Source organism: Alligator mississippiensis, chromosome 15 (assembly GCF_030867095.1).
Source record: "Alligator mississippiensis isolate rAllMis1 chromosome 15, rAllMis1, whole genome shotgun sequence".
Classification (NCBI taxonomy): Eukaryota; Metazoa; Chordata; order Crocodylia; family Alligatoridae; genus Alligator; species Alligator mississippiensis.
In genome coordinates this window covers 18,876,145-19,100,462 of record NC_081838.1, presented here as the reverse complement: position 1 = coordinate 19,100,462, position 224,318 = coordinate 18,876,145, and the positions used below count along the sequence as shown (strand labels likewise).

At 53.4% G+C, this 224,318-nt stretch overlaps 9 protein-coding genes across 19 annotated transcripts; 2 read left to right on the top strand and 7 right to left on the bottom strand.

Moving 5' to 3' along the window:
* Window positions 1-6,728: 6,728 nt before the first annotated feature.
* MCL1 (MCL1 apoptosis regulator, BCL2 family member) lies at window positions 6,729-12,706 on the top strand. The gene is made up of 3 exons (XM_006273297.4): window positions 6,729-7,297; window positions 10,180-10,427; window positions 10,974-12,706. Exons 1-3 carry the CDS (start codon window positions 6,787-6,789, stop codon window positions 11,088-11,090), a joined length of 876 nt encoding a protein of 291 aa, XP_006273359.1. The 5' UTR covers window positions 6,729-6,786; the 3' UTR covers window positions 11,091-12,706.
* Window positions 12,707-29,471: 16,765 nt separating this feature from the next.
* On the bottom strand, window positions 29,472-57,585 carry ADAMTSL4 (ADAMTS like 4). 4 transcript variants are annotated; one of them, XM_059718636.1, is made up of 18 exons: window positions 57,451-57,585; window positions 45,418-45,571; window positions 42,337-42,406; window positions 39,574-40,100; window positions 38,381-39,101; window positions 38,088-38,190; window positions 36,490-36,626; window positions 35,742-35,946; window positions 34,741-34,916; window positions 34,570-34,654; window positions 34,290-34,481; window positions 33,896-34,025; window positions 33,600-33,804; window positions 33,169-33,342; window positions 32,584-32,757; window positions 31,552-31,731; window positions 30,916-31,060; window positions 29,472-30,486 (listed from the first exon to the last, which is right to left on the bottom strand). In XM_059718636.1, exons 2-18 carry the CDS (start codon window positions 45,444-45,446, stop codon window positions 30,347-30,349), a joined length of 3,393 nt encoding a protein of 1,130 aa, XP_059574619.1. In that variant the 5' UTR covers window positions 45,447-45,571; window positions 57,451-57,585; the 3' UTR covers window positions 29,472-30,346. The 4 variants fall into 4 exon arrangements, with proteins under 4 accessions (XP_059574619.1, XP_059574617.1, XP_059574620.1 ...); XM_059718634.1 differs by lacking the exon at window positions 57,451-57,585 and adding an exon at window positions 55,290-55,401; XM_059718637.1 differs by lacking the exon at window positions 57,451-57,585 and adding an exon at window positions 55,290-55,401 and having other exon boundaries at window positions 33,621-33,804.
* Window positions 57,586-70,542: 12,957 nt separating this feature from the next.
* ECM1 (extracellular matrix protein 1) lies at window positions 70,543-75,830 on the bottom strand. Its single transcript, XM_014596606.3, has 7 exons — window positions 75,624-75,830; window positions 73,763-73,843; window positions 73,114-73,430; window positions 72,617-72,949; window positions 72,140-72,360; window positions 71,336-71,423; window positions 70,543-71,121 (listed from the first exon to the last, which is right to left on the bottom strand). Exons 1-7 carry the CDS (start codon window positions 75,784-75,786, stop codon window positions 70,969-70,971), a joined length of 1,356 nt encoding a protein of 451 aa, XP_014452092.2. The 5' UTR covers window positions 75,787-75,830; the 3' UTR covers window positions 70,543-70,968.
* A 5,216-nt stretch (window positions 75,831-81,046) lies between these two features.
* On the bottom strand, window positions 81,047-95,956 carry TARS2 (threonyl-tRNA synthetase 2, mitochondrial). Of its 2 annotated transcripts, XM_019477360.2 has the most exons (18): window positions 95,846-95,956; window positions 94,848-95,026; window positions 94,467-94,590; window positions 94,027-94,148; window positions 93,578-93,695; window positions 93,054-93,118; window positions 92,865-92,943; window positions 92,501-92,647; window positions 92,274-92,372; window positions 88,929-89,095; window positions 88,294-88,456; window positions 87,965-88,102; window positions 87,153-87,230; window positions 86,447-86,547; window positions 84,187-84,291; window positions 83,844-83,916; window positions 83,632-83,746; window positions 81,047-81,421 (listed from the first exon to the last, which is right to left on the bottom strand). In XM_019477360.2, the coding sequence occupies exons 1-18, from the start codon at window positions 95,918-95,920 to the stop codon at window positions 81,273-81,275; spliced, it is 2,097 nt and encodes a 698-aa protein (XP_019332905.1). In that variant the 5' UTR covers window positions 95,921-95,956; the 3' UTR covers window positions 81,047-81,272. The 2 variants fall into 2 exon arrangements, with proteins under 2 accessions (XP_019332905.1, XP_019332906.1); XM_019477361.2 differs by lacking the exon at window positions 81,047-81,421 and having other exon boundaries at window positions 83,656-83,746; window positions 84,197-84,291.
* A 12,583-nt stretch (window positions 95,957-108,539) lies between these two features.
* RPRD2 (regulation of nuclear pre-mRNA domain containing 2) lies at window positions 108,540-141,629 on the bottom strand. Of its 2 annotated transcripts, XM_006273292.4 has the most exons (11): window positions 141,074-141,629; window positions 129,510-129,639; window positions 124,876-124,976; window positions 123,382-123,459; window positions 122,043-122,095; window positions 120,563-120,689; window positions 118,316-118,491; window positions 117,246-117,531; window positions 116,662-116,931; window positions 115,814-116,017; window positions 108,540-114,971 (listed from the first exon to the last, which is right to left on the bottom strand). In XM_006273292.4, exons 1-11 carry the CDS (start codon window positions 141,324-141,326, stop codon window positions 112,237-112,239), a joined length of 4,413 nt encoding a protein of 1,470 aa, XP_006273354.2. In that variant the 5' UTR covers window positions 141,327-141,629; the 3' UTR covers window positions 108,540-112,236. The 2 variants fall into 2 exon arrangements, with proteins under 2 accessions (XP_006273354.2, XP_019332900.2); XM_019477355.2 differs by lacking the exon at window positions 123,382-123,459.
* A 4,437-nt stretch (window positions 141,630-146,066) lies between these two features.
* Window positions 146,067-186,427, bottom strand: PRPF3 (pre-mRNA processing factor 3). 6 transcript variants are annotated; one of them, XM_019477356.2, is made up of 18 exons: window positions 172,221-172,326; window positions 170,959-171,052; window positions 170,295-170,419; window positions 168,344-168,527; window positions 167,252-167,382; window positions 162,791-162,937; window positions 161,907-161,990; window positions 161,557-161,777; window positions 160,230-160,536; window positions 157,149-157,315; window positions 155,682-155,761; window positions 154,791-154,934; window positions 152,947-153,046; window positions 151,678-151,791; window positions 150,823-150,941; window positions 150,043-150,126; window positions 147,780-147,838; window positions 146,067-146,821 (listed from the first exon to the last, which is right to left on the bottom strand). In XM_019477356.2, the coding sequence occupies exons 4-18, from the start codon at window positions 168,486-168,488 to the stop codon at window positions 146,675-146,677; spliced, it is 2,049 nt and encodes a 682-aa protein (XP_019332901.1). In that variant the 5' UTR covers window positions 168,489-168,527; window positions 170,295-170,419; window positions 170,959-171,052; window positions 172,221-172,326; the 3' UTR covers window positions 146,067-146,674. The 6 variants fall into 6 exon arrangements, with proteins under 6 accessions (XP_019332901.1, XP_019332902.1, XP_059574836.1 ...); XM_019477357.2 differs by having other exon boundaries at window positions 170,997-171,052; XM_059718853.1 differs by lacking the exons at window positions 170,959-171,052; window positions 172,221-172,326 and adding an exon at window positions 186,340-186,427.
* On the bottom strand, window positions 175,623-187,315 carry MRPS21 (mitochondrial ribosomal protein S21). Its single transcript, XM_006273294.4, has 3 exons — window positions 187,218-187,315; window positions 186,340-186,493; window positions 175,623-175,985 (listed from the first exon to the last, which is right to left on the bottom strand). The coding sequence occupies exons 2-3, from the start codon at window positions 186,420-186,422 to the stop codon at window positions 175,805-175,807; spliced, it is 264 nt and encodes an 87-aa protein (XP_006273356.1). The 5' UTR covers window positions 186,423-186,493; window positions 187,218-187,315; the 3' UTR covers window positions 175,623-175,804.
* A 5,967-nt stretch (window positions 187,316-193,282) lies between these two features.
* CIART (circadian associated repressor of transcription) lies at window positions 193,283-201,114 on the bottom strand. Its single transcript, XM_059718020.1, has 6 exons — window positions 200,902-201,114; window positions 198,977-199,501; window positions 198,427-198,502; window positions 197,050-197,128; window positions 196,268-196,391; window positions 193,283-196,024 (listed from the first exon to the last, which is right to left on the bottom strand). Exons 2-6 carry the CDS (start codon window positions 199,487-199,489, stop codon window positions 195,443-195,445), a joined length of 1,374 nt encoding a protein of 457 aa, XP_059574003.1. The 5' UTR covers window positions 199,490-199,501; window positions 200,902-201,114; the 3' UTR covers window positions 193,283-195,442.
* A 14,161-nt stretch (window positions 201,115-215,275) lies between these two features.
* CA14 (carbonic anhydrase 14) lies at window positions 215,276-222,795 on the top strand. Its single transcript, XM_059718342.1, has 11 exons — window positions 215,276-215,457; window positions 217,504-217,524; window positions 219,408-219,587; window positions 219,722-219,864; window positions 220,330-220,425; window positions 220,838-220,904; window positions 221,412-221,569; window positions 221,681-221,807; window positions 222,044-222,064; window positions 222,257-222,341; window positions 222,713-222,795. Exons 1-11 carry the CDS (start codon window positions 215,400-215,402, stop codon window positions 222,777-222,779), a joined length of 1,023 nt encoding a protein of 340 aa, XP_059574325.1. The 5' UTR covers window positions 215,276-215,399; the 3' UTR covers window positions 222,780-222,795.
* Window positions 222,796-224,318: the final 1,523 nt, after the last annotated feature.

Below are 224,318 nucleotides of genomic sequence, written 5' to 3'. Positions count from 1 at the left end.
AAGCAGCGTGGACATGTCTCAGAGGGCTGTGGTTACTGCAGGACAAGGACCCACTTTTTCCAGTGACTGCCTGTTGCTACCATGGCTGTTAGCAATAGCAGAAGTGTTTGTGACCAAAGAGCTCAGAGGCAATGGCCTCCATGTTGCCCAACCCTGCGCAAAAAAGGGCTGATGCAGACGCAGCCTCTGTGTGCTACTTACCAAAGCAATGGGGGGCAACTCGGAAATGTCTAATGCTGGGTATTTTCCCCCTGTTATGGCTACTGGTCACAGAAACAGCTGTCACTGTGCAAACCCCTTGTGAGCCAGGATGTACCCTGCTTTGCATTTGTATCTCACAAATGCTGAGGGGGCCTGAATGCAACTGGGGACCCGCTTTCAGTTGGCAATGCCCACACAACCTCTGCCCCACGGCTTGTCAGAGACTTGGCTGGAAACCAGGGACGCGCACACAGGCTAACATGTGGCAAGTCGAGTTGAGAGGCCGTGAAACAGGCAGGGGCAAACCAGCCCTTGGATGGGTCGGGGCACGGGGGGGGAGTCAGTCAGTTTTGGGATGACTTGCTCTAGGATTCGGCCTCCTGCTTTGCCTCTCTGCACGTGCGTCCGGAGCTTGGGGAGGCACAGAGCAGTGACCCGCTGCGTGTCTGGTCAGGCAGGTCTGCGGCAGCCCCAAAAATAGTACCCAACTCTCGGGTGTCCCAGTGGGTTTGTTAACCACAGTGCTGCAGGCTGCCTCCTGGCTTGAAGCAGGATCAAGTGCCAAGAGCAGCTTTACCTATCGCTGCAGGAGGAGGTTTCTTCTGGGGGTTTCGCCTTCCTCTGAAGTGCTGAAGCGATCATCTGGGCATGTCTCACCTAATGATTTCCCTGGCATTGGCAATGTCCTTGTCTCTCCTGCTCTCATCCAGTGGCATGTTTGTATGGGGTGCTTGTGGCTGTGATGTGGGAATGGTCCCTGTGACCTATGTGCTCAGCAACTCTAGTATTGTCTAGTATCCTCTGTGTCCGTGGGACTTGGGTCTCATCACCTGGCCTTTTCTGAGACCAGAAGCATCTCTTGTGGAGATCAGGCACCTTGCATCCATCCTCCCTCCACAGCTTCCCCCCCTTCCCCCTCCACAAGCTGTGCCAGCATACAACAGCCCCATATGGGAGTTTCAGATAGGAAGTGAAGAACAACTCAGCTGGTGCAGGCATTCCCCAGTGGCAGCTGTGCCCCAGATGTCTCCAGGAAGCAGATCTTTAACAGAGTTGGGGGGGGGGGGGACCTGGCAGTCAGAAGAGAAGCAGAGATGGGGAGGATATAAACAAGAGGACTCTCAAGCCACAAGATGCTGACTTGACACCCTGAGGCTCTGAGGTTTCCCTCCAGGGCCCAGGAAGAAAGCAAGACTATCAGCTTCCTACCTTCCCCATCCTGCTATCACCCACCCTTGTGAAAAACAGGATTCCTCCCAAACCAAGAGCAATGGCGGCTGGTTCCTTTGACCTGTCAATGATTATTGGCGTGGGAGACAACCCCCCTGCCCTCTTTGCCGGAGAGTATGAGGCAGATAGATATTTGCTCTGAGATCTCAGCTGCCTATCTGATTTGCCTCAGAGCTGTTTAGAGAGAAGAGCAGCCAGCATGTTTCAGTTTCAGGTTTGCTCTTTTTCCTGTCTGAAGCTGTGGCTCATTTACTGAAGGGGGGTTACTGAAGTAGGGGGTGATTTATTTTTACCCAGGGCAGGTTGCAGATGGTGCTCCAGCTGGAGCTGGGCAGAGCAAGGCAGGACGCCTGGGTTCTGTGGTGGCCAGGTCTGGGGTGAATGGTTTGGCCTGGCTTGAACTCATTCTGCCTCTTGTATTATAAAGACTCTGCTCCGTCCCCACCCTCCAAAAGCTCCTTATCATCCTCACGTGGAAGGCAAGGCCCAAGAGCCTGCTGGCATCAGGGTCCAAGTCCAGCTCGATTACTGCCAGCTACAGGTTCCACCTTCATCCAGTTGGCTCATGGACCCTCCTCCTTCATAGCCCTCCCACCAGTCCTGCCTCTACTTCATTTGGGACTGCAGACACCCAGAGTCTTTGCTCTTGGGCCTTGTCACACTTGAGCTTTGCTGTGGCAGATACTGGCCACCCCCTTGGGTAGGTATGATAAGCTGACTGGCATGGTTACTGGGGAAGATGAGAACAGGACAGTGCACAGCTCACTTGGTTTAGGGAGGGTTTGCTTCCATACATTGCTCTGGGTATGGCCAGCCTTTTGGATGACCACTTATGGATATGCTCAGAGGGACCTGCCCAAGGTCCTGGGGGACATCATGGCAGAGCGGGGACTTGAACCCAGGCTCAGCCTGCCTCCGGTCCCTACACCAGGTTGTGTGATTAGACATTGTTGATGCTGATGTGTTTTATTTTTTAAGTGGGGCCAGTGGACCATAGGAAAGTAGGGCTAAGAGACCTCACAAGGTCACATCTAGTCTGGCCCCCTGCTCAAAGTAGGATTGTCCCCAACTAAATCATCCCCACCACGTGTCTGTCCAGCCTGCTCTTGAAGATTTCCAGGGATGGAGACTCCACAGCGTCTCTAGGTGTCTGTTCCAATGCTTGACCACCTTCAGAGTCAGGACGTTCCTACTGTTCTCCAACTTCAGTTTCCTCTGCTGCAGCTTGAGGCTGTTGCTCCTAGTCCTGTCCCCTGTGGCCACGGAAAAAAGCCCATCCCCATTCCCTCTGTCATCACACTCCAGGTATTTGAAGACCACTGTATCAAATCCCCCCATCAGTCTTCTCTTTTTCCAGACTGAATAACCTTAGCTTTTTCAGTCTTTCCTCAACAGTTTTGCTTCCCAGGCCTCTAATCATTTTTGTCCCTCTGCACTGCACGCTTTGCAATCTGTCCGCAGTGTTGACGTGCAGGGCCCAAAAGGCAGCTCTGGAGTCTCTACAAGCTGTTCCATGTTGAAGCAAGGGGACTCCTCACTCTTTCTATGCCCAGCCAGACCCAAGACAAAGAAGCATTAGCCCCTCAAAGGTGTGACCTGGTCCCCCCCCTCCCTCCTCCTCCTGCAGCCAAGTGTGAAGTTCAAAGCTGACTTGAAAGCATTTCTGAGGCTTCATGCGATCCAGCTGCAGCAGCCTGAGACAAATGGTGGGGTGGAGCTTCCCCCCCTGCCCTTCTCTGTCACTTAGCTTTCACTAGGCTGCTCTCAGACCAAGATCTCTCCCTGCAGTGGGGGGAGCTGGGGCAGATTGGGCCATGAGCAGCACTTAAGCACTGCCAAGGCTCAGGTTTAGTCCTGCCCCCTCCCCTCCAGACAGGCAGCCAGATCCCTAAGGGACACACACAGCCTGTAGGGTAGGGGCCTGGTACTGTCGATTGGGCCTGCAGCCCCCCTACACAGATTCATAGATGTTAGGGGCTGGAAGGGACCTTACAAGATCATTGGGTCCAGCCCCATGCTGGAAGCCAGCTGCTAGGAACTGCAGAGGATGGGGTACACCTGAAATCCCCCCTCTTGGCACCATCTTCAGGACTCGCACTCACTCTGGAGTCATGTACAACTTCCTCAGAGGGTTGAGTGGAGCTCACCTAATGGCCTATAAAGTGGAGGGCCTGAGGGGTTCACACTTTTGAGGGGGCCCATGAGGTTCTTGAGGGCCTTGCTTCTCTGCTTAGGGTCAGCCTGATCATCATGGTTGGGATCAAGAAGGAATTTATCCCAAGGTCAGATAGGGGTTTTGCCTTCTTTATAGCAGGGGCCACAGCCCTCTTCCTTAGATCTCTTGACCTGGGCCAAGCAATGTTTCCAGTGCTGCCTGGTCATTAGGCATAAGGCTCATTCCTCGAGTTTTTTAGAACAAGTTAGATCATTGCTTTTCTAGGGTGGTTTGGACAGTGCTGATCCACTGGCAAATACATCTTAAGCCCCTGCCTAGAGGACAGGATAAGTGATTTCGCTGCTATGCAAGCAGAGATTTGTGTAGCCAAGCATCCAGTTTGTCTGTATCTGTGTGATGTTCCCTGGCTGCAGCCGAAAGTGGGTTCATGCCATCACCCTATGAAGACAGTGATGGCAGATCTGTGAGCAAAATGTATTGCAGCATGTTCCCAGTGTCTGACTTATTCCCCAGCCACGAGGCAAATCTGTAGGACAGAGACTTTCTTACACCGCCCACCAGACTATGACAATCCAGCTACAATGCAACCTGATCCTTCCCCACGATATGCAGAAATGAAGATTTATACACTTACCCAAGAGGAACTGAGCCACAGCTTCTGAGAAATGACACAGCCCCAGCACCCATCTGGACTGGCTGCACCCCTGACTCAAACAGCCCCTGAAACTCCAGTGGGGTTGGAAGGAGCTTTCCCCAAGCTGCAGATCTGAAACCCTTTCAATGAGAGTGTTTTTTTCAGGTCGATGAGCTATGCGTAGCTTCTCCTGTGCTTAAAAAACCCCATGCTTTGGCTGGTTGCTTGCAGCAGTCAGGGAGGTCTGTTTTCCCCTCTTGAATGCTACTGATTTTGGCAGGGGGTATTTTTTTATTTCCTCTGAAGCGCTGGGACCCGAGCCGCAGCCAAGGCTTGGGGGTTTTGACTGGGAAGCATTTATGTTCTGGTATTTAAGACAGCTCGGAAGTTCCCAGATCGCAGGTCTTGTTCTTCTACTCAAAGTTAAACCAGTTGTCATATTTGGGGTGAGGGGTTCTCACCTCCCTGCTCATCAAGTTGGCGAGGCCCATAGTGGATCTGTCTTTCTCTAGAGTCCTCTGAGCTTATGCTACCTTAACCAGCTCTGTCTGCAAGCATTGATATGGCCCTCGTCTGCTCTATTTTCACCTGTGGCATGGTGCAAGCCTACCCTGCGCCTTATGGCTGTGAGGTTTTAAAGTGAATCATTTTCAGGAGCTTTAAGGTTTTTGCAAATGCGGTGCCTGGAATCTGCCCCTGTGTTCTTCCGCATATGAAAAACCATGCAAGACACCAACTATTTAACTGGGAGCAACGGGCGGCAATAAATCCTCTTAGCCCAATTGTTTACATGGTGGTCCCTTCACAACAGGCTTGTTGGGGCACAGCCTGCCACTAATTGAAATGTTCTGCTGGGATGCACGTAACAAGTAACAGGCCCATCACTCACTGGGCTTCTGAAAGCCCTCAGATGAGGTGACGGAAAGGGCAGAAGAACCGATAGCTGGAAGAGAAGTGAAACTGCTGCTGTGTCTTCCCCATGGCTCCCACTCCCTCCCATCCTGCCTGCCCCTCTGGATACAATTTGCTGCTTAACTTCCTACCCCCAAATTTTGTCCCTATCGCTGTGTGCAGGATTCCTCCCAGGCAAGGGCAGCACGCACCCAGCTCAGAGCTGGTCCATTGGTAGAAAAGGTGGACCAGTAGGTGACATTGGTTGCATCTACATGTTCATTAATGCCCCATAATTAAGTTTAGTACTTGGATAACCAAGCACTAAATCAGTGTGCAGTAACTTGTGTGCACAGTGGCGCCAGCGCACGGCTTCTTATAGTTTCATAGACTGTCGGGCTGGATGAGATCTTGCAGATCATGGGGTCCAGCCCCCCGGCTCTAGGCAGGAAGACAACTGGGGATAGGTGACCCCAGCAAGGTGACTGTCTAGTCTCCTCTTGAAAACCTCCAGGGTGACTGCACCACCTCTGGAGGGAGTTCATTCCATAGTCTCGACACCTGGATTGTGAAGGAGTTTTTCCTGGTATTAAGCCAGAAGCAGCCTTCCAGGAGTTTGTATCCATTGGTCCTGGTCTTCCTCAGGGGTGCCCTAGTGAACAGTTGTTCACTGAGCTCCTGATATAGTGGTAAGCCTTTTTAGTGATGACTCCCAGCGGGTGTGGTGCAGGCACCTCCCCTGGAGATGGTCAAAAGGAGACTGGACATGCAGGGTTATTTGCCCCCAGCAGTTTTCCCTGCCCAGAGCAGGGGGGCTGGACCCGAAGAGCTCACGAGGTCCCTTCCAGTCCTAAACTGTGAATCTAACTGCGCAGTAGCTTAATACTACTGTGTGATAGTGTATGAGCACGGTTTCTGCCCCGCACAGTACCATACAGAGTTATTACTAATAATAACTAATAACCTGCATGTCACTGGGTGCATCTACACAAGACCTAATAACTTATTAGGCGTCATGTACACACCCAGTAACACCCTGCTCTCTGCTCAGTGAATCCCAAAGGCGGGCAGCTGCTAGGGCTTTGCTCCCTGACCTACAATAAATACGAATAATAATAAACCACCGATCTGTGCATGTTTGTGCTGTTCCAGCTGGGATTTTTCTCCCCCCCGGGGAGAAAAATTTGGGGCTCTGGGTTTTCCGCCCCCCTGTACTTCCTCTTCCAGCCAGCCGCCTCAATAGGTGGAAAATTCCAGCCTCAACCAGAGGCCAATTCTCTCCTATTACATAATGCGGGGGGTGGGAAACGCAGACGTTTGAAAAGCTGTAGGCCCCGCCCCGCGGGCTGGGCTTTTTCCAGCAGCTCTTTCTGGATCCCTCCCCAGCCCCCCGGGGTCTTCTCTTTCGCTGCCCCGGCGCCATCAGCGACCAGACCCCCGCGCTCCCCTCCGCGTGTCCCCCGAATTAGCCCACGCTCCATCCCCGCCCCCTTCCTCCATTCACAAGCTTGTCTCCGGCCCCGTCCCCGACGCGTGACGTAACCCCGCCGGCCCCGCCGCTGACGTCGTTACGCCCTATAAAAGCAGCGGCTCCCCCCATCGGCCGCCGCCTTTCGCTTCGCTCGCCGTGATCGCAGCTACAGCCACGGACGCCATGTTGAACCTCAAGCGGAACGCCGTGCTCGGCCTCAACCTCTATTGCGGTGGCGGCCCCTCCATGGCCCCCGCCTCGCCCTCGTCGCCCGGAGTGGGGGGAGGCGGCAGCGCCGGCTCCTCCGCCGCCCCCAGCCCCGCCGAGGAGCCCGCCGTGCTGCTGGGCGGGGGGGCGCCCAACGGCTGCTCTGAGGCCCCCCGCTCGCTGATTGGCTGCCCGCCGGCCCCCCGCGCGCTGATTGGCGGCGCCGCGCGGTGGCGGCCCGAGGAGGAGCTGGACGGCTGCGAGCCCGAGGCCGAGGACGAGCTGCGCCGGGCCTCGCTGGCGCTCATCAGCCGCTACCTGCGCGAGGCTGCGGGCGCCGTCGACTCGGGCCCCGGCGGCAAGAACTTGTTCAAGGGGCTGCTGGGCGCCGGCGGCCGGGCCGCGGAGCCCGGCCTGGAGCGAGCGCTAGACACGCTGCGGAGGGTCGGCGACGGCGTTCTGCAGAAGCACCAGCTGGCCTTCCAGGGTGAGGGGCCGGGGCCCGGGGCGGGGGCGGGGCTCCGCTGGGCGGAAGGGCTCTGCAGGTGGCCCCCTGCCACGGAGGGGTGCTGTGGTGGGGCGCTGCACCCTGGTGGGGTGGGGTCTAAGGGGAGCTGGGGGCGTGGCCTCCACGTGGAGGGGCGGGGTCCACACTTCTGGGGGATTCTGAGGGGCCATGAGGGGGCGTGGTCGATCCTGAGGGGCGGGGCGGGGCTCCGTGCCCATCCGTGGAGGGGGTTGCAGAGCCCCTCAGCCCCCCTCCAGGTTGCCCCTGTCCTCAGTGGGGGGTGGGGGATGGGGTGCTGCAAGTCATCCCTCCCCTGGTGCGGTGCAGAGGTGTTGAGGGGGCATGGTCTTCAGCCCAGGGGGCGGAGCTCTGCAGGTCACCCCTATCCTGGTGGGGTGTGGAGGGGCAGGGGCTCCTCACCCTGCTATGGTGGGGGCTTGGGTTAGGGGCAGGGCTCTTGCCATGGTGTGGTGGGGTGTGCTGAGGGGCACTGAGGGTGCATGGGAATAGGATGTTTGTGGGGCTATGGGGGTGACCTCTGCTATGGGGGTGTGGCTAGTACCAAGGGGTGGGGCTCTATTGGCTCCTCCCCTCAGTGCCATGGTGGGCTGCAGTGCTATGTGGGTGGGATAGGGTGCGCTGGATGCCTGGTGCAGGCTGTGGGCTAAGGAAAGTCATGTCCTAGCTTTTCCCATCGGCACAGGGGCAAGGCTTGCCCATGGGGCTGCAAATATGGCTTAATCTGGGGTGCACGGGTGAGCCCTGAGGTTGCCTGGGCCAGGGCAGTGTCTGTCCCGTCCCCCCCACCTTTGCACTGCAGGGCCTTGGCTGTAAGCAGCAACTCTGCATTGCAAAAATGAAACTGAACTTTATTCACCTTGTGGGGGTGGGGGAAACCTCTGGGTTACTGATTTACTGCCCCCCCCTTCCTTCCCACATCCTGCTTGGCCCCGGGTGCCAAATAACAGGCTATTCAATCATAAACAGACTTGACCAAAGATCAGCCAGTCGGGATGAGGCCACCTCGTTCCCAAGGCTGGGCAGAGCCGAGCTCATGCATTCCTTTCCCTGAATCACTTTAGTTTCGGCTTATTTTAGCCCCTGACACCAGCTCTGTACTAAGCAGAGCCTTAAATAGTCACAGAAACTTGAAGGCAAAAGATCCTGCCTGTAGATTGGGTTGGACAGGTGTTGGGTCTTGGTTGCTAATAGCCATGTCTTGGGTTTCTGGAGCTCTCTGAAGGGCAGGGTCTACCATTCATTCCTCAGTGTTTTGAACATAATGATGTAAAATGAAACTTCTGGGAGGGGAAAGAGTTATTGCACTAAGCAGTCAGTTTCTCAACCACAGCCTTCATTTCATGATTCTTTTGCTTAAGTGACACCGTGGTAACCACCAGCCTGTAAAGGTCTTTGAAGTGATGCTTTTGAACAGTGCTGTTCCTAGGATAGGAGTATCCTTGCCCCTCTAGAGCAGTGCTACTCCTGGGACAGGAGTATTCTTGCTTCTATACTCCACCACAGAGCATGTGAAGGTAGCATTTAAACCTGAAGGGTGATTATAGCAAGGACAGTTAGAGAGGGTTTATAGATTTATGGATTCCATAAAATCTTAGAGAGCGATTAGAGGATGGAGATGGATTTTTTTCTTTGGCTTTAAGGGCCAGGACTAGGAGCAATGGCCTCAAGCTGCAGCAGGGGAAATTGAGGTTGGAGATGAGGAACTTTCTGCTGATGGGGGTCAACCAGCTGGGACAGGCTTTCTTAGGGAGGTTGTGGCATCTCCATCATTGGAAATACTCCTGAGCAGGTTGGACAGACACTTGGCTGGGGTGGCTGGGAAGATCCTGCCTTGCACAGGGCTCTGAACTAAACCCTATGCAGTCCCTTCTAACCCTGCTTCCATGTGATCTTTGGTTTAAAAGGAAATGGAAAGAAATTTGATCTCCTTGAAAAGAACCCTCAGCTCTTCTAACATTCAGGGTCTCTTAACCATTCAAGTATTCAGACTTTCCATAGGGTACTTGACTATCAGACTGAAGCATAAAAAGGCTTTAATCGGGCTTCGTTCCATGGGAACAGAATTAGACGATAGGTCTGCGGCTGGCTTTAGTCCAGTTGTATAATCTTGCCCGAGTTCTGGGTATGTTGCTGGAATAAGCAATGATTCAGGGCAACGAAACAGTTTTGAGCACTTGCTAAACTCCGTTGTGGTTGTTAAGAAGAGAAGTTGGTTTGAGGAAGCATTCTGCCAACTTGAATAATAACAAGAAAGGTTTCGGTTTCTGAAATGCATGTCTTGTGCTTATTCATGAGGGGTTCCTGTAGGTCAAAATGGTTAGCAGTTATCCTAATAACAGAGATGCCTCTGTTTCACAGCAAGCCAGAGTCTTAATTCTCCTTATGTAAAAAGTTCAAATTTTTCAAGTAAGGAAGCAGTCATGATGCTCTTTCCTCCTTATTTTAAATCTGGTGGAACTTTAAATTCTCCACACAAGGCTTTTTGCAAGACTGACAGGCTACATCTGACTGCTCCAGACTTTATTGCAAATCTGTAAGTGTGTGCAGCACTCGGTCCCTTCTTGGAAATAATTTCATGACAGTGACCTAAATGGTTCTGTTAATTGTCCATTAAAGCCTCTGGGCTGAACTCTTGCCTATGCAGATGGTGACTGCCCTGTGTTCTTGCGTCTTTTGGCAGAGGGGGTTTGCTTCTCTAATCAGCCTGACAATGTCCTTGGGAAACCAGCTAATGTTTGACTGCAGATATTCTGCAAAGGACCAGGTTGTGTGGGGCTCAGGAGCATGGTGCTTGTGTAGTTCCAGTATGTGCTTGTTTCTGACACTGGTCTTTTCCTCAGGGATGCTCCGGAAGCTAGAAATCAGGAATGAGGAGGATCTGCAGTCTGTATCAGCAGTTGCAACCCACATGTTCAGTGATGGGATAACAAACTGGGGGAGAGTGGTGACACTCATCTCTTTTGGTGCCTTTGTTGTAAAGCACCTGAAAAGCATAAACCAGGAGAACTGCATCAACACGTTAGCAGGGATCATCACAGATTTGCTTGTGACAGACAAACGAGACTGGCTAGTCAGCCAACGAGGCTGGGTAAGTGAGTTGCCGCAGGTACTGAGTGTGCTTAATGATTGTGCTGTCCCTCAGCCTGGTAATATTGTCCTATCCCCACCAAACTCTGTGACACCTAGGTGTGTACAGAGGCTGAGTTCCCATGCTGATTAAATCCCTGGCTGATGCAGTGCAGGCAGGCTGCACGTTTATGGCCCTGTCCAAATGATACAGGGCCCTGTGATGTTGGCTGCACATTGAGCACTCTTCTCCCATTAATTCAAGAGCACTTAGGAAAAGCAAGTGGATGCATCCCCCCCAGTTTTAGCTGGAGAGCGAGGAGGTTGAATTCACTTGCTTTGAGCTTCTGGGTTCAGGTCCCAATTCCAAACCACTTCCCCTCATCTGTTACAATGCCGCTCCTTGTTTCTTTCACTGATGTAAACCTCCCTCGACAAGGTTACTTTGTAATCAGTGTTGTGCTGGTGTGGGAACAGTAGTCATTCCCGAAGGCAAATGGATTGTGAGCCCCGGAGAAAAGTCTGGGTTGGCTGGTGGTGAAACTAATGCTTCAATTCTTTCTTCTAGGAGGGATTTGTTGAATTCTTCCATGTAGAGGATCTAGAAGGTAGCATCAGAAATGTTCTGATGGCCTTTGCAGGCGTGGCTGGACTGGGAGCAAGCTTGGCGTATATGATACGGTGAGCCCCGGAACATGGGGTCAGTGACTGAATTCCAAGTGAGCTAGTACTTGAGACTGGAGCTAGTCACCTGCACGCTTTCAACTGTGGAGTATTTACGAATATGTTCTTGAGGGATCACATCTGGGAATCCCATTGGTCCTCTTGCGTACAGGAAGGTTGTCATCCAATCAGAGTGAGGATACCAACAAGGATTTTCTTTTGCTAACGGGAGCAGAAAATGGAGGGATAAAAAAAACAAGGACAGTATTCCACTTCTTTCAAGCCAGAATCACAACTGAAAGCATAAGAGGACTAGAAATAGACTTTTTTTTTTTTTTAAATCCCTAGCGGAATGGTTCCTCTAAGCAAGTCTAATATGCGCACCAGGAGTTTGTTTTGGTTTTCTTTTATTTGTTGTCTTGGACTTCATGAGTTTATTAGATTTGGAATGATGGCCGTGTTTGGAATGGGTTTCTTTTTAATTTAGCACAGTCCTGACTGTAGGCTACTGGGAATTAAATAGGGCCTTAGCATTCATTAGGTCTGGAACGATCAGCTTTCTTGTTAAACTAGAAGCATTCGTATGCCAATCGTCACATACATTCCATGAGCAAAAGAAGGGTTCAGTTGCCTTGAAAGCCAAAAGCCCTGACCTCCTTGCTGTAGCTACTTTACTATTGATAGCCTGTTAAAAGGCCTCAGCCTATTGTATGTTAGCTCTCTAGGCAGTAACAATTGCCCCCTCAGATCACAAGAACATCTGAGGCTAAAGATGAGGTGGGGAGTACATTTGTAAGTATGTAAAAACTTGTGGGTGGGGAGGCTGTACAGAAAGAACCGTGTAAATGTCTATGAAACTGTAGCATATGTACATTTTTACAAAGATTTATCTCTTTTTTGATAAAGGTGTAATGAGGACTTTTGAATATGGCTCCAGAATTGTGACTACTTCCCAGACATTGTAGCATTTTTCTATAGCCAAACCTCTCTTGACTTGCCTTCCAGAAGCTCTCTTCCTTGTGGTCTGGTGACAATACTACTTCCTTGGTATAAAGATCAGGAACCCAGTTGGTTCTCTGTGTCCTGTCACTTTTTCTGGCAACTGTTTAAGATTCTAATTTTATTTTTTATCTAGTTCAGGATAATTTCTAACTTTGGGGGTGCCCATCCTAGCAACAGCCAATGGCAGTTGTTTCCTTTTCCTTCTGCATTTATTTTTTAACTATTTCTTAAAGACCCAACTTGAAGGTGAACTTCTACTTGAATGTAACAATCTCTGCAACAATAAAAACAGCTGAGTTGGATTGAATCTTTGATCAATACTATGCATCCCTTAACCTGACAGTCTAAATTCAGTCCTTCAGCGGGTTAAACTTCAGGCTGGACATGGCTGGCAGGGTGATTGGATGTTGAGTTTTAGAGCTCTGTTCAGCAGCTGGTTTGTTACCTGTTCTGTAGAGCCGCTTCACTCGAATTTGGTCGGAGTGAGGTTTGAATGCAGTGAGGATTAACCTGCCTAGTGCTGGAAGCTAATGTAAAACTAAATTGAGACTAAACATGGTGCTAACATGAGGCTTGCTTATTTACTCAAGTGAGCATCCTGGGTTTGTCAATAAATGATGTTTTTCTGTTCCGTTATGCGGTAGCAACTTTTTTGTTGTACTTCCTTTACATAGAAGCTAAGGCAACTCTGCTGAGTTATAATCCCAAAGCTATTCCACTCAGCCTTGGACCTTTCCCCAGGAAAGTGTGACAACCCACCAGCTTGTGCTGTGATCCTCCAAGAGCTTTGTCTCCTTGCTTCCAGCTGTCCCTAAACTTTCTGCAAAGGGTCTTCACTACAATGGGGATCTGAGAATGCCTGTGCTTGTGTTTGTGACCCCCAAGTATGCTGCAGGCCTGTGCCCCCAGCTACCAGCTTGCTTTGAGAGTTAAACGAATCCAAGAGACCACAGCTCTGAGGAGGAGGGGGTTGAATCCTCGCTTTAGGTAGTGGAAGCTGCTCTTCAGCCCTTGCAGGCAAGGCGTGCAGCACAGACATCACACAGGGCTGCAGGAAGGCGTTACCGGTTGCAGCGGGTGGCTGAGCCCTGCTTAGCCACAAAGGGAGCGGCTGGTTTAGAGCCTGAATGCACCATGGCTGCAACTCTTATCTAGCTTTCTTCTTATTTGAAGGGTGTCAGTTTTTTTCCATCAGCATTTCCTGCCCTGCTTGAATGTCAGGCTAAATTGTGTACAAAGTAAACATGTTCCCCACCTCCTCCAGGAAATGTGCTTGCTCTATTAGATCCTAGCTCCTCTGCCACTTGGGCTGGTTGGTATGCTTTCCTGTGCACACTCTCCTACGAAAATAAACCACATAAACATATGACGTTTGGCCTCTATATTTAAACAGCCCCTAGCCAGGGGCTTCTATTAATTGCACAGTAGAGCAGCCAAGTTGCAAGATAATCTTAAGCTCTTGGCTGGAGGGAAAGGATCCTTTTTATTTCCAAATCAAGGAGACCTCAAACCATGACATGAATTTATCCTAAAGCACAGACCCCTTCCTCCTCCCCCTCTTCACTGCAGACTTTCCTGTGGAAGTGGATGCCGATAGAAGAATGCCTGGGTTCTGAGACAGCAGCTTGATAACACTGCCACGTGACCCTTTGAGGCTCTTCTCTAAAACTGGGTAAGTGCTAGAGTATTGGCAGCCTTTGACTTCAAGCAGTGATTCTCAACCTTCTTAGACCCAAGAAGCCCCTTCTTAGACTCCAGGGCCCCCTTGGAAAACACCATCTCACACCTTTCACCCTCAGACCTTTCACTCCTCTTTCAGACTACCAGAAAGTACCAGAGCAGCCCTTATGTTGCAAAGTGCTCAGAAAAGCCACAGCAGAGCAGGATGTTTTTAACACTACATGTAATCTTTGGGTTTATCTTGTGAATCACTGTTGCATGCCTAAAGGTGCAGCCATTGCGTGGCAGGCACCCTTGAAAGGGTCTCAAAGCACCTGGTTGAGAATTGCTGACCTCCCAGCTTGCGTAGAGTGGGGGCAAGGACATAGTGGGTGTCCAGTGCCTTTAGGTCATGCTCTGTCCTTCACCGCACCGCTCTGAATGCACATACAGGTCCAGCTGTCACTGAATGAGGTGGATAGGCCCAAGATGTCTGTCCTCTGTGACATGGCCAACCACTCCTGCGTGCAGAAACCCAGTGGCCTGGGTGTGGGGTTTTTGTTTTTTTTTTTTCCACCTATTTTTAAGGCTGATACTACTTGCACTCCTCTGACAGCCCAGCACACTCATGCAAAATTGGGACTTTGCTATGGAAACATGCAAATTTGAAGCTTGCATAGCAAACCCCTTTGCAGCACTGGGCTGTTCCGTTTCTAGGTAATGGGTGTCAAGTGGGTCAGACCTGTTTTTGCTTCCTGATAACATACTGCTGTTAAGGCTCCAATACAAAACACTGCAACTTTGGTAAAGGGAGGGTGGAAACTTCCTGTCTGTCTTTAAAGGGCCTCAGCAAACAGCGGACTCAAAAGATCAAGTCTATCCTTTATTGTTTTATTTTTCCCTTTGAAGTGTTAGTTAATAAAACCTTATTTTATTATCCAGGCTTATCCTTAGCTTTCTTCTTGCTTCTGATTCAAGTGTTTGGGTTCACTTTATTCCCTTGCCCTGCTTTTCTAAATGGTGCTCTAGAAATGTCTACACTAAGGGTGGCCAGCTCATAGCATGGGCAGCCTCAGTGTGCAGCAGGGAGCAGAAAGCATATTGGGGCAGGGAAGGAGCAGAAAGCATAGCTGCAGATCAGGTGGTAAGCACAGGGCAGGGAGCAGAAAGCAGAGTGGTAAATCAGCTGGGGAGCAGTGGCAGATCTGGTGGGAAGTGTGACATGGAAGAGGAAGAATGGAAGATCAGACAGAGCAGAAAGCAGAGCAGCGGATTGGATGGGGAGCACAGGTCGGAGTAAAAAGAGCTGCAGGTTGGGCAGCAAGCAAAGGGCATGGAGCAGAAAGCAGGGCTGTAGATCAGGTGGGGAGCTGAAAGAAGAGTGGCACATCTGGTAGGTAGAGTGACAGCAGAGCAGATAATTGGGAGCAGAAAGTGAATAAGGCAGCAAGCATAGGACAACAGGGAGCAGAGCAGATGAGGAACAGAAAGCAGATCGGATGGGGAGTGCAGGTCAGGGAGCAGAAAGTGGCAGATTCAGGGGGAGCAGAAGGCAGAGAAGCAGATTGGGTGGGGGTTGTAGGACAGGCAGCTCCCCTTCTGGGGCAGGTTCTCTGCAGTGCCAGATGGCTTGCTGGCAAAGGATGTTTTAGTGTTTCCCTGACATGGAAGTGTAATATTTACTTGTACTTTGAATCCTCCACGATGAAAAGCAGCCAGCAGATAAGGGCAGTAGCAAAGGCCACCTGTGAAAGCCTCCTTTACGTGTTGTCTCCCCTAACCACACCCTCCCGGGTCCAAGATTCCCCAGATCCTGCTGATCCCAGCTACCTTTTCAGTTTGGGGGTGTAACCCAGCCAAAAATGCTACAGCTCAGTTTGTCGGTTCTGCTTATGGGATTTGGATGTGGGTGGGGCGTCCAAACCCACACAGCCACTTTGGAACTCTCCACTGAGCTCTGGACTCCTGAATCTCCTAGAGCTACTAAGGGAATGCAGAGTGACAGCTGGGACATCAAACCGGGCTGGTTCTCCCCCACCCCATTGCTGGTTGACCTTTCTCCATCCTGCACTTAATTGCTGGAGGAATTTTCTGTGATTATTTTTTTTAGGCCTTTGGGGCCTACTTGTTCACTCAGTACGGATCCTTGAAACCCAGCTTTGCCCCTCGAGTCCTTCTCCATGCCCTCTTGTGGCTAGTCTGGGCCAGAAGAGCACTTGCCTTGCATCTTTGCCCAGCTCCAGTGGGTTTCCTGAATGGCTCGGGGCCTGCCAGCTAGTAAATATGTCAAGATTTAAGCAAGGCAGGAGCCTAGATGGGAAAGTTCAAGTTCTTGCAAGCTGCTGTGGCTAGAAATGCACTGCAGAGGCAAGGATCCTTGTATATGGGGCTTATTTATAACCCAGCTGGGCTTTTGTCTCGCAGGGCTTTGGTGGTACTGACCTAAGGTTCACCACGGGGGGAATTTTCCAGCAAACGAGTTTTTAAGGTTCAAGCACCTAGCGACAGCGTTCAGTGCTTGATGTAATAGTTTCCATGGTTCCAGACTGAAACCATAACCAGGCGGCTGCCATGGCCAGCTTGCTCTGGCTCCCATGTAATGTCTCACCCGTTGGCTCTGTGCGCAAAAAGTTATGCTGTGCAAAAGCCCAGCGTGGCACCCATCGTGGACCTGTTCCACATGGCTGCCTCCTGTGTTCCTGCTCTCTGTTGGTGGAAGGGCAGGCAATTTCCTAACCATCCCATCAATAGCAGTGCTTAAATCATGCTTCAAATTCTTGGGTGTTGTGCAACTGTTGTGCAAACCTCGCTGGGAGGGCATGATTCTGCTTTTGACAGGCACAAGGGGCTAACATGATCAAGAGTCAGGCTGCCACTTCCATGGGAACCAAACACGGAAACAACCTAATCCAGCTCCTTCTGTCCCACGGCTGATAAAGGATTGGCCCGTGAAATCTATTTGATCTCCCAAGCAATGAGGCTTCCATCACTCACCAAGAGATTAGGCTTTAATTATTAATCTTTCTCTCTTAGCTGCGGTGATGGCTGTGTTGGGCCAGTTGGTTGTAGGTATTTAGGTGCTTGGCTTCCAGTAATTTCAGTGGGAAGAGGGTTCTTAGAAACCCAGACCATCACCATCGTATTTCAATGCATCCTACATAGGGCAGTATTATCATCCCCAGGCAAGAGGTGAGGGTGCGAGAGAGAGTGACTCAAGTCGCACAGACCTGGATTTTCCTTGGTCTCAAACCTACCTTCACTTCCATATGGGAAAACATGCACCCTAGAGCAGTGCAGGTGTGTGGGTTTTTTGTTTTGTTTTTGTCTAGCTTTATCAGCCTGGGTTCTCCATCCCTCTCTGCCCCCTGCACCTGAACACCTAGCACCCATAGACCCTCCCAAGGGTAGACCTGATGCAAAAGCCTCCATGGCATTAGCCTGGAGCCTGCTGGTTAGGCCACTCAATGCCATTTGAGCAGAGAAAGCAGTGAGCACTTGTGCAGAGAGCTCTGAGCCTATGCCTTGGCTCCAACCCTGCTGTGGTGCCTCTTCTCCAGGCACATCTGCCCCCCTTGCTGTTGCCTGCCCGATGGCTCCAGCCTGCGCATTCCCCCTCCCTTTGACTGCTGGCATTTGAGAGGCACGTTCTTCGAAAGCCCCTTTGCTCTGTTCTGCCAGCCAGCAGGTTCGGGTGTCAAAGTGATCCCCAGCACATTGGCTGGGAATCCTCCCCCCACCCCTTTTTCTTGGAAGTCTGGGCAGGGAGATCAGGGATCAAACAGGCACTGGCAGTGACCCCCCCCCCATGGGCTCCAGGCAAAGAGACACTGTCCAGCCCCAGGGAACTGAGCTTTTCTTATAACCCTCCCGGAGCACTGGGCACAGCTGGCTCAGAGAGGATCTGGGGGAGTTTCTGGACCTCTTTTAACTCCCTGTCCTGAAAGCAAACATCCCAAGGCTTCCCAGATGGTAACAGCATTGCTGTGGGGTGAGATCATCATCGCTGTGGTTGTTCCTGTAATGAGAGAGACACCCAGGGCTTGGCAAAAAAACCAGGATCCTTCCTGCAGAAAGGGAGGAGGAAGCAGGGATGTTTATTCTGCCACCCGTCGGCTTTGGTTCCGGGCCAGCTGTGGTGGGGGATGTGGCCTAGGGGCCTTGGGCAAAGCACACACTGCTCCACCTGGGCCTGGCCTCCCAGGGACTGTAGGTGTGAGAGCGGATGTGAGACTGACCCTGCTTGCTCCATGATTCTGCTGTTATTCAGCAGGAGAGGGGGCCAGAGCCAGAGGTGTGCCCACAGACAAAGTGCTGGTGCCTACCAGGCTTCCACTCGGAGCGGCCCAATGTGACAGTGATTCATGTGATGCCTTCCTCGGGTCACTTATAACCACATCCCAGGGTCCCTTCCTCTCTCTGGCCTGGCATGTTAGCTGAGTTGGTTTATTCCCCAGGGAGAGTCCTGACCCAGATCCCTGTCCAGCGCAGGGACTATGGTCCATTGTATGTGCAGCACCTGGTACAGGGACCACTGTCTGTAGCATGTACAGCACTTGGTGCAGGGACTGTGGTCCATTATGTGTACGGTGCCTGGCACGGGGACTGTGGTACATGGTGTGTATAGCACCTGGTGCAGGGACCATAGTCCACTGTAGGCACAATACCTGGCACAGAGGCCATGGTCTGTCGTATGTATGGTGCCTGGCACAGGGGCTTTGTTTTGTTGGGTGTACAGCACCTGGTGCAGCGACCATGATCCATTGTGTGTGTGCAGCACCTGGCACAAGGACTGTGGTCCATTGCATGTATCGCACCTGGTGTGGGGACTGTGGTCCATTGTACATACAGTGCCTGGTGGGGGGACCATTGTCCATTGTATGTTCAGTGCCTGGCACGGATGGTGGTTCATTTGTATGTTCAACACGGTACAGGGACCATGGTCTGCTGTACGTACAGTGCTTGGCACCTGATCCCTAGATGTGCCTTTGTTAGCAAACAGGCTCTCTCTAGGGCCATGCTCCAGCACTGGACATCTTCGTTTCCCTTGTAACCCCTAGCAAAGCCACAGCCCTGGCCTCTGGTGTCGGCACTACTGAGAAATGGGGAGGAAGGGCGGGAGGCGTGCGGCTGTTGGGGGCTTGTGGCGGCTTCTTGGAATTGCTGCGTCAGCCAGTGCTGATAGAGGCCCCCCCTGTGCTTATCAGCACTTCTACACTGGGGGGGAGGTGGGGGCCAGGGCTTCCCAAAGCTGTTTAACTCAGATTAAAGATGCATAGAGCCTTGTACAGCGTCCAATCCCTGCTCTACAGGTAGGAAAACCGAGGCAGGAAGCTCTGGGAATGACATGGCCACCTAAGGGAGCTGGTGCTCTGGGCCTTCAGAGCCTGGCAGCTGCACAAAAGGAGGAGGAAAATGCACCCACATGAAAGGGTGCTGGGAAAGGCAGGGCACGGACAACAAAGCAGTCTCAGCCGCAGCCCAGCTGGGGCGGCCAGCCTGACTGCCATCTGCTCCCCATCGCAGCAGCTGCCCCTTTTGTCTTCCCCCCCCACCCCCTCCAGGCCCAGGGCAGGTCGGGCACTGAGCAGAAGCGGCCACCAGCCCTGGCCGCCCAAGGACCGCGTGCACCCATGTGGCTCCAATAGCCTGTAGCCCCTAGCTCCAGCGTGACGAGGGCATAAGGGTCCCTCTGGTCCCTTGCACCCGCCTCTGCCCCAGCTGACGGAGCTGGCCGGGGGCAGCTTGCGACATCTCAGCCACAGGATCAGCCTGGCAACCCCACGCATGGATCACGCAGCTTGGGTGCAGCAGGGCCTGCGTGGTTGTACATGCGCGAGATGTGGCCTAGAGATACAGCTGCCCACAAGTCTGATGCCTCCCATTCACGCAACCCACCCCGGGATAGGAAGCCCCCCTTGTACACGCATGCATGCACACAGGTGTGGAGGTGAGAAGCATTTGGTCTTCTAGGGCCCCTGGTTCTCAGCACGGATGCTGGCTGTGCCAAGAGGCCTCACCTGTGTTGGCAGCCCTCCCTGCTGTGGGGTGAGGCCTGGCTGCTCCCTGCCTGGGCATCCCCATTTGTGTCTGCACCAGGAGCTTCCTCTGGATAACTCCAGTGTCGCATTCATGCTGGCAGGTTAAAGCTGGTGGATGTCACCAGATGTAGCCGATACCAGAGGAGTCTTGGGTCCACCCCGAGGCCATGAAACTTTCTGCACCAGGCGCTGTACATACAGTGGACCACAGTCTGCGTGCCAGGTGCTGTATGTACCATGGAAGATAAGGAGGAGCTTTCCCTCCCTGGCAGTGGCCCACACATGGGACTTTCAGCCCCAGGTAGATCTCACTAGGCTCCAACTCCCCGTGACTCTAGTTCTGGGAGCCCTGGCATGGGGCCGCGGGCTGCCTCTCTGGGACCGGATGGGCCCATTGGGGACACTGAGGTCTCTTCAGAGGATACCCTGAGGACATGATTTGTTGGTGCTTGGCTGCGTGTGAGGGATCTGGGCTCAGGGGGATGTCTTTAGCATGTTGGTGGCTCTCGCTGGGTGCGTGAGTGTGTTCCTGGCATGAGATGAGCGCTGGGGGATACTCTTGGCATTGAAGGCATGTCCTGGCACCCTGTGTGCCTGTGGCATCAGCTGCCTCTCTCAGGGTGCCGTGCCTCAGGGTGTCAGCGGTATCAGATGAGTATTTGGGGGCTCTTGTGTAGCATGGGGTATTTGTGGGACTGGAGCAGCCTCCTGGGAGACCGTTGTGTGCCCAGGGGGACCTGCAGCAGTCAGGCCCTGCTGTGTTTTTGTCTCCGTGCCCTATGAGTCAGTCTCCCCACTGGCCCAGAGGGGGGGGGAGATGGGGGCAGGGGGCAGAGTTGGCCTTCAGGCTGGGTGACTAAGCTGGGCTGTGCGGGTGACATGACTTTCCAGCACAGGCTGCAGTTTGTAACCATGTGGGAGGGGAGGTCTCACAGGAAACCCGTGACCCCTGCGGGGCTTTTTGCCAGGCTGATTTATGTGCGATTTGGTTTCCCTGTTTCTGTGGCAGCGAGGGAGGTGCAGCTGAGAGCAGGGAAGCCCCGGCGCCCCCGCCCAACCACAGGGACCATGCCCCCCACCCCGCCCATCCACACCCAGCTCCTGCTACGAGGTTGCACCCAAGAGCCTAGCCCTCAAGTGCCAGGTGCTGCCCAAACCCTCGAGCATGAAGCATGCCCCGTTCAGTCCAGTTGAAACAGTGGCTAGGAGGAGAAACTGAGGCATGTGGGGTGGCAGAGCCAGGCATGGAAGCCAGGCATCCTGAGACCCTCAGCCAGGGGCTCTCTCCACCTGTTGCTGGCACCTTGGAGACCCAACCTAGCTGCCAGCACATCTATTAGTCCTATTATAAAGATGGGAAAACTGAGGCATGAGCGGCCACCCCGTGCTCAGTGGTGGCACCTGCCACCCTGGTCTGCTACATGTGTCAGGGCGTTTTTAAGTCTCCCTGAGAGGCACTGTGTGTTGTCTGAGGATGGGGACTGGGCTGTGCCAATGCTCCTGCTGGGATCAAAGCCGGATGGTCTTGGCTTGAGGGTCTTGCTCCTGCACTCAGGGTCAGGCTCATGCCATATTTGGGTCAGAAAGGGATTTTTACCCTCTTGTTAGATCAGTATGGTCACTGCCTGCTGCGGGCTTCCTGCATTATCTCCCCCAGGCAGCCATTGCCAGGTGTCTTCGGGGCTGGGTCCCTGCTCAGCGCCAGCCGTACTGTCCTGGGACTGAGAACCCCTGTGCTCGTTTCGTACCAGGCTGGGCCGGCACAGCCCAGCCTCACAGAGCTCCGCTCCCCTCTCTGCAGCTCTCAGGATGCCAGGGGAGAAATGCAGCTGACTTTGGGGTGGCATGTGCAGGGCATCCCCAGGGCTCCTGCTGCCATGCAGCTTCCTCTTCTTCAGTGTTGGGCCTGTTTTTCTACCCTCGCCTTAGCAGGGCCCTGTCTCCCACACAGCCTGGGGTCAATGCAGCAATGGGGCTTGATAGCCCAAGAGACCCCTTCCCAGCCCTGTCCTAGAAGAGACCCCTCCACCCTTCTGCTTGCAAAGCCCAGCTGGAAATCCTCTCTCCCCAGCATGCCTAGCTTAGAAAAGGCCTCGAATCCACCAGGACGGGGATATCCCAAGCTCTCAGTTCCTCCCAGACCTAGCAGCTCAGCTACTCTGTGGCTGGATCTCAGTCTGATGGGTGCTGTGGGCAGCACAAGGGAGGGCTTCATGGACTGGTGATTTCACTCTGGGTATTTCCCAGGCTTCTGGGCTGTGCTGGTTGAACACCCCCCTCTCCCCCCATGTATCAGGGGGGGTTTAAGTCTCCCTCAGAGGCACTGGGTTTTGGCTGGGGATGGGCATAGGGCTGTGCCAATGCTCCTGCTGGCACTAAAGCTGGGGGCTTCTGGCTAGAGGGTCTTTCCCTTCTGCTCAGGGTCAGACTGATGCTGCATTGGGGTTAGGGAGGGATTTTATTTGTCCCCTGGTCAGATCAGTATGGACTGGAGGGGTTGTAGCAGGGCCATAGCCTCTGTTTCATGTATTAACAACCTTTCACAACACAGAATGTTGGCAGCTGTGGTTCCCCTGCTTTCCCGGCGGCAGGTTTTGGTGTGATAGCTGTGTAGTTTCGGGGTTGATGGCCATCTGGTGCAGAGGTGAGATGATGGGTTTGGATGGGGTTGGACTAGATGTGACATCACTGCAATGTCAGCCTGGCCCCATTGCCCCGTGCCGCTGGGCTTGTGCCAACCTGGCACTGCTGCAAGCATTTGTGTCCTTGCACAAGGTGGAAGGGAATCGGTGCCCTGGGCAGGCCTCCATGGGGGGCTGGAGTGTGCAGACCCCCGGTGAGCATCGCCCCACAGTTGCTGCCCCCCCCTAACCGGGACACGGCCGTGGTGTCGGCTGCCTGCTGGCTCCTTCGTGCTGCTGCCTGTTCCTCTTTCAGTTCCTTTCACCTGCTCCGTCAGCCACCCCCGGACTCTGCAGGAGGCTGGTTGCACAGCTCAGCTGAATGCACAGGCCCTGCTTTCAACCCCCAATGGAGGCTCACTGCTGACTGAGCAGCTTCCCCACAAGGCATGGGGGAACCAGCTGGGTTTCCAGGATGGCATGAAGGCAGGGCATCCTCCCCAGGAGCTGGGAGCCAGGGCCGGTCCAACCATTAGGCGAACTAGGCAGTCGCCTAGGGCACCAAAATTTGGGGGGTGCCAGATTACATGCAGAACAAAATAACAGGAACATCATTCTAAATAACAGCCCTGGCTGGCTATGGCTGCACCTTGGTCCAAGACTTTTGGTTTAGGAAGGGGAGAAAGACCTTGGAAAAGATCTCAGGAAAGATCACTAGAATTGTGACTCCTACCTTTCCAATTCTCAAGCAGACTTATGACGAGCATACTGCTGCCAACGTCATCCTAAAAGATGAACCCCTTCTCCTATATCATCTTACAGCTCCTGACACTGATTTCTTACACCTTCCTCCTCCCTTCCAACCACCCTTTTTTAAATCTAAAGCACCCTACATTTTGTCGGTTGTGTTTAAGATATTGTCAAGAGTAAGACGACCAAAATATGTTAGGGTTAATGAAAAGCATGAAACAATAATTTTTTTTTTATGGTTTTATTTTAATTTTGAATATCACATAAATACATTTAAAAATTCATTCTAGACTTCTTATTTTCTTCTATATTGGAAGGGGTGCAGGTGCCGAGGTACACAGTTCACATAGGGTGCCAATTACCCTTGGACTGGTCCTGCCAGGAGTGCCCAAGTCTCTCAGCTAGACTGATAGGGTCAGGGCTGGGAGAGACCCCCAGAGCCAGATCCCTGCTGGGGAGAGAGCCTAGGAGTCCGAGCGGGGAGGAGATGGGACGTAGGACTCCCAGCTCCTGTATCCTAATCTATAGGCAAGCTTGGTAGGACTCACGGGGGCACAGAAGGGAATTGGTGAGTATTTATTCAGCAAGGCACCCCCGGGGGTTACAAGAAATAATGGCCACAAGCTAGCAGAGAGCAGATTTAGATTGGACATTAGGAAGAACTTCTTCACAGTTCGAGTGGCCAAGGTCTGGAACGGGCTCCCAAGGGAGGTGGTGCTCTCCTCTACCCTGGGGGTCTTCAAGAGGAGGTTAGATAAACATCTAGCTGGGGTCATCTAGACCCAGCACTCTTTCCTGCCTAGGCAGGGGGTCGGACTCGATGATCTATTGAGGTCCCTTCCGACCCTAACATTTATGAATCTATGACTGAGGCCTGGCTGCTTGGGGTCTACCTGGCCCATGGGTCCAGGCAGGGGAGGGCAGCTGCAAGTGAGACTTGGAGTGGGGCCTTCCCAGATGTGCTTCCCCTGGTGCTTTCTGCTGCTCTAGGGTGTCTGTGCTGGGGGCCGTGGATAAACATGAGCTCCTGGCGCAGCCCGTGGGCAACTCGGGGTCATTAATCTGAGATTCATTCTTTAATGAGCAGGGGCCAGATCAAGACTCCTGGGTTCTTTTCCCAGCTCGCTTCCGCTCTTCCTTTTTCGTCTTTTTCTTAAGAGTATTGCATGAACACTGTCACATCAGGGTCACTTCACCTGCTGCTGAAATACGGCTAGTTCTGGGGTGGAGCTGCCACGGCCCGCAGCAACACTGGCCCAGTTAGCCCTGCACCCCATCTCCAGGGGCCACCATCTCCCCACTGCTGCCCCTCGCCATGTGCTGGACTCCTGGGTTCTCCCCCCAGCTCTGCCCCCTTGGCCCTGCGGAGAGGCTTCAAAGCCTTTAAGTGCCCCCCAGGGGGGCACTGTAGCCAAACCCCAGGCAGCTATTCCTACCTGCAAAGGGCCAGAGCTGGATGGGGGGGCTTGGGGGGTGGCTGAGAGCAAGGTGGGACCCCGAGAGCAGGGTGGGACCCTCACCCCAGGGGCAGGAAATGTTTGCAGTGACCCCGGGGGGGGGGTGTTAAGTCTCATGCGGAGCCTGGGTTGCTGCAGCCTGACTTCCCCTTTGCAGAGGGGCGAGAGGCTGCAGCTGCGGCTGGGGAGATGCTGGAGGAGGGGAGGGGAAGCGGAAGCCGGTTGCAAGCACCATCCCGGCTGGCGGATGCGGGGGCCTTTCTTAGAAGCCCAAGTCACGGCGGTTCTGCAGGGGGGAGCACCCGCCTTCTGCTTCTGCTTCCCCCCTACCCGAAATGCAGCCACCAGGGCCCTGCTGGGGTGGGGGGAGCCCTTGGATCAGAAAACAGGCCTGATCCCGGCCCAGGGTAGCGCCAGGCAATGCAGCCTAGCAGTGCCTGCTGCTCGGGTGCCCCCAGGAGAGACGGCCCCAGGCTGGGCAGTGGGGACAGGCCCTGGCCTCGTGCCAGGGTGTTGCCGGCTCTCCCCTTTGCTGTGCCCAGAGAGCCCCGGGGCTGTGCCATCGCCATCCAGCCGGCTGCTTTGCACCAGGCCACGGAGCCCCAAAGCTGGGGGGACCCCAGGGGGTGGGGCTGGGGGGGGCAGCACTTCCTCTTGCCCTGGTACCCGGGGGTGTAGCCCCCAGCCTGGCCTGCATGTGCAACACGCGCACACGTACACAGCCTTGCAAGCACGTGGCACACACACATGTACACCCATGCATGTACACATAGGCACCCATACATGCACACATGCATGACGCATGCATGTCACAGAGGCCGTGGCATCGCCATCCAGCCGGCTGCTTCGCACCAGGCCACGGAGCCCCAAAGCTGGGGGGACCCTTACAGTCCCCCCCTGCCCAGGAGGCCTGGTGCCCCCGCACTACACTGCACAGCTGGGGGGAACTGCAGTCCTGCCCGTGCCCCCACCCCCACCCCCCTTGTTCTAACCCCAAGGTCCCCCTCCCCTCCCCCCCATAGGGCGGTGCCCCTTGCACGCTGATTGGCCCAGGCTGGGGCGGGGGAGCTCTGCCCAGCAACAGCGCGGCCAATAGCAGCGGGCGAGTCACGTGGGGCCGCTTCCTGGAAGCGGTGTCGTCAAAGTGGGGGGAGGGAACTGGGAGAGAGCCAATCGGGCAGTGCCCAAAGGGGGCGGGGCTGGGGGGGCAGCACTTCCTCTTGCCCTGGTACCCGCGGGTGTAGACCCCGGCCCGGCCTGCACGTGCAACACGCGCGCACGTACGCAGCCTTGCAAGCAGCTGCACACACGGACAGGGTACGCCCATGATTGCACGTACACACGCATGCACATGTACACCTGTGCATACGTGCACACACATCCCTGTGCACACGCATGCACACACCTGTACACCAACATGCACACCTGTGTGCACACATACTTGCACACACATATGTACACCTATGCATGCACACATACACACATTTGTACACTGTGTGTGTACATGCGTGTGCGTGTGTGTGTGTGTGTGTGTGTGTGAAGTGTCACAGAGGCAGAGGGATTGTTGTGGCCCAGCCTCCAACCCCTTGCTCCCAGGTGGCCGGTGGGGGTGGGGCGTGCCCTGGGGCTGGGCTGGGCTTGGGGCTGCAGTGACACCTGCGTGAGGCTCTGTGTGTGCACACGTATGTGCATGTGCACGCATGTGTATCTCTGCAGGGCTGCAGGTGTGTGCATGTGCATGCGTGTTCCGGCGGGGGCGTGTGACGCAGCCAGTCAAGGGCCCCCTCCCGCCCCACTCTGCCCACTGGCCCCCACCCCCCTCCCACTGCAGGGAGAAGAACCCACGTGTCCTGCCCCCCCGCTTTGCCCTGCTCTCCCCGCCAGGCAGCACTGCCAGAGCCTGGATGTGCAGGCCCATGGCAGGCTGCAAGAGAGGAGGCTGACACCACACGCACACGTGTGTGCACATGGGCACACACACGCTTATGGGGCCATGACTGCAGTGGAATGGCTGGAACACGCCTGCTTCCCCTTCCTGCTCCCCCACCCCTGCAGCCGGACACCAGGCCCTCAGGACTCCTGGGTTCCCCCTGAACTGTGGCGCTTCTGTGCCTCAGTTTCCCTGTCTGGGTATGGGGGTGACAGGGGCTGCCTGGTAGGGAATGGGTTGATGGCCATGAGGCATTGGCAGCGGGGGGGGGGGTGGGGGGGGTGGCAGGCTGTGGAGCAGATATTTGCAGGATGTGGGGGTAAGATTCCAGTGGCATTGGGCTCCTGGCTCTCCTGGGTGGCATCAGGCCAGGCACAACCCCTGCCTGGGCATCTCCAACCTCCCATGGACGTGGACCCCTCACTCCCCTCCCGCAGATGCAGGGCTGGGTGCTGTGGCCCCGATCCTTGGGGAAGGGGGGGTGCAATTGTCCCGCACCCCCAGAAAAGGCAGCTGCTCCTGGGGCATGACGTGTCCTCCCCAGCTCCACCGCTGCTGGAATGCACCCGCTTGCCCAAGCCCCAGGCCCTGCCGCTTTCCTTCCCACAAGGGGCTTGTGAAAGTCCCCAGTTGCGAAGCACGCTGCTGGCATCACATAGGCAGGAGAGCGCTGTTTCCCATCCATCCTAGATGCTCGACCTAACCCTGCTTAGCTCGAGACCAGCCAGCACCCCAGCCCCACACACCACCATTATATCCCACCCAGCACCCAGTACCATCTGCTCCCCTCCCAGACATGGGGGGGGGCATAGGGGCCAAGTGGGTGCTGAGCACTCTGGGGGGAGGAGCAGCCCCTGCCCTGGTCCTGACCCAGCCTGTGCCCCCTACGGGGGTGGCGGCTGGACGGCTGTCTCAGCGCTGGGTGAAACCATCCCCCTGGGGCCTTTCGGTTTCCAGCTTCCCAAGGTCACAGCTGCCGGGGAAACCCCTGCCCGCCCTGCCCCAAGGGTGGGATCAGAAAGTGAAAGCAGCCAGGGTGGGTGCCCAGAGGTCTGGGGCACTGCTCTGCCAGGAAGCAGGGTTATTGGGGGGGGAGGGAGGCAAAGACTCCTGGGTTGCAGCCCTGCTGGGGTAGGGAAGTGCTAGTAGTGGTTAGCGAGGGTCTTGGAGGTTCTGGGAAGGGAGTGAGAGCCAGTGGTTAGCGCCAAAGGGGCCTGGAAGCAAAGACACCTGGGCTCTGGGCTCAGCGCCCCTGCCCAGCCCTGTGCCTCGGTTTTCTTCCTTGCTACGGAGCAGAGTGAAGGCTCCAGGGGTGCCAGGCCTGTGCTGCCACGCTCGCACCCAGGGCCAGAGTTCAGCCCTCCTGTGGCCGCCTCCTGTGTCCTCTCCCCCACCCACCTGCCCTTTGGGCCCTTCCCCAGGGCAGCCACCGCCCTTCACTCTGCTTCGAGGCGCTGAGTCACTGTGCGTGCATGTTTGTGCACACAAGTGTGTGTGTGCATGCATATAGGAGCTCTTTGTGTGCATGAGCTTCTGTGTGTTTGTGCGTGAAAGCTGCTGCATGCACCAGTTGGGGTGGGAGGGCATGTGGTTGCACACATGTGCATGAGATGTTGTCTGTGTGCGCATGCTGTACTTGTGAGAGATGCTGCCTGTGTGAGAGGCTGTGTCTGTGTATGTCTGAGATGAAGTATGAAAGATGCTGTGTGTTAACGTGTGAAATTGTGTGTGTGTGCACATGCACATGAGAGATGCTATATATGAGCACAAGACATGCTCTAGGCACGTGTGCTCATACATGTTTGTGCTTTTGTAAGAGATGCTGTATTGTACGTGTGTGTGTGTGTGTGTGTAAGAGCTGCTCAGTATGTGACAGATGCTGCACACACCATGGGGCATGTGTGTTTGTGTACACATGTGCATGAGAGGGTGTCTACAGTGTGTGAGATGCTGTGTGTGTGTGCATACATGTGCTGTGAGCAACACTGTCAATGTGTGTGTGTGTGTGTGTATGCACAAGCTGCTGCATGTTTGTGCACGTGAGACGCTTTGCATGCACGTGACTGAGATGATGTGTGCATGCATGTGCACAGTGTGTGCTTATGCACACTTGGCTGTGGGCTTTGTGTAAGAGATGCTGCTGTGTGTTTGTGTGGCCACACATGCATATTAGAGCATTGTATGAGATGCTGTTTGTGCATGCGAGCCTGCACGTGTATGCATGAGGTGCTCTTTGTGTATCTTCGCACAAGAGCTGCTGTTTTTGTGTATGTGAGAGCTGTTGTGTGCATACAGACGTCTGTGAGATTTGTCCATGTGTGTCAGCTATGCTGCGCGTGTGTGTTTGTGCCTCTCTGAGCTACTGTGTGCAAGAGCTGCTGGGTGCATAGGTTTTTGTGTATGTGAGACAGATGCTCTGGGTGTGAGCTGCTGTGTCCATATATGTGTGCATGCATGTGCATGTGCATGTGCCAGCTACTGGGGCCTGATTGGTCTCTGCATAGGGCCTGAGCCTGGGGTGGGCACACCTGGGAGACGCATGTAAGAGAGAGAGCGAGGTTGTGTGTGCACACAGCTCTGTGTGTGTGTGTAGAGTGCATGTGTGTGCGAGCTGTCAGAGCCTGGCTGGTCTTGGGTGCATGGTCCCTGTGCCTAGCACAGCCCCTGCTGGCAGCAGGGCACACTCCCGTGGTGCCAACTGTTCCGGGTCCAGGCACCGCAGGGGGCTGGGTGCTAAGTAGCTTCTTCTGGGCTTCAGCTCCTGTGGTGCCAGGCTGAGACCAGGCACAACTCAGTCCATGGGCAGCCTGTTCCTGGTGGCCTTGGACACTGCCCTGGCTGTGCCTAGGGCCCCTGACCCCTGTCTCTCTCCTCCCCAGGACCCTGACCAGCCCCTCCCGGCTGCCCAGAGATGCTGGCAATCCCGAGCAGGGCCAGGCTGGTGGGAACTGTCCAATCATCTTTAATAAAAATAAATTAGATTTTCATAATCAACCCCGTCCCCCCGATACATTCTTTACCATAGACCTTTATAGCTTCATATAACTCTGGGTGCCCCCGACTGGGAGCTATACAGTGGCCTGGCCTGGCTAGCCTGGCACGCGGTGCCTGGGAACATAACAGCCTTCTGCTGCTGGTGGGGGGAGGGCATCTCCAGTGGGGCAGATTGAACCCCTGCCCAGGCCAGATTGGATATGGGGCCTGGTGCTGGGCTGATATGGGTCACCCCTCACCCCCTAGATACAGCTGTTCCAGCTGGGCAGAGGGGGGTGGGGCTGTGGTCCCATTCACGGGGCTGGTGCGGTGGGGGGAGGAAGTGCCCAGCTGGCGGGGAGTCCTGGGGTGGGTGTGTGTGTATGTGCACACAGGTGTGCCATGCCAGTACTAGGCGGTGCTGCCCCCTGCTGGTGGGGCACAGGAAGGTGCCCCCCAGGGGTGGCCACAGAGATGGTCACATCCTGCCCACCCTCTCTGGGGGGGTCTGAGCACCTGGGAGGGCAGGTTCTAGGCACCATCATGGGCTTGCAGGGACCTTGAGCTGACTCCAGTCCCCTTGATGGGGTGGGGGGACGGGGGTGGCCGTGGGGGGCTCCCAGCCCTGGCTACAGAAGGGGCAGCTGGGGCAGGACAGGCGTCTGGGCTCAGTCCTTGCTCCCTGCTGGGGCCATCAGGAAGGCACAAGGGGCCTGATCCTGGGCAGGTAGGGCCCAATCCTGGCCCTGGGACAAGCAGGATCTCTGTCTCCAAGCCCAGGACGAAGGATCCATCAGAGGCCGCCAGGGGCTCCAGGGTGGCATCTGCCTTATCCTGGGGGTCGGGTGCTACCGAGCGGGTGGGGCCTGGCGGCGGGTGAGGGTGCGGGCACAGGCGGCGCAGCAGACGGCTTGGTAGTAGGCGTAGACGCAGAGCCGCGCCTGCACCACCACCACGCAGTTGGGGTGCTTGTCCTGGCAGCTCTCATCTGTGGAAGGAGGGCACACGGCTCAGGGGCCAGCACACAAGGGCCCCTCCTCTCCCTCCACCAGGGCCCTACAGTGGGGGGGGGGGGGGGGGGTGTCTCAGTAGCCCTAGGAGCAGCTGGGTGCCATGCCAGACAGGTGGCGAAACTGAGGCACGGGGACAAGAGACGGACAGTGCTGAGTGTGGAAGCCAGGCATCCGGGCTCTCACTGCCAGGCTCCAAGCCAGGCATGGGACCCCTGCATCCAGGCTCTTGCTTTTAGCCACAGCCCCTAGCACTGGGCTCTGCCCTGGGGTCTCTGCCCAACTCCCCGCCACACACCAGGGCAGGGGATACCCCCAGCCCCCATCTCTCCCTGCCCAGAACCAGTCAGGCTGGGCTGGGGGCATTAGCTGGGGGGGGGGAAGGGGGGGGGTCCCAGGCCCCTCACCGAGCTCGGGTGCGCAAGGCTGGGTGTTGCAGACGCGCTTCTCGGGTGGCTGCAGCTCCGGCGGGCAGCGGTTGCTGAGGGTGCGGTTGGGCGTCAGGCACTGCACCTCCCGCACCTGCACACCGCCCTCACACGACTTGGAGCACTGCGGGGGCACAGTGGGGTCAGGAGGGTGCCTGGGACCACCCCTGGCAGCCAGCCACAGCCACCTCGAGGAGAGGGACATGAGGCTACCAGAACCGGCCCAGAGTGACAGGCACTGAGGTCACTGGACCCTGGCTGGGGGCTGAGATGCGGCCAGTTCTGGGGTGGAACTGGGTGCGGGTAACAGCCCCCACATCCCAACATGCCACCCACACGCCACCTGGAGCCACACGCTTCCTCTGGTTTGGGACAGGAAGTGAAGGGTCCCCTCTCTACTGGGGTGGGGGGGTTGTAGGGGTGCCCAGTACAGCGTGGGGTTAACTGGTGCCTTGGTGTGCAGGCAGGCGGCGCCCCCTGGTGGCCCCTGGGGAAGCTGCAGGCATGGTGCTGTCCCCTGGCAGCCAGCCCTGAGCTGCTGCCACCCTGAGTCCTAGCCCCTGCAGTGCCCACCCAGGGGGATTCCCTGGCAGGGTGGGGTGGGGGGGTCCTCACCGCGCTCCAGGAGGTGGAGAACCAGCGGGGGCGGCAGGAGGTGCCGATGCAGGGCTGCAGGGTGGGTGGGCGCGGCTGGGGAGCGCAGTCGGCTGCCCCTGTCACGTTGAAGTCAGCGCCCAGCTGGGTCACGCAGATCACGTCGCGGCGCTGCGTGCCCGTCCCACACTCGGCTGAGCACTGTGGGCATGAAGGGCATGGCGCTGTAGCTGGGTTTCCATGCCAGCCACACGGGACCTGAACGTCAGCTACCAGCCACGGAGGACCCTTGCCAACCACGTGGGAGTGACACTGCTGCCACATAGGACCCATGCACCAGGCCGGCGGGAACTGCACAGGGCCCACATGGACCCTGGGGATCCAGATGGCACCTGCACGGGACGGGGGCACTGACAGGCCACCCACACTTGAGAGATTCACATACTATACACATGGGACCCATGCATGACCCACATGGGACCCTGGGCACCCACTCACCACCCAGGGACTGCCCCCCCATGCCATCCATGTGCCACGTGGACATGCACACACCACCCACAAGAACCAAGGGAAACCCACGCAGGACTCAAGGGAAACTCATGTTGCCTGCCTGACACCCTGGGGAGCATAGGGCACCACAAACACACTGCATCTATCACCACCCCCCCCCCCCGGTGCTCTGTCTCTCTCAGCACAGCGCACATATACACACACACACACGCATGCATGCACAAACATGGATATGTGTGCACACATGTGTACAAACATGGATACACATACATACATGCACACATCCATTAAAATGGACAGGTGCACACATACACACAGGCGTGTATGCAGGAACATGGGCACACATGCACACACACATGCATGCACATATCTACACTAAGATGGATGCATGCACACACATGTATGCAGAAACATGGGTACACATGCATACACATACATATGCATGCAGAGATATGTACACGTGAGCGCACACACACACACACACACACACACACGTGTGTGCACCTGGTGCTGAGGCCCTCTCTCCCCACCCCCACAGCTCACCTGGTTCCAGGGCCCTGTGTACCAGTGGGCAAGGCGCTGGCAGGGCCCGCTGTTGCAGGCACGCATGTCGGGGGGCCGGGTGCCCACGCAGCTCTCCTCCGTCGGCCCCTCGCCCGGGCTGGACAGACAGACCACGGCGCGGCGCTGGATGCCTGGGCCGCACTCTGCTGAGCACTGGTGCAGGGCAACTGCAGTCAGGGGGCAGCCGCGGGCACCCCTGCCCTGACCCCCCATCCCCAGGCATCCTTGCCCTGGCTGCACCCCCCCCAGCAGCTCCCTGTGCCCAAGGGTAGCGGGCCCAGCCCACCCCATTCCCTCCACCTGCCACCAGGGGGCATCACTGCCCAGCCTCTGGCCCCAGGTGATGGGAATGGGGATGCAGATCCAGAGTGAGGGGAACCAGCAGTGCTGGGGGGAGCAGTGCATGTGGGAGCATGTGCCTGTGCACACACGTGTATGTCCCAGCCGGTCCCATGTGGCTCCCAGCACTGTGGCAGGGTCGGGATGGCGTGCACATGTGCGCGTGCCAGGCCACAGCTGTGCCCATGTGGGGGCGTGAGCGTGTGGCCAGGGGGGTGGCAGTACCGTGTCACTCCAGGAGCTATGGAACCAGGCACGCTGGCAGGGCCCCATGTCGCAGGCCTCGCGGGCGCTGGGCCGGTGGCTGCCCTGGCACTCGCCATCACTCAGCACGTCACCCTGGTCACTCACGCAGCGCACGTGGCGGCTGCGCTGGCCCAGCCCGCATGGCACCGAGCACTGCGGGGAGGGGGGTGGTGTTATACCCCAAACTTGGTGCCCCCCCAGCCCTGCCCCCAGCTCCTCCCACAGTCGCCCCCTGGAACCTCCTGGACCCCCCCCCCACTCTGGCTTTCTCGTTCCCCCCGCGCACCCCCAGCTCCCCCATGGGCCCATGCCCAGACCCTCATACCCCCCAGCTCCTTTATGGGCCCTCCCAGGACCTGTCCCCCCCCATGCGCAAATACCCGCTGTCCCCACATGCCCCTGGCACTCACTGCACTCCAGCCGGTGCGCACCTCCCAGTGGCTGCAGGGCTGTGCCTGGCAGGCCTGGCTGGGGCTGGGCCGGGGCAGCTGGGCACAGCGCTGGGCCGGCACTGTGGTGCTGCGGTTGGCGAAGCTCTGGCGGCACAGGACCTGGCGGTGCTGTGTGCCCGGCCCGCACGACCGGCTGCAAGCCGACCACTCGCCCACGGCCCAGCTGGGGGGCAGCAGGGGGTCAGTGCCGGGCTGGGGGCCCCTGACATCCCCCCTTAGGGTGTGGCAGGGTTAGGGGATTGGGGGTCACTCACTAGGCTGGGCAGGGCTGGGTGTTGCAGGGCTCGGGGGGCGCGGGCGGGCGGGGGAACCCGTGGCACCGCTCATCCTCCAGCTCCTCGTGCGAGTGGCGCCAGGCGCAGCGAAACAGTGGCTTCCAGGACCCTGTGGGCAGGTGAGGGGCAGGTCAGCATGGGGGTGGCCCTGGACACCAGGGTCCCTCAGCCACTGGGGTTCCCCAGGCACTGGTTTTGGCTGGGTACCAGCTCCCCATCCCCGTGCGACAGTGCACAAGGGCACCAGATGCGTGCGAAGCAGACACCCCCCCCGCCCCCCCCAACGAGATGGAAGCGGGGAGTTGCGGGGGGCATTACCCTGGCCATCAGTATCACGAGCAGCGCTGGCCTTAGCCAGCCAATGCGGCCTCACCTGTGCCACAGGAGGCCGAGCAGGGTGTGGAGCCCACGCGCTTCCAGTAGAGGCCATGAGGTCCAGTGGCAGGAGGTGGCAGTGGGGGCACACGCACGTTCCTCTGCAGCGTGCCAGGGGGCCGGGCGGGCACAGGGGCGGGTGGTGTGGGCAGCTCCAGCGTCTCACTCGGTGACACCACAGTCAGGGCGCCTTGGGGGAGCAGAGCTGGGCTGAGCCAGGGTCCCCACTCCCTGCCCTGCCCACCCCATGTCCCTGGAGCCGGGCGGGGGGGCCGTACCGAACTGGGGCTGGGGGCTCTCGGGCCTGGGCACTGCTACGAAGTACTGGTAGGAGATGCCAGGGTTATCCTGCTGGAAGATGATCTGTAGGGGCAGAAGCTGGATTAGGGGGGCCAAGGGGATCCCCCCATCCAGCCCCTGCCCCCAGGGCTGCAGCACCCTGGACTCACATAGACATCGAGGGGCTCGGCTGTGGGGCCATCAGCCGTCAGAGTCTCCCCGCCACGCTGCTCGCCAGGGCTGGGCCGGGCGTAGGTGAAGACAGTGCCACCAGCCTCATAGCGCCCCGGTGGGTCCACGGCCCAGTTCCCATTGATGAGGGACTTCCCAGCGCGGCTCCGCAGAGCTGCAGGGCACAGCGGGGCAGCTCCAGCATCTCCAGTGTGGGGGAGGGATATGGGGGCTGGGGCACATGCATGTGCAAGGGGTGGGGGCATGGGTGCATTTGCACTCCTGCACTCCATGGTGCAGGCATCAGTGCCTTTGCATGTAGTCTGTGTGTGTAGAGAGCACATGCATGTACGTGCGTGAGCAATGCCTGCCAAGGCTATGTGTAGAGTGTGTGCCATGTATGTGAGCACCACGTGTGGGTGTGTGAGAGGTGTGTGCGTGCGTTTGGCGTACCCATGCCAAGCAGTGTGCACACAAGGCCTGTGTTTACATGAGCAGTGTGCACATGAGATAGGCATGGCACACATATAAGCCATGGGGAGGGGATGTGTATACACAAGGCATGCAGACAACCTATGTGTGCTCAGGGGCCTGAGCACTGCATATGTTGGCACACACGTGTGCCAACTCATATACATGAGCCTCTGCTTGTACAGGCAGCATACACGAGTCAGGCATCCTGCGTGTGCCAGACATGTGTATAGGGGTGTGTGTGTGTGTGTGTGTGTGTACAAGGCAAGCAGGCAACACACGTGTGCTCAGGGGCCTGAGCACTGCATGTGTATGCATGCACATGATTCAACTACTGTACACACGTGGCCTTGGGTCTGTAAAGGCCACATACATGTGTATCAGGAATGTGTGTGCGTGTGTGTGTATGCGTATAAAGCATGCAGGCAACACACGCATGGATGTGCAAGGAGGACGTGCAGAGGAGCTGCGTGAGCAAACCTAGGGCACACGCGTGTGGGATCACATAGGCCCCCCTCCCCAGCCTCACCCAGGTAGTTGGGGCTGGGTGCGCGCTGGGCCAGGCGGATGTGGGTGGCACCGGCTGGCAGGCGCAGGATGCGGTGGTAGCCGATGGGCACGTGCCGGTCGCTGAAGTTGCCGCTCACCAGGCGGCAGGTGGAGCCGTCGCCCCCGCAGACCCCGCAGGCGTCCAGCGTCCGGTTGGAGCCCAGTACCCCGTCGCACCCGGGGCTCTGCGGGGGCAGCGCAGCCCTGAGACCCCCTCCATGGGGACCCCCAGGACAGGCTGGGGCTGGACAGGGGGCTGTGCCCACCCCCTGGCCAAACTCTGCACACAGGGCCCCCAGTCCATGCCAGCCCTTGGCCCATGTACGCCCAAGAGCAATTGCCCACTGGGTGGGGTTTATGGCATGAGCAAGAACCCACTGCCCACAGATGTCAACAGCCCAGGCACATCTGGACCCCACACACTGCATGGAGCATGACCACTCCCTCCCCTAGAAGGGGTGCCCCCCACAAGTAATACCCCACAGGCTTGGCAAGGCAGTGCTGTGGTCCTGGCTTGCAGGCAGGAAGGGGTTAATGAGTTGCTGATGGGGGCAGAAAGGACTCAGCTGAGTTGGGGGAGTGGATTTCTACCCTTTGGGGCTGGTGGGGGTGGGGAAGGGACCCAGGAGTCCTGGCTCCCAGGCTGCTACCCAGACCAGCACCCCGCTCAGCTCTCGGCTGGGTCCCGGCCCCACCCTGCCCCCGGGACACAGCACAGGGGCACTCACCAAGCAGCGTCCAGCCACGCAGATGCCCGGGGTGCCAGGCTGGCAGGGCGCGCCGTCCCGCACTGCCTCCGTGTGCCGCACGTAGAAGCGGTAGCCGACCGGGCGGCAGTTGAGCTCGCAGCGCTGGGCTCCCCACACTGCAGGACAGGAGAGATGGACTGGGATGCGCTGGGAGCCCCCTTAGCCCAGGCCCCGTCACCCTGTCCCTCCATTTCGCCATGCTCTACCCCCACACAGTGGCACTGATGCCACCTGCCCCATGAGCCCAGCCTCAGGCGGAGCAGTAAGAGGAGCAGAGGACAGGACAGAAAAGGGAGTTAGAGCCAAGCCAGAGCTACCCTGTCGGTGATGGGGAGAGGGGGCTGGGAGCAGATATCCGCTATCTGGGGGAGGTGGGTGCCCTGAGTACTGCCCCCAGCCCCCAGGGGATGGCTCAGCACCCCCAGGCCTGTGTGGACTCAGTGCCCCCACCCCAACCTCCAGCCCTGGGTAGTGCCCCAGCTCTGACCCCCTGGGGTTAGGCTGGGTGTTGGGGTGTTTAGACCCCTGGCTCCAGGCTCCCCAGCTTCCTCCCCGCTCGGCGGTGAGCTCAGCCCTGGCCCCTGGCCACGGCCTCGTGGCTGGAAGGGAATGAGGCCTGGACATCTGCGCTGTGTCCTGCAAACGGCCTCACCCATGGGGCGGAGGCCGGAGAGTCCCAGGCCTGGTCACAGGCGTAGTCCTGGCATGGGGGGGCACAGCTGGAGCAGGACCCCAGGCTGGGGCGCAGCAGGAAGGCAGGGGCTGGGCTGGGCTGCACATCTGGATGGGGTGGGGGCCTGATCCTGGAAGGGGCTGAGGTGGCTCTGCATATCTGGACTGGTCTGTCCATGGTAGAGCTGAGAGCTGGGACTCCCCCCACCATGAAGGAAAGCCGGGGGCTCTGAGGCCCCAGGTCCAGAGAGGAGAGCTGGGGAAGCAGAAAGGGCTGGGGAAGGGGGAGAGAGAGAACGTGGCAGGGAAGGGACATAAGAGTGAAGGATGGTGAAAGAAAGAAAGAAAACAAAGGTAAAAGCAGAAGAGTGAGAAGAGGCAAAGGGAAAGGGGCTGGGAAAGAGGAAGAAAAGGGAAAGTGAGGCCAGGAAGGGAGGTGGAGGCCAGGCAGGAAGCAGGGAGGGAGGGAGGACAAGGGGAGGGATGATGGGAGAGGAAAGGAGGGGAGGAAAGAGGAAAAGGGGCTAGGGAAGTCAGGGACTAGGACTCCTGGCTTTTATGCCCAGTTCAGGGGGCTTCAGGGTCACAGCCAAAGAAGCTGCTGGGCACCAGGACTCCTGGGTCCCATCGCTGGCCCCGGGAGGGCGGTGGGGTCAGAGGCTCGCACAGGGCTGGGGGCTGAGGATTCGAGCCCTGCTCCCAGGCTGGAAACATGGACCCCCAGGATCACTGCCCTGGCCAGAGGGACCAGCTCAGGCTGGGAGTGGGGCCCTGCCATGGACTCAGCTTGGCCCCGTAAACACCAGCCCACATCTGGGGCCCATCCATCTCCCAGGCGTACAGTGGTGACAGCCCTGGGATGCCCGCGCCAGGTGCTGTCCCTGGCCCCAGCCCCGGCCCCTTACCGTCGGTGAAGGGCTCCCACTGGTAGAGCCGGCCCATGAACTCCTGGCTGTTGAAGGCCGCGCACTGCAGGGCCCGTGGGTCAGGCTGGCTGGGGGGGCACGACTACAAGGGAAAGGGGGGTCACCCATGGCCAGAGCCCCCCTGGACCCACAGCCCCATGCCCTCTTCCTCCCCAACTCTGCCATGGTCCCAGCCCCATGGGGGCAGGGGTTGGAGAGCAGCAGCCAGAAAGAAGTTCAGCTGTGTGTCCTAAGCCCTATACTGCAGGCTAAGCCCTATTCAAGGCTCTCACCTCCTGCTGGCAGGCTTTGTGCTGCTGGCTCTCGCCCTCGCAGTGGAGGCTCTCGGTGCCAGGGGAGTACAGGTTCCAGCGGGACGTGTCGGGGGGGCTGTGCCCTGCGCTGGGGATGGGGTGATGGCGCAGCCATGTGTCAGGCTCGGGCACTGGTTGGTCCACATAGAGGCTGTGGGTCATCCTGGTGCCCGCCCGGGGCCTGTCCTGGCGCTGCACTCGGGGGCGGGCAGGGGGAGGTGGCCTCCCAGAGTCAGGCCCCTCCCGGTTCAGCACCCCCTTGTGGATGCCCCCTGACCTCGGCTGGGGCAGGGAGCTGTGGTTTCCCGGCAGCTGCCCCCGGCTGCCCGTGCCTGCCTCGGCCCCGGGGAGCCCTGTCAAGCCCGGCTCATCCCCCGCCCTGCCCTGGGGCTCCAGCACTGCAGCCCCCAAGTCCCCGATCTCCCCCTGCCCTGAGCCGCGAGGCACGTCAGGCCCCCCCAGCTCCACGCCACCCTTGGTCAGCGGCGTTGCCGGCCCCCGTGCCGGGTGCTGCATGTTGCTGGCGGGCTTCTGCCGGGCCGCGGCCAGACCGGCTTTGCGCTTGGGCTTCTTGGCCGGAAGTGGGGGCCCTGGGTGGCGCCGGAGGCGGGGGGCACCCTCCTCCCTGTGTAGGGGCAGTGCGAAGGGCACCTTGCCGTAGCCATACTTCCCCGGCTTGATGGTGTCGCGTGTCTGGGACCTGCAGGCAGCAGAGGGGGTTATTAGAGACCCTGCAGAAATGCAGCGCTGCCTGCTCAACGGAGAGCCCCCACCAAGCTGGGACCCCACCACTACCCCCTGGCAGGAGGAATCAGGACTACACATCTATGTGTCCTGGCCCCTGCATTGCGCAAGAGGGGGATTCTCCAGGAGCAAGTGACCTGAGAGGCACCCTCTGGGCTAGCAGATCTGTGCCCAGAGCTGCTCACAGGGTCCACGGAGCATGGACTCAGAGAGGCAGGACGGCTCAGCGATCAGAGCCAGCTGGGGACCCAGCTTTGATGCGTCTCTGCCACTTCCCCCGCGTAGCCTTGGGTGAGTCCCTCAAGGGCTAAAGCCCCTCAAACTGCCCAGACACAAGGGTGCTGGGCTCCAGAGCAGGCCCTTGAAGCCCAGCTGGGAGGAATGGGCCGGAGGGGCCATCACCCTGGATCCCGGGGTCCCACTCTCACCTCCGGGCAGCGCCAGCCACTTGTGTGGGGGTCGCTGTCCTGCTGTGGCCCATGGAGCTGTGCCGGGGCCTGTCACCCACCTCAGGCTTGAAGAGGGGGATGACGCTGCGGGCGGGGGCCCGGGAGGGCGGGCGGCGTGGGACAGGGGCCAGGCCGTGCCCAGAGGAGTCGTCCAGGGCAGGGGGGGGCCTGCGGAGGGGCGCAGCGGGCAGCTCCTCATGGCGGGTGTAGCGGGGCGGTGGGCTGTAGCGGGGGGGCAGGGCCGGCCCCCCGTCCGTGTGCAGGGGGTAGGTGCCAGCCCACTCCTCCTGGAAGGGGGGTGCCGGGCGGCGGGTGCCCCCCCCAGCCCAGGCTGCTGGTGGTGGCGGTGGCAGGAGCGGGGGCTGGCAGACACGTGTGCGCTCCGAGACCCCTGGGCCGCAGGGCTGGGAACAGGATGACCAGGGGCCCCAGCTGCCCCAGACGCCTGGCACGCGGGGCCCAGTCCCGTCCTCCTCTGGCGCCTGGCGGGACGTCCGCGGGGGCACCTGCCGGGCGCAAGGTTACAGGCTGGTTATGGGGGGGGTCTCAGGCCCTGCCCCCCATCTTCACACCCAGGGGTCTCTGCCTGGACCCCTAAGCTCCCTGCCACCCCCTTTGGATCCAGGGCAGAGGCCCTGCCTCCCCCCAACCCATCCCATCCCATCCCATCCCATCCCATCCCCCCATTCCAGCTCTAGGCATCCCAGCCAGGCCCCCCCTCGCTGCCCAGCTGGGCTGGACAGTCCAGCTGCAGCCAAAAAAGGCAATCAGAGCTGCCGGTTGAAATGCTTGGCCTGGCTGGCGCGGAGATCCCACCACCCACGGTGCCAGGGAGAGTGGGTCTCCACCTACCCATCGTGTCTGGGCCCTGAGATGGGGACCAGGGAAGTGTAGGGTTAATTGTTCCCAGAGCCCCTGGGGGTGCAGGGTCAGAGTTGGGGTCAGGAGGCATTGGGGGCAGCCCCTTGGGGGGCTTTGCTGGGCTTTGGGGGGCACCTGGCTGTGAACCCAGGTGGGAGCTGATGCACTGCAAAGCCCTGGGGGCTCCCGCCTGGACAGCCAGGGGCCTATCCCAGGGCGCTTTGCGCTGCAAGCAAGGAGTCACTCTAGCAACTCGCCTGCCCCACGGGATGCAGGGGAGGCTGGGAACGGGCTTGGGAGAAGAGCGTATCCCCCCTACCCTGCACTGGGGCTTATCTTCAGAGCTGGAACCCAGCCCCATCCGTGCCCCGTCCCACACGCTCAGTGGAGCACGTGGGGGATTTTGTTGTGTAAAGGGCGGGGCGGGGGCACAGCCAGGGGCACTTCCAGCAACCACGGCAGCTCTACGCCTATCAGACAGGTGTGGGGAAACTGAGGCAACCGTCAGACATATGGGAAATTGTGCCCCTGCCATGAATATGGAGTTGAGCCTAACTGAGAGCTGCCTCGGGGCTGCTCTACTGGGCTCCAGGAGTCTGGAGGCCGTGGGGGTGGTTCCCATGTCCCCCAGACCTGCCCCAACTGCAGCGGGCAGGTTAGGAGCCCCCCTTAGTCCTCTGCCCCCCAGCAGGGGCATGTGAGCTGTTTTCAGGGGGATCTCAGCTCCCCAGGCCCAAGCCTGCTCTCTGCATGTGCCACGGTGCACAGCTGCACGCGCACGCGCAGCGCACAGCCTGGGCTGAGTCCCGGCTCCCATGTGCCTCCTGACACGGGGACACGAGGCCTGCCTGAGCCAGGGAGCACTTGGCGCTCGCAAACCCGCCCAGGGGCTAGCAAGCCACTCCTCTGCCCTGGGCCGAAGGATCCTGGTCCCTACTGATGTCTCCCTGAAAGCAGGCGGATGGAGAAGAGGTGGTCAGGGGGCTTCTAACTTGCCCACTGCAGCTGGGGCAGATCCAAGGGCAATTATAACCCACCCCCGCGCCAAGGCTCAGCTGTTCGCTGCTCCCCGTGGGGCCAAACAAGGCAGTACCGGAGGGAGTGTCACCCCAGCCACGGGGAAAGCAGCTCCCAAGGGGGACAACACCCTACCACACATGGCAGAGGGCCCAAGGGGGAACAGCAAGAGCACAGAGAAGGAAGCCCCCCCACCATGTGCCTGCCGCAGCCTCCCATCCCCACGCAGCTTGCACCAGAGCCTGCTTAGCTTCCCGGGTGGTTCGAGGCGAGCAGACGGGGCTGGCAGGGCTCCAGCTTGGGGGGGGAGATTTGCAGCCCGCCAGCTATTATAGGCTCAGCCCACTCGTCTGACCCCAGCGCCCGTCGCGTGGGGGGCAGGGGTCAACCTGGCCTGGTGTGGAGAGTGGGGTGGGCTGCAGAGTGAGCGGGGTGGGCTGTGTCCCCCCCCCCAAAGCCCTGGGCTGTGCCATGCAAGAGACCCTGGCAGCCCCCATGCCCGGGACAGGGGTCTTGGGGTGGGAGCATCCTGCTGTTCAAAGCCTCTGAGGCCGACGGAAAGCAAACAGCCGGGAGCGGGGCTGGGCCTGGTGTGTGGTCCTGGCCAGGCGAGGTTGTCTGGGCCCCTGGGGGAGGCGCGTAGGTCACCCCTCGGCTGGAGGGGAGGAGGGGAGGCTGCCGGATGCAGACGGGCAGAGTTGAGGGGAGGCCGGGAGCTCTGCAGAGCCGGCCTGGGGCTAGGGTGGGGGCTTTTCCCTGTCTGCCTGCAGCTGGGACGGGGGGGGCTGAGCCCACCCGGCAGGCCGGTAACATGGGGTTGGGCCCATGATCCCCCCTCCCTGTAGCTCCCTGGCCCGGGCTCACCTTGTGGCTGCTGTGACAGAGCTGGGCGAGGAGCAGGGGCAGTGTCAAGGACAGGGCGGCCACGCGCAGCCTGGAAGAACAGACGGACGTGTCCTGTTAGCATGGCTCAGCTCACCCCCCACCCAACTTTAAACCCACAGCTCCCCTGGGTGGGGGGGCAGGATGGACAGGGGGCTCCTGGTCACCCACCGCCATCCTGGCACTGCTGGAAACCCCACAGCTGGGAGAGATCTGAGGATCCAGCCCCCCAAAAAGCAACAACCACTCGAGCTGCCCCAATACCATGAAGCTTCAATGAGCCGCTGGGCCTAACACCATGGGCAGGTGCACGAAGCTGCACATCCAACGTGGGCGGGGGCAGCAAAATCCTCTGTGTTGCTGTTTCCCACCCAATGGCGATGGAAACCCAGCAGATCTTGTGGGAAAGCTGATCCCGCACCCCCGGGCCAGGGCACTCAGGTTCGCGCCATTGCCCCTTCCTCGGCAGACCTCCCCACACAACTTATCTCCTTCCAGGAGCCGCTTACAAGGACCCCAAAATACCCTGCTTCTATCAGGCCCCAGCTTATTCTGCTACCAGCACCGGCCGTGTCAGGAGCTGGCCCCCCCAGCACAAACCGGGCCCTACACCCCAGATGCCAGCAGCAATTGAACCAGGGACCCAGATCCCCTCGGCCGTGGGCTCCTGAGTCATCCCGGCTCCCAGGAGGACAGGACATGGAGATTTTTTCCCATGGAGATCACTATCTGCCCAGCAAACCCAGCTGATGGCAGGGAGCAGCCTGGGGAAGGGAAGAGTTCAGCTCAGTGTGGGTGTGATGGAGCTGGAAGCGTATGGGATAAAGGAGGATTGGAGGGTGGGGGGTGCCCTAGACTGGAGTCAGGCGTCAGGGGTTCAAGCCCCAGCTCTGCCCTTGAGTGAGCAGCTATCTTGCTCTGTGCCTCAGTTTTTCCCACCTGCACTACGGGTATAGTGCTGCCATGGATCGAGTCTGTTCGGCTGTGGGAAATGAGGAGAGTGAAGAGAGGGGATATGGGGCCCCATCCTCACTGCCTTCTCAGGGCCAAGTCAAGCCAACCTGGTCCTTGCAGCTGAGTCCCAGGGGGAGAGCTGCCATCTCCATCTGCTGGGTGGGGAAACCGAGGCACAGATGGCTGAGGGGAAGGGCTCCCCAGATTCGTTCTGCCATGATAGCCCTGCTGGATCCCAGGCATCCAGTCTCTTTCCCCGCAGGGCGGCTGGGGTCCTGACTTCAAGCCCTGGCCGGGCCCTGCATTTCGCAGCGGGGCTGAGGACCTGGCCGGCTCGCTCTGGGGCTGCGGGCATCTGCTGGCCCCCCGCTCTGCTCAGCACACGGGCTGCGCGGGGTTAAGACCTGGCTCCCTCTCTTTGCAGTGACTAATATCCCGGCCTCTCCCCTGGCCTGGGGCCACTGGCACATCCAAGGAGGGGCCGACCCTGAGTTGCTTTGGAGCCCAGTGGGTGATGCTTTGACACGGGTCCCTCCAAGGGGTTTGGAGCTGGATCCCAAAGTGTGGCACCGAATGTCTATTGATCCCAGGGCACAGGCTGGCTAGAAACCCTTGGGGGTGGGGGGAGAGGCAGAGACTATCCCCCATTGTAGGGCGGGGGGGCAGGTATCATCCTTCTTATCTGCAGCCCCACGACAGCTGTGGGGTGATGGACATGGACCTTCCCAAAGCTGTAGGAACAGTGCAGGTCTGGCCCCCCGGCAGCTCCAACCCCCCCTGCTCTGGGATGTCTGCCGGATGAGTCCCCAAGCAGCCTCCTGGCACCCTCCTTTCCTCTTGTGTCTGCCCAGCCTGGCAAAAAAAGGGGCCGAGACCCCAGCCGTGACCCTTGCAGGCTGTCACTGCACCCCAGGGACTCTCTGGCTCTGGGAGGCAAGGCTGTGCCAGGGCCATGGATGCCTGCTCTGCCCCCCTGGATGATATACTGCTATAGGGCAGGACCCCTTGCCCACACCTGGGCACCCTGGGGCATCTGTGACCTGGGACAAGTTGTGGGGGAAGCTGTAGGATCTCCATCCCTGGAGCTTTCCACGAGGTGGCTGCAACCAGCAGTGCAGCCTCTGGCATCTGGGGACCCTTGAGGATCCTCTGCCCTGCAAATGGAGCCTGTGATGTCTGGTCTCCGCTCACAGCCGCCCCCTGCTTCAGCCCCGATGACTCATTTCTTCCCTAGGACACGACCTGCCCGGCTCTCAGTGCAGCCGCTCCACCAGCTAGCAGCTGTAGGAGGCTCTTATCCTCCACCCCCTGTCCCCAATGAGATGCCTGCCCTAGACACCCCGATGGGATCCAGTGGGGTGGCTCGGGGGGATATAGACCCATGAGGTGGGTCCGGCCAGGAGGATCTCAGTGGGGGTTGGACTGGGCCTGTCCCAGGGTTCACCCCCCCTGGTCCCCCTCCAGTTTGTTTATGCACCTCGTGCTGTATTTACATTTCAGGCTCTTTGGAGCCAAGAGCATCTTCAAGCAACAGCTCCCCAAAGCCCTGGGTCCAGCTTGAAGATACTGGGGTGGGGGTCTGCTTTTGGGCATCAGTACTAGCCCCTTGCCCAGGAGCGATAGGGCCCTGCCCTCCCCATCACTGGAGACCCAGGGGGAGATGGGGCAGGGAGCTCAGGGGACCATCCAGCCACCCCCCACCCCCAGCCTGGCTGGATGGCACGTGCACATGTACACACAGGAAGCAGAACAGATAAACACAGGCCCATGCCGGGGACCGCCTGGTTGGATGAATAAGACCCCCACAGAGGCAGGACAGTCCAAGGGTCACCAAGGGTGACATATACACACACAGTCCAAGGGTGGCGAGGGCCATGTCCCTTACTCTGTCACTGCTGGGATGAGCAGCCTTGGGCAAGTCTCTTAGCCCACGGTATGTCTCCTCTGCATGTGGACTATAGGGTTTAGGGCACTGCCCACCCACAGTCAGGCCCCTACTACATCGTTCCACCCCCTGCCACGTCCCAGAGCCACGTGAAGCGTGGGGTGGCAGCCAGCTCTGCCGGGCCTAGGCTCCTCTCTTCCACCCCAGAGACCCGTTCCCAGTACCTGCCACAGACCCCATGTGGGGTCCCCATCCTGGCTCCTTCTGCCAAGGGAGAGAGCAGTGCCCGGCTTCACTCCCAGCCGGTTGCTCCAGGTCTCAGCATCTGCTCCTGGTCCGTCCAGAGGGTCCTCCGGGGCTTTTTCGGCGTCCTCCTCCCTGGGTGAATTGAGGCAGGGTCACAAGCTGCGTTGGGTTCCACCTGAAACATGGAGCTGGGGTGGGGGCTTGGGACCCGGCTGGGTTTGGGAGGGTGCTTCGGTACTTAGCCCCTTATCTAACCAGACACACTGGCCCCAGCTCATCTGTGCCCCTGCTATCGCTCCCAGGGACGTGTCCTAGAGTCTGCACTGTTAGTTCAAGCCAAGACCTAAAGCACCTGACTCTGGGAGCTGGGGCTTTATGGAGACCGTGAGTCTGCCGCCCCCATGAGCTGATGCCCCCTGGCCCCCACCAGCCAGTGCATGGGGAGAAACCCAGCAGCTCCACCTCCCAGCAGGGACTCACAGCCCCAGGCACAGAGCAGGTGCTGGGAGCAGGGGGTACAAGACGTCCAGGCCCAGCCCAGCCTGGAGTGGAGGAATGGGCCAGAGGGAGCGTCACCTTGGGTCCTGGTGTCCCACTCACTGCTCACCCCACACCTGGCAGGAGACATCCCAGGCCCAGAGCCAGGGACAACAATATGCAGAGGCCGGGTGCGCAGTGGTGCAGTGTGGTGGCTGGGGGGGATACAGACAGCGCTGGTCTCTCCCACACGTGTTCTCCACTGCCCCTTTGATCCGCCATGAGAGTCCCCCTATCCCACCACCATGTGCCCCCGTGGCACAGAGCAAAGCCAGCTCCCAAAGCCTTGCAGCCGCCCCTCATCTCCTGCCCGCGTGCCCAGCAAGGCAAGGGGGTCACTGCCTAACAGCAGCCTCCAGCCCAGCATACACAGACAGGCCTGGGCACAGACCTATTTCCTCTGGCACGGTGGCCGTCACATGGGCCGTGCATCCCTTCCTGCACTGTGAAGCCAGGCTCCCCTTCACCCCCTAAGTCCCTGCTCCTCATCCAGTCATCACCTCCCTCTGGCCTCTGGTCCCGCAGAGGCGCTGGGTGCTTTGATCTCCTCTCTGGGGATGCCCAGGCCCTCTGAACACTGGATTGACTCCTACTCTTCCTGGCTTCTTCCTACCCGGGTGGGTGGGCAGCCACCCCCACCCCACTCCAGATGTTTCCCCCTTGCCCAGACACATCTGGGGGGAGCACAGACTTTCCACATACTCAGGGCTCGGCTGAGCTGGACACACAGTGCTGGACGTGATCCTCCGGATTGGAGAGGCTTCACCTGTGCTCACCCATCTGTCACCGGGCACCGTGTAATGGGAAACAGCCCCACAAACCTGATGGATGGGCTAAAAAAATGCAGCTGATGGGGAGGAACTGGCTGGAGAAAGTGGAGGGGGACTGAGATCAGTGCGCAGGCGGCTACGGAGAAGCTGGGGGTTGAGGGGCAAAGAAGGGACTGACATTGCAGCCGGACAGGTGGCGGGGGGGTGGGTCAGCTCCCAGCAGCCCCCATCACAGGCTGGGCCGCCAGCATGCCAGGCTCTGCACAAACCCAGCGACTTGCACGGCAAACATCTCAGCATGAACATGCATGTCGAGGCAGTGCTGGCAGCTGTAGGGGCTGCAGTGGAAAGGGGAGGGGGGCTGGTGTGTTAAGACCACAAGATTAACCCCTGCCAGGGGAGTGGGGGCCCTCTGTTTGACTTCCTGTGACTTTTGGGGTCCCACAAAAAACACCAGCATGTCCCCATCATGACTGCAGCTGCCTTCACTGCTCTTCCAAAACAAGTAGCATTGCAGCCCCTTTTACACCTCCCGGGAGCCTGAGCTTGAAGCCTGGCCTACCGATCTGGGCACCAGATCCTGCAGAGAATCACACACCCGCCCCAAACCCCACCCCCAGCAATGATTTAGGACAGGGGAAAAGGCTGCCAACACTGGAAAATTCTCCTGGGAGAAGCCAACCACTTCCTGCCCGGCCCTGGGGCTTTTTAGAAGGCCTGGAGCTGCCTCCAGTTAAAACCCTCCTGGAAACCCTAGAGTTTCTATCGCACTGTTGTCATTTGAGGCCGGGAGGTTAAAAACCTTGGCCTTGCTGGAGATAAGAGCTTGGACAAGAGCTTTTCCAGGTGTCTCTTCCACACTATGGCTTAGCATGGAGAAAGGTAGAAGGCACAGCAGAGTTGCACCTTGTAAGCTATATATATATATAGCTTATATATATATATATATATATATATATATATATATATATATGTGCCTTCCACCTTTCTCTATACGCATATATACATATTATATATATCTATATATATATATCCCCCGAGCTTTTGCAAGCTGAAGCTTACTGCATCAAAGATCAGATGTGATCACATGCCTCTCTTGCAGGGAAGATACAGCCCAAGTCCCCTGGCTGCAGGGCCAGAAAAGGGAGGTGAATTATAACAACGCCTGCTTTAAGGTTATTTTACGTTCCTGGAGTGGAGTAAAGGGGCCCTGGGGAGAATCAGTCCCCAGCGACATCAGTACAGCTCCTCAGTTTCTGGCTATGCCCCGTCTGCCCGCCGCGCGTCCCCGCTCTGGTATTTATACTGAGCTGAGATCCAGCCAGCACCTCATTACGGAGCAATAAATCACCCGCCCGACCGGGCTGGATCCAAGCGTTCCCCTGCATCTGTCCAAATTGGTGGTGACCGAGCGGGCAATTAGAAACAGCCATGTCTCTGGGATGGGGGAGCGGTGGAAGAGCTGCCAGGCCGTGAGCTTATACTGGGCAGACGTGGTGAATGCTGGTGCTTGAGGACCGCTCGGACTGCGCTCGTGGAGCACCAGGATGGGGGGTGGCCAACTTATCGGGGCCCCGCTTCTACAGTTCACGCCCTCCCCCCGTCGAACACCAAGTCCGTGGGAGACGTCATGGCTGCACCTGTCTTGGACACCCTCTTTGGGATGCGATGTTCCCCCACGGGGCCAATCCCTGGGAGGCTGGCAGCGGTGTCAATGAGGAAAGCAAAGGTGGGTTTCACCCAACGTTCCCCGCTCAGTGACGTCAGGCAGCTGGGGAAACTGAGGCACAGAGGTGACTAGTGACACTTGGAGGAAAGTCATATGGGGGCCACTTGCACTCAGATCCCAGTAACGTTTCCAGACCCGGCACCGTCTGCACCCAGATACTGCCCAGGCCGGGGGGTGCCTGGAAGGCCCAGCTCAGTTCTGGGTTTCTGGTCCCACGGAGGAAAGGAAAACACTGCCTGTGCCACTGGCCTCCACGGGAGGCAATCAGAAACCCGGGGGGGTTGGATGCAGCACTGCCCTGGCATTGCTCCCAGCCCAGCTCTCTCTGAAGCCCAGCTGGAGTCCTCCACCTGGCCCCAGCTCTCCCCGCCGCTGCCTCTGTCTAGCTGGAAAGTCATCGCTTTCCTTCTGAACATGCATCTTGCACGTCCTGGAGCTTGGAACGGGAGAGGCGGCTGCACGGGGCTGGAAAAGCCCAGGTCTCGGCGCCTGGAAAGCTGCAGCCGGGTGGGGCCCAGAAGGGGCCATTCACCCACAGCCCCACGCACAATGCCGACCGGTGCCCTGATCCCCTCTGGGAAGAAAAAGAGGGTCCGGGGAGAGCAGAGGCAGATGCCTGCATGCAGTGAACGGGATCTATGTGGATGCCGTGAGCTAACAGTCTAGCAAGCTGGTCTAATAGCACATGGAAAAACGACGACAGCAGCAGAGCCGGTGCCAAAGCAGCTGCCTTTGAGGAAAGCTCTGCTTGGAAAAGGTCCTGCCCATCCCGGGTTTCTGGCCCCTGATGATTTCAAGGGCCTCACAAAGGCCCCGCCTGATGCTGTCACGTCACGGCACGGCCGCCCTTGCCAGCATCAGGCACAGCTGTCAGCACCTCGGGGTTTGGAAGCAGGTCTCCCTGGAGGCATCTGGAGATGTTCCCATGCTGGCAGCTCTTTTGGCGGGTGCCTTCAGAGGCTCTCATCACGGGACTCCGGGGGCTGGGGCTTTACACAGCACCCCCTGCATCCAGAGTCCCTTGATGAGATCACGAGCCTTGGCAGTGGTGCCACGGTGACCTCAGACACTGGAGACACGGTGCCAGGGAAGATCTAGAGGGTGGCCAGGAAGCAGCCCGCGTTCTCCAGCAGCTGAGGGCAATAAGGAAAGTGGGACAGAAAAAAAGCCGTCACCGCCAGCCAGCCGGGAGCACAGAGGCTCTTCCCAGAGTCGTTTCCTCTGCCCTTCCCCACCGGGCAAGGCGGTTTGCCTGCGCCAATAGCTAACAGCTAGCTGCACGCTGCAGCTCCGGCCCTGACCCCAAACGTGCTTCTAGCAATAAAGATCCATTAACCCCCCGGCTCAGGGCAGAGCCTCTCCTGAGTTACACGGGTTAAGGGTGTATCACCTGACTGCTGTTCCCAGTCCTTGAACCCATGCCCCCGTACCAGCAGAAAGCTGGCAGCTTCGCTTTCATGCCACCCTTCACTAGGGGCAGAACGATGCAAAAGGGCTGGAGCCCCGGGCCCAGACTGGTCTCATCACCCGGGCAGAGCCCAAGGACCTGGCTTTTCAAAGACTTTGCCCTCATGGGGGTTGTAACGACGGAAGTTATAATTTAGAGACGCTCCCGTGCTCAGAAGGTCACAGAAGTCAGGAGCTAGGAGACAGCCCCTCAGTGAAGCTGGCTAATTAGAGCCAAACAAAGGGTCTGCAGAGGTTGCCTCTTGCTCCACAAATAAAGTTCGCAGTTACTTTTTCTCCTGCACAGTGTGCCTGGATTTAGTGAACCCAACAGTCCCGACAGGGGCAAAGCCCTGCTGGGCTCTGGGCCCCAAATCAACACCCCCATCCTCCCCCCAGGCACCTACACTAGCCAGAAACCAAACATTTCTGCTCTCTACAGTGGGACGAGCCACATCTCCTAGATCCAACCCCTCTCCCACCCTAACGTAAGACTTTCACAGCCTAAACCTTACCACCTCCCTCCCACTGTGCAGGGTGAACTGGGGATCTCCAGCTAGAGAAACTGAGCCACAGACCAGCAGCATGAGAGCACACCCTAATTCTCCAAGGTGCACAGCTCCGATCACAGCAACGGGGCCTCCCTGATACCCAGGTGCCCGAATCCTCTGTCCCCCTTCGCTCCAGAGAAGCAGGGCACAGGAGTCCAGCCCCATCCCAGGGGGCAGAGTCAAGGACACACTTGTGGTGACGTCACCCCTGCTGGCCTCCACGCCAGGCCCAGAGCCTGCGGCCCCCCGATTACCAGGGTGGGCCTTTCGCTCGGAGCCACGGCCGTTCCAACTCGTTAGGCTCCCATCTGCTCCGCAGGGATAAATCAAGCTGCTTTTGTTTGAGTGAGGGGTGGGGGGGAGTGTTGCTTCAAGAGAGCAGCCAGCCAGAGGCACGCGGAGCCAAGAGGCAGCAAAAGTTCTCTCTCCCGCAGCCCGAGCCAGCTGGGGTCCGGCCCGCCAAAGCCACAACACCCCACCCCAGAGCTGACAAGGCCGGGAAAAGACAACACGGGGGCTGCAAAGGCCTGGATCAATGCAGATCTCTCCGTGCAAAGAGGTCTGGCTTAGAGGGATCCGTCTGGAAGGGATCCCGAGACCCCAGCCCCATGAGCAGGAGGGCCAAAAGGTGACACACACCCCACCAGGCACCTCCTGGGGAACCCCGCAAAACTCTCTCTGATACTTTCCCCCATCAAAACTCCAAGAACCAGCTAAAAATAAATGCTTCTGTTTCCAGCAGCCACCCAAAAACTGGGCATTTTTTATTCTTGGCAGTTTGGGGTCTTCAATACTTGGATAACAGGGGAAACTCCCACCCCCCCAGCGTGCAGAACAGCTTCATGGGTCGACGGTAGCTGGACAAAGAGGTTAGATTATGGATGTGGTTAGATTATGGGTCTACCTGGGATGCTTTGGACAGAGCTGATTCTGTCTCAAGCAAGGGTCGGACTAGATGTGACTTCTGGAGGTCCCTTCCAGCCCCGCTTCTTGGTAATTTTACAATCCAAAAAGGGGTGGCTGAGAAAAGGAACTTTTTTTGTTTTTTAAGCCAAGTCTTTGACAAAAAAAAGGCAGACGACTTGGCTGAAACAGGGCGCGTTCCCCACAAAAATGCCACAAACTGGCTATTTCCCACTCAAGGAAACCTCAGCGAGAAGTATGTGGCCAGCTGAACTCGGTGATACGGGCCCTACCGCTGGGAGAGCTTTGAATCGGAGACCAGCCAGGCTGGAAGGGTCCCCAGGAGTTGCGGCGAGACCGTCCCAGACACGTCCTTGTATCACCTAGTCCTAAAACGACACAACCAGCTGCATTGCACAACCACAAGGCCTAGTGACACCAGGAGACTCTGAACCTGCCCCAGGTCAAGCCAGGGGATGAAGGCTGGCAGTGTCCTGCCAATGCAAAGGGGGTTAAATGTCCTCCAGAGATGCCAGGGAGGCACCATGCCCCCTGATACAGAGGAAGGTAACCCCCCAGCCCTCCCCATCCATACCAGCCTGACCGGGAGGGGGATGAAGTCTGGGAAAAAGCTCAAGCACCTTCCGCTACACTTTGCACCCTGCGGGTAGCAAATATCCAGGGATAAGCCCTTTTCTAGGACAACCCCAGGGCTCCCGGCACTGCCCTTTCATTAGGCAGCTCGTTAGGGAGGGGATCATGCGCTGGACAAGCTCGCGGTGCATCCTCCCGTCCGTGGGGAGCAGGCTGTGCTGGGCCATGTGGCCATCCACGCCCCGAGCCACCATGTTGCTCGGGGCTTAGCCCGGGTCCAAGGTGAGCAGATGATGAGGGCAAGGGAGTGCACACATGTGTATTTGTGTGCATGCATGAGCTTGTGTGTGAGTGTGATGATGACCTCCTGCGTCCGCAGGGATCCGGGCAGAGGCGTAACCCACGCACACCCTTGCACAGTGTGGCCGCATGTGCACGCATGCACACACATACACAAGCTCATGCACGCACGCAAACCGGCACACATATGCAAACCTGCACAGACATACACACACATGTATACACATAAATACATGCACAAGCACACATGCAAACATATGCACATGCATGAACACACATACAAGCTCGCACAGGCATGCAAACACACACATGCAGACACACACAAACACACGTGTGCACACAAATACACACACAGACATGCACACAAACACATATGCAAATGCATGCACACACATCCATGCAAATGCACACATGCATACAAGCTTATGCATGCACACGCACACATGCGCACACAAGCAAACCTTCTCAGACACACAAATACACACACAAACATGCACATGCACACACATGAAAACACACACACATGCATGCAGACCCACATGCACACACATACGAGCTCACACATGCATGCAAACACACACATATTAACACACCTACAAACGTGCACAAACTCACACAAATATGGACATGCACAAATACACATGCAAACGCATGCACACAAACATGCAGATGCACATACATGCAAACACACGCACACACATGCATGCAGACCCACATGCACACACATACGAGCTCACACATGAATGCAAACACACACATATTCACACACCTACAAATGTGCACAAACTCACACAAATATGGACATGCACAAATACACATGCAAACGCATGCACACAAACATGCAAATGCACACACACATGCCAACCTGCACAGCCACACAGACATGTGCACGCACAAATCTACACCCCCAAACACACATGCAAACGCAAGTGCACACATGCACGCAGACACACACCAGCTCACAGGCACATATGCACATACACACACACACACTCAAATCTGCACACACACACACACACACACACACACGCATGCACACATTGCCCTGCCCTCAGCCTGCCTCGCGATCCGAACATCGCCCTAAAATAGCCCCGTGCCCATTCTCAGTTGCTACAAACACGGGTTATTCTGGAGGTGCCAAGAGCACACAGTGCCAGGCCCTACCCAACCAGTTTCCCGTCCTGGGGTGGGCTTCGGGGTTGCCATGGCCAGGCACTGGCATGGCCCAGGCAGCCCCTCATGGGCGAAATCTAGACGTGGTCCCACATCACCCATCCATGCCCTCTCTCAAGCCCTCTGGTCCTCGCACTCCTCTCTCAGGCAAGGCTCCCAGTGCCACCCCCACCCCTGCTACAACAGAGCCGCCTTCCCCAGGGCCCAGAAAGCACTACCAGCTCCCACAGAGGATGGCCCCATGGCGGCAGCTTTCCTCCAAGCTCCTGCTCCCGGAGTCCTGGGAATCTCAGCTCTGCCCCTGGGAGGACCAGCCCGAGTTTCTGGCCTTTCTTCCCCCTCTGGATTTCCCAGCCCGGCTCCTTCTGCTTTTGGCACCCGGAGGGGCCTGACTCAGGGCTTTCGAACTGTCGCTGACAGCGCCGGAGGGAAGGGAAGTGACGAACTGGGTCGCACAGTAGCGGCCGAAGGGGATGAAAAGAAACCCAGGAGTCCTTGCTCCTGGCCGCCCTGCCCGACCTCTTCAAAGCCCACCCCAGGGACACAGCCCAGCGCAGGTGGGCTTTCCCCCGCTGCAGCGGGAGCTGCTTTATGGCTGGGATCTCTGGGGCTGCACTGCTGTGAAATAATCCGGGCACCGGTGTGGAAAGGCGTTGAGCTTTGGGGTCAGGAGGCCTGGACCTCCCACAGCTTCCCCAAAGCCCGAAGGGGAAAACACCCTGCCTGGGGGCTGCCGGCTGTCACATACAGAGGGGCGATGAGCTGCTGGCTGCCAGCCCTGGTGCCCATTACCAGCCCCGTCGGCAGGGAACTGCAGCTGAAGCCGCCGGGGCTGGCAGGCTAGGACCAGATCAGCCTTACATCCCGGCGCTCGTGGCTTGTCCTGCCTGGGCTTGTGGCTCTTTCTAGCCTCCGGGACCACGGTGCCAGCCTGACGGGTTGGGTGATGGGGCAGGGCTGCGGGGAAAGCCCCTTGGAGTCTCTCCCCGGTGGGCATCTACGCTTGAGTCCTCGGTGCCGGATCCCAGACACCCAATCCCTCGAGCAGCACTGCCACGGCCCGGCCCCGGCACCCCTGGATGCCGCCCCCATGCCAGGCACCCTTGGGCCCCGCTGACATGGCTGTGTTTGTAAACACTCCCGTCCCATCCCTGCCCTGTCCCCGGGCCGGGGAGGTGAAAGAATCTGAAGCATTTTTGGACGGCAAAGTAGGGCAGGGGGGAGGGGGGCACCGCTGCCCGGGGGGGCCAATCCTGCTAGGAACGGGCTCCAGCCCAGGGCCGCGCGGCAGAGCCTGGGGCCACCGGGATCCTCCGGCACATGCTGGCGGGGTGCGAGTCACCAGCTCCAGATGCCCCTGGGGCAGGGGCAGGGGCAGGGGCAGGACCGGGGGTAAAGGGAAGGGAAGCCGAGGGGGGTTCTTGCAACCCAAAGTGCCCCAGTGACCCCAGCACCCCCAGTCCAGCCAGATCCCAGCATTTCCTGGCTGGGGGGGGACAAATCCCACTGTTTCTTGGCGGCAGGGGGACCAGATCCCAGTGTCTCTTGGCTGGGGAGGGGGGCACCAGATCCCAGTGTTTGTTGGGGGGACACCAGATCCCGGGGAGGGGGGGGATCAGATCCCGGTGTCTGTTGGCTGGGAGGGGATCGGATCCTAGTATTTCTTGGCCGGGGGGCCAGATCCCAATGCCCCTCGGCCGGGGGATCCGGGCGGCTCTGCCCCGCGGGGCCCCGATCCCGGCCCGGGCAGGTCGCGCACACGTGGCAGGTGCCGCCGAGACACCCGCGCCCGCCGGCCGGCCCCGATCCCGCTCCCGCTCCCGCTCCCGCTCCCGCCCCGGCTCTACCTGCTGCTGCCGGCGCTGCCCGGGCCGGCCGGGCGCGGGGTCCCGTCCCGGGCTCCTGCCGCCGCCGCCGCTCCGCCTCCTGCCGCCCGCGCTGCCCCGCCGCGGTGGGCTCGTCCCGGCCCCGGCCCCGGCCCCGGCCCGGCCCGGCCCGGCCCCGCCCCGCCCCGCCCCGCCCCGCGGGCGGCTCCCACGGCCCGCACCGGCACCGCCACTGCCTCTGTGCCGAGAAGACCCCGCGCTTGGGGGACACACACACACTGACCCACAGCTTGCACACCCTATCTGACACACTCTCTATACTTTCTCTCTCCAAAGAACGCACACGCGCACACACTCACACGAACATACAGCTCTACAGGGAACACACACACAACATACCGGAGACACACACACTCTGTACAGGAGAGATGCACAGACACACACACAGTCTACAGGGAACACACACACCTGTGCACACCCGCATCAATACCAATCTACGGGGAAGACACGTGCACACACACTCTGTACAGGAAAGAAAGACACATGCACACATGAACACACAGCTTTACAGAGTACACACACACAACATACACACGGGAGATGCACACGCTGTCTCCATACAGGGGAGATGCACACACACACAGTCTACAGGGAATGCACACACCTGTGTACACACACATCAATACCAAGCTACAGGGAAGACGCATACACACACTCACGCACACACACACACACACATGCACACACAGATCGACAGGGAACACACCTGACCCCCAGCTACAGGGAGCACACACAATCTGTGGGGAAGACCCCCCAGCCTACAGGGCAGACACACAGTCCCCCCATGAATAGCCCCTCCCGGCAGGGCCCAGCTGTGCTGGCTCCGGCCTTTCCTGACCTGCCCCGGTCTGGAGGAGGCCCCGGCCCAGCCCTGTCCCTGGTTCTCCCCAGCCCCATGGAGCAGATCAGGCCCAGGGCTTGTCCCAGCTCGCGTGGTGCTGCTTGGAGGAACCAGGAGACAACCCAGGCATCCGGGCTCCCACTGGGAGCAGAGGCAACCTGCGGCTTTGCACTGGGCAGCACAGGGCCCAGCTGGGGCAGGTGAAGTGCCACCGGGGCAGCAGCAGATAGACGAGCGCCCCTTTGAATCCAGGTGCACAGAGGAGCAGTTGGAAACGATTCATAAACCCTCAGCCCAGATCCCCCCACTCGCACTGGGTCTCGCAGAGCAGCTTCTCGCCCCCAAGCCGTCAGTGCTCTTATCCCCATTTCACACCTAGGTCAACCGAAGCACGCAGCAGGGGACAGAACTGGATCGAGCTCACTTGGCAGACTGGGGGGAGAAATGAACCCAGGTATCCGGCAGCCCAGTGCTCTGCTTCTCACGGGCACAGGAGAAAGTTACCCCTGGGGTGGGGAATGGCAGCACAGCGGTGGACAGCACGGGGAGCAGAGAGCAGAGCAGTGCATTGGGCAGGAGAAGGGCATTGGAGTGCCACTCAGGGTGGGCAGGGGTGTTTGCGGCCCACCTGCCCCCCACTGCTCCAGGGCCTGGGAAACCCCCCCTCCAGGGTCTCTGGCCTCTCCAAGGAACCAGCCCCTGGCCCACGGGGTGAGCGTGGCAGGTTATTCACTTGGCAGGGGTCCTGCAGGCGCTAGCCAAGACTGCGGCTGGAGCTGCAGGCCCCATGCAGGGCAAGAGACATCTTCCAAAGAGCTCCCCATGGAACCAGGCCAAGTAACATGCTCCCAGCCTGGTGACACCCAGATCAGACCCCCTTCTTGGAGGTCCCTTGAGATGCACTGGCTGCTGGGCCCGGGATCGCAGCCCTGCCGGCCCCACGGTTCTCCCCAGGGTCATGAGCAGCTGGGGGAAGGCCAGGAGCACGATGGCTTCCCAGGTGCTCTCTGCTCTCCCCTTCCCGCCGGCCCCTGGCAGCCCAGATCGGAGCAGGAACCTGAAACCAACCATCTCCCGATGGCAGAGATGCAGCTCCCTGGGCTTGGCATGAACTGCTGGCACCAGCCCAGGCCTGGCTCTCATCCCCAGCAGGCCAGGCTCCCCCCCACGCCAGGGGGCTGGAAGACAGGGGCTCAAATACCCCTTTTTGCCCCCTGATGCCATCCAGGGACCTCATCCCGGGTCTCCGCTAGAGCAAGGAGACCCATATCTGCTACTAACCTGCTGGGTGGCCTTGGTATTCTGCTGCCTGTGCCCAGCCCCCGCAGAAGCTAATAACCGAACATCCCTTGGGACCCCCAAGATGAGACGCGTGGATGGTTGGGGTTCCCCATTACCGTCTGGCAGGACCCGGCTCCTCTCTGGGAAGCATGAGATGCACAAACTCCCAAGCAGAGAAGGTCGGGGATGCTTTCAGTTGTGTGTTGGGGGGGGAGGGGAGAATAAAAGTCCTGCGTCTGTCCAGATAAGGGGGATGTTGCTATCAAGCCAGAACATGGCATTTTGGGACCGTGCCAGGTTGACCTGTTTGAAACGCTCTGAATTTTCCTTTCAAAGAGCCTTTGCAAAATAAGCCCGACCGTCCAGCAACTCTAACGCTGCAGAGAGTTAAAAGAAGGTCGCGCCGGGGACAAAAATGTCTCTGTCTTTATCAGCGACATGTTTCAGTGACTTCAAAATTCCTCCTTTTATCCCCCACCTCCGCTGCCCACCCCTAAAACACACATACATGCACAACGGGGCCATTTTCTGCCCACCTTAGAAGAAAAATCTGCAATCCCCAATTTCCAGAAAAGCGGGAAAAATCCAGCATCTGCTTGATGAAGAGCAACCTCAGCTGAGCCTTTCCCCACCGAGGCGCTTAGAAGTTTGCTAACTCCAGATGTTCCTTTTCAGCTGTTTTTTTTTTAATTTGGAAATAACTTATTGCTCTGTGGACGCCATCCAGCTGAACGCAGCAGTGCTGGTCTCTTACTATCCAGTTACTCTGCTGTATGAGGCTGGGGTGGATCGGGGCAGGGGGTGCATTGATGCCGTGCACCCCAAATTTAAACCAAACTACCCGGCCGTAGAAGTGGCATTTCTATTTGGGGAGTCACAACTTCTTGACTCGTTGGGCTCTTCCTTCTCAGCATTTCATGACATGTATTAACGACCCTCGCTCTTTTTAAACTGTCTCGATGCTCCGCTAATCAAGCTATCTGCTCTCCTGCAGTTCTGCCGCCTGTTAGGTGCTCCTGGGAACGGAGCTCTTATTTCGCAGCCCAGCTGACTGGTTTTTACCTCTAGCTCAAAACACAAACTGAGACGTGGGGACAAAGTTTTAGTAAAGCTCTGGACATGCTCTCAAAATGTATTGTTTTTGCCTCTGTTGCTGGGTTTTTTAAACACCCGGGGTATGATAGAGCAAATTAATGACCTTTCCAATAAAGAGGCCTGTGAGGTTCTTTGGGAAAATGTGATATCTTTTACTTGAGCAGCTAAATATTTGGAAAAATTGTTCTTTGCAAGCTTTTGGGCACAAACACCCTTTGTCAGGCAGATCCATTTGTTATTGCTTCCATCTTAAACTGCAGACTATAGCCCGAGGCTCCCAGCATATTTGCAATGCCTCTGGGGTTTTTTGACCCGGAGAAAGATACGTGTTGTGTTATATGCACCACACCGTCTGCACCCCCTGTTTCAAAATCCTAGATCTGCCCATAGCTATGCTATTACTCTCCAACACTGGAGCTGGGCTGGTCTCAGTGGGGGCAGATGACAGAACAAGGAGCAATGGGCTCCAGCTGCAGACAGGGAAGTAGAGGTTGGATATTAGGGAAAATTTTCTCACCCAGAAGGCGGTGAAGCACTGGAACGGGCTTCCAGAGAGGTGTGGAGTCTCCATCCTTGGAGGATATTAAGACAACGCCTTGGCTGAGATAATGTAGTTGAGGTTGGTCCTGCTTAGAGCAGGGGGCTGGACTAGGTGTGACCTCCTGAGGGCCCTTCCAACCCTCATTTTTTATGATGCTGTGATTCTTTGAAATGATGCTTCATTAGAAAGACGTTACTATGTTGTTGTTAATTAACTGTGTTGTCATTACACAATTACTACACTGGTACAGAATCATACAATCATAGAAAATGAGGGTTGGAAGGGATCTCAGGAAGTCACATCTAGTCCAACCCCTGCTCAAAGCAGGACCAGCCCCAACTGCATCATCTTGCCAAGGCTTTGTCCAGCCGGGTCTTAAACACCTCCCAGGATAGAAACTTCACCACCTCCCTGGGTGACCTGTTCCAGTGTTTTACTGCCCTCCTCATGAGAAAGTTTTTCCTAATATCCAACCTTGATTCCCCTTGCTGCAACTGGAGCCATTGCTCCTTGTCTGTCATCTGCCACCATTGGGAACAGTCCAGCTCCATCCAGTGACGTCAGTGGCAAGTGGTGGGGGGGGCAGGTGGCGAGTGGCAAATCTCAGGGGCGGCACATACCCCCCCCTGCATCACCTATGATGACTACCATGTTCTCTGCTATTACCACCCAATTCCTATGGCCTATGATGCTGTTACTCTACCATTATTATAATACATTCAACTATTACGATTTGTCTTATGCTGTTACTCTGGTCTGCCATGTTTTTTCTCTGTTTGCTTGATCTGAACCTAAAAGGCCATGCTTTGCATCACTCTATTTCTATACCAGTTGGTGCAATGAGGGGTGCCCTGAGAGCCTTTCATGGGTGCTGCAGGGGTGTTAGCACTGTTAGGTGTGCAAACGTGACTCATAAAATAAGCCCAGGGATTGCAAATGGGAATCCAGATTTGTACAAACATCCTGCCTCGCTTCTGAGCTCTTTGCAACAGAAGAATCACACTATTATTTTCCTGCCATCAAAAAACAAGTGAAAACTAAGCTGGTGTTTTCCAAGTGGGGGCTGGAGTCTATCCAGGGGGTTCTTGGGTCTAAAAAGGTTGAGAACTAGATATAACAACTATCGATCACCATAGCTCTGTACAGTCATTACAATTTTCTGTCCAAATATTATCTCACATAGTGATATTATTACTATGATTACCCCCCAATTCTGTGGTATATTAAGCCATTACTTTACTGCTATGCTGTTGTGACAGCATGCCACGCAGTTATTATACCACGTGCGGCTCTTGATGCTAGAGTATCGCAGGGCAATGCCCGACTGTACAAAGGGCAAGGAGGGCCCAGCATTTTGGCAGCGAGCCACAGGTTAGCCCCACACCTTCCCCGAGGGCCAGTCCAACCCCCTTCCCCTGCTCCATCGGCTGCTCTGCTTTCTGCTCCCTGCTCTGCACCCTCTACACAATCTGCTCTGCTCTCTGCTCCCTGACTGATCTGCTGCTCTGCTCTCTGCTCCCTGCCCTATCTGGCACTGTGTTGCCTGTCTCCCTGGCTGCACACAGAGGCTTCCCAGGTGGTCCCCTCTGCTATGGAGCGCTCCAGGATCGCAGTGCAGGTCTCACGGCGCCAGGCGCTGTACATAATAGAAGTAAGTAACGCAGAATCCAAAGGACGGCCCAGGCCACAGCCGGCCGGCAACCCCCAGCACTAATTAATCCTGTGCCAGCCAGTGTTTACACCTCCGGGGCCCGCAGGGGTCCTGCCCCAGCCACAAATGAGTCCTGACAGGACTGACAGCTGGGAGCCACGGGGCAGGGGCCGAGCCCTGCACTGCAATGTGCGGCTGTGGGCACCTGGCACAGGATGCCCCGGCCCCAGCCTGCTCCACAGGGGCTGGGAGTCTTCCAGGACCTGGCCTGGGGACCGGGTTGGAGCTGCGCTGGGGAAGATGTGCACATAGGCAGAGGCATGGAAATGCCACACAGCCAGATGGATATGGGATCCAGGAGTCCTGACTGCCAGCCCCGCAATCGCTTCCGCCTTCCCCCGATCCCCTCAAAATCTCTGTATTTCACTTGCTGGTGGTGAACTCACACGCATGTGCGCAGATGCACGAACACAGAGTCCGGGGGGCAGGTGGGAGGGGAGCAGGGGTCCCAGCCCCAGCCCCTTCTTCTCCCTGCAGCCCCAGCCCTGTGTGTTTTGGCCCCAGACCGAGGCGTCCCGGAGCCCAGGGCTGCCGGAGGCTCCAGCACAAGGCGCGCTCTGTTCCCAGCCCTGCACAAACACAGGCCAGCCAAGCTGGAGGAAACAGCCCCGGCCAGTCCGGGGCGGCCAGGAAAGCAACAGGGCTTGGGGGGGTGGATCAGGATGCCTGGCTCTCCTGCCTGGCTTTTCCCCCCATGCCTCAGTTTCCCTGCTCTCCCAGGTCTCTATGCTAGGTGCAAAGAGGCCCCTCACACCGAGAGAGGGGGGCTGCTACCATAATTCTCCAAAATGGCAATAAACCATGCAGCGGGTTTGCCAAAGCCACCCCCACGTGCTCTGGCACTTCCAGCCCGCTCTGGTCACTGGGGGTCTTCCCAACCGGGCAATCCCCAGCCTGGCGGCACCACCCCATGCTTGGACCCCCTCGGCTTTGCGGCCTGCCCATTGTGGCCCATGGTGCCAGGCATGTGGAGGGGTCATGATGCTGGCAAAGCCGGGGGAGGGGCTCTTTCGATGGGAGGATGAGGCAGGGGTAGGGCCAGCTCCTCTGCTCCAGCCCCCACTGCCGGGGTCCCCAAGTCCTGGGGAACAGGCCCAGCCCCTTGCACACCTGCTACCCCCTGAGCACACACAGACGCACACAGATATGCACCAATACAGAGACATGCAGAAATGCAAAGACACGGAGACACATACACAGACGGACACACACATAGACACGCACAGGGACAGACACACGCAGACATGCACAGACATGGGCACAGAGACACACGTGCATGGGCACATGCAGACATGCACAGACACGGGCACAGACACACACACGGGCACACGCAGACATGCATAGATATGGGCACAGACACACACATGCACGGGCACACGCAGACATGCAGAGACAGGCACGTACAGAGACCCAGACACGCAGATGCTCACAGACATGCACATGCACATGCATAGATGCACACACATGTGCACAGACCCCCCCTGCCCCTTCCAGAGCCAGGCCCTGGTGCTGCCCATGTGCTGACAGTGGGGACATCATTTTCCATCACGATGCTTCAAGGGGGCCCCCCCCACAATGACCCCCCCCCAGGCAGCAGGGTCCCTGCAGGATTGGGGGCCGTGCCAGGCTGTGCCCCCGGAGGTGAAGGACTCCAGCTGCACCCAGCAGCCGCCGGCTCCTGCATTCCTGGCCCCGGATCAAAGTACGATAAGCTGCGCAGCACAGAAATCCCCTTCTCCCGGCCGCCCTGAGTCACCCGCTCTGGCTTCCTCCAGCCTGGTCGGGGCAGGAAGCAGGGGGGGGCCTGATGTGCTAATATTAGCCCCCACGTCGGGCCTTAGCAGCAGCCCCAGGACGCTTTCCTGTGCCCTGCCCGCCCTGGGATGCTCCCACCCAAGCAGGCAGAGATGGGGCGGGTGGGGGGGGGGGGTCAGTCACTGCAGGCAGGCTGGGCTAGTGGTTAAAGCAGTGCATGGGTCTGTTCCCGGCTGTGGGGTCACCAGAGGGGGGAGGGGGTCTCCCTGATGCTGTGCCTCAGGTTCCCCTCCCAACCCTGGCCCAAGCATGGGTGGGGGAGGTCTAAGTGTCTGCAGCAGATCTCATAGGTAGAGCGAGACAAGGGATGCTGGGAGTTTACCCACTCCCTATCCCAGTCATTAGCCAGCCCTCATGCCAATCCCCCTCCTCCACCATGGGTATGCCCATGACCCAGGTTGGATTTGAACCTGGGACTCCAGAGCTCTGCCCCTTGCCTCACACAGGGCAGTGTGCAGCAAACCACTCTCTGCCTCAGTTTTCCCCATCCATGCAATGGGCACATCACCACCCCTCTTCCCCTGGGGGCATCCACAGAAGCTACATGGGAGCAGACAACACCCCCCCCCCACCCCCATGCCCAGCGCTGGTGCAGGAGGGGTTGGGATCCATTGCCCCAGAGACCCCCGAGGCCGAGGTGGAGGATCCTGGGGCCCTGGGGAAGCCGCCTCTGTCTGCTGGGTCCTCAGAAGCAACTATGCGCCCCCCGCCCCCAGCATGCCGCGGGGCAAGCCGCACCTTCCCAGAATCCCTTGCAGCTGGCGATGAAGAAAACCGGGCATGGGGGAGTCAGCCCTGTGCTGGGGAAGGGGGAGGGGGGGAGGTGACACGCACTGAGCTCCTTTTGTCTAATGCTTTTAATTGCTCCGGGATATTTTTAGCCACTGGGTTAATTAGTGGCTTCGACTTGACGAGGGTGCTGGGGTGGCAGGAGTGTGGGGGGGGGGGGGCAGCTGGCAGGGCCAGCAGCTTGTGGTGCCTGCTCCCTGCCCCAGCTGGCAAATGGGTCATGAGGGTCTGGCTAGGGGGAGGTTGATGCTAATCACCAGTAACGAGGCCCACAGCTCCGTTGCATCCTGGGCTGGGCAGGAAAAGAACCCGGCATCCGGGTCCAGCTGCCCCCGCTCCCTCCCAGCGCAGGGGCAGAACCCAAGTGTCCTGGCCCCAGCACCCTCCTCTGACACAGTTTCCTGCCTTACACCAACTGCTGGTGCCTCCAGGGGCGGCCACTGAGGCTTCTTGGAGCCCCTGGGCTTGGATCCAGCTGTGCTGGGGGTCCCCAGTCTCCCCCAAGGGTGCAGAGGTACCCCCATGCTCGGTAACTCCATCCCTTTTATGCTCCCCCCTTTCCCCCACCACACGTTAGAGCAGCCTTGGGGCTGCTCTCAGCTCCATGCATAAAGCCTGGGGAGAGGAAAGCCCCCTGCACCGTGCCAGGCTCCCTGCAGGGGCTGGCCATGCTTGGTGCCCGACGGCTGTGGGGGCTAAGCGGGACTTTGGGGGGCACCGCCAGGCAGAGCTGATCAGCTTGGGCTACGCTGATGCCTTTGTCTGCAGCTTCCCACGTGGCTACAGAGCCTAGCGCCCTCTCCTAGGACCCCTCGGAAGCACCTCGGGTGGGGAGGAAAAGAACCCAGGCCTCCCACAGCAGAGGACAGAGCCCAGGAGCCTGGGCCTCCATTTGACCTCCAGCTCTGGGGACAGCCCCCTTGCAGACTTGTCCTCGGTGGGCCCAGCTGCCCCTACCCCTATTCATGTCCCCTCTGCGAGCTGCTGGCAGCCTGGGAAGGTTCCTGGGAAGGTCGGCAAAGCCCTTGACGCTCCCTTCCCGGTTATCAGCCAAAGCTGCTATGGATTAGAGGGCCCCGCTCAGGAATTTCTGTACGGGAAGAGGGGCCCCCGGCCCCAGACAGCTCTTGCACAGGGACGTCCTCGTCAGTCTGGAGGGACCGTGGGAGATGGGAGATTCCTGCCCGGTTTCTCCCCGGGGGACCGTGGGGCTCTCAACTGGGGCCACAGCCTCCACCATGGCTCGTACACAGGACTCCCCTTTGACGACCCCACTGGGAAGTATCGATGTGCTCTGCATTGCTGGCCCCATGCCTCAGTTTTCCCGGCTGTGGCATAGAGCCAGCAATACCTATCTCCTGTAGGGCAGGGGTTGAGCCCCCCGCCATCCCCATCAATCTCAAGGCCAGTGCCCCCCTGCAGTGCCAGTGCAGAGCAGCCTCCCTTCCTGGTGGGTTGACCCTGAGGATTTTGGCCTATGTCAAATGGACCCCGTCCCCACCCCCGTATTTGGTAACCAGGTCCCGGAGCCCCTTCCCCACCCTGCAGGCTCCTATTACCCAGCTGCCGCTAGGGCTCAGGGGTCTGGGGGCTTCCAGAGGGACTGGAGACAGCTCCTGGTGCGAGGCACCTGCAGGAGGGTTATTTCCCCCTCCCCTAGAGGCAGTGATGTGACCAAGGGCACCTGGCACATCGGTGGCAGAAGCAAGGCCTCATCTCGCTGCCTCCTGGGGTCCTGCCAGGACCTGGAGCAGAGCTGCCCTCTCCCCGCCCAGTCCCATCTGTCAGCACTGGGTGGGAGTCACTGGGGGCCCCGGCATGGGAAGCGTCACCTCTGACCTGCCTCCCGCCGACACATTTAGCCAGCACCTGGCGCCGAGCAGGGTTGGGCCCTTTGGAAACGCCATAAACACAAATAAAGCTCCACCCGGCCCGGCTTTCCCGAATTAGCTGCAGAGCAATTAACCCTCCACATGCCTAAAGCAGGGCACACGTAGGGACACGTCCCGTCCTCTCCAGCACCAGCAGCTCCCAGCTGCCCGTTCTGATGCCTGCAGGCCTGGGATGGGTACATGGGTGACAGGTGGGCCGGCCGGCTCCTGGCACTGCCTGGCCTGGCTGCAGCCCTTGGGTCCAGGGCAGGTGATGGGGTGGTCCTGATCCTGATACATGCAGAACTGGACTGGGGGGGCTGGACCCTGGGAGCTGGCCACAGCCAGCCCTGGTCCCAACCGGACTGGGGGAACAGGGCTCAGGCCTGAAGCCCCCACAGCTCTGAGCCCCCTGCCCAGCTGTGCCCCCAGCTCCCCCCCAGTGGGGCTGGGACCGTGCCCGGCACCGGCAGCAGCAGCAGCCTCTGGTCCCCAGGCCTAGGAAGGAGTGGGTTGGCGGGGCGGAGGTATTGGACCTGGAGCCACCACAACTACACAGCCGCTCTGCAGTGGCTGGGATTGGGGGAGCGCTGTGGGATGCCCCTCAGGGCCACTGATAAACGACCACCCCCTGCCCTGCTCTGTGCCTCAGTTTCCCCTTTGGGAGCACCACCCCCCCACACACTGCGGCCTGGCTGGGGTGGCTCCGAGCTTGGCCCGTTCATCAGGACAGCAGCGGCAGCTGCTTCTCGGGGGCTGGGATCCAGAGAAGGAGGGTGGAGCCTGGGGATGCTGGCATGGAGCCAGGACTCTGGCCTCTGCTACTGCCACACTGTGGGGCCTTGGTCATGTCACTTTGCCAGCACAGGAGCAGAGGTCCAGTGTGTGTGGCTGGGTGGTAGGACTGAGCCAGAAGCTGTTTCTAGCAAGCACTGGCGGGGAGGGGGTTTCCAGGCTCACGGGGGTTGCTGGGCTCAGACCTGGCTCCCAACACCTGCCAGCTCCCACCCAGGTAGGGGTGAGGGAAGCCCCATGTGACTCCTGCTGCTCGGGCCCATACGGAGCCCAGCCCCCTCTGCCCTCCACCCCGCTCTGCCTTTGATGAGATCCTGGCTGCCATGTGCCGGGCAGATGTGGCTGGAAGAGAACTGGCCAGGGGAGGGGGGGGGGTGGGAACAGAGCTGTATGGGAGCAGGAAATGCAGCACCAGTTGCCAGAAGGAAGTCGCCCAGCTCTGGCACAGCCTGGCATCCAAGACACCAGCCCCGGTGCAGCCAGGACACCTGGGTTCAGTGCCAGGCCACAGGACCTCGGGCTTTGCCATCCTGCGCCTCACTTTCCCCTATGCTATGGGGCTGCTTGTGGCCGTACCTGGCTTGGGGGGACACCCCTCCCCGTCTCAGGGCCTCTGTCTCCCCTGGGCCAGGAGAAGTCCAAGCTGGCCAGGGCCCCAGCTCCAGGCCTGCCGCAGCCCTGGCTCCAGGCCAGAGCCCCGACCGCAGGAGCCGGCCACGCGCCCCGCTCCACTTTGTTCCCTCACCACGCGCCAGGAACCGGAGCCCCAAGCCAAAGCCTCCGGCTCCCACCCCCCACAAACCTTTCAGCAAAGCCAGGGCAGAGCTCCCAGGCGTCTGGCCTGCCATGGGGGGCATCCCATGGGGGGCTTGACCCTGGGCCAGGACAGCGATGGAAGCAGGGAAATGGGGGTATAACTCAGGGGCAAAGACCCCAGGTGCTGAGAAGGGATCAGGGCAAGGGGGTCCCCACACACAGCCTGAGGCCGAAGCCACCAAAACACAGAGGGAAGGGACGAGATGGCCAAGTCGTGGCTGCCTGGAATTTCCTCTCCTCCCTACAGCCTCCCCCAGCGCGGGGTCATTACCTTCCTGCCTGTGGGGTTGTGGCTGCCGCGCTCCACCCCAGAGCCAGCTGCATTTCAGAGCAAGGAAAGGGAAGAGCCTGGTACGTGGCAGAGAAGGGGGCATCTGTTCGGCAGGAGCCCACATCAGAGCCGCCCCAGTCCCCGCAGGAGGCACCCAGGCTCCCCCCCCAGAAAACCAGGAGCTGCTCTAGGCCGAGTCCCTGTAGAGCCAGGAGGGCTCTTTTACCCTGAACCCTGACCCGGGTACAGCCACAGCCACTGTGTAGCAGGCCAGGGACCCTGGGAGACTGGGTTTGCAGGTGCCCTGAGGCCTGCACATGTGTGTGTGCGCACACATGTAGCTACCTGTGCATGTGTAAGCCTGTGTCCATGTGCTTGTACATGAGGGCCTCTGTGTGCTCCCTGATGGCAGAAGCCCTGAGATGGGCACGGACTTACATGAGGGTGTGTGCCCATACACGCGTGTGCAAAGGTACGTGTGCATGCACCTGTGTGCATAACTGTCTGTGCACATGCAAAGAAAAAGAGGGAAAGGGGCCAGGAGGCTTCCATGGCTGACCAGAGAAATCCAGGGCAGCCTAAGGGCCAAAAGGGGAGCACATAAAAAGTGGAAACAAGGTGAGATCACCAAAGATGAATATACCTCCTCTGCTCATGCTTGTAGGGAGGCAGTTAGACGGGCCAAAGCTGCCATGGAGCTGAGGATGGCAACCCAAGTAAAAGATAACAAGAAATTGTTTTTTGGATATATAGGGAGTAAAAGGAAGGCCCAGGGAGGAATAGGACCCCTGCTAAATGGGCAGAAACAATTGGTGACGGACAGGGGGGACAAGGCTGAACTCCTCAACGAGTTCTTTGCCTCAGTGTTCCTAAGCGAGGGGCACGACAGGTCTCTCACTGGGGTTGTAGAGAGGCAGCAGCAAGGCGCCAGACTTCCATGTGTAGACCCTGAGATGGTGCAGAGTTACTTGGAGGAACTGGATGCCTTTAAGTCGGCAGGCCCAGATGAGCTCCATCCGAGGGTGCTGAAGGCACTGGCTGACATCATTGCAGAGCCACTGGCGGGAATATTTGAACGCTCGTGGTGCATGGGCCAGGTCCCGGAGGACTGGAAAAGGGCCAATGTGGTCCCCGTTTTCAAGAAGGGGAGGAAGGAGGACCCGGGCAACTATAGGCCAGTCAGTCTCACCTCCATCCTTGGCAAAGTCTTTGAAAAAATTATCAAGGCTCACATTTGTGAGAGCCCGGCAGGAAAAATTATGCTGAGGGGAAACCAGCACGGGTTCGTGGCAGACAGATCGTGCCTGACCAATCTAGTCTCTTTCTATGACCAGGTTACGAAATGCCTGGACACAGGAGGAGAGGTGGATGTCATATACTTAGACTTCAGGAAGGCCTTCGATACGGTATCCCACCCCATACTGGTGAACAAGTTAAGAGGCTGTGACTTGGATGACTACACAGCCCGGTGGGTGGCGAATTGGCTAGAGGGTCGCACCCAGAGAGTCGTGGTGGATGGGTCGGTCTCGACCTGGAAGGGTGTGGGCAGTGGGGTCCCGCAGGGCTCTGTCCTTGGACCGATACTCTTTAATGTCTTCATCAGTGACTTGGACGAGGGAGTCAAATGTACTCTGTCCAAGTTTGTGGATGACACAAAACTGTGGGGAGAAGTGGACACGCCGGAGGGCAGGGAACAGCTGCAAGCAGACCTGGACAGGTTGGACAAGTGGGCAGAAAACAACAGGATGCAGTTCAACAAGGAGAAATGCAAAGTGCTGCACCTAGGGAGGAAAAATGTCCAGCACACCTACAGCCTAGGGAATGACCTGCTGGGTGGCATGGAAGTGGAAAGGGATCTGGAGTCCTAGTGGACTCCAAGATGAACATGAGTCGGCAGTGTGACGAAGCCATCAGAAAAGCCAATGGCACTTTATCATGCATCAGCAGATGCATGACGAATAGATCCAAGGAGGTGATACTTCCCCTCTATCGGGCGCTGGTCAGACCATAGTTGGAGTACTGCGTGCAATTCTGGGCATCGCACTTCAAGAGGGATGTGGATAACCTGGAGAGGGTCCAGAGAAGGGCCACTCGTATGGTTAAGGGCCTGCAGGCCAAGCCCTACGAGGAGAGACTAGAGAACCTGGACCTCTTCAGCCTCCGCAAGAGAAGGTTGAGAGGCGACCTTGTGGCTGCCTATAAGTTCATCACGGGGGCACAGAAGGGAATTGGTGAGTATTTATTCACCAAGGCGCCCCCGGGGGTTACAAGAAATAATGGCCACAAGCTAGCAGAAAGCAGATTTAGACTAGACATTAGGCAGAACTGCTTTACAGTTCAAGTGGCCAAGGTCTGGAACGGGCTCCCAAGGGAGGTGGTGCTCTCCCCTACCCTGGGGGTCTTTAAGAGGAGGTTAGATGAGCATCTAGCTGGGGTCATCTAGACCCAGCACTCTTTCCTGCCTATGCAGGGGGTCGGACTCGATCTATTGAGGTCCCTTCCGAACCTAACATCTATGAATCTATGTGACTACATGCATGTGGCTGTGGGTGCCTGGCTGGGTCTGGGGTAGGGGCAGGGCCCCTGGAGGCAGCAGCTCTACACCAGGCCATGCCTATGTACAGCACGGAGCACGCCGAGCAGTGTCCTGTGCTCCGGCCCCACCGGATTCGCTTAGCCAAGCCGGGTAGCGGCTTGAGCCCCAGAGCCTGCCCCATCACCCACACCTGAACCAGGCACCAGCCAGACCTACACACTTGAGTCCGGGAGACACCCAACTGGGCAGGGCAGGGGCAGGGCCAGGACAGGTGGCAGAGGTAGCCCATGAGATCATGGCTCTGCCCCACTGGTCCTGGTGCCTTCCCACTGCATGCACCTTGGCCCATGCAAGTCCCTTGGTGCCTGGTCTGCTGCAGGGTGGAGGGGGCAACTGAGGCACAGGCAGGAAAAGGGGCTGGTGGCACAGTGGGTCTATAGCAGAGGTGGGGGGTTAGGACCCTCAGGAGTCTGGGGCAGGAACCAGGGGTGTCTCTGGGGCAGAGGGTGGCAGTGAACCCATGCTGGCGTCCCTGTGGGGAGTGGGAGCTGGGCTCAGAGCTGGGGGGAAGAGGGGTCTGTCCATCACCCAGGCGTCTGGCCTTGCGTATCCCCTTCCCACCGCCTCCCACCCTCCAGCAACTGGACACCTGGGTCTGGCAAATCAAGCCACACCTTTGACCCTGAACCAGTCCTCTGGAGTGGCTGGGGGTTGGGGTAATCCCCAGGGTGGGGATCAAGCCCCCGGTGAGGGTCACACAGAGGCAGGAAGCGTTCCCACAAAACACAAGACCCCCTGCCCTGTCCCTGTCCCCCCCTGCCCAGTGGCGAAGGGACCAGAGCAGAGACCGGATAACTCATCACAAGGTTTATTTGGCCTCTGCACTGAGGCAGCCACTTGCAGTCGCTGGGCTGAGATGTGAACATGCGCCGAGGGGATTGGGACACCCAGCCCCACCCCAGGGCGCACGGTAGTCAGGAGACAGGCAGACACAGCCCAGAGTCAGCTGCATCTGGACCCAAGAAAGGCCACGTCTTCTTGCACTAGGAAGCCCGGAGCCAAGTCCCTCGCGGATCCTACGGGCTTTAGACACCTGGTGCCGCAGAAGAGATGGTCACGGGAGCTGGACTCGGGGCCAGAGGAGGGGGTTGGGAGTGGGATCCAGGGTCAAGCCCGGCCTGGGGGGGGTCAAGCAGCAGCTCTGTCAGTGCAGCCCGGGCTGGAGTCCATGGTGGGGAGCGAAGGGGCCAAGCCATAGCAGGGATGCAGGCCACGGCTCTAGGGTGCGTTGCTGGCCAGGGTGACGTCGGCCATGTACTTGGTGTCGAAGCAGCTGGCCCGGGCCTCTGTAGCGGTCTGCGAGCAGCATTTCTCTGTATCCTTCCATGAGTCCTTCTTGGTGTTGCACAGGGTGGCAATGAGCTGGGATTTCTGGGGGGGGCCAAGGAGACATGAAGGGTTACATCACAGCAGAGCCAAAGGATACCCTCATGCCTCAGTTCCCCCAGAGGGATTTCCCCCCCATCTCCCCTTTAAGTGGGGAAACCCAGCACTGGTGCCATGGGGAGGCCAGCTGCAAACATCTGGAGACATCTGGCACAGGGAAGTGCAGTGCCAGGGCAGGGCCTGGAGGGCATCTGCTCACCTTTCTCTCAGCGCACTGGACCCGCTCGTTTCCCTGCAGGCTGCAGCACGGCTTCTTCAGGGCCTGGATCAGGTCTGGGACAGGCTTCCTGTGTGGGACCAGAGGGCGCGTGACCGCAGGCTTTGGCGGGGCAGCACAGCCCACCCCAGCACCTGTCGCATGTCGCAGTGGGCCATGTGTAACCCACCCTTCAGCTAGGCAGGATGTGGCCAGAGAGGGGCCAGAGGGGATCAGTTCCCATTGAAAGTGCATGTCTCACTCCCACATGCACATGCAAGCATGTGCGGGCAAGGGGTTGGCATCCCATTGGGCACTGTTTGGAGCCCAGGGCCTGATCCAGAGCTCGCTGCAAGCTGCACTCCTCCCTGATGCCGGCAGGTGGCAGTGCTGCCTTGTTGAGCAACAGCTGTGGTGCCCACGGGGTTAACAGGCCTGGGGTTACCCAGCACCCAAGCGCCCCCAGGACCCCTCACCTGGACTGTGCCCCTTATGTGGGCAAAACTTCGGGGGGGGGGGGGGGGGTCCGGGACACCTGGGTTTTGCCTGCAGCTCAGAGAGCAGACGGGGGCTAACAGCTTAGAGAAGGGACCTGGGAGCCAGGACACCTGGGGTCTGGGAGGGGAGCAAGGCATGTGTGAGGGCAGGAGCTGGGACCAGGACACCTGGGTCCTGTCGGAGGGGACCAGGGTCTCATGCGTTAGAGCAGAGGCGCTGGGCGCCAGGACTCCTGGGTCCCATCCCCAGCTGTGGGAGGGGGAAGAGTGTGGTTGGGGGCCCCTGGGGGGCGGGGAGGGGAGCACTCACCGCTTGGTGATGAGCACATGCTGCCCACACAGGATGTCGAGGATCTGGGGCGTGAGCGGCGCCAGGCTCAGGGTGCGCAGCCCCTGGTCGTAGTTGGGGTATGGGGCCTGGCGGGCAAAGCAGGTGTCGCGCCTCTCGCCCAAAGGCACCTGGCAGCAGGGGTCGATGAGGGTCTTGATGGCGCCCTTCTCCTTGCAGAACCGTGCCATTGCCTTCCGCCACTGCGGGGGGACAGAGGTGCTCGTGAGTGCCAGCCCTGGATGCCCGGGTTCCCTGTTTCCCCTTCCCAGGGTCTCTGCAGCACCTGGCAGGTGCTACTGTAATGCATGTAATATTTGTGCCTGCGCAAAGTGCCCCGGCCTGATCTACTCCCAGTACAATACAGAGGCAACAGGACCGCTCCCCCCTAGCCCCTTTGTGCCCTGACCCCCCATGAGGAGGGCCCCCAGACCCCTGCCTCCCATGCCCCACACTCACAGCAGCGTGGGCGCAGTCCAGGTTGCCGTTGCCTTGGCAGCACCGGCGGTACTCGCGCTCCAGGATGGCGATGTTGTTGGCCTGGTCCGTGGCGCCGGGGGTCCGGAACCGGGCGAGTTGGCAGATATTGCGCAGGTTGGCAGAGGTGGGCTGGCCGGGGGGGAAGCTGGACACTGGGTGGGGTTGGGGCTGGGGTTCAGGTTGGGGTTGGGGCTGTGGTGCGTCACTGGCGAAGCACTGCTCCCGCGCGGTCCCGCGCTGCTTGCAGCAGTGGAAAGGCTTGGTCTTCACGCCGAATTCATCCTGGCAGAAGCTCTGTAGCGTGTCTGACCACTGTGGGGGGCAAGGGCATCAGGCGGTGCCCGGCAAAGGCCCCCAAGCCCCCATCCACCACCAGGACCCCTCTATCACCCCCAGGCCCCTCCATCCTCCAGCTCACCTCCCCCCCCTCCCCTGGACACTCCACCAGGCCCCAATCTCTGGCGAAGGGCACTCACGGCCTGCTTGGCGCAACCCAGGGGCTCAGGCCGCTGGCAGCACTCCTTCACGGCGCTGTCAAAGCTGGCGAGGGCGTTGGCCTGGCGCAGCAGGTGGGCATGGCTGCTCTTGGGCAGGTCGGTGTAGCGAGGGCCGGTCAATCCAGGGGCGCAGAGCTGGGCGGCGGTGAGGGTATCGGGGTGGGCGGGGGGGAAGGTGGCCAGGACGGAGCCCAGACCAAAGCGGGAGCAGGATACGCCGTCGCTGCAGCTCACGTCAGGGCTGCCAGGTTGAGGCTGGATCGTGGCTGGACGGGGCAGGAGCGGGGGCAGCGCCACTGGGGAGGGAGGGGAGAGCAAGGGTGAGCCAGGACCCCCAATCCCAGCCTCCAGTCCCCGTGGGAGCTCCTGCCCAGCCCAGCTCACTTGGCTCTGGGGTCCAGACAGTCCCAGACTTCGGGGCTGTGTCCAGGCTCCCCCCCAAATGGGCCTTTTCATCCTGTTTGAGGCTCTGGCCCCACATCTGGCAGCATCTACACTGGAGGGGGGGCTCCAAAACTGTCCAGCCTCATTGACACCACAGCCCCCTCTGCAAAGCTTTGCTGCCCCCCAGCCCTGGCCATGGGGATCCCCTGGGAGGGAGGGGAGCAGCGAAGGGGCCGGCGCTCACCTTGATCCAGGTCTGGGTGCCCGGGGAGTAGCTGTACTTGAGTGAAGTCATCTGAGGGCGGTGGTGGCCGCTGCTCCACACCTGGGGGAAGAGACAAGGGCTTGGTGAGCGAGACGGGGGTGGCTCCACATGGTCCCACCCAGATCTTAGGACTCTGGGAGCTGGTGCTGTGAAAAGCTGCCAGCAGCGAGGATGGTGGCACAGATGCCGGAGAAGGAGTGGTGGCCCAGGTGGGACCCGAGTGAGGGCTGTGAGCAGCAGGTCCTGGCCCCGTCAAGCCACATGAGACAGGACGAAGGACACGAGGCATCACTGGGCATAAGGCCGGGACCAGGCCAGCCTGGACCCCAGGGCTTTGGACCTCATTTGTGCAGAGGATGAGGGCACAGCACAGGGTGGGGAGGGTGCTGGGGCAGCTCAGGGAGGACAGGGCTGAGATCCTTCTCCGCCCAGGATAATGGCAGGAAGAAGCCAGGATGCTGCATCCTGGGAGTCACCAGCCTGGCCTGGCTGAATCAGCCCCATCCCATCACCTGCCACCCTAGGGTGGGGAGCACGGAGGTGACGGCACCGCAAAGCCTGTTCTGCTGCTCCGTCCTGCTGCCATGGCTCTGAGCCAGGCAGCCTTGGGCTGAGCATTAGGTGCACCTGTACTCAGTGCATTATGGTACCATCTGGATTGCCCCCCCAAGTTCTGTTGTTGCCCCATGGCAGGGCTTGTGGGGCTGTTGTATCCAGTGCCAGTCAGGGGTACCCCCTCCCCCCCAAACCCTTCTGCAGGCTGGGCTAGCTGCTAGGGCCTGTGGATCTGGAGTGAGGAGCACCAGTAGGGCTGGGGGGAGCAGGGGGCTGGGGGTCGAGAGTGAGGGGCACTGGCAAGGCTGCGTTGGGCAGGAGGCTGCGAGTCAGGAGTGAGGGGCACCAGAAGGGCTAGGGGGCACAGGGTGGGTCGGGAGCGAGGGGCACCAGGGCTAGGTGGGGAACCCAGGGTCAAAGTTCTTCAGCTCTGGGTGCTACCCTAATGCACCTAATCCCTCGCCCCCCAAACTCTGCTATAACAAGCCCTCCCTTTCCTTTGCCCATCTCCTACCCCCCAACCCTCAGCTGCCTGCAGATGCTCCCCAACCGTCCCGCTGGCCCTGGGAAATAGGCAGCCAGGAACACGGGGCAGAGCCAGCAATACCCCCAGTCCCAAACCAGGGGGCACAAGGCTGGAGCGTGCCCCCTCCAAGGTCCAAAGCCCTGCACAGTGTGGGGGGTCCAGCTAAGGGGGGCACAGAGGGAGGCACTCGCCAGGGCCTCCCTGCTACGCAGTGGCCATGCCACAAGCAGCGGGTGCTCCCAGAACCAGGAAGGGGGATCAACGCTTCAGGCCCCGCGGAGCCGGATGAGGCTCCTGGCAGCAGTGGGACCCAGCCAGGCAGGGCGGAGGCAGAGGTGGTAAACACAGCGCTGGTTGTAAGGGAGGGGGCAGGACACCTGGGTTCTAGCCCCAGCTGCGCCACTGGCTTGCTAAGGGGCGTCTTAGGCAAATTGCAGCTCCCTGCATCAGTCTTCCCATCTGTGAAATAAGGGCCATGCAACAACGCCCCCCCTCGAGCTCTCCAAGGCAGGGGCTGCCTCTGATTCAGGGCCCATACAGCACCAAACACCTGGCCCTGACTGTCGTGGCAGTGCAAGGGGCTGAGGCTTGACTCTTCCATGCCTCAGCTTCCCCAGCTGGGCACTCCTGACTGGCACCGAGCGCAACGGGGAACCCAGGTGTCCTGGAGCGGGGGGTACTCCTGGGTGGCACCGAGTGCAACAGAGTACCCAGGTGTCCTGCCATCCCCTAGCCCCATAGCTAGCGACTCACACTCACCTGGGTTTGCGGGACCGGCCAGGGCAGAGCACAGCAGGGGGACGAGGAGCAGGAGCACGGGAGCCTTCATGGTGGCTGTGTTGTGTCTCAGTGGAGCTGGGATCTGCCTGCCTCCCCGGGCATCTCGGCTCCTATTAATACTGCAGGGCTGGGGCTGAGTCATCGCCCTGACACGCGTGATCCGCCCTCGCCGCTGCGGCCGCCAGACCGCAAGGGCAGCCTGGGACCGGAGCCAGCTCCCTCGCCTGGTACAGACAACATGGGGTGGGAGGGGAATAGCCCCTGGGACGAGGTTCTTAGCTGGGACCGGCCAAAGGGCAGAGGCCTTGGCTGCACGCTTTAAACCTGCCTGCCCTTGGCACACAGGGGGCACATGCTAGGGACACGTGTGTTGTGGGGAGGGGGGGGTGACAAGTAGATCTCAGCTGCCCCTGGTGGGGGGACTCAGGGAGAGGGGACAGAGCCTGGCAGCTGCTGCCGCCCTGGGGTAGTTAGAGCCAAACTGCCCACCCACGTCCTCCTACTCCCACTAGTCTGCATGAGCCCCCCAGCACCTCCCTACCATGCTAGGCCTCAGTTTCCCCACCTGCCTGGCTCATGCACAAACAGCAAGCTGGCCCCGCAGACCCAGCTGTTGCACTCGGTGCCAGTCAGGAGTGCCCAGCTGGGGAAACTGAGGCAGAGCCTCAGGCCCATGTGTTTTCATGACAATCGGGGCCAGGCGCTTGGAGCTGTACGGGTCCTGAAACTGAGGCAGCCCCTGTCCCAGACTGGGGGCTGCATCCATGTTGCCCCCTCTCTAGCTGGGGGAAACTGAGGCACAGGTGGGGCTGGGTCAGTCACCTGGCGGGGCAGAGGCAGGAAGCAGAGCCCAGACTCCTGGGTCCCACCACTGTCCTGCAGCCCATGAAGGAAGGAAGTGGTGGCCAGTGCACCGGCGTGGTGCAGCGCTGTGGGCACGACTGCACACAGGACACCCGGGCAGCCAGCAGGGGGCGAACAGCTCCCTGAAAGCTCTTGCACCTGGGGCAGGATTGGGTCCTTGGTGCCACCCCTGGCACTGAGGGGTATGGATTAGGGCAGCCTCAACCCTGGCATCGCTGGTACCAGGAGCCACTCCGGACCCTGTGGACATCTCTTGCCAACCCTGGAGTTACATCAGATCCTAGCACCAGGGTGCGAGGAGGCAAGGCCTGGATCCTCCACCACTGACTCTCTGCACAGCCCTGGTCACATCCCTGCGCCTCCCCTCAGGCTGTGCAGGGCCTCACAGAGACATGGAAGCCCCTGGAAGGAGCCCCTGTACCAGGCATTGTACAGAGAGGACCCAACATGCCCAGGGAGCCTGGAGAACCATGGGACCCGTCCCCCAAACCGCCGGTGAATCACATCTCCTGGAAAGTGCCTGGGAAAATCCCTGCGGGCGGGCTAATCCCCCCGGAAAACCCTATATGTGCACCTTAAGGCGCTGGTGCCCTCATCCTGCCCTGCCCCACCCCAACACAGCTGGGCTTGCACTGGGGCGTGAGGGTAGGGTGGTGGGGAAAGGCTCCGGCCTTCCAGCTTTGCCTCGTTCTCTGAGCTCGGGTGCTGCGGCGGCTCGGTGCCTCAGTTTCGCCTCCTGCTAGGGACTCACCTGCCCTGCCTGGGTCCCTGTGAGGGCACTGGTTTGCACACAAACACGGTGGGTTCGAGTCCAGCCAGGACCAGGGAGGAAGAGGCCAGGACGGGACCCAGGAGATCGGGAGCCAACTCCCAGCCCAGCTGGCAGCCAAGATGAGGGAACTGGGACTCCCCAGACGTCTGCCCCACCAGGGTGAGGGGGACAGGGACCAGACCCCGCCTGTGAGCCAGGGGTACTTGGCCACTGGGAAAGCCCCAACTCATTGCAGTGCAGAGGGGAGGTCCCCGCGCTCCGGCCTGGGGTTCAGGCTGCAGCCCCCCCACACCCCACCAGGGAGAAACCCACACAAACTGGGGGCCATTATTAGCAGTGACACAGCCTCTCCAGCCAAGCCTGGGCCCGTGCCCGAGCCCCAGCTCTGGGTACTGGCAGCCAGCGCTGGGGAGCACCCAGCACCCAGTGTGTGGCACTGCGAGGGAGGAGGAAATGCTGCAGCTGCAGTTCTACAGAAGCTGGCAGGAAGCTGCCAGCTGAGCCATAGGCCGCAGCTGTGAACCAGTGGGATGAACGGTCCCTTAACCTCTAACGTCAGGGAAAGGGTGCAGGCAGCACGAGAGATGCCTCCTGCATGCCCTGGGGTGATCGAGACCCCCCTCCCCCATCACTGCCTATTCGGTGGGGAACACAGTGGCTACAATACAGCTGCCACCATGTCCCACCCCAAAAGCAGCCACATTTCGGAGCGAGGTGGGGAGCGGTGGAGGAACACAGCCAGGCTCTTTCAGGACAAAACCAGTCCAGGAAAGCTGCAGCCGCTGCAGATCCTAGCCCAATTGCCCTGGTTTCAGAGGCGGGCCAAATCTAGACCGAGAAGCAGGGGCAAGGTGCGTCCCCTCTGGGCTCAGTGCTGGGACAAGCCCCATAAAGGCATGGGGAAACGCAGACCATGTCTGTGCCTGGCGGGGGGGTAATGAGGAACAAAAGTTGTGTGGAGGAGCTGGCCGGGGCCGGCGGGAGGCAATGCTCACTGCTGAGGGCCCCTGCGAAAGCAGAAACCATCGCAGCGTGTCGAAAGGCCTGGGGCTGACGCACGGGCAGCTGGGACGTTAGTGCCTGGTGCCCTCCATGCTTGCGGCACGGGCTCCGGGTGCCCCGTGACTGGGGAAGGATGGGGCAATGCAGCCCCCGCTCATCACCAAGAGTTTCCACAGGGGCACTCAGACTCTGGGAAAAGTGGAAGAAACTAGATCCCACCCCTGTTCAGCTCCCCAAACCTCATGGTTTCATAGTAGCTAGGGTCAGGAGGGACCTGAACAGATCATCTAGCCTGACCCCCTGCCACAGGCAGGAATGAATGCTGGGTTCACAAGACCCCAGACAGGTGGTCATCCAACCTCCTCTTGAACTTACCCAAGGTAGGGGTGAGGACCACTTCCCTGGGAAGTTGGTTCCAGATTTTGGCTACCCTAACTGTAAAATATTGCCTTCTGATCTCCAACCTAAACCTATTCTCCATCAGCTTATGACCATTGTTCCTTGTCACCCCAGGTGGTGCTGGGGAGAAAAGGGCTCTGCCTATTTGCCTTATTCAGCCCCAGGCATCTTTCCCCTGAGCTGTGGCCAGAATGCGCCTAGCTCTGGAGTGGAGCGTGGGCGGCCGACGGACCACACCAAGGTCTGGCTGGGACACAGGACGGGGGGGAGGGCGCTGGTCCAAGACACATGAGGCCGCACCTGGCAGCAGGTGACACCTGCAGGACTGGCCTCTCCCGGTCCAGGGGTCAGGGGCTGACTCAAGGCCAAAGCAACCCCTGGTGAATCATGGCAGCTTCCTGCACGTTGGAGCTCACACGCTGCCCTCAGCCCACAGCGACTGGGAGGGAGGGGGGGTCCCCCAGAGCTGCCCCTTGAGCGTCTTGGTTAGCGACCAGGCCAAATATTTGGAAGTGAATTGGGGAAGTCCGACGTAGGCACTGGAGAGGCCTCAGCCACAGAGACCCATAGTTCTCCCCCCGCCCCCAGTGTGCTCTGGGCTGCGTTGTGCAAGCTCAGGGACTCATGGGGCGGGAAGCACTTGCTGTGACGAGGCCCTTGCACAACAGCCCTGGCTGAGATCACTGCTCCTTGTGCTCAGAGCCTCGGGGGGGGGGGGGGGGGGTGGTCCCTGGGACTCAGGCCTGCTAGGCAGGGTGCCTTGGAGCCAGCAGGTGCTCTGTGCCTCAGTTTCCCTGCTTGCCCCATTGCATGGGAAGATACCCAGCTGTCCCAAGTCCCTGGCAATGGCTGCAAAGCCCCTCCTGGGTAACTTGAGAGCCCCAGGCACTGGACAGCAGGGCCTGTCAGAGAGAAGCAGCAGTGGCAGGGCACCTGAGCCAGCCCAGGGGCCCTGGAAATCTCCATGGGATAAGCACCCAGCCAGCTGGGCCACATTTGGTCTCCTAAGCTGGCTCCAGGGGGTGACTGGGAGCCTGAAGCCAAGCCCAGGAGCCACTTGGAGCCCCTGCCTGTGGCCAAGGCTCTGGCCTGCCTCCTGTGCCCTCTTCTGATACCCTACACAGGCAGTGGCCAGGGCACACTGGCTGGGCATCAGTGACTGGAACCAGCAACCACACAGGGATCCTGGATGGATGCAGCTGGGGGCCCCAGCACAACACAACTAGAAAGCACCAAACCAGACCTATGCATGACGAATAGGTCCAGGGAGGTGATACTTCCCCTCTATAGGGCGCTGGTCAGACCGCAGTTGGAGTACTGCGTGCAATTCTGGGCATCGCACTTCAAGAGGGATGTGGATAACCTGGAGAGGGTCCAGAGAAGGGCCACTCGTATGGTTAAGGGCTTGCAGGCCAAGCCGTACGAGGAGAGACTAGAGAAACTGGACCTCTTCAGCCTCCGCAAGAGAAGGTTGAGAGGCGACCTTGTGGCTGCCTTTAAGTTCATCACGGGGGCACAGAAGGGAATTGGTATTTATTCACCAAGGCGCCCCCAGGGGTTACAGGAAACAATGGCCACAAGCTAGCAGAGAGCAGATTTAGACTGGACATTAGGAAGAACTTCTTCACAGTTCGAGTGGCCAAGGTGTGGAACAGGCTCCCAAGGGAGGTGGTGCTCTCCCCTACCCTGGGGGTCTTCAAGAGGAGGTTAGATGAGTATCTAGCTGGGGTCAACTAGACCCAGCACTCTTTCCTGCTTATGCAGGGGGTCGGACTCGATGATCTATTGAGGTCCCTTCCGACCCTAACATCTATGAATCTATGAATCAGAGCTCCAGTGTCTGCCAGGGCAAGGAGGCAGAGGCCTGGGGGTGAGCCTAGGCTCACACAGGACCCCCAGGCCTTTTCCTCCTATAGCCTTGGCCACAGCCAGGGGCTCCAAGTGGCTCCTGGGCCTGGCTTGAGGCTCCCAGTTGCTCTCTAGACCCAGCATAGGAGGTCAGGTGCAGCCCAGCCAGCCAGGCACTCATGCCAGAGATCTCCAGTGCCCCTGGGCTGGCTCATGTGCCCTCAAAGACCCCGTCACTGCCCTTCCCCCTGGCACGTCCTACTGTCCAGTGTCTGGGGCACTCACATTACCCTGAAGGGGCTTTGCAGCCATCACCAGGGACTTGGGACACCCTCGTCGGAACTACTTCCCAGCCAGTCTCTCCAGAGCCCAAGCACACGACGCACTGAATCCCGCCCTCCCCTCCCTCGGACATAACTCAGAGCTTTCCAGAAGCCGCAGAGGCTCAGCCCTGCCGCTCCCTGGCTTGAGGCGCAGAAACACCCAACCCTGTTTGCTGCCGCAGGGGACACAGATGTTGCCCAAACTTGAATGTGGTTTAATCTCCCTAGGGCTGAATCAGTGCCTGGAACTGGGGGTGGGGGCCCCGTGTTCCTAGCATGAACCCTGCCGGCTCTTCCTTGAAGCTCACCTCGCCACCATGCTCACAGCAACTCTGGGGCGGACGGGCAGCATCACAGGGATGGAGCATCACAGAGCTCACAGCCCCAGTATGGTCCAAGGTGGCTGAAAGTCGTGGTGTCTCAGAACAGCTCTTCAGCATTGGGCACCCGCGCGTCCCGCAGCTCCTGCAGCCGCCCCAGCACCTCTTGCAGGCTGCGCTCCCCCAGTGGCGCGGCGTTCCGCGTCCGCACATTCACCGTGCGGCTCAACAGCTCCTTCCTGCCGACCACTGCAAGAGACACCAACATGGCACAGGGGTCAGGGGGAGGCCCAGACTGCCCACCATGGCTTTGCTGGGAAGAGCTGAGCACCCCTGGGGGCCAAGTTGCCCCTATGTTGCTGGGTGGGGGGGCCAACAGGCCCCCAGGTCTGCTCTGGTCAGGTGATGGGTGTGCAAAGCTGCAGCAGAGGCAATAAGACAGAGCCCAAGTTGAGCCCCCAGTGATGGGCAGCAGGGCCACCCTCCCCAGCTCCCGGAGACCCCAGCCCCTTTCTCTGGCAGGAGCTGCTGGCCTGGCCAGTACAGGAGGGAGCAGACTGAGCCCGAGTCCTGATTTGGGGGCAGTCAACAGGCCTGAGGGCCACAAACAGGAGGGCAGCAGCAGGCGTGTGGGCCCTGGGCTGCACACGTGCCACGGACACCCAGGCACGCGTATGCCACAGCTCCACAGTGCAACCCCTCTGGTTGCACAAGCAGGTTTGAATCACTGCTGAGCTCAGCATTCAGCTTCCCACTGCTCAAGCCACTTCCCCAAACCCAGGTGGGGACGGTGGGGCCTGACTCAGGGCCTGGGGCAGGGGAAAGCCCTGCTGAGTCCTGGCAAAGGGGCTCTCTGTGGTCACCAGGCACTAGACATGGGTCTCAGCCCAGCTTGCTGCTGGCATGCGGGGGTGGGGGAGGATACCCCCATGGGTGAGGCTGACTGCACCCGGCTCCCACAGCCAGCCTGGAACAGCAGCAGGGCCCTGAAGGCTTGAGCTGCCCCGCACAGTCCCACACTTCCCCTCAGGTCTGCTTAGGCACCCCCGTCTGTTCCCAGTCCCCTCCCCAGGGCAAGGCTGGGGCTACAGGTGGCATGCCTAACTAGAAGCCAAAGCAAAAAACTGCCCAGCTCAGGGGGAGGCAGCTATTTAAAAAGCTGCCTAAGGGGTTTTGGATGCTGCCTCCGACCCCCCTAGGCAGCCTGAGGCCCGCTGACCTGCGCGTCTGTGAGGTCGAAGCACGGAGCTTGGGGCCAGAGCCTGGCGCTATTCACGGCAAGCTCCTTCCCCTGTCTGTGCCTCAGTTTCCCCACCTGGGATGAGGGTAGGGGGATGCTCCCGAAATTTTCCCAGAAGGACAACAGGTTATTTATTGTTCACCTGGCCCTGCCAATACCCTCCCGTTGGGAGCCTGGCAGTGGCCGGGCCAGGAAGCCAGGACTCCTGGGTTTTGCTCTTCCGCTGAATCACTGGGCGGCCGGAGGCAGAGACAAATAAGTTACATAAGGCGCCTGGCAGCAGGGAAGAGGACTGTGGTGTTCCCTGCCAGATCTGGGCAGGCGCCATGCATTCCTACTTTCCCTACCCCTGGCCTCACGCTCTTCCCAATGATCCGCCACAGTGGCTCTGGCTCCCGGGGACTTCCCCCACCTCCGAGGTGACCCGCAGCTCCTGCTCTCCCCCCGATCCTGGGGATTCCCGGCTGGACGCATGACACAGGGCTGGGGGCCAGGACGTCCTGACTCACGGGCCCAGCCCTGACCCCCACTGTGTGGTGGGGGAAACAGAGCTGCCAGGATGCTCTCGCTGCTGCCTGCCACGAGGACTGCTTATAACCCCCGGGAGCAAGGGCTGGGATGCTCCGTGCAGCAGGCCAGAGGGAGCGAAGCGGGAGTTCGAGCAGCCTTGAGAGGGTTCTGCATTACTGCCTGGGGCCAAAAGGTTGTGGGTGCCGGGTGGCATGAAGCCACCAGGGAAGGCGACAAGTGCACCACACAGGATGTCATGGGGGAGACATGGGGACCAGTCATGTTCCTATCCCCACGAATACTGAGGCCTTCCTGTACTGGGGGAACTGGCTCTGGGCTACCCTAATCCCCCTAATCCCTGTCCTGGTACAGGGAGGAGGCAGGCGAGGCCTTTCCACGCCTGGGTATGTGGGGCTCCCCGCCCTGCCAGCCTAACAATAGACAATGGGGCCAGGCCTGCCTGTACCCCTGGCTCTGGCATGAAGGCTACCCAGCCTGGGGCTTCACTGCAGACTCCCTCCCATAGCAGAGACGGGGAAACCTGCCCTCTGCCCCTCCAGCCTAGCACAGGTCCCAGCTGCCAGGCAGCACGGGAGGGAGAAGAGCCAAAACTCCAGTCTGTGCCCATAAGCTCCCTTCTCAGGCTGCCAAGGGCGCAGCTTGCCCCCGGGGACATCCAGCTCCCACCCCGCTCCGAGGAGAGCCTTACCCAGCTGGAAGTTGTAGTGGGCCAGCTGTGCCCGGCGCACTTTGCGGCTCAGCGTGGTTCCAAGGTCAATGTCTAGGTCAGCCATGAATCCCATCTGGCGGAGGGTGCTGTGGACCTGGGAGTGGGCAGGCAGAGAGTGGGGGGATCAGAGGGCTTGGTGGGGGCAGGGGAGATGATTGGGGCTGGGGCTGTAACTGCTGCTGGGGACTCACCTCACAGGCATAGCTCTCCACGTCGGGGCCCACTGGGATCACCATGACCTGCAGGGGCGACAGCCACAGGGGCCTGGCGGGGAAAGAGGGAGACGGGTCCTCAAGTCCATGGCTGGGGAGACCAAGTTGGGCACCGCAGAGAGGCTGCCAACACACCCACTGCTCCCCAGAGAGAGGAGGGGAGGGGGCAGCTTGAGCTGAACGGGCTTCGGCCAAGATCTGCTCCACCAGGGCAGCGAACCCAGCCCCCGTTTCCTGGAGCTGGGGGGTCCCCCCAGCCGGGGTGCACAGGAAAGCAGGGGAGGTGCGGGGCAGGGCAGGGCACAGGGGGCCACATCCTCACCACTTCCCACCATAGCTCTCGGCTAGGATGGCCAGCATCCGCTCCACGGAGCCCAGCACCGCTCGGTGGATCATCACAGGCCGCTCCTGCATGGTGCCATCTTGGCTGGAGGAGGAAAGCATGGGAGATTGGGAGCCAAGCCACTGACCACTGTGGAGCCACGATCCCCCATCCCCAAACCGTGGCTGGAACAGGAACAAGCTGGAGTCTCTGTCCCCCCCGCTCTGCCTGCAACGTGTATGAGGCTCTTCAGCTCTGGGCCCCACAGGCATCGTGCAAGACCCCCCAGTCATGGCTTCCCCCATCCCAATGGAGACACGATTCTCTCACACAACAGCAAGTGCCTAAAACCAGCAGCTCAAGAAGAATGGGCAGGGAGAAACACAGGCCCAGAAACCCCACAATCCCTCATGTTTCCAGCCCTGAGAAGCAACCGCCTGAGGGGGAGTGGGTGGGGGACCATGGCCCTGGCCCTTACGACACCGTGTTTGTTTCCAGATAAAGACAAGGAAGTCAGAAACGCGAGTCCTTGCTCCCGTGACGAGAGGAATGCCGTGGCGGGGCGCTGCGTCAGCTGCCTTGGGACGGGGCCAGCACCCCATGGGAGCTCCCTGCCTCTTGCAAAATGGGTGCTGGGAGAGTGGTAGTGCCTGGAGGTGCTGGGGGGGCGCTCTGCAGGACCCCCCCACCTGCTGGGGGCTGCGCCCTGATCTCCCGGCCACCCCACCCTGGTGGGTCCTGCTTCTTGGAGCCCAGTGTTCAATGCATCCCTGGCCAAAGCCAGCTGGAGGCTCCGCAGCCAGGGTGCGTGGGAAGCCAGGCAGGGCAGGGCAGGGCAGGGCAGGGGAGGGAGCTGGATGCTCAATAGTTTCCACTGTAGTGGGAAGCGAGAGACAAAGAACAGACACCTTCATTGTGCTTCCCAGTGCCCGCAGCAAGGTCTCCGTTTCCCCTTGTACAGCTCAGAGCTGGGCTGGGCTCATGTTCCTGCTGGGATTCCACCCTAGAGGTTCCCGGCTAGAGGGTCTTGCCCTCACCTCAGGCTCAGACTGATGCTGCATTGGGGTCAAGAAGGGAGTCTCCCCCCTGGTCAGACTGGTGCAGACCAGAGGTACAGTCTCAACCTGGGATCTCAGCCTGCATTAACAACACTCACAGCAGCAGGACGCTGATGCTATGGTCCCCCTGGGGCAGGTTTGGGTGTGATGTCTTGTTGCATGACACGGCTGACTGTGTGGTTTTCATCACAGGTTAGACCAGGGGTGCTCAAACCCTGGCTTGTGGGTCAGATCCAGCCCCCCCAGGACTGTCACCTTCCTGTCTCTGGGACTTGCCATGAGTCTGTGGAGACCCTGTGGGCCATGGCCCCATATGCTAGAACAGGAGGGCAGGACGGTGCTAGGCCTGATCCTGGTACCTGGGACCAGGTGGAGGTTGCACAGGGCTGCCAAAGCCTCAACCAGCCCATGGGCCAACCCTGTGGAGCCAAAAGGTTGAGCACCACTGGCTTAGACAATGGATGCATCTGGGTTGGTTTGGACAGAGCTCATCCTGCCTCGGGCAAGAGTTGGACTGGATGTGACCTCCTGGGGTCTCTTCCAGCCCTGCTTCTCTGTGATCCTATGAATATCACCTGCTGCCCAAAATGCGGCCACTTCTGGGGTACCAAAATGAAGCATATGGCTGTCGGATGGGAAAAGAAGAACAGCGCAGGAGGCGACTGATGTGGAGCAGAGACCAAGAAAGAGGCTGGGGCACCCCAGTGCTCGGAGCTTCCAGCACAGCTTGGCTGGGCCCGGTCCAGCTGGGTTCATCCTGCCAGCCCAGGGGTTGGATGAGACGGGCCTTCGCAGGATCTCACAACAGGATCATGAGGCAGCCAGTGGCCCTGGGGAGGGGCTGAGGCTGATTTTCCTCCAGTGGTCTTCATACTCTCCCTTCAAGGAGCCCCCGGGACCAAAGGCTGCCAAACTCCCCCCTGCCCCACGCTAAGGAAACCCTGCCACGTTTGCACTGAACCACTGGCCCCGATCTTGCTCGAGGCGCCAAGAATGGAGTCAGGGGCCCTTTGAGCCAAAAGAACAGGCTGTTACATGCTTCGGGCTCTGTGCTGGGGGCTGAAGCAGATGCTGTGAGGTTGGCACAGAGCAGGGCCAACAGGGCCCAAGTAACCTTGGGCTCCAAGCCTTGAGCTTTGGAGGTAGAACCCCCTTCCCTGGCAACGTGGTCAGGGTGCTGGTCCCCCCTGAAGGGACCATACCTGACATAGGCCAAGTCAAAGCGTGCAGGCATCTGGAAGTCCAGCTGGATGGTAGCACATTGGTGGTAGCGGCCCAGGGCATCCTGGATCTGGATGTCAATCTGTAAAGGAGTTAGGGAGTGAGAGAGCATCACTGACTCCCCCCACAAGACCCTGAATCAGAGGCTGGGGTCTTGGGGTCAAGCTGAGGGGAGGAGCCTCACCGAAACAAGAGAGCCGTGGGTGTTACCCGGGCCAAGCTATTTGCAGCTCTGGGGATGGCAGCCGCAGGGTCTGGCATTTCCAGAGGGGCAGGGAGAAGGAGCTGCCCTGAGGCTTCACTTGCTCTCTTCTACCTGGGCCCAGGAAACACCCTGTAATTAAGGCAGCTTGATCCAGAAGAGGTATGGCTCAGGGGCCCCATCCCAGGTGAGCACGGAGGCACTCGTTCCAGCTGAATGTGGGTGGAATTGAAAGCACCTTTCCTGCGAGCGCGTACACGTGCATGTACCCATGTGTATGTGCATGTACATCCGTATACCCATGTGTGTGCATGTTTGGAGCCCACATCCCTGCTGGGGAACCATAGTGCAAGCTCTGTGCAGCTGAGTGGGGGGAGTGACCAGACTACACCAAGACCAGACCCTGAATAAGTCCCCATCAATGGAGCTGTTCTCAGCCCAGCCCAGCAACAGAGCCCAGGCATCTGGCCCTTGCCACCACTCACCTTGGGTCCATAGAAGGCCCCATCTCCTGGATTCAGCTCCCAGGGCTGCCCGAAGTCATTGAGGCTCCGCTCCAGGTGCTGACAAACAAAAGTGTCTGTGATTAGAGCCACCAACTGCCTCAGGATTGATGTTTGCTGTTCCCATGACAAGGGCCAGGTTTTACCTGCCAGTGGGATGTGACCAGCAGAGGCATGTGCCACCTGAGAGCCCTGCCAGGGGTCAGATGCCAGGGGGCCACAGAGCATGAAGAGCAAGCAGCCCTGTCCACCCCACCCCACAGGACAGGCACGGTGCCAAGGCAGAGAAGGTGCTACAGACTCAGCACAGTGCCTGAGATGAATGCAGCGCTGGGCAGAGTGCCGGTGAGGGCAGGATAGCAGCTGCACAGATTTGTTGGAGGGTTTGTCACAGCAGCACCAAGAGCACCTAATTGAGGGTTGGGGCCCTGGTGCTCCAAGTACAAACCTCAATGCAAGGATCCAGCTAAGCCAGGTGCAGCAGCCGCTCCTGTCTGCATCGGAGAGGTGACAAGCCCGGGGTGATAGCAGGCGGCAGTGGCAGAGCCAGGCTAGCCCCAGGCCATCTCCTGCTCCACTCTCAGTTGGGACAGAGGCTGGAGTCAACCTGGACACCTGGGTTCTTACCCCTCCTCCCTTCCAGGGCAGATTTCAAGGGGCCAGAGCCCAGGCTGGGGCACACGTGGGGCTGAGCACTGTGGATTAACCTGCCTGGGAACCCAGATGCCTGGGTTTCACACCACACCCCCATCCTCCCAGATACAGACCCCCCAGGCCAGGACCCTGCTCACTACCTGCTCAGCCTGGTCCCACACATTGACATCACCCAGGAAGCCCTCAGGGCGTGTGGAGAGGTAGAAGCGGGCGGTGAAGCCCAGTGCCGAGTAGATCGTGTGCACGAAGTCCAGGCAGCCGCTGATCTCACTGGCCAGCTGCAGGGCAGGGGAGAGGGGGGGAGCAGGGCCAAGGTGAGGGGATGCGCCTTGGGCTTCCACCCCTGCAGGGTGCATGAGGGAGAACCAGTGCCACAGCAACACCTGGGTGCCACGAGCAGGGCAAAGGGAAGGTTGGGCCAGCCTGATACCCACTCCCCAACCCGACAGGGCCCCGTGCCAACGTTTACCTGGTCCAAGGTGCAGAAGATGTGGGCATCATCCTGCTGGAAGCGATGCAGCCGTGTCAGGCCACTGAGGGTGCCTGAGGGCTCATGCCGGTGCAGTGCCCCGAAGTCAGCCAGGCGCAGCGGCAGCTCCCGCCACGACCGCGGCCGGTGGGCGAACATCAGGCTGCGGAGACCAAACTGGTTTATTCAGAGCTAAGGCTGCTGCACTGCACCCCCAGGAGGGGCCTGGTGTCACAGCTGGGACTCAGGTGGGTGGGGGTGGAGCTGAGTGCAGCGAGTTGTGTGAGGCCTCAGGCCATTCTCCGAGGGACAGAAGTTGCCTCTGCCACAGCCGGGCAGACAGCCCTGGCCGCAGCAGGGGGATGGTGTCCCTGAGGGTCAGGCCTGGGCCCATCTATGGAGCGGGGGAAGGACCCAGGCACTACCCACAACAAAGGCAAAGAGGGATGTCACTGGCTTTGCTTGCAACACCCCCGAGCCAAACCAGCTCAGCACTAGTCACCAACCCCCACTCCCCAGAGCTAGGACTAGTACCGAGGCGTACGGGCTCCCAGTGCCACCCCCAAGCTGGGACTACAACCCAGGTGTCCAGGCTCCCTGCCCACCCCCAGCTTCTGGCCATGCCAGGGCCCTACCAGTGCGCAGGGCAATTCATGGGCTTGAGTGCCAAGGTCTGGCCGTTGGCCTGGAAGGAGAACATGTGCTGGCTGTAGTGCTGCCAGTGCCCCGAGCGCTCCCACAGCTGCACATTGTACACGTTGGGGGTCACCACCTCCGTGAAGCCACGCCGCCAGTACTCGCTCTGGGGGAGGGGAGGGAGAGGAGACAGGCTTGAGGGGGATGGACCCAGGGAGGTGGAAGTCACCTGCTTTGGGGCTGCACAGAAAGGCAGGTGGGGACCCTGCAGCAGGGGCAGATGTGATGCAGGTGATAGGAGCCCATCTTGAGCTCCCAGGGGCCACCGGCCAAGTGCTGCCTCTCTAGGCACCAGAAAACACTGCCAGCTTTCTGGAGGGGGCAGGGCCTGGGCAGGACCCTACTTGTCCTTTCCCTGCCAGTCTGGCCTGCTATGACATGCCCCAGAGCCTGGTACAGTCTCTCCAAGGCACGAGCGATGGTGCATTCTTGGCATAGCTGGATGCAGGGGCCCAGGACAAGTTGGGTCTCATTGGCCGGGTTGCCCAGGCTGTCCCCCAGACCTGGTTTCACAGTGTTGGTACCCTTGGCCTGGCTCAGCTGTCAGAGACTGCTGGTCAGGAGAGTGCTCAAGGGCACCTTGGCACCATGGGGACTTGCAGCCAGGGGTCTTGCATCGCCCTCCATTCCCCTGCCCCTGCAAAACTGCAGGGGCAGGAGGGAGCCGCATGTGGGTGGCTGATGGCAGGCCTTCACCCTGGGCAGGGGGGCTGTAGCTGAAGCCAGTCTCAACAAGACCCCAGGAACCTGGCAGCAGTGGGGAGGGCCCCAAGCCCAGGGGGGCACCAGGCTCTCGCGAGTGGCCCCAGCCTGGGAGCCAAGACAGCTTCTCATATTCAGGTGCAGAGAGGGGCGTGCTGAACATGGGCATGAGATGTTGGCTGTGGGCACTGATCCGAGATCCCGACCCCGGGAGGGACACGGGGCCCACAAGGGTTGGAGGCGATGATGTGTGGGGCACTGGGTTGGGGGCAGCTCCTGGGCAGGCCAGGCTGAAGCAGCCACTTCCAGCCCTGAAGGGTCTTCAGGGCACCGACACGCCATGGATCGTGAGTAAGACATGCACTGGCAAAGCCCGAATATGGCTGCTGGCTGGCAGCCAGGCCATACCCACCCCTGCCTGCTGCGGCCTGGTTTGTGCAAGAGGGGGAGCTCACGTAGGCTGGAAACTGAAGACAAATATAGTGACAGGCTGACGCACAGGCGCCAATGTCTTGCAGGTTGCGTCTTCCCCTTGGCCACAAATGCCGTGCGGCAACAGAGACAGTGCTGCTTCCTTGTCTGCGACTGGGGAGGCGAAGGGACTCAGTGCCTTGTGGAGAACTGACAGCCCACAGCTTTCGGTCATGAGGGGCTTGGGCCAGGGCTACAGATCAGGTTCCCCCTCTGGGTTAGTCGGGGGCCAGAGGTGCAGAGTCAGCGGGTAACGAGTGTGAATCCCCGTACCAGGGTTCATACAGATGGTAGGTCCTTGCTCCTGATGAGACGAGGGAGGAAGCACAGGGTGGGACCCAGACGAAGGAGCTGCTCCCATGACCCACCAGGCTCAAGCAATGGGGCTCCAGGAAGCAAAAGCACCTATTCCAAAGGGGAGCGGACAGGGCTGGACGGTTTAACAGGGTCTGCAGATTGCTCCAGAGTAAAAGCAGATGAGGCTGGATCGTTTAAGCCGGTCTGCGGGTTGCTCCAGAGTAAAAGCAGCACCATGGGAGCAGGGCTGCAGGGGTCTCTGGGTGACCCTAGAGACCCCACAACCGCGTTGGGGCCAGCATGGCCTCCCCAACGCCATAGCGCAGAGAGAGACACCTGGCAGGACGGGGACATTGCAGTCCATGGGGACCGTTGGTGGCTCTCCCTGCAAGCCTCGGGAGGGGGAACCATCATGGAGCCCAAATAACCCCACAGGGGCCCTCATTTTCTGGCACTTGCCTCCGTTGGCTTAGCTTCTGCCGCTCTCCTCTGCAGCTGTCACTGATGCCCCTACGTGGAGACAGGTCTGAAGTCCAAAGGTCTGGGAATGCCCTGGGCTGACACACGCCGTTCCCTTAGGGGCCAGGGCATCAAAAGCATCCAGAGGGAGCCGCTGACCTCAAGGTCCCAGCCACCAGGGGCTGCGAGATGCCCTGGTGCGTGGGCGAAAGGCTCGCACAGCCCCCCAGCCGTACTTGCTGGGCTCTCCGGGCAGGCAAAGACATCCAGGCAGGCGACCCAAAGGCTTCTGAGCATGAGGGGATGGGAGACAGGGTAAGGTCCCTTCACCCCTGACAACGGGGCTGGCTATCGGCCTCCCTGGTGCCCCAAGCCGGGCTGGGATCCAGATGCCGCGTGATGCCTCTTTCTGAGCTCAGCAGGGCTGGAGGTGCTGGGACAATGAGCTGCATCAAGCGGCTGCGTCCAGGGGCTGAACTCCTGGTCTCATCTCTTTTTGGTGTCAGACATCCCTGCTGTGAGCAGAGACCAGCTGGGACCCAGGTATCGCACAGAGACTTGGCACACGTTGATACTTGTCACAAGGCAGGCACCGCAGCACTCAGGGAGCCAGGTGGGAGCAGCACCTTGTCTCATTTCTTCGCCTTCCAGCCCCAACACTTATTCTGTCCCTGACAAAATTGATGGTCCCTCAGGAGAGCATGGATCGACGGACCCAGTGTCAAGAGGGCACTGGGTATGTGCTGGCACCCGGGTTCCACAGGGCCACATCCAGACAAGGTTCCCAAGAATTTCAGGTCCTTGGAAAAGCAGCTCGATGGGCCTGATCCTGCGGACAATGCCCCAAGTGCAAAAAGGGGCTGGGCATCCTAGTGCTACCGCTCAGCCAGGCTCTCTCCCAGCCCTCCTGCCCTGGGCTTGGCTGTGGGATGGATCCAGATGCCAGCAGAGACCAGGAAGGCAGTAGAGAGCCATTACTAAGCCCCTGATGACCCACGGCAGTTTCCCTGAGACGGAAGGGGAGGCACAAGTCTGGATTTGCAGCCACGCAGGGGTAGCTGACACCAAGAGGTGGTGGAGCTCACGCTGCCCTCTGGCCCCCCTGGCCTGGGGGGACCTCAATACCCTTGGAGGGGGCAGAAAGGCACCCCCTGGCAGAACAGAGATGGGGCAGCTGAGCCCAGCTCCCCCCAGACATGGACACACATACGACCCTGCTTACAGCTCTCCAGGTTTCAGCGCAGGGACTCCGCTGGATCCCTGCGTTGGCTGCAGCTGCCTACTTCCTCAGGAGCCTGTATGGGACCCCCCGTCCGAGCCCCGCACCCAGGGAGCCAAGCCTGGGCACCGGATACCTTGATGAAGTCAATCAGGGCGTTGCAGATGTGGGTGCCCCTGGGCAGGAAGAAGCAGCTGCCGGGACTGAGCTCATGAAAGAAGAATAGCTCCTGCTCCTGCGAAGGGAAGAAGCCAGATCCTGGTAACTGCTGTGTGGGGGCAGGACAGTGTCCAGGGGTCCCTGCAGTGGCTGTGCCTGGCCCAGCCCTGTCTCTGTCCCTCCAAGGGTGATGCCTGGACCTACCCTGCCGATGCGCCGATGGTCCCGCTTGGCAGCCTCCTCCTGCTGCTGCTCCCAGTGGGCCAGGCGGGCAGCAGTGGGGAAGGAGATGCCATAGACCCGCTGCAAGGACTCCCCAGCAGGGTCCCCACCCCAGAAGGCAGCCGAGCTCTGGAGGGAAGGAGAGATGCTGGTTACCATGGTAATACTGTCTTTGGGGGGTGGGAGTGGGGGGGTGGACACCTAGGGTGGGCCTCCCCAGGGCGACCTTGGCAGCTGCCCCCCCTTGCTCCTCTCCATGCCTCAGTTTCCCCAGTGGTAAGGGAAAGGGGCTATTAACCCCTTTAAACCGCCCCTCTCTGGAGATGCCCCTACCCACCACACATACCTTCAGGACCTTCAGCGCCTGGATCTGCCCTGTGTGCCGGAGGTGGGGGCCACGGCACAGGTCAATGAGGGGCCCACACCTGGGGATGGAGACAGAGGAGCTGGTCAAGGCAGGAGCTGCAGCCAGGGCTGGGGCCGAGCACAGGGGGAGGGATTCATGGACCTCACGCAGGTGGAAGGGGGGTGTCACCTGTAGACTGTGCTCGTTGGCATCTTCACCTGTGTCTCAATTATTTGCAGCTTGAACTTGTTGTCCTGGTTGGGGGAGAAGAGCCCAGGGAGCTCAGGCTCGGTCGGACAGGACAGGACAGGACCCCAGCCCAGCTGGCCTCCCCCAACCTCCCTGACTGGACCATGGCCCCAGGCAGCTGCTCAGGGAGCCTGGCCTAGTGCCGAGGGCTGCATCCTGGCCCCTACCCCACCATCTGCCACAGATGTCCTGGGTACATCCTACAGCATCCCTGGCCTCAGCTTCCCCCTCTGAAATGGAGAGAAGGGCAGCCAGGGCAGGGAGGGGGCAGGGGTGAGAGAACTGTCCAGTGAGACTACAGGCCTTGCAAGGATTCACATGTGATCCCCCACCTCCATCCCTCCCCAGCCCAGGCAGACAAAGACAGACCCAACACTAGGGGCCCAGGCCAGACCCGGGCATGACCTAACACTGCTGTGCACTCAGCTGGGGCCTGGGATGCGCGGGGCTGGCGGGGTGCTCACCTTGAACAGCTCCCGCAGGGCGTCGCAGGGCACCTCCAGCCGCTCAAAGGGGTGCTGCTCCTGCACCAGCACGTGGCAGGCTTCTTCCAGCACCGTCAGGTCGCTGCTCAGCACAGTCCTGCGGAGATGGCTAGATACTCATGGCCCCGGGGAAGCAGCAGGACCTCCACCCCACCCAGGTCCATGCCCGCCCCAGGATGGGGGGGCAGATCAAGGGACCAGTGCCAGTCCAGTGGTGCCAACACTGCATGACCCAGGCAGGCTTCCAAAGAAAAAACCCCAGCCTGGCCCTGAACCCTCCTAGGGCAGGTCTGATCCTGCTAGGCACTAAGCCAGGTGGCGGGACTGGGCCCCAGGGCCCTGATCCTGCAATGACAAGGCCCAACTCCATTAACAACAGCCTGGGGCAGACCACGGCCCCGCCTCTAGTTGCCGTCTGTGCTCCTTACCGGCCGCCCAAGTCCATGTCGTAGAAGAAGCCGCTCTCGGTACTGGGCCCATGGCAGAGCAGGGCCCCATAGAGCTGCTCTGCAGCAGCGCCCAGCACATGGGCGCTTGAGTGCCAGAACACCTGGGTAGGGAGACACAGGGCTGGAACCCAGGTAAGATCCCAGCCACCCCGACTGCCCCCTCGCACTGCCCGAAGCGAGTGCTGCACCCCATTGCGGGTGCTCCGGAGTGACCCACGATAACAGCAAAAGATTCTGGGCAGGTAGCAGGGCTGGGGAGGGTGTGGCCAGGGGTGACCAAGCTGAGCCCTGAGGCACGTCCTCTGGCAGGGCCAGCACAACCAGGCACTCTCAAAAGAGACTCTGCTGCCCCTCTGGGGGGGTGGCCACGACTGGGGAGGTGCGGATCCACCCCCTGACCCGTCTCTGCCCCAACTCACTGCCTGCCCCTCCGGGGAGTCAAAGTGGAGGAAGTCGAGGGTGGCGTCTCCCTCAAGCGGGCGCTCCAGGTCATACAGGGCCCCGTTCACCCGTGCTGCCACTGCCTCTTCGGCCAGGTCCCTGCTGCAGTGAGGGGGGAGAGAAGCAGTCAGGGAGACCCGGGCGCAGAGCAGGGAGGTCTCTGCTCTCCACCTCCCCGACAGCCCCGAGACTGGCCTCCCACAGCCCCCTCCCCAGATCCAGGAGACTCCACAGGGTTTGACCCCCCTGCCCTGCCTCGAGGGGAGTGCAGCAGCGGGGCTTGAGCCCAGGGTCCCCCCGACCCAGCCAGGCCTCACGGGACAGGCGAGAGCGGGGCTGAGCCCCCTGCCAGGCGGTACCTGATGCGCGCAGCGATCTCGTAGGGCGTCGTGCGCCCGGCCTCGCCCTCCAGGTGCCGGCCATCGGGCAGCACCACGCGGATGGGCCCCCGCGCCTCGGCCTGTCGCTGGGCCTGGGCCGCCTTCAGCTCCGCGTAGAGCCGCAGCCGCTCGGCAATGCGGGGCGTGAGGACGCCAGCCTGCGGAGGAGCCACACGTGAGCTGGGGGGAGAGGCCGGACTCCAGGGTTCACCTCCCGGCTCTTGCTCAAGACTCGGGCAGGCAAAGCTGGGTCGGGGTTGGGAAGCAGGGTCCGGGGCCTGTGCTGGGGGCTGCAGGGCTCAGCAGGGGAGAGTGCAGAGGATCAGGCTTGCAGGGGAGAGGGGTGGGGTGGGGTGGGGGGGCGTGGGCAGGTGCAGCAGAGGGGGTCGGGGACAGGCGGGGGGGTGACATGAAGGGGGGACAGCTCCAGTCTGTGCTGCTGGGACCATAGGGGGGTAATGCAATGCAGTGTCATGGTGCAATGCAGTGTGCTGCAGTGTAAGGGAAGGGAAGGGAAGGGAAGGGTCCAGTACTGGGGAAAGGGTGTGCAGTGTAATGCAGTGTGGTGCAGGACAAGGGAAGGGGGGGTGCAGCACACGGGGGGGGGGGCACATTCCAGTACGGGGGAGGAGGGGAGGGGAGCAGTGTAGTGTGGTGCAATGCACGTGGTGCAGTGCAAGGGAAGGGAGAGTGCAGTGCAGGGGGAATGGGGTGCAGCGCAGCACAGCACGATGCAGTGCGGTGCAGTATAAGGGAAGGGTCCAGTACGGGGGAAATGGGGTGCAGTGTAATGCAGTATAAGGGAAGGGTCCACAACGGGGGAAGGGGGTGCAGTGCAATACAGTGTAACGCAGCGTGGTGCAGCGCAAGGGCAGGGGCGGGGGGGGGGGGGCAGCACGCGGGGGGGCACATTCCAGTACGGGGGAGGAGGGGTGCGGTACGGTACCGTGGGGGGGGGAGGGGAAGGAGTCACGCACCACGTGGTGTCGGCGGCGGCCCGGCCCGGCCCCGCTCCCCGCCAGGCGCCGCGCGCAGGCCGCGAGCAGCCCCATCCCGCGTCCTGCAGCCACGCCGAGCCCCGCCCCCACGCACGCCGATTGGCCAGCACCGGGCCCCGCGGGACAGCCCTGTTGGCTGCTGCGGGAGCCAATCCGCCCGCTCCTGGCCCCGCCCCCGACAACACCCCGGCTACCCGGCCGCCCATGCGCAGGAGCCGGGGGCGCTGACGCGCGATAAGAGCGGTGTCGTGTGTCCACGTCTTTGGTGCGGGGTGCCGCCCCTCCCCCCCACAGAGGGCTGCAAACCCAGCACTGACCCCCACCATGGGGGTTACCCATTCCTACCCAGGGGGCACCAGTCCCCCCAGCCTGACCCGCGCTGTACTCACCCCCTGGAGCCGGCCCACTCATGCCCAGGCACCCAGCGTGCGCCCCGAGGTCTGGCTCACGGGGCTGTGAGGTGGCGCCAGATCGGTCCACGGGGGAGAGGAGTGTCATGGCTGCGGCAGCCTGCGCCTGCTCTGCTCCCTGCAGGACACGGTGGCGAGAGGGGATCGGCCGCGCGGCGTGGGGTCCTGTTGGAACAAGGGAGAGGTCACTCGGGGAGACAGAGATCAGGGAAGAGAAACCCCCCTGGACGGACAGACACAGGTGCACACATACAGACACGTGCATGGGTGGCCACGCAAGTAGGCATATACGGACGTGTGCACGCACGCATAGACAAGCATACAGGAGGGCCCCGGACCCTGCCTGCGCACCCCCCAGGGTAGACAGCCCCAGCCGTAGCCAGCCTCCCAGAGGCATGACACGGATGGGCACGCGCCGCACCCCGAGGGTCCCCTCGGGCTCCCCCCCCGGCACCTCAGGGACGGCAGCCCAGACGGAGCCCCTGGTTCCAGGCTCCACGCGGACGGAGCCCCTGGCTCTCGGCTGCGGGGGCTGCCTGTTCCTTTTCCAGGCTCTGGGGCCTGGGAGCATGGCCAGCTCCCCTTGCGGGGTCTGCTCCCTAGTGGGGTCTCTGGTGTGCCAGCTGGAGGAGCTCCAGGCCACAGTCCAGAGACTGCGTGCCATCAGGGACTGCGAGCAGGAGAGACTCCTACTGCCAGGCCCTTCTCCCCAGGGAGGCGGAGGGTAGATCGCAGTCTCCCTCCACGCCAAAGGAGGACTCTGGGACCTCCTGCTGTGTCCAGCCAGGGGCATGGACCAAGGTGGTCAAGGGCCCTAAGGCCCGCTGCACCAAGGCCCCTGCCCCGCCAGAGCTGAGCAACAGGGACGCACCTCTTGCTGCCCCAGCAGAGCCTGCCGAGTTGCCAGCTCCTGCAGGCCACATGGGCCTAACTGCAGCTCCCGCCCCTGCTCTCCCCAAGACAAAACGTAAGGTGTTTGTTGTGGGAGACTCCCTCCTGAGGGGGACGGAGGGGCCAATCTGCCACCCCGACCCCTTAGCCAGGGAAGTCTGCTGCTTCCCGGGGGCCCGCATCCGGGACATTGCGGAGAGGATCCCAAAGCTCCTCAAACCCACAGACCACTATCCCATGCTCCTTATTCATGTGGGCACAATGACATGGCTCGGAGCACTCCCAGCCAGGTCATGAGGCGCTACAGGGATTTGGGAGCGGGGCTTAAGGGTCCGGGGGCACAGGTGGTGTTCTCGTCGATCCTCCCAGTCTCAGGCTATGGGCTGAGGAGGGACAGGAGGATCCACGTGGTCAACCAAAGTCATCGTCGGGAAGGCTTTGGCTTTCATGACCACAGCCCGCTCTTTGGCGAGAGAGGCAGCGAGCTGCTGGGAAGAGATGGCCTCCACCTCTCTCCCCTAGGGAGGAGGCTCTTCTCAGCCAGACTGGCTGACCTGCTCCACCGGGCTTTAAACTAAGCCTGCTGGGGGACGGGGGGACGACCGCCACTGCTGGCCCGCTGAGCAACCCTTGCAAAGCCAGCGGATCACGGCACTCAAGGGAGCCCACCCCTGCCCCAGCCCTGGTAAAATCTGTGGGCAAGGAAGGAGCCCCCCAGGGGGCACTTGCCTGCCTGTACACTAATGCCAGGAGCCTGGGGAATAAGCAGGAGGAGCTCATCCTCCTGCTCAGTGCAAACAATTACGATGTCATAGGGATAACGGAGACCTGGTGGGACTCCACCCATGACTGGACCACGGGGATAGATGGCTATACCCTGTACAGGAGGGATCGCGTTGAGAAAAGGGGCGGGGGTGTAGCTCTCTATGTTAAGGAAAGCTACGCGTCCCTGCAAGCCGATATTGGTGACCAGGGTGGACGGCTGGAGACCCTCTGGGTTAAAATCCGTGGGGAACACGGCACAGGGGACACAATGGTGGGAGTCTATTACAGACCTCCCACCCAAAGTCCTGAGCTTGACCAGGAGTTTGCCCGGGAACTGGCTGAAGCAGCTTGGTCCAGGACCATGGTTGTCATGGGTGACTTCAATTACCCAGACATCTCGTGGGAGGATCGCTCAGCAAAATCTGAGCGGTCGCAGAGCTTCCTCTCGTGCGTGGATGACCTCAACCTGACTCAAGAAGTCTATGGGCCAACGAGAGGCAAAGCGCTGCTCAAGCTGGTGCTGGCTACTGGGGATGACCTAGTCGGCAACCTAGTAATCGATGGGAAGCTGGGTGACAGCGACCGCGAGCTGATCACCTTCACCATCCACCGAAAAGCTGGCAAGTCAGTCAGCAACACGGAAATCCTTGACTTCAGGAAAGCCGACTTTGACAAGCTCAGAAGCCTTGTCAGTGAGGCCCTAAGGGACCGTGACCACAGGGAGAGGGGAGTTCAAGAAGAGTGGTTGCTCCTCAAGGGAGCGATCCTCAATGCACAAACTAAGGCTATTCCATCTTGGAGGAAAGGCAGCAAGAGGGCACAGCAGCCCCCCTGGCTCTCCAGGGACCTAGCAGACCTCCTGAGGCTAAAAAGAAAGGTCTACAAAGGATGGAGGATGGGAGTCACCTCCAAGGAGGATTATTCTGCACTGGTCCGGTCCTGCAGGGAGCTGACTAGGAAAGCCAAGGCTGCAACTGAACTCCAGCTAGCTTTGAGCATCAAGGACAATAAAAAGTCCTTTTTCAGATATGTGGGGAGCCGGAGGAAAAGCAGGGGCAACGTTGGACCCCTGCTGAACCAGATGGGGCAACTGACAACTGACGCCCAGGAAAAAGCCAACCTATTAAATAGGTACTTTGCGTCGGTCTTTCATCAGCCCCATGGGACGCCCGTGCCCGCTACAGGGCCGGGAAGTCCGGGTGAGGGTGATCCCCTGCCCTCCATTAATGCTGACTTCGTGAAGGAACATCTTGAGAAGCTGGATACCTTCAAGTCAGCCGGCCCTGACAATCTTCACCCCAGGGTACTCAAGGAGCTGGCGAGCATCATAGCCCAGCCTCTAGCGCGGATCTTTGAAAACTTTTGGCGCTCTGGTGTAGTGCCCGAAGACTGGAAGAAGGCCAATGTGGTGCCTATCTTCAAGAAAGGGAGGAAAGTGGATCCGGCTAACTATAGGCCCATCAGCCTGACTTCTATCCCGGGGAAGATCTTAGAAAAGTTTATTAAAGAGGCCATCCTTAATGGACTGGCCGACGCCAACATCTTAAGGGATAGCCAGCACAGGTTTGTTGCAGGTAGGTCTTGCTTGACCTATCTCATTTCCTTCTACGACCAGGTGACCTATCACCTGGACAAGGGAGAAGAGATTGATGTCATATATCTTGACTTCAAAAAAGCCTTCGATCTGGTTTCCCGTGATCGCCTCTTGGAGAAACTGGCCAGTTGTTGCCTTGGGTCCCCCACGATCCACTGGCTGGAAAATTGGCTCCGGGGTCGGACCCAGAGGGTAGTAATTGATGGAAGTCACTCATCGTGGTGTCCTGTGACCAGTGGGGTCCCCCAGGGCTCTGTCCTTGGACCCATACTGTTCAACATCTTCATTAATGATGTGGACACTGGAGTCAGAAGCGGACTGGCCAAGTTCGCCGATGACACCAAACTTTGGGGCAAAGCATCCACACCAGAAGACAGGCGGATGATCCAGGCTGACCTGGACAGGCTCAGCAAGTAGGCGGGCAAGAATCTGATGGTGTTCAACGCCGATAAATGCAAGGTTCTCCACCTTGGGAAGAAAAACCTGCAGCATCCTTATAGGCTCGGCAGTGCTATGTTGGCTAGCACTATGGAAGAAAGAGACTTGGGGGTCATCATTGACCACAAGATGAACATGAGCCTGCAGTGCGATGCTGCAGCTAGTAAAGCGACCAAAACGCTGGCTTGCGTCCATAGATGTTTCTCAAGCAAATCCCGGGACGTCATTCTCCCCTTGTACTCGGCCTTAGTGAGGCCGCAGCTGGAGTACTGCATCCAGTTTTGGGCTCCACAATTCAAAAAGGATGTGGAGAAGCTTGAGAGAGTCCAGAGAAGAGCCACGCGCATGATCAGAGGTCAGGGAAGCAGACCCTACGATGACAGGCTGAGGGCCCTGGGGCTCTTTAGCCTGGAAAAGTGCAGGCTCAGGGGTGATCTGATGGCCACCTATAAGTCTATCAGGGGTGACCACCAGTATCTGGGGGAACGTTTGTTCACCAGAGCGCCCCAAGGGATGACGAGGTCGAATGGTCACAAACTACTACAAGATCGTTTCAGGCTGGACATAAGGAAGAATTTCTTTACTGTCTGAGCCCCCAAGGTCTGGAACAGCCTGCCACCGGAGGTGGTTCAAGCGCCTACATTGAACACCTTCAAGAGCAAACTGGATGCTTATTTTGCTGGGATCCTATGACCCCAGCTGACTTCCTGCCCTTTGGGCAGGGGGCTGGACTCGATGATCTTCCAAGGTCCCTTCAAGCCCTAATGTCTATGAAATATGTATGGACACACATGCAGGCACATACAGACATAGGTACAGATGCGTGCACACACGTGTATGGACACCCAGATATGGGCATGCATGCACACAGGCACAGACACGCGTACACACAGATACATATGGACACTTGTGGACATGGGTGTGCATGCACACAGGAACGGACACATGCACAGATAGACACAGACACGTGTACCTTTGGACACATGCACACAGGCATGGACACATGCACACAGACATGTATGCATGGAGACATGCAAACAGGCATGCATACACAGGCATGGACATGTGCATGCACACAGATGCACACAATGTACCTATGGACACATACCCAGACGTGAACACGGCCACACACGTACAGACACAGGCAGACCCAGACACATGCATGTGCACATGTAGACTAGTCTTACTCAGACCATTTCCCCTTCAGCAGCAACCACCAGCGAGGAGAAAGGCCACGTGACCACGCTTTTCCGGCTCTGCAATGACTTGCGCTGAAACATGCGACACGTGGTAGCTGCTCCGCACCAGGCCCAGGGCCTGGCTGGCACAAAAATGCCAATCTCAGCATGATCTGTCATCCTCTTCCGACAATTCCCCCTGAACAGCAGCTTGGAGAAGATGCAAGAGCACAGACGCACACACACACAACACAGCTTTGTGTCACCCCCTGTTCTCGGCAGCAGCACCCGATGGTTCCTTACCGTCACACACTAAATTGACTTGGCCCTGGTCCAGCAAACACCCTCTTTGGAGGAAATCTCCTCCCAGGCCTGACTGGCGGGTTGCAATAATGAGGGCATGCTGCTTCGTAAGCCGCCTAACAACAACAAGCAGGGCTTTCCCGTTACACATAGCTTGGGTTTTTCTGGTCATCTACAGTCCAGTCTTCAAAGGTAACCGGTGGACCTAACTCCATTCCCATTGTGTTCAGTGGCACGGAGCTAAACCAGAGGTACTTGCTGGGGACAATCTCCCCCACACACATCACCTAGGGAAAGAACTCCCATAATTTCTTGCATATAAACACATTTCCCCCTCAAAAAAGGCTGCTGGAAATTGGTGTTATATGCGAAAAACACGGTAAGAGCAGTTTCTACCCATTGCCAGACAACAGCAAAAGCAAAATCTTCAGGGATCCACATAGAGCTGGTCCCACTCCCTCGCTGCTGCTACCGTTACAAGGAAATATCCTTTCCCCCTTCATTCTGCCTTTCGAAAACAAGGCAGCTTATACTCCAGGGTGTGTTGTATGTGAGCAAATATGGTCTTCGATTCCTGTTCCGATACCGTTTTCTATTCGGCAGCAGCCAGGAGGAAGCATGCAAATGAGCTGGATGAGAGCTCCCGGCACACCAGGCCAGGAGAGTGAGAGACAGGTCCAGCTAAAAGGCTGCTTTGTTCAGTCAGCTGCTACTGTTTTATTCCAGATGTGCTGCCCTTTCCCCGGCAGTCAGAGGGACAAGCACAGGCAGCCGGGCCCCACGGCACGTGGAAGAGGAGGGAATCCAAAGGTAGATGCAGTAATGCCATAGGTTGGGCCTGATCCTGGGAGGTTTATAAGTACTCTAAATACCCTCCTAAGCACCACCCAGGATTGAGCCCAAGTGTGGAGGAGACCAACTACGTTGTGCACTTCGCTAGAGCGGCCATGGAGGACATTGCAGATGCCAGATCCCGTGGCAGTGGCACACTGTGGCTGAGCGCCCTTCCAAGCAGGCCCGCTGTCCTTCACACACTAAGGTAGAGCACTGGATGCCAGAAACATCTGGGCGAGCCTGTGACCTGCCTCAATCCCATCTGGCCTTGCAGCGGCAGGATGAAGGGGACGGACTCCACAGGCAGTGAAGAGCTTGGACAGATGAGCCACTTCTTCCCTGGGTCTTGGCCCTGGCCTTTCATCTGCCAAGGACTTGGGTAACTGGCAGAGGATACACCCGAAGTAAGCACCAGAAGCAGCAGGGCCAGGAGGGGAGAAGAACAGAAGTGGAGGAGAAAGTCTGAGCACAAAGTCAGGCCCCTTGACACCGTGCACTGCCCTCGTGCTGGGAGCAGCCGAGCTGGTTGGACCCATTCCACATTCACTAGCCTAGGCCTAAAACCCAGTTTGTGCTCTGCTCTCCGAGCCTGAATGCATCTCGGGGGCAACAGCCGAGCGCAATGTGTTGCCCAAGTCAGCTGCACGCTTCCCAGGCTTGACCCCAACCTGTCAGAGCCAAGGGCCCCTCTCTGCCATCATTGACCCTAAGTGTGGACACGTAGCTGCTGAAGACACGTCCCAGCTCTGCTGTGACACAGATCAGGCTCACTTGCACCGAGTGAGGAAATTCTGCTGAAAACCCTGAGCCGTCCATCCTGCGTCACTGACTGCAACGTATTCCGGGAGTGGCATAAGGAGCCTGCCAAGAAATCGGGCCACATTTGAGATCCTATCTGATTAACACGAGGGTGGACATGGTCTCTGGCTGTGACTAGTGTGGAGCTGTGATCTGGCAAGGGCAGCGAAGGGCAAGACCTGACTACAACAGCCTCTGAAAGGAAATAATTCCTCCACCCACGGCCTGCAGAGGCCTCACTGCCTGTCCCATGCCAGGAAGTTTGGATGAGCACAAAACCACCGTGGCTCCAAGCACCTCTTGTAACTTCCAAGAACTTGGCTTGAACAAGTGCCTGCAATAACAGGGACTTGACTCAGTGACCTTGGAGTTTCCTTCCAGCCAACGCTCCTCACGAGAATATAAGCTGACTGCTCCAATGGACAGAAGGAATTCGGTTACCGAGGGAAAACCCCCGTTACTCCAGGGCGGCCGTGACAGCATCATGTTTCAAAATGGAGAGAAGAGGTGAATTTTCTAAAGCACCAAACAGTTTCTTAAGATCCATCAACTTTTCATGAGGTTTAGGCCCTTGCAGAAGTTTTACCCACGATGTGACGTGGCTGTACCATAAGAGGAAGCTCCCCACAATACATGGATGTTCACTGAGGAGAGGAGCCTAAGGGAATTAGGTGCCAAATCTCACAGGTGTTTCAAATGGGATTTAGGCATCTAACTCTTAAAAGTTTCCTTTGGAAATAGCAACTGCACATCTTTGCTGTGGCACGGAAAGACCTGGCACTTTTAGAGCCTCTTAAAAAGAGCTCACCCTGGTTTTTAACAGCGGGCAACATAGTGCCAAGTTGGAAGACAGGTAAGTTGGGATACCAGTCAGGGCATTAGCCAGCACATCTGCAGAACAAAGCCAGCGTAGAGCGTTAGCCTGGACCCAAATGTAAAGGGGCACAGCCGTGCAGGCTTGCAAAGAGCATTTAGAGTCAGATTACTGAAATGAGCGGTGAATCCCAGCCGGCCCTTGCAAACCAAGGTGTGCTGTAGAGATGGGCCCTTCGCGAGATGAGGCATTTGCATTTCCATGTTGTTCCCGCAACAGAGGGGTCACATGGGCAGTGCTGTTCTCTTGCTGGCATGGTGACAGCAGCTGTTCCTTGCTACCCACGAGCAGGATCTTCAATTCCAGATTCAGTTCCTTGTCTCATGGCAATGGCCAGAAATAGCTCTTTGAATCGTCAGGTGAGGAGCAGTTTGTCCTTACAACAGCCCCTGCCAGGTGGTTCCACGGGCAGCATCATTTCCTTCCCGCTTAAGCTCTGCTTGGCTCCTCCTAACCGAGGGTCTCCTTTGCTTTGAGGCCTGGAGTGGACAGGCGTGATTCACATGACTGCTCGACTTCTACCTTCCTGTGACGCACGGAGAGGGATATATCAGTGCCCTTTTCCAGCCCCAAGTCCTCGATCTCAAATTACAAGGTGGTCAGACACGGTCAAAGCAGTAGACACCATCCTACCAGGAGAAACCACTTGCATTTTACAGTCGCACCATTTCATTGCACCCTAGCCATCGATAGAGGAAGGTTGGACCACTTAAAAACTCATCTGAATAGAGGAGATTAAGAGTCCGCCACTCTGCCAGGAGCCACGCTCAGTGGTCAAGAGGCAGTAGGTCTCGGCCTGCTACAATCAGAGAACTGGCAGGCACTGCCACGCTAAATGAAAGGGCAACTGTAAGCATCTTCAGCCTTTTAAGTGAATTAAGGCAGCAAGCCCTTGTCAGGTTGCCAAGGCTGCTCGGTGTTGGACTGTCCCGATATAGGCTCAGCAGCATGTTTTCAGATTACCTCATTCACATACCACACTCCCCTTTCCCCACAAAAAAATAGCAATTGAAAAACTGGGTCATCTTGAACTGACTTCTAACAGTTTGGTTAAAAGGAAAATAAATCCCCCCCCCACCCCAACAAGGTGCATGACATATTTGGGGAGGTGTATGGTATATGAATAAATATGGTAAATGGCCTGGCATACAGTTGAAGCCACATCTATCTACTGTAGGGCTGCCACTGGGGGCAGCTGTGTTGGAACCAGGCCTTGCTTGTGATGTGTACAAAATGCATGGGGAGAAATGCACAGTAAAGTTGGGCTATGAAAAGTTTAAAGCCAATGGGTCTGGTCAGGATGGCAGGAAAACAGGAGAGAGGAGTCTTACAGACTAGGCCTCCATCACACCGTGTCTTCCACAGGGTCACAGCAGAAAGTCAAGATGCCAGCTGTAGTTTGGACTAATCCCAAATGCCTATTGCAGCTGGGCTGGGAAGGCCTTTCCTCTGGGCAATTCAAGGAGTATTCTCTCTGCAAAGGTTTAAAACCCTGGATTCTCTTTTATCCTAGAAAACGAGGGTGGGAAGGGAGCTTGGGAGGTCACATCTAGTCCAACCCCCTGCTCAAAACAGGACCAATTGCATCATCCCAGCCAAGGCTTTGTCTAGCTGGGTCTTAAAAAACCTCCAAGGATGCAAAATTTTTGTTAAAAATCTACCTCAAACACACTCAGGCTGTGGGTCTCCAGATCCTCTCTCCATTTGGCTTCACCCATGCCAAACCAGTGGAGAGATCAAGGGTTATAGGTCCCATGTGGACAGTAAAAGGGGACGTGTGCCGCTATCAGGGGAGCTTCTAAGGGCAGCGCCTGGCTGAAAATCCAGTCCATGGCATCCTCCCTGCAGCACTGGCACTTTGCAAGAGGCAGTTTTTATTGCTGCGTTGCAGTTGAGGCAGCTATAGGCAACAGGCGATTTCTCCCAGGTAATGCACCGGGGCCAGGCAGCTTGTGACTCTCTAACTCTTCCTCGCAGCCGATGAGCTGCAGCATTGGGCCATGGATGCAGGATGCATGGGCAGCGAACGCCATTGTCCAGATCCAAAAGCAGAGTTGGCAGGGGTGCTGTTTCAAGAACTCCACGTGGATATCCACTTGGGAGAGTAAAAAAAAGCATCGATACAAGTGTCACAGGAGTGCAAGCACTCTGAAGGATGCATGAAGAGCAGAGAGGGAAGGGGAAGGCAGGAAGAAGGGAATGCCTGAAGGGCAGGAGCTACTGCAAAAGCAAGGAGGGCCGGGAGGGAAACCAGGCACCACGCCAGAGGATGACTGCTCCAGCTAGTCTGGCATTGCTGTATGCAGTGACCTCTCTCAACAGACATGCAACAGGGCCTTAACAAGCCTTCTCCAGAAGAGGGGAAATGATAGCCAAGGCCAGCAGTTGAAAGGAGGGAGGCAGTGGCCATTTGAAACTGAGCAACTGCCCTGGAGTAGGTGGCTGCTACTGCTGAGCAAAGGCAATGCCACAGAACAAGGACTTCCTCCCCACTGGGAAGGAAGCAAGTCTGATACACCTGGTCCATGCCACCACCAGCATTATTGCACAACCCACTGACAGTGAGGATTTATGTTTAAGACACAAAAGAGGGATTAAGTTGTTGGAGTCTGTCTGCTACAGGTGTGCTATAAAGATCATGTAAAGGCTATAAATGGGCTTTATTATACCCAGGGGGATTTTGCTCAGGCTATGGAAAAAAAGCAAAATAAAGCTTTAAAGACTTGTGTTTCTTCATGAAAGACGGAGATAAATACAGTAGCCAGCTAAGTTTCAACAAGATCAGCTTATGTTAAGACTCATGGATACTGGGTGAGAAGGGGCTCTTGTCTTCTTTAGTCTATTGGCAAATGAGTTAGCACTGATTTGTGCCTTGGTTTCAAGGCAATGCAAAATGCTTCCTGACAGCATATTTTGATCTTTACCGGTAGCATGGAAATAGGTTGTGAAACAACAGCTTTAGCTTGATCCTGTGACTGTTTTTCAAGAAACAATTGTGAAGTGAGAATTCCTGGTTTGGCGTTATGCAAGAGGCAAGGATCATCACGGATGGGTATTGTTTATTGGACCAACTTCATAGCTGGGATAACGTCAGACAAGCTTACACATGCTAGGGATTCCTCACCAGACCTGATGAAGAATGCCTTCCTTACAGTAAGAAGCTTGTCCAGCTTGATCCCTACCATAGTTGGTCCAATAGAAGATACTGCCCACGTAAGTCCTTGCTCTGTGTGTAATTTCTGCACCAGCATTTCTCAACCTCCTTAAACAGAAGGCATCCTTGGATATTCCCAAGGTCCCCCTTGGAAAATGCCAGTTCTTCAGTTTTCACTCTTTTTTGCTTACAGAAAACGTTTTTCTGTTGCAAAGAACTTGGAAAGACCACATCTGTGAAGTCCGATTTGAAATCTATGGGTTTATCTTCGGAACCACGTTTGTAAACCAGACAGGGCACCCCACACCACCCTTGAAATAATCTCAAGGCATCCCACAGTAACCAGGTTGAGAAGCATTGTCTTGGACCACCCCGGCTACATCACTCCAATGCTACCAAAACATGGAAGATACGGAAATCCACTCCTTACAATGGTTTGGGATTATTCATGTTTTTAAAGCACCTGGAAACCCACATGCTAGGACATCCCACTGTTGCGCCAAGACTAGAAGCAAAGCATCCCACGTTATTTTAATTGTTCAACTTAAGTGAATTGCAGAACCAGCAAGAAGAGCAAAACCCAAATTATTTTCATTTTAATTATCTAAAGTAGCCCAGGAAAAGAAAATGGACTCAAAGCTTTTTAAAAACCAACAGGCACCTTTCAAGGTTGTGAAAGGAAATCTGATCCTTGCTTCTTGGGATTTTAATTTCCTAGTTGTAGCCAAACAGCCCATCAGTAGATATACAAACAGGTTCCCTCAAGAACACGTAGCCAGTTGTTACCACCCCCCCTTTTCTGGCCAATTGGGACAGAAAGGTAAGACAATCCTGAAAGTCATTATTACTCTAAGAAAATTATGACAGAGATGAATATATGCAGTATCCCCAGTAAACGGGTGCAATCTTGCTCCTTTAAGAGGAAACCACACAAAATATAGTACATTTTATTAGTAAGCAATACAGAAACATAGGGGGTAAAGGAAACTGTGTCTTAGAAGGCAAGTGCGAGTTGGAAAGACATTCCTTTTTCAGGTGTTACTATGTTAGTTAACCAGTAGCTTTTGACTTGTTGCCAAACACAGCTTACTTGTACAATTAAACAAGTTGAACATTTTTGGAAAAAAAACTGTTTTCAATTCCTTTCAGCCTTCTTTGAAATAGGTTCACACAGCTTGAGGTGCAACAGATCTGATTCTTTTTTTTTCTTTTGAGAAGGAAAAAAGGGTCAAAGCTACATTAACTCTAGATTGCTAATCCAGCAATGATGAAAATAAAGCCACTCTGTTGTCCTAAAATACAAGTGTTAAGGGGAAAAAAATCACTAGTCTTCTGTCTTCAACCCCGTACTTCGGTCTTTTTCACACACTGGGCAGTTGATGCCCCCTGTACGCTTAAAACAAAAGTTCCAGTTAAAAAAGAAATATCAAAACATTAGAACTAGTTATTTTATTAAATGTATTAATACACATTTCAAAATGATCTGCAGTTTTATTGTCACTTCCTCTAATGCAAGTTTCTTTTCTCCACACGGAACACTTGAGAATATCAATCCAACATTTCCAAGTTATCTTAACAGGCACAAAAAAGCAGTCAATATTTACAGCGGTTTTGAAACAACAGCACTGCAGCTTATGTGTGAATCATCCACTTCAGAATATGATAATTTATTCTGCAGGTTTCTTAAAAAAAAAAAAAATTAGCATTATTCACATTATCTAAACAGGTGTTTCAGACCTGAACAAAACTTTAGAATCTCTAAATGTGTTTAGATCACAGTCAGCCACAGTTGCAGAACGTCCCCTTTGATATGCCAACCATACCAGCGTGTCTGGAATTTCTCCAGAGTTCGGTACGTTTGCTACATGTCGGAGGGGACAGAAGTACTCTAAAATGGTACATATCATATATGTCTGATGAGAGAGCATTTGTATTACACTGGTCTTATATAAAAGAGGGTTCATTTCTAAGTGTCTGTAACTTCTAGTAAGTTAATTTTCTAGTGACTGCAAAGTTTTACCAGAGTAATACTTAAGCTCAACTGTGATTCTACAACAGCTAAGGTGAACATTGAAGGCTGTCTGCCATTTGACTATTTTCCTCTTTATGAAGTTATGTGCTTCATGAGACACGCTGTTTCATGCTTTATTTTTAAAAAATGTGTTTTTCTCTCTCTCTCAAGATGAAATACAAAAAGTTAAAGCATGTTTAGGGATCTGAAGTCACAGACACAGGGAAAAAATGCCTTCATGTCCAGGAACAAAGTTGTGTGGTTTTTACATATGTACACTTGTGTCTTCAGTTACTGTAGACGTTTCATTTAAAGTAACAGCACAGAGAATAAAATGAAAAAAAAACTCTAAACAGAAAAAAAACCCCTATGGAGATTTCACCATTAAAATATCCCCCCCACCCCCCTCTTTTTACAGTAAGGTTTCCTTCTTTTCTTTTTAAATCATCAGTCCATTTACTTTGAGTTGTCCTCAACCCAGCTTGGAAAGCACAAAAACCACTCTCCATACCAGAGGGCACTGTGAGAGTGGCACATAGGTGGTATGACATGCATCTGATTTTAATTCTTTTCTTTGAAATCCACCATTTTAAAAGCAAGAGCAGCAGAAATAATTATTCACATTCTTTTATTCTAGAGGGAAAACTTGTTTGAGATAATATTGGTTTCATTCTTGCATTAGAACCTCCTGAGTCCTCTCACCCTCTCCATTCCCCCTCCAACAAAGCGTCCTGGAGTCGCAAATACTCTGAAACAGTCCCTTTGAGCCAAGACAGTAAAGCAACAGGATTGTGTAGTCTGATATCTGAGGCAAATGGGATGCCAGGCTGGGACTGATTGAAAGCCTTGTTTAAAATGTCTCAGTAAGAGCAAAGAAGCAGGGCTGAGTTATGCACCATTTCCAACAGACCTAAGAAGTCAGTGAAATATTTTTGGTTTTCTTGCTAAAGATTTGTCTCTAACATTAGACATTAAAAACAGCCATGTGGCAGAAATCCTGCCTTTTAAATGTATGGCTGGGAATGAAAGCTGGCTTAGGCATTCTTTCATCTTGCACTGATTTTTGGATGAACAACTCTATTCTTACGAATGAGAAATAGGATCGTATGTTCCGAGTGAGGATATCGGAAACTCAGCTATAAATATCTTACTTCATGTCACTGGATAAATACACACTCCAGGACTTTCCAGAGTTTTTTTTTTTTTTTTTTAAATGCATCCAACAGATTCATTTTTTTTAACTTTACAAATATTTTCTTTAAATTTACTTGAGCTTCCTTCAGCACTGATGGGTCTTTGCCACTGAATAACCCTATGAAAGCATCACTGAAAGGAGCTCAAAGGTAATGAATAAAAGGAACTGGTACAGTTAAATGCACCACGAAGCCATCAAATCCAATCTATGCATAAATTCTACACGCACTTACATTTTTCAGAGTCTAATCAGTTGGCAAAACAGTCTATAGAACTAGACCCACCGTTCTGTAAGACTGCCTACGCACACTTCCCTTCGAGGAAACAGCAACAGCGCTGTCTGCTGGAGACTGCAAAATTAAACAATGCCATTTTTGTCTTAAGATGAGAAAACTGTGAGAAGAGGGGTGTTTTTACACATTGGCACTAGAACAGCATTATATCAGGGTAGTTCAGTCACAGGTAGTTCAATCACACAGCCTTGCAACCTTCAATTCACTGACTAGTGTATACAGATCTAATCGAACACTGGAATATATTAAATAAAACACAGCCCAAGCACACACAATATAAAATAAATGGTCTGCCCATTTTCTTATGTTGTAGCTCTTTTATATAGATATTTTTACCCCAAACTCTTATCAAGACACAAATATGATGCATTCTACTCGCTTAAAAAAAAAAAATCAAGTAAAAGAATTCCAATTTCATACAAAAAAACCTCAAATGCAGAAGTGAGAGTTTATGAAAGCACAGAGGGAAGGAGATTTAGTATGGTTTCCATTTTGCCACACGCAGGCCCTCTCACACCTTGCTAGGTACTTTGGACAATGCGCAAGAAAAGACGTGATTAAAAAGTGAAGTGGATAATAGAAGTCAACACTGTTCCCAGGAAAACAGGTCAATACAGCTTACCAGGCTGGGCTCTATGGCATGAGGACAAGAAAAAAAAAAGACAGCCGATGCAACCTGCACACGTGTGCAGACACATTTTGAACAAACAGTCTACGTATGAAAGGTGTATGCATATATCTAGGCTTTACCATCAACTCCCCCCTCCCCCCAACACCCTTTATCTGCTTGTTGTAACTGCATTATGCTGTTCCTATGAAGCAGACACTGGAGTATTAGTATTCTGAAGCTGGAAGCTACGATGGAGATAGTGGTCCAGACTGTTTTCTGAAAACCAGTGAAGGAGGAAGTACTTTACAACCCCGACCATGAAAAAAGCTGGTCAGTGGCAACCAGGAAAAGCAGACTTTTCTCCTGTTGTATTTGAAGACAGGCAGAAACGCAAACAAAAGGGCTGAAAAACTGTACGTGTTAGTCGCCTACCCTCCCCATTCCTGTTGGCGGTCTGGAAATGGATCAGCAGCAAGAACATGCCCAAGACTTCGTCAGAAGGGACTGACTGAGCAGATGTCAACAAAGAAACTGACTGGTTTATCTAAAAAGGCATAGGAAGGGTTAATATTTCTACCACCAGGGAGACTGCTTGGACCCTTGATTCTTCCTTGATCAGAATACCTTTCCCCACCTCCCTTTTTTTGACAGGCCTTCAGAGGACTCGTGAAGTGAAACAACTTGGTAACCAGCTAAAATAACATCCCAACATCGCACATTTCATCACGTTTTACTACTACTGGAAGTTTTATTTCAATGGCAATACTCTGCGGAATTTTTTTTTTCTTTTTTGTTAAAACATTTTTCTATACTTATGCCAACTGGATGGCTTAAAAAATAAACAACCAAAGATACAGAACATTTAATTTAGAAAAATGTTACGGGGCTCGCTAAGGAGGGGGAGGAAAAAACCCAAAAAACAAACAACAAAAAGAAAAAAACAAACCCACAAAAGTGAAAGGGCTACTTCCACTGCTCTCTAGAACGTCCAAAATGCCTTTGCTTAGAGACACGTGTCTTTTTTCAGTACCTGGGAGGAAAGAACGGGCGTTTTGGTGCAAAGAATGGAGAGCCCCTTCCAAAAGGTGGCCGAGGCCTCTTTAAGCTGTGAAATGGGTCTCTGTTAATGAAAGGTTCCCTAGGCCTAAGGTCTGGTCGCGGATTCCTAGCTATTATGCCGCTTCGGTTTACGTTGTCTCTGTGAGCTGGGCCGATGGGAGCAATGCTACGGGGTGCCCCGAGCTGCTCTCTCGAGATGGAGGTTAGGCCTACGCTTTCTCGAACCCGACCAAGAGATGGACCGCTGTGGTCTCGCTGAGATGAGGCCACGTGGTCCCTTGGTCCTGAATGCACATTAAAATGCTCTTTCATCGTCCCCTGATGAATAGTACCGTGATCCTTGGGAAAGGTGACGCCACCGTGTTCCACGGGGAGGGTGGGGGCAGGGAATGGGACACTGCTGTGTTCCCCTGACGGTGGTGGAGTGGCGAATGGGACGCCAGTGTGTTCCACGGGAACAGTGGGGGCAGGAGGAGGAGTGGGAAATGGAACCCCACTATGTTCCACAGAAGAAGGAGGGGGGACCCCATGAGGCAAGGGAAGTGGAGAGGAGGTTTCTTTTGAGAAAGGATTAGTGTGATCCACTGATGGCATGTGGGAAGGAACCGAGTGATCCCTAGGAAAAAGGCTTCCATGATCCTTGGGAGGAGCAGACGGGGGCCCAGCGGGCGGGCCGACTTGTTCCCTCGGAAAAGGAGTCCCATGCTCGATGGGGGGCGGCGCAATAGGAGGCGGGAGATGATGCTCAAAAGTGGTGCTGAAGTTATTGGTTCTGAAATTGTTGACGCTCTCCTGGAACTGCGGCACGTGGTCTTTGTATGATGTTTGAAAGCTGGAGATCCCACTGCCTGTGCCCATGCTGGGCAGCTCGGTAGCACTTGAAGGCCCGTTATCAAAAGCGCTACCTGTATTGCTCAGCTCAAACCAGCCTACTCTACTGGCCTCTCGTCCATGTCCTCTATTTCCTTTCCCAAGAACTCTTATAGATTCTACCGTCTGAATTGGCTCTCCTGACATCCCCCTATTGGACGCATTATGGTAACCCAGGGTTTCAATGGGGGCTCCTTTTTCTTCAGTGCTATCAGGCAAATCTAAGCAAGATGATGACACCCTAGTTTCTATACGGTAATGCTCTTCCTGCTGTTGCTGCTCTCCTGTAGAGATCCCAGTCTGCCCGAGACTGGACAAGCTAACTCCTTCATTTGAGCTACCTTTAGGGACCTGGCTAAAATGTTTTTCCTCCGAGGGCTTGCGGGATGCATTTTTAAGCATGTTCTTGAACTCAATGGTTGAAGTAGCAGAAATGGAAGAACCTAAAGATTTCTCCACACTTGACGTGGGGGGTCTACTGCCAGGGTTTGAGAGAGTGTTTTGGGAAGAAAAAAGTGATCGGTGGGGAATTGAGTGAGAAGAGTCTGGATACTGTTTCTGTGACAAGCCAGAATGTACCACAGATTTTGACAAGTTATTATGATTGGAGTCTGGAGCAAAGAACACATCATTCTTACTAGGTGAAGGGGAGCCATCGGATGTGGAGTCATTTCCCCTCAGGCCGTAACCTCCATACATTCCCGGAGAAGATGACAGTGGGTCACAGCTCTCACCCTGATCAAGAATAGACCTCATGGACTGAGGAAAAGAGGACTTTACGCTAAAGTCTTGGGCTCTTTGACTGTAACTAGACAGAACTGGCTGGTATTCTGATGCCTCAGAAAGCTTACTGGACTTCAAAATAGATTTTGCAGGCTTCTTCTCGAGGTTCAACATGGCAGACGGTGGTGGACCAGAATAATCAAAGTCACGATAATCTTCATCCTCCTGAAAAGATGTGTCTGGATAAAACTTCTCCTGAGAGGAGTCCATTAAAGAAGAAGGTATTTCCATACTATCTGAGGACTGTTTATACATGCTGGCTGGAGAGTCCCTGCCTAGAGTATAAGACCTATAGGCAGGCACTGAATTAGAGAGTTCCTGGGAGTAGCCATCATCTCTGCTCTGAGGTGACCTGGTGCTACTGGGAGTAGAAGACCCAGGACTTATGATCTTGGATAATAAAGACATGGTATCAACATTGCTTGATGTTGGCTTGTCCATCATCTCGTCTTGGGTAGGTGTTCCACTTCGCTCGTCACGGACCGGTGTCCCATCCACATTATCCATAGAGGTGCTGGTAGGACCACGCTGAAAGTCAGATGAATGGCTTTCTGATGTGATGTTGGACCCTAAACTGCTTAGAATTGGAATATTCAAATTTAGACCACTGAAGCCAGGGTTTCCCTTTAGGAAATTGTGTATCTTCATTTCCAGGCTTGGAGAAGGTGGTTCTGACTCCAGCTTTGTCTTTGAAATCTCAGAGGACTGACTCATTGAAGTTTCTGTAGGTAAAAGGGAAGGACTGGTAGAATGGGAACTGGCAAATCCTAAGGAATTTGCTGGTGGCTTAAAACTAGAACTTGGAAGCCCAGGGGTATGTCCAATAGGAGCCTTATTGACAGAAGTAGAGGAAACCTCAGCAGTAGAAGAATTTGGAGAATAACCAAAAGTTTTGGACATATAAGACTGGGTATTGGAAGGAATATTCCTCCCCTTGACACAAGGGACAGTCGTGTTGGCTGGTGATGCTGAAGTGCTGCTCTGAGATGCAGTTTCACTTGACTGAGCTGTATTTCCAGCAACACTTTGAAGTAAAGATGATAAACCTGGAGGAACAAATGTTTTAATTAGATGTTTTAAGAGAGGATAAAATTTGCAACCATTTCAACCAAAAAACTATACTAAACATTCACTATTATTCATTTTCTAGATAGCCATGGATCTGTGACAACTAAGCCAGTTTGTGTTTCAGCCAGCAACATAGTTAAATTTTGCCATCTCTATATAGTAATACTAATATTACTGTGCAACTTTTACAGCGGATCTTAAATTATTTTACAAATTAAATTACAATATCCATCTGAAGTAGATAATATTTTCATTTTACAGCTGATTAAATACAGGCATTAAGAGTTATATTGTTACTGAGCAAGAGGACTCAAACAAGTTACTAGAGGCAGAAACAGAAAAACTTATGAAAATCTTCTGCTCAAAACACCATGGCAGACCTAACTTTCAGTCCTCGGTTGTGATAGATTTCCTTCCATGCAACATCAAGGTTTTAGCTAATTATTTATCCTGTAAATATTTGCTAACTTAAAAGCTGTCAGGAAGTTCAACAACTCAATATATTAGTTTATTTGCTTACTGAGTAGCAATGCCAAGATAAAATAATGAAATAAAGCAAACGATCTTCCAATGCCATTAGATTATAATGCCTTTTTTTTTTTTAAAAACACAAAACCTACAGGAAAGTACTTCAGAAACAGGTTACAAAAACTCACTTGCCAAAAAGTCTGCATTTGGAAAATAATGTATTTCAAGCTAATTTCCATCCCTTACCATCTTAGTTTCAGGGTGCACAATAGAACATTTTATTATGGATGTTATCAGAAAAAGAAAGGCTAAACATTTACTTCAAATCCACTCTTTGTGCACAATATTGTACCTTGCAATGCTGGTGCAGTTTGGGTCTGGGTTTTGGAGAGAGCTGACAAAATGCTTTCAGGAGTTATTTCAACTTTGGAGAGGATGTTTGCTAATGGATTTGGAGGAGCAGATGGAGTCCCCACAACAGATGTCTTCAGGCCACTGGTAAGAGTTGTTGGGCTTGTTGGGGTTCCTGGGGAAGGTCTTGATGCGGGGCTGACCCCTGGGGTGGAAATAGTAACTGTTCAGTAACACAAAAATGCTATTTTCCAAGGCGGATGAAAACCATTAATATCCTGTTTTGTGAACGAGGGATTTTCTTTTTTTAAAGAGGAAAACATTCAACTCTTACTACCACCCATAGACTTGCAATGAGGTACTAATGTCAACAAGCTCTGCATTTAAAAAACCCCCTGTCATGCAGACCTGCGTTAGCCCATTAATAGTGCTAGCTGCTGTAGGAGTTGTGTATGCAGCCAGTACCATCTACCTTTACTGCCAGAGATGACAGCAACAGTAGAAAGACACTGCCAAAGAATCCTAGCACAAATGCCCTCAGAGATCACTACAGAGCCATATGCCTCACTCACAAAATTATAAACAAGTAGGGCTGGAAAAGACTTTACAGTGAGTAATCTAGTCCAACCGCTCTGCTCATCCTACTTCAAAGTACAGGGGAGCCTTCATATCATTTAAAAGGAAGCATATTTAACACTGACATTAGGCAGGTGTTTAATTTCTAGCATCACATTACTCTACCCTGAAGTAAATCACACTTCAGTATCTTTACTCTCAGAGGATGGCGTCCAAGACCAAATTCCTTTACTGGTGGTTGGAGGTTCACGTTTCATCCCATCAGTCACTCACCTGTATTTTTCATAACGGATGTTAAACTGCTGAGAATGGAGCTGATCTTTGCCAGATCGACATTGGCAAGGTTTGGCAACGCAAGTGCTGGTGACGGGGGAGTGGTGTTCACTGCCTTCGGAGTGGGAGGAGTTGGTGGAGTCTGAGCAGGTGTTGTCACGGTCACAGTGCTTGCCACTACAGTGGTAGTGGATGGTGTCACTTTTGGGACACTTTCAGTCTTGGCAGGTGTTGGAGGAGGAACAACTTGTTTTTCCTTCCTCTCCTCCACTAATTTCAATGCAAACAGAAAGGAAATGAGAAACATTCAAAACACCCCCACAGGATTCTTTAATTTAAGAGCTGCACCCTTTTCAAGATAGCCCAGGTTTAAAACAAACTAATATAAAGTTGAGCATCAATGGAGAAGCAATGACATGTGCCCTCTTTATTAATCTATTACATTATGTACGAGTTGAGACTTTCCTATTTATGGTAAAGGACTGACACAGAAGATGGAAATCTGAAATGAAGTATTCCCAGGGCAGAGAACTTTTTTCCACGAAACTATTCCCCTCTTTTGTTGTTCCTCCCACAGAACGTACCAATAATTTTTGACGTGTCGTCTTCCACATCGGACAGTTCCATGTCCTCCACATCCCGATTATCTGTCACAGGTTCTGGAGATCCAGCCTTGCGGCTTCCTATTGCTGGAGACCGAGAGTCATCCTCCTCTCCCATTCCCTGGAAAGGGGACTCAGACCCTGTTGGAGATGGGGCATCCATACTTGGAGAAGGGACAGGAGACTCTTCAGGATCAGGAAGAGTTGCTTTCAATTGATCTAGTTTTTTCTTTAGATTGCTCACTCTGTTGGCAAACGTTTTATAAGCCTAATAAAGAAAGAATATTTTAGCATTGTTTTTATGGAAACAGGATACACTTGAGAATCAGTTCTACAATGTTAAAGGCAGCATATTCATTTAGAAAGACACTTGCAATATCCAATCCTTTCTGTCTATACATTGAAATGAATCTTTTGAATACAGCTCAGAGAGCAAAGGCTCAATAAGAGAAATTAATGTGATCATGTTTTCTAGCCATTTAACATACTTTAACTGGAAGAACAGCTTTAAGCCCAAAGCTATCATTTGTTACAATATTTCTAGAAATTAAACAACTTCAGTATCTAGAAGTCCATGGCAGATTTAAATAACCAAAGGTGCTCAGCTTTTAAAATTACTTTTACACTTAATCCAACATTTTTTTCCACTTGTAAAATGCAGAGAATTTCAGGACACACAAGAAAAAGGCAGGGGGCCCTCAGAATATAACCCATCAATTTTGGCAGCATTGAATTATCTTAAGACAATCTCTCAGACGTTGTCCTTTTCAACCGTTTGTATTATGATCAAATATAATTTCTACTTCATTCCCTGGTATACCGAAATGTTAAAAACTTTTTTCTAGGAAGCACTCAGTGCACCAAAATAAACCTAAATTGTTCTGAATGGTTCAGGTAGCATTTCTGAAATTCTGACTGAATGTTTAACTCTGAAGATGGGCTCAGTTTAAATGACTTCCATAAACCACAACTGTATCACTCGTAGCTTAACTACACTGCATTAGTTATTAGTACCACAAGACAACTGCTTTCGGTGAAAAGTTTGTACTTACATTTGCAACCACTTTGACTTCCTTATACTGCGCTTCATAAAATATACCAGCATTCTCAAGTGCTTCAGTTAGCGAAGGACCATTTTTCACTTGTTTATCCAAACCATTTACAAATTCTTCAAGCTTTGAACTTGCTTCTTCAAATTCCTTAGAGAACTTTTTTCCTCCTGTTTTGTCTAAAAGGAAATATTAAAAACAAATATTTTATCTTTTTAAAGATAAAACACGGAAGCCATCAAAGATGTATAATGCTCTGAATTCTGCTGAGAATCTCAATGTCAGACGGGAGCAAAATCTACTATGCGTTACCACATAGGTGCAAATATGTGCCATCTTGAACAGAATTAATTATCCCCTCTGTGTGAAAAGCTCTACTTCTTTCAAGGGAGTAAGAGCAACATCAGTAAATAAAGTCATTACAAAGACAAACCAATGCAGACTCTTGTTTTCAAATCAATTAGTAGTTCATTTCTAAAATGCTTTTTAATTAACAAATAACACCAAGTTCTGTGCATTTGGGCACCTGCACTGGTCACATAAAATGTTACTGTTCCAATTGCCAGGAGCAAAAAAAAAAAAGCTTCTCCTTTTTCTTCATTACCATTTGGTAAAAGCCTGTTTAATCGCTGCCACATTTTAAAGACAATGGTTAAAGGCTGTAGTCACAGGACACCAGGCGCATTTAAAACAATTTTCAGTTTTACACCAACATTTCTAACTCATTTGGGTAACAAAATGACATGCATTTATTAACACACTGCATTTTTTACTATCAAGATTGTGTTTAGCTTCTTGTACCTATAGCTCCTTAGATTCATTAAACAACTAAAGAGCTAGTGATTAAATATTCAGGTTACTGAATATGTTTAGAAACCCATACTCACACACGCATCTGTCCTTGAAATAGAATAAAACCCAAATCCTGGTCATTTGTGCTTTGTGGTTTGTATTTAAATCCCAGGGGACCCCTACCTGAAATGTTAGGTGCTAATCAGGATCTGATTCTTATCTCTATAAAGGCTCAGTGCTAAACAGACTATGAAAGAGCTCTGTGCCCCTCTAGCGGCCAAACCACAAAGAACAAGAGCTACAGACAGGTTGTTAGCTTAGAGAAGTGGTCCTCAACCTTGTTAGACTCCAAGCACCACTTCAGAAATGCCAACTCTTAGCTGTCACTCATTTGACTACAGAAACTAGTTGTTTTTTTTAGTACAAATACTACAGTTTTTTGACTACAGATATTAGAGAGATTCTTCTGTTGCAAAGAACTCAAAGACCACAAAAGTCAGAATGCTTTTGATGCTACAGATTCCTATTTGCACTCTCTGGATTTATCTTATGAACCATGTTTGCACACCTAGCAGTGCTAATACTGTGTAGCACCCTTGGAAGGCTCTCCAGGCACCCCCCTGGGTGTTGTGATACTCTGGTTGAGAATTACTGGCTTAGGCAATGGAAATAGATTCCTGGTATCAGACATCACATTCCAGCCTCGCAGCTGAAGCTGTTACAAAAATGTTACTGACAAGAAACCTGAAGTTCAATGCTTCAGACATGAAGGTCACTGTAAACCTTTTTAACTTATTTGGAAAACACAGACAAAGGCAATTCTGGAAGCCCTATTTACTTTCATTTACAAGAACAACCAGAGAAAGACTGGAAGAATGACTGTGTGTGAAACCAAGAAAGGTGATTATTTACATTCAAAGGCAGCTGACATAATACAACTGAGATATGATGGACATTTCTGGCTTCTGTGGCACGTGAAAGGAACATGCACAAACACTGCATGAGATGGTTTGGATAGGGATGATCTTGCTTCAAGCAGGAGGTTGAAGTAGGTGCAACCACTTGAGGTTCCCTTCCAGTGATTTTTTTGAATCGCTAAATCTCTATGATTTAGCAATTCAAAAAAAGAGAGGAGTATCAATGCTCCAGTCTCTGATACACTTGAGCATCAGCACACAATACTGTTTTACCATTTTATTTTTTATTAAAAAGGGTCAAAAAAATTTTCAGAGGTTTTAACTGTGCTTTCATGGAATTTAGCGTTCTTATTTTAGATGGAAAACATAGGATCTGTTGGAACAGGAAATGACTAAAGGAATGGAAGTATATGTACTAAATATAAATGAGAGAGAGAGAGAGAGAGAGAGAGAGACTGATTTAGTACATATATTTTATATATATTACCATATATATTTGGTTTCCTGTGATTACAACAACTAGAACAAACATTACCTGTACCTTTTAAACATTTCAGTGTTTCAGTGCTGCAAACATCCACTCTCATGGTGGAAAGCTGCTTCTCTTTCAATTCTATCTGGTCTTCTGAGCGCTTATATAACAGCAACTCATCAATGAGGGACTGTGGCTGAAAAACCAAGAACAGCATCCTCATCACATTCCACAGAAGAGAATCCCTAACTTTGCAAAGTTAACATTACAGACCCATAAGCAACAGAAATAAATACATACCTGAAAAACCGATCTGCATTTCAAGAGACCCGACCCCCCCCCCAACACACACAAGTGCCACAGTAAATTCAGAGATGTATGGTTTAAATCCACAGCATATTAAAGCAAAATGAGCAAGGTGATTAGAAACCCAGGTCTGATGTCTATCAAAAAGTTTTACTGGCCTAGCTGCAGCAGTTAAAAGCTGATTTACCTTTTTTCCCCTCCACATCTTTAACCAAGACTGCTAAGATGGCAAAAAGGCATTTCACTGGTATTGCTCATTCCATTCAAGACAGTGGTTTAGGCTACCTCTTTGTTAAGACAGTTTTGGTAGCAAAGCTCTGTACTGACAAACTCTAAAGTGTAGACATGACTCCTGGTAGTGTCTGTGTTTACGGTGCATCAAAACAATTCTGCATCGTATAAAATGGCTACAAAAGCTCTTCATTTCATTCTTAAGCAAGAAGTGAAACGTCTCCCTTCTAATAACTTAAAAAGGAAGGGAAGATGCATCATGTCTCTTTCAATATACAACATTTTTTACAACAAAATATTTTTCTAACTATAGCTCACATTGTAAATTTTGCATTAAAAATTAGAAGTGCCATAAGAGCACCACAGCGACTATAACTTTGTAAATGTGTCTCTATTTGACTCTTTGTCCCTCCTAAAACAGGGGCTGTTTGGATATGCATTGAATTCAAAGTCATTTTGCATCTGAAGGACTGTATGTCAGAAATTTTTAAGGGGAAGGTTTAAAACTAACAAGAGGAAGTACTTTAACTCACTGCCACAGGAGGTTGGAAATGGCAGCTATTTAACAGATCAGTCAGGGATGTAGCCTTTGACATACGTATGTTGATGCCAGGATGGACAGGACAGGGGATGGATTACTCTAGACGTGCTCTGTACAGTTACTCTCTCTCTAAATCATCTACTATTTGCCATTGCTGGAGACAAGCTACTAAGCTAGATGGACCACTGGTCTATCCCAATATGGCACTGCTTATGCTCTTATGTTTTCTGACTACCTCCATAACTAGTGGGTTAAAACTTTTCAAACTCCATCAGTGTACACATGATGAAAGCCTTTTCCACAGCCCCACTGGGGTTGTAGTTGAGGTGCACAATGGCCAAACAACTCAACACTGCATGTTCCAGCTTCCAAACAAGCACTAGAGATTTTTGGATGACAAACCAGCCTTCACAATAACAACAGTCCAAGAACAGGGTTATGGCAACAGAAACAGACATTTGTAAAACTTACTCTGAATTCTGCAACAATCTTAGACTTCAGGGCAGCCTTTGGATTTGTGGCCGCTGTTGGAATAAAAGCGCATAAAAAAATTAAGACACTGGTTAAAGACTAACAGCAACAAAAATATTCTCAAGACATACAGGTTGCTGTTCCATTATACTTCTCCCTTCACACAGTGTTCCTTCTGCCTTTCAGTCAACTAGGACTGACATGTTGGGAAGCACAGAAGTAGGATTTAAAAGCCAGCAAATGAGCACATGTGCATGTACTATTAAAAAATTACTGTGCAATCCTTTTCCAGCTTTATTTCTGTATAGACAATTCCTTGCAAAGGTTGATCCTCTAAACTGTACTGAGCAGTAGTTTAACTCTTTAAAAGAAGAGTAATCCTATTACCTGAACTCCAGACACAGAGCTGATATGCTCAGCTCAGTACTTCCTTGTGATGATGGATCACTTTTGCGGCTCGTTTATGTGGACTAACTGTTCTCCCTCCTTAAAGATTCCCTTACACTTCTCTTCTAAACACCTCATTATTGACTGAGAAAAAAATATGGAATCACAGTTCATGATATACTAAAACCATAAAAAAAAAAATACAGTAAGATGATCACGTAAGAAATGTTAACTCCCTCATCCAAGCTGACTTCCATATCATTCTGTTAGGGAACTTTTTTTCCATATATATCTTGTGACAATCTTTTTTTTCCTGGTAATACAGGTTTCCAAAAGCCCTGGCCTTTCTTTTTATTCTTCTAGACTTAGAACTTGAACATAGTGGTGTGCACCATAACTATCATATTGCTTTATGGCCAACTCAAGACTTTCCTTTAGTATGCTTTTTGCAAGGTTAAAAACAGATACACTGTAAATGTAGTTCCAGCTACGAAACTGTATTCCTGACAGTGTACAGTTGATGGTTCATTATTTGAACTGCCCAACTGTTAGGATTCCATGCATCCTATCATCTAGTTTGCTGTTGAAGATGTACTCCTGAACTTGAAGGTACAATCCACCACGTTTTACTGTTGCCAATGCACATAGTTATGTCTGTCTTCTCTTCATCTTGGAATATTTTAATGCCAGTTTCCAAGAAGTTCCATCAGATCTCTTTGCTACTGTTCATAACATTTGCTCTCTTAAAGCTTTTATTGCCATTTCCTTCCTTTAAAAAAGTGGTTCTCTAGCAGCAACTCCTTGGTACTTTACACAATGGTCTGTAAGGAACTTCACAAGTGTGGAAGACACATGCTTGCTCATACTTTAAGTCCAGTTTGTGCTAGACTTTCTTCTGTTCCTGAAGAAGGCATTTTTATATTAGTTCAGATAGTTGACATTGTTTCCTTACTTTGAGATTTCTTCCATGGCTTATTCGGTTGTTTGTTCAGAGTTTCTTTCAGCTGCTTCTGACTTTTGAAAGTGGTACCTGGAAAACATTTCATTTTTTGCAGTCTGCAGTATGGGATTCCTTTAAGAGGCTCTGGTTTTGGTGCCATATGTTTGTATGGTAAAAGATTAACATAAATGTTATTTTAAAATACCTGGACCAGTTCTCTCAGATGAGCTGCTGGATGCCCAAGAGAAGCTATGTTTACTCAGGAATACAGCAACTTTCATGATGGTCATTTTATTTTTAAATCAATTGTCTGTTCGCCTCTAAAAGAACACGATTCAACAGTGACAGGGCTTACAATAATTTGTTCCCTAAACTCTCAGACAATTTGATCACCTGTGACTGGCCAAAGTAACAGGAAAACACAACACATTACTTCAAGGTAAACAGTAAATTGCATTTTAGCTTAAAATGGGTATTTATACTTGCTCAGATTCTAAATTAAAGAGACTTGCATCAACCAAAGTGTTGCAAGACAGTTAAATATTTACTCTATCAAATTTAGATACGAGACGAATATTAAAAAAAAAACAACTCTCTAACAAAATGCCATAAGATCCCAACTTACCAGATCACCCACTCCCTTCACTTTTTCAGTTTGTAACAATTAACTGAAGTTTGGAGTTTTGCATTCTCCTTAAACACAATTCTCCCCTAAACACAAATTTCAAGCAGCTTTTCTGACGCCAGGTTAGCCATTAATGATGTGACCGGGAAAATGGTAACCAATTAATCTTTCCCAATCAAAACAACAAGCACTAAAATATTAGGTTTTAATGTAAGGTGCATGCTTTCAGGTAATGTTTTGGATCTCAGGGTTTTTTTGTTGTTGGTATTTTTAAGTATCTGAGGGCCACTAAACTATTTTATACTATAGGTGGTGTTTCCATATTTTTTTCTAATATGGTTGCTGTTTTACCACTAACATACAACTACGATCCATTACATTAAAACTGGAAAGAGGGTTTTTCCATCTCCCTTCTCTGCCCTTCCTGGATGGAATCTTTATACCTGCCCCCTCAGACTGAATTTGGATGCCCCCAAGCCCCAGCAACAGGGATAGTCAAACACACAAGTTTCATGCAGTTTGCACCTAGGCTCGATACAGGCAAGGCACTTGGAACTCATAGGCTGAACAGTTGCCTTAAATTGAACACAAATTTGCTCTCAGCTGGCATAACGCTATTGATGCAAATAAAGGATTTTGAATTGCCTACTTTAGATGCAAGAATCAGGCGGTAAATTACAGCAACACTCATTCATACTAGCTTTGGCTTTTTTTTTCTTTTTTATTCCTGGAAACCCAGAAAGAGCAATTAGTACATTTAACACAACTTTAATTAATGTATTTTATTCTAGTGACTTCAGACGGTTCTATTTATAGTTACAACAAGCTTGCATACTAAGTTAAGTTCACATGTTAAGAAAAACAAAGGCCAAATAACTTACTTAAAGCTTCTTTTAGAGCCAAAATGGTTTCCTCAGGGTACACATTTCGGTCTTCCCAGATTTTAAAGATTCTTTCTATAGATTTAGAGACTGATGGATCCCTGCGCAAATGACATAAAAATATTGTTTGTGTTTTCACAGTACAAAGTGGAAGCATCTCCCATGCATTCAAAAGCAGCTTGTTTAACAATCCAGTCAAATAAAGGCTCAGAACATCTTGTAAAGCACTGTAAGAAAATCCTACTGTGCAACTTGAAGCAAACAAAGAGGCATCCTACAAAAAACCCTTGCTATTAGAAAAGATTTGGGGAGCTTAAAATGTTCCTCAAACTCTACCCATACCCATTCTCAAAATGTTAAGGCATCTTGTAAGATTTAAACTCTCAAGGTCTACCCTCATGGGCAGGCAAGCGCTCCTGTTACTTCAATAAAGCCCCACGTGACTGTCAGAGGGCAGAACATGATATTCAATCCAGACTTTAAAAAAAAAGTCAACTCTCTTAGGGTGTGTAGAAAGCTTTCCCAGATGAAGGCTACCAATTTTTTCACAACTGAAGCACCCCATTTTTAATTAAATTGTGCATGTCTGTGGTTGTGGAGCAAACATTTCTAATGCTTTTGCTGCTGTTTAGAGTGAAATTACTAAGACCCATCAGTTTTGCAGTTGTTCTCCAAAACTCTGGGGAGGGCAGTGAATTTGTGGTTGAATTTCTTTCTTCCACTGTTTAGGGAAGATGCACATTGGGGAGGTAGTTCCAAAATACAGGAGTTGGTGAAGAGGATTAAATTAAAAGATTTCTCTCCCCTCCAACAACCAGAGGGCTTGAAAGGGTGGGCTTCAGATTTTAGACTCCTATCATCTGAAAGTCTCATAAGATGCACTGAAGCATCATCCTCTTTTCTAGAAACTTTGCAACTGGCCTGATTTTTCATGTGATGAAATGGAGTCCTTTATTTTTAATTTAGTATAAAGTCTGGTTCCTGTTCTCAGTAAAATGTGCAAGGAGATATGGTTGGATGTGCGAGATCAATGAGATATATTAGAAGGGGAATAGCAAGAGACCTCTCGAAAAGAAACAGGTTAAGAAAAGTTGTAAGGAAAGAGGTAAAGAAAATAGGGTATATAAGCGTGTATGTGTTAGGAAAGAATGAAATAAAACAAACAAAAACAGGAAAAGCAATAAATTAAATTTTTAGAAGTGTATTAAGCAGATTAGTATGTTATAATGAAATACAATTATTATATTCCTTCAATGCCCACATACAGGGGTGCTGGACCCAACGATCTTGTGAGGTCCTCTCCAGCCCCTAACATCCATGAAGCTATGAAATGGCAGTAAGAACGGCTTGGACAGAGATATCTTTTACGCAACTAGCCATGCTAGTACACAGGATCTTCAAGCCCTGCCATAAAACTGGTAAAAAAAAGTCCTCTGAAGATCAGACTGTAAAAGCAGGGACTCAACAGCAGGATGGTGACTGATACAGATAGAATTCATACTTCAAGGAGCACTTGGTATCACCTTAGTTTTATTATTTGACTGAAAATATCTAGGTGACATTTTAAGCAGCCTTTCAAAATAAGGTAATTCAATTTTCTCAGGTTCCAGAGCACTGATCACTTATTATGTTTGTCAACTTTTGAAAGAATACAGCTTCCAGGAACCAGAACACTTCAGACAAAGCTAGATTATGGTGGTACCATGAGAGGAATGATTGTCCATTCGTCTGAACATGAACATATCACTGACATTTACAAACTTGTCACTTTTTATGTTCAGTGTCAGAAGGGGTTTTGACATCTTGATCCCTCTTACAAAAGGCAATTCTTTAAGAAAAAGAAGTTACCCATAGAGATATTTGCTTTCTGCAAATTCCCTACCCAAGTAGAAAAAACAAGTAGTAACTTTTCCTTTAATGTCAATGGCTTTCCAAAAACCTTTCCATAAGCTGTGGTACTGTACAGGTTTAGCAGCACCATCTGGGTTTATGTACAAAGAAACTTTATTTCTATCAAGTCATTTCAAAAGTCCCCTGGCTCCGAGCTCCTTGAATCAATAAAGAAATTGAAGGTGAATAAGCAGCTCTATAAAAGAATATGGAGAAAAGAAAAGTGAGTAGCAGCAACTAGCTGCAAGCATCCTATTCACTGCAGGCAGTGTCACTCCTTGCAAAGCAAAGCAAACCTTAATTAAAGAACATGTATAAATACTTTACCAGTAAAACAATAAAGCACCTCAAGAGACAGCATAAAAGCTTATGCCCCACTTTGGGCTTGCCTAGAAGCAACTACCTTAGAGAACTGAAGAGTTGAGAATAATAAACTGTCTAATTGGAAATACAAATGAAAGCTCATGCAACTGCAAACTTAACTTCAAAGGAATCTCATGGCAGCTGGCACCAAAGAACCTTTCAGAGCAAGAAGGTTAAAAATCTTTCCCTGGGGACAGTCATCTTCATTCCTTTAAGGTGCTCTGTCAGGCAAAACTTTTTCAGAAAGAATAGCGCACAATGGTCTACTTAACTAGCAGGTAGGAAAGTTAACCTCAAGCTTTTGGATATTCTAGTCAACAATAGCTAAGAGTATCCAAGGGATACAATGATACAGTTATTTTAGGTGCACCCTAAAGTGTGTGTGTGTGTGTGTGTGTGTGTGTAAAATACACATACATGTTCTAGTACACAAAACTAGGATGTTATCTATTTTGCTACATTTACATTTGTTTCTTTGGGGTCTTCCTGCTTGTATTGTGATGAGTACTGATTATATTTTATGAATCTGTCAAAAAGAGTTCATTATTTAATGTAACTGAATGGGTGCACATTTTTGAAAGACAGATCTATGCAATTTTGTGGCACAATAAAGTTAAATGTAAATCAATGGAAAACAGCCAAGATACTGGGCGCATCTACACGTGCGCTGGACTGTGCAGTTGTTACTGTGTAGTCATTTAGTCTGGATGCTGCATATGTCTTTTTCCATGATACTGCACAGCAGCAAAGAGCTACTGCACAGTAGCATCGGTCCATGCCCACTGACACTACGCTGCTGTAGCAACGAGCTACAACAACATAGCGTCTTGTGTAGATGCGCCCACTGTGTGTTAAAATTCATCTAGGTGGGCCAGGTCTCAACAGCTAGGCAAAGCTGTGGTTCTGATACAAAAAGCGGCACAGGTATAACACCTAGAGAGTGAGCGCATCTCATTTCAGCACTGAATTCTTTAGACTGAAAGAACAGGAGTGTACTAGACCATGTTCTTACAGTAGTGACTGCCAGCAGACTGATGGTATCCATGATGGTCTCTTCACTGACCCTTGAAACCACTCTCTCAGAAGGTATCCTTTGTTCAAGGGATGATTTGTGTGGAATAAATGATGGGAGCCACGCACTAGCTAACAAATCCCAAACAATGCCAGCCACTTTGTGGAGGTGCAAAGACACAGGTCACACTGCATTTAAAAAGAAAGTGATGCTTAATCAAAGGAAGCGGATGAAAATATAAATGACCTCAAAGTGAAAATAAAATGCCTCAAATTGTTCCAGTATGAAGTTGCACGCTCAGAGCATCTGGGTTTCTTGTACCAACTCATGTTTAAAAAACAGATCCTTTTATTTTAAACTACTATTTCTGGGTACAAATTGCTCATCTCCCCTAGGTACAAGGTCACTGCCACAGAAGTCAATACAAAATCACAAACTAAGCTTTAAACTTCACTGCAAGCCCAGGCAGCAGGAACAGACAAACTGGCTGTGAAAATGAGGATCTTTGATTAACAAGACTATGAGATACATGAATGCAAAGTGAAAAGCATTAGAAAAGTTTTCATCTAACGAGATTTCCAAAATATATTGTAACATTTATAAATAACAGTCAATTTTGTGGGATAGAATAAAGAAATGTGAAAATAGGGCAGAAGGCTGGACCAATGATTTCACGAAGTTCCTTCCAGCGTTAACGTCTATGAAATAAGTTGGCACAGGCCCAGTTGAGAGATACAAATAAATCACAGGGAGAGAGAGTTGCCAGTACGTCTGAAGTAAAAAAATTCTCTATAACAACATCTTTCCTCAAATAACTCTTTTTAAAATACGCTTCAAAAAAACAGCAGCTGAGAAAAGTAAACTCTTACTAGGCAAATCAAAGTCCTGGAATTGTGTCTTGCTTATACAATGAATACAGTATAGTGCTTTACAGATAATGAAATTATAGGAGAAGGAATTATGTTTTCACTCAAGCAATAACTTGCATATTAAAGTTTCACTATGCAACTGCAGAAGAGCCCATGAAGCCCATGTAATGAACTCTGTACAAGAGAACTGTGTCAACTGAGGTACTCCAATATCCTCAAGGTGATGTTTAACATTGCATGCAGAAGTATATTTTTGGAACAGAATGATCTAATGAAAGAAATTCTGTTCTCTGTAAGCAAGAAGAAATAAATATACACATCAATAGCCTTCAGACATTTTTAAGATCCACAATTACCATATTGAATAAGTAAGACAGAATCCCTGAAATATTCTTCACCCTTCCGAGTAGCTTGATATGAAAGGAAAATGGAAAGTACGTTCACACTTTTTATGCTACTGTTAAAAAAAAAAAAAAGCAATCGACAAACACTTCACTTACTTCACTAATGAGGCTGCTTCAGGAAGCACTTCTGCAAAAGTATCTCGAAATACAATTGCATTTTTTCTTTTACAGTTCTGTATGACATCATTGGCCAGGTAAAAGAGATTCAATCGATGAGGAAAAGCAGCTAAAAAAATGAAAAAAGATCATTTAGTTTCATAGCGGAATAAAAGTTATCATCAGTAGCACTTATGATAGGAGTGTTGCATGTGTTTGACTGCTTTAATGGCACAGGGGAAACAAGGCAGGCAGGACTGGAAATCAAAACTCCTGAGTTCTGTGCACTGACCTGCCAAAGATCTGCTGTGTAACTGAGAAATCCTTTCCCCTGCCTGCCTCCATTTGCTGATCTGCTAATTGGATACAATACTGATTTGTCTTGTATCTGTTGTGAAACTTCATTCTGCAGGCTGCTTCAACACCTCTGAATAAAAACATTAGGTAAATACTAGCATTTCCCTAGCAATATCCACTTTCTCTTCTGAAGCTGGTTAAAAGCAGAATAAACAACAGGCGACTGGCTTGTAGTTTTCGTAGTATGTGATACTACTTAAGGGATCCTATAACCAGAAAGACCTCTCTGACAGCACTTAGCAGTAAAAGATCAGAAATGCAATGCTGTGTGATCTTAGATGGAAAAAAGGCCAAAATTTGACCTAGAATATGTGCATTAGACACGTTCACAGCTTTTAAATAAACACAAGGCCTTGCAGTTTTGGCTGTTCAATCAATGACATTTTTATTTTAAAAAAATTACTTAGTTTCAGAGGCCTGCTATTTCAAGTTTCTGAAAAGAAATTATGGTATAAATTAGTCCATGCTTCTTTGCCACATAGGGAAGACTGTAGCCATAGCAAGTGCAACAAGAAGAGTAACAATATTACTCAAGGAGTAACAGAAACAGTTGACAGTTTCTGGCCTGAAAAGTAATTTAATTAGAATAGCAATAGGGAAGCAGTTCCTAAAGAGACTGTGTTCCTTTGTTAAGTAAGTTTCCATATCCACAGGAGTTACAAACAACTGAGACTACTACAATGCCGAGTTTTTCAGTTTGCTTGCTCTGTACACAAAAAATGCCACTCAGAGCACTAGCTGTTATTTTCCTTCCATGAAGAAAATATCTTTATAACCAACAGGGAATAGTACAAACACTTAGGAAATGTATTTAGATGATTTTTTTGTAAAGAGTTCCAGCATGTATTCATGCACAGTCTATCCAAAGTGGGATTTAAAAACAAAAAGAGGGAAATCAAAAACTTCAGTCAAGTGCCTCCTGATCAGCACCAATGTCTATATAATCCATTCTGCTCTGGAGCACTACGTGTTACGCATAACTACAAGAGCTGACACCTTTCACAGAGTATTTCATTTCAGAGATTATACAAGGTCCAAATTAGCATCTCCCATGGCAGAAGCCTGACCCACTCTTCGCCAGGAGTTTCCCACCTTGCCTTTCCCATTCATTCTCTCTCCAAAAGGCCAGGTAGTACAGCGATGCTCTGGAGAAATGGGACATGGCACACATCAGCTGCTCCTTCATTCAGCGTTTAAGCTGAAATTCCTAAGTACTGTCTCGACAGTGCTCACACCACCTGGACATCACTAGGAGCAAAACCTGGCCCCGAACCAACTGACCAGCCTTGTCCTGCTCCCCCTTCCAGGATCCTAGCCCCCCTTACCCACATTTCTTCTACAGTACATGTGTACTGCTGCTTGTCCCCAAGACAGGACAGAGGAAAGGATAGTGCATAAAGACAGTAGCACACAGCACTGGTCCTGTTCCCGCTAAGGAGGGGAAGGGGACAGATTTAACTTATTGGACCTGCTGCTACAGCAGTAGGGAAGCTGTGAGAAGCTGATCACTGATGCTATGCCAAGCAACTCGCAGATCTTTCCACTTACAGATAAACATGTAAGTAAAAGTTCAAAACTAGTACATTCATCTGGCTGATGAATTTTAAAAACCCACTGCTTACTGTTTGCATATTAACATAGTGTGATTATGTGTGAACATGAAGATGACCTTGCTTGGCATAGTATGAGTGATCGGTTTCTCACATCTGCTTAAGTGGCAGGTCCAACAAGACTCATTGTAACAAATGGACAGTACTCAAAATGGGGGTGTAAGCAATCAGTGAAGCACAATAAAACAGCCACACAAGTAGGCTCCTACAATCCTTTCTTCAGCAAAGGCAGAAAGCTTTGTACAGTGCTAAGAGACACACCTATGAATCCTCCTGGGGAAATATGAGGGGAAAGAAGAACTGCCAATAATTTTGTACCCTTAGTTATTGAGAGAAGGCCTATAACAAAAAGGCAGTCTTGCATTGTGGTGTAGAGTCAGAGAACCCCTAGGTATGGCCTATCAGCACTGAAATATTGTAGTTGTAGCAACAACAACAAAACCCCCCAAACCCAAATCCCATACAATATAACCATATTATGGCTGATTTAGAGGTGAATGATGTAAGGAGGGCTTTTGCCATTCTGTTGTTAATGTTACTACACTATGAGTTGAACAGTAGGGAGATAATCTGCCTTTCAGAAGACAGCACTAGGAGAAATATGCAGGTTTTGATTTCCTGGAACCTGTTAGCTGCCTGCCTAAGGCATGTAATTCATAGTTTTGCATCACCATTGAACCATTTCTGGTCCTGCACCCTGCAAATAATAGTAATAGAAAATATGGAAAGCACTTAAGGACCATTCCTATTTTAACTAAAGAGGCCCCTTTAAATTGTGCTATGTTCAGATTTTGCAGTTACTGCTATCACTCCTGTTTCAGCATGAGTGCTTTTGGGGTTTAATTTGTCTCTTGGGAAGGAAAGGAGGGAAGTTATACTACTACACTTTTCAAGTGACCTCTCTTACTACAGATTTGCACCGTGGAAATCCATGCTGGAAAGGCAGCCAGTAGCACGGCACTGCTCTCAATTACATTGCCATTCATTGTAAAACTGTCCTTAATTTCATTAAATGCTCACTGTAGGTGCTGAATAAAAATGGTGACACTATATAGCTTTGTCTCATGGCTGCTCATCTTCTTTTACAAAAGTCTGCTGGTTCTGTATGTTTGTGTTCATGACTGGAGCTCCTGACCATAAATTCCTATGGAGATTTAAGCAAACAATCTGCCAGCATCACATACTTTTCTCAAGACGGGGAAAGCAGCATTAGGTACATTTCACTATCCATCATGGATTCCTCCCCAGGAAACCACTTGTGTGGGACCACTGGCTCTGTTTGCTCTTTTGAAGCCGGCCCAGATAGGGTTTCTATAGTGGAGGGAGCCTTGGCTCCCTCCCTGGTTACCCATGTCCCTGCTCAGGGAGCTAACCTTGTAGCTCAGCTCCTAAGAGAAAAGCTTTACTGTTGCAAAGTAAAAAAAGGGCACCCTGAAGTCCCAAGCAACAAAGCAGACAGCTCCTCTTCAATAAAGGTGTTTTGCAGGGGCAAAGGCCACAGAGCAAGGAGAGCCTGCCCCCTCCAAAGGGTTAGGAGTTTCTCTGTCCAATCTGGCCTGCACAGCCCTGAGTGTTCTCTGCCATCCACAAAGCCCCAGGGCCCCCAGAGCAGCTCATATATTTCCTTTCCAGGCTTTAGTCTGCATAGCCTTGAGCACCCTTAAAGTCATCTCTGCTGTTTCCTCTGTTCAAACTCCAACAGCTCTTGGGCAACTGCCTCCTATCCACATTGCTCCATCCATCATGATGTGCATCTCTACCCCTTCCCTTGCCAACCAAGCTCACCTGAGGCATCAGCAAGGCTATTCAACACTTTATAGCCAGGCAACTTTGGCTTCAGGTCTCTTAACCTCCCTTTGCAGGTTAGTCAGGGAAAATGAGGCATGCAACGTAATTACAATATTAACATATTTACACCAGACATATTATAATATTGCAGTATATTATATTAGTTTGTCCATCATGCTAGTCAATTTTTGTTCATAAAAATTACAGGGGTGTTGTTGTTTATTGTGCCTTTTGCACTTCTGAAGCCATAATGTTTTCCGCTGGTCAGCTTACTGCTCTTTTCTTGCATTTTGGTCTTGAAAAGCAGTTTTGGATGCATTCCTTCACTAAGCCTGCTTTCCTTGCTTCTCTGCACAAGTGGCTAAAGGGACAATGAGGCCCAGAGAAATTTATCTTCTTCCTCCTTCCCCAAGAACCTAGCAGAAACAGAATAAAGCCCTACTGCTTCTACCGAAAGCAAGAACAGCAAACTGAAATGACAAGATTTCCCAGGTCATTTTACAGCTTCTATATCCCAACCTGAGAAGTAAGTATTTATACTGACCACTGAAAGGTACAAAAAGTACATTTTCCTCAATGTGGTTTCCATCTAGACCTTTTGGTATTTAATGTGGAGATTTCTTGCTGTGGTAGAGACAAAGTGATTTGCCCAAGCTTACACAGCAGGCCAGTGACAAAGCCCCAAAAAGTGCTCTATAGAGGAGCCCACTCCCCCCACATCTCCCACAATGTTTAAAACCTTCCTCTAGGAATGCAAGCAGCAGAACTGTGCTAAAACACAAGTGATGTCACGAATAAGTCCATTACAGAGAAAAAAAGTACAGGAATAAGGGCAAGGAGCAAGAACAATGTTTATAAATTCCTGCAGGTTTACCAATCAATTATTAGACAGTTCCAGCCACGATTCATGTTATTAGAAACCCTCCTCCAGCCACGGGAAGCACTGTCATCTTATTTGCATTGTCTACCACCAGACTGCAGTGACTCCTAGATCTCTTCCCCTGTCTTCTATACAAAGTCAAACAGACCTCAACAAATAACAATGCAAGGTTTTGCTTTAAATCATTGGTTTAGCCTTTAGTATTCCTTTATATGAAATTTAAAAATATGAAAAAAAAAAAAAAATCAACCAACCTACAGATTTGTACTTTGAGTCTAAAAACATTCAGTGGTTCTCAATCTTTTTAGACTCAAAGTATGCCTTGGAAAATACCAACTCTAAGTTTTCACTCATTTTTTGATTGCAGAAAAATACTAGAGCAATTCTTCTGATGCAAAGAACGCAGAGAGCCCGCAGCACGTCAGAATACTTTAATACTAAGGATTCTTATTTGCAATCTCTGGGTTTATCTTGTGAATCATTTCTGCACACCTAAAAGTGCTAACACTGCATGGCACACCGTGGCACCCTTGAATGGATGTTAAGAAAGATCAGGGTGCTGTGGCCATGGCACCCTGGTTGAGATTCACTGGGCTAACTATAGTCAGCCAGTTTGATTTGAAAACTGCACTGAATGATGCCACAAAGTAGCACAAAGAAGTTCACAATAGTTTTCCTGAAGCTGAGCTCTGATACAAGTGCCAAGGCAGAAATAAGATTTACTTTTTTCAGTTTAGGACAACTGGTTCTCTCCAAACTGCGCACGCACTCTCAAAATGGGCTGAGAAACTATACAGTTACTGTCATACACAAGGCACAATAAGCATGTTTTAGTAATTAATTACAATCCAATAAGAACACACTAATTGCATTTTGCTTCTATGTAAACCAGAATTAAGTTTCAACCATGCCAATGTATTATGCGACTGGCAGTGTATACAGTTAACACCTATTAACTTAATGGGAAGCTGCATTCATCCTTGCACATCGAAAGATTTATTATTCCGTTAGAATGCCTCTCCACCAAAACTGTACAATAAACACCCGTTCTTCTCATGAAACAGGAAATTGGTTTATTGATTTCATATTATTTATGGCTAGCTGGGTTTTTTTAACACCTGGGTGTTCCAGTGCAAACCTAAAAAATGTGGAACTATATTGCTTGGTGGATAAACATGTCTCAAATGAATAAGCGCATGCTTTACAGAATGTAGCGAAAGGACTTGATCTTCCTATGAGAAAGGTTCTTTATAACACTGATTCATAGCCGTAAGATTTAGAAGAAAGTGATTACTTCATTAAATATTTTGCACTTCCGCAAACAAACATTATTTTTATGAAATTTCTGACCTTTACATGGGCAAGTGGCCACAATCATTACAATTATAGTTCCAGAACAAACCTTGAACTTGGGGAAGAGGTAATTCCTGTGCTGACAGCAATATCTATAAACATCAGTGCTAATTTTTCATGGGGAATAACATTTCCGCATTCAAATCTTTTTATTTCCTTTACATAAAAGAGGGGTAGTAGTACTGTATCTACTAGAGTACTAGACACTTAAAATTCAGACACTGGGGAGGGAAGAGGGGAAATTTGCCAGGATTTTGTAAGATTAACTATATGCTCTAAGCAAAAGAAAAAAAATTAGAACTGAAGGAAACTATACCAAACATTAAAATAAAACCAAAAAAATCCTGTTTCAACTCATAGATTCATAGATGCTAGATAGATCTCCAGACAGATCCAGAGGTTGGTGGAAACAGGAGAATGAACCTAGGCCAGTAATCAGGACTGCACAATGGTGAGTTTGACCATGACTTTCTCCTCTCCAGTTTACAACCTGAGGCACCAAAACCAATGATCTTTGTAACAATCCTGTGAAAGTCACTGCATGTAATGCTTTTACAGATTCCCAGAACACTGCATATAAAGCATTAGCGTTTCACAAACACCACTGCTATGCTACTCAATTCAATTTTTGCCTGATGTTTTCCTCAGCAGTATCAGCCTTCTCTGGGAAATGCAAACATCAAACTATTTTTTCAACGAAATACAAGTATCTTTATCTTAACTCTTAGAAGAACTCCAAAAAGAATCAGGAGATGAAGCCACTCTTATCTTATTAACCCCATCCTTCAAGAGGTTCTCAGGAAATAACAGCTATTAGACATTCTTATAAACAGTTAAGACTTAAAACGTGTTTAAGCAGCAAAAAGACAAATTTATATAGAGTATGTATGTATTAGTTTTATATGCATAAAACTCACTGCCCCCACTGTGAAAGGTGCTATATAAAAACAAAACAGAAAGACAGACTGACAGCAGTTTGGGGGCAGAGACTATGAGGGCAATAAACAGACAAGTTCTTGCTTCAGGAATCATAGAAAAGAAGGGTTTTTAAGGAGGATTATGAAAAAGGAGGCGCTAGTTTTGGAGATGTTACAAGGAGCTTCTCACTAAAATGACGGGCTGCAGGGGAGAAAGCAAAAATGAAAATATAAGTACAACATGGAGGTTGGCACCAAAGGCTAATTGAAGGTGGGAGTAGATATCTTTATGGCAAATGAAAGATGATGGGTAGAATGGAGACAGGTTGTGAAGGGCCTTGACAGTAAAGGCAAATAGCTTATGACTTTGATGTAACAGAGAAGGGAAACCAGCCAAGAGCTAGGAATATGGTCTTTGGAGCAACATTCAAAGTGAATGAGAAATGCAAGGCTGCATGTGTCACGGCCAGACAGAAGGATCTTATAGTAAGATTTTGGCTCTATTAGGATGGCAAGAAAGCACATGGGAGCGTAACAAAGAGGTGATGAACATCCTGGGATGTGTCAATCTTAAGTGATTCTATTCTATTCTATCGAGGTGTAGCTTCCAGAGTGACCTGGAAGTTGACAAGACAGTCAAAGAATACAAAAAATAGACTGAAATTGTAATACAACAATATACAAGAGAAAAGAATAATATCTAGCTGATTGTATATATGTATTAGCTTGCAAAGGGATGATTCACAGAGTAGTAATTCATATATTAAGATACATGAGATGGCAAGAGCTTGGACAAGAGTTGAACCTGTGTGAATGCATAAGAAAAGTTGTTTCAGCGATGTGATGCAGAAAATCTGAAAGATTTAGGTCTAGCCTAAATGTGAAGACTTAGATAGATGCAAGAGGTTTAGGTGAGGCCTGAGCAGGAGACAGGATGGTCAGGGACAGAGAAAGGAGGGAGTGGGGTAATTAAGAACTCTATGTTAGCCAGACCAAGCTGCTGCTAACAGCTAGATGCCCCCAGAGAGATGTCAGACATAAAAATGTCAGTTTGGACCAGAAATAACAGGTCTGGAAATGAGAGTCTTCAGTGTAGCTGAATCTGCATTTGTTCAAGGATTATCCAGAGGTAAGAGACAGAGGGAGAAGAAAAGTGGACCAAGGACAGAGCTGTTTGCGATCCCCTTGAAAGGCTGCAAAGGGAAGGGCTAAGGAATTTCCTCTAAAGGACACACTCAAGGAGAGGTCAATAAGGCAGGAGAGGAACCAGGGGAAGGCAGCATCAGGGAAGCCAAAGATAGCTTAGATTTCAAAAAGAGCATGGAACAGTGTCAAAGGCAGCTTAAGGCAAGAAAAAGAGGAAGATCTGGGTTCAGCTCTCCGGCTAAGAAGAAATCCTTGGAGACTTTGGCAAGAGCAGTTCCTTAAGAGCTGGTACACCAATTCTCTCATCATACCATTAAAAGACATGGGGTTAGCCCCTTGCCACACAAACAAGCAAAAGCAAGTGATAAGCTATTTTTTTAAGTTCTAGTCTAACTCTACTCAGCAATCCAAGTCTTACTTTTAAGACTCAATTTTCACTACCATGTAGCTGAGCTCAGAGATACCTGAAAATAAAGGTTCATACAATCTGAAAAGAGCTTTGTTCCAGCTAGATAACTGTACTGAAAGTGTCATGGTAATACAGTTATTTTTATGTTTGTTAAAAGAGGGAGCAAAGAGTTTAGTGTTCTACCTGCCCTCTCCTATATGGGCTTGCTTGCAAACATCCCCCTTCCACAAAGTGGGCCCTCACCTGCCGACTCCTCCAGCTTTTCATTTCAATTGGCATTTGTTTCACTCACTTCATACCATATGACAAGCCAGGCATACTTTAGAGACTTTCAGACCACCGAGAAGAATGTATGCGTTATCTGAACATGGAAACAGGTTATGTTAACTGCAGAAGTTTGTAAAGGCCGTTTGACATCTTTACATCCAAAAAGATTCCAGCAATCCAAGCCCACAGCTGTCCCTGACATGTATCAAAAACCATAGCACTTGCACACAATGCTGCCAGTTTACTCATTTAGGAGGTTGATAATGTGGTGAGCTATCTTGCTTTGATCCTGTTGCATGCCTTCAACTGCCATCAGTCAGTGGGGTAGAAAGAGCACTTGATCGACTTACAAACCGTCAAGAACATCTAATACAAACTTCAGAAAAGTTTTATATAAAAAAGAATGCTGCTCGACTGTAACTATTACCTCTCCTCTGCAAAACTTACTTCAGCTAACACTGTAATCTATAACACATTTAAGATGTCTGACATGCCAAAGAGTAATTCCAGTGAAGATGATCCAACAATGTTTAGACAAGTGAAAAAGATTAACCTCTCTGCTCGCAGGTCAACATGGAAACTTCTACCAGGGTACTCTCAACATATTTTTTAGCATCCACAGCCTCCTCGCCCCCCGCCACATCTAAAAAGATTATTATTTTTGGAGGAAAAAGCTCTTGACTAGTTACAAAGTAGAGCGGATGTTTTGTGTGGTTAATTTATACCCTCATTGTTTTCGTACAACAAAACAGCCCGAAGAAAAATCTTTCAGATCCAAGTAGGATAGGTGCAGAGTTAGTGATCCCAAATACACTGTTCCTGGGATACTAATTAATACTCTAGGTGAGGTTTACAACAAAGGTAAGATCATACCGAAAATACCAACAGACACTTAACACATAGTTTGCTCAGAAACTGTCAAAAGGTTTTCTCTGCATAGTTATGATCCAAGATCCTTAACTGCACTGAATAAAAGTAAAACCGAAGTCTGGAAAAAGACTACACTGATTTACTGAAACATGTTTGAAGCATGAGGTAGAAGAGAATAGTTATCTACCCTTGCCTCTGCTGCTCTCTCCTCCAATACAGACCGTTTTGCTGATCCACATTAAAGTTCTTGGACCCCCATCCAAGTGTGTCAGAACGCCTATTACACGCATGCATCCAGTTCAAACTGTGCACTACTTCTTGAGGAGCAAAAAAACATGCCTACAAAACTAAAACAGCGGGTGCACCACATAACTTATTTCCAGACTTGTCCTGTTACTACAGACAAAGATTTCAGGCTCCCTGCCAAAACATTTGGATTTGGAAAATTCACACTAGTTTTGGGTTCTCAGATGCTCACCAAAAACACAAACAAACAAAACCAAACCAAAATCACACAAGATTTTTAAGGTATGTTATCTGTGCTAACTGTTCATTGACTGAGGTTCAATCATTTCTCATTATCACCGCCAGCCAACATGCATTAACAATTGATAAAAATAAACAGTTTTTTCACCCTAATAAATCCCAGACACTTCACAAGCTTGTCTGACCATACAAACTAAACTGATTCAAAACTCTATCCACAAGAACCAGCCAATTAAGAAACAACATGGGAATTATTTTCCCTCCAATGAGCTGATTTTTTTGCTCTGGTTGCACTACTTCTGATACCCGATATCTGTCACTAATGACAACAAGCAAATGCATTCAGATCAGCGCACATGGTTCCCACATTGAATAGATTACAACAAGAACAGCAATATGCAAAACCTGGAAAATACACCGCGGGTAATCTTAAGGGATATATTCAAATGATAACAATGACACCGCTTTAATTGAACAACTCTACCTACTACTGGCAGCGCCATCCAGCCAACCATTAAAACTGCTACCTGGTGCATCCTTAAACAGCCAGATCCCATGCAAAACCCCCTGAGTTGGAGCTATGATCTCAGTGTACACTGCACTGTGGCCAGAGGCCTCCTTAATGGAGAGTGAAGCATCCCAGGGACAAGCCTGGGGGTGGTCCAAAGGGCCAGCGGGGCTGTGATACACTGCTGGGTCTGGCTCCAAGCGGTGAAGGAAGACACACAGACTGGGGGGCACTTTCATGAGCAGGATGTGGGGAGGTCTCAGAGGAGGAGAATAAAGGAACTCATAGACTTGGGGGGAGTGGAAAGGAGCTGGGGGGTTGCACGGGGGGGGGGGGGAAGGAGGGAATTACAGGACTGAGGGGAATGAGGAGGAACTAGCGGGGGGTGCATAAGGCAGACAAGGATATTTTGGTAGATGTGATCTCTTTAATTAGACCAACTAAACAGTTGGAAAAAGTGTTCTTTGCAAGCTTTTGGGCACATGAGGAATTCAGAGGACTGGGGGGAGAGACAGGAGCCTGGAGGCTTGCACAGGAATCAGAGAACGGGGTGGATGGAGGGGAGCTTAGCGGCTGCACGGGGAATGAATTCACAGGGCTGATGGGATGGAGGGGAGCTGGGGAGCTGCACAGAAAATTAATTCACAGCACTGGGGGATAGAGAAGAGTTTGGGGGTTGCATGGGGACTAATTCGCAGGACTGGAGGGTGGAGAAGAGCTTGGGGGATGCACAGGGAATTCACAGGAGTGACGGGATGGCGGGGAGCTGCGGGGCGGGGCGAAACCCCAGAGGACTGGGGGCAGAAGGGGCCGGGGGAGAGGGCACGGGGCATTCGCAGAGCTGCGGGCGGCTGGACGAGGGTTTTACAGGCTGAGGGAAGAGCTGCACGGGAGACCGGCGGCGCGGGGGCGGCAGGATTCATGCGGGACGGGATGGGACAGGAGAGCATTGCCCCCCCCTGCAGCCACTCACATCGGCGCAGCCACTTCATCCAGTGGTAGACGATGGTGCTGTGGTGCCGCTTGTTCTCCAGGCACCAGGACGACAGCCCCTGGATGGACTCCATGGTGTTGGTCACCGCCTGCAGCTTGCGGTCCAGCGAGGCCTCCAGGCCGCCGGCCGAGGACGAGGCGGCGGCCGAGGCCTTGCCGCTGCTGCCGCCGCCGCCGGCCGCCATCTTCCCGCCCTGATCCCCGGGCCCGCGCTCCCCTCCCCCCGAGGGCATGCGGGGCCGCCCGCCCCGGCGCCGCCCTGCCCCCGCCCCTGCCCCGCGCGCCAGCTGGGGCCCAGGCGGCCTCGCGCGGGGGTGCGGGTAGAGGGCGATTCAGCGGCGGCGGCGCCGCCCCGCTCCGGGGCTTTATCAGTGCCCCTCGCTGCGGGAGGGGAGTGCGGGGGGTCGCGGGGCCCGCCTCAGCGGCGCGGAGCAGGGCTCTGCCAGGGGCTGGTTATTCGCCATCCCCCACCGGGCCCGGAGCCCGCCCACCCGCCGCCATTTTGTACGAGGTTCTCTCACACACCGCCACGGGCGCGCATCGCGCAGGCGCCAGCCCCCGTGGAGGGGGACGGAGGAGGGGCCGCTGCGCATACGTAAAGAAATGGTTGGGGGGGGGAGCAAGGTCAGGGCGCAGGCGCAACGCTGGCTCCCGGCGCAGCGCATGCGCATCGCTCGCGCGGCCTGTGCCGCGGGTGTTTTGGACGTTACTGCGCAAGCGCAGGAGTGCGCAGCGGTTGGGCGCAGGTCGGAGTCGGGGCGCAGTGCGCAGGCGTAGGTGCAGGTATGCGAAGGGTGTGCTGTCACTGCGCATGTGCGGGGGGGGGCGTTGAGCGGGAGCAGGAGCTGAAAAGAGGGGCTGGAACAAGTGATGGGCGGGCGGCAGGCGTTATGGCCGGCCGGGGCTGAGCTCGGCCTCAAAGCCTAAAGGACGTGGCATCCTTAGCGCCCCCACACCACCGCCACCCTCCAGCATCCTTCCCGCCCCCACACCACCGCCAGTCCCAGCATCCTTCCCGCCCCCACACCACCGCCAGTCCCAGCATGCTTAGTACCTCCACACCAGCACCACTCCCAGCATCCTTAGCACCCCCACACCACTGCCACCCTCCCAGCATCCTTAGCGCCCCACCACTGCCACCATACTCCCAGCATCCCTAGCACCTGCACACCACCACCACCACCCTCCTCCCAGCATGCTTAGCGCCCCCACACCACTGCCATGCTCCAGCATCCTTAGCGCCCCCACACCACAACCACCCTCCCACCATCCTTGGCGCCCACACCACAGCCACTCCCAGCATCCTTAGCACCTCCACACCACCACTCCCAGCATCCTTAGAGCCCCCCCACCACCCTCCCTGCATCCTTAGCGCCCCCACACCACCGCCACTCCCAGCATCCTTAGCATCCCCACACCACCACTCCAAGCATCCTTAGCATCCCCACACCACAGCCACTCCCAACATCCTTAGCGCTTCCATACCACTGCAACTCCCAGCATTCTTAGAGCCCCACACCACCACCACCACCCTCCCAGCATCCTTAGCACCTCCACACCACCGCCACACTCCCAGCATCCTTAGCACTTCCACACCACTGCAACTCCCAGCATCCTTAGCGTCCCCACACCACCACTCCCAGCATCCTTAGCATCCCCACACCACTGCCACTCCCAGCATCCTTAGCACTTCCACACCACTGCAACTCCCAGCATCCTTAGTGTCCCCACACCACCACTCCCAGCATCCTTAGCATCCCCACACCACAGCCACTCCCAGCATCCTTAGCGCTTCCATACCACTGCAACTCCCATTATTCTTAGTGCCCCACACCACCACCACCACCCTCCCAGCATCCTTAGCACCTCCACACCACCGCCACACTCCCAGCATCCTTAGCACCTCCACACCACCGCCACACTCCCAGCATCCTTAGCACCTCCACACCACCGCCACACTCCCAGCATCCTTAGCACCTCCACATCACTGTCACACTCCCAGCATCCTTAGCACCTCCACACCACTGCCACTCCCAGCATCCTTAGTGTCTCCACATCACTGCCACACTCTCAGCATCCTTAGCACCCCCACACCACCACACTCCCAGCATCCTTAGTGTCTCCACATCACTGCCACACTCCCAGCATCCTTAGCACCCCCACACCACCACACTCCCAGCATCCTTAGTGTCTCCACATCACTGCCACACTCCCAGCATCCTTAGTGCCCCCACACCACCACACTCCCAGTGCGCTACATGTTTTATCTCAGCAGGCTTTGTCCCTACAGTGGCCTTGTGCTGGGGATGATTTGCATCCTCTCCCCACTCCGAGCCAGGCTCTCTACAGGTCTGGAGGACACGGGGCTAGGGGGTCTGGCTCACAGAGAGGATGAAGCTCATCCCCAGCACACAGTTATAGTGTAGGGACAAAGGCTGCTGAGGATAAAACGCATAGCAAAAAGGCTGGGAGTGCAGCACTAAGGATGCTATAGGGAGGGCTCTCCAGCCTGCGCAGTGCGTGACTCGCATGAACCTAAGTTATCATCATCACCCCTAGGTTATTTGACTCTAAACCTTACAAATAGAGGCTCTTTTGTCTACCCCAAGCTAGATCCACCCCTCCACCCCCCCATACACCCTTCCATCCATCTCAGGAGAGCTTTCCCTTTTGTCCCAACACTTTTTGAAAACGTCTGGGACAGGAAACAGCAGCTTAGAGCAATGGGAAGAAACAGCAACCCATCAGCTTGAGGGTGTCAGAGAGCTTGGAGGCTGAGCTCAACTAGGAGAGAACAGCAGAATCTCCTCCAACGCAAAGCCAGTTGGAGAAGACCACTCCATGACATTTTTTCCACAGGAAATCAACAGGGCAGTGGTAGTTGAGATTTTTCAGAAGCAGGAGTGGTTCTTATTTAGCTAAGCTTGTAATAATTAAACTCAAAAGTATCAGCCTTGCACTATATTTTAAAAACAATTCATTGAAACACTGGTGTCCACAGTCACGTAACCCCCCACCAACTATTAACACTAAATTTTTAATATTTTGTTATTAAAGATGCTTAAAAAAAAAGATACGCAGTGTTTTTAAATGATTAACAAGATTCTCTTTACAATGAAATCTTCACTTTGATGAAGCTACACACTAGGAGGCACATCACACTGAAGTGATACAGAAGCACCATCTTCCACTAGAGCAGGGGTGGGCAATTATTTTGGGCAGAGGGCTGCTTACTGAGTTTTGGAAAGCCAGCGAGGGCCGCATAACAGGCAACCCAGGGCAGATTAATATTAATTTTTTAGGGGCCCCGCGGGCCGGAGAGAATGGCCTGGCAGGCTGCATATTGCCCACCCCTGCACGAGAGACACCTGTCGAAGAAAAGGCAGTTAGGCAACAGGTTGGTTACTAAGAACCTGTTCCCACAAACACTTTTGCTTCTGAGATAGATGCAATGTAAAGACGTGTCTTGGAACCTGTTCCTCAAGAGAGTATTCGGAAAAAAAAAGCCAGAGGGAGAGAGCTTCTGAGAATTGTCACTATAATTTAAAAATACTACAATGTGACGCTGTGACAACTTTTAGTCTTCCCTACATTCAGGGTACAAAAACATGGAGACTATAAATAGTTCTCAGAGTACAAACAGAAAAACGCTTAAGCAAGAGACAGCCAAAAAGAAAAAAAAAAGACTAATCCTGTTAAATAAGAGGAGTGGAACTAGGCAGGCCACACAATTTTAGAAACAGATTTGACTGATTGTGGCATTTTGACATGTCCAGCCAGTAGCCGAGCTGGTCATTCCTCTGTTGGAGTCATAACCCTTGGGAACATCCTCAGAAACAGAAGCTGGCAACTGCATTTACTATGCAAAGTAGGATGCAATGAAAAAATGTCTGCATTCACAGCAGAGGACAAACACTGGCTTAGTTCTCTGGCTTTGCATCTTGTGCGATCATCTACACCTGTACAAAAAGGTGTGAATGGTTTCTATTCTGCTCTGACACCTTTTACCTTGGGTGCAAAACACAAGATGCATGAGAACAGTGCCTCGCTGGATCCACCCAGGAAATTGTTTCTTATGTGACAAATAAAGTAACAAGCAGCTAACCTACTTTGCCTCCTAGCTCCTAATGGACAGACAAGGGGAAAGTCAGGATGCACTTACTTATACTGTAATAACAAGTACAGATTATGCAGTGGCTTGTTGCTTTCCATCTTCACAGAAGCCAGGCAAAGCAACCACCTAAATTAAGGGAGGTGGCACGGAACTATGCTTGTCACACAGTGAAATACAAGACAAAGCAACTGTGGCTGCAGCAGCCTACGCTAAAATGAATGGAAGAGGCATTTCAAAACTGGTTTTTCAGAGGGAAAATGCACTGTTCACTGGATTATTTTTGTCCCAGCATCTAAGCTACAACATCTACAAGACTTCCATGTGCTCACAATATTTACTGCTGACAATTCAGAATACAATGTAGAAGGGGGTAGGGCATTTTGGATGTCCCGTTTCCTAAACAGAAGAATCCAAACTTCATAACTCTGCCCCTTTACTGTCTGCCTGCCCCTACTGCCACATCAGCTTCTCAATAGAACATCAGACTTGCTCCCCTGTTGCATCTTACACATGCAGCACTCTCTCTCAAGTGATGTTAGGCCAATCTACTTTCCTCAATCTCAAGACCCATCCTGCATTAGGATGCTAATTAATGATGGCTAAGCAAAGTATCACTAGAAAGCTGCACATATTTGATTGCATTTCTTTCCCTGCAAACTGTTTTAGATTGTTTCTCCCCTTCTGTATTTGCAGTTTAATGAGGCCCTATCTGTTGAGACTAGTCATAGAAATAATCTTGCCAGATATCCCTAAGGCTATGGTAGAACATGCTGGTGCAAAAGTCAAGGATACAAGGTCAAGGTTTGCCCCAGAAGCAGGAGGCTGACTGGAACTCTGTGGAAAGAAACACATCTCTGACTTCCTTTTAAAAAAGTTTATTACGTAAATATAGGATGTGGGCTAAGTCCCCGTCTCCTACTCTGCTTTACAAATTCCAATGCTCCATGCTCAGAACACAGTTGCTGAACAACTGCCTCGCCTTTCCCACCAATGAGCAAGCTGATTAGGTGCATCATGTAGTTTGCCCAATGTCAGATCTCATCTACCAAACAACTGACAAAGCAAAGAGGTTGGTCTGTTCCCTCCAGTTGAGACAGCTGTATTTGAAGGACTAAAGACATCTGTGGGGAAAAAAACAAACCAAACCAAAAAAAAAAAACAAAACCACTCTCTCTTCCCACCACCCCAAAAACTCAGTTCTTTCCAGAGAACGTAAGAGATGCCTAAGAGCACACACGTTGTTAGCATCGCTGATGGACACTACGATCCAAAGATTTTTTGCATCACACCCTCCAAGAGTTGGATTCATCCAGAAAACAGCGTAGCTGTGACTTGTTTTAAAAAATATTTCTTTAATCGTATGTGTTGTACTGTGGAGGTCTGAGGGGAGGGAGGGGCTTTTGTCCACATTTTCAGCGAAGTATCGTTCTCAAATTAGCAATGGGAACCCTGGGGGCTGCGGCACCTTCAGTCTGTGGATTCCAATACGGATTCGCTCAGAGCCAGGTCCCAGTAATGCTCTGCTCCGTGCTTCTTAAAGTGCTCCCGTGCCATGTTTTCAGTGGGGCACTGCTTAAATTTCATTTCACCGAAGCTGCGATCCTTTGCTGTGCCCTGAAACACAAAGAGGAGAACTTTTCTGATGTACAAACTACCAAAAGGGATCAAGACTGCTTCTTTCAAGCTTAGCGGCAGTTGTTTCCCAGATCTCTAACCAGGCATGCAAAGACAAACTAGGATTTGTATAGTGAAATCAGCCATTATTTTTGTTTGTGCAGCAATGAAAACTTGTCTATAAAAGGTCTTAAAATGCTGCCAATCTCTACTCCCTTTTTCACAAGGCTTGTTTTTAACTCAACTACCAGGAGAAACTTCCTTGAATTTTGCAGATTGAGACATATCCAGGCCCATATAATTATAGCCAGTGGATGGCTTTGAAGGCTCCAGGTTTTATTTCTACCTGTCTCTGCTTTGGTATACACAAGAGTTAATATCCTTTATTATACTCTGCACTATTATACTATAACTAAAGACCCTGGATGTACTCAATTTTTAAAAACATCTTAAAACAGTTTTTGTAACGTTTCTTAACGATCATGAAAGCCAAAGAGTGCAAGCACTTGACTAGTCACTCGTGAGCTATCCAGCTCGAATCCAGGAGAGCTATGCAGTCATACCATATGTGGTCCAAGCTCCTCTTCAAGCTGCAAGTGTAGTTCCAACCATTCGTTAGGCATCACTTGCTTTCTGCTCTATAAGGTTTGGTTATGCTGCCTCTCTGGAAGAGCATTTGAAACTCAGGATGCTTCATATGAATGGTGAATATCTGAATGGGAACCAAACTCCTACAATCCCCCCAAACTTCCCAGGGCAAAACCCTTTAAAATCTTATCCTACTTAGCAACTGCCCGGAAGCCTGACTGTAAAAGTATGAGCACTGCCTGCAGAGAAGTCACCATGCTTTCATTTTGCGTGCTTGTTCTCATCTGCAGCAATAAGAAGCCAAAACGACTCAGAAATCAGCACTCCAGCTAAGCTGCAAAATGCTCCTTTAATCAAGTTCAGAACTTACCTCCCAAACCAGAGAGCATTTGTTTGTCTTTTTCACAGATTCCTCATCCGATTCATCTTCTGAAAAACAGAGCAGACTCCAGTACCACAGGAAGCAAGAAGCTTAAGGCAACCACTAATAAAGCACTGAGGATTTCCCCACCCAAAGCTTAATGCAATGACAGTCAGAGCCATGTTTTGATTCTCTCCCCCTGCTTGTTCCACTCCCAGTACACATTCGCCCTCCAAATCCCAGCTCCATTTCTGGTATTTTGACTAGGACTTCTATATTTCTGTTTTTAGAGGAGCATAGGGATGCTTGCTGATTTTTTTTCACCCACAGAAAAGAAGAATGTAAGAACTGCTATCTACTGGGTCAGACCATACGTCCATCTTGCCCAGGGATAGAGTGGATGCTGAAAGGGAAAGTGAACTGGGTCTGACCAGGGTTTTTTCCCCCTGTTCCTCTCTCACTTGCAGCCTCCAGCATTTAAAGGCTAGGCTAGGAAGCTCCAATTCAGAGGCTGTGCTTCTCACTCTCATGCTACTGATGCCCCTTTCCTCCAAGTATGTGTTCTGTTGTCCCTTTTTGAATCTGGCTAAACTGTCAGCTTCCACCACATCTAGTGGCAATGAGTTCCGCACTTTAATGACACTGTGTCAAAAAGAACATCCTTTTGTTAGCTTTAAACTTATGGTCTACTGGTTTCATTGTGTGACCCCCAGTTCTTGTACAGTAAGAAACAGTCAATATTTAATCCCTATGGACTCTCTCTTCACCCTTTAGTATTTTGTAAGCCATTCTCCTGTCCGTCCCCCTCCTCCCCCCTCTCTTTTCTAAACTGAACAGGCCTGGCCTCTAAGTCTTAAGTCTCTCCTCCTACAGAAGCCTCTCCATACTATAAATTATCCTCATTGCCCTTCTCTAGTTCTCTATATTCTTTCTGAGGTGTGCAGACCAGAACCAGGCATGGTATTCAAAGGCATGGATGCCCCACAGATTTATAAAGAGGCCTGATGATACTTTCCATTTTGTTCACAATTCTCTTAATAATCCTTAATGTTCTGCTTGCCTTCTTGACAGATGCTGAGTACTGAGCTGCTGTTTTTAGCAAACAGCCCACTGACTCCCAGATCTCTTTCCTGTGTGGTAACAGCTAATGTAGAGCTCATCATAAAGTAGCTCTAGTTTGGGATATTTTTGCTCATGTGCCTTTCCCTTCAATTTTTCAGAGAAAAATTTTCCTGTGCATTTATTGCTGATTATGTTATACCTATCATTTCAGATCTGAGCACAAAATTCAACATCAGTTACTGCTGGATGTCTGACTTCCTTGCACAGAAGTGACTGCATCACATTTATTTTTATTCACCTTTCAGGGCCCATCATGTGCTTAGAAAAAACGCTATGCCCACAGTTTGGTCTCACAAGCAATGCAGGACTACAATATAAGTGTCTATATACTACAGTAACATCTAGCGGTCATTCAATCTGAAGTGGTCCAACCCTGGACTAAGTGCGGCACAACCCATGTGTGAAACCATAATGTGCCCTGAGGATATGACAAATCTACAATAGCCACAGATCAAGTGCCATTTTCACAGTACAGTGGTTCTCAGCACTGTCCACACACATCCACATCAGTCAGGCTTTAGTGTCTGGTGGTCTGGACTCCTCCTCTAAAGTGCACCAGACTTATAACTGAAAAGTCAGCTCAAGCTGCACAGTAGGTCAGAATACAGACAGGAGGTGCAGATATAGCAGAAGTGAGCCTGTCAAACTGGTGCCCGTAACAGCAAGGAGTGTCAGCCAGCACTGAAATGCCCCACTTTTTAATCATTTAAATCACAGTCCAATAATCTGCTTCATTTTAGGAGTCCGAATGATCCTAAAGAAAGGATCTCTTCACAAAACCCTCTTGTGGAGCAATAAAACAATCTCTCTCTCCTTGGATCTCTCAAGGGCACTTTAGCAATTCTTCCAGTGGCAGGACTCCACCAACTCTTGTCCCCCTGCTTTAACATGGCAGATTAGGTTGCTTGAGCTGTTTTGGGGCAATATACACCTTGTAGTTATGCAACAGGGTTGATTTGTGTAGTTTTAGGAGCAGGATAAAACAAGCGCTTGTATGCGATGGTTTGGATAGGGCTGATGCTGCTCTGAGCAGGGGACTGGGTTAGATGACTCCCTGAGGCTCTTCCATCCCAACTTTTCTATGATTCTGTCACTTCTTGATAATCACAGCAGCTAGGCTTTCTAACTAATGGCACGGCTATATACTTACCATCTCCCTTTGTGTTTGAAGTCTGCTCATCCCATTTTATTCGATGGAGCATAAGACGCTTGAATTTCTTCTGTGCTTTTGGGCCTGGTAAAGAAAGATCGTGAGAATTGTTTTCACAATGAGTTCAAGACCTTTTGCTGAGTTTTAAGTCAGGGCCACATTTTGCCTGCAAAACCTAAGTCACAGCTAGTAACACTTGACATCAGAGATGCAAAGCTGAACACAAAAAATCTGCTCACTGACAGCAGTGGACAAAGATAACATTGTAGATCAATAAGAGAGGCACCGTCTGGCCCCAGCACATGTCTGGGAACAAGCATTCCTTCATTCTAACACAAGCTCGGATATCACCACTCTTCCGTGGCCTCTGGCAAGTCACTTGCCTTCTGTGCCATCAAGTTTCCCCGGCTGAAAAAGGGAGGTGATACATTATACAATGAATGCAGAGAATGCCTCTAAAGCACTGTGCAAGCTGTAAGCATTTTAGCAGACTCAAACAGGATAGAGAGTTCCCTCATGTTTTCAAAGCACCGAGGCTTCATGTCTGGCATATTTAACAATGCTGGCATCGTTTAAAGTATACGCTGCAGTTTAGATAACAAGGTGGCTACAAAGTATATTGTAGTGTGCTAAGGACCAAAGTCAGAGCTGAACAAACCAAAGCAGTGACATAATGCCCCACAAATCCATAAATCCCCTTAACTAGTAATCTATCTGGGTATCTTTTAGAACAAGGCTTTTAAGCATGTGATAATTAGAAGCCACATCCTTAGACCTTACCTCCTTCCACCACGACCACGTTGACATCCTTGTGCAAAACCACCACTCCTGTTAAGTACAGCTGGTTTGCATTTGCTTCAATTTTGAATTTTTTTGCTGGGTTGCTCAGATTTCTGACTCTAAAGAGCAGGAAAGCAAATGTTTAGTTTAAAAAAGGAACTACAGAACTAGGAGCAAGAGAAATAATACAGTAAGACATCCTTTCCAACTCAGCACTGTACTTATTCTCACTTACCCCTCTCCATCAGAGGGGCGTTTGGCTTATACCTGCTGCTAACCTAGAGTTCTGGTCCTAAACCAATTAAAACATACCTCTCTGTATTTTTATACTATCTAGTATACCAATGTCACATCCTGCCAGGTCTAAGCACGATAAACATAACATTATGAAGTAATATCACTTTTTATCTGACTTTTGAAAGCTCTATCAAACATCAGGACTCCTGGGTTCTACAACTAGCTCTGCTTGTGAGCCTGGCCAGGCCCGTGGTGGGGGCGGGGGAATCAATCACCTCATCCTTGGACATCAATGATATGTGCTACAAAACAGCTTAGAGTGATAAGACTTTGCATCTAATACTCAGCCATGGCAAGATAAGTTAAATTATGTAGTCAGTCATTTTATTCACTTTGGGATAGTAGGGCAGGGGGCATCTCTCACTCTATACCAATTTAAGCAAGAGTCAGTATTTTTAAAGGGAGTTCAGGGTGTCAGATGACAACAGCCTTGTGTTAAAAGAACCTACCATACCAGCATGAACCCACACTTAAGTTTGGCGTGTGCACTTACAAAAATGACCGATGGAGAACCCATATATTGGGACTCCATGGTTCCTGACTGAGCAGAGCACTCACCTGTACACAGCTATGTGAACTCCCTGTGAAATATCTTCTTTCAGCTTTTTAACCTTCTTTGCTTTTCTCTGTTCTGCTGTTAGCTTTCGTGCAGCGTTTGCCTCTTCATGAGCTCTGTATGGGAAGACACAAAATCGGTAAGCAGAAATGCAGCTTATTGGATCTCTGGGCTCATACCTTTTGGTTCTATGAACAGAGTCCAAGCCAGGGAGCATGCCCTATAAACCAACATATAGCAGCAGTGACCTGGGCTCTTCCCAATCCCAGGTATCTTAGAGGCACACTGAAACCAGCAACTGGACTCACTTGCAACAGATGGTGTCCAGCTACAGAGGGACTAGGCCAGGTTGGGACATGCATGCAGCTCTGCCTCTGTCCAGGAAGCTGACTCTCCACCATAAAAAGGGAGATCAAGTGACACAGCCCATGTAGCTCTTTGCCTTCTGTCTGCAGCTGGACAACTAGTGCTAATTACATGAGTGATTTATGGTTTGAGCTCAAACAAAACCAAGCAACTCATTTAGGCAGGTCATGATGTCATCTTTAAATTTACAGTCACAGTGTTATGGGCTGGATTTAATTGAGTGGAAACAAAGCACAGGGGCCTTGTATCCTTACCACATCTTGAAAAACCCCAGTCCCTCCAGTTGCTTGTAATTTCTGAGACTCCACAAACCGCGATATTAATTCAGGAACTGAGCTTCAGTTTAAGAGACTGATCAATTCCCTTTTCTGCAGTGAAACCTCTGCATTTCCCAGATAGCTTCCTTCAAACAGTATGATGGGTGTATGCTGTCTCTCACTGCTTTTTTTTTTAGAAAGAGTAATCTAGAATTTTGCGATTCGATCCAGAACTTTGTGATTCAGCTTCAGGGGATTCAATGCTACTGGCTCAAGTTAACTAGGACATAAAGTCATTACTACCCAAACAGTGGGTGGATAGTCTGTGAAGCAAGTTGCTGGGTCTCAGTCTAGCTCCTGGAAGGGAGCCAGAGCCACTTACTGGCTCTCTGCGTGTGATGTGTATATACAGGGGAGGGTTCAGTGTTTAAGGACCGAAGCCTCATCTCCCCCATCTTGAAGGCTCTGAGAGCTAAAACTGAAACACACTGAGGGGGTGAAGGGAAGGAAAAAAAAATCGCAGTGCTTCTCCCTTTGCTGTACTCATCCTAAAACTCAGTGGATGACGGACCATCTACGCAGCTGTTCACACAGCACTGGTACTAAAAATCCACCTTGAGACAAAGAAAGCCAGGACATGCAACCTACTTCTGCCTCTTCGCCATCTGTGCTCTAACGTGAGCTTCCACTTTTGTTGGGTCCTGAACAGCTTCTGTCCCCAGTACTCGCATCAGGTTGGAAATTCTTACTGCAAGGAAAAGACAGAAATCCCTTTGAACAATTGTTCAGGGGTGTGATCTAGTTCCTAGAAGGTAGCCAGCCTTGCTCAAAAGCTAGTATTTTAACTGAGCCTCTGGGTGACAACTGTTGGGGAAGGAGGGTGAAGGGGACACTTGCCATAATTCGGGATTAAGCACATTAATTTGGGATTAAGCATGCTTCTTGGCCTTTTCGCTCAGATTAAGCGTGTAGTTCCTGGAAATACAGGATGGAAGATGCAGTGAGATTTTAAGAAAGGGAAAAGCCCAATTCTGAGTGCAAGTTTTACACTAAGAAGAAGTGAATGCAAAGATTTTTAAAAACAAAAGCAAGGTAGGGGAAGGTCACCTGACAAAGATACAAAACCATTTCTAGACAAGATCAGATCCCCTCCACAACTCTTGTTCCTAGTACTGTTTTAAGACCTTTCTGCAGAGCAGTAATTCTCAACCTGGGTGCCATGGCACCCCGGGTTCCTTGAGATTCTTTCAATGGTGAGGTGGGATGCCATATAATGTTAGCGCTGTTAGGTGTGCAAACACGAGTCACAAGATAAACCCAGAACTTTCAACTAGGAATCTATAATGTTAAAAACGTTCTGCTCTGTTGTAGTCTTGGAGTTCCCTGCAATAGAAGAATTGCTCTGGTATTTTTCTGAAGTCAAAAAGTGAGTGAAAACTAAGAGCTGACATTTCCTAAAAGGGCCTCAAGTCTAAAAAGGTTTAGCCCTACTGCTGTAGTGCCTTTTTAAGGCACAAAATACCTTAAAGAATTACTAGCTACATGCATAGTTCCCACCTACCTCTGAAGTGCAGACATTTCTGGGATAGCGTGGCAGGCTGGTCAACAGCAAACAATACTAGATAAAAGCCGAGGTGGAAAAACCATTCCTCAATTCTGAACGTGCCATGTGGCCTTTAAATTCTAAATGCACGTTCTGCACTTGGTTACTACCCCAGTGCAACTCCAATAGTGCTAGTGGAACTGCTGGGGGCAAAGATCAGCCTAGATGCTTCTCTGTGTGCCTGGGGCTGGATGTAGTTACTGGGTGGAATCATATGGGCCTATCAAGCACCTGAGATTATGCAGTCTTTGCTAACCTTAGAAGTCTACAAAATCCACACACAGGCTGTGTCCACACAAGAGTGGATGTTTGTTTCTCTGTGGACAAGAAGCAGCAGTATACTTTATACCGCTGCTGCTTGTCCCTGGGGAGCACCTGTGCTATGTGCCCTCTAGTACATGGCAGGTTACCCCAAGTGGGGAAGGGGAGGCTGGGGCCAGCAGTGGGCTGGCCCCAGCAGCCTTACGTGTGGTCCTGGGGGCCTTCTAGGGCTGCAGCAGTAGTGATCTTGCCACTCGGAGCGTGGCCAGTAGCTGGAGTATGGCTCTAGCTGGCCAGGCTCTGGTTTTGGGTGGTGCGTGCTGCCCCCATGTACACCACTCCACTTTTTTTTGCCCAGGTTTTTCTGACCCTGGGATCCCCTGGGGTCACCCCCACACTGCTACCTTGCAGTGCAGAGAACAGCTGAATGTGCAGTATGTGGTGCCGCAGATGGCCGCACTCATCTGGATGTGTCCACAGAGTGCAAATCCACAAAAATCTATATGATTTCTCAAACACTGTTGCTGCTTTGCCTGCTAACAATTTTTCACCTAATCATCTAGTCCTCACTGTGAATCCCTGGGGCCAGGTTTTAAAGTGGTGCTCTCCTGCTGAAAACATTGCTTACCTTTGGGCTCGGGAGGTGGCATTAAGCCCAACCTGACTTTCTCCTGCAGCTCCTTCTGGGCTTCCCGCCGGGTCTGTCGTCGCAACTTCTTCTGCTCTTTTTTAGTGAGATAAACGCCCAGAGTCACCGGTGTGTCGCTATCCACTGGGGAGGGGAAACAAAAAAAAACAAACACAAAAACGCATCCTGCTGTCAAGTTATATTCTTTCAAGAACAGCACCAAAACACTGCCTAGGATCCTTGTCAGGAAAAGGAAATAAAAACATGCTAGGAAACAGCTGCGAATAGTTCCTCATGCTCAATACCAAGGCAGCCCAAACTGCAATAAACATCCCTTCCCCTGCCCAGAACCTAAAAAAGCACCACTTAAGGCACATGTATTGGGTCCAGAGTTTATTTCAACTCTCTGCAATCCTTGTAGGCTGTTTACATCAAAAACTGAACCAGAAAACAGAGGTCCTAATGCTGTGTATGCTATAAATGACCCCAAATTGTCTACACCTTTCTCCATTTTATGGTTGTGTCCTTTGTCTTGGGTACAAGCTATCATGCTGACCACAGGAAGCAGACAAGGACATGATGTCTAAGTAGCAGCAGCCATTCCTTCTAGCAAGTATACCTGATCCAGATCTATGGCTTTTACAGGTCATCTCACCTTTCTCAGTCTCAGAGCTGCAAGTTTTACCTTAACATCTTTTATTATTTCTTCCCAGAAAAAAAAAATTAAGTCAATGGTTTTGCTAACAGGATCAGGACTCACTGGTTTGGTTTGAACCACAACTGCCAGAGGTCAAGAACACTCAAGCTTTCTGAATGAGTCTTCCTATAACACCCTCTATTTACCATCATTGTTAGGAGAAAGCTTCAGGCTAGACTGCTGCGCAACTGTACCTGGCGGGTTTAGCTGGGCCGGGTGTTCCACGAGGTTTGTGATCCCAAAGTAATCCTCTCTTTTAGAGGTTCCAGCTGCTCTAAAGGGGGACAGAATTGGTGTGTCAGTAGTAAAGGCTTAAGGGTGACTTCCAGCCCTCCCCTTCAATATGGCAAGTCACAGCATTCTGCAAAGCACCTTTCTTTTCCCATGCAATGCACTAAGCATGGAACACATCCAAGCCCCAGTCTTGAGACATAAGCCCAAAAAGCTTAGGAATGCAGGGAGAATCAGGGCTCCTAAAAGGAGTACTAACAGACAAGAGTTCTCATCACTCAATGCCATAAATATCCATCTTTCATTTAGACATAAGAGGTCATGCTTTCAAGATCTCTTTAATGGCTTAAGAGAGCTGGGCTATTTGCTTCCAATGAGACTTGTGCTCCCTAGTTGCACCAAGGGGCTTTGGAAAAATCCTACTCCAGCTTTTAAACCCAATTGCTCTCCTGAAGCCTGCACTTTGCCAGGTACTGATATAAATAGGGACCTACTTGATTCATGGTTTCACTGATTTTGCGGAAACCATGCAATCAACGATATCAACAAAAATAATGTAATATAATAAAGGAATTAGTCTATTGGTCTGTCTGCCTGTAACTCTTGGAGCACTCTGATTGGTTACTGAAGCAACCAATCAGAGTGCTCTGAGAGTGTTACAGACAGGAGGTGGTGACAGCACGTGATGGCGGGGACGGAGGGGATCAGCCCCAGCCCCGCTCCTTGGAGGTGGTGGAGTGCCGCTGTGATGGCAAAGATGGAGCAGGGGGGGTGAGGCCAGCAACACTCCTTGGAAGCAGCGGTGGTGCGGGGTGCTGGCAGAGGGGGACAGTGGGGCAAGCTCCCCCTTCCCTGCCCCAGAGGCAGGGGGAGGTTAGGGTTAGGAAGCTTTTCCCCCAGTCATTCTTGATGGACAATTAGCTAGTTAATAAAAATAAAATGCTAGCTCCCCAGTGTTAGCCAGCTGACAAGATGGTGGCTTTTCCTTTGTCCCTCCTCCCCACACTGGGGCCACTCCGGCAACAGGTGCCAAGGGGTAGGGAAATACAAAGGGCAGCCAACAACCAAGATGGTGGGCACCCCTTCATCCCATCCCCCCCCCCCCCCCCCCGGGGCCTCTCTGCCAATCAGTGCTGAGGCATGGGGGTGCTGTGAAATGTCCATGAAATCGGATCTGTTCAATGGGTATAAACTAGGCCAGGATTGGGCATGGTAGCTGTGTGGGACCATACAACCGTTCTGAGTAGCTTGTGCATCTCTAAAGCTGCATAAAGACGTATGTCTTGATTTGAAGAGTTGGTAGCATCTGATGCTCCCCTTGACTACAAGGGAACCTTGGAGTTGCACAAGCGCTCTCAAAAAATCAAGCCAAACTACTGTAGTTTCTTCCCTACAATTAAATGATCAAAGCCCAGCAATGAGAAGCTTACAGGTCAAGGCCGTTAGGGATGATATATGAGTCCCACCACTCAATCTCAGGAATCTCCCCTTCTTTCAGCTCTTTTTTGGGAGTGATAAGAGCCAGCTTGGTAGAGGTGTGGATCCCTGTCTTTCTGGCAGCCTGAGAGATCTCTGCCTGCAGCTTTTCCAGTTGAGCCTGAGAACAGAGATGGTACATGAGTGGGGGTGAAAAAGCAGCAAGCCATTAACTAGCAAAGCAAGCCAGATACATTTGTGTAACAAGCTAATCTGAACAGGCCCAGGGGAATCACGGATGGGGATTTTAGGAATGTGTGTATGTGGATCTTGTTTTGTGGTAGGCTTTTGCATGCATTAAACCTGGCCCATCTTGACCCAGGTAGTGTCAACAAACAACCTACTCCAAGGCTGCTCCTCACAAGGGCAATTACCAGTGCTCTGTCTAGCCTGCTTTTAAAATGTCTCAAGTGATAAGGCCTTCATCTACCCCTCTGGGGAACCACTCTACAGCACTAATTCTCAACTAGCGTGCTGCAGAGTAGGGCTGTGCGAAGCTTCGGTCACCGATTCGATTCAGAAGAGATCGGCCGGATTCAGGGACTGAATCCAAATCTAATCGGGAGACTAATTAAAAGCTCTGAATTGATTTGAAGCATCCAAATCAAGCTGGAAAAGTTTTGGCCGTTTCGGAGATTTGTCCATAGACTAAACAGGTAGCAGCCCCTCACCACGCTGGATGCAGCTGCCTCCAGCTGGTAAGTCTGTTGGGGTTGGGGGAGGGAAGGACTGGGACTGGGCTGGGCTGGGCCTGGGACAAGCTGCCCAGCTGTAGCAGAAGGGCACAGGATGTGGGCACGACAGTGCTGGGAGAGGGGGCTCTGCCCTGCTGCTGCTTGCCCAGCTGGGCAGGGGGAGTGAGATGCGGGCATGGCTCACTCTGGGCAGAAGGGTGCAAGTGGCAGCAGGGCACAGCCCTTTCTCCCAGTGCTGCCGCACCCTGCACCCCCCAGCCCAGGCTGGCAAGCAGCGGCAGGACAGAGCCCCTGCTCCCAGCACTGACGCGGGCGCGGTAGTGCTGGGAGTGGGGGCTATGCCCTGCTGCCACCCAAAGCAAGCTGCACCTGCATTGTGGCCCCCCCACCACGCCAGTTGGGCTGGACTGGGGATGGGGCCAGGCAGGGCAGCTGTGGGGGCTTCTCCCGTGGCTCCCCCTGCTGAGGCAGAGGCAGAGGCAGGCACAGCTGGAAGAGCTGCAGGAAAAGCCCCCATGGCTGTCCTGCCTGGCCCCAACCTCCTGGCACATAAAAAAAAAAAAAATGCCCCACATTTACTGGCTGCAGCAGCAGGGACCAGGGCCTCTGAGGGCTCATGGCAGAGCCCCTGCATGCAGCGCAGATAGGGGGCAGTGGAGTTTGCCCCCCCCCTTGGTACCCATGCAGCTGCTGTCACACTGCATGGGTGCAGTGCAGCTTGGCAGGGTGTCGCATGCTGCCTTGGAACTGGGGCGGTTCCAGCAGTCAGCTGAGGCCTGGCAGCACTCAGCCCCAGTGGCCCCAATTCCTAGACAATGCATGGCACCCTACCAAGCCGCATTGCACCCATGCCATAGGGCAGCTGCTGCGCAGGTGCCAGGCGGGGTTGGGACAATCCGTGCTGCCCCGCTCTGCACACGGGGGCTCTGCCACGAGCCCTCAGAGGCCCTGATTCCTGCTGCTGCAGCTGGTGGGTACAGGGCTCTATTTTTTTTTTGTTTTTTAAAGGGCTAGGACTAGGCTGGGGCCAGGGTCAGGCTGGGCAGCCATGGGGGCTTCTCCTGTAGGTCCCTCAATCCGGGGAGAGGCAGGCACGGTTGGAGGAGCCACGGGAGAACCTGCAGCCACCTGGCTGTGCCTGCCTCTCCCCAGTCAATCTGAACCTCTGAATCAGTGCTGAATCTCCAATTCTGATTCAGCTGAATCAATTGGGGACAGTGATTTGAATCACCAAATTGAACTGTTGTCCTCAGAATTGGCCGAATCCAAATCGAATACTTTACAATTTCCACAGGCCTACTGTAGAGTGCCACACAATATTAACACCGTTAGGTGTGCAAACACCTTACATGATTCACAAGATAAACCTAGAGATTTCCAAAAGGAATCCAGTGTGTCAAAAATCATTCTGATCTGTTATGGTCTTTATGAGCTCTTTGCAATAGAGGAACTGCTCTATTATTTTTCCAGGTTGAAAAATGAGTGAAAGCTACAAACTGGCAGTTTCTGAGGGATGGCTAGAGTCTGATGAGGTTAACAACCACTGCTCTACTGTGTACTGAAATCCTTTTAAATCCCCCCACACTTGTTAATGTATTTCTGTGGGAAGTGGAACTAGCTGGAAAATGGGTTTTTCTATGGAAAAAAAAAAAAATCAGCAAATGATCAGGAGCCTGGGAAACAAGAGTTATGAGGAAAGACTGAGAGCTAAAGTTATTCAATCTGGAGAAGACAAGACTGAGAGGGGGATTCAATAAGTCTTCAAATACCTGAAGGGTGATTATGGAGAGGACGGAGATGGGATTTTCTCCATGGCCACAGGAGATAGGACTAGGAGCAACAGCCTCAAGCTGCAGCAGGGAAAACTGAGATTGGAGATGAGGAGGAACTATCTGATATGAGGGTGGCCAAACACTGGAACAGGTTGTTTAGTGAAGTGGTGGAGTCTCCATCCCCAGGAATGTTCAAGGGCAGGTTGGACAGACACATGGCTGGGATGGTTTAGTCAGGGACTAAACCTGCCTTGAGCAGGGGGCTGGACTAAATTACCTTGTGAGGTCCCCTTCCAGCCATAATTTATAAAAAAAGTGAAGGTTTTGGCTTTCAATAAGCTGTCACAATTGGACAAGTATTTTACATAAAAATTGGCATACTTTAAAGTCCCAAAACAGGTTTGATTGAAGATTTTCAATCATCCCAAACAGAGAGATTCTTAGTTGTGTTGTGTTCAGACTGAACATCGTGTTTCGGGAACCAGACATACAAGCTGTGAACTCTCAGCCATGCCCTCACTTTTCAGCACTGTTTGTTAACATCTGCTTTCAAGCAGGCAGCACGTACCTTTGTTCGCAACCTCTGTGCAATTTTTTCAAATTTGCCTTTTTCATGAAACTTAAAGAGACGTTTCTGACGCTGGGCTGGGGCTATAGAGACCCGGTGGTCAAAATAAGTGTTGGATTCCATATCCTCTGAAGGTTTCTCTTTGAGCTGCTGTTTGAATTGCTCCCTCTTCACAGCCCTGATGTTCGCTTTCAGTGTTGGCATGCGGTGAGTCAATTCAATCTCTTTACCAGAGGCATCAACCGTTCGACCTTGTTCATCCAAGATCAATGGTGTCGGCTTTGTCTGATCCTTTAACTCTACCTTCCTAATGCAAGAAACATGTATAATGTTAAAATACAGCCACATCATTAGCTCAGAAAGAAGTAGAATTGGCGTTGTGACTACACACCAGTGGGTCTACACCTTGAGACAACTCTGGCCTGCTTCACATCATCTCAGTATGCCTTTGCAACCAAAAAAAGGGAAAATGACTGCGAAAACAACTTGGTACAACAGCAACCAAAGGTTAGATGCCTTCCAAGCCACCTTAAGGCTCAAACTATCAGTACAAAGGTTTCTATGTGCTGACTGCTCAAGAAAAAATAATCAATAATCTAAACATTCCCTGTTCTCAACAATTTGGGAACTAGTAAGTTTTACCCTTCCCAAAAGCTCCATGTCCATACTATGAACCCAAGCCTCACTGACATCAAGGTTTCCTGGTACCTTTCCAGCCATGTAGATGCACCTTTAGTTGAGTCTAAGTGTCACATGATTCAAATGTAAAGGAGTTTGAGTGGTACAAAGGGACTGTAGTGCAAATATAAGGCTACAGTGTCCTGTTCCCGCCCTGGTCAAGATTTCCAACTGTTATCACTTGCTCAGCACAAGGGCAGATCAACTGCTGGAGACCTGCCTGGCATTTTCAGTCACTCAGTGAGCTGGTGCTGCTCTGAGCAGCATTACACAGCAATGAGGCCAAGTACCAATAGCTTACCTATCCCAGTGCTCCCCTCCCTGCCATTACTGAAGCCAACCATGCATCAACAGAGAGGTCATTTCAGAAAATGCCTTGCAGGGAGAGTACCAAACAGGCTCAGCCCAGCTTAGATCTAGCTGGCCCCAAAATGGACTTAACATTCAAAGACAATGAGCAAGTGATGTGGTTGGGGTGATGAACTGCAGAAGCTAAACACTGGGATGGTAGCAACTGATGTTCCCAAGCAGGTTTAGTTGGTCAACAGCAAAGTGAATACACAGGAAAAAGTGGCTATTTGGGGATGACAAGGCTGACAACAAATGCACATCAGGATTCTGGGCTATTTGTCAAGCCGGTTGTACTCACGGAGGTGCAATTCCCATGGCATGCAGATTGGCCAGCCCCACCATGTTTGCATTGCCGATGAGCCCTGGCTTCAGAGCCAGCTGCGCCTGGATTCGGGCCTGTAGCTCTGCTGCTTTCCTGGCTTTTTCAATAGCATCATTCATGAAGGTGGCTGCCTGCGAGGGCTGGATGGTGTTGCCAATAGGGAGGCGCTCCTGCTGGGATGAAGAGGAAACTTTGGGCTGCAAAAAGAAGAATATTTCCATTAGATGCATCAGAAGCAGCCTACAAGCCACTGTTGGAAGAAAAAGGCCAAGAGGCCACTTGAATCCCAAGAGACAGGATTTTTGCCCTTTGCTTCCAGGCTGTACCTGTGGTGCAGGAGGACTGATGAAACTCAGCTGCTTTTTCCTCTCCTCAATCTGACGTGTGGCTGCTTCCATCATCTGTTTGATCTGCAGAAATAAAGTTGGTCGGTTACATTTCTTGCTTTTTCATGTAAAAAGGCAGGACTAAAGCCTTCCTTGGCTCACCAAGACTCCCCACCCCTGTGTGGCAAAACCTACCTGTTTTCATACGGGACAATTCCAAACAAATCACCTTCAATTCAGAAGCAAGCACCTAATTGTGTAGACACTGCATTGCCCAGACCCCTTTCTTCCCATTCAGATCACCCCACAAATTCACTGTTTGCTTGTTTAATTTGTGAAGAGATCATTCAGGATTTCCTTTTCAGGCAATTATTCTTTGCCATGTTCAAGTGTGCATTTTGTGTGTTCCAAAAGAAAATGAAAGTACCTGTAACACAACCTCCACCCTATTCCTAATCAAAATCAACCTGCTCATTCAACCTGAACTGTAAAGACTGAACTGCCTTTTCCTAGGGGAAAAACACATTACAGTTCTACAGGAGGCCTGCTAATTCTACAACACTCCCACTAGCCTTGATGATATTAGTCAATCAACTAAAAAAGCCGCAGTGCATTGTTAGTAAGATGCTTCACATATCCAAACTTTATGGTCAGCCTTATTTTAGATTAAGATGTTAGGTCCACACACCATGTTTTCTGTATCTCCAGAACATGTAGGTTTTTGACAGTGCATGCATAAAGAAAAAATGAAATTGCATTTTCCAAAGCACACAGATAGTGTTCAGCTCATGAAGAGTTTCTATTTTATGTGAACGCTGCATGTAAGCCAGGCTATTTTAAAGGTTCTGGGTTATGGTGGGGACAGGGGGAGGCCTAAGACTAACCTGGAGTTTGGTTAGCATTCCGGGACTCTCTGAAGGTGGGCCTGGGATCACCTCTGGCTCATCTTCTACCTCTTCAAAACGTGGAATACGCCGCTTCTTGACACCAGATGATTCCTTGGAGACCTCCGAGTCATCCCCGAACACGTCCTAATGTAAAGAGAGGGGACAGTTAGCGATTGGAGATCTATCCACACTACTCAAGATCATGGCTGTAAATTAGAAAGCACCACAGGATAGTCCAGCAATTCGGAACTGGAAAAACATGCTCTGGCTAAGTAGGTACTGAACACTCAATCTGCACTCCTGAGGTGTGTGCCTAGCCTACTAACTGATCCAATGGGCTAATCTTGTGCAAATTACATCTGTGCTTTTGTTTCCCATTCATGAAATGAGAAGTGATGGTCCATCCAACAGGGCAAGTGAGCTAACAGGATTAAGGAATATTTGCAAAGCAGTTAAACCTCTGTGTGAAGTCCCTGCCATCCTTTGGAATAGTTAAAAGTGATATCTTTTCCCCCAATTCTTCTCAGTACACCCCTGTGCTCTCTCATCCATGTACCTACCTAGGATCATAGGATAGTAGGGCTAGAAGGAACCTCACAAGGTCATCCAGTTCAGCCCTCTGCTCAAGGCAGGATTGTCCCTGACCAAACCACCCCAGCCAATTGTCTGTCCAACCTGCTCTTGAAAGCTCCCAGGGATGGAGACTTCGCTACCTCTCTAGACAGCCTGTTCCAATGCTTGATTATCCTTATGTCAGAAAGTTCCTCCTCATCTCCAATCTCAATTTCCCCTGCTGCAGCTTGAGGCCATTACTCCTAGTCCCATCTCCTACGGCCACAGAGAAAAAGCCCATCTCCATTCTCTCTCTAATTGTCCTTCATGTACTTGAAAACTTATCAAATCCCCTTCTCATTCTTTTCTTCTCCGGATTAAAAACCCCTAGCTCTTTCAGCGTTTCTTCCATAAGTCTTACTTCTCAGGCCCCTAAATGTTGTTGTTCTGTGATGGACTCTTGGGGGTCATCATTGACCACAAGATGAACATGAGCCTGCAGTGAGATGCTGCGGCTAGTAAAGTGACCAAAACACCGGCTTGCATCCATAGATGCTTCTCAAGCAAATTCCAGGATGTCATTCTCCCCTTGTACTTGGCCTTAGTGAGGCCGCAGCTGGAGTACTGCATCCAGCTTTGGGCTCCACAATTCAAAAAGGATGTGGAGAAGCTTGAGAGAGTCCAGAGAAGAGCCACGCGCATGATCAGAGGTCAGGGAAGCAGACCCTACGATGACAGGCTGAGAGCCCTGGGGCTCTTTAGCCTGGAAAAGCGCGGGCTCAGGGGTGATCTGATGGCCACCTATAAGTCTATCAGGGGTGACCACCAGTATCTGGGGGAACGTTTGTTCACCAGAGTGCCCCAAGGGATGACGACTAGGTCAAATGGTCATAAACTACTACAAGACCGTTTCAGGCTGGACATAAGGAAGAATTTCTTTACTGTCCAAGCCCCCAAGGTCTGGAACAGCCTGCCACCGGAGGTGGTTCAAGCGCCTACATTGAACACCTTCAAGAGCAAACTGGATGCTTATCTTGCTGGGATCCTATGACCCCAGCTGACTTCCTGCCCTTTGGGCAGGGGGCTGGACTCGATGATCTTCCGAGGTCCCTTCCAGCCCTAATGTCTATGAAATCTATGAAATCAATCTGCCCAAAACTAGACCCTGTGTTCCAAGTGAGGCCTCACCCATGCTCAGAGTGAAATAATCAATCCCCTTGATTTGCAAGTGACAATTCTATTAATACAACGCAGAATACTATTGGCCTTTTTTGCAACAAGAGCATACTGTTGGCTACTGTTCAGCTTATGGTATACTGTAACCCCCAGCTCTCTCTCTGCAGTACTGCAGCCTAGCCATTATACTCCGCCATTACAGCTCCAGGCAACAAGCTAAAGTGATTTAACCCAATCTAAACCTCAAATTAACTTAACAGTACCCATCCCACAGAACTGCACTGATTTAACTAAACCAGTTTAGTTAAATGCGTGCCATTTTTGTGTATAGTTGAACCCACAGTTTACCATACCATGGGCACAGTGTATGACAAGTGAATGTGTTATGTTATTGGAAAAGAAAATATACACACCGGTCGTAAGCGTTAGTTGAAATCCCCTCTTCACTATTATCGTTCATATTGTACAAGGACACATCCTCGTCCAGACACAGGGACTTCTTGGAAAACCTACAAGTTCAAGAGAAAGGACTTGCCCATAGTATAAAGTGTGTAGACCATTACGTTTCAGTTCCTGACGCTTCCCAAGTAATGAACTAACCCATATAAGTGTACCAGGGAGAGAGGAGAAAGAAGATCAGAGCATTGGAGACAGCCAATAAGACTGGTTTCTAATGTTTTCTTTCAATCCTCTATTCACCACAACAACCCTAAGTCTGGGGACATACATAAAAGCACTGCTAATATTTAAGGAGAAGCTAGAAGGAAAAGAATCATCCTGCAATTATACCACTGTGAGATGTAATCTTGTTATGTGTTATGCCACACAGAGGCAGGGTAGATCAATATTTGGATGTGATACTTCTAAGAAAGGTAACTCCAGAGAGGGGAGTTGATGGCACTCTGGTTTAGAGGGCAGTGATTACTTGGTCACCTTTTTTACTAGAGAACGGCATTAAGACCAATTCCCCCATCCAGTTCCTGCTTGATATCAAGTCCATCTACCTAAGATCCTCCCCCCAGGCTTTCAGCAAGATGTCATGGGCTTCCCTTCTAGTCCTACAGTATGAGGTACTGCTGCTTAGTGCTAAGTCAATTCTGCACCAGAAGGAGTTTTTAAGGAGGTTGCAGTAATTCTTGTAAATAGTTTGTAACCCAGACTGCAAAAGGGCATAGGGTTTTAACAACAGTTCTCTGTGAAGTGCAGCTCCCAACCCCTCTGCTGAACCATCTGTTTTTGCAGTGGGATGTCAAGTGGCTGCGTGTCATCACTGAAATGTTTCCCAAGAACCTGGAAACAAGAGGCCTTGAGGATCTGGCTGGGACAAAACAAGGGGCTAAAAAATTGACCTTCAAGCTCGCTCAAGCCATTCTGAGGCTTGTGGGAAATTAGCAGTGAGCTTCAATCTGATTTTTAATTATGGAGCCTATATCCCAAAAACATCACTACAGGGCACATGTAGGCTCTCCCTTGCTGACAATCTTGGCAGAGGGGCTGAGGACTGAGTGAGCCGTGCAAATACACTTCCACTGTCCCTTCCCTGATGTGGAAGAGAAGGCACACTGACAAGCCAAACTAAGGGGAACCTGGTTCTAGAACTATACCTACTCTGGGTCTTCTCTTCTACCTTGTATTTAACCAGTGAATGTCACTGAAACCAGGAGGAAAGGTGAGCAGACCCTTCTCTGGTACGGTTTAAACAGTCTCAGCCAAACCAAGAAGAAAAGTTTCAAACAGAACACAATGCATGGAAATTGCTCTCTCAATACAAAGCACTTGCTCCACAGAGAACTGAAATGACATTGTTTTGAGCCTTGAAAGGAAATCTAGAAAGCTGATGTACTCAACAACTACTCAAAACTTTAGTGAAGGGGGGAAAAAATAAAAATTACAATAAAATAGGAACCTCAGAAAAAGTGAAAGGAAACTTACTTTGAGGCCATGGAACAGCATGAAGAGTAGGCACTTTTAAACTCTGAATGTGAGGGATGAAAACATCATAATTCCCAAAGCCTGAGAGCATAGTCTTCAAGAGAGAGGAGAAGCAGAAAACAGCTTGGGATGCATGAGAACCTCTCCCATCCCAGCCAACTGCAAGATGGGGAAAAATTATCAAAACTATGAAATCTTCATTGTGTGTTTCAGGACCTTAAACTTTAATGAGGAAAAGAAATAGCTAAAAACCAAGCACTGAGAGTTCTAGATGCACTTCAGTGAATAGAGAAAGTGAAAATCCACCAAAGAAACACTAATTTGTTCACTAACAGCCATGAGAGCAGCTGTTTATAGAACTTAGGATGATGCATCTGAGCAAGGAAGCGAAACAGGAAGTTACCAGAAGCCATGACTAGATAACCCAAACTCCCTGCTGGTAGGGAAGGAGACTCAATGTGGCAAAAAGCTGCAGAAAATAAAGTAGTAAGAATAATGACAAGATATGTAGCTCTCTACTGTTTGAGGTGGACTGATGCACTAAACCTACCAGGGACAGTTAAAGAAAACAGGTGCCCAGGACAAGGTCTGGGAAAGTATTTTTGGTACCTCAAGGTACCTCAGAAAAAGGCAAAAAGAACTGAAAAGTAAAGGCTCACACACTTCATTACAGAGAAAAGTCTTTTCTCTTGAACTTTAAGCTTTACAAGATGTGCCTCTCTGGAAGAGGAAAATGTGGTCAGGTAACAGTCACGCGTTCATACCCTTTAACACACAAACAATCGGCCCTTTTCTTACCTTCAGCTCCCTCTTTCGGTTCCGGTCGCTGTTCGATTTTGAGTGCCTGGAGCTTCGCCCTTCCTCCACGGCTTCAAAGAGCTTGTCCACAAATCGCAGAGTGGAGTCATCAAGAAAGGGCTTGAGATGGTCTGGAGAGGAAGGGAAACACATAAGACAATTGCCCATCTCCAAAACTGGGATAACTGGGTGAAAAAGCTACTCCTGAATCTCAGGCACTGCCTACCATCATCTGGAACACCAGGTTTTGTACCCTACTTTTGGGGGAAACTGAGCCTGACTAATGCAAATATATCACATATCTTTAGCCCTTTCAGCTTTAATTTCCTCAGTTTTTGTAATAGCTTTTGAGTCTCTTGAAGATGCTTTTGACAATGCTACCTTCAGCCAGGAGATACAGGCGAGTGTAGATACCCTAGCTGATCCTAGCCAATGAAGAGAAAGACAGCTCAGATAAGCTCTATTACTTTGTATTCATCTACAAAATGATTCTGGGAAATTTAAGTGTATAGCTCAGAAAGATTAGGCTTTAGGCTATTCTTTGCATCAAAGCAGACTTCCTACCCACAAAGGCTAGATTCATGTAGTGGTAGCATGACTTTAACTAACGATGTAGAAAAGATTTGCTTTATACAATTCAGCAGGCCTAAGACCAAGCCAGGAAAGGCTCCAAATGAAGACTGATAGATTTGAACTGGATGTAAAGACTGTTTTGAATGCCAAAGCACTCCTTGTTGGTTAAGGGGAAACCCCAGGAACAAATACCTTAACTTAGTTCAGACACAAGTCAGAAAGCCTTGCTGAACTGCATCCTAAAGTAAAAAAGAGCATGTGTTCTGTTTCATTCACCCAAGTGACATTTTTACTCCTCATAACTTTGCTGCTACGGAGGGCAGGCTGCAGATAATATGACCAATACACTGCACACAACAGGTTTGTATTGATCAGTGGAAAGCCCAAGACATTCCCCAGAGCATTCCTGCTGGCACCACTTCCTTAAACCTCTCTAGGCATCAAAGGGCTTCAATTCTCCTACAAACATAGGTCTTTCTATGAGTGCTGTGAGCATGATTATTACACCAAGGAACGTACCAGCTGCTTTCTTTTTGTCCATTCCCTTCCCAACGCAGTTCAATGCTGCAGTGACCACTGTGGGTTCTGAGAAGCCCAGGACCCGCTTCACAGTCTTCTCGATCCATGGCTTCAGCTCATCCAATTCTCTTTTGGAGAGCGACATTTTTAATCAGCCAGTTAACTTCAATTATTTAGCTTGTATCTGTACAGGAAAGAGAGAGGAGAAAACAATCAACATGCTATATCAGTCCACAGTAAGCAAGAGTCCCTGTCCCAAAAAACTCTCGCTACCTAGGCAAAGAGAAGGAACTAATTCATGGAGAGATTTTCTCTGAGTGACTCTGTCAAAGTTAGACAGTAATCTGTGACCAAGCCAAGGGACTGCATCTTGGCCTGACTGCTGACCAGGTTGGTGGTTTCTGTGATGCAAGCACCTGACAATTTGTCACTAGCCTGAGACCCGTACAAACACCTTTGGCATTGATCGCTGGCTCCCTACACGTTTGAATAGTTTTTTAACATAGTAGGCGTGTACGAGGGGAAGCCCATGCATATCAGCGAGGACAAAGACTGGTTTCATTAAACACAGCAAATACCCACATACAGTCTGTCACACTTAGAAAGTGCCTCCTACCTGAGGGTCCTGAAGCATGCTGCAGACAGAAAACCTCATAACTGGTAAGCGAGATAAACATTTGCAGCCCTCTATGCAAAGGGAAATTACGGCAGAGGCCAATTTTGTCAAGCAATAAGGTAGCATCTCCCTGCCTCATTATTAGACCATGAGAATGTGTTTCCTTACTGTGCACAAGCACAAATACCTGATTTCCCCTTACAATCCATGGCTTAGACTTGGAAATATCCATAGGCACATTCATTTGAAGTCTGAAAATCCCATTCAAGGTAATGGGTCTAACTCACACTGAGTCAAGCATGTGAACAAGCACTTGTATATTCTTGGTTAGTCCGGGTTTTCTCCCCGTTATCTTCTATAAACCAGAAGCAGTATATCTCTGGCCCAACTGTTCTGAACCTAGCTGTGAGCTACAGATTTCTGAGATAAAAGCTCTCTCCCTGAAACAGGAGGACTTTTACTTTCAATGTCAGACAGTTACACTCTGCAAGTGAAATGCTTAATTATGCATCTAGACCCTAATCTGATTTAGAAGTCAAGTCTCCTTTACCTGGGAAGAGGATGCAATCTTCTTAAGGATCTCAACCCAAGATGTTTCCTTCCCATGGGAGTGGGCCTGTACATGATTTCTACTATACAATGACTTAGTGTTACTACAGGCTCATAAAAGCAGAAAGCAAAGTTTTAAACAAAGTTATTCCCCAGAGAAAGGCTACACGACAGAATAAAAATAATGGGTTTTTTTTAGCCGAATTGAATGTACAGTCAAATCTTTTCTCACTACTTAAAGAGAAGCTTAGAAAAGCAAGAGAAGACTTGACCAAAAGGCATCCTGTAGCTACGCTTCAGTTATGGATGCTTATTTTGTATGATATAGCACAGTATCTGCTACCATTGCTTAATGTTAACAAATGAGATTCATGGGCATAAATTTAACTAGATCAAAAGCCATCACTGCATTTTTTATAAACTTGTTACCATATTAGTATATTGTAACAACAGGCTGATACTGCTATAAAATGAATTATGCTTTACATGAAAGATTGCAACTTTACCTATGTAAATTCAAAAACATGTAGTAGAGCATTCAGAAAGTTTATTGACCAACATTAAGAGAGAGAATGCTGTGAAAATCCCCCTTATATTACAACTACAGGTACCATCTTTTGGCCATGTTAATTGTTTTACATGTTGTTAAATCTTACATAAGGCCAATTGTGTATATTAAAATATCTAAATTCGGACAGCCAAAGTGTATTAGATTTCTAACAGGTGGCCTATTAGTAGAACAGCACAACACACACTTCTCAGATTAAAAAGTTGACACCCACTAACCTTCTTCACTGATACTCCTCAGAAAATGGATAATCTGAAACCAAGGCTCTCACAAAGTTGTTGTCAAAGCAACTGTGACACCTTCAGACTGATATATTTAGCTTCATCTTGTAATATTTGTGTGCCTAAAATTAAGTAAAGATTCCAATTATAATTCAAGTTTCCAAAGCCACAGTGAGACAAACAATGCCTTATACCAAGAGACTTTTCCTGCACAGAAGTCTCCCAGAGTTCGGACCATCCTGAAGATCTGAACACTTGTTGCATTCATGCTAGAAAATACCTGAGACTTTCAAATCAGTACAGTGTAGTTGCAAGAGTTCCCTTGCAGCAGGGAAGACTTTTAAACCACATTTTGAAACCCCAAATTGTGTTAAGGAAGATGGAGACATCTCTTCCCTGATCAATTCTTTTGAGAAAAAAATCTAACACAATTTGCTGACAATTCTTGTGTCTTGCTTGTAAGACTAGTTTGCCCTGGGAAACGTTAAAACCTCCATAGCACTTGGCTTGAAAAAAAAGAGGAATTATTTATCCCCCAAGGAAATAAATGCACTAGTTCCTCCCACATCATTCCTTGTCTGCCTTTTGTCAAACCAGCAGAGGGACAGTATACGCTCATGGCTGGAATGGAAGAGAAAAGCAAAACTTCTAGGTATTGTACCTGTCAACCAACTTGCTGTGCGACTGGGCAAAGCTTACCCCACTTTGCTGCTGTTTTGCTAGGAATTGACCATGTACTTTTGCTTGTGATCTACCTATACGTGAAAGGAAATAACATTGTTTTGCCATAATGGTGGAGTGCTGTTGAGAGGTATTAGGTCCAGAAAGGGCTTTGAGATCCTCAGAAGAAGCACTGTGGAAACAGAGAACTATCCTCCAAAATGAACCACTGAGGCTTCAAGAAGCAATGAAAAGGCCAGACTTTAAAATCAAAACAAATACGTGCACCCGTCTTAAAGGAGCTAATTTGGCCTGTTAACTCTATAGGAGAGCAACTAGAAAGGAACAAACTTCCTCAGGACAAAACCATCATGGTAGACTGATGAGATGGTTTCTCCTCTTTGGAGGAGCGTTTTACCCGGGGGAACAATTCCTCGCCTCATTTCTGGACTAACGACTGCTGCAAAACAACAGCTTTCCATTTGGATAGCGCTGTGGCTCCAGAGCACGGCACAGAGCTTAACTCTAGCCTCACCCAGGCCACCACTAAACAGGGGTTGGTAATACTCAAGTTAAGCAGCAGCGGTGGGGATACCCCAACAGTGCAAATACGACATGCGACTGAGGAGCTACCGAAAACCAACGGGTCTGCTCACGTCGGGGGGCAAGCACGCAGCGCCCAGGACCTCGCTAAGTCTACAGACGGAGCAACGGCAGGTGCCCGTTTGTGGGCTCAAAGGTAAAGACGGCGACAGGCCACGAGAAGCAGCAGCTTGGCAAAGAGACGTCCAGATCATCCCCGGTAAGAGCACGAGCTGCCGCTGACTGGGCCAGGCCCTCCTGCGCAGCCTCCGGGGCCACACAGTCATTCGGGGGCCAGCCCAGCGCCCCCCCCTTGGCACTCTCCTTCTGAACCACAGGCCTCTGCTCCTGTCCCAGTTTTTTTCATATTTGCCCCAAGGAACCTGTTGTGGCCAGGCCGGGCCGGGCACGGACAAATCCAGCCCACCGCGGTGCTGCTAGAGACGTGCACCAGACCCGAGCCAGGCAGCGCGGGGAACACAGGGGTGCGGGCGTCCCCGCCTCCTTCGCGGGGTCAGAGGTCAGAGGTGACAGCTGCCCCCCGCCCGGCTGTGGGGGGGCGGTGCCCCCGGAGCATATGGGGCCCTCGCAGACTCCGTCCCCCGGGCGGCCCGGCCCCGCCCCCCGCCACCGGGAGTTGTAGGGACTGGGTGGGTGGGTGTGTGCCCCCTCCCTCCTCACCGCAGCGGCTCCCGCCCGCCCCGGGCCCAGCCCGGCCTCGCGGCGCCTGACGGACACGGCTCACGGCGGCGGCGATAGCGACACCGGAAGCGGAAGTGACAGCGGAAGCGGAAACGGCCCGCGCGAGGCCGCGGCGCGCGCTGCCCCCGAGGCACGTGACGCTGGGAGGCGGGGCGGTTGCCTCCGGATCACGTGACGGGGAGGGGCGGTCGTGGGAAGGGCGCGTCACGTGCTCGGCCCCTGACGGTAGCCCGGGGCGACCCCGTGTGTGGGAGCAGAGCGGGCCTGGCCCGACACGGGCGGGTTGGGAGCTGCACATACAGACAGACACAAATCCGTCTACATATACGCACGCACACATATACAGGTACACAGAAATCAAGTGTATGTATACGTAGATGGATTTGTGTCTGTCTGTATGTATAGCTGCAGCTGTAGGTGTGTATAGTGTACATGTACAGATGCACCCATACATACATATAGACAAATATATGCACACACAGGTGCTTTATCTGTGTGTATCTGTATATGTGTGTATATATAGATATACACACATGCAGATACAGCTAGATATACATATGTACGCACATAGATAAAAATGGACACGCTTGATCTGTGTATATGTATATATACACATACATGCACACATCTATATATACACACATCTATAAACATACACAGTTACATATACACACATGTATACACATAAACAGGTACACAACCATATATACCTATATACACACGTGCACACACACTTGATCTGTGTGTATCTGTAGGTGTGTGTGTGTATATACACACGTGTGTATGTACGTGTGTACATTAACACACGTACACACAGAGGACAAGGTTTTGTGGGCTGAAGGTCACAGGCTGCGGATGGATGTGTGGAGAGAAGTTAGAAAACAAGACAAGTGGGAGAGAGGTGGGGGGGCAGTGCTAGGAGGAAGCGGAGCATTCATTAAACCCATACAAACAAAGTGGGTTACGGAAACTAATCCAGGCAGCGTGTCCTGGACACAATAAGGCCCCATGATGCCTTGCTGCATCCTGCCGTGGGGTCTAGTACAGTGTCACCACCTGAGACAGCCTGCCCCAGGGCTTCCTGGCTCCCACTGGGGCTGCACTGCTAGGTTACTCCATCAGCCGGCTGCCTCCACACTCATCCAGGCAGGTTATGACTCGATGACACCACAGCAGAGTGAACTGTGCGACTGTAGGAATTATTCACATCTCTGAACCTAACCGTCAGCCATCGAGGCAGGCTGCAGCCCTCGTGTCATGACCACGTGGCACTTCCCGGCCCGTGGTGCACCAGGGAACTATCTGGAGTAGCCGACCCCACTTGAACAAGCTCAGCCTAAGGACAGGGCATAGCTTCAGGGACTGTCAACTCCTGAAACATCCTGGCTTTGGTATCTCACTGCATGCCCTAATATGAGCAATTAGCTCAAATGAAATGACTGCAGACAAATAAAACCGAGGAAAACTGAGGAAGAATGTCTTGCATTCAAAAGCTTGTCTAGCTGTATCCCGACTGAATAGTTGATCCAATAAAAGATCTCACCCTAAGAAATCCTTGCCTCTCTAAAAATTAAAGGCAGCCAAAAGCTAAGTGACTGCAAAGCCCTTATCAGCAGGGATCCTGGTTTTCTCTGATAAAAAAAATGCTCAATTTTCAGATTTAAAAAAGTAACCCAAAATCCACATTTTTCCGTGATTAAAATGAAACACCACTATATACAGTGTATATATAGTTTATATACACCACTAATGTATATATCTATACACTAGTGCTGTTCCATTTTAATCATGGGAAAATGTAGATTTTGGGTTACTTTTTTAAATCTGAAAATTGAGCATTTTTTTTTAAATCACAGAAAACCAGGATCCCAGCTCATCAGTAGCAAGATGCCACAAAATGCACTTCTCGGCCTCCTGCACTGCAAGGTAAATAGCTGCAGGAAATAAACGTTTCCCACTTTGTCTCTGATAGCTTATTAGAAGTAATTCCTACCTATTCTCTCTTTCATCCCTTGCTTAAGCTAGTAGAATAAGGACACTATATTAATTTGCTTTGGTTCCCTCCCCGCCAACAATTATTAGTGAATAAGATGGATTATTTGCTCATAAAAAATACTCTGGTAAAAACAGGGTGCAGAAGCATTCTACATGCAAGAATTCTTTTGATGGGATAGTTTATAGTACCAGTTTCCTAAATGACCCATGCTGTACCAGCCAGTGGGCTTTTGCCAACGTACCCAGGTCCAACCTTGGGCTTTTTGCTAGTATTCAGAAGTCAGGAAGCTCACTGCTTAACCCCCACTATTAAACCAGTCCAAGTTTCTAAGTACAGACCTGATCAACTTTTTATCCCCTCTGATCAAGGATCTCTAACAACTCAATAGAAGCTTGCTAATCCCATGGTACCAGATCCTCATTTCTAATTAAGAAATTACTACACAAGACAGTTGTGTAGTACAATAAGTACTTTCCATGCAGAAGAAGTTTAAAATATCTGACATGAGTTCTAGGAAACAAGCTATTTCTGTTCACCCTTTAAGTGAATTTGATTTTTCCATAAGAACAGTGACAGTGAGCTGGATGTTATCCAAGCTTTGTGGTGCTTTTGTTTGTACAAATGGTTTTTGCAGATGCTGGCGCACAAAGCACATGGCAAGAGGGGCTATAAGACAACTACTACACGTGTATCCACAGCTGTCTGGGAAAGTAGGATAATGACACCGTGTGTGATTTGCACAGTGAAATGTTTTCAAAAGCAGATGAGGGAGGCTGCGTTCAAACTATGTGTATAAGCTCAACTCGGGCATTTTTCAATTCAGGAGGAATCTTAAAATGGTGAGAAAATTAGTTAGAAATTCTATTAATCCTCCCCCCCTCCCCCTCCCCCCAAAACCCCCCAAACAAACAAAAAATCAAAACACTTTCACTTTCCAGAAGGCTGAAAAAAATCTACTTGTTACTCCCACTAAAGCCTTTTACTTTGTCTTAACAGTAGAGGTAAAAAGCAGATGTGGACACTCTCTTACATGTCAATTTACACTACCAGTGCAGAGATGGGCTTAAAAATAAAATGAGAATAAAGGCACGAACCTCAAGCGGCTTAAAAAAAATCTGCAAAATGGGTCTAAATTCCATAACACAGAACTCCTGCTTCTAACTGCTGAAGAGTAAGATAAAAGCATTGAAGACATTTTCTGGTATCGTCTTTCTTCCAGTGAGGAACCAAACTTAGAGGAGACCCTGTTTTACATAAATGGGGTCAAAACCAGCAGTGGAGGACAGAGTATTATTTAAAGGGATCATACCACAATGCAAAACTGAGCTCTAAAGGTATGCATGAGGGGCTTGCTTCTGTGTGTACCACCCACGCTGAGCAGGACAAAAGGGTGAAATAGAGTCTTTATTGACAGATAGGAAGTGAATACAGCCATTGCCCTGTTGGAAAGTGGTGCTCGGACTCTCTGGCCCATTCAATCACTGCTCTCACTGCTGGGGTGAGCTGTGACTCAGGGGACTGAGTGGCGTTTCCCCCCAATATTTAGTTCCTTGCCTTGCCCCTGGATCTAGCAGCCCAGCCAGGGGTCTGGCCGATTCTTCCGCATGAGGAAAGAGATCTTCCTGGCCATCTCGCTACTGTAAATCCGCCGACACGTCTCGTAGGTCTCGCGCTGCCTCTTACGGCACGGCTTCTCATAGTACCGGCGCTGCTTGGCCTCATCGATGACCCTGTCTATTGTCAGAATCCTGCCGAGAGCAAAGGCAGAGTCAGCATCCTCATTTCTACACCCTGACAAAGAGGCAGCACGGGCAGCTGTGCAAGCATTCGGGTGCTGAGTTTACAGCATGCTGCTGCTGGGGACTGACTGTGTGGAAAACCAGAAACAGAACCCTGGAGTCCTGCCTCTCAGCCCCTTGCTCCAATGGCTAATACACACCTCCACCCACTCGTGACTTTTAAATGACAGAGACAAATATGACAGCAGCAAAAATAATTCTCCCAACACCTTTTCGATACACAAGAGACCCTTTCCTGCAGGATCCAGTCAGCCACAAGCTGAGTTCTCAGAACAGCTGATTTCCATCAGCCACATCAAGTCACAAAGCAAAGGGGGATGTCAGAGGAAGAACCCGTGTCCCTTCCAAAGCTCCTGTATTAACCATCCCCTGGGTAATTTCTGCAGCTGGATCAAGTTTCCAATGATCCCTCGGAAAGCAGTACGAAAGGGAGTGAAATCTGCCAAAGCTGGAAGCCTGGCTCTGGCCCCCATATCTCCAACACTTTGGGAAGACAGTGGATGCTGGCAACCCACCTTCCCACACCACGTGACATTGGAGAATGTGATACCCAAACAGGATGAAGAGCTAAGGTGGCAGCTGTACCAAAGCCAAGCAAACAACTCTTCAGCAACCAACTCTTGTCTAGTGTCACTTCTGCAGCTATCAGCTCCTGAGGTGGATGATGCTGTGTGTGATATCAAGCAGGGCTCTGAAGGAATCCAAGTCCCTCTGCCTCAGTGGCAGTGCCGGCTATGAGCACCGAGGATGGATTTCAGAAGAAGATGGGGACTCGCTCCCTAAACTTGGAAGTGACCCTGGGCAACTCTGGCCTGATCTATAGGAAATCATGAGTTCTTCCCAGAGGAGGTATTATGCTAACTAAGCTGCTGCTCTGGGGTGGATGTATTCAGTAGCTTTGGGTCCCCAAACCAGCAACTAGATACCCTGTGTAGATCAGGGCTTGTTCTTCACTGGTAAACACTGTGATCCAGGCCAGTTAAACTAGCATGCCAAATGAAAAGTTACACAGCTTAGTCACATTGGGAGGTCTCAGAGGCATGCTCAGGCCAAGTCTTGTATAGTGTCTGGTCCTAACTAGCATCCAGCATCACAACATAGCAGTCACACCTGCCAGTGCCAGGACCTCTGCGATCCACCTCACCTGACTGTGTAGTAGCAGTCCCAGGTGCTGCCTCCTCCAGCTGAGAACATCTCCAGCTCACTGTGACAAGACAGCCTAAACCACTACTCCAAACTCCTTCTAGCTCCACCAGCCCCTGGCTCCCGTGCTGCCTCTGGAGACAGGTGTAGTGAGCTCCACTCCTGTGCCAGGTAGGTGGGACTCTTGGATGCTGACCAGGGTGTTACATCCCTGCTGAATGGCTGCTTGTTCATGCTAGCCTTCCTCAGGGTCTCAAACTGAGCACTGAAGACTCAAGAAGTCTGGGTTCCTCCTTGCCCATTAGTCAGACTGCAGTCAGCGAGACAGTAGCTTCCAGGCTGCAGGTGGGTGTTCAACAGGCTCTGACAGGGAGCAGAGTGTCCTAGCTCTGCTGCAAAGCTCCCCTTCACTGGAAAGCCTTGATCAAATATTCAGGCTGCAGACATCCAGCTGCTAACCAGACCCAACACTGACATTGCAGAACTCCAGTTTCCTGGACAATTAGACTTGCTAGAAATCCATTTTCCATGAATGGCTCTGCTGCTTCAACGCTGCGCAGTGTCCTTCTCCAGACACTGGGTCACACAGCTGTCTGTCAAGATCCAGCCATTTCAGACATCCCTGGCCAGGCCAGGAACAGCATCTTCTACTTTATCCTGCACAAACTTGGCACAGAGAGAAATGTAACAGCTGGGGAAACGGAAGAAGAAAGATCAATGGACATGAGGTGCCCGCAGTCACCCAGTGAATCTGACAGGGTCAAGAACAGGGGCCAGACCTCCTGGATGCACAGAGAGCAATCAAACAGCCACAGAAGGAAGGGATGGAACTGATGGATATCAGGCCAACACACCTCCAATTAGGGTGGATTTGATTTTAAATCAAATTAATTTAATCATGATTCACACCACAATTTAAATCACTGGTCAGGAAGTCTCAATTTAATAATAGTTTTCTACAAAAATCCCTGTTATTTGATTTCCTTTATTCATTTAACTTCTTGAAACTTTGCACGTTTAGAGAGAGGTAAGGGCTTGACTGTGTGTACACAAACTTGCAGAGAGACAAGAGGGCTGATGGGTGGGTAACCAGGTCTGTCATCTCTCATCTCCATATACAGCTGTTAACAAGGATGTTATCTCTGAGAGACAAATCCACAGTTTGAGAAAGGAAACTAAGCATCAGAGATGCTTAATGGGATCTTCTAGACCAGAGTGGGCCAGATGTGGCCTGTCAGGCCATTCTATCCGGCCTGTGGGGCCCCTAAAAAATATAGATAATTAACATTAATCTGCCCTGGGCTGCCTGTCATGCGGCCCTCATGACTCAGTAAGCAGCCCTCTGCCCAAAATAATTGCTCATCCCTGTTCTAGACTGAGCACTGATTCCCATTGGGTAGAGTGGTTTTCTTTAATCTTTACTAATCTATAAAGAAGCCTCTGGGAACCCCATAAGATTGGGCCACTAATATAGTCCATGGCCTGTTGTGACCTATTTATAAAACTTTTCTAAAAAGGTTACATGAATATATTGTCCAAATAATATATAATTAGAAGTTATAATCCCTATTCCATGATGATATCTTTGAGCTTTAACATATCTTAAAAGTATCTTTATATAGATTTTTTTAAAAGCATCTTAATTAAAAAAACCCAAACAATTAAATGAAAAAAAATCTGATTAAAAAAATTCTACTTTTTAAAAAAATCATTGATTTTTATCCACCCTGCCTCCAATAAGGGAAAACTGGGAGGGGTGAGAGGAGGCAGGGTGTTAATTAGGGCCCGCTACATGTTCAAATTAAATCTGGATAGAAACCAGCTCTAGAGTTCTTACATATTTTCAAGGACTAACTATAAAAAGAGTGGGTTGGCTCTTTTTATAGCTGGAGAGTCATTTTTATGGTGTGATAATTACTTTCCACACGTGGCCTGTCTAAATATATTGCATGCTTAACCAGTCAAATGCATAATAATTATTTTGCACACACAGCTGTCTTACTTTGCATGTGTGGCCAATCTAAATTTATTGTACGATTCGCCAGCAAATTGTTTAATATATGTAACGTGTAGCAGGGACCTCAAATAGATAAATATTGCCATTTGGGGTGGGAACATTAGCCTCACAGCAGCTCTGATGGGACCCAGGAATCAGGAAGTGAAAATGACTTATTTTCTGTTGTCCAAATAAAATGAAGTGACAAAAAAAAAAAAAGAAGAAATTGTGAAAAATTGGTGGCAGAGAGTCCATTGGCACCTCCTTCCCCCTTCTTTGGAGTGGAGTCTGTAGGACTCGGCATGTGCACTTGTGTTATAAAACTGCTTTGGAAAAACAATATTTTTTTTTAAGCCTGACAGCTTCCCTCGGCAAAGTTCAAGCAGATTCTAAGTGGAAGCTTCACATGGCTCTGCAAGCAGCCAGCAGGTCAGCAGAGAAAACGTGTGTAAAACAAATAGTCGTGAATGGACTCAAATCCCTGCCCAAGAGTGCCTGGCAGCCAATTGGATACAGCTCTGTGGCTGCCAGGAGCCCTCCTCTTCTCAGGAGAGCAGCCAACCTGAAAACAGGAGGCTTCAGCACATCAGGCACCAGTTATGTAATCTCATGTGCTCAGCAGCGGTCCCGTGGGCAAGGGCAGAGGGAGACACATGTTCAGCTCAGCAGCAACACAGGCATTTTATGAACGTGCTGGGAATCTTGCTGTGTCTCTGAGCAGACGCCGGTGATGTAATTCCAGTCCTCCGTCTCCACTAGGATCTGCAAAGCGACTGGTCAGAACAAGAGAGGATATGTCAGATCACACATTGTGTGCGCTGCTGGAAAAGGGAGTGGAGCAAGATTTGCAGGGCTGGGAGGAGACCCCAGCTGGGGGTTTTGCCAATGAGCTGATCCTAAAGTGGTGAGTTAAATGTCTCACGTGGCCGGAAAGTAGATCCGCTCTTGGCAGTCAGCTCCAATGTTGCAGTGACGGATGGGAAGCCAGTGCAGCATGGAGCCAGCCTGCAGGAAACGCATGGCTCTGAAGTACAGCACACATCCCATGACAGTAAAGTGGACGATTTGCTGGGCCCTATTTTCTGCCCACTGACTTCCAGTTTAGCAAAGAGCAGTTATCTACACAAGTGTCCACTGTCTACATTAGCATCCAGAACCCATAGAAACAGTCTCCTCCAGTGCTTCTCAACCTTTTTAGACTCAAGGCACCCCTCAGAAAATGCGAGAGCCTGTTTTTTAGCTAGAGAACAATAACAGAGTGATTCTTCCGTTGCAAAGAACTCAGCCCACAGCAGGGCAGGGTGGCTTTAACATGTTGGATTTCCTTTTGAAATCTCTGGTTTATCTTGTCTGCATACCTAACAGTGCTAACATGTGGGGCACCCAGTGGCACCCCTGAAAGGATCTCAAGGCATCTAGACTGACCTAGTCCTGTGACTTTCAGGGCTTCCATCAGAGGCATAAGGAGCTCTGAAAACCATGGTAAGGAGCCTTGATGAGGCTTTAAAAGCTGAGTGCGTGCTGCCGCTGTAATGAGCGCTGCTTATGCTGAATGAGGATAAGTGCAGAGCCTCTTCAGTCTGGAGACCATCCACTTAAAGGGAGCACACTTAATATTAAAGGCATCTGTGGTGACCATAAACAGCTTTGGAACTCCACCCCCTTTATGTGAAGAACATCTCGGCTCTCGGGTAGTGCAACTCCAGCCTTTGCTCACTCTCTCAGCACAGAAGCCAGGTAGAAAATGGTGGGGGGATGTAGAAACTCACACCAATAATTAATCATCTTCCACAATATCCACAGCATCCTGCAAATCCAAAGGACTATATAATGATATGTGCCTGGAACCACCAAAATGCAGCCACCTCTGGGGCAGAAGACCAAACCAACAGATGCAGGCTGCACTGCAGAGCAGGGCCCAGCAGGGAGAATAAAAGCTAATAGGTAACCTGATCCCTTTCCTCCTTCATCTCCCAGCTCTGGAGACAAAGGGAAACAAAAAAAACTGTCTTCCCAGAACTCCTTCATTAAGCTGCTGATCTGGATTCACTCCAGTCCCAGGTAAGTGCAATAAGTACTTTATAAAGCAGCAGAGAGGTTTCAAGCTGATCCTTCCCAAAATTTTGTCAAGGAAAGAAGAAACAAATGCAGGGATCCTATCAACTCACCCCTCAACCCACACCAATACAAACTTCCAGGAGGAAGCGGTCGTGATATAGGCAGTCACTCCCACATGCATACGCCTTCCAGGAAATCAAAGGCCTTAATGGAAGTGGAGGCCTGCTACCAGCACTGCGGACACCGTCACTGAGACAAAGTCAAAATCCTGCCTTGTCAAATGCTTCGGATTGAAGCCAGCAGAGGTCAGTACACTCACAGGACTTCGCTGAGTGTGTGCCTCTGCATTAAATGTGTGAAACCACAGCTACCTGTTGCCACAGGTGGCAAATTGCATGGAAGAAAATGCAAAAGTGTAAAGTAAGTAAGTGTAGGTGTAAGTAAGTGTAAGTAAGTAAGTGTAAAGTAAGTAAAATCCCAGAGCCAGGCTGCTGAGATGTAGATCTGGCAGCTTAGCCAACCCTTTGTGCTCTGGAAGTAACTAGAGGTATGATGGGTATGTTACCAAGGGCCTTGGCTCCCTAGTCCTCAAGCACAGTAGTTCTCAACCTTTTTGGGACCAGGATCCATCTGGAAACATCAATGGTCAGTCCCAACCCAGTGCCCCTCACTCTTGACCTGCTGCCCCCTGGACTCCAGTGTGTGGGGCAGGAGGTGTGTGTGGGGGGTCACAGGAAGCCCCAAGGAGCCCCTTGCAGACTGGAACCCTGCCAGCCTGGAAGGGAAAAGCCACCGTTTCCCATGTTTTTCTCCTTAAAGGAGAATTCACTTTTAAAGTTTGTTCATGACCCTTTCATGTATTTTTGTGAATCACTTTTGGGTCACGACCCACTGGCTGAGAAACACTGCCAAGTGCACAGTCCATACTGCCATTGCCCGCACCAAGGGAGCCTTTCCTTTACAAGCCTGGACTCAGCGGAAGGCCTGAAAGCAGGGGGGTAGATCCCTGCAACCTGCACCTGTTCTGCCCCTGCCTACAACCCTGGGCAAGATGCTTCACCTCTGCTGGCCTATATTTGCTTCTCTGTAACCATCCACCTCATGGGGAAGGGAAAGGACCAGGAGGCTCAGGGCTGGTGCAGTCACTTGAAATCCTTAGCTGGATCCTGAAGAGGCATCACGTTGCCTTTGCTGACCTTGCCAGCTGACCGAGGGAAGGGGGTCTGAGGGAGGCTTTGTCAAAGCCAGGCTAGAGCATAGAGCTTTGGCTCCTACATTCAGGCTTCTTATTCATTGCACTCTAGCATATAGGAGAGTGTTCAAGCACAGAGAAAAATCCCTAGGAACCTACATGCCAAGAGACATGATACTGGAGATAAGCAGGCTCTCAAACTAGACCTCAGTCCTTACAGATGGAGAATACAGGTCCATGCTTGAGTGTTCTGCCCAACAAGCTCAAATTAACCAGACAGGGTCATACCATGGCCAGAGAAGAACAAGGGAAAGAACCAACATGAGCCCATGTAGTTAAACAGATGCCCCCATGCTGTTCTGAATGGCAAGACAGCAAATGCCATGGTACAAGGAGCAGACGCTGCCCAATGACTATAAAAGATCATACATTGAAGCTTTCTGCTCTGACGTATGAGGAACTGAGGAATAAAAGAAAAGAAATATCCTGTCCTCACACTGACATTTTTTTTTCAAGCAGATATTACAAGTTAACCAAAGAAACCAGTGCTGGCAGGGTCCTCCAGAGGTCACATTTAGTCCAGCGCTCAGCTCAAGACAGGATCAGCCTTGTCTGAACCAGCCCAGATACAGGTCTGTCCAACCCACACTCAAAAAACGAAAATAACGGAGATTCCACAACTTCACTAGCAATTGGTAACAGTGCCTGGCCTTGCACTTGGTGCGTGCATCGTATATAATATGCATATGCACGTATAAAGCTCAAAGCTATGACACAGCTATGTGCTCTAACATCCACGCTAGCTCTTTCCTTCAGAGCTGGAAGTAGCTGAGTCACCGTTCCCCATGGCGCAGCTGTAACCTCCCCCATTCTTTGTGCTCTTTCAGAAGCAGACAAGATTTTCTTTTCCAGATGCCTTCCATCTGAAGATCTCCCAAGTGCTTCAGGATGTTGCCAAACCTCCCTACCAAATGGGGACGTTATGCTCATTTCACAGATGGGGAAGTTGAGGCACAGAGACAGAGAGGCCAATTCCACCTCTCTCTTCCAATCAACCTTCTCTTATTGACACAAGGGGAACTCTTGAAGGCTCAAAGTCCACCCCATACCAGAGCAGGGTTATTCCCTACAGCTTACTTTCCAGCGCACTGACCTCATTAATTTCAAGTGACGACAGTACCTGAACCTGCAAGCCAAGATCTCAGCATTAGGAAACACTTCCTGCTATTCAGCTGGAGTTCGTCCAGTCATTCCCACCCCTTCCTTTCCAGTGAGAACAGCTTGTACTGCTCTAAGCAACTCCCCTTGCCTCTTCCTTTTAATGACCTGCAATACAGGTCACCCTGGACAGGCTTATGAGGTGGGTGGACATCAACGTGATGACATTCAATACAGAGAAATGTAAAGTGCTCCATCTATGGAGAAATAATCCCCAGCACACTTACAGACTTGGCAGTGCTATGCTTGCCAGTACCACAACTGAATGAGACCTGGATGTTATGGTAGACAACAAAATGAACACAAGCCACAAATGCGATGCTGTAGCTAGCAGAGCTAATCAAACACTGGCATACATCTACTGAGGCATCTTGAGCAGGGCAAAGGATGTCATCCTCCTGCTCTACTCAGCCTTGGTGAGACCACAGCTGGTGTACTGCGTCCAGGTCTGGGCGCCGCACTCCAGGAAGGAAGTGGAGAACCCTGAGAGTCCAAAGGAGAGCCATGTGCATAATTAGAGGCCTAGAGACCAGGTCATACGAGTAGAGGCTGAAAGACTTGGGGCTGTTCAGCCTGGAGAAGAGAAGACTCAGAGGGGACTTGGTGGCAGCCTATAGGTATATCAGGGGAGAACATCAGTGCCTGGGGGAGCAACTATTCACCAAGGTCCCCCAGGAGAGGACAAGAAATAATGGGCACAAACTGATTGAAGATCGCTTCAGTCTACACATAAGGAAAAACTTCTTTACAAGTCGGGTGCCGAGGGTTTGGAACAGGCTCCCTCCAGAGGTGGTGTAGTAACCCACCCTTGCAATCTTCAAAATACATCTTGACACACACCTTGCTGGGGTATCCGATTCCAGCAGTCTTAACTGCCTAAGGGGCTGGACCCGATGATCTGTAAGTTCCCTTCCAACCCCTAATGACTATGAAGCTATGTTTCTAATGTTCCCCTCAACTGATTGCCAAAGGGAGTCATCCTATTGCAGACCTCCAGTACTGTCTTGATTATGAGGAGACATTGCACATTGTACAATACTGTATTTCCTCACAAATCACACCCCACCCCCAAATCAGACATGCATCTTAAGGCTGAATTAAGGGGAAAAAAGGTGCTTCCAGAGTCAGGGCTGAATCCTGAACATCACTGCTCAGCCACAGCTACATTTTTAATCTTCTTGCACCTGCTACTGAATTAGCAGCAGCTTCTGGCAGCTTAGTTAAAATTAACTGTGACACCAGAGAAAGAAGCAGAGCTCCAGCAACCATTACAGTGTCTCCATGCTTCTATTCTGACACAGAAACCAGCTTCCCTTCTTAAGACACCCACTCCGCTTTTGGAGAGCTGCTTCTTGGGAAAAGGACATGTGCAGCATGCAAACAAATACAGTATTAGGTAAAACAGCTTTTCCCCTGAATAAAAATCCGTAACTACAGATAAAAAAAACAAACCTTGAATTGCTGCTGCCCCTACAAAATGCCAAAGGAGACTCAAACTGCAGCAGAAAGGACCCAAAAGGTTAAATGCACTAAATACACCAAAACGAAAACTGCACTGGAAACAATAATTCTGACTTGTTTTTGTTTTTTTTACTGCACAAAAATACTACAAGGAAAAGAAAAAAAATCAGACCAGGCTGAGAAGCCTGGATACAGCCAGAGACTGCAAATAAACCAAGTGCCAATTGTAGTAGGGTCCTTCAGAGGCCAATTTATAATCAGAGCAATACAGTGTAGCTGTTAGATATGAACATTACCTTTTCCACCCTTGAAATGTAACATGAACATTATTTTTTCCACCCCTGAAATGTGACCGATACATTTAAAAGTTAGCGTCTGAATTTATGAATGGTTCAGATCCTCATTGCTGTGACCTGACAACACCCACTGGGAAGACGGGCAATGCTGGGTGAAGCTGTGAGACCGTGGTTGCTTCTACATCCATTCTGAGCTCAGATTCGCTGGGCTTCATTTCGCTGAAGCTCAGTTTTATTGCTTTGGGGTCACAGGGAGTTCTTTGCTGAGCTTGGAGGGCCTGTCATGATCAGAAGCCAATTTTCTTCAGAGGGTAATCACAGATCATAGTAAAAGCAAGCCAGAATGTGGTCTCTTTGTCTAACCTCACTAGACTGAACCCTGCTAAACCCAGCCAGGTTTCTCTTGATCCCCTCCGGGTGACGCATAGAGGGGAACAGACAACCCAGACTCATCAACTTTTGAAAAATGGCCCCTCTGACTTCCCTGTGTCCTCGTCTCCTTCGTCATATAGAAGGAAGAAAAGAATCCAGTGTCCCAATCCCGAATCTACTGGGCTAACCACTAGAACACAAGACTGATGGTGCGACACACTAACAAAACCCCCCTGCCTGCACGAGTGCCAAGAACATGACTGGTTCATACATAGGGGGTTAGGTCTGTGTTGTGCCAGGGCTGACAGTAGCCTTACGTAGAGTTTAGATGATGGATTGTATAGAATGGCTGGGACAGGACTGATCCTGCCTCAGGACTAGATGTGACCCCTGGAGCTCCCTTCTAACTCCACTGCTCTAGGGGGGGATTCTTTGCTTTAAGAGCATGACATGAAATCCAAGCTGCAGCTCAAGTACCAGCAGAGGGGGTTCAGGGAGGAATCCTTCGGCTCCCTGTTAAAACACAGCTGCCAACAGGGCCCAGCAAAGGCGGCCACTGCCTCTTACTTGTTCAGTGACCTATATGCCGCCTCCACATCCTTGTTCTGCACCATCACTGTCCGGGCAATGAATTTCAGGTGACTCGCCATGGCGGCTGTGGAGGCTGAGGCTCAGGAGGCACCGGATCGTGACTGGTCTCCACTGCACCACAAGCGGGGACCTAGAAAGGTGGGGAAAGAAAGCCACAGACTTAGACTCTTAGACAATGAGGGTGGGACGGGAGCTCGGGAGGTCACATCTAGTCCAACGCCCTGCTCCAAGCAGGACCAGCCCCAACTACATCATCCCAGGCAAAGCTTTGTTCGAACCAGGCTTTAAAAACCTCCAAAGACGGAGACTCCAACACCCCCGGGGGGAACCCGGTCCAGCGCTTCACCGCCCTCCTCGGGAGAAACTTTGTCCTAATATCCAACCTTGACTCCCCCTGCTGCGACCGGAGCCCATCGCTCTTTGTCTGCCGCCTGCCCCCACTGAGACCAGCCCAGCTCCGTCCTCTTTGCAACCCCCTGCAGGGAGCTGAAGGCTGCTGTTCAACCTCCTCAGTCTCCTCTTCTCCAGACTAAATCAGCCCAGGTCCCTCAGCCTCTCCTCACCAGTCCTGTCCCCCAGCCCCACAGACACTTTCCTTGCCCTCCGCTGCACTCTCTCCCACGGGTCCACATCCCTCCCAAAACTGGACCCCGGGCTCCAGATGTGTGTGGCCTCGCCAGCGGGGAGCCGCCCTGCAATGAGCTGGCCGCTCCCGCTCATGCACCTCCATTGCCCCTGCCTGCGCCCAGCGCCCCCCCTCACCCCCGCCTCCTGCGCCCTGCCGCCCCGGGGCTGCTGCAGGGCTGGGGGCACTGCCCCTTTGCGGGGAGGTGTCTCGGGGGGACCACGCTCACCCCGTCTCGCGCCCCCCAAGGTCCACCGGGGTCACAGGCGCCGCCACCGGAAGCGGAAGTCGCGCCGTCCCGCCCACTTCCGGGCGCCATGGCAACCGGGCCCACGGGGTTCTGGGAGGGGGGAGTCTAGGGCGGGGGCGGGTAAGAGGAGGAGTGGGGGTACTTGGAGCAAGAGGAAGGGCTGGGGGTAAAAGGAGGGGGTGGGCACTGGGGCAATATCAGGGGGATAAAAGGGGGGGTGGGGGCACTGGGGAAAGAGGAGGGGGCAGGGGGCAAAAGGAGCGTGTGGGAGCCTGGGGGCACTGGGGTAAGAGGAGGGGGTGGCGCAGGGGGTGCTGCCTCGGCCCATGTCAAGCACCCACTGCCCCCCTTGGGCACTGCCTGCACGGCGCCCCCTTCCTCTGCAGGCAGGGACCAGGGCGATGCCCCCCGCCCTTGCTGAAACGAGAGCAGCCTGGCCAGGCCCAAGCGCTCCGCCGTCACGAGCCTGGCCCCGAAGCAACCAGCTGGGCTGCCCGTTTTTCGGGGGGCTGTCTGTTTCCCATACCATGCTCTGATTCCACCTTTGTGTCATTTCCTTCATCCCCCCGGGCTAGATCCCCATTGCTGTTTAAGCAGAAGCAGAGAAGATTGCAGCATGGCATGATCCCCTGGCTCCGGGAGCTGGGGCTTTAAGGGAAATACCCGCTAGGGGGAAATCGTGGAAGAGTCAGGCTGGCAGGGCCCCGAGGAGGCCGCAGCCCCCTGCTCAAGGCAGGATCGGCCCCGTCTAACCTGTTCTTGGAAACATCCAAGGATGGAGATTTTGCCACCTCCCTCAATAGCCTGTTCCAAATGTGGCAGGCCAGCCAAGCCTGTTGAAACCAGCCCAGATCTTTACAGCAGTGAGAGACTGATATTTGCACACCAGTGTGGGATTACACCATCAAGCCAATCCCATATTTCAGCATAGTCTGCACCTCCGTGCAGGAGGTCCTGCAGGTGGCATGGGTGTCCCAATTTGTCCTGGCATTGGATCATTTTTGTGTGTCAAGGGGCAGGGCAGTTGAATCAAACTCCTCCCGATGAGTGATCCAGGGAGCCACCTACATTTCAGTGACCGGGTCACGGCATGACACATGAATTAGCCAGCAGTGCCCCAGAGATGAAAACAGAGGGAGCCAGGAAGTGACAGGAAGGTGAATGCACTGGGCAACCAGGTAGGACAGATTAGATGTGACTTTGAGCAAATGAAAGAGAAGCGCACGCAAGATGCCAGACGAGGTTTATTTATTTCCCCTCAGGAGTTCTGCCAAAAGTCAGACGTCGGTACAGCGTGATTCTCTGCTGAGCTGGGGAGCAAAGAGCGTTCTGCTTGTTGAAGACACGGGGCAGCAGGCACAAGTAAATGCACTATAAAAGGCAGGTTAGATAATCACTCTGTCAAGGAGCATTTATGATCAGGGCAGGGTTTGCAGTTGGGGCTTCTGAGTTCCCTTCCCAGCTCTGGCCCTGAAGGCATGTCATCTCCCTGGTGCTCTGTATCCCTACAGGAAAACAAGGTCAAATAACCCTAACCCTACCTGGGGGCTGGAAAGCCTCATTCACTGCCCTCTGTAAAGTGTTTTGAGATCTCTCATAAAAGGCGCATCTGCTGAGCAGCACGGAGAGGTCACATTATCTGCCACTGCCTGTTCATCAGACCCACTCTACCAAGCCAGTATTTAATGTATCTGTCAGGGGGAGGTTACCAGCAAGACTAGGATGCCATGAGACCAATGCTGGTGACATACTCCCCGAGATCAATCAATATCCGATTAATAAATGGGGAAAGCCGTCATCCTCTAGAGCACTGGTGTAGCACAAAGCCCTTCCTGAGGGCCAAGGCTCGGGACTGAGAGGCGCCTGGGGAGCGAAGTGCCCTGTTTATTCACAGAACAGTGGAAGTGAAGGAGTCCCCAGGCTCAGCACCACCTATCACAGCACAGGGAAAATGGTAGCTAGTGAAGTGAGGTCCGGTTAAAATCCTCTGGGATTTTAGGAGTCCCCAGTCCCACCTCATTAAAAGCACCGGGGGAATCTTAGTTTAGCTTCAGTTCAACTCAGCACCCTGTTGCCCAGCTGTCAGCAAAAATCAGGTTAGATGTCTCACCTTGGGCTCAGCCCTGAGATTCAGCAGGGATACTATGAAACAGCCTCTCCTACCATATCCTGATGCTTCTGGGTCCTGAACCACCCTGGAGCAATGAAAGATAAAAAACATCAGAGCCTTCAAATCATCTCCAGTTGGCCTTTAGTCATTGTCATAGACTCCACTAGTTTAAATCAGGATCTCTACAATTCTCAGGGACCCCTGACCCCATCACGCATCCAAATCTGAGTCATAAGTGCAGAGGTGGGTCAGCACTTGTGGGGCTAGAACTGTTAGCTATTAAAATGTAAATGAACCCAAAATGTGCATCCATTTGTGGCTGCGAAGGAGGGAGGGAAAGGAGGGGGTGGTGGGGACACAGCAAGAGCCAGCAGCTGGGAAACGAATCTGATTGATATCCCGTTAATAATCCAGCGGCTTTTTAATGACAGACCCTGTTATTATGGGCTTTTATAAATGGGCTGTAAAAAATTCAGTAAGGCCTGAAATGCAACAGACTAGGTCTTCTGGGGTGAATGTTCCTTTATTTTAAAAGCAGTTTTTTAAAAGGGGAGAGAGGTCTGAGAACAGGATGGAGAGCCAGGATTCCTCAGTGCTAACTTTGCCGCGGTGGGGTAGAAGTTGCTGCATTTCTCTGGGTCTCAGGGTATGGCTATTCTGTGAGTCTACCACAGCCTAGCTTTAAACTAGCAAGCATGGGCATTTCTCATAGTTTGTGAAGGTAAAGAGCTCAGTGCAAGCTACCTACCTCCAAATAACCCCTCCTAGTACCCCAGCCAGCTAGTTTAAAGCTAGCTTGGATGTGTATCTCCTCTGCAAGGAAGAGAAACCCTTTATCTTTCCCCCACCTCAAAACCAGAGAAGGTAACACTTCCCAGTCTTGCAGCCAGACAGAAAGGTGGCTTGTGTTTGCAAAGTGCTTTGGAAAGTAACATCCTAAATATTATTAGTACCTGGTCAGCATTACTCTATGTTTTCACACATCCCCCCAGCTAAGACCTGCACTTTGTTTTGCAGAGGCAGATTGAAGAAGAAAAAGGATTTTTCCTTTTAACTGAATGGCTCAGAATCCATTTCTTCCTTTAAGGTCTGCACCCCAATTTTCACTTGCTAATTTTAAGGGACGGAGGTGAGTGTGGTAGGTGGGTAAATAAGGTACATGCACTAAGATGGTGTTGCACACCAGTGGTGAGAACGGGCCTGGCTGAGCTGTTGCACTCTGCTGGGTTAAAATCCACCTTAGAAGTGCCTCAGCGCAGATCTGACCAGCAGACCAGACAGATTCAGCAGGGGGCGAAGAAAAAAAATCAGCTCCTTCAGTTTTACGGGGCAAGAGATTCTTAAAAATCTCTCATTAGAGAGGTAGCACCGAACCTCAGATACCACTTACCTTGAACCACCAGCCAGGAAAGCAGCCTCTGTGGACTCCCTGTTGATTCCTCCCTTGCATCTCATGCTTGCTCAGATCACTCGTCAGCAGAGGGTTATTTTTTGTTTTTGAGACATGCTGTCAATGGAACCCAGTTTCTGCCATTTGAGGCTGCTCCCCACCCACTTCCTCCTGCCTTCAGGAGCAAGAGATTTCCGAGTCAGACTGAGGATTTGAGGAGTATGGGCTGGGCTGGGCTGGGCTGGACAGATGCTGGCTCCCCCTTGCTCTCCAGTAGCACCATCTACTTGGGCTGGGCCAAGGGGAAGTAAAAGTAGCAGCTGAGCTTGGAGGGACCAGGGTTGGGGGAGCACAAAGGGGGACATTAAACGCCTTTGCTTTGGAGAGAAAAGGTCTAGTTATCTACCTGTGTGAGTGTAAAGTCACAGAGCCCCAAATCCACTCCATAGAGGTGGAAGAGCAGATGTGGGATGTTGCCAGCTCTGACTAGGAGAGATGGTCCATAGCACATTGTCCATGGAGACTGCAAAGGATGAGCCATTTACGCCATAGGATGGACCACTCAGTCCTGGCTGGTGTGGCAACCTGCTGGCTTGTGGCCAGTACCCAATGTAACCCCCAACTCGGGGTTTGGACTGAAGGACTGCGATTTGGGTAGGTGAAGGTGGAGGGAGGGTGCGCAGGGGATTGGGTGCTTTTATTGTAACGGGAAGCACAGGTTTCTTAATGCATGTTTAAGATGTGTGATGGAAAGTTTATGATAGAGGATTTATATGTATATTTAGAAATATATTTTAATTAAAAAAAAAAAAAAGCCCAGTACCCCAAACATATCCCTGTACACACACATGCACGCATGCACATTTCCTCTCTCGTAAGTCTGGATCATATGTTAATGCTAAGGGGACCAGACATCCCTCCCCACAGGGTGGTCCTTGCATGGGGGCCCTGGCGTGTCTCCGGCCTGGCCTCGCCAGGGCACGCTGGCTGGGGTCCGCCGTAGTATTCCTTAAAAGCAGCCCAGTGCAGTGTTCCTTGAAGGTGCGTGTCCCCCCTGCCGGGTCGCCATGGAGACGGTCATCTGGTCTAATTCCCCCCTGGCCTATTCCCTCGCTCTGCTAAGCATTCAGCGTCCGTGATTCATGAGGGCTGCCCCTCCTCCAGCATATGGTACAGGCCCAGGGCAAAGCTATCCAGGGGCCAGGAGAGGAGCTTGGATCCAGTTCCCACCCAGCAGAGAGCTCAGCTGCCAACAGGAGCCCTCATTAGCACCCTGCCAGCAGGGAATCACCTGCTTCCAGAGGTTAATATTATTTGAAGCAGCTAGATGGGAGATCCTGTTCACTCCCTGCTTCCACTGCAGGGCAATAGTTCTGGGGGAGGCTGTTTGGGATATGGGTTGCCCCAACCACCCCCCTGACGTCCAGACCTCCCAGGGCCTGGCTGCAGCGCACTCACCCTCCTGCTCTGCTGGCTGTCGTCACCCAGGGGCTGTGGAGGACCCATTCAAGCTTCTTTCCCAAGAACACGTGCAGCCCCGTTGCAATGCAGCCGTCTTGCCAAGTGCTGGGATGAGGACAGCCCCCCTCGCTGTGCGCAGAGCAGGATGCTGCTGTCCGATGGCCTTGTGGGCTTTGGAGACAGGCTGAGCCAGGCTGGGATGCTTGCAAGTCTGGCATGCCTATCTGCGCCCCATACCCCAAGTGCCCTGGCTCTCCTGCCTGCTGCCCTCAAGAGGAAGAGGTGCCCCTGCTCCATCCCTTGATGGCAGGAAGCCGCAGGGGCATGGATCAGTGCTAGGCCAGAGCAGTGCAGAACTCAGCAAGTCAGAGCCTGCACCAGGGCGGGTGTAAGCAGCCCAACCGCACAGCCCAGTCCAGTTTTGCTGCTGTCAGCAGGCAAGGAGCAGGAAAAACAGCAGAGGGGATGCAAGCTGGCCTTGGCCTCTCCCCTGCTTTCTGCGCCCCCCACGTGACACTATGGGCCTGCACTACAACTCCCACAGCCTTCACCTTTCTGTGCCTCCAAGGGCTCGCGCCCAGCTGGATGAGATGAAGTCACCCCCAGGCAGCCTGGCTAATCCCCTCCTTCCAGGGAGAGCCTTGCCACTTGCACAGCCCAGTTACAGTCAATCCTCAGCTATCTAAAGAGGGCTGGCAGCCCCTGAACTGGCTTCTTCCACATTAGTTCCTCCTTGATTTTCCTACTCAGACTCCAAGATCCCTAGGGGCAGAGATGCTCTTTTTGGCCCGACCCTCTGACCTCCTATGTTCCAGGGTCTTGGGTGGCAACAGGGCATTATGGACACCATTGCAAAATGAGCAATGCTTATAATCAAGATGGTTTCTTTATACTAAGGGCTCCTGAGCTCATCCAGCCAAAGCTGCTGGTTCAGAGGAAAGCCAGAGCAACAGGGGGTCACAGGCTTCTCAAAGCCTATTCAAGTGTGGGTCCCCCGGGAAAAGATGGGGCTGTTCTCAAAAAAAGCCAAACCACACCAAAAATAAATAAATAAATGCATAAATAAAACCCGTGGAGCATGAACACTTTAAAAGGGCCTTCTTTTCAGTGAGACGGCTGGCCTCACGCCAGCGATTTTGATCAAGGAGCTCCCCAAAAGGGACGTCTGAACAAGGTTTAGCTCAGTGGCTCTCAACCAGGGTGCCTGGAGATGCTTCCAAGGGTGCATTAGCGCTATTAGACGTGCAAACATAATTCACAAGATAAGCACAGAGATTTCAAATAGGAATCTGTAGTGTTAAAACCCTTCTGCCCTGCTGTGGCTTTGCTGAATTCTTTCCAACAGAATTGCCCTGGTATTTTTCTTCAGTCAAAAATCAAGTGCAAACTAAGCGCTGACATTTTCCAAGGGGGTGCCTGGCATCTAAAAAAAAACAAAAACGGTTGAGAGCCACTGGTTTAGCTTTTGATAGAAGCTGTCTCCAACAGGCTGCCAGTCATTGAGAGCATGTACTATTGCTCACAAAAAAAGCTGTTCTAGCACATGAAAAACAAGCACAGGATGCTTCCCCCTTCAAGACACGCGAGCAAGGCATTTCATGCCCTGCAGTTTGAGAGATCCATAATACACCGTGTTCCCGGCCCCAGAACAAGAACGGAGCCTTCCCATCGCTCCTTCAATCAAACAGCTTGAAGACCAGCCTGCAGCGCAGCCCAGCTGTTGCTGGCTCTGGCAGGCCAACCTTAGCAAGCAGCTGCCTGTCTGAACTGGGGGAGGTTTCTTGCCTTAATGGGCGAGGGAGCTTTCTGGAGGCTTGTTTGGAAGAGAAAGTAGTCAGTTAATAAGGCACTGAGCAGCACTAATTAGCTCAGTCCAAACCAGGCTAGGATTGATAGCAGGGACCTGGCAAAATGTTCTTCTTTCCCGCCCCTCCATGGGCTTCATGCCCACTGCTGTGACCCCAGCCTGCTGTGGAAGACTAACTCTAGCTGCCGAAAGGCCCCTCAAAGGCCAGTGACATAGCGATCTGTTATCTGGGGATACTGACCTGCCAGTGCAAGCTGGGGATAAAAGTGACCTGGAGCTGGGGCCCTGCAAAACAGGACAACCAAAAATACTTAACTCAAGACCAAGAACAGAATAGGCCATATGCCAGCTATGGGGTGATCATCACTGAGCCACATGAAGGGGGCGGGTGCCTCCCCCAGTCACAAAGCGGGTGTATGATGCCAGGGGAACGCGATGGAGACAAGCACAGCTACGGCTCCCTTACATAACAGCATTGCGTTCTACAGGGGTTCAGTGCAAAACATGCCTCTAGCAACCAGGGTTTATGGAAGCTGGAGGGGAGAGACGTGTCACAACTCACAGATCGTTAGGAGCCAGCAGCAACTCGTTAGCTGGATAACAGCATGGCACCCAAGCTGTCTGTGTCTTTCAAAGGGGCAAAGCGAGGAATAGGAATAAAGAGCTTGTCCCAACAGCAAGAGATGTAATTAGACCCCAAGAGACCCTAGTTTTGTGTCTTGTCCCTGCTGGAAAATGCTAGGAACAGACATCGCATTTGGTCCTGGACAAATTGTGCCTGTGTTTGTCGTGGAACAGAACTATCCCAGGATTGTGTCTACCCCACTGCCCTTCTAAATCTGGGTTTAGAGGCTAAATGCACTGCTGCTTTCCTGCCATTGATTCAATGATGCGATCCCAGGATAACAGTGCAGACATACTTCATGAAGTCCCAGGATAAACTGTTAGCACTTTTCCCATGAACCTTTAGGGTTTGTCCTGGGACAATGATCTGAACAACTACACTTTGCCCTGGGATAGAATGGTTCATTCCAGGACAAATGCGACATGTTCACAGCCTGCCATGCTTCCCACCTTGCTTATGAGGCTCTACAACTAGTTCTGATGAGGGAACAGTGTTACTGCTATGCTACTAAGGGAAAGGGCATTCACAGAGTGGCAGGAAGGGGAGAAACAGTGCCCCTCTATGTTCCTGTCCTCCTGTATTTATCACTATTTCAGCCCCATGCACTGATCTGGGCACAGATGTGGCTTGAAGCCCTTTAATACAGTTATATCTCCTTCCTCCTGGCTGCAAGAGCTGCTCAGGACAGTACACACGCATGAAATGTCTCACTTAAAAAAAAAAAACCAGGCAGAAATAATAATATTAATAATAATTACAAAAAAAAAAAAAAAAGAATTCACAGATCTGGGGAACTGTGTGGAACAGGGCATCAACAGTTGCCCGCCGGTATCCCTGCAGCCAACAGTCCCAGATCTGAGCTCCCAGTCCAACCAGTTGCTTTCTTGGACTCTTTACTGGACTCAGGCAAGTGAGGCAGAGATTTGGAGTAGGTGCTCGAGCGCGGCCCCAACAGGTCGCTGCTTCTGGCTGCCATGGCCCCAGGCAGGCTCTGGCATCGTGGGGGCTCCGTGGTCCCTGGAGGCTGCTTGGGGTGGCAGCAGGCTGGTGACGTCTTGTCTGGCGTGGCAGGTGCAGAGCGGAGAAGGGAGCTGGGGGCCAGCAGGTTGTTGTGGAGGAAGAGGATGACACTGTAGGCGCTGGCATTGAGGCCGAGCAGAGCCTGCCCCATGGCACTGTTCCAGGGGCCCAGGGGTGGGTTGCAGATGGGAGAGGTGTGCATCCATGTCAAGTTCATGGCGGACCAGTCCGCCAGGAGCCGGGCCTGCTCCTTCCACGCTGCCGCAGGGTCTGGTCGCTGGGGTGTTTCTACAGCAGGACTCTGGACGGGGTTGTTGCTGCGAGCTGCCCACTTGTCTGGGTGGCTGCCTGCCACAGGGGGCCTGGACTGGGGCTGAAGGGGATAGAGGCACATTACCTCCTTGCTGAGGCTGCACCTTCCCTGTCGTGGTCCCTCGACTTGGCCCTCTCCTCTCCCATATCCCTTCTTTCCTTGATGTCCCCCCCTCGCCCAGCAGCTCAATGCTGCCCCAGCCCTCCAACACGCCCCCTGGACTCCCCTCAGCCCACACAGGCTGAGGGATGTTGCCAATCAGACATGGACTCTGAAGTGAGCAACAAGGCTGTGGCCTCTCACCTTGGCTGGCTTGCGGGTCTCCTCCTGGGTGCCGTGCTCAGGGCAGGAGCTCTTCAAGGCGACACGAGGGAACCAAACCTTGAGCATCATCTCCACCTGCAGCAGGGTGCCCAGATATCGCTCCCTGCAGAGTGAGAGCAGAGCCCTGGTGACTCAGAGGTCAGGAGGTTTCTGCTTTACCCCCACCCCAGTGAGATAGCCTGGGTGGGTACACCACAGGGGCATCGTGCCCTTGGGGGGGGGAGGAGGAGTCAGACTGATACTCATGTTGAGGGGCCTGGTTAAGCCTGGCAAGGGGTCCAGAAGCAGCTGAGAAGCCTCCAAAATGGGCCAAGGGCTTCAATGGTGCAAGCTCTACTTGCAGAGCACCAGAAACACAGTCCCTCCCTACAAACAGATGCCTGCTCCATCCCAGGACCCAGGGAGGCTCCTTCTGCAATGGGACCAAAAGGCATGGGGACATGGTAGGAGGGCGTCTGTGGTTTCAGCTGAGGGCAAGACTCGGTGCGAAACTGCACCATGGAGTCTCTCAGGGCATGGTGACAAGGGACAGGCTGATGGTGGTGGGGCCAAGTGCTTGTCATTCTGGCATGTCTGTGCTCTGGGGCCCATGAGTCCAGCTGCAAGGTGCAGGGGGCACCAGCACCGCCCTGAGCAGCCTGTGGAGGCTGGAAGCCAGGATGAGACCTCCCCAGGCTTGGCTTGATGCTAGGCCTCCTTCCCATGATGGGCTGCACATACCCCTGCAGCTCACAAGAGCTATTAACTCAAGTCCTACTCACCCCATCTCCGGCTTCTGCAGCACCCCAATGATCCGCTGGATCCTGTCCATGGCCACACTCTGTTGGAAACTGCTTAAACCTGGGGAGATCAAAGGGAGGCGCAGGCTGTGAGCCTTGACTGCTCTGACACAGGGTAATTAACCAGGCCTGGAAGCCCACGTAGGAGGCTGAATCAGCTTCTAGGCTGCTCTCAGACTCTGGCTTCCCTGGGGAGCTGATTGCAGCAATTATATGCAGCCGGCACAAGGCGGGGGCTGTGAAGGCCGAGATGCAGCTGGGGTGGGGAATCCAGCAGCTTGGTCTCCCAGGCAGGGGATGTTCCAGCCACAGAGCAGGATCAGATCCCCTTGCTGATGCAGCTGCAGTCAGTGAGAGCAAACTCAGCCCTACCCTGCCGAGCCAGCCCCTTATGGAGCAGGCAGGTGTCTGGGGCTGTGAACACCCCAGTGGGTGGGCACCACCCCAATCTAGCTGCAAGCACCTAGGAGATCCCGGAAGTAGGCAGAGCCAGGTGCAGGCAGCTCCACACATGTGCCTAGTGCCAGTGCAAGCACACATAGGGACACGTGCCTGGGGCACGGCAGGAGTGAAAGGGAAAGGTGGCTGCCCACGTGGGCATGGAGGCTGGTTACAACCGGTGCTACCAGGGCAGGATGCCAGGGCCTTGCCAGCTCCCTGCAAACTCCATCTGCTTTGCATCAAGGCAATGAACAAGGAGCTCCAGAATCATAGGGCACCCTAGGGGCACTGAACTGGGGCAAAGGTTAGGGCAAGGGGTGAGAAAAGTCAGGTCTGTGCTTTTATAGCTGCTGCTTGGAAGGGGAGACTTGGTTGCATCAAACCCCTGGGATCAAAGCTCTGTTCAGCACTGAGAAGCAGGGCTCCTGACTATAGCTAAGAGAGCAGCTGGCTCATAAGATCCCTGCCCATGGCAGGCCAGGCCCTCCCCCGCCAGCGCCCGGAGCCCATGAATATTTCACACCAACGCTCTGTTGAGCTCCAGCCCGGAGATGATGAAATTCCAGCCCCACAAAGCCGGCTGAGGGGGTGCTGGGAGACAGCAAATCAGCTTGGATACCAGAGACAGCAAAGCTGCCCATGTTGCTGCAAGCCAGGGGCTGATGTACTGAAGTCCGAGGGGTTTTAACTGGGGCATAACTGAGCTGAGCCATTGACCCCAGGCATAAAGGCCTGGATGTGCCCTATGAAAGGGGCAAGATTTCTGCCCCTGATGGGGCAGGCACTGGCCAGGAACGGAGGGAAGGGAGGGCAGGATTAAGCCTGCTCGCATGGTCCCTATGCAGGCCTGGAAGGACCAAATTATGAGGAAAAAGAGAGAGGGAATAGGGAATGCACGTGTGAGAGAGCCACACTCACCTTTCTCATAGCGGCCCATCTTCAGCCCGTTCAAAAGCTCCATGAGAGGCCGGATGAAGCCCTGGAGCTCCAGGCACTGTGGGGACAGAGTGGGGAGTCAGCAAAGCCTGTCTGGAGAGGTTCCCCAGGACCTTCCCGGGGAAAGGAAACTGGTGGCAGAGCCCCCCAACAACCCTAACAACACCCCCATTCTTCCACTCTCCCATGTCACCTGAGATCCACTCCCCTTGCTGTGCCTTGTCCCTTAACCCATGGGCTGACACCCCTGCAACCTGTCTGGGGCATTCCCTTCCATCCCACTGGGTGGATCAAATGCCCCCTGGCTTCTGCCCTCGTCCCGTGGCTGAACAGCACGTGGGAAACTGAGGCACAACAACCATGATGCTCAGAATAAAGCTGCAAACTGGGCCTCGCAGGCTCACATGACCCCAGGGCCAGCCTCTTCATTTGGTGGGAGAGGGGGGACAGCCTGGCAGGACCCCAGCTAGCATCAGACTCTGCATGCCAATCAAAGGGGCTCTATGCCCCTGCACGTCCTCATAGCACTCACCTTCTGTGCAAACAGCCGGTCCCCTTCAGTGCAGGCTGCCCCTGGCTCCTGCCTGGTCTCCGCCTCCCTGCTCCTCTGCCTCTTCATCCCATAGGCTGGCATCGTGGCAGTGTATTCGGGGCTCCCCCTCAGCCCCTCTGAACGCATCAAGCGCTTGCGGCCACTCTCCAACCTCTGCTGGCTTAGACGCCTGCCGGGCAGGCCGTTTACCCTGTCCGTCAGGCATGCACGGGCAGGGGGGTACCAGTGACGCTGCCTGGCAGAGCCCAGCATCCAGTGCTGGCGGTCCGGGCACAGCCTGCTGGGACTAGTCCATGGGGCCTTGGTTGAGAACAGGCCCCTCTCATCTGGGGTGGCTCTAGGGCTCGAGGAGCCATCCTGCTCCTTCTCTGCCTCGCTCTCACTGCCAGACAGAAAGACACCCACGTCTGAGCCTTCATCCTCCTCCTCGCCAGGACCGCTCTCCACCGAGTACAGAGACTCACAGGACGACATGCTGCAGGAAGACTCCATTGTGAGTGGTATCTGCCAGAAGACAAGGGGGAGGCATGAACAGTGAGAGATGAAGGGGCTGCAGTCACCATGACCTCAGGGGAGTGGCTGCATCCTGGCACCCAGCTCCCTCTGAAGCCCAGACCCCACAGCCTCAGCATGCAGCGCTGTGGAGTCATCTCCCTTAGGCAAGCTAAAAATAGAATAATTTCCCCTGACAAAGCTAAAAATGGAAGCCCCCACATCTTTCTGGGGGCTACAACTGAGATACAAAGGGTTAAGGAACAAAGGAACCAATTTTATTCCTCTCTCCATGGCTGGCTCCCCAGCAAGAAGTCACGGATGGGTGCCACTAGGCCACCCCCAGGACGGGTCTTCCCTGAAGTACTGGCAGAGGGTGCCCCTGGGGGATGGGGGGCATGAGGCTCTGTATGCCCCAGCCCAGCATGCCAGGAGCGGCAGGGACAAGGCACAGGACCCGTCTCAAAGAGCCCCTGCCGCTGCAGTCACCAGCGGTGCCACTCCGCACCGGGGGGGATGGCAGCGCATCCCAGCACCATGCTGCATAGACAAGGGCAGCTCCCAGTCAGGGGCAATCCAACAAGGGTGTCCCTCCCCAAATCATGACGCCAAGAAGCAAAACCCCTACTTCAAGATGCAAACGCATCTAAATATTTCAGACAGGCGCCCCCCGCTTCTCTCTCCGGCAAAGCGGCCAGCTCAGCCAGCTTGTTCCAGGACCGGACCGTGGCGCCACAAAGAGAGCGTGAGCTCAAGGCCGCCCCCGCCCCGGCCGATCACGTCGCTGGGATCCAGGGCCATGGGATGACTTCTCCTTCCCGGCTCCCGGGTGCTACCCAAACAAAGCAAAGAAATGGGAGGCTGGTGAAGAGAAAAGATCCCAGTGTCTCTCCTGGAGGGGCCGGAGCCGGGGCGACTGTGGCAGCTTTGCAGGGGACCCGGCGCCAGAGCCGGGCTAGGGACCAAAGGGGGGAGCCGGGACCCAGCACACGTTACCCCGGGGAGGTGGGGCTGGGCTCCATAAAAGCAAAAATCAAGTATAAAAGAAGCCCCCCCCCCGTCTGGCGACACGAGGTCCCTGCGGCGGGCGGGCGGGCGGGGCGCCGAGGGGCTGCGGTCCGGGCCGGGCCGCCCCTGCAGCCAGCACAAAGCCGGGCGGAGCCCCGATGCCCCCCGCCGGCCCCGGGTGAGGCTGGGCGGCCAGGCCGCGAGGGCGCCGCTCGGCCCGGGGAGGAGGAGAGGGGGATGGCGGGGGGGACCCGGCGCAGCGCAACCCCCGCCCGGAGGCGGCTGCAAGCGGCACCCGGCAGGGACCGACCCCGCCCGCTCGGCTCGGCCCGGCCCGACCCGGCTCGGAGCAGCGGAGCCTCTGCACCCTCCTCCCCCGCCCGGGACCCGGTGCCCGCACTCACCAGCTCCAGCTCCAGCAGCGGCTCAGCTCGACTCTGCTCGTCTCGACTCGGCTCGGCTCCGCCCGCGCCCGCAGCCCCGCGCCGACTCCACGCGGACACGTGCGGGCCGGCACGTGCAGCTCCCCCCGCCGCGCCCCCATTGGCTGCCCGCTGCCGGGCCGTGAACGCTCGGCCCCGCCCGCCGCGGCTCCATTGGCCGGCGGCCGCCCAATGGCGGCGCGGCGCGGAGCCGATTGGCTGGGGAGGTGGGGCGCTGGGCCACGCCCCTCCATGTGGCTGCAAGAGAAGGACTCACGAGGGGGGAGGGGCCACGCCCCCTTCCCTCTGCCTGCCGCATTGAAGTGGGGGTGGGGCGAGCGGACTGGGAGGAGGAGGATTGGGGGGGAGCCTGGGGGGTTGGGGAGTTCAGCGGGAGGATGGTGGGAGACGATGGTGGGGGAAACGGGGGAATAAGTGGGAAGGGGGCTGAGGGATGGAGGTTGGGGGGAACAACTGGACAGGGGGAGGCTGGTGGGAGAACCTGCGGGGGTGATGGGGGCTAGGGGAACTGGGAAGAGGAGGGGGTGGGCTGGGGGAGGATGATGATGGGGGAGATTGGCGGAACGGGGCAGGGGGTGGGAGTTGGGGTGGTTAGCAGGAGGATGGTGGGGGAAACTGAGGAATAACTGGGAAGGGAGGCTGGGGGAGGATGAAGGGCTGGGGGAGGGTGATGGAGGTTGGGGGAGGATGGTGGGAGGAACTGGGCAGTCAGGGAACAACTGAGAAGAGGGGACTGGGAGGAGGATGGGGTGGGCTGGGGGAAGGATGAAGGGTTTGGGGGTGATGATGGGGGAGATTGGGAGGAACAGCTTGGAGGGGTTGGGGGAGGTTGGTGGGAGAAGCTGGAGGGACTGAGGGAATAACTGGGAAGGGGGGCCTGGGGGGAGGAAGAAGGGGGCTGAGGGAGGATGTGGGGGAACAGCTGGGAAGAGCGGGGCAGAGAAGGGAATCAAGGAAAGGACCAGAGTGGGAATTGGGGGGCGCTGGGAGAGGACAGGTGCAGGGGCGAAGAGGGCAGGGACCAGGCTTCCCAGGTGCTCAGTCCCACCCCTGCCCCAGCACAGTGGGGGCGGGGTCCCAGCCAGCTGGCCAGAGCCAGGCAGGACTGGGAGCCGTTGGCCTGCAAGGAGGAGGCTCCCCCCAGAGCCGCCATGGCCTAATGGCTTGTGGAAGCCAACAAAGTCCCCTTTGTGCGTCCTGCTGGAGCAAGCCTGGGCCCCGGCCAGCAGCCCCGGGGCTGCCTCAACCCCCTTGTCCACCTCCCAGGGGCTGGGAGATGCCCAGATGGTTTTCCCGGGGAGTCGAAGCGCCCAGGCGGCATGGGCCCTGTCACAGCTTCCGAGCTCTGGCACAGGTGCATTCGTCCTGTTGTTTCCACAGGCGAGCTACAGTCGGGCACAGGCTGTGCGAGGCACTCGGGGCTGGGCCCTGTTGTGCCAGCTGGCACCCAGGCTGGGCACAGCTGGGGCTGTGGAGCCAGCCTGTCTGTGGCGAGGGGATGTGGCCTTTGGCTCCCAAGTGCTGGGCAGGGCTCTTACTCTGCTGGCTTTGGTGCTGATGTTGAGTTAATCCATCACCAGCTCAGCTGGTTTTCTGCCAACTCTGGTCAGAGCTGGCCTATGGGGGTGCCAGGGTGGAGAGAATAACCCTGCCCTGGAAGGGAGCTGGAAGGGGATGGGCTTCCTGCTCGGCTTCCTTCTCCGGCATTCGCAGGTCTCTGTAGCTGTTCCCATGCTGGCAGGCACAATCAGTTCCTCCATCCTTGCTTTACAGAGTGGAGGAAACTGAGGCACACAATTTTTTTATCCTGTACCAGTGATGCACTGGTTTGCCTTGCACAGTGCCCTATCCTCAGCTGGCTCCTGTTTCCAATGCTTCAGAGAATGGTGGAAAAAGAGGCCTGGAATACATTTGGGCATGGGGGAGGGGGGGACATGGAAATTGCTCCCTGACCCTTGCAGGGGACAGGACTGGAGCCCCAAAGCTCAAGATGCAACTCTAAAATCTGACCCTGTAGCAACCACTCCCTTCCGGGGCTGGGAGCAGCAAATGTGTGTCACAGCGGGGCTGTGATCCTGCATGGAAACCTTTGGACGCTGCTGTTGCAAAAGAAATGAATAAGCAGAACCCAGAAGTCCTGCCACCCTGGCTTGATTCATTCAGGTGCTCTCTGGCAGCCCATTGGAAACGGAAAGCATGGTGCAGTCAGCGGGAAGGACTCCATTGTACTCTGTAAATGCCTTCAATTAAAGAACAATTGCAGCCAGGCTGTGGCTGTGCTCTCTTCCCCGCAGGCTGGTGGGGAGCCTTTGTGCCAGATATGGAACAGAAACATGGGCCTAAATGCAGCACTCGGAAGTCTGAATCTTCTGGGCATAAGTCGATGCAGTGACGGGTTAGATCCACGCTACGGAGTGCTGCCTGTCCCTGTCCCGCCTTGTTAGAAGAGGATGCATCCGCCGATGCTTCCGCTTGGAACTGACTCCACTGGTCCACGCTGTATAACCGAAAGCTCCCACAATGAAGGGAACAGCATCGGCCTAGATTACGGTCCTCACGGAAATGGACTGATTAAAAATGAGAGGGAGAAAGCAGATAAGAGACCCTAGAGAGAAATGTCTCCTGTAGCAGGGAAGAACCTGGAACTGAAGCAGAGTCACTGCTGAGCAGGGGTTTCCCCGCTCAGAAGCGGGTGAAGGGCAAGCGAGGAAGGGATGGGATCTGCGCCCAAAACGAGGTGGATTTGTTGCATTTCCAGTGTGGTAGCAATGCCAGGAGTCAGAGCTGTGACTGGCACGCAGGGGACCTTGGCAGGGGCGTGCTGGTGGATCCTGTCCATTTAGGAGGGCTGGCCTACTCCAGGGGTGCTCAGCAGTGGGTGTAGTACCCCGGCAAGCTGGAATCATGGAGAGCGAGAAAACAATATGCTCCTCCCCCCTTGCTCTGCCTCCCCAGGGCCACAGCACAGAAAGGAAGGACCCAGACCTGACCAGCTTTTCCCTCTGATCTTCTCTCTGCCTCAGTAGGTATTTTTTCCATCATGCCCATGGGATGCTCACGTGCAGACCGGCGTGCTCCTGGTTCTCCCTCCAGCTCCTTCCTCTGCAGCCCAGCGGTGACCTGCACTGGAAACCTGCCAGCAGGTCCTGCAGTGACTTCTGGTCACCTGTGGTCTGCCATCCATGGCTGGACTGTAGTGGATGAAACCCCCTCTACCATCCACGAAGAGCACACACCAACTGCTGAAACCTCCTTAGCCTGATGAAAGGGTTTTTGAACCCGAAAGCTTGCTTAATAACTATTCTCCAACCATTTGGGTTGGTCTAATAAAAGATATCAAATTCACCCAAGGAACCTTGTCTGCCTCTACTACCTGGGACTCCTCAGGGGTACAGTGGGTTAATTAGAGGACATTCACCCAGTGTCCTTTCTTAGGACCAGGTTTCAGGAGTGCAGGGCAGATCAGTGGCTCTGGGTATCCACTAAAAAGCCTCAGCACAGACAGGGCTGGTTGCTATAGCCTTAAAGTACAAGACATGAGATGGCTCCCTGCAGACTGTCTTCAGAGGAGACCATGTATGGAGTCTGTTTCCCAGTTATTAAAAGATCATTTGTAGCTAAAGGACATTAGCCTGGAATCCCAAGATAAATCTCCCCGTGATTTATCTGCATCCCACCTCTGGATGTTTCAGCGGGATTCAGGATTTTTCTCCCCAGCCCAGCCCAGCCCAGCCCAAGCTGTTGCAAATGCTGTTAATCAGCTGCCTCCTTCCACTGCAGAGGTGGCAGCATGTCTGTCTTGTTCCACCCTACAGGTGGGTGCAAAAAAACCCCAGTGGGCAAGCTCTCTCTGTGCAGCGCTGCTTTTAAAGAGCATGTCCATTCCACCCCAGAAGTGGGTGAATTTGAGTGCTCTCTTTGTAGAATGCCAGCTGTTGGTTAGAAAAGGCTCAGGCTCTGTTGTATGTGTTGCAGGGCAACTTCCTCCTCCTCTGCCTGTTCTACATGACAAGTGATATTTGTACAAAATTAGCAAATTTGCAAGGCGTGACTGATTGCTTGGAGAACAGCCACTCTGGATGGGAGCACGGGCCTGGGCCAACCCATATCTGACAGCAGCAAGTAGCCAGTGCTTTAGAAGGAGAGTCTAAGAACCAGGACACAAAGCATGATCTGTCCCCATCAGACCCCCACATCAGCAGCCGGGAGCCCAAGGTCATATCCCTGACTCAAAGGCTTTGGGACTTTTTTGTTCCTGCCCCTATCTCTACTCCTGGCACATATCTGAGCACACAGAGGGTGTTGGGCTGTGTGCACGGTGCTGCTCATGAGTCCCGGGTTTTGGGGGCCTATTGGTACATAACACTGAGCCACCCTATACAGTCTGCCCAGCTTTGCTTTGTGAGCAGAACCCTGTTTCCTCTGCCAGGTGTTGGGACTGGGTGTATACAGCTCCTCGCCTGAGGGACCGGAGCTCAGTGGGGGCCTCTCTGCAATGCAATGCAATGGAAGAATGAGGACAGTGCGGCTTTGTGTCACGAAAGGGTTACTTGGCCCACGCCCCAGCCCTGGGATGAGGAGTCTTTATGTAAGAACAGGCCATAAACTGCAGGATTGCAGGCAGGAGGTGTGGGCACAGCCTGTGCTGAGAACAGGGCGGGGGGAAGTCAGGGAACAGCTCTCTCCACCACCTCTCACTTAGCTGTGCCCCAGTTTCCCCATCAAGCCTAAGGCCCTGTGGGGAGCTAGGGGGCTGCAAAGCCAGGACCCCTCCACGTCCCAACACTGCCCAAGCATGGAACAGGCTCGGATGGGACAAGACCTTGTAAGAACTGGCACCACTCATTGTATTGATCATCCCTGCCAGCTCTCAGGAGGGTAGTTCTTGGTTCCCAGCCCCTCTGGGCAGAGACAGGAGATCCCTGTGCCCCCTCCTGAGCCCTGGGGGGGAGAGATCTAGTACAGCTCAGGGCTGCATCGACAACTGTGATCCACTGAGAAGGGAGAGACAGAGGGAGGAGGCTGCTCCAGCCGCGTGGGAGAGCGCCGGGGCCGGAACGTGCGCTGGGCCCTCCCCATTACATAAGGGGCAGTGGCACATCTGAGCCGGGGACATAGCGTTCCTGGCACTGGCCCCACCCTGGCAACGCGGACAAGGGGCTTGGCCAGGGACGCGAGCGCGGCCTGCTCTGGCCTCCTGCCAAGCCTGGGAACGCCTGGCCTGCCGGCAGCCAGGCTGCCCTTCCCAGCTCCTCTATGCGTCACGCTGCCGGGGCTCCCTGGGGATGGGGGGTCCAATCCAGGCCCCCTTTAGGAGGGGCCCAGGCTGCGATCCATGCAAAGGCAGCCAGGAGGCCCCTGCCAGGGACCCCTTCAAGTGCCGCCTGAGCCCTCTGCCAGGACCTGGGGTCCCGTATCTCAGCCTGCTGCAGGGCTGGCTCCAGCCCCGCCACCCCGTTTCTGGTGTCCTCTGTGTCCTGCCCACCCCCAGCCCCTCCAGGAACACTTAACCCTTTGCTTTCTCTGGCCTCTTGCCTTCCCCACACAACCGGGCTCCAGCATCCCCATGTGCAGAGGGAGAAACTGAGGCACTGGGACAGGGATCTGCCCCACCTACTCTTGCAGGGAATGGGACCTGCTCAGACCACAGGAAACCCAGGTGGGGATCCCAGCCCCTCCTCTCTCCTGAGGAACCCCTGCCTCCCTGCTGCCAGCACCCCCAGCCCCATCAAGGGGTCCCTGGCAGCCAAACCCCCTCCTCTGCCAACAGGGGGGTGCAGCCCCCCTTGTCCCACCCTCCCACCCCCCTGCCCAGCAGCCTAGCAGCAGGGGGGGCCCAGCATGAAGGGGTTGCCGGGGGCAATCAGCCCCCCAAGGCAGGATCCAAATGCCCCGGGGGGTGCAGAATAAACGGGGCTGGTGGGGGGGGAAATCTGATCTGCTCCACCCAGTGGCCCAGACGGCCGGCGGGCCGCGCACGTGGAGCCACACGCTCCCGCCCCGGCCCAGTGCCGGCTCATGAATGGGTCAGGCCACGCCCCCGCGCCGCGCGGGCCAATGAGGAGGCGCCGCCCCGCAGCGGGGCGCGGCCCGCGGACCAATGGGCTGCGTCCTCGGAGCCGCTTGCATAACAGCAGCCGGCGCGTGTGTGCGAGCGTGCGGGGGGGGCAGCGGGGGGATGCGGCGTGTGCGGGGCGTGCGGGGCCGCGTGTGTGCATGAAGGATGAGCTGCGTGCATGTGCGTGTGATTGTGGTGGGCTGCGCGTGTGTGCGTGATGCTGTGTGTGTGCGTGTGCTGGGCTGCGTGTGTGTGATGCTGTGTGCATGTGCGTGATTGTGATGGACTGTGTGCGCATGATGCTGTATGTGCGTGTGTGATTGTGATGGGATGCACATGTGTGCGTGTGATGCCGTGCCTGGGTGACTGTGATGGACTGTGTGTATGTGTGCATGTGTGCTGGGCTCTGTGTGTGTGTGTGTGTGATGCTGTGTGTGTGCGTGTGTGTGATTGTGGTGGGTTGCATGTGTGTGTGTGATTGTGGGTTGCATGCGTGTGCGTGCGTGGTGGGCTGGATGTGTGCGATTGCGATAGGCTGCGTGTGTGTGTGATGCTGTAAGTGCAAGATGCTGTGCATCTGTGAGTGATGGGCTGTGTGTGTGTGTGTGTTTGTGTGCATGATTATGGACTGCATGATGCTGTGTGTGTGCATGTGTGTGATTGTGATGGGCTGCATGTGTGTGTGTGATTGTGATGGGCTATGTGTGCATGCATGTGTGCTGGGCTGTGCATGTGCATGAGTAATGGGTTGTGTGTGTGCATGTGATGCTGTGTATGCGTGTGTGATTGTGGTGGGTTGTGTGTGTGCGCACACGTGATGGGCTGCATGTGTGTGTGATTGAGATAGGCTGCATGTGTGTGTGATGCTGTAGGTGTGCAAGATGCTGTGCATCTGTGAGCGATGGGCTGTGTGAGTGTGAGAGTGGTGGGCTGCACGTGTATGTGTGTGTGTGTATGATGGATTGTGTATGTGTGTGCATGCACGCATATGATGCTACGTGTGTGGGTGTATGGGCCATGTGTGTGATGCTGTAGACGTGCAAGATGCTGTGCATGTGCAGTGATGGGCCATGTGTGTGTGATGCTGTAGGAATGTGAGATGAGCATATTTGGTGATGGGCCATGTGTGTGTGATGCTGTAGGTGTGTAAGATGCTATGTGCATGTGCATGATGCTATATGTGTAAGTAGTGTGTGTGATTCTGTGTATGTGCATGTGATTTCCCTGGTATTGTGTACTGGGATTCTCTCGCCAGTGTTAAGGCTGCCCATCCACCCTGCGACCCCGCACTGGGAAGAGGAAACTGGGACTAAACTACTGTAGGCTGAGCAGAGCCTGGGTATTAGATTAACACAGCAGGAGGCTCCAGGAGGGAGCACGAACATTCACCCTTAGTGCTGGGGCCTGTGACCATTCACCCTGCACCTCGTTGTTGGGTGCAGGGCGACCGCAGCCTGGACCCACAGCAAGGAACAGTCTTGGCTACGCTACAGCACCTTTCCACTATGCCCCCCCCCCCCCCCCCAAGCTCTTGGCGCTTCGCGGATAACAAACATCACAGGCGGATCTAGATGCATCATCACATGTCAAACCACACATTTTTTTCTCCAGTTAAAGAGAAACTAGAAGCTTTACAAATATGGTAGAGGCCTACTGCTACATTATTCAATTTAAGATCAAAGCAAACCTACTTTGCTAGAGAATATATTAAGTTTCTACAGAAGTCCAACGAACTAGGCAAAAGGCAGTCACACAACCAAAAAGTTTCTAGTCCTGTGGTCATCATAGTTAAATGTACGTGCCTTATTCAGAAGTACAGAACAGAAATCAAGGCTTGAGCATCTTGACAGCACCTCCAGTACTTGGCTGTCAGTCATTTCTACATCTGAATTAACATAATGACACCTGAGTTAAGGTTTGTAGCTGGAGCTAAAAAACAGTCTGCAGGTCTGTGAAATAGGAGAGAGACATTACCAGGAAGGTTGCTTGCCCCTGAACGAAATTGTTCTCAGTGGGGGCAGATAACAGAACAAGGAGCAATGGGCTCAGGTTGCAGCAAGGGAAGTTGAAGTTGAATGTTAGAAAAAAACTCTCTCATGAGGACAGTAGTAAAACAGGTTACCCAGAGAGGTTGTAGAGCCTCCATCCTTGGAGGTGTTTAAGGTCTGGCTAGACAAAGCCTTGGCTGGGATGATGTAGTTGGGGCTGGTCCTTCTGTGAGTAGGGTTTGGATTAGATGTGACCTCCTGAATTCCCTTTCAACCCCCATTTTCTATGATTTTATGACCGGCTAACAGATAGCAATGTTGCAGAAGAAAGGATTGTCTGGATAGTGGAACATCAAGACCATTAAAAATGAGAAAGGGTCATTAACACCCACAAAGTGGAGTGAGATGAGCAGGAATCAGGGAGGTGATTAAGAGCCACGGAGTCAGTGGACTCCTTCAATGCTGCCTGGATAGAAATGTGGCTGCCCCTCTGTCACTTCGAGCTAACTCCCTCCCACGCATGGATCAGAGGAACTGGGATCTGTGTCCATTGTCTTGGCCAGGGCCTGGGGCCAGGCCAGGGTAAAAACTTTCCTGCTGGATCTTGACTGGAAACGTAACATTATTTCATTGATTTCGCAGACATTAGGGGCTGGAAGGGACCTTGTGAGATTGAGTCCAGCCCCCCTGCTGTAGGCAGGAAGTCAGCTGGGATAGTTTCATAGTTTCATAGTTGGTAGGGTTGGAAGGGACCTGAGCAGATCATCAAGTCCGACCACCTGCCATGGGTAGGAAAGGATGCTGGAGTCAAATGACCCCAGCAAGGTGTTCATCCAGCCTCTTTTTGAAGACCCCCAGGGTAGGAGTGAGCACCACTTCCCTTGGAAGTTGGTTCGAGATCCTAGCCGCCTTGACTGTGAAGTAGTGCCTCCTGATCCCTGATCATTCCTGATCAAATGATCCCAGAAAGAAAAATATCCAGGTGTTTTTTAAAAGAGTCCAGAGTAGGTGCTTGCACCACCTCTGGGGGAGTCTGTTCCAGACCCTGGACACACGCACCGTAAAGAACTTTTTTCTTATATCTAGTCTAAATCGGCCTTCCTGGAGTTTGTGGCCATTAGGCCTTGTTATCCCTTGGGGAGCTCTGGTGAACAGCTGTTTTCCCAGGTCTTGATGCACCCCTCTTATATAATTGCAGGCTGCCACCAAGTCCCCCTGAGTCTTCTCATCTCCCAACTGAAGAGTCCCAAGTCCCTCAGCCTCTCTTCATATGGATCTGCCCTCCAGACCTTGGATCAAACAAGTGGCTCTCCTCTGGACTCTCTCAAGCTTTTCCACATCCCTCCTGAAGTGGGGGGCCCAATACTGGACGCAGTACTCCAGCTGCGGCCTCACCAAGGCCGAGTAAAGTGGGAGGATGACATCCCTGGTTTTGCTTGAGATACATTGGTGGATGCACGCCAAAGTTTGGTTTGCTTTGCCAGCCACAGCATTGCATTGGTGGCTCATATTCATCTTGTGGTCAATCAAGACCCCCAAGTCTCTTTCGGTCGTGGTGCTAGTGAGCGTAGCACTGCAGAGTCTGTAAGCGTGTTGGGGGTTCTTCCTGCCAAGGTGCAGCACCTTGCACTTCTCTACATTGAAGGCCATCAGGTTTTGGTTGGCCCGCCCTGAGAATGTGTCCAAATCAGCCTGTATCCCCAGCCTGTCCTGCGGTGTGACGGCCCTCCCCCATAATTTGGTGTCATCCGTGAACTTTGCCAGTTCACATCTAACTCCCGACTCCAAATCGTTAATGAAGATGTTAAAGAGTACTGGCCCAAGTACTGAGCCCTGAGGGACTCCTCTGCTCACCTGCACTACATTGATTTGCTTCCATCAACTTGTACTCTTTGGGTCTGACCCCGTAGCCAGTTACCTAGCCATCGGACTGGACTGTAAGATGATCCAATGATTATATTTAAAGGTGATGAAAAAAAAAAAGGCAAAGGCAGGTGCAAATCAGAGGGGGGATTTTGCTAAAAGGTTCCCAGAGGTTTCACAGCCAGGACAGAGTGTGAGACAGCGGCAGTCCTACAGGCTCCGAAATGCAGTTGCCTCTGGGGTGTTCACAGCAACGACAGATTGCCAGGCTTTCCCAGACGGTGCAGGGCGCCACCCTGTGGTTACATTTGTGCCAGGGAGAGAAGGTGGAGCCCCAGTGAGGGACTAGAAAATCATTTGCATGGTGGCTTGTTGCCAGGCTGGCAAGGACGGTGACCGCAGTGGGCCTGGACACTATAGCTAGGGGGTCCCTGTTTTACTACATGCTGCAATTGCAGCCCCAAAGGGTCTTGATGTGGGAAGAGAGACAAAGGGCAAGGTGGGAAACTGAGGCACGGAGCAGGGAAGTGAGGTGCAGCTGGACAGAGCCACCACTGGGCCACCCTCCCACCTTCATCACACACCAAAGGGATTCTGTAATCTCCAAATCCCACCTCTCTCAGGCACCTTTTATTTGCTGTCTTCAGGCAGCCGCCAGGGAGCAGCACCGGGCAGTAGAAAATCAGATTGACTTGAAATCATCTCAGAGCTGGAAACAGACTTTCCTCAAATGCAGCTGGTGCCAAGAGAGATCACCCTGAGCTTTTATTCGCCCCATTCTCCCAGCAGCCTGGATGGTCCTGGGCCTAGCCACAGGTCGTGACAACCAGACAGCAGAAGGGTTCTCCCATGGTAATGGTTATCTTTTGAGCTGTGAGTACAGCTGCAGCTTGGACCCAATGACCCCTCTCACTTCACTTGGCAGATCAAAGCATTGCCGCAAAACCAAGTGATCCTCAGATCAAAGCTGCCGGAGAAAACAGAGAGTCACCCAGCTGCACCACAATGTGAGCGGGAGATGCTGTGATCCGGAAGGGGAAGGAGCCCGGACTGGATCACGGCAACAGAATCACAGAAGAGTCGGGCTGGCAGGGATCTCCGGGGGGTCACATCCAGTCCAACCTCCTGCCAGCCTCGGCCATTTTCAAGGGGCCTAGGACAAGGTGCAGGTGTGTGGCTAAGCAGAAGGTCCCAAAGATTGTTTCTGAGTGACTGTGGCACAAGCCTTTGCAGACGGGACAACCAGCTTGGTCAGCAAAGAGCAGGCAGCCGTCAACGTATCTAACTCAAGAGGTCACTAAACAGAGCACGAGGCTTGAAAGGAGACATTATAAGGGAAGACCATGCATCAAATAATGCTAATGTTCTAAACCACAGTATTAGCTTATAGTAATAGATGTCACTAAATGTATCAGATGCTGTTTTGCTATAATAATATAATTAACATAACATCACCAAATATCTCAGATGCTATTTTGCTATAATATAATACAGTACAATATGATATAAATTATAAATATAATATATCATAATTACCAAATGTATCAGATGCTGCTATGCTATGCTATGCTGGTCCTGCTTTGAGCAGGGGGTTGGACTAGATGACCTCCTGAGGTCCCTTCCAACCCTAACTTTCTATGAATCTATAATAATATTTTTGTCCCTGCCCAGCTGCCTAGGCAGCTAGAGCCAGAGGCACCTGCCTTCCAGCAGCCTGGCACCTGTTCCCATAAGGCCAACCCAGCACTAGCTGGCAGGGGAGCGTGACGCCCTCCCTAGCTCTCCAGAGCAGCCTGAAACATGCTAGAAGACGCCTGATGCCTGGACTGCTCAGAGTGGAGAAGGGAGAGAGAGAACAGGAGCAAAAGCTACCACACCCATCATACAAGGCTCTCATCCACTGAGCCAACCCGATTCACCTCTAGCAGCCACGGGCTAATCGCATCCTGTGATGCCTTTATAGGAGCGCTGGATGCAAGGCGCAGGAGTGATTCTCCCCCACTGCTGGGGAGGCTTTGCCTCTCACTGTCTGTCTGGTGCTGTCCATGAAAGATAGGGCAAGCTGGAAAGGTCGAGCAGAGAGACTGGAGGCCTTGGAAACACGACCAAGGAGAACAGGCTGGAAGATCTGGGGCAACCAAGTCTAGAGAAGGGGAGACAGAGTTGGAGGGGTTGAGAATGGCCCATCCGTGCCAGAGGACTGCTATAAAGAGGCTGATGGTTCTTGGTGCCTGCAGGGGTCAGGACACAGAGGAACAGGCTGAAATCATAGCAAGGCTGATGGAGGCTGGGTACTGGGAGAATGTCTTCGCCAAGAGAGTGTGTCAGCACTGGAGCAGACACTGGGAGTCTGTGGTTGGAAACTTGGCCTGGTTCAGACCCTGCCTGGAGCTGGGGTGGGAGCGGACGGCGTCTGGAGGCGCTCTCAGCCCCATATGATGCCATACCTGGAACTTACAGCAACGTGTGAGCATTCATTCACCTGCACTTGCAGCAGCCCCATGCTGCCTGTGCCCATTTGACAGATGGGTAGACTGAGGCACAGAGCCATAAGCCAAGCAGCCCCAGCTGCCTGGTTCCCTTCTTGGACTCCTGGCTGGTGATTGTGGGAGATGGGTCCAGAAAGCAATGGGATAGAGCCTAGTCAGGCCTTCATACAAGCAGAGGTCAGATGGTGGGTTGGGCTAGATTTATCTCCGCAACCTGCTCGATACTATACATGCATCTGAGTGCGCAGCAAAGCCCGTTTCTGTATGCAGCCTTCAATGACAGTCATACTCCAGACAAGCAAGAAGCACAGAGATCAAGGCAGCTGCACCCCATCACCTTAACTCTGCCCCCCGCTTACAGAGCAGCCAGGATGCCGCACATGGGGGAGGTACACCAATGCTCGTGCACAGCTCTTTCAGCCCGTGGATGTATCCAGCCTTGCAGTTCATCCAGGTGAGATGCCAGATCCGGATGCACAGGGCTAGGTCCAGGTGGTGTCCAGGAGGCATGAGTCTGGGCACTACGCCTCTGGATCCAACCCATGGACCAGCCCTGTCCCACTCTTCTAGACTATGGGGCCCAATGGTTGAGCATCACTGCTTTAGATGAGCACTTGTCATCCTTGCTAGACCCCTCAGAAAATGCTCGCTTGTAGCTTTCACTCGGTTTTTTTACTCCAAAAAAGTCCTAGAGCTCTCAGCCCCTGGCCAGGCAGGTTTGCGACACTCTGGGTTCCTATTGGAAATCTCCGGTTTTCTCACCATGCTAATACTGTGCAGTGCCCCACAGCACCCTTAAAGGATCTCACAGCACCCCTGGGTGCTACAACACTCAGTTAAGTATCCTTGTTTTAGATAGTCATCTTTGCAAGGGAGTCCCGTTCATGTCCACTGTGAACCCTCCTGCTCCAGGCTGCATTTCAGCACTGAATGAAGACAGAGCCTGGGCACCGTTAGGGCCTCTATGACTTTAGCATGTGAGTGCATGGTTGGATGAAGGAGTTCCTTCCTATATATCCTCAAGATCCTCCAGCACAGCAAGGCGGCACCAGCATCCTGGTGGGAGAGATCTGAGGTTAAGTGATGGGGACACAGTCTTCTAAGAGATTGATGGCAGGGATAGCACTGGATGCCAAGTTTCCCCAAGGCAAGGATTCTCAACTGCGGCCCCACGGGGTGCCTTGAGATCCTTTCACACAGCGTTAGCAGTCAGATGTACAGATGTGATGGATGGGATCAACCCAGAGACTGCAAATGGGAATAGATGGGATCACAAGCAACCTGCCCTGCTGGGGACTAGCTGGGTTCTTTGCAAGAGAAACCTCACTCCATTACTTTTCCAGAGTTAAGAAATAAGTGAAAATCCAGAGTCGGTGTTTTCTGAGGCAGGGAGGGGGACTGGCGTCATGGAAGGCCAAGAACCATGGCCCTAGGGCCTAAACAAGCATAAATCATACGCACATGAATGCACATACCCGCACATGTGCATGCTTGCACATACATACACACACATGTGGAGGGAGGCCCTTTCCCTGAACTTGGCACCAGCGTGCTGTGTCAAAGACCTGAAACCCAGGCCCACGGGCTATAAGACCATGTCGAGCAAAAGACACAGCATCCTTGTGATCTCAAGCCCTATGGGACTGCCGGGCCCAGCCTCGCGTGGCCCCTGCCCGGATCACTCCCTACCTCAGCTGTGAGAAACATGGAAGGAGCCAAATGCTTTGGCTTCCCTCCGGCTCTGACCTGTGGCCAGATCCCTGCCGTGAAACCCTGCAGCGTGGACACGAGTATTTAAGGCATTGAGACCATTGGCAGGGGCCGGGCTGGAGCTGCCTGGGAGAGCCACCTTAAAAGCGGCCAGCTGCCTGCCGGGCTATTGTGGAGTGGTGCAGGGCTGAGCTCCAGTGTGGAGTGGAAGGGGGGGGTGAGATCAAGTCACTCCTGGAGCTGGAGCCAGCTAGGGTCCTGGGACGCCCTCACTGCCTAGACCTAGTCCTCTGGAAACCAGCGGCATTTGAGACTCTCGGAGCCACCTGGCAGGGCCGGGGGAGCTGGAAGATGCTGGTGGCTTTGCTCTTGCTGCAAGGAGCGTCGCAGGTGGTGGCTGGAGGCAGCAGTAAGTGCCCGGGGAAGGAAGGGCACCTTCATCCCCTTGCTTAGCCTCGTCCCATGCAGATTTGCAGGATGGGGCTTTCTCGCCTATGGTTCTTGAATGATTCATGGATTTGGAATTGATTTGGCTGATTTAGCTTGGAATACAAATATTTTCTTAAATAAGATGGGGCTTTCTCGTCTTTGCAATGGGGCTCCCATTCCAGTCCCCCCCCCACCGGGCACTTTGCCCTTGTACGTGGGTCACTTGAGACCAGACTGCCTTGATAAATGGCCTGACATTAGCTCCTTTGGTAGCAACTTGGAGCTGGGAGCCTAGGGGGACCCTCAAAGTTTGGAAAAAGGTCGTAGCATCTGAGCAGGACAGTAGGAGCCTGGGCTGTCAGTGTGGGGGGCAGGATCTGTCCCTGGGGCTTGGAGACACAGACCCCATGGAGCTGAGACACCCCCCCGGACCCCCTCTCTGCACCCCTGGTACAGTGCAATGGCTGCACATTTCCTCCATGCCAAGTCTGTACTGGTTTTATTCTTCCAGCCACCACATTTGCAGTGCTCTGTGCAGGGGGGGCAGGGGGGTGGGGATGAAGCCAAGGAACCCCCCTGTCTCACTAGCATCTCGGCTCCCCTCTGCCCAGCCAGGGCCCCCGTCACGTGCAGCGCTGGGTGTCCGGGCTCCACAGGAGATGGGGGAGTTTGCAGCCTCCTTCAGGATTGGGGTCAGGGAAAGCTCCAGGGGCCTCGGTCCTGTGGGATGGGGAGGAAGGCACCAGCGTCGACCTTCTATCTCCCCCCTCTCTCAGCTGCAATGAGGGAAGCTTTGCAAAGGGAAGGGGAAGGGAAGCATGTGAACCCCCAGATCGCTTGGACAGTGCCGTTCCCCATGGGATCAGTTCAGGTCTTTGGGTTTTCAAGTGGAGAGGAAGGGCCAGGAAGAGCCAGGGTCAGAGCATCGGGGCCCTTGAGTGGCTGCACGGGGGGAACACGGCTGTCACTTGTCCCGTGTGGATGCACCGGGGCAGGCTCCACTACACAGGCCCCGCAGAGCAGCTGGGGCAGCCCTGGAGTCTAAAACCTCCAAAACCTCATGCTTTCCTAGAGCAAGACCCATCGGGGACGGCCTGTGCAACAGCCTTGCTGACTTCTTCATCCACTTTCTGTCTCAAACAGCTGGGACGGGGAGGCGGAGAGCTCTAGCACTGGGTGTGGGGCAGTGCATCAGCCAAGCCCTGGGCAGACAGGGGGGTCCTTGGGGGTCATCCCCTGGCCCTGCCCTTTGCTCCCCAGTCAACCAGAACCCCACGGCAGCTGCCTCAACAAGGAGCTGCCCCACACCCCCATCTGCTCAGACAGAGCCTGGCCAGAGGATCCATTTCGGCTCCAGTCCCAGCGGGGATCAGGTCTCAGATGTGGGAACTGATGCCCTTTCGGCTGGGAACGCTTAATCCTGGTCCCTGGCTCCCCCCTCTCCTTTCTCTTGAACTCTCCAAGACAGGGGGGCCAGGGGCTCAGGGGGAGCTGGCCCCAGCTACTCCTACTGCAAATCCTGCCTTCCCTATCCAGCCAAGGGAGCTGTGACGGAGGCACTGCGGGGTTCACACCCAGCTCCCTGGGGACACGCTGACCTCCTCTTCCTAGGAGCCAACCACCCAGGCAGGGAGCCTATGAGACAAAAACCGAGGTAGCGCCAAGCAGGACAGGGCTGAGCTAGCCTCCGCCCCTGCAAGTCTGGGTGCTTGAAGCCCCATCCACAGGGCTCCTGGTCCCCCAGTGCAGTGGGATGCCGGTGCTTCTGGGGTGGAACCTGGCAGGCCTTTAATAGCCGGGTCAGAGGGCAGGAGACAGAGCGAGGTTAGAGGAAGGGTTAGGGTCTAAATCCACAGGGCCTAGGAGGTTTGGGCTCACAGAGTCTCATACATTCAGGGATGCAGCTGCTTCTGGGGGGAGGGGAGGTGGGGGAGATGTCACAGATCATTATGGGATGCTGGTAGGGAATAGTGCTGACTCAGGGCTGGTTGTGCTGACTAAACGCCTCTGTCTACTTGCCTTGCAGGGTCCCGCTGGACATATGCAGGTAAGGCGTCCACCCCAGGCCCATCCCACTGAGGAAACACTCATGGCAGGACCATGAATAGGACCCTGCAGTCCTGCACAGACTGTTGCTCTAACCACTCAGCCAGGCTCCCAGCCGGAGCAGGGAACAGAGCCCCCATGTCCTGAGCACTGGGCTCCTCTCCCAGTCTGTGATGGGCCCCAGGTGACCTCAGAAAACCCCGAGCAGGCAGGGGCTGGTTCTTCGGGAGCTCAGGACATACAAGTTCTCCTGCACCTCGGGGCTGGGCCCAGGTGCCCCCGTGGGGGATCAGTGGGTCAGTCCAGGACGCCTGGGTTCTCTCCCAAGAGCTGGGGGGCAGGGGGGTCAGGTCGGGACTCCTGGGTTCCCAGCTCCAATGGGTGCTTTGTGCTCCCAGGCCCTTTACATAACACGGAGCAGCGTCAACTGCGGCCCCAGCTCCCAGCTGCATTCCTGCCTGGCTGACACATCCAATTAGCCCAGCACAGCCTGGCACAGCGGATCTCGTGGCCTCTGTAATCCGCACCTAAGAGGCCTTGTGGCCATGAGCTGATGCCAGGGGCACGTGATCCAGCCCAACCCCCACCCTGCTGGGCTCCTGCACTGGCTCCTCCACCACTGACCCCCCCCCAGCAGCCTTGGGCACATCATTTAGCCTTACCATGCCCCAGCCACTTGCCTCGCAGCAGGTTGGGGGCATGAATGATCAACTTCATGGCTTGATGCCTGCTGCTGCAGTGTGGATGCTGCTGCCCCAGGAGAGCTCAGAGCTGAATTTGGCTTTGGTGCATCTCCACTGAGGAGGGTCAGGCCTTACCCGCACTGTGCCAGCACTCACTAAGCCACCCCCGCGGGAGCCCCTCCAGGCCATCCTCCACCTGCCCCCTCCCCATGTGGCTGGCAGGAAGCCAGGGAGGCACTGAGCAGGGCTGGCTCTGGCTGGGGTATCCCATCAGCAGGGCCTTTCTTTCCCTAGTAACTTCAGCTTGGGGCCAGGGCAGAAGACAATGACGAGGGCTGCAGAGAAGCCACTGGCTTTATCTGTGCTTCCCCGCTTGGAAAAATGTTTCCAGCCAACTCATTCTTGTGGCGCGGGACCATTCACATGCTAATGCTGGGCTCAGCTGGGTCAGGCAGCCTGAGCTGTTGGTTCAGGCCACCCCAGAGAGAGCCGAGAGCCTTTTGGCGGCTCAGCAGACTCCCTTTATTTCTGTTGGGGGAAGTGAATCGGACAGGGGCACATTTAAAAGGACAGTGCATAAAGTGCTCCCTATGCCCCTGGTTAGAGTCAGATGCATTTAGATCCCAGCAACTCCTGGCCGCACGCTCCAAGTGGCTGCAGCAGGGCATGAGGTGTCCAAACCCCCAGGGCCTAGAAGTTTTGGGTATACAGAGAATGCAAACTACCTTGGCACCCCTGTCCCCCTGGCTCTGCTCCCCTGCATACAGGTGAAGTGACTTGCCCAAGGCTGCTCTGGGCATCAGTAGCAGAGCCGGAGCTCCTGAATCCCAACCCTGGCTGGCTTCCCTCCACCCCTTTCCAGCGTGGAGGCAGGTTGGCCTGAGATTCGGGGAGACACAAGCAAGGGGGAGGTGATGAACTTGGAGGGGTACAACCAGGAGCTGGGAACTGGGGGCTGCGTGCCCAGCTGGGGGAACGGAGAGGGGTCTAGTGGTTAGAGCTGGTGGGGCTGGGAGCCAGGACCCCAGGGCTGTGCACCCTGCCCTGAGTGACTCAGATCAACTCAGTCACCCCCTGCCCTGCTCAGATGCCTCTAGGGGGTTGAGCTGGGAGACCCCCAGCTCCTGCCAAAGGGGAGGGGGCTCTGAGGCAACCCTGTCTCCCCCTGAACTTGTCCATGATCCACTGCCTCCGTCTCCAGGTCCCTATGGCAAGGAGCACTGGGAGGCCGACTTCCCGGACTGCGGGGGCACAGCCCAATCCCCCATCGACATCCAGACGGGGGCCACATGGCATGACCCCTCCCTGCTGCCCGTCCTGCCCCTGGGGTACGGGAGCCTCTGGGATGACACCTTCACCCTCCACAACAACGGCCATACAGGTGAGAAGGGGACATCTCAGGGGGGCCCAGCTGGGCTGGATCCCTGCTGCCTTCCCTTCCCCTCCCAGCCTCCCAGCAGAGACAGCCCGATAGCCCCCCAGCCCCTGTAGTAACGCCCCTGCTTGCCCCCGCAGTGAAGATGTCACTGCCCCCCACCATGACCCTGCAGGGGCTGCCATGGGTGTGCACGGCTGTCCAGCTGCACTTGCACTGGGGCCGGCAGGGCCAGGCCGGGGGGTCTGAGCACCGGCTGGACGGCGAGGCGGCACCTGCGGAGGTGAACGGGGCTGGCGCTGGGGGTCAAGGATGGGACCAAGGTTGGGGAGGAGGAGGAGGAAAGCCCTGGGAGCATCTGCTTGGGGAAAGCAGTGACCCCCCCACCCCCAGTCTAGACAGCAGCATTTGCTGCCCACACAAAACCCTCCTGGCCGGGACAGGAGCTGTGAGGAATCCCAGCCGGATGCCGGGGTATCCGGTTCGACTCCAACCCCCTGCCACAGCCCAGAGCCACTCGGGGTCCCATCCATCCACAGGCTCTGCCCCACAGGGGAGAAAGGGAGGATGGCCTGGTGCCTGCGGGCGAAGGGGTGGGTGCTTGGCACCACCCAGGGTCCAGCCTCATGGGTCCACTGAGGGGAGGGGAATCCCAAGGCCGTGTCCCAGTTCAGGCACTGTGAGCCCCAGACACCTGGGTACTGGGTGACCTCAGGAAGGTGTCCTGCTCCTACTCTCTGCCCCGCAGCTGCACGTGGTGCACTACAATTCGGAGACCTATGCCAACCTGAGCCAGGCCCAGCACCAGGCTGATGGGTTGGCTGTGCTGGGCATCCTCATCGAGGTGAGTCCCTGGGAAGGAAGGGGCAGGAGCATGGGTGCCTTGGGTAGGATGCTGGGCCTGGAGCAGAGGGGACAGGGTATGGCCCCATTGCCCCTGAGGGACCCAGGGATAAGCACAGAGGAATGGATGCCCCCAGCCAAGCGGAGCATCAGCCCTGCCCTGGGGGTCATTGATCTGATCAGAGCAGGGGCTCCCGCTGCAGTCGGGAGGAGGGTCCCAGAGCCCATACCAGGAACTGCACCCAGATGGTCCGACAGCCCCTGGTGCCAGCTCCAGGGGCAAGTAAAGCTTATTAGCAAGAGCTTGTTACAGGAGCCCCATACAGGCGAGGCCCGCTGTGCCCCAGGCTGCTCCCCTAGCCTTGCTGGGGTGGAAAACAGGCCTGGATTTCCAGTCTCCCTTCTTTCCACAGGCTGGCGACACGCCCAACCCTGCCTATGATAACATCCTCCGTCACCTGGATAGCGTCCAGCATGCAGGTGGGGGCATGGGCTGGGCTGTGGGGGCTGCCATGGCAGGGGCTGGGGAAGGGGAGGAAGCTCAGCAGAGGGGTTGCAGGTATGGGGTGGTCTGGGACATAAGGCCTCAGGGCAGGGCTGGGCTGGGCTGGCCTGGCCTATGTGTGGACGTACACATGGGACTGGCCCATGGGATGGCTGGGGTCCAAGGGGTTTGACCCCCCCCCAGGCCAGATCTGGACCCACTTCTAGGTGGAGGGGCGACACAGCTGTCACCAGCCCATGCAAGTCCCCGCTGGCGCTTTGTGCCCTGGATTTCAGCTGCATGAACTCCTGGCCCCTCCAAGACCCCTGTAGGTGCGACATCCGTCAGTCAGTCATCCAGTTCCTGGCACCCCAGAGCCACCATGTGCCCAGAGGAAGTGCAGCAAGTCCTCAGCATGAGGAAACCGCACCCAGGGCCTAGGGCTGGCACCCAGATCCCTTCCCTGGGCACAGCCCTGATGCCCCCCACTCCATCTCCCCCAGGCCAGAGCGTCTCCATCCCAGCCTTCGACGTGGGCGAACTGCTGCCGCAGAGGCTGGGGCACTTCTACCGCTACAACGGGTCACTGACCACACCACCCTGCCTGCAGAGTGTGCTCTGGACCATCTTCCACCAGCGTGTCCGCATCTCCAGCGCCCAGGTACTGGCAAGGGAAACGGTGCCAGGGCCATTGGGTGGGGGGCACCCACTGCGGGCCAGGGAGAACCCCTGGGGGTACAGCATCCATGTCACAACTGACTCCCCTTTCCAGCTGCAGCAACTGCAGCAGACTCTCTTCTCCACGGAGCCGGGGAGCCCCCACCCACAGCCCCTGCTGGACAATTTCCGGGAGCCCCAGGCATTGAATGACAGGCTGGTGCTGGCCTCCTTCCCTGTGGGTGAGTGCTGGGGCAGCCTTGGGGGGCTCTGGTGGTGGGGTAGGAAATGTGGAGCCCTGATCTGGCACCTCCAAGGCAGGATCTTGCCCTGTGGGCCTCCAATGCTTTCAAGTTTCCCTAGGGGCTCCTGGCCCCTAGACATGTCCTGTGCTTAGACACGTCCTGAGCCCCTTACTGCCTTGGGCGGGTGAGAACTCTCCCAAGACGAGCCCCTCACCACGTCTCCTCTCTTGCAGGTCCCACGGGCTACAGCACAGGTAAGGCCCTGTTGAGTGCGAGTGAAGGGGAGACGGCTGGTGAGAGGCCCTGGGAAATGGGACCACCAGACTCTGGGTTTGCTGCTGCCCAGAGGGGTACCATCTGCCCCCCACATACTCACCCCAGACCTTCCCCATCACCCCAGCCCAAGCGTACCCCTGACCCATCTCCTTCCTCCTTTACTGGCGCAGGAGAGATCATCGCCATCGTTTTTGGTGTCCTGGTTGGGTGTCTCGGTGTTGGCCTTGCTGCCCACTTTGTGGCAAAGAGGATACGGTAAGGGGCTGCAGGGGGGAGAGTTGGGGGCTATCCTGGGTTGGGGGAGGTACAGAGCTACCTCTGGAGTTGAGCTGGGCAGCAAAGATCTCCCAGCTGAGATGCAATCAGAGCCTGGAGGCTCCACCAGCCTCAGCTGATGTCCCAGACACCAAGCTCATCCCCAGCTGCAGAGCATCAGCCTGGCAATGGGAGCTGGAGCTGGCCCCAGCTGCTCTGAATCACCCACTCAAGGGCTGGCAGTGGGGAGCAGCAGGCCAGAGCCCTGGCATGGCTCAGCCTGCCCTGCCCTAGCCCATGGGGGAGCAAATTGGGGAGGGAGATTGGGGCTCCCCATTCCACGCCCACCTGTCTCTTCCTCCCCAAGCTAGGACGAAGAGGCGCCGGGAGCAGGACGTCGTGTTCAAATCCTCGTCCAAGCGTGTGACGGTGGGCTAGGGATGTCACGCCTGAGCCCCGTGGACACCCCCCCTCCCACCCTGATGCTTCTGCCCCAAGGTGGAGGCACAGACAGCAGAGCGGGAGCAGAGGTACAGCTCCCCTTGAGCACTGCCCCTGCCACTGCCTGGGGGAGCAGCCCGCGTGTGATGAGTTCAGCAAGTCTCAGCCCAGGAGAATGTGCCCCCGTCCTGCCAGTCCACAATCACAGCTGGTGGTGACCAAGCCCCCTGGCTCTGGGTTGCCACTGAACCCACAAGGCAGGGGGGTCTAGGTAGATTTCAGGCACAGCTGGACCAGGCCCCAGATCTGCCATGATGCTCCACATGTAGCACGCTACTCAGTTGCCCCCCCGCCTGTGTCACAAAGATGCTGCTGGCACCAGGGGCCAGCTCCAGAAATAAACCACCTCCCCAGATCAGCCTGGAGTTGCTGTACTTTGTGGGGCTGCTAGGAAGCTGGGGGAGGAGGGCATTGCCTTTCTCGCCACACCCCATCCTGCCTCGGGTGAAGGGCTGAGGCTGCAGGGGCTGGGGGATGTGCCAGGTGAGGCGCCACCCCTCCTCTGGGCCTACCCCAGGATGAAGCCACCAAGGTCCCACTTCAAGAAGAGTTTAAAGGCTTAGGGGAAACCCAGGGGATTTAGGTCCTTCCTCAAGCACTTTTTGGCCAGGGTCATCTTGTCCTCCCTTCCAGCCTGAGCATCTAAACAAGCCCGAGACAGCAGGAAGGAGGCAAGGGCCAGACCCTGCCCCTAGTCCTGGCACAGCATGCTGCTGGCTGCAGGCCCAGGACTCCTGGGTTCCCAGGGACTGGCTGTCATTTCTTGAGGTGCAGAAGCTACCCCCTTTCCCCAGTGCAGCCTCTTCCAGCCAGGGACCTTCATGCTCATAGTCCCCAGGCATGGCTCTCACAGTCCAGACCACGCTCCCTCCAGCGCAGCCCCCTCTCTGGCATCCTGGGATTAGCTGGGGGAACCAGTCGGTGGAGGCTGTCACAGTGCATTAGGATCATGGGAATCTGGACTGGGGGCTGCTTTGATCTCCGGGAGGGTAAAACACTGCCTGGGCACTGGGCTTCCACATCCAACAGCTTGCGAGAGAGACTGGAAAGACAGACCCGCCCCATCCTGCTGAGAGCCCCAGCCCCTCCCAGGGTCCTTTCCTTCCTGCAGACCTGGGCACTGCAGCAACACCCTTGGTGGGGGTGGGTAAAGGTCATGCAGGGCCTAGCTGGCTCCAAGGCTGCAGGATGGCACAGGGGCAGCTGGAGGTCTGCAAGGCAGGGGTTGCAGCCAGGCACAAGGAAGGGGTCAGAGCAGGGCTGCGATGCAGCAACTGCTCTCCACAGAGCCAGGTAGGTTGCATCTTTCCAGCCATTGCCCCCTTGGTGCTAAGAGACCTCAGAGGCAGCTGTGCCCACCTCAGATGCCTTGTAATGTGGCCAGTTTGGCAGTGGGGGTTGTGGGGAAGCCAGGAGGGAAAGACCTCTCAGGACTTTGCCTGAGCATCCCACATCCTACAGCCAGGGGATTTATCC

Bases quoted from the DNA above. Each gene is read 5' to 3' on its own strand.
- MCL1 (XM_006273297.4), top strand. From the start codon at position 6,787: ATGTTGAACCTCAAGCGGAACGCCGTGCTCGGCCTCAACCTCTATTGC. The intron at 7,298-10,179 runs GTGAGGGGCCGG...TCTTTTCCTCAG, and splicing joins GCACCAGCTGGCCTTCCAGG to GGATGCTCCGGAAGCTAGAA. The intron at 10,428-10,973 runs GTAAGTGAGTTG...TCTTTCTTCTAG, and splicing joins TAGTCAGCCAACGAGGCTGG to GAGGGATTTGTTGAATTCTT.
- ADAMTSL4 (XM_059718636.1), bottom strand. From the start codon at position 45,446: ATGGGGACCCCACATGGGGTCTGTGGCAG. The intron at 34,026-34,289 runs GTGAGGCCGCAT...ACCTGCCCACAG, and splicing joins CTCGGCCTCCTGTGGCACAG to GGTCCTGGAAGCCACTGTTT. The intron at 33,343-33,599 runs GTGAGTGCCAGG...CCCTCCCCGCAG, and splicing joins TGCGCACCGGCTGGAGTGCA to TGCTCGGTGCCATGCGGGCT.
- ECM1 (XM_014596606.3), bottom strand. From the start codon at position 75,786: ATGACTCAGCCCCAGCCCTGCAGTATTAATAGGAGCCGAGATGCCCGG. The intron at 73,844-75,623 runs GTGAGTGTGAGT...CTCTTCCCCCAG, and splicing joins GGCCGGTCCCGCAAACCCAG to GTGTGGAGCAGCGGCCACCA. The intron at 71,424-72,139 runs GTGAGTGCTCCC...GGTCCCACACAG, and splicing joins CATGTGCTCATCACCAAGCG to GAAGCCTGTCCCAGACCTGA.
- TARS2 (XM_019477360.2), bottom strand. From the start codon at position 95,920: ATGGGGCTGCTCGCGGCCTGCGCGCGGCGCCTGGCGGGGAGCGGGGCC. The intron at 93,119-93,577 runs GTGAGCACCCCG...TCCCCCAACCAG, and splicing joins CCCTGCGGGAGCTGTTCAAG to GACAACAAGTTCAAGCTGCA. The intron at 92,373-92,500 runs GTAGGTCCAGGC...TTCCCTTCGCAG, and splicing joins ACCATCGGCGCATCGGCAGG to GAGCAGGAGCTATTCTTCTT.
- RPRD2 (XM_006273292.4), bottom strand. From the start codon at position 141,326: ATGCCCTCGGGGGGAGGGGAGCGCGGGCCCGGGGATCAGGGCGGGAAG. The intron at 129,640-141,073 runs GTGAGTGGCTGC...TCATTTTTTTAG, and splicing joins GATGAAGTGGCTGCGCCGAT to CTGCTTTTCCTCATCGATTG. The intron at 114,972-115,813 runs GTACAATATTGT...TTGTTCCTCCAG, and splicing joins AACTGCACCAGCATTGCAAG to GTTTATCATCTTTACTTCAA.
- PRPF3 (XM_059718853.1), bottom strand. From the start codon at position 168,488: ATGTCGCTCTCCAAAAGAGAATTGGATGAGCTGAAGCCATGGATCGAG. The intron at 167,383-168,343 runs GTACGTTCCTTG...CTTCCTCTCCAG, and splicing joins GGACAAAAAGAAAGCAGCTG to ACCATCTCAAGCCCTTTCTT. The intron at 162,938-167,251 runs GTAAGAAAAGGG...TCTTTACATTAG, and splicing joins ACCGAAAGAGGGAGCTGAAG to GACGTGTTCGGGGATGACTC.
- MRPS21 (XM_006273294.4), bottom strand. From the start codon at position 186,422: ATGGCGAGTCACCTGAAATTCATTGCCCGGACAGTGATGGTGCAGAAC. The intron at 175,986-186,339 runs GTAAGAGGCAGT...TGCTCTCGGCAG, and splicing joins GCATATAGGTCACTGAACAA to GATTCTGACAATAGACAGGG.
- CIART (XM_059718020.1), bottom strand. From the start codon at position 199,489: ATGGAGTCTTCCTGCAGCATGTCGTCCTGTGAGTCTCTGTACTCGGTG. The intron at 196,392-197,049 runs GTGAGTAGGACT...CTCACTCTGCAG, and splicing joins CTGCAGAAGCCGGAGATGGG to GGAGCGATATCTGGGCACCC. The intron at 196,025-196,267 runs GTGAGAGGCCAC...TATCCCCTTCAG, and splicing joins AGACCCGCAAGCCAGCCAAG to CCCCAGTCCAGGCCCCCTGT.
- CA14 (XM_059718342.1), top strand. From the start codon at position 215,400: ATGCTGGTGGCTTTGCTCTTGCTGCAAGGAGCGTCGCAGGTGGTGGCT. The intron at 217,525-219,407 runs GTAAGGCGTCCA...CTCCGTCTCCAG, and splicing joins GTCCCGCTGGACATATGCAG to GTCCCTATGGCAAGGAGCAC. The intron at 220,426-220,837 runs GTGAGTCCCTGG...TTCTTTCCACAG, and splicing joins TGCTGGGCATCCTCATCGAG to GCTGGCGACACGCCCAACCC.